Genomic DNA, 288,358 nt, shown 5'->3' with positions numbered 1-288,358 from the left:
TGTCAGGAGTGCTGTAGACCTGTTTTCCTCTCTTTCAGTCAGTTATGGGGACAGAGTGTTCTGCTTTCGGGCGTGTAGTTTTTCCTCTCTACAGGTCTTCAGCTGTTCCTGTGGGCCTGTGTCTTGAGTTCACCAGGCAGCTTTCTTGCAGCAGAAAATTTGGTCTTACCTGTGGTCCCGAGGCTCAGGTTTGCTCGTGGGGTGCTGTCCAGGGGCTCTCTGCAGCGGCAGCAACCAGGAAGACCTGTGCCGCCCCTTCCGAGAGCTTCAGTGCACCAGGGTTCCAGATGGTCTTTGGCTTTTTCCTCTGGCGTCCGAGATGTGTGTGCAGGGAGCAGTCTCTTCTGGTTTCCCAGGCCTGTCTGCCTCTCTGAAGGTTTAGCTCTCCCTCCCACGGGATTTGGGTGCAGAGAACTGTTTATCCGGTCTGTTTCCTTCAGGGTCCGGCGGTGTCTCCGGCAGGGGTCCTGCCGCTCCTGGGCCCTCCCCCACGGGAGCCCAGAGGCCTTATACAGTTTCCTCTTGGGCCAGGGATGTGGGCAGGGGTGAGCAGTGTTGGTGGTCTCTTCTGCTCTGCAGCCTCAGGAGTGCCCACCTGACCAGGCGGTTGGGTCTCTCTCTCACCGGGTCTGGGAGCAGAGAGCTGCTGCGGGCCGGGATCGGCGGGTGTGGGACTTCTGGTAAACACAGAACGTGCCCGGTTCTAGAGAAATTCTGCTTCTGTGTGTCCCAAGCTCACCAGGCAGCTTTCTTGCAGCAGAAAATTTGGTCTTACCTGTGGTCCCGAGGCTCAAGTTCGCTCGTGGGGTGCTGCCCAGGGGCTCTCTGCAGCGGCAGCAACCAGGAAGACCTGTGCCGCCCCTTCCGGGAGCTTCAGTGCACCAGGGTTCCAGATGGTCTTTGGCTTTTTCCTCTGGCGTCCGAGATGTGTGTGCAGGGAGCAGTCTCTTCTGGTTTCCCAGGCCTGTCTGCCTCTCTGAAGGTTTAGCTCTCCCTCCCACGGGATTTGGGTGCAGAGAACTGTTTATCTGGTCTGTTTCCTTCAGGGTCCGGCGGTGTCTGTGGCAGGGGTCCTGCCGCTCCTCCGTAGTGCTTTTCTTAAAAGAATGGCACATGTAGATTTTCACATGCCACATGAAACACTTTTTAGGTATGGATACAGTAAAATGAGATTTTAAAGTTGAAGTACAGTACTTATTTACACACGTTTTGTTCAATTTTGTTTCTTCAGAGCTGTAAGCTTGTGTGCAAATATTGCTTCTCCTCTGGGAAACTCTCCAAGCCCAAAAGCCCATTCTAAAAAGTCTCACAGCTCCCCTGACAAATGTGTAAAATCATTTGCACAGGAATATTTTACATTCTGACCACAAGCCTGACCAAAATCAAATCCCCATTACATATGAGTGAAAAGAAACCCCCACATACATCTGTGAGTGGTTTATATTGCCCTAACAAAGAGACACAGAGAGGGAGGGGCTTAGTCAACAGAAACAGTCTTACAGAGCTGGAAGTACAAATTCAACATATTGGCAGGGTTAGTTCTTCCTAAGGCCATGAAGGCAAAATTTGGTGGAGGTCTCTCTCCTTAGCTTTTGAGCAGCTTATTTAAGTATCATCATATCATCTTTCCATTTGCATACCTGTGTTCAAACGTCCCCTTTTTATAAGGACATTAATTCTATTGGATTAATACTAATTGTCTCACTTTGTCTTAGTTACCCCTGTAAAGACTACTTCTAAATAATCTTACATTCTTAGGTACAGAGGGCTAGAATTTCAGCATACACATTCTGGGGAAACTGGACTTACATTACTTTATGCCCTAGCATGTTCTCACCTGTTCTGTCACTCAGAGCCATTGCTTGGTTGTTAGACTTGATATGTTCAGTATAGACTAGGAGGTTAGAATGCATCACAAGAAATGCATTTTCTGTGACTCTGAAAACCAAAGGAGAGAGTCAACTTGGCCTTAAACTTTAGATTCTTGACTGAAGAGGGAGCTCAGTGGGCTCCATTAACAAAAGACCCTGGGATCCATCTCTAGCATAGAAGACAAAACCAAAGCCAAACAAGACCCTTCAGGCTCTTGAGGGACATCCTAACAGCAAACCTCAAATACTGTGATTCAGCTCTTGATCACTGACAATGGCATAAATCACATTATTCTGAAATATGCTAATGATTCAGGGCTAGAGAGATAGCTCAGCTATTGGACTTATTCACTGCTCTTGCAGAGGACCAGAGTTTGGTTCCCGGCTCCCATGTCAGGTGGCTCACACCACCTGTAACTCCAACACCAGAGGCTCAGATTTGAGACTGGGTTTATTTCTGCTAACAAGAAAACAAATATGATAAGAATTCAGACAATCTTAGAGCCCTTTGCTTGAATGAATCTTGCATATATTCTAAGAAAGGCCCTGGCTATTTTGTGTTAAGCATTTTATGCTATATCTCTTTAAAATATGTGATATATATTATAGAAACTTCAGAATCTATAAATCTTGAGTTTCTTCCAGTCTTTGAGTGAGTTGTTGCTGATTAGATGCCATTCTCTGTACACAAGAATCAAGGAATGCTGGACAGAAGTGATTGAGACACTTCCCTCCCTGACACTCAAGTGCACCCTTGTCTAAGAATGTGCTGTGTAGCTGGGTGTTGTGGTGGGGAGGAGGGGAAGTGAAAATTGCGCCAAACCCAGCAAAAAAACTCTGGAGGAAGATTTGTGTCTAGGCTAAGCACTGTTGTTTATTTGCTTTGCTAGAAACTAGAGGAGAGGGAAGGAGAGTAAACAAATTCTACTTTATAAGCACCAGGTGTCTGGGTCGCTTAGGTATTGACCAGCTACACAATGCTAATATCTTTCTTTGGTAAGTTTTTGGAATTATTATTACAGATAACTTTTTTAGAGAGTCTGAACTTTTTGTGTAGTTGAGGCTGAACTACACCTTGTGATTCTCCTGCCTCAGTCTTCTGAGTGTTAAGATTATGGATATGTGCCACATCTGACTATTATTTATATATATATATATATATACACATATATATACATACATATATATATATATATATATATATATATATATATATATATCCTTAACTAAACTTTTGTATTTCGGCATAAGTTATTTTGACCAATCATTCTCCCCAACACACACTATTTTATAATTGTTTTCAAATAACATGAATGTTGATGGGTGGCAATCATGTGAATTGGAATCTTCTATCAGACGAGAACTTATTTTAGTATACATGGGAAGAGGAAACTAGCTTCTCTTAAAGTAAAATCCTAAGGATATTTTTTGAGCTCAGGAGGACACCTCCCACCTCAACCACAGGCCACATCTGCCAGAAGATCAGGTAGCATGCAGATCTCTTATCTGTTCCCCAAGCAGACCCCCAATCCCTCACGCACTGCAAACAGAACACCAGCTGCACTCCCACTACCATCTGCTCTACTCCCTCCCACCTCTCCAGGCTTCTGTCCTAATCTCCCTCCCAGCCCCTAACACCAGCAGGCATTCCCTTTGAATATACCAGCCCAACAGGGCAGTAGTATAGGCAACACACAGCTATCACACTCTGAAAATCGAGAGAGGGAACAAAAACCAAGGAACAAAACAGCCATCCAATGAAAACAAACCCAGGAATCAGCACCTAGAACTACAATCACCTCAAACCCAGAAGCCTAGACACCAGTGTAAGAGCACAGTCAACAACAGCCAGGGCAGTATGTCTACACTGGAGTCAGATATCTTAGCACAGCAGGCCCTGAATATTCCAACATAGCTGAAGCACAAGGAATAAACTTTAAAACTAACTGTATGACAATGCTAGAGGTTCTTAAAGAGGAAATGAATAAATACCATAAAGAGAACCAAGGAAATACAAACAGTTAAAGGAAATGAATAAAACTGTTCAAGGCTTGAAATATAAGTAGAAACAATAAAACACAAACTGAGGGGAAATTCTGGGAAGGAAAAATCTAGGAATTCAAGCACTCAGGCAACAGAATACAATAATTCAGGCAACAATTCACCAACAGAATAAAAGAGATGAAATATAAAATCTAAGACTTTAAAGATATGATAGAAGAAACATACATTCATCAAAGAAACTATTAAATCTAAAAAACTTCTGATGCAATTTCCTGACATCCAGGATATCTGGGACACTATGAAAAAGACCAAACCTAAGATGGACAAGAATAGAAAAAGAGTTCCAGCACAAAGGCCCAGAAAATACTTTCAACAAAAGCATAGAAGAAAAATATCCTTCTTTAGAAGAAGATGCCTATGAAGATACAAGAAGCATACAGAAAATCAAATAGATTGGACCAGAAAAGGAAGTCCCTTCTTGGGGCTGGAGAGATGGCTCAGTGGTTAAGAGCATTGACTGCTCTTCCAAGGTCCTGAATTCAAATCCCAACAACCACTTAGTGGCTCACAACCATTTGTAATGACATTTGATGCCCTCTTCTGGTGTGTACTTATAAATAAATAAATAAATCTTTAAAAAAAAAAAAGAAAGTCCCTTCTCCACATGTCTTAGTCAGAGTATCTATTCCTGTACAAATCATCATGATCAAGAAGTAAGTTGGGGGGCTAACATTTCCACATTCCTGTTCATCACCAAAGGAAGTCAGGACTGGAACTCAAGCAGGTCAGGAAGCAGGAGCTGCTGTTACTTTCTGGCTTGTTTCCCCTGCCTTGCTCAGCTTGCTTTCTTGTAGAACCCAGGACCATCAGCCCAGGGATGGCTTCACACACAATGGGCTGGGCCCTCCACCCTTAATCACTAGCTGAGAAAATGCCTTACAGCTGGATCTCATGGAGGCATTTCCTCCTTTCTCTGTGATAATTCCAGCCCTGTCAAGTTGACACACAAAACCAGCCAGCACATCACATAATAATTAAAACACTAAACATACAGGCAAAGAAAGAATATTAAAGTTTCAAGGAATAAGACCAAGTAGCAATGAAAGCAGACATATTAGAATTACACTTGAATTCTCAGTGGAGACTATAAAATCCAGAAGGACCTGGACATTCCAGATGCTAAGAGACCACAAATGTCCTATACCCTGTAAAACTTTCAATTATCATGGATGGAGAAAATAAGATATTCCATAATAAAGTCAAATTTAAACAATTTTTAACTATACATCCAATCTTAGAAAGAAGACTTCAATCTAAGAAGATTAACTATACTCATAAAAACAGAGGAAATAAATAATCTCACACCAGCACAGCCAGGAGAAGAGAAATGCTTTTGAAAGTAAATGGAAGTAGAAGATCAAAAAGAACTGTTTGAGAGTTAAAGTATGAAAAGAAATGTTGGCTCCAAAAATCTCCTGCATGTGCAAGTTTTGTTCTGAAATGTTCTAATCTACTTCTTTAATACTTAGTATAAACAGGGCAGACTCTCACTGCAGTAGCCAGCTTCTCAGGTGACACCTAAAAGATTTATACTTTACAGTACTTGCTTCTCTTGTTTAGTCTGTGAGTCACAGTAGCCTAGGTGGCCAATAGAATGCAGTGGAAGTGACCTGTGGCTTCTGAGGTGATATCATTCATGGCATTATGACATTTGTTTTGGTCTCTTGAAAACTCACTGTTAGAGCCCAAGCACCACAAATGGAGTCCAACTATGCTGAAGACACGGTGAAGAGAATCCATGAGATTCATATAGATGAATTCCTGGCCAGCCTTTTGACTATTAGAGCTAGCCAAGCTTAGGCTATAGATGTACTGTGTATCAAAGTTGAGTTGCTGCTGTCAATTCCTGCCTAAATGCACATTCATGAGCAAAGTTAGCATTTTAAGCCATTATGTTTTAGATGGTTCACTGTGTGTCAATAGATAACTGAAATGCTGCAATTCCTCTTTGCTCTTTCACTTGATATGAAGTGAGTACAGAGTGAAAAAGGGCTTGTCTGGTAGACATGGGGAATTTTCTAGCTAACATTGTTAGTGTTATTGATTTATTTATGGTGTAAAAAAACAGATGGATCACTACCAAATACCTTCTACGAAGCCACAATTACTCTTATACCTAAACCACACAAAGACACAACAAAGAAAGAGAACTTCAGACCAATTTCCCTTATGAATATCGACGCAAAAATACTCAACAAAATTCTGGCAAACCGAATCCAAGAGCACATCAAAACAATCATCCACCATGACCAAGTAGGCTTCATCCCAGGCATGCAGGGATGGTTTAATATACGGAAAACCATCAACGTGATCCATTATATAAACAAACTGAAAGAACAAAACCACATGATCATTTCATTAGACGCTGAGAAAGCATTTGACAAAATTCAACACCCCTTCATGATAAAAGTCCTGGAAAGAATAGGAATTCAAGGCCCATACCTAAACATAGTAAAAGCCATATACAGCAAACCAGTTGCTAACATTAAACTAAATGGAGAAAAACTTGAAGCAATCCCACTAAAATCAGGGACTAGACAAGGCTGCCCACTCTCTCCCTACTTATTCAATATAGTTCTTGAAGTTCTAGCCAGAGCAATTAGACAACAAAAGGAGGTCAAGGGGATACAGATCGGAAAAGAGGAAGTCAAAATATCACTATTTGCAGATGATATGATAGTATATTTAAGTGATACCAAAAGTTCCACCAGAGAACTACTAAAGCTGATAAACAACTTCAGCAAAGTGGCTGGGTAGAAAATTAACTCAAATAAATCAGTTGCCTTCCTCTATACAAAAGAGAAACAAGCCAAGATAGAAATTAGGGAAACGACACCCTTCATAATAGACCCAAATAATATAAAGTACCTCGGTGTGACTTTAACAAAGCAAGTAAAAGATCTGTACAATAAGAACTTCAAGACACTGAAGAAGGAAATTGAAGAAGAATTCAGAAGATGGAAAGATCTCCCATGCTCATGGATTGGCAGGATTAATATAGTAAAAATGGCCATTTTACCAAAAGCGATCTACAGATTCAATGCAATCCCCATCAAAATACCAATCCAATTCTTCAAAGAGTTAGACAGAACAATTTGCAAATTCATCTGGAATAACAAAAAACCCAGGATAGCTAAAGCTATCCTCAACAATAAAAGGACTTCAGGGGGAATCACTATCCCTGAACTCAAGCAGTATTACAGAGCAATAGTGATAAAAACTGCATGGTATTGGTACAGAGACAGACAGATAGACCAATAGAATAGAATTGAAGACCCAGAAATGAACCCACACACCTATGGTCACTTGATTTTTGACAAAGGAGCCAAAACCATCCAATGGAAAAAAGATAGCATTTTCAGCAAACGGTGCTGGTTCAACTGGAGGTCAACATGTAGAAGAATGCAGATCGATCCATGCTTATCACCCTGTACAAAGCTTAAGTCCAAGTGGATCAAGGACCTCCACATCAAACCAGACACACTCAAACTAATAGAAGAAAAACTAGGGAAGCATCTAGAACACATGGGCACTGGAAAAAATTTCCTAAACAAAACACCAATGGCTTCCGCTCTAAGATCAAGAATCGACAAATGGGATCTCATAAAACTGCAAAGCTTCTGTAAGGCAAAGGACACTGTGGTTAGGACAAAACGGCAACCAACAGATTGGGAAAAGATCTTTACCAATCCTACAACAGATAGAGGCCTTATATCCAAAATATACAATGAACTCAAGAAGTTAGACCGCAGGGAAACAAATAACCCTATTAAAAAATGGGGTTCAGAGCTAAACAAAGAATTCACAGCTGAGGAATGCCGAATGGCTGAGAAACACCCAAAAAATGTTCAACATCTTTAGTCATAAGGGAAATGCAAATCAAAACAACCCTGAGATTTCACCTCACACCAGTGAGAATGGCTAAGATCAAAAACTCAGGGGACAACAGATGCTGGTGAGGATGTGGAGAAAGAGGAACACTCCTCCATTATTGGTGGAATTGCATACTGGTACAACCATTCTGGAAATCAGTCTGGAGAATCCTCAGAAAATTGGACATTGAACTGCCTGAGGATCCAGCTATACCTCTCTTGGGCATATACCCAAAAGATGCCTCAACATATAAAAAAGACACGTGCTCCACTATGTTCATTGCAGCCTTATTTATAATAGCCAGAAGCTGGAAAGAACCCAGATGCCCTTCAACAGAGGAATGGATACAGAAAATGTGGTACATCTACACAATGGAATATTACTCAGCTATCAAAAACAACGACTTTATGAAATTCGTAGGCAAATGGTTGGAACTGGAAAATATCATCCTGAGTGACCTAACCCAATCACAGAAAGACATACATGGTATGCACTCATTGATAAGTGGCTATTAGCCCAAATGCTTGAGTTACCCTAGATGCCTAGAACAAACGAAACTCAAGACGGATGATCAAAATGTGAATGCTTCACTCCTTCTCTAAAAGGGGAACAAGAATACCCTTGGCAGGGAAGAGAGAGGCAAAGATTAAAACAGACACAGAAGGAACACCCATTCAGAGTCTGCCCCACATGTGGCCCATACATATACAGCCACCCAATTAGACAAGATGGATGAAGCAAAGAAGTGCAGACCGACAGGAGCCGGATGTAGATCGCTCCTGAGAGACACAGCCAGAATACAGCAAATACAGAGGCGAATGCCAGCAGCAAACCACTGAACTGAGAATAGGACCCCCGTTGAAGGAATCAGAGAAAGAACTGGAAGAGCTTGAAGGGGCTCGAGACCCCTTATGAACAACAATGCCAAGCAACCAGAGCTTCCAGGGACTAAGCCACTACCTAAAGACTATACATGGACTGACCCTGGACTCTGACCTCATAGGTAGCAATGAATATCCTAGTAAGAGCACCAGTGGAAGGGGAAGCCCTGTGTCCTGCTAAGACTGAACCCCCAGTGAACTAGACTGGTGGGGGAAGGGCGGCAAAGGGGGGAGGGTTGGGAGGGGAACACCCATAAGGAAGGGGAGGGGGGAGGGGGATGTTTGCCCGGATACCGAGAAAGGGAATAACACTCGAAATGTATATAAGAAATACTCAAGTTAATAAAAAAAAATAAAAAAAAATATATGCCTTCGAAGCTGTCTTCTGAGAAGTAACTATGTCACATCTATGGTCAAGACATAGGAGAACCAGAACTATCTCAAACTTGTGGTCAGGCATAAAGCCACAGCTCAACATTGTAATACAGATGAATATGTGTATAAAACTAAACACAAAGGAAAGTTCTCCACAGAAACAAATAACAGGAGTGTGAATGGTGGTGTGATGGTTTGTATATGCTTGGCCCAGAGAGTGTCACTATTAGGAGCTGTGGCCCTGTTGGAATAGGTGTGTCACTGTGGGCATGGGCATCATAGCTACCTGGAAGGCAGTATTCTGCTAGCAGCCTTCAGATGAAGATATAGAACTCTCAGCTCCTGCACCATGCCTGACTGGACACTGCGAGGCTCCCACTTTGATGATAATAGACTGAACCTCTGAACCTGTAAGCCAGCCCCCAACTAAATGTTGTCCTTAAAAGAGTTGCCCTGGTCATGGTGTCTGTTCACAGCTATGAAACCCAAACTAAGAAGTTGGTACCAGGTATTGGGATATTGCTGTGATAGGCCTAACCATGCTTTTGTTTGGAAGAATGTAGATTTTGGGACTTTGGATTTGAAAAAGCAGTGGAATGCTTTAAATGGGGCTTAATGAACTATCCTAGTAGGAATATGGAAGACTTTGTTACTGAGAGTGATTTGAATTGTGCAAGCCTGGCCCAACGGGTTTCAAAGGATAATAATTTCAGTATGTGCTGTGAAGACTGCTTTTGTGGTATTTTGGTGAAGAATGTAGCTGCTTTTTGCCCTTGTCTGAAGAGTCTGCCTGAGACTGAGATGAAAAGACTCAAATTAATTGCACTGACAAAGGACAGCTCAGAAACGCCCATCATAGACTTTGTTCTCTGGTTAAATCTCATGAAGAACATTCTAAACAAGCATAGCAAGCTTAGAAAGGAAAAATATAAAATATATGATATTAAAAGGGGCACCAGGAGCTGAATCCTGTGTTCAAGGATATTAAATTGAATTAAGGGAGTAGTGACCTTTGGGCAAAATCCTACCCAGCTAAAAGTTTAGGTTCAGGTATAGTAATACAAGCGTTTAATCCCAGGACGCAAAGACAAGCAGATATCCGAGCTAAAGGCAAGCCTAGAGCATATGCTAGGTGAAGAAAAAAGAGCATATGCTAGGTGAAGAAAAACTTAAAGTCAGGTTTGGTGGACCATACCATTAATCCCAGTGCTTAGGAGACAGGCAGGCAGATCTCTGAGTGTACAGAACAAGTTCTAGGACGGCCAAGCTTAGGCAGTGAAGGAATTGGAAAACAGAAAGCTGGTGATAGTGTAATAGAACAAGAGGGCCATGTTCCAGCCTCAGCAAGCAGCATAACCCAGCAGCTTTAGCCACATGGCTCTGGCTTTAGACTCCAGAATAGAAGGTACTACTGGTACAATTGGTGCTAGTTAGCTGGGGCTAAGAAATTAGTGGTGATTAAGAAGAGACCAGCATCATTGAGATGAAATCTTCTGGGAAGTGTTTTCTGAGAGTACAAAGAAGCTGCATTCCAGAGATAGCCAAGGTTGTACCTCCTGCAGCAGCTGTCCTTGGTAAAGAGTAAGAATCACCCAGGTGGTACTGGTTTTGAAGGCATGAAGGGGGCATGAAGAACAGCTGAGACTTGGCACTGTGAGAGGCCATGGAAGGCCATTGATGAAGGTGCAGCCTCAGTTGTAGTTGATGGCCTAGGATTGAAGGGATCATGCAAAGAAGTTGAGGCTTGGCACCATGAAGAGAACCTATTAGAGGCTATTGGTGAAGCCTAGTTGCAAAGGAAGACCCCAGTGTATTGTAGATGCCGGTACCATGGGATGATCACCCAAGAACAGCAGTGTCAGTGGAGTAGATCAACCTGAGCTTAGAGTCCTACAGAGGGCAGAGTTGGAAAAGGGGTACCAGCCCTTTGGTGGAGCCCAGACATTGTGTGTGTCATGTGTGGATCCCAGACATTGAAACAAGATGCTATAACATTGAAGTTGCCTTGGAGACCCCAAGATGTTTGAAATGTCAGAGCTGTGGGCTATCTGCTGAGGAAAACTTCTAATGAGGATTGGAACCAGCTCAGGAGAAAGAAGTTTGTTGCAGTCAACAACGATGAAAATCGAGTTGGAGATCTGAAGACCACTTTGATGTCAGACATGGAGATGCAGAGTTTAGGTTTACCCAGCAGGTTTCCTGTCTTGCTTTGGGAATTAGTTAAGTGATTGGATGAATCTCAGAAGAGACTTTGAACTTTGGACTTTTAACATTGTTGAAACTGCTATAGACTATGGGAACTTTGGAAATTGGACTAAATATATTTTGCATTATGCTGTGTTTAGGTATGCCCCCATAGACTCATATGTTTGAATAAACCTATGGGGGCCAGGGAGTGGAATGTGATGGTTTGTATATGCTTGGCCCAAGGAGTGGAACTATTAGGAGGTGTGGTCCTGTTGAAGTAAGTGTGTCACTGTGGGTGTGGGCTTTAAGACCATCATCCTAGTTGCCTGGAAGTCAGTATTCTGCTAGCTTCCTTCAGATGAAGATGTAGAACTCTCACCTCTGCCTGGACCATGCCTGCCTGGATGCTGCTATGTTCCTGCCATGATGATAATGGACTAAACCTCTGAACCTGTAAGCCAGCCCCAACTAACTGTTTTCTTTATAAGAGTTGCCCTGGTCATGGTGTCTATTCACAATAGTAAAACCCTAAATAAGCTAGGTGGGAAGTGTCTGTCTAGGCAAGATAAGTAATTGAACTTATGCCCATGGCTAGCACATACTTTTGTAGGATTTGCTCAACACCTACTTTTATAATGTGGAACTCATTCCTGCCATTGCACAAATTAGAACATGTGTGCATGTCTGTCTATAGACAATTAATTGGCAAAAAATGTGATTATCTCCCTCCAGAGTCTGAGTTAATATATAAGGAGCTCATTTCACATTCTGCCCACTGGGACAGAAGAGCCAGGACTCAAGGTAGAATGGCAGTTGGCAATAATATATATGCTGATTAGTCATTAGTACAGAGCTGGGTTGCAAAAACGTCATGGAAATTCATGGTGGGAATAACTAAAGAGAGATATGGAGAAGACAGAGAGAGACAGAGATAGAGATAGACACAGAGATGCAGAGACAAAGAGGCATGGGCCTGGTGACAAAGGTCTGTAATCCTAGCTACTTGGGATGCAGAGGCAGGTGACTCAGTTTAATGCCTGCCTGGGTTAATAGACAACTTAGCCAAACCCTGTCTCAAATTTTAAAGTATTTTCTAAAGGCACAGGGAGGTGTTGGAGATTTATGTTGGTGATAGAGCACTTGTCTAGCATGTATAACATGTGCAAGGCTTTAGTTTAAACTCTAGCACCTCTGAAGAAGAAAAAAGAGCAAGAGAGCAAAACAGATCACTAATTTTACCTTTGTTTATTAGCTTTCTAATCCTGGGTATTCTTGTGTGGGTGAGAGCTATATGAAAAGGAAGAGACAGTGTCTTGAGTAAACCAGGCTAGCAAAACTCCCTCCTGCTTCTAACTTTCAAATGCTGAGAATATACTATAACACCCAGCTACATTTGTATGATTTCAATTTAATTTTAGTTTAATTTGATTTGGGATTAGACTGACAGTGAGATGAGAGTTAACCAAGAGCCTTCAGTTTTATTTGAGGATCTCTAAAACATAATTACAGGTTGATCTAGGATTTGTTTCAGGCTTGAGTTTCTTAAGAGGACATGTTTCAAAGCAATGAGTTTAAGAAATTCTTTCTCTAAAATTAGTATTATTGAGTTGTGTCTTCATGAAGAACATGATCCATGAAGAACAGAGTCCTGTAGGCATCAGAAAGCCAAGGCAGATGCATCTCTACTTCTTTATCGATGACAAATTAGAGAGGCACAAGATCAATATAGGAAAAAGCCTGAGACACCTCAGGATCTGAATTTTTTTAGTTCCTGCTCAGTTCCTCTCGTTGTGGCCACAGATTCATCCCTAGATCTCGGCTTCTTACTCTGCACTCTGCAGTGATCAAAGTTTTACTATTCTATGAATATGAACTACCCTCACATAGAACTTGGATCTGACTGAAGAAAGGGGGTGTAATGCCCAGTTTTTATTGTGTAAGACCTGGAACTTAACTTTCCAGTCGTTTATAATTCTTAAGCACTGTACCTTTCTTCCTGGTTGTGCAAAAAGAACAGGAAGTGAAAGGAGGAACAATCTTAATGCCCAAATTAAGTCAGAGGCTCTTTTAGAGTCCACATTAAATGCAATAGGTATGGTCAAGTGAAAATTTGAAATTGATGGTCTGCATTTGATGTCTTATGATGTTTCAATACTGTATCTCACAGAAACCAACCTATCTATTATGAAAGCATTACATGGACATTGTACTCAAAGTCCGCCCAAATACAGCAAATGTTAATAATTGTGTATATTTTTATATATTCATGCAAAGTTTGTACCATTTGCTTTGAACAGATCTGGTTTATATGGCAGGGTTTATATCCTCTATTAGACTTTGCACTGCTTGAGTTCCTAAAGTTCCTTTTCCACATGCCTCCCTTACCTCTGCAGTTATATTACTGTCTTTTGGAAGAGAATGGAGAAAGGATGTATGTGCTTCTGTCATTAGATGCATAGGCTGAGAGATTCAAAGGTGCATGCCTTTTTATGATATCCTTTTGCTCTCAGATGCACTGTTCTAGTAAGGAGACAACACTCAGTTATTATCCCAGATACTTGTCCAATTTTGGAGCAGTAAGTGGAAGCTTTTAGAAATCCCTCAAAGAATTGGAGAGATGGCTCAGTGTTAAAGATCACTTGCTCCTCTTGCAGACGATCTGGGTTCGGTCCCTAGCACCTGCTTGGTGGCTTACAACTATCAGTAACCAGGAGATTTGAGCCCTCTCCTGATCTCTACAGACACCAGACAAGGACAATTTGGCCAGAAGTTTGTGGGTTCCCTAGAAGGGTACTACTGAAAGGGAGGAGTGAAGGATAAAATTTTGTTTTACAAAATCAGCAAGAATTAATTTTCACTTGCAGTTTATGTCATAAAACAAGTTTACTATTCTGCATGGCATTCCCTCCAGAGCTTAAAAATTGGAAACTTTAGAAATTTGAGCACCAGGTGGGGAAAGGGTACTCAGCTCAATCAAACAGCAGCCAGCGGCTAGCTCGCCCGAGGGGGGGAGCCCACTGCGAGAGCACCTGAGTTGGCCAGCCCCGCCGCTGACGTAGGATTGGTGAATGAGTACTTTGGCCTGAGCTCATAGGAGCAGAACAGCTTGCGGGGCTTTGATTGGCTCAGTGGCTGCTGCCCGCTTATTGGTTGCCATAGGTCGTCACGGCGACAGGGGGAGGGGGGGGTGAAGGGTGTTGGGCCTGGCGGGAGTGCTGAGGGTTGCAGGCGGCTGGGTTGCTCTCCTGGGCGGTGTCCGGGGAGCTGTTGGCCAACTCACCCTGGGTTCCCACCACCCTCCGAGAGGTGTCTGAGCGAGTGGGGTCCACTAGCAAGACCCTTAAGCCGGCACCATGGGCTGCTGCTTCTCTAAGAGGCGGAAGAGTGGAAAGGAGTCGCGGACTGAGGGAGAGGAGGAGCAGCCCAAGCTGTACAGCTGGGACCAACGGGAGAAGGTGATGTTTTGGGGATCCCCTGCTTTGTGTCCTCCTTGGCTGCCCTTTGCAGCCGAGGAGAGCGGGGCAGCTTGGCGGGTGGCTCACAACTGGCTTTCAACTGGCGCGCACAGGCAGCTGAAGTTCCATGACTTTGGGGCGGGATATGAAGGGCCCAAAGGAGGCATAGAATTGGTGGTCACCCTAACTAGATTCCCCAGGGCCTCTCTGTAGGCTTTTGCACCCTGACTCTGGATCCCAGAAAGGACTCCAGGGAGAGAAAGAGCCGGGAGGGGTGATGAATCTCCAATCAGCTCATTTCACCAGCAATGGCCAAAGGGGTTTAGTTCAATGGTCGAATTACACACACAAGACTGATTCTCATCTTCTCTGTGGCTTGTATTCCCAAGCTGTTACTCTTTTGTCTGCCCTCCTCGGCAAATCGCTCTTAGTGCCTCTTGGTGTTACTCAGTTATTAAATGGACTGTTTTATGTCTACCTTTATTCTCTTCTTCCATTTAAGAGAAAAGAATAATGAAAATTAAGGCAGTCTTGGAATGTATTGTGTAAGGTGAAAGTACCAGCACAAACCAGGAAGTAATTTATCATTGCTGCTTTATATGAATAAAAACGCCCTTATTTTTTATCACACACATATATATATTGGGATACACACACACACACACACACACACACACACACACACACACAAAGTCTTCCAATCTTGCACAAAATGTACTTACTTAGGCATACATTTCACAATGGTTCCTCTTTCTACATAGTTCTTCATTTCTGCTTAGCATAATTGCTTAGTAAAACACTTAATAGACATCAATTATTTTGGCTTCTCAAACAAAATAAGAGAGCTTGTTTTTGAAATAGTTGTCATAAACAGTTAACTATTTCTTAATGCAATACCTTTGACCAGAAATACTTTATAGTAAGTCTTGTATTAATGTTTTGGTATAACAAGTCATCCTGCATCATTTCAAATCCCCAGCCAGAATTAGGCATTCATATAAACAACATTCTCAAAATGTTGGCTTTTAACAAATGGAAGATGCTGATGGAATTCTCAGGCTCAGCTTTTTGCCTTTGACTCTGAAACCCTTCTTGGGCCATGTGGCCTTTTGTTCCTCTTATTTTATAGCAGTATTTTGTGATGTAGGAAAGTGGTGTATTTTCTGTTTTATAAGAAGATTGTACCATCAAATTTATTTGGTGGGCAGATTTTGAAATATTCATTTCGACAGCCTTAGGATTTCTAATAGTTCTGTTTAAATTTTTTCTCCCCAGTGCTGGGAATTGAACCATGCTAGGCAAGCATTCTACCACTGAGTGGCATCCGTAGCTAAACAATGCTCTTTAAATTTGAACTTACTGCTGCAGAGAGTGTTTTTGTTTGTTTTGTTTTAAAGTCTCAGGCTGAAAGTAAAAGTGTGCTTTTTTTCAGTAGTCTTGGTTGGCTGTGCTTCACTGTTTTATAGGGGTTTTTTTTTTCTTTTTTTCTTCGGAGCTGGGGACCGAACCCAGGGCCTTGAGCTTGCTAGGCAAGCGCTCTACCCACTGAGCTAAATCCCCAACCCCCACTGTTTTATAATAATTGTTTTTCTGCTAACTTCTACTTACAAAGTTCTGGTTAATTTGGATCTTCTGGTCTTGTTATTATGTTATTTTTGCAATAGGATCTTTTTTGTTATGTTTTGAGACAAGGTTCTCGTGTAACTCTGCCCCGTCCTGAATATATGGCTGATCTCCCTACACCCATCTCCTGATTGCTGGAATAGTAAGCATACATCACCAACTTATGTTAGAGATAATGTTTTGATATGTACTTCTGGCTAGCCTGTTACACATTGTGGATTTCTGGCAATCCACCTGCCTGAGCCTACTACGTACAGAGATTATGGGCTTGTGCTACCACACCCTGATAGTTGGGAATCTTTCATATGAATACATTCTGTGATTTCTTTTTCTTATGCTCTTTACCTAAGTAAAAGTACTGAAAAATAGCGTAGTGAATACTAACATCTAAGTGTCCCCCACCATGTGAGCTGCATTAAACTTTCTAGTGTAAACAGGAACTTTAAATTTTTTTCATATTTTATATTTTTTTACATATTTCTATCCAATAAAGAGGTCAGCCCTGAAACCATATACATACAAACAGCAAAAACAGACAACAGACTTAGTAGGTTATATTTTTATATTTATGCATACTTACACATACATAGACATATATATGTAATAATAATAAAGGAACCCTTTTTGAGAGCATTACTAGGTACTATAGTTGTAGAGATGTAAGAGCTGTGATTGAAAATGTAAAATAAACTCATATTTCTATATATATTATATAAATAACTAGATATATAATTCTATATAATACATAGTATGCATAATATACCATAATATATTATTATATATTACACACACATATATATAATTATATATATTAATAAATTTAATAAAAGTTAAAACCTCTGTTGTAGTGCTGGGAATAGAGCACAGAATGCTACCCACTCTACCACTGATCTATATTCCTAGCCCTCCAGTGGTACTTTTACTGAGTCTGGTCTTGTTGTCTATTGAAACTGTTAGTTTCTCACTATAAGCAATTGAATGTAAATACACAGCCTACAGAAATAAGTGAGATACATTATATCTGTAGCAATAGAAATGGTTTGTCTCAGGTTTTCTTAATATCATGGAGTCTAAGTCTGTGTGGTTTAAAGTTAGAACAATTAGTCAACCTATAAGAGTTTTTTAAAAAGGAGGCCTGTAATTTCCTTACCATTGGAAAAGTGGTGTTTCAAGTTTCCTTAGGTTGTATAATCAGAGTTGACGGGTACCCCATGGGTTTTGAGTTTTGTGTTGGGTAATTGGGTCAGCCTTAAGGGACTGAAGCAAGGAGAAATTTTCTCAATTAGAAAGAATGTTTGAGAACTAAGTAGTGTCATGGCAACTTACATACTACAGTCAACAGTGGAAGGAATTCATTTTCCTTTGCTGCTGACTTTGAAAAAGAAAAAAAACTTACTACACTGACACGAGAAATATTTTTGATTCCATGGTTTCTGTTTAAATTATTTGGAAAGAAATGCCTTTTCTTATTATTTGTATGCTGTATTTTATAGTTAAGCAAATTATTCAATATATATTCAAATACCAAGGAAAAGCCAAAATTACTATTCTTGCCCTCCAAGACCTTGTTTGCTCTTTGGAGTGAAAACTGGAAATACTGAGGCAAAATGAGGTGAAGATGAGTGGCACAGAAAGGGAGTTTTCAATTCTCACTTAATCATGCTGTACTCTTCAATAATAGAAAGAAGAATAGTTCTTATGGCTGGGCAAGGTGGTACATGCTGATAATGCTAGCAACTTGGAAGGATTGCTGCTTCTGAGCTCAGGGCCAGCCTCCTGGGTTTCAGGCTGCCCTGTGTGAGTATGGCCATTGTGAGATTGAGATCTTAACTCCTTAAAAAGAAAAATAAGAGTTAGTTTTCTAAATTATGGCCTAAGTATGAAAATTGTGATTTGAGTATGAAGAACAGACTTGTATCTGCTACATTTTTCTCATGATTATTCAAAATAGTACTTATTTGAAGCCAGAGCTTCAGACCAGAAATTCAACTGACTGTTGTTCAACTTTGGGTAAACCAGCCAATTTGTGCATTTCAAGCTCCTTAGCTATAAAGTTGGCTAGTCTTAAAGAGTTCTGCACAATTTAGCAAGGCAAGGACCTTTCCTAAAGAAGAGACATTAGATAGTAATTGTCATGTGCAGAGAGACACTTTGAGCACAATTTACAGGAGGATATAATTCCAAGAATTGTTCATCAATAGAAGGGATGACTTTGTGGGGAACCAATGTTTATGTAGACCCTTCAGAAGTTGGATGGGTAACCTGCTAGAAAGACGCATCGGCCGTGGATAGAAAGCTAGATGCTATTTTCATCATCTTCTAAGTGTGTGAGGTAATTTAGTTGTGGATTAACATGAACTTAACCATCCCAGAACTTAATATCTTAAAACCCTGGCAAATATTGTTTTTGTTTAGGACTCTGCCCTTTGTGTACAGTTAAGCAAGGTTGTCTCTATGTGGAATCAACTGTGGCCACTTTAGTAGGGGTTCCAGGATCTTTTTCAGGATGGCTTAACACCAAAGGTGACTATCATGTTGATACAGGCATTCAGTTGGGAGCTCAACTGGGGCTGAAGGCCAAGAACTCTCCATGTGTATTCTGGGCTTCAAGGTCCAAGGGCCACTGACTTGATCAAGTCTAACTGATGTTACATCCTTTCCCCCAAATAACTATTTCTAATTTCAATATTTTATTACAAATATATTTAAGTTTTTTATTTTACAATTATGTATATATGTGAATATCTGAGTATGGGTTTGTACACATCAGAGCAATGCCTAAAGAGGGCAGAAATAGGCTTAAATCCTCTAGAACTGGAGTTTCATGCAGTTAGGAGCCATGTGACATGAGTGCTGAGAATTCAGGTCCTCTGCAAGAACAGTATGTGCTCTGACTGGCTGCACCCTCTCTCTAACCCTTTAGTAGATGCATTTTATTAGATATATTTTAAGAGAAAACCTTTAATGTATACCTTAAAGCTTAAAAATCATATCTGATACAAGCTGCTTTTTAAAAATACTTTCTTTTACAAACTGGATTTCCATTAAAGTGAACAGATTCCATTAGTATATCTCAGGATATCATTACTGAAGTTAACTATAGAAATTAAATTTAATAAAAATTTTGCTTGCTGCCTAGTAAAGTATTAAGATGCTCATTGTTGTTTCCTGTTAGGGAAATAATACTTAAATAGTACTGTTGGATACTAATATCACATTAACTCCTACTCCTGCTAATGTAGCAAGTTTGAGGCCAGCATGGGCCTCGATGCATATAAACTATGCACATTTCATCAAGGTTAAAGTACTTTAGACTACAACCGATCTATGCTTGTGGTTTTAGACATTTTAAGAACTAGTAACTTTTACAGAATAATTCTATACTTGAAATTAGTTATTAAATTTTTGCTTTGAAAAACTTTTAGGGATTTCCAGGAAAACATAGTAAAGTATCCTATGCTTCTCCTTTGAACAGTGAATGACAATCCAAATAATTTTAGTGTAAAGTAAGCTATAGAATCTTTAGCTACAGGATTAAAGGATTACTTTATCCTTGAAAGCCCATAAAAATGGAATGTCTAGGGAAAAAGTAAGAATAGTAGATTATGTTGAATTCCTCAGTATTGGAATGGGTATTAGTCAAAAATTGTTGAAGGCCTAAGACCCCATGGTTATATTTAGAGTTAGGGCTACTAAAGAAAGAAATAAGATTACATAAGGTTCATGAGTGTAGAGTTCTAATCCTGCAGGATTGGTGGCTTCATAAGATCTCATCAGAAAGTAAAAACGGTCATGTCCCTCAACCCCTCATAGAAGAAAGTGCTGGTGAAGATAGAAATGAAGGGCTTTTTCAATTAGAGCCAGCTAGGCCATGCTGCCATAACAAAATGCTACATTTTGGATGGCTTAAAGTTTATTTCTCAGAGTTCTAGAGTGCAAGACTCAAAAGATCAAGATTCTAGCACATTCATTTAGTGGGGCCTGTCTTCTTGGCTTTGGATAGTTGAATTTTTGCTGTCCCTTTAGGACTTTTCCTCTATGTGTTCTCCAGCTCCAGCATTGCCCCCCCCATATTACAAGGTTAGTAACCCCATTATAAAGGCTTCTATTTCTCAAAGGCTCCATCTCCAAATATCTAGATATTGAAGGCTATAACTTCAAATGAGAAATTTGGGGAGACCAGCTGGAGATAAAGCTCAGATGTAGAGCACTTGCCTAGCATACTTGAGGCCCAGGGTTTCCCCAGTAGCATTAAAAATGGGGAGACATGAATAGTAAGTCCACAGCTCACTCAAGCCTATTAAAAGAGCAGCTCAGTGACTTAGCAACTGATTTTATGTCTGTATTTGCAACAAGAAACCTTAACTCCTAGTAGTGATTGTGTGTGTGTGTGTGTGTGTGTGTGTGTGTGTGTGTGTGTGTGTGTGTGTGTGTGTGTGTGATCTGAGTGTGGGCCCACACTTCTCTTGCCTATTCAGCTTTATAGAAATCAGCCAACTCCTGGTGGTCTTTTCCCTTCACCTATTCACCTTTGCTCTAACTACCTCCACTGTGATTAATGTGTCAGTGCCAAGGAAATAGGCAAAACATGATCAGAGAATACTTTTTCTCCCTAAAATTTAATGTAGAATGGACTTAAGCCACCCTTTCATGTTTTTTTCTCACTTTAAGGCCTGGAACTAGACAGGCTCCCATTAGCCTGCACCATAACTATATTCCCATGTCCTGGTACTGGCTTTTTGCAGAGGAGAGCAGCCTCAGCCTCCCTTTACTTGGAGTATTAGAGAGAAGAGACTACATAAAGGAAAGAAAGACCTACAGCAGTTATTAGGAGTGCCTCTGCCTGCTGTAGTTCTTTTATTTTCCTAACCAGAAGTTGGCCAACTTGAAGAGTGGCCTAACTGAATGTCCCTGAGTGCTATTTTGTTCCCATTTTTTCAGTGTTGGGAATTGCACTCTGGCCTTTCATACACTAGACAAGTGCTCTTACTGGACTAGATCCTAAGCTCTACTCTTTTGTTCTTGATCAGCATCAGAATTCATTAGTGATGGAGTAGAGAATGAGATGTGGAGAAGCTTCAAGTTCTCTTTAAGATATTGTGTGATTGGGTTGGAGAGATAGTTGCATATTATTATATATATATATATTACTGGGTGTTTTTTCAAGGACCTGAGTTTGATTTCCAGTATCTACATGGTGACTCACAATCATCCATATCTCTAGTTCCAAGGAGATCTGATACACTCCTCTAGCCTCCATGGCACATATATACAGGCAAAACACCCATATACATAACAAAAAAAGGTATTTGATTATCAGATTTAGTTACTATTCATTACCTGTATAACCCACATTGTCTGGGTGATATTCTGGGGTAACCAAGACTCATTGATTAAAATGGCTATAGAGTTGTTTATATTGTTTTTTAATGGTCTATTGATTTTGTAAATTTTATGTGCATGCATGTGCACAATATGCACACAAGTACCCACAAAAGAAGACATCAGAAGCCCTGGAGCTAGAGTTACAGGCATTTGGGAGGTAGGTGTCTGATGTGGGTGCTGGGAACTAAACCCAGGTTGTTCGCAAGAGCAGTAAGTGCTCCTGACTACTAATCCATCTCTCAGCACCTGATACTCTTGCTTTAAACCTGTTTATAATCATTTCCGTGTTTTCATTCATTATTATTGTATTGTCTTGTTTCTTAATCATTCTTGACAAAATTTGTCTATTAAAACTTGTTTTGACCTTGATATTCTTTATTATATTTAATGTTTAAGTTATTAATTTCTTCTGTGATTTTAACTTTTCTTAGGGATTGTTTTAGCATTTAATTGAAATATAGTTAACATCCCATGGCACTTCCAGATCATGTTTGTAAATTATCTACTATTTTAAAATTTCTGAGCCTTTTTTTTTTCAGGGTAGTCTCAAAACTTGAGATCATTCTTCATCAGCCTTCTAAGTGCTAAGATTATAGGTGTGTGCCACTGCCACTAGCTTCCATTTTAAAGAAAAAATTTAGATATGTTTATTTTATGCATACATGTGTTTTGCTTGCATATATGTCTGTATGCCACATGCATTCCTGGTACTGAAGGAGGGTGATGAATCCCCTGGCACTGGAGTTATAGACAGCAGTGAGTCGACATGTGGATGCTAGGAATCAAACCTGGGTCCCTGGCAAACAAGTGTCCTGGGATTCTCCACATACACTAGGCAGTGGGCCAGTGAGCTACAAGGCTCTGCCTGTCACTGACTCTGCAGTGCTGTTGTAATGATAAACATATTCCACCATAGCCAACTTTTTATATAACCGGTGGAGAGTGAACTCAGGCCCCTATGTTAGAGTTATCTTTTATAAAATTTTGTTCTGAGGCTCTTTTGTTTTGGTTTCGCTTGTTTGATGTAGGGTCTTGCTATTTAACGAAGGCTGGCCTGAGCTGGAGATTTTCCTGCAACAGCCTATTTGATGTGCGAGTGCTTTGCCAACGATGCCATCTCCCCAATCCTGTATTTTTAGATTTGAATTTGGGTTTTTGTTCGTTTGTTTTTAACCTATAGGTAATTGAGAGAAGTAGTGTTAGAAAATATTCCTTAGATTTTATATAATAGTTTACTTTATTTGGAAGTGCTAGGAATATAACCACAGGCCTTGTGGATGTTAGGCAAGTGCTATACAATTGAGCAATACCTCAGCCCCTTAGATGTGTCTGCCTTTTGTTTGTTTGGTTGTTGGTTTTGATAGGGTATCATTGTATAGCCTAAGCTGGCCTCAAATTGACAATCTTCTGGCTTTATTTAGCACATATGTTGGTTCCATTTCCTCAACATTTCTCAAATTTATCCTATCCTTCTTATCCCTTTTAACTACTTCAGCCCACTCTGGCTAAGCCTCTCAGATTCGCACTCCGTATTTCCATATTCCTTTTAAACTATTTTATTTTTATTTTTGTGTATATCTGTTTTGTGAGTGCAGGTGACTGCAGGAGAGACCATGGAGATGCAGATGGTTGGTTGTGAGCCATCTAATATGGTTGCTGGAATGAAACTCAAATCTGGAAGAACAGCAAGTGTTCTTAACCAACGAGCCATCTCTCCAACCCCCCATATTTTTATTAATCTTTCTGAAATGTAAATTTAGCATATTTAAATTGTTCTGTGGCTTCTGTTGTTCTTACATGGCTTCCAAACTTTATACCAGGACCCCTGCCTAATTATCTAGTTTTACTCCAGTGTTTCTGTAAACACCAGGCCCCTTTCATTTTCTTCCTGATGACTGAAATAAATTTACCTTGTTCAATATGTTACCTTTGTTTGGTACTGTCTTTCTTTCTCAATCTTTCCAGTAAAACTCTAACTTTTTCATTCTCACTTTGTACAGTAATTCTTCGGTTGTCCTCTATGTTTCCCTTTTCTGGATTTCTAAAGTATTCTCAGCACCTCTTACCACAGTCATGTTGTTTAAATGGTTTATTTAGGTATATGTTACTTCTCTTTTAGTGCCTAAAATAGTGTCTGGTTCATTTTGGGTGTTCAAGTGTTCGTAGACTGACTAAAGAACCAGAAAGGTGGAGTGACTTTTTCAAGATCATGTTGCTTATAAGTGACAAAAATGAGGCTAGAAAAAAAGACTCTCATTGCCTTATGCTATAGACCAGTACTGATCCTAGGATATTTTGTAAAACAAGATACATATAATATTGTGTATGATGGAAGTCACTTTAAGCTCGTTTATCAATGATTAATATGCTTATACGTTACTTTGTAAATAGACAAAGTACTGTATCCGTAGAAACCTGTTTCTAGTATGTAGTTTTGCATGTAAATATTTACAACATAAGCAGTTAAGATAGTTTCAATATATTTATAATATATTTCCAGCTGTTTTTAAACTGCCAGACTTGCCTTTTTAATATCTCTCCCCCCACCTCTCCCTCTCCCCACCTCTCTCTCCCTCCCTTCCTCCCTCTCCCTCCCTCCCCCACTCTGTGTGTATGTCTGTGTGTGTGTATGTATGTTGGAGATATATGCTGATGATACTCAGAGCCTCAGGCATGCTAAACACACTCTATCACTCAGTTTTCTGACTATATTTTGATAGTGCAGTTAAAAATTTACAAGAGTGACATATTCTAGATATTATTATTTAAAAGATTATATGAGGCAAAGTTTATAATACCTAACAGGATGGCTAAATTTGATACACTGGATGAATAGCTCAGGCAATGTCTGATTAAAATTTGTAGATGTAAGTACCAACATGTCAAGGCTTTTGTGTCTTTAGATTCTGCCATTGTCTGTGGTGTATGAGAATCTCAGGATTTAGAAACTTAGACCCAAATATCATTTTGTAATAGGGTAAAGAAATATATCCAATTTAAGTTTTTTTAAGAAATATGTTTTAAAATTGAAGTACAAGGAAATCATCAGAAAGCTGAAATAGTATGCATCTATACTTTTATTGTTTAATTTTCAGTTAAAGGGATGTATCCAAGGCCATGTACATTCTAAACCTACATTGTAATACTGAACTATATCCTAGTCTGAATTAGTATGTCCTGATTAGGATCGATGCAGAGGATAAGCTTTGATTTCCTAGTAGAGTTTTTTGCAGTTGTATTTGAAATAGACTTTTGTTCTGTAGCCCTGGCTGGACTTGAATGCCTGTCTTGTAATCTTCCTGCCTCAGCTTCCCAAGTGCAGGGATTGGAGGTGCATACCTCATGCCCAACTTACATATCTACTTCCATTGAAATATTTGTTTTGAAGAAATATATTCTTGACCTTGCCCAAATATGCCAAAATACTGTTGATAGTAGCAGTGATCTTATGTCACCTGGATTAACTCACAGGAAGACCCAAATTATAGTGTCACATGGGCTTTCCTTTAGGTTCGTGTGCCCAAGAATGAAATTTGATAGCAGAAAGAGTGGATGCATTTCCTAGGGGGTAGTTATATATTAACCAAGGTTAGAAACTTTAGATTATTTAAAATTGGTAAGTCGACCCCTCAGTTCCATTATCACACTTAGAAAATGGAAAAATAAAAGCTCTTTATGTTATCTAACAGGCTTTGTGTATATGTGTGACTATTCTCAGTTGCCTCAAAAAAGGATGCTTACGGTTGAAATGATTGAAGCAGGATCCAGGCAGTACACATAGCACTTGGTGAATGTGTCCTTGAACTTTGGTTTCTTTCCCGCTTCCCTCACTCATTGTTCTCATTTACTGAAAACAAACAAATGTTTTCTATTAAATGAGACTGAGGAACTTAAGTTTTAGCATTCACAACTAACTGTCCCTGGCATCCCATAGGCACTTACTTAGTTTTGGTGAATAACGTTAACAATACTCAAGGTAATGTGTCTTGTTTCTGCAGGTTGATCCAAAAGATTACACGTTTAGTGGACTAAAGGACGAAACAGTAGGTCGCTTACCTGGAAAAGTGGCAGGACAACAGTTTGTCATTCAAGACTGTGAGAACTGTAACATCTATATTTTTGACCACTCAGCTACTATTACTATTGATGACTGTACTAACTGTGTAATTTTTTTGGGACCAGTGAAAGGCAGTGTGTTTTTCCGAAATTGTAGAGATTGCAAGTGCACATTGGCTTGCCAACAATTTCGTGTAAGGGACTGTAGAAAGTTGGAAGTCTTTTTGTGCTGTGCCACTCAACCCATTATTGAATCTTCTACAAACATCAAGTTTGGCTGTTTTCAATGGTACTACCCTGAATTGGCAGCCCAATTCAAAGATGCAGGCCTCAGTATCTTCAATAACATATGGAGTCATGTTCATGATTTTACACCTGTGTCCGGAGAGCTCAACTGGAGCCTTCTGCCAGAAAATGCTGTGGTTCAAGACTATGTTCCTCTCCCAACGACTGAAGAGTTCAAAGCTGTGCGAATTTCCACAGATCCCAATAGAAGCATTGTTCCTGTATCCCGGGGTCAGAGACAGAAGTACAGTGATGAATCATGTCTCGTGGTGTTATTTGCCGATGATTATACAACAGCAAATGCCAGGAAACTAATTGATGAGGTAAGGAGAAAGAGAAGAGAAATAGTCATACATAGGAGGGCCATGCTACATTGGAGACTTTCGAGGTTTTCTTGTTTTCAAATTTATTATTAAAAATACTGGCAGCCCTTAAGTTAGTCCCCCCAACTCCTTGCCTCCACAAGGCTTGCCTTAGAAGCAGATCACTCGGTCTTCAAAATCCTTCTCCAGAAAACTTTTCATCCTAGTTCAAATCAGTAAGCATTCTTTAGCACCAATTATATGTGGGTCATGTTGTTACCATATTTCATTCATTATATGATGCATGTTTGTTTTCCACATCTTTGCTTACATACTTTGTAATTAGTTGCAACTTAGAAATAATTGAACATAGTTGATGCTGGAAATGAAGGCATATAGATACAATTCTCTGCCTCAAGAACTGTCATTCTTCATCATAAACAATTTCTATGCATACTCACAACAGTACTGCATATGGAATCATGGCCTTTCCTAATGAGGAAACTTCTTTGGAGTTTTAATTGGTTGTAAATGACACTTGAGAATATGTTTAGACCCTGCTGTGACAGTGCACATCACAGCCCCATTCACACTGGGCTCCTTATTAGCTCATGCCCCATTGCCATTGATAGGACACTGGGATAGACTCTAATATAGACTCAATAATATGAAGAAGATGAGGATTGGAATGTCAAAAGCTCTAGCACTTATGAGGAGAGGCTTTCTGTGAGGTCATTAAGTAGAGAAGAGTTATTGCACAGCAGCTTCCCCTTGAAAAAGCATTTGAGGGGAGAGCAGTAGTTCCTTAGTTGGTAGGTGTGCCAGTAAGAAGATGCATTGATCAGGATTTATCCAATAGAATCAGTTTAAACTTAAAAATCAAGTTTTCAGAAGTGGATAAGTAAGTTTCTTTCTGAAGGGATTGTTGTAAATTTGAAGTACACCAAAAGGAATGATTTTTCTAGACAAAATGTAAAAATGAGTATCTCTATAATTACATATCTGTAATGCAGAGAATCCATGTCTGAACTCTACAAAGTATATTGGAGGCACAGGTTTTAAAACTATAGAACCTAAAGTATAATTTTAAAACTTTGATACATTACTCATTATTGATTTTTTTTATTCAGAATCTCTCTCTGTGTAGCCATACCTAGCCTGAAACTTATTTATGTAGAGCAGGCTGTATCTTGAACTTCCCACAATCTTTCTGCCTCTGTGTTCCAATGGCTTAAGCCATTATATCTGGCTTCAGATGTTGTTTTCTTTTGTTATGCCAGTATGGTAAAAGCATGCTGTAAGTTTTGTAAAATGTAGAAAATATGCCTATAGCCTTTGCCACTATCTAGTCACAACGTTAATTCAATATCTGAGAAATAAATATCTTCACTGTGTTGTAGGGCAAATTTCTTTTATATGGTGAATTTTTACTACATATAATTTTCAAAAGATTAATCATGAAGTTAAACTCCTTTGGTAGATAACCAGGAGTAGATATATAGATGTTAATATGTTAACATGTTTTAAAAAATGCCATCAACTCAGTCTTTATTTATGAGTCATGAATGTTCTGAATCTTTTAACCTTTGGTATCTAATGTAGAAAAAAAAGGTGGCCTTTGCAAGAATATGACTTAGAAGAGTGATATTCTTTAAATATCCTTCTGGAATGCAAAATAAAAATCATACACTAATAATAATAGTAGCTTACTCTTAACATAGTATTAGATATGTAATTTTACTGTGGCAGGCACTGTTAAAAATGACTTATATGAATTAACACACTTTAAAACAACCCTATGAACCATAGACAGGGTAAGTAACTTGGCAAAGGTCACTCGGGTACCTGGTAAACAGTGGAGCTGTGATTCATCCATGCAGGCTGATAGTTACTGTGCCTGTGTATTAACCCGAAAACATAAAGCTTTTGTGCTTCCCTATGCTGAAAGAAAGCCCATGGATGGGAGGTGTAGGAATGTGACCCCACATACTGAGACTCAGGAGGCTTCTAAACTAGAGGTGCTTTGGTTAGAACTGTCTAGTTCAGAAAGCACAATTTAATGAATAAATGATTAAAACATGTAGTAGTTTAGAAGTAACCAGTGTTCCTGTAAGTAATACCTCAACTACATTCGGTAAGTAAGCCCTATGAACTAATTGGTTCACACAGGGATGAAAAAGGAAGAGGGTGCAAGAGAGAGAAAATGAAAATGAAACTTACACATGGAGAGTATCAAAGCATTTAAAGTGTGGGAAGGTTCCTTCCACCTACCCACCTAAAAAGTGTGTAGTGTAGGCTCTCAAGCATCTTCTTCATTTAAAATGGTAATTAATTTTGGAATAGGTTAAAGATGACTCCTACAGGCAGTGTACTTGGCATTTCCATGGTTGGTTAACTTCCCTGTTCACAGATTCATAGATTAACGCCTGTGTTTAATTAGGAAGAATAAAATGCACACGGGCCCCACAGTTTTCCATTTGATGTTAACTTTTTTGGTTCCATGGCTGTTGTTTTCCCCACAAGCGAATATAAACTTCCTTTGTATATAGCACAGTACTGGCAAGTGAGCAATAAGACTTGAATATGTCGGCTCATACATGATTGAATTTCAGTGAGTGAACTCTATGCATCCTCAAAACCATTCAGGAGTACACAAGGCATGAGGATCCCAACTAACACAACTCAGTCCATGATGCTAGGAAAGGAAAGACCTAAGTATTTTTTTTTATTAACTTGAGTATTTCTTTTTTTTTTTTAACTTGAGTATTTCTTATATACATTTCGAGTGTTATTCCCTTTCCCGGTATCCGGGCAAACATCCCCCTCCCCCATCCCCTTCCTTATGGGTGTTCCCCTCCTAAACCTCCCCCCATTGCCGCCCTCCCCCCACCAGTCTAGTTCACTGGGGGTTCAGTCTTAGCAGGACCCAGGGCTTCCCCTTCCACTGGTGCTCTTACTAGGATATTCATTGCTACCTATGAGGTCAGAGTCCAGGGTCAGTCCATGTATAGTCTTTAGGTAGTGGCTTAGTCCCTGGAAGCTCTGGTTGCTTGGCATTGTTGTTCATAAGGGGTCTCGAGCCCCTTCAAGCTCTTCCAGTTCTTTCTCTGATTCCTTCAACGGGGGTCCTATTCTCAGTTCAGTGGTTTGCTGCTGGCATTCGCCTCTGTATTTGCTGTATTCTGGCTGTGTCTCTCAGGAGCGATCTACATCCGGCTCCTGTCGGTCTGCACTTCTTTGCTTCATCCATCTTGTCTAATTGGGTGGCTATATATGTATGGATCACATGTGGGGCAGACTCTGAATGGGTGTTCCTTCAGTATCTGTTTTAATCTTTGCCTCTCTCTTCCCTGCCAAGGGTATTCTTGTTCCCCTTTTAAAGAAGGAGTGAAGCATTCACATTTTGATCATCCGTCTTGAGTTTCCTTTGTTCTAGGCATCTAGGGAAATTCAAGCATTTGGGCTAATAGCCACTTATCAATGAGTGCATACCATGTATGTCTTTCTGTGATTGGGTTAGCTCACTCAGGATGATGTTTTCCAGTTCCAACCATTTGCCTACGAATTTCATAAAGTCGTTGTTTTTGATAGCTGAGTAATATTCCATTGTGTAGATGTACCACATTTTCTGTATCCATTCCTCTGTTGAAGGGCATCTGGGTTCTTTCCAGCTTCTGGCTATTATAAATAAGGCTGCAATGAACATAGAGGAGCACGTGTCTTTTTTATATGTTGGGGCATCTTTTGGGTATATGCCCAAGAGAGGTATAGCTGGATCCTCAGGCAGTTCAATGTCCAATTTTCTGAGGATTCTCCAGACTGATTTCCAGAATGGTTGTACCAGTTTGCAATTCCACCAGCAATGGAGGAGTGTTACTCTTCCTCCACATCCTCGCCAGCATCTGTTGTCCCCTGAGTTTTTGATCTTAGCCATTCTCACTGGTGTGAGGTGAAATCTCAGGTTGTTTTGATTTGCATTTCCCTTATGACTAAAGATGTTGAACATTTCTTTAGGTGTTTCTCAGCCATTCGGCATTCCTCAGCTGTGAATTCTTTGTTTAGCTCTGAACCCCATTTTTTAATACGGTTATTTGTTTCCCTGCGGTCTAACTTCTTGAGTTCTTTGTATATTTTGGATATAAGGCCTCTATCTGTTGTAGGATTGGTAAAGATCTTTTCCCAATCTGTTGGTTGCCGTTTTGTCCTAACCACCGTGTCCTTTGCCTTACAGAAGCTTTGCAGTTTTATGAGATCCCATTTGTCGATTCTTGATCTTAGAGCGTAAGCCATTGGTGTTTTGTTTAGGAAATTTTTTCCAGTGCCCATGTGTTCCAGATGCTTCCCTAGTTTTTCTTCTATTAGTTTGAGTGTGTCTGGTTTGATGTGGAGGTCCTTGATCCACTTGGACTTAAGCTTTGTACAGGGTGATAAGCATGGATCGATCTGCATTCTTCTACATGTTGACCTCCAGTTGAACCAGCACCATTTGCTGAAAATGCTATCCTTTTTCCATTTGATGGTTTTGGCTCCTTTGTCAAAAATCAAGTGACCATAGGTGTGTGGGTTCATTTCTGGGTCTTCAATTCTATTCCATTGGTCTATCTGTCTGTCTCTGTACCAATACCATGCAGTTTTTATCACTATTGCTCTGTAATACTGCTTGAGTTCAGGGATAGTGATTCCCCCTGAAGTCCTTTTATTGTTGAGGATAGCTTTAGCTATCCTGGTTTTTTTGTTATTCCAGATGAATTTGCAAATTTTTCTGTCTAACTCTTTGAAGAATTGGATTGGTATTTTGATGGGGATTGCATTGAATCTGTAGATTGCTTTTGGTAAAATGGCCATTTTTACTATATTAATCCTGCCAATCCATGAGCATGGGAGATCTTTCCATCTTCTGAGGTCTTCTTCAATTTCCTTCTTCAGTGTCTTGTAGTTCTTATTGTACAGATCTTTTACTTGCTTGGTTAAAGTCACACCGAGGTACTTTATATTATTTGGGTCTATTATGAAGGGTGTCATTTCCCTAATTTCTTTCTCGGCTTGTTTCTCTTTTGTGTAGAGGAAGGCTACTGATTTATTTGAGTTAATTTTATACCCAGCCACTTTGCTGAAGTTGTTTATCAGCTTTAGTAGTTCTCTGGTGGAACTTTTGGGATCACTTAAATACACTATCATATCATCTGCAAACAGTGATATTTTGACTTCTTCTTTTCCGATCTGTATCCCCTTGACCTCCTTTTGTTGTCTGATTGCTCTGGCTAGAACTTCAAGAACTATATTGAATAAGTAGGGAGAGAGTGGGCAGCCTTGTCTAGTCCCTGATTTTAGTGGGATTGCTTCGAGTTTCTCTCCATTTAGTTTAATGTTAGCAACTGGTTTGCAGTATATGGCTTTTACTATGTTCAGGTATGGGCCTTGAATTCCTATTCTCTCCAGGACTTTTATCATGAAGGGGTGTTGAATTTTGTCAAATGCTTTCTCAGCGTCTAATGAAATGATCATGTGGTTTTGTTCTTTCAGTTTGTTTATATAATGGATCACGTTGATGGTTTTCCGTATATTAAACCATCCCTGCATGCCTGGGATGAAGCCTACTTGGTCATGGTGGATGATTGTTTTCATGTGCTCTTGGATTCGGTTTGCCAGAATTTTGTTGAGTATTTTTGCATCGATATTCATAAGGGAAATTGGTCTGAAGTTCTCTTTCTTTGTTGTGTCTTTGTGTGGTTTAGGTATAAGAGTAATTGTGGCTTCGTAGAAGGTATTCTGTAGTGATCCATCTGAACCCCATTTTTGAATAGGGTTATTTGTTTCCCTGCGGTCTAACTTCTTGAGTTCTTTGTATATTTTGGATATAAGGCCTCTATCTGTTGTAGGATTGGTAAAGATCTTTTCCCAATCTGTTGGTTGCCGTTTTGTCCTAACCACAGTGTCCTTTGCCTTACAGAAGCTTTGCAGTTTTATGAGATCCCATTTGTCGATTCTTGATCTTAGAGCGGAAGCCATTGGTGTTTTGTTTAAGAAATTTTTTCCAGTGCCCATGTTTTAAGATGCTTCCCTAGTTTTTCTTCTATTAGTTTGAGTGTGTCTGGTTTGATGTGGAGGTCCTTGATCCACTTGGACTTAAGCTTTGTACAGGGTGATAAGCATGGATCGATCTGCATTCTTCTACATGTTGACCTCCAGTTGAACCAGCACCATTTGCTGAAAATGCTATCTTTTTTCCATTTGATGGTTTTGGCTCCTTTGTCAAAAATCAAGTGACCATAGGTGTGTGGGTTCATTTCTGGGTCTTCAATTCTATTCCATTGGTCTATCTGTCTGTCTCTGTACCAATACCATGCACTTTTTATCACTATTGCTCTGTAACACTGCTTGAGTTCAGGGATAGTGATTCCCCCTGAAGTCCTTTTATTGTTGAGGATAGCTTTAGCTATCCTGGTTTTTTTGTTATTCCAGATGAATTTGCATATTGTTCTGTCTAACTCTTTGAAGAATTGGATTGGTATGTTGATGGGGATTGCATTGAATCTGTAGATTGCTTTTGGTAAAATGGCCATTTTTACTATATTAATCCTGCCAATCCATGAGCATGGGAGATCTTTCCATCTTCTGAGGTCTTCTTCAATTTCCTTCTTCAGTGTCTTGAAGTTCTTATTGTACAAATCTTTTACTTGCTTGGTTAAAGTCACACCGAGGTACTTTAAATTATTTGGGTCTATTATGAAGGGTGGCATTTCCCTAATTTCTTTCTCGGCTTGTTTCTCTTTTGTGTAGAGGAAGGCTACTGATTTATTTGGGTTAATTTTATACCCAGCCACTTTGCTGAAGTTGTTTATCAGCTTTAGTAGTTCTCTGGTGGAACTTTTGGGATCACTTAAATATACTATCATATCATCTGCAAACAGTGATATTTTGACTTCTTCTTTTCCGATCTGTATCCCCTTGACCTCCTTTTGTTGTCTGATTGCTCCGGCTAGAACTTCAAGAACTATATTGAATAAGTAGGGAGATAGTGGGCAGCCTTGTCTAGTCCCTGATTTTAGTGGGATTGCTTCGAGTTTCTCTCCATTTAGTTTAATGTTAGCAACTGGTTTGCAGTATATGGCTTTTACTATGTTCAGGTATGGGCCTTGAATTCCTATTCTCTCCAGGACTTTTATCATGAAGGGGTGTTGAATTTTGTCAAATGCTTTCTCAGCGTCTATTGAAATGATCATGTGGTTTTGTTCTTTCAGTTTGTTTATATAATGGATCACGTTGATGGTTTTCCGTATATTAAACCATCCCTGCATGCCTGGGATGAAGCCTACTTGGTCATGGTGGATGATTGTTTTGATGTGCTCTTGGATTCGGTTTGCCAGAATTTTGTTGGGTATTTTTGCCTCGATATTCATAAGGGAAATTAGTCTGAAGTTCTCTTTCTTTGTTGTGTCTTTGTGTGGTTTAGGTATAAGAGTAATTGTGGCTTCGTAGAAGGTATTCGGTAGTGATCCATCTGTTTCAATTTTGTGGAATAGTTTGGATAATATTGGTATGAGGTCTTCTCTGAAGGTTTGGTAGAATTCTGCACTAAACCCGTCTGGACCTGGGCTCTTTTTGGTTGGGAGACCTTTAATGATTGCTTCTATTTCCTTAGGAGTTATGGGGTTGTTTAACTGGTTTATCTGTTCCTGATTTAACTTCGATACCTGGTATCTGTCTAGGAAATTGTCCATTTCCTGAAGATTTTCAAGTTTTGTTGAATATAGGTTTTTATAGTAAGATCTGATGATTTTTTGAATTTCCTCTGAATCTGTTGTTATGTCTCCCTTTTCATTTCTGATTTTGTTAATTTGGACGCACTCTCTGTGTCCTCTCGTTAGTCTGGCTAAGGGTTTATCTATCTTGTTGATTTTCTCAAAGAACCAACTTTTGGTTCTGTTGATTCTTTCTATGGTCCTTTTTGTTTCTACTTGGTTGATTTCAGCTCTGAGTTTGATTATTTCCTGCCTTCTACTCCTCCTTGGTGTATGTGCTTCTTTTTGTTCTAGAGCTTTTAGGTGTGCTGTCAAGCTGCTGACATATGCTCTTTCCTGTTTCTTTCTGCAGGCACTCAGCGCTATGAGTTTTCCTCTTAGCACAGCTTTCATTGTGTCCCATAAGTTTGGGTATGTTGTACCTTTATTTTCATTAAATTCTAAAAAGTTTTTAATTTCTTTCTTTATTTCTTCCTTGACCAGGTTATCATTGAGTAGAGCATTGTTCAATTTCCAAGTATATGTGGGCATTCTTCCTTGATTGTTATTGAAGACCAGTTTTAGGCCGTGGTGGTCCGATAGCACGCATGGGATTATTTCTAATTTTCTGTACCTGTTGAGGCCCGTTTTTTGACCAATTATATGGTCAATTTTGGAGAAAGTACCATGAGGAGCTGAGAAGAAGGTATATCCTTTTGCTTTAGGATAGAATGTTCTATAAATATCCGTTAAGTCCATTTGGCTCATGACTTCTCTAAGTCTGTCTACATCTCTGTTTAATTTCTGTTTCCATGATCTGTCCATTGATGAGAGTGGTGTGTTGAAATCTCCCACTATTATTGTGTGAGGTGCAATGTGTGTTTTGAGCTTTAGTAAGGTTTCTTTTACATATGTAGGTGCCCTTGTATTTGGGGCATAGATATTTAGGATTGAGAGTTCATCTTGGTGGATTTTTCCTTTGATGAATATGAAGTGTCCTTCCTTATCTTTTTTGATGACTTTTAGTTGAAAATTGATTTTATTTGATATTAGAATGGCTACTCCAGCTTGCTTCTTCTGACCATTTGCTTGGAAAATTGTTTTCCATCCTTTCACTCTGAGGTAATGTCTGTCTTTGTCTCTGAGGTGTGTTTCCTGTAGGCAGCAGAATGCAGGGTCCTCATTGCGTATCCAGTTTGTTAATCTATGTCTTTTTATTGGGGAGTTGAGGCCATTGATGTTGAGAGATATTAAGGAATAGTGATTATTGCTTCCCGTTATATTCATATTTGGATGTGAGGTTATGTTTGTGTGCTTTCATTCTCTTTGTTTTGTTACCAAGATGATTAGTTTCTTGCTTCTTCTAGGTTATAGCTTGCCTCCTTATGTTGGGCTTTACCATTTATTATCCTTTGTAGTGCTGGATTTGTAGAAAGATATTGTGTAAATTTGGTTTTGTCATGGAATATCTTGGTTTCTCCATCTATGTTAATTGAGAGTTTTGCAGGATACAGTAACCTGGGCTGGCATTCGTGTTCTCTTAGGGTCTGTATGACATCAGTCCAGGATCTTCTGCCCTTCATAGTTTCTGGCGAGAAGTCTGGTGCGATTCTGATAGGTCTGCCTTTATATGTTACTTGACCTTTTTCCCTTACTGCTTTTAATATTCTTTCTTTATTTTGCGCGTTTGGTGTTTTGACTATTATGTGACGGGAGGTGTTTCTTTTCTGGTCCAATCTATTTGGAGTTCTGTAGGCTTCTTGTATGTCTATGGGTATCTCTTTTTTTAGGTTAGGGAAGTTTTCTTCTATGATTTTGTTGAAGATATTTACTGGTCCTTTGAGCTGGGAGTCTTCACTCTCTTCTATACCTATTATCCTTAGGTTTGATCTTCTCATTGAGTCCTGGATTTCCTGTATGTTTTGGACCAGTAGCTTTTTCCGCTTTACATTATCTTTGACAGTTGAGTCAATGATTTCTATGGAATCTTCTGTTCCTGATATTCTCTCTTCCATCTCTTGTATTCTGTTGGTGAAGCTTGTATCTACAGCTCCTTGTCTCTTCTTTTGGTTTTCTATATCCAGGGTTGTTTCCATGTGTTCTTTCTTGATTGCTTCTATTTCCATTTTTAATTCCTTCAACTGTTTGATTGTGTTTTCCTGGAATTCTTTCAGGGATTTTTGCGATTCCTCTCTGTAGGCTTCTACTTGTTTATTAATGTTTTCCTGTGTTTCCCTAAGGGAGTTCTTCCCGTCTTTCTTGAAGTCCTCCAGCATCATGATCAAATATGATTTTGAAACTAGATCTTGCTTTTCTGGTGTGTTTGGATATTCCATGTTCGTTTTGGTGGGAGAATTGGGCTCCGATGATGCCAAGTAGTCTTGGTTTCTGTTGCTTGGGTTCCTGCGCTTGCCTCTCGCCATCAGATTATCTCTAGTGTTACTTTGTTCTGCTATTTCTGACAGTGGCTAGACTGTCCTATAAGCCTGTGTGTCAGGAGTGCTGTAGACCTGTTTTCCTCTCTTTCAGTCAGTTATGGGGACAGAGTGTTCTGCTTTCGGGCGTGTAGTTTTTCCTCTCTACAGGTATTCAGCTGTTCCTGTGGGCCTGTGTCTTGAGTTCACCAGGCAGCTTTCTTGCAGCAGAAAAGTTGGTCTTACCTGTGGTCCCGAGGCTCAAGTTTGCTCGTGGGGTGCTGCCCACGGGCTCTGTGCGACGGCAGCAACCAGGAATACCTGTGCCGCCCCTTCCGGGAGCTTTAGTGCACCAGGGTTCCAGATGGCCTTTGGTGTTTTCCTCTGGCGTCTGAGATGTATGTACAGAGAGCAGTCTCTTCTGGTTTCCCAGGCTTGTCTGCCTCTCTGAAGGTTTAGCTCTCCCTCCCATGGAATTTGGGTGCAGAGAACTGTTTATCCGGTCTGTTTCCTTCAGGTTCAGGAGGTGTCTCAGGCAGGGGTCCTGCCGCTCCTGGGCCCTCCCCCACGGGAGCCCAGAGGCCTTATACAGTTTCCTCTTGGGCCAGGGATGTGGGCAGGGGTGAGCAGTGTTGGTGGTCTCTTCCGCTCTGCAGCCTCAGGAGTGCCCACCTGACCAGGCGATTGGGTCTCTCTCTCACAGGGTCTGGGAGCAGAGAGCTGCTGCGGGCCGGGATCCTTGAGTATTTCTTATATACATTTCAAGTGTTATTCCCTTTCCTGGTTTCCGGGCAAACATCCCCCTCCCCCCTCCCCTTCCTTATGGGTGTTCCCCTCCCAACCCTCCCCCCATTGCCGCCCTCCCCCCATAGTCTAGTTCACTGGGGGTTCAGTCTTAGCAGGACCCAGGGCTTCCCCTTCCACTGGTGCTCTTACTAGGATATTCATTGCTACCTATGAGGTCAGAGTCCAGGGTCAGTCCATGTATAGTCTTTAGGTAGTGGCTTAGTCCCTGGAAGCTCTGGTTGCTTGACATTGTTGTACTTTTGGGGTCTCGAGCCCCTTCAAGCTCTTCCAGTTCTTTCTCTGATTCCTTCAACGGGGCACCTATTCTCAGTTCAGTGGTTTGCTGCTGGCATTCACCTCTATATTTGCTGTATTCTGGCTGTGGAAAGACCTAAGTATCATGATGAGAGATTATATATTAGTTTAAATAATATTTGAGTTTGCAAAGAAACTAGTTAGTTCTGAGATGAAAAAAATTGTCTCACAACACAGCTCTGTTAGGATAACTTAGACTTGAAGATGCAATTACCAACTCTGGTTTGCTGAGGAATATCATAAAAGTACATTTTGTATTGTTTTACAAACTCAATACATGGTTTTTCTAAGCTAGGGAGTATGAAACGTGAAAAGGCAGGACATTCTCTAAAGGTTGGTTAAAGCAGAAAGCCCACTGTGTACAGAGTTAAGGAAGTTACCAAGACTTGGTTTTCTTACCACCAAAATCACTTGATTGCTTTTATATGAATCACATTTATGTACAGGATAAATTAGGTAAACAAGGTTTGAATTATTTAAGTATATTTTATAATAGAATTTGGTTAGTTACCATGATTGTTTTTGTTTAAAAATTTTATGAGATTTTGATACATGATTTTTAAGTCTTCAGAAATAGGACTTTTATATAAAGGAGTCTCTAAATTTCTTCAGTGAAAATATTAAAATATATACAGCTTCATAGTTCATGTTTTATTTTAGATAATGGTATTTTAATTAATCATATTTTTCAAGAAAATGTCTTATATAGGCTATGTTGCCCTTAAGCAGGGTATGTAGCCAAAAATGGCCTTGAATTATTGATTCTCCCACCTTTGTCTACTGGGTGCTAGGGTTATTATAAGTGAGAACATCCCTAGCCATTTAAGGATCATTTTTTTTTCAGTTTATATATCTGACTGTAAAATGTCTTCAACATTAGAAGTGGTCATAAAATTGATTCTGATATTTTAAGTAACTTTACAGTTACCATCTAGCAACAATGTCTATATAGATTCTTGTAATTTTTAATGTATCTTTTTGTCTGAGGCAGCATTGAATGAAATAGGACTTGAGTTTGATTCAATTTGATAGTATGACATTCAGTTATAAACCATAGCATGTAATATTATGAGCTGTTACCACTGACTTTATAGAATAGGTTGGAAAATACTCACAATCAAGTACATACAAATCTGAAAAATATATCGCTAGCTGTTTTTTTTTTTCTTTTTTTCAGAGCTGGGGACCGAACCCAGGGTCTTGCGCTTGCTAGGCAAGCGCTCTACCACTGAGCTAAATCCCCAACCCCTCTAACTGGTTTTTTAAAAAGAATTCTTTTGGATTTTTTGAGACAGGGTTTCTGGAACTCACTTCTATAGACCAGCCTGGCCTTGGACTTAGAGATCTGCCTGCCTCTACCTCCTGAGTGCTGGGATTAAAGGCGTGTTCCACCATTCTTTAATCCACCATCAGATTAACTTGAATTAAAATAGCTATAATGACCTTGAATAGGCTTCTTAACCATGTCATTTCTTAGTTATCTCATTTCTACAAGGAAGATGGTGGTAGTACCCATCTCATGAGAGGTTAAATATATTATAAATAAGTATATAGATGCATAAAGTTCAGAAAACTTCATGTACAGAGTAAATGCCTCCAGTAAGTGTAGTCTAGCATTCTTGTACTATTGCTATACAAATTGATATGATGCCTTTTAAGCTTAACATTAGGTAATTTTTCCACTTTATTATAATATCTTTATTATATTAAACAAATTGTGTTAATTGTAATGAATGTATTTTCATTGAATATTTGCTGTATACCAGAGTCTGAATTAGTCAGAACCAAAGCAAAAATCAGAATGCTGTGTTGTATTATATACAGAAAAATGCTGAAATAACAAAACCTAGTTTTCATACTTGAAGTTCATTTTAAAATCTAAATGAAATATTATTCTCCACAGATGGTTGGCAAAGGCTTTTCCCTAGTGCAGACAAAGGAAATGTCAATGAAAACTGAAGATGCTCAGAGGGTTTTCCGGGAAAAGGCATCAGACTTTTTACTTCTTCTAAACAAAGGTATTTTCTGAATGACCAGGGTTCTTTTGTGGTTATATTCCTGACATACCATCTTAACCTTTTTCTCTTCCTTCCATGTTACCTTCTCTTCTTCTTTTGTTTTTTCTCAATTTTTCTCTTCCTGTTCTGTGTTTAGTACTTAAACCAGTCACATTTCTATATTATTTTAGTTTTATTTTATTATTCTTGTACCTTTGTATTGTTGCAAAGCACTTGGTAAAGATGCACTTTGGCCATACTGAAAAAGAAGTAAGAAATACAAGGTCAGTATTTTCTGTTTTTGTATAATTAACTTCTCGTGAAAAAGGAGAATGTTTTAGTAAGTGAATGTTCCCCGTAAATTTCAGCTATAGAAGAAATGCACACAAGAGAGGAGCTGGAGTGCATACCTTGCCAAAGGGCTGCTGTTTGCCTCTATTTTCTTAACAGTGTACTGACACTGGAGACCAAAGTATTATCTGTCTCTTGGGTGTAGGGACATTGTTTGCTTGCTCAAGGCTCCAAGCTGATATGAATACAATATGCAATGCTAATTAGGTATACCCTACAGAAAGGGCACATCTGCATGTGGGTTTCTTTATGTATAAATAAATTAAAATGAATTCTAAAATTGTATATGAAAAAAGCATTGGATGAGTGTTAGGATAATTTTAATCAGTAATGCTGTGTGTAATTGGGCTATTAAGCGTTAGCACAATATTTCATATCCTTTTACAGTATTATAATAGTGGAAGGACTTACTCCAATCCAGTGCTTGAGTCTACCTCAGAATATCTTTTGACATAGGACATTCAAATGAAATCTTGAAAATGAATTTGGAAAATCTTATCAACTTTCAGAAATGGAATTGAGTGATAAGTCTAACAGTGTGAGGATTAATGTTGAAGTCAGTAATCTGAATCAAGGGCCTTCTTTTAAGGTGACCAGTAATCATTCTCAGGCAGGATTTCTCGATGTCGGCACTGTAGACATCTTGTGCAATAACTTTGTAAAAAAGCATTGTAGAATTACTTCAACCTAAATAGTGTCCGCCTTTAAATAATATGATGTTTCATATGGGTATAGTAAAATGCTACCACCTGTAAAACAAAAATCAGTCAGCAGATATTTTAGGAATTTGGGAAATAAACGTCATACAAACAAGACTGTAAAAGGAAATACAAGCCTACAGGAAGTACTCAAAAGACTGATATAGTCATATCAAATCAAAAGAGCCAACTTAAAGAATTTACACTGGCAAAATTTGGGGACAGTTTGACCATGGAAAAGAATAATGGGGGTTGGGAGTATATTCTGTGGAAGACTGCTTGCCTAGTGTATTTGAAGACTTGGATTCAATTTCTAATAAAAATAAATAAATTCCACAAAAGCGTAATGAAAGTAAGGTAACAACAGAAATGCACCCGTGGAAAAGGTGAGGGCTGAGTGAAGTGGTGCCCACCTGTGCTCCCTGTGCTTGGGAGGGAGAGGCAAGAGGTATTCGGAAGTTCAAGGCTGTCCTCAGCCATGGTTCAGGACCCTGTTTGACTGCTTGAGACTTTTCCAGAAAAGGGGAAGGGAGCATTAGGCTTACATTGGTCTCTTGACTCTTTTGTCTTTGCTTTGTTCTTTTCTTTTTCGAATCTGGAGATGGGGATTTTTTTTGCATTGTTGTGATGAATGAATCAAAATAGGAAAGAAGTTAAATGACACCTTAAGGAAACAATGAACCAAGTCCAAAATCCAAGGCATCCTATAAGATAACAAGCTATGTGTCTTCAGATGAGGAAACAAAAAGATGAGGGAATTCTTTTAGATTAAAATAATCCAAAGAAATATAACAGTGACTGCAATGAGAGAGCCCTGATTGGCTATGGGAATGATGTGGAGTATGGAGTAGACTATATAGGTAGATTTTAAACAAGGAGTTTGAAGATGTTAGAAGTTGTTTCATTTCCTTAGGTATGTAAATCATATTGTGATTAGGTAAGCTATGCATGCTGAGTATCATTGTGTCAGCAAAACAAAAACAAAGCATACATGTAGGGGCCAGCAAAATGACTCAGTGAGTAAAAGCACTTGCCACCAAGTTTGATGACTTGAGTTCAGCTCCTGAGTCGTACATGGAAGGAGTGAAGTGACTTCCACAAGTTGTCCTTTGACTTTCGTAAACATGCCTTGTCATGAGTGCCCCACACACCCACAGCTACAAAAATAAGTAAGTAAACAAATAAATATAAAATAAATAAAACCTCTGTGGCCAAAATTTGACTCTGGGTAACTATAGTTAAAGTTAAGATGGATTTTTTTTTTCTTTTTCAGTTTGTCAAGACAGGGTTTCTCTGTGTAGCCCTGGCTGCACTGGAACTCACTCTGAAGATTAGGCTGGCCTCAAACAATAAGATGAATGTGTATGCTGTTCTTTCAGTATTTTTATAATGTGTGATTTTTTTTTCCCAAATTAGGAATTAGAAGGGTTGGACTAATGCCTCGGTGGTTAAGAGCCAGAGGACCGAGGTTCATGTGGTGTTTGACAATTGGCTCTAATTTCAGTGCCCACCATTCTGATGCCTTCTTCTGGGGTCCTCAGACACCTCATGGTCCACAGACATATATGTAGGCAAAACACCGATACATACAAATAATAAATAAAATAAAACCTTTTTAAAAATTATTCATTTATTCTCAAAACCTCCAAGATTTTTGAGAAAATTTGAAGCTGCCCAGTAGTGAGTTCCTATGGAATAGCAAACAGACCCAGTGCTAATGTTCCTAAAGGTAGACCAGGCCATCTTTTAAGGTGACCAGTAATCATTCTCAGGCAGGATTTCTCAACGTGGGCACTGTTGACATCCTGTGCAATAACTTCTGTCCTGGGTAGGGCCGGCCTGTGTGTGACAATGCTGCACAGCACTCTGGCTCTGTCCACTCAATACTAATTTCTTCAGTCATAGCAACAACAAAATGCTTTTAGACATTGCCTGATGTCCTTTAAGGAGCATAAGTGTTGTCAGTTGAAATTTTACTTTTATTATAATTCATGGCTGAATCTAAACTAGTCTTTAATTATGATTATCTAGTTCTAGTTAATAAATGTTACTATTTGACTATTAATAAGAGAATCTGTTGTCCATTCTGAGTCTTCCAAACCTGACTAATCCTCAAAACTCTATAGGATGGTGTTTTTTGATGTTTTTAAAAATATAAATTTCCAATACCTCGGTGTGACTTTAACCAAGCAAGTAAAAGATTTGTACAATAAGAACTTGAAGCCTCTGAAGAAAGAAATTGAAGAAGACCACAAAAGATGGAAAGATCTCCCATGCTCTTGGATTGGCAGGATTAATATAGTAAAAATGGCCATTATACCAAAAGCGATCTACAGATTCAATGCAATCCCCATCAAAATACCAATCCAATTCTTCAAAGAGTTAGACAGAACAATTTGCAAGTTCATCTGGAATAACAAAAAACCCAGGATAGCTAAAGCTATCCTCAACAATAAAAGGACTTCAGGGGGAATCACTATCCCTGAACTCAAGCAGTGTTACAGAGCAATAGTGATAAAAACTGCATGGTATTGGTACAGAGACAGACAGACCAATGGAATAGAATTGAAGACCCAGAAATGAACCCACACACCTACGGGCACTTGATTTTTGACAAAGGAGCCAAAACCATCCAATGGAAAAAAGATGGCATTTTCAGCAAATGGTGCTGGTTCAACTGGAGATCAACACGTAGAAGAATGCAGATTGATCCATGCTTATCACCCTGTACAAAGCTTAAGTCCAAGTGGATCAAGGACCTCCACATCAAACCAGACACACTCAAACTAATAGAAGAAAAACTAGGGAAGCATCTGGAACACATGGGTACTGGAGAAAATTTCCTGAACAAAAAAAACACCAATGGCTTATGCTCTAAGATCAAAAATAGACAAATGGAATCTCATAAAACTGCAAAGCTTCTGTAAGGCAAAGGACACTGTGGTTAGGACAAAATGGCAACCAACAGATTGGGAAAAGATCTTTACCAATCCTACAACTGATAGAGGATTTATATCCAAAATATACAAAGGATTCATGAAGTTAGACTATAGGGAGACAAGTAACCCTATTAAAAAATGTGGTTCAGAGTTAAACAAAGAATTCACAGCTGAGGAATGCCGAATGGCTGAGAAACACCTAAAGAAATGTTCAACATCTTTAGTCATAAGGGAAATGCAAATCAAAACAACCCTGAGATTTCACCTCACACCAGTGAGAATGGCTAAGATCAAAAACTCAGGTGGCAGCAGATACTGGCGAGGATGTGGAGAAAGAGGAACACTCCTCCATTGTTGGTGGGATTGCAGACTGGTACAACCATTCTGGAAATCAGTCTGGAAGTTCCTCAGAAAGTTGAACATTGAACTACCTGAAGACCCAGCTATACCTCTCTTGGGCATATACTCAAAAGATGGCCCAACATATAACAAAGACACGTGCTCCACTATGTTCACAGCAGCCTTATTTATAATATCCAGAAGCTGGAAAGAACCCAGATGCCCTTCAACAGAGGAATGGATACAGAAAATGTGGTACATCTACACAATGGAATATTACTCAGCTATCAAAAACAATGACTTTATGAAATTCATAGGCAAATGGATGGAACTGGAAAATATCATCCTGAGTGCGGTAACCCAATCACAGAAAGACATACATGGTATGCACTCATTGATAAGTGGCTATTAACCCAAATGCTTGAATTGCCCTAGATGCATGGAACAAAGGAAACTCAAGACGGATGATCAAAATGTGAATGCTTCACTCCTTCTTTAAAAGGGGAACAAGAATACCCTTGGCAGGAAATAAGGAGGCAAAGTTTAAAACAGAGGCAGAAGGAACACCCATTCAGAGCCTGCCCCACATGTGGCCCACACATATACAGCCACCCAATTAGACAAGATGGATGAAGCAAAGAAGTGCAGACCAACAGGAGCCGGATGTAGATCGCTCCTGAGAGAGACAGCCAGAATACAGCAAATACAGAGGCGAATGCCAGCAGCAAACCCCTGAACTGAGAATGGGACCCCCGTTGAAGGAATCAGAGAAAGGACTGGAAGAGCTTGAAGGGGCTCGAGACCCCATATGAACAACAATGCCAACCAACCAGAGCTTCCAGGGACTAAGCCACTACCTAAAGACTATACATGGACTGACCCTGGACTCTGACCTCATAGGTAGCAATGAATATCCTAGTAAGAGCACCAGTGGAAGGGGAAGCCCTTGGTCCTGACAAGACTGAACCCCCAGTGAACGTGATTGTTGGGGGAGGGCAGTAATGCGGGGAGGATGGGGAGAGGAACACCCATATAGAAGGGGAGGAGAGGGCTTAGGGGGATGTTGGCCTGGAAACCGGGAAAGGGAATATCAATCGAAATGTAAATAAATATTCAAGTTAATAAAGATAAAAAAAGGGTGGGGGACAAGAATACCCTTGGGAGGGAATAGGGAGGCAACGTTTAGAACAGAGGCTGAAGGAACGCCCATTCAGAGCCTGCCCCACATGTGGCCCATACATATACAGCCATCCAGTTAGACAAGATGGATGAAGCAAAGAAGTGCAGGCCGACAGGAACCAGATGTAGATCTCTCCTGAGAGACACAGCCAGAATACAGCAAATACAGAGGCGAATGCCACCAGCAAACCACTAAACTGAGAATGGGATCCCCATTGAAGGATTCAGAGAAAGGACTGAAAGAGCTTGAAGGGGCCTTCAAGGGGCTCGAGACCCCATATGAACAACAATGCCAACCAACCAGAGCTTCCAAGTACTAATCCACTACCTAAAGACTATATACATGGACTGACCCTGGGCTCCAACCTCATAGGTAGCAATGAATAGCCTAATAAGAGCACCAGTGGAAGGGGAAGCCCTTGGTCCTGCCAAGACTGAAGCCCCAGTGAACGTGATTGTTGGAGAAGGGCGGTAATATGGGGAGGATGGGGAGGGGAACACTCATATAGAAGGGGAGGGGAAGGGGTTAGGGGGATGTTGGCCTGGAAACCGGGAAAGGGAATAACAATCGAAATGTAAATAAGAAATACTCAAGTTAATAAGGAAAAAAAGTCAAGGTGTTACATTGATTATGCAAGTAAAATGTGCCAAGAAACAGTTATTAAGTTGAATTATTTATAAGCTGACTATCCTCTGTGATTTATATCCATCAATAAAAGTCTATTTTTAATCTTTTATTACAGAGAAAAAAAGAAATGCCCAATTTAATAAAGATGGAGGAAAAAATATAAATTTCCAACTACTGTCTCAAAAGGAGTGATTCATCAGTTTTTTTAGTGTGTCCTTGGAATCACCATTTTTGGTAGTTTCTCAGACTGTTCTGAGCATCCTGTTTACCTTGTTTTAGATGTTTCTTTTATTGAGCACACAAAGTAGATGAGCATTAGTCAGACAGCATGGTGCTTTCTAGGCTACTATGGGTTTTCTGGTTCAGTCTAAATGAGGTAAGCTAGTAGACATTTGTATGCTTTTTATTTTTAATAAGTTTAAATTGACAGAAAATTTGCAATGACAGTACCAAGAATTTCTGTATACCCTTCACCTGAGTTTCCAAATGTTAATTAACATAGCCAATGCAAATTATTCAAAACTAAGAAATTCACCTTGGTAAAATGTTAACTCATATGGTCTGTTTTCACTTCACCAGATTTTTTTTTTATCATGCAAGCTTCAGTTCCAGAATTCAACTCCAGATCTCACATTGGCTTTAGTTACTATGTTTCCTTCATCTCCCCAACTCTGTCACAGTTGTGAACCTTCTCTTGTGTTTCATAATCCAAACCTGAAATACTTCCAGTTAGTTTGAAGAATATCACTCTGTTAGGGATTGCCGGCTGTTTTCTCAGGTTAGACAGGACTGTAGGTCTGCTGTAGTATCTGCTGTGGTTATCTATCTTTCGTGAGGGAGGGCAGGGTACATTTGTGCTACACAATGAATGTAGAAGACAGAGGATAACTCATGGGAGTTGAATATCTTCTGCTATGTGTGTTCCAGGGATCAAACTCAGGTTGCTGAGAGGCTTTTACTCATGTTCCCATCAGTCTAGAGATTTATATTTTGTTTGATAACTTAACATTTTTTCAGCTGTATCAATGTATAATTACCAGAGATTACATTTTAACGTATATAATATAGTGATCTGGTATATATGTATATATGCCATGTATTATAAATGATTACCACAATCTGTTAAGTTATATAATTTCCTTCAAATTTTTGTTTAAAACCTCTTATTGTATGTATGCATATAAGTTCGTATGTATGTATATGGATGGGGACATTGCCATAGCACAACTATGGAGGTCAGGGGCAACTCCGTGAAGTCAGTTTTCCATTTCTACCTTTACTGGTTTCTGGATAGTGAACTCAGGTTTCCAGGCTTGTGCAGGAAACTTTACCCAGTGAGCCACTGTGATGGCCTTTTTGTGGGAAGAACCTTTAAAGTGTCATTATAGCAATTTTCCAGTATACAATATGGTATTACTATCTATAGTGAGCACTGCTATACATTAATTTTAAGAACTTATCTTCATGATGTGTTGGGGAGTGGTTATACTGGGGACTGCACACCATGCATTCTAGGCAGGAGATAGCTCAAACTATACACGCAGCCCCAACTTCCTAATCATATAAATTTACATGGTGTAACCAGCATCTTGCAGTTTCTCTTGCTTCTAGGCCCTAGGATTCCACCATGTTATCTTTTATGGGTTCAAATTTTCAAGACTTCACATATAACTGAAATTAATCAGTATTTTTTAATCTATTTTACTTATACTGCCCTGTGTCTCACCCATGTCATTCCAGAAGGCAAGATTTTTTTAATAGCAAAGTAGATGTGAGTGTGCATGCGTGGTGTGTGTGTGTGTGTGTGTGTGTGTGTGTGTGTGTGTGTGTGTGTATGTCTTTTTTGAGACAAGGTCTTAATGTATAACCTCAGATGACCTGAAACTCACAGATAATCTGCCTGCCTCTCTTCTCCAAGTGCTAGGATTAAAGGCCACCAAGAGTGAGCCATACTGTCCTTTTTTATCCACTCAAATACCTAGAGGTCGGATTTTCAAATTTTTGAAGTATTTTCATAATGACTATAACAACTTACATCCCTACTAGCAGTACACAAGGGTTCTCCTCGCTCCACATCCTTAGCAAGGTATTTCTCTTTGTGATAATAGCCCACCTAACATGTATGAGAAGTTGATATCTCTTGTAGTTGTGATTTGCATTTTCTTTTCTTTTTTTCAGAGCTGGGGACCGAACCCAGGGCCTTGTGCTTGCTAGGCAAGTGCTCTACCACTGAGCTAAATCCCCAACCGTGATTTGCATTTTCTTGATGAAGGCAACATTTGGTACTTTTTCATGTGTTGCTTCTCAATATTAGTTAATAAGAAGTACTTTGCATTTCAATTCTATTAGATTTCTGTTCTCATATTTATTCTTTCCTTACTTTGACTAACATTAGGTAAGATTTATTCTGTCTCTAGTTTCTTAAAGTTGGAGTATAAGTTACAGATAGTAGTATTTTTTGACATTGAAAACTTAACAGCTCACAGCATGCCTGAGTGAAGTGTATATGCATACATGTTCTCATGAAACATGGAAAAGCCTCCCTCAATTAGGTACAATGCACACAACGTTTGGGGGCCGCGTCAACACCAAAATCCATAAGAATCTCAGAAATGTGAAAAATAAGGCACAATTGAGACAGCAGAAAGGATGCCTGCTTATATATAAGGAATAAAACAAGAAGGTTGAGTGAGCCTCTCGGCTGGGAACATGCACAGCATGTGGATCTGAGAACAGCTACAAAAGCAGAGCAGATAGTGATGGGTAGAGGAGTTGAATACACTTTAAAGGACTTGGAGGTGCTTTCAGAAGAACTTTAACAATACGCAAATGAGGAGCTACTGTGTATGTATTTAATACTGAATTTTTTCCTATAAGTATGACTTTAGCTGTATCCTGAATTTCAACACATTTTGTTTTCATATTCATTCAGTTCATGATTTGGCAAAATGCAGTCCATAGCCTGCTTTAGAAAATGGAGTTTTATGGGAATATAGCCACATGCATTCTTTTCTCCATTCTGCTGCTTTTGTGCTACAACCAAAGAATTGTTTAGTGGCAGGCAATGTATAGTCCACATGGCCTAAAATATTTTTATCTGATTCTTTATAGAGAAAATAACGACATTTAATTTAGTGGAAAGTAATTTTGAAGCCAGTATAGTGGCACATGTTTGAGACAAGAGGATCATGAGTTTCAGACCAGTGTGGGTTATATGTGAGTTCAAGATCAGATTGGATTACTTATTTGAATGATGTCTCAAAAAAAGAAGAAGGAGGATGGGGAGGGAGGAGGGAGAGGAGGAGGAAGAAGAAGAGGAAGAAGAAAAGGAGGAGAAGAAAAGAGGAAGAGGAGGAGGGAAAGGAAGGAGAAGAAGAAAAGAAGAAAGAAAAAGGGAAGAGGAGGGAGGGGATGGGGAGGAGGAAGAGGAAGAGGAGGAGGAGGAGGAAAAACAACAATTGCAGGCTAAAGACATGACTCGGTCATTAGGATCACTTGCTACTCTTCCAGAGAATGCAAGTATAATTTCCAGTACCTATGTTGGGTGACTCAGAAGTGCCTACAAGGCAAGCTCCAGAGTACCCTCTGCTGATCTCCATAGGCACTTGCACTCAAGTACATATACCCCAACAAAGATAAACATACTGTTTCCTACAGTAAGTTAAATCTGCTTTTATGACACAGGTTACGGTCTATTTTGTTTAGATTCTATGCTCATTTGATAATAATGTAAATCATGTTTGCTTGCTAGGATGTTATAGAAATAACTACTACGTCAACCTAGTTGGTAATAACATACAAATAAGTCATCTCTCTCCTTTCTGCCTACTTATTTCTTACATTAATGAGAGAAATGTTGAAGTCTACATGTGTTGTGACGATTTGTGACATTTCTCTGTTCTAATCTTTGAGGCTTAACTGTATATTTTGAAAGTCTGTTACTTGCATACACATTTAGGATTGTTACATCTTCATGGAGACTATTATATAATAGTACCCTTATCTGTGATTATCTTCTTTGCTCTAGAATCTATTTTATCTGAAATTAATAAGGTTACTTATTTATTATATAATATATATTATATTATTATATAATGATATTTCTTATCAAACATATATAATTAAGATAAAGTTTTAGAGCATATAGTAGTTTTCTGCTTTTCAGTCCAGTCTGATAGTCTTTAACTGTTGTCTTTAGAACATTCATATCAAAGTAGATTATTGATAAAGTTGGATTATGGATAAAGTCTTTCATCTTGCTAGCTTTTTCTGTTACATTTTTGTTACCTCTGTAAATGTAATGGAACATTTTTATGATTCTACTTGATCTTGTATTGACTTGTTGATTGTACATGTTTTTCTAAAACTTTGTTTCACAGAAGTAAATTACAATTTAAATAATTTGCATCCAGCTTCACTTATAGTTTAAGAACCTGAGAGCATATTTTTAGATCTCCGTATCTTGTGTCCTTTATCAATTCTTTTATGTTTATTATGATGTGTTGTAATAACAATTGTTAGTGTTATTGCTTTGAATTGACATGCATTTTTAGAGCAATATAAAATAGGAAAAATGGAGATCATATTTGACTGGAGGTTTTATAACAGGAATGGCATGGTTCTTTTAAAATGCAATTATTATTCCATTGATTGTCATAGTGGGCAAGCAGAGAGACCATGTAGGCTGCTGCTCTGATCTAATTAATGCAAGATAGTGGTTTGTTCATGACAGCCAAAAAGCCTAGATTTAAAGGTATTGCAGCTATTGAATATGAAGTTTACATTGAAACATTAAAACATGACCAGTATCCTTATTGACCTCATACTTTACCCAGGACTCTGGGTTCAATCTCCAACACCAAAAAGGGAAGGAAGGAAGAAAAAGAAAAGAAAAATAGGAAAAATATTATCTTCTGTAAATTTTCAAACATACTAATTTTACTCAAAATAGAATTTGGGTTTGGACAGATGTCTCAGAGGTTAAGAGCACTCATTGTACTTTCAAAGGACTGGAGTTTGGGTCCTAGCACCCACAATGGTTCACAATTATCCATAACTCCAGTTTCAGAGGATCAGGCTCCCGCACCTCAGTTACGTACACACACAGGCAAAATGCTCATTAAAATAAATCTTTAAAAAATAAAATTTAATGAGCCCATGTGTTTCACTCCCCAGTTTCATCAACATTTTGTCAGTTTTAAAGCATCTTAGCAGGTATGGTGACTCGTGCTTATAATCCCAGCACTCGAAAGATGAGACAGGAATACTGACACAAAGTTCAAGGCAGCCTGGGTTCCATAGTAAGTTCCAGTCTAGCCTGGGTTATAGACTTAACACTGTTCCCAAAACAACAACAAATTTATAACCTTCCATTTCACTAAAATGTTCTAATGCAGTGTTATTTTGTCTTGACTTTTCATTCCCAATCATTTATGTATCTCAAGTAAAACAATTTAAATTGTGCTTTCTTGAGTAACCATTTTAACATCTAACAAACAGTTAATGGCAGTTTCTTAAAGATCCTTTCATACTCATATGCAAATTATCTTCATTGTCAAATTCCCTATGTCCTTTTACAGCTAATTTCATCCAGGTCTAAAAATAGACCCACTTGTTGTAATTTATTGTTTCATATCTTATATGTCTAATTTTAAAAACCAAGCATTTTCCCCTCTTTTTGTCACATTCCTCTGAATGAAGTTTGGTCAGTTGTCCTATAATGTTTATGGGATTAAATTATTCTACTATGTTTCTTGTAGAAGTTAAATCTAAACCTTGTTTACACTTAGGTTTATTTTTTTTGATAAGAATACTTCATAGGTGTCAGTACCTCTTATCACTTTAAATGTAAATGCCCACAGTGTTTGATTAGGAATTTTTTTAATTTTTTTTCTTTTTCTTTTTTTCGGAGCTGGGGACCGAACCCAGGGCCTTGTGCTCGCTAGGCAAGCGCTCTACCACTGAGCCAAATCCCCAACCCTAGGGAATTTTTTTTAGCATGCTAAGAGTCATCAGCAGATTCAGGTGGCAATGACCTTTTCAAAGTGAATGAGATGAATAGGATATCAAGACCATAGGAGTTTTGCCTGAACTCATTATTTTAATAGGAGTTGCAAAATGATCACTTTCTGGTTATATCACCACCTCTATATTTATTAGCAGATGTTAAAAGTACACCTTGTACACCAGCACTGTTTGGTTGACTTGAAATATGCTCATACCAGAAAAAAGGAGGAAAAGTAAGCATCAATTTTCAGAGTACTGAATTGGTACCCTAGCAACCCTCAGTAATGACCAGTGAGTTTTATTCCTTTTTTGTCTAAACACCATTACGAACTCAAGGACTTTTATATAGTCAGTGTGTTTTAATAAGCTGTAATTATTCCTTCTGATTTCACCATGTCTCATATCGTTTTAATAGACTCTATTGCACTTGGATTTCAGTGATTTCAACTCAATAAGATATTTCAGCTAGGTCTGATGGTAGAGACAGAGGTGGATGATCTCTGTTAGTTCAATGCCAGCCTTGTCTACCAAGTTCAGATCACCCAGTGCTAAATAAGAAAAAAAAACAACAAAAAGGTAGACAATAATGTAACAAAGTACTGTATCTACCACTGTGGTTTTATAGTTTCCAAATGTGTTCACATGTTTTCCATTGCTATAAAAAAATAACTGAAACAATCAACTTAATAAAAAGGAAAGGTTTTGGGTTGGGGATTTAGCTCAGTGGTAGAGCGCTTGCCTAGGAAGCACAAGGCCCTGGGTTCGGTCCCCAGCTCCGGAAAAAAAAAAAAAAAGGAAAGGTTTTATTTTGACTTGCAATTTTTGGAGCTTTCAGTCTATGACTGGCCTTGTTCTTTGGGCTTTCCATATAGTACAGTACACCATGATGGGAACACATCAGGAAAAAGGCCATTTACCCTGTGGCTGAAAGAAAAGGAAGAAAAAATGAGGCCCTAGGATGCCCTTTGTGAATAGCCCCCAAAGATGTAAACTTTCCCACTCTGCACCTTCTCTTAAACGCTTCTACTTTCCAACACTAGCTTCCAGTACTTTGGGCTGAGTACTACGCTTTTAGAACATGGACTAAAAACCAAACTATCACACCAGCTCATAGCCAATATATGACTTGGCAATTTTTTTTCTTTTTTAATACTTCTGAAAGTTTTGTTTGTTTACCATATTGTTTTAACACAGTGGTTTTATAAATAACAGCAACATTTGCTACCAGAGTAAGATTAGTGAAACTTTAAAATTCCCTTCTATCTTTTTGTACTTAGGCCATATTCCACTGAGGGTATACAGACAAAACCTTGCCTTCTAAGCTTGCTTAGACTAGGTCTCTGTATGATCATATCACTAACTTAATAGATTCGTGTATTTTAGTTTGCTTTTATGTTTTAGAACTGCTTTTTTCCACATTTACTTTTGCTTTGAGATGCTAACATGCTTTCCAATGTAAAGTTATATAAAATGGTACATTGAGAGAATTTTCACCTGCATTCTTTGACCCACTCTTTCTTTCAATAGGCAAACATTTGGGGGCAGGGTTTTTGATATTTACCTTTTTACATTTTTTTCTGAATAGCCTGTGACTTAGAATAGGTCCTTTAGCATAAGAACTTTTTCCTAAAAAGCTACCTAAAGGTAGCCCCTTGCAAGGTTTCATTTGATAACCTCATCTTATCACTCACATTTTTCACAGAGACTTTTTGCCAAGAATGAGAAAATGTTAGCAGTTACCTTTTCTTTTACTCAGTACCTATCATAATCTACAGATACTGTGGTGCTGGGAGCTCATAGTTTAGCTTGTTCTCTGGCTCTGAAGGTACAGTTGACTGCTATATTGCTTGCCTTTCCTGTATGTTTAATGGATCAAATTACAACCCTCTAGTTATTTTAGTGCCATATTTAATAGCTTTCTCATTATTGTGCTTTGTTCAGGACACACAACTACCTTAAAGTCAGCATTTCATATTTGTTCACTTTAGTATTTCATACTTAGTACTCTGTTACTCTATTTCATTTTATGTTTGTTTAGTCAGTTTATATCTGTTTTCAAGACATTTGTAAACACTTGGAGGTCAGAATTTCTCCATCATCATGGGAGATAAAAGTCTGATCTGTTAGGAATATGGTGATACCTGAATAAACATTAATTGAATTTAAGTGCACATTTTCTTGCTCTAATTGGCTTGGCCATGCTTGCCAAAAAAAAATCTAAGTTACAACCCAGGTCTACCAAAGGTTTAATCATGACTCTACCCCAAAATATAAGTCATAGTGGTTTTAAAAGTATTCAAATTAATGGATGGGAAAGGAGAGACACGTCTTTCTAGTCAGTGGATTAAAAATAAAGCTCAATCTTTGCTTAAGATGCACTTGGGAAATTTTTTTTTCAAGGAGACACTTCTTTAGTGCCTGGTCTCAATTCTCCTTTGGTTTAGTTCCATAGTTGGTGGCCTAGAGCATGGCTGGTAAGTAGGGGAACTGGAAGGAAGGCCAGCTGCTTGGTAAGACTTGTTTATGTTGACTTGGATTTTTTTTTATCTTATTTGGTATTTTGCCCACTTGTACTTTAAATTGCTAAATGAGTAGAGATTTTTTGGTATTGTTTGTTTGTTATGTTTTTAAAAAGAAGAATAAAGCCAGAGAAACCAGACCATTTCCAACAGCTAAAAATGTGACACTAAGTGGGTTAGAGAGGTGGCTCAGTGGTTAAGAGTGCTTATTCTTCATGCAAAGGACTAGAATTTGGGTACCAGTACCCAAATCTGGCAGTTCAGAACCAACTGTGTATAACTCCAGCTGCAGGGAATCCAATGACCTCTTCTGACCTCTACAAGTCACCTGCCCTCTACATGTTCATAGCCCCCCACACACATTCTTTTAAAAATGTGACACTAGTCCTACTAATAATACTGGAGCTGCTCATCATAGGATGAGATTCAGTGTTTGATGGTAGAGATAGGGACAAAAAGCTGAAGTCATGTGCCCTTCTAATTACCTCTTTTTTCCTACCCGATAAAGATGCTGGACATTTCTTAGGAGGAATCCACAAATAAATGCTGGGTGTAGTGCATACCTGTAGTTCCAGTACTCAGGAGGCAGAGGCAGGAGAATGAGGAAAAGTTCAAGGGCAGTGTGGTCTACACAGTGCATTCCAGGCTACCCAGGGCTACATTGTGAGACTGTTAAAAATCTAAAAAAAATACAAGGATTGCTTTTACAATATATTTGTAATTGTGCTATGAAAACACATCTTGGGGTTCCTTTCAGGTCCTGTGATTGCCCTGGAATTTAATGGAGATGATGCTGTACAAGAATGTCACCTTATTGTAAATGGGCTATTCAACGGGACAAAGGTAGATGATCTTACTGACTATATCTCAATCCAGCTTTCCATTTTATCTCCTTTCCCTTATAATCAAATAGTACTTGTATTTATGGTATATATCCCTTAACACATAGGCTCACAAGTATCTGTAGCTCCAGAAGATCCAACACTGTCTTTTGACCTCTGAGGAAACCAGACACATATGTGGTATACATACTACATACATGCAGGCAAAACATTCATACACATACAAAATAACTCTTAAAAACTTAAAAAGAAAACACAAGCCTGTGACTTTGTTCTGTGAAGAGGTGACCTTTGACATTTAAGGGCTACAGAACTAACTTTTTGTTCATTTTGTATTTTGAATAGATGTTTGTATCAGAAAAAAAGGAGACCGCATCTGGAGATGTTGACAGCTTCTATAACTTTGCTGAGATCCAGATGGGGATATGAAGCGGATTGTGGTATTAGCCTCTTCCAACCTTTATATAGACAGTTTGATAATATACTTATGTATGTTAGTCATTTAGCAATTAGTATTTTTTTTTCTTTTTCTGTTTTTCGGAGCTGGGGACCGAACCCAGGGCCTTGCGCTTTCTAGGCAAGCGCTCTACCACTGAGCTAAATCCGCAACCCCAGCAATTAGTAATTTTTACTAATGCTAAAGTTGTTAAGGCTCTTTTAAATAACTCTTTGAATACCATATCATTTATTTGAGGATCTAAAACAGTTCATTTAAATTGAGTAGTTTTAATCACCTTATAAACTAACCTGCTTCAATAAGCTTGAAGTTTTATTTCTTTTTATACAATAGTCTTATTAGGAAATATTCAAGATTTTACTCCTAATTAAAAGTTCTTTCATATCTCTGGTAATTTAAACTTTCCAACTTTCCTTAGTGTTCTATGGTACTTCATTTAATATATATTTTGTTTCTTATTTTCTCTTTTAATTTAGAGAAATTTGTTACTAGGTGAAATTAAATAAACCTATGCACTTTTTTTTAAAAAAACACATACCCAGTTAAATAATCATGTCCTTCTTGCATTATATAACTAATGAGATTAGTTGGCATACTATTTTATAAATTTGGAAGTTTTTTTTTTTTTAAATATGGGTATTTGAAAGCTGACTATAGTCATGGCATCTGTAGTTCCAGACTACTTGGGATGCTGAAGTGGAAGAATCACTTCAGCTCAAGAGTTCAAGACCAGCCCTGGCAAGTAAGATGCTATTTTAGCAGAAAGAAAAACCTAGGATAATCAGCTTTGCTAAACTTCTAACTGATCCTGGCATTGCTGTTTTAAGGACTACTTCTAAAATAGTATGGCTGCCAGATGATTCTTCTGTTTTCTAATAAGAAAAAGTATACACAACATAAAACTATAGAACACCAATCACCAGCGGATTTGACAGAGGATCACTGTCTGATAGCTGTTGTGACTAGCAAGAAACCTAGAGCAAAACTTAGGACTTTTAAGTAAGGGACACTTAGGTATGATGATAATCTAGACAGGTTATTAACAATCTCCATTTTTTACTCTAGTCAACTAATATTAAAATATGATAAAGTTTGGGTTACTTGAAATCATTATTTCTCAAATGCATCTGATAATAGTAATTTCCCAGGAGGAGGCATGGGAATTGTTCAGAAACACATATTGATGGATCCAGTCTACAGGCGCACAGATTTGGTTCTCAAGGGAAACCGAATGAGGGTGTGTTATCATCTAAACTAATCAATTCTGAAGATGTTGGTTCATCGATTTTATCACATTTGTCAGGGAACAGCAATAGCTTTCATAGGCTCATTTAAAGGAATCTGAGTGAAGCTCTATTTTTATAAAACTGAGATTGAGTATGGCCACTTGTAAAATTCCTTTCATGGTTGTTATTAAAAGTGTATTTTCATGTTTAAAGTGGTTTTGGATACTTTCAGGCCAGCTTATAACTACCATGTTAAATTGTGAATGTGTAGAAGTAATGCTTTTTTATTTTGAATTAATAATATTGAGTACCTACACTGTGCCTAGCCTTGTGCTGACCATCAACATTTCAACATTTCTTTTGTTATAAGAGCATCATGTTATACAAAGTCAATATAATCTCATAAGGTGCAAATAAAAACTGCTGGCAGGTATAACAATTTCTATCATAATTTACAAATGGTCTTTGCAAATAATGGTCAGAGCCATTAATGTTTCCCTTAGCTAAGCTAACTTAAATGCATTCTTTTCTGCCTTGATTATATCACTAATTGTCTTTATCCACATTTGAAATAATCTCAGTACGTGTTTTTTCAGAACTAAAATGCAATGTCACACAAAATGTCACACATTGAGTTTTTATCATATCAGTAACGGTCTACAAATACTCAGGAATATTATGTAAAGGAGACATTAATTTAAGATTTTCCCACCAAATTTAGTATGTTAACCAAAGCCTGAAACTTTATATCCATTTAGGTAAGAACTTTTTACAAGTACTTCATGTTGTTTCTGCAAGTGTAACTTTGATAGTAATCATGATATATTAACTACATTTGGTTTCTGAATAACTTTAAACTCATGAAAAATTAATAGCCATGAAAAGTGATTTTTATTGTCATATTTGTTTAAACATCTTATCAGTTTACTTCTCTTGCATTAGTAGTACTGCTATATTTTGGGTCTGTATGTTTATGTGTAGCTTTTATATGTAAATTTATCTAGTATTTATAAAATGTGCTTTGAAATAAATGTTAAAATGGTTTAATGCTAATTTTTTGAAGAGTACTCTATATTTACTCATACATGTACCAAAATTTGATAAAATTTTTATTTTATTTTGGGTGTTTTGTTATACAATTTTTAATTTTAAAACAAAATAAATGTCTAATCTCTGTCTCATACTAATGAGAAATGAACTGTACACTGAGTGTGTATTTGATGTAATACGTGCATATGTGTATACATGTGTATATATACAAGGTACTCAAAAGAAATGAAAAGGAAGAAACATATTTTGATATAAGGAATTTCTATCATGTTTTCTTTTTTTAAATAAGTCACATTTTGTTATGACTGAATATTTGCTAAGATTAGGCATCTTTCCTTCCATATTTTAAAAATGCTGGGTGTAGCATATACCATTGTAATTCCAGTACTCAGGAATTCAAGGCCAGCCTAGGTTATATATTGAATTCCAGGCCAGTCTGGGCTATATAGCAAGAGCCTGTCTCAAAAAATAAAGAAGTATGATAAATTTTCATTCAAGTTTATAAGAGTAGATGGTATTTTTATTGTCAAATTTACTAGTCTTTGTCTTCCTTTCCTAGCTCATAAAACAAATACTAAAAGTCCAAATTGGTTAGTTTGTAAAAATATAACATTGTGTTTATTTCTACTTATAAAGGTTCAACAAGCACATTAAGATCACTTGGAGCATTGAGAACAAGCAGAAATGATAACACAATAATAAAATTACTTCCTGTTGGATAATTCTTGATGTCTATATTTTGTTTTTCTCATAAAAGATATATTTAAGTTTTCTATATAAATGGAAGTGATTTTGATGCACATTAAAATTTAAGATGCTCATTTTATACTGTTAGTTCTCCAAGCTCTAGAATCGTGGTGCCTTCAAACCCACTCTAGAAAACATTTTATCTTGTAAAGGCATTTCCTTACAGTAGATGTTAGTTAACATGGAGCCCCTCAGCTAGCTATGCATAATAATGGACTCTGGAGTGCTCAGCCCTAAATGGGACATCAATATCACACTCATCCCTCCCAAGCTCAGGGATCTTCTTGGAAGGGGAGGCTGGAAAGATCCAGGGGGTGTGGATAACATCAAGGGAACTATTTTCCGGATCCAAACAGGCAGTTGCACATAAGAACTTACAGTGACTATGACAGCATGCACAAGTCTTGTGCATGCTCCAGGCAGACAATCCCAGCATGGAGCAGGGAAGGTGGGCACAAAAATCCCACCACGAGCTAAGCAGCTATTGGTATTTGATAGTTTCTGGGAGAGAGAAAAATAGATTTCTTGAATGATATGACCCTGGCAGGTTGACCATAGGCAGGCCACACTCCCAAAACTAGCTAGAAAGACAAACTGAACTTGATGAAAGGGGAAAAACCTACAAAATTATATGAGAAGGAATGGGAGGATACAGAGGGTAGTTATGGGAGGAGTTGGGGAAAAGGGTAAATATGTTCAAAATATGTCACATGAAATTCCCAAACAATAGATTTATTTGCAAAATAAATGCAGGTAGTGTGATCCTTTGGGATTGGGTTTTGTGGTTTGATTTCTGCAATGTGTCATAAATACTGTACTACTTTACGGGATCCTTAAAACACACTTTAAAAAAAAAAAGTTTAACACTAATAAAGCCAGCCTTCACATGACTGGTAGTCATGTAGTAGTGTAGCTTCAATCTGAAGAGTCTCTCAAAGTTCCATGTATTAGGTTTAGCAGGTAAAGGAAGTTGCTGTATAAGACTGGTAATCTGAGTTTGAACCCACATAAAGGTTAAGAGTCCATTACATAGGCTGGGGAGATGGCTCAGTGGTTACGAACACTGGCTGCGCATCCAGAGGTCCTGAGGCCAATACCTGAGGCAATCACATGGTATATAATGGGAGCCAATGCCCTCTACTGGTGTGTCTGAAGACAGGAACAGTGTACCCATACATAAAACAAATACATCTTTTTTTTAAAAGAGAATTGATTACACTTAGTTGACCTCTAACTTTGACACATGTGCCCTGTCACAATAATGAAAATTTTAGAAGGTCCATGTTTGTGACTTTATTATATTTTTCCCCCAAGGCTCAGGAAGCATTGTGAAAGAGGGGCAGAAAGATTGTAGTAAGAGCCAGGGAAGAGTGCAATGAAATCATGTCTGCTGAATATAATAGGGCCCTTGCACTCCTAAAGTCAGCAGCTATGGTTGCCTGCCTAGCATTTGGACAAGATCAAGCCAATTAACCCTCCAATACTGTGATTGCCTGATGCCTGTACAAGATCTAGCTGGTCAACATTCCAACATAGATATGGCTCTGCCCCTAGGTGTTGAAAGGGGAATGTGGTGGGATCCTGGGAAGAGTTGAGGGGTAGATATGATCTAAATATATTGTATTCATATATGAAAGTACAAAAGAATATGGTTGGGCAGTGGTGGCATGCACCCTTAATCCCAGCACTCTGGAGTCAGAAGCAGGCAGATTTCTGAGTTCAAGGCCACCCTGCTCTACAAAGCAAAGTGAACTCCAGGACAGCCAGGGCTGCTACAGAGAGAAATCCTAAAGAATATATATATATATATATATATATATATATATATATATATATATATATGTTTTAAACTCCGTGTGTTAGAGGAATGGTCATCAGCCCATGGTACTGCCAGAAGATGGTAATATTAGGAAATAGAGTCTAGTGAAGGTGACTGCTGGCAGGCCCTTCAAAGGGATATTTGAACCAGGACCATCCCCACTCTCTTTATGCTTCCCAGATACCATGAGGTGAACCCCATGCCATGATACCTTGCCAGAGGCCTGAAATGGACCAGCTGACCACAGACTGAAAGCTTTGAAAACATGTAGTGAAATAAACCTTTCCTCCTTAAAATTTGGGTTTCCTCCGGTATTTAGAACAGCTTATGCTATCTTATAGACTATGCAGATTTATGCTATCTTAATAGTAGCATACTATTTTGTTTGTTAAGTGAAGTAATTCCTTTACTGTTGTTTTCTTTCTTGGTATATACAGAATATTAGAGAATAGCAATGTCATTATATTTCATCCCTTTCTATATATGACACCTTGGCTCTTAGTGGTAAGATGTTGAGAAACTGATTTCTACCTTCTTTAGTGGTTTCATACTTTCTTGGTGAAAGCTTGTTCTCATCTATAAATAGTGAACATAATTGGTAGAGCCCTCAGCATTCTCACCCTGGCTCTGATCCTCCTGTCACCTGCCTTCACTTCTTTGGTTTTCCCTGATCCACTTCTAATTAGACAGTGAAAAAATAACTTAAACTGTGTGACAACTAATTAACTGATTCTTGTTGTGTCCATTGAAAACGACAAGTAATTTATAAAAGTTAAGCATCATTGTGCTGAACAAAGTGGATGCAATACTTCTTAAAGTAGTTTAGTGGTAAGGGCCATATCCCTCACCACAGCTAGGCTGCTATGTAAGAAAAAAACAAGTATAAGTAGCAGTTAGGATTTGAGTGCTGTTTTCTTGCAGTGTGCTTCACTTCCAATTGTAAAATTCAGGATGGTTTTATAGGCTCATTAATAGACTTTTTATACTATTGTTCTTATAAACAGATAATAAGTGATTTAAGAATAATTTTACGTGTTGGGGATGGAACCCAGGCCCTATGCTAGAGAACTGCTCAATGCCATCCTTACATTTTCTCATTCGAGTCTCAGTTTTAGGACTGTGAAAAGTCTAACATTCCTAGTTTTTGTTTTTGTATAGAAAAAAAAAAACAAAAAAACAACTAAGGTTCAGAAAGTTTGGATGGCCTGCCCAGCTCAAACCATAGTCACAGCACTGCAATGTAGGCCTCTTTGCTGTCCCCTTGTGGTTACCAGGGGAACAAGACTCACTTACTTGAACCTCCTATGTGAAGCCTTTTCCAGTCACAGAAAGACCTAGTCCCTTGATGATCCATACAAATTTCTATGAACCTGTACTCTGTGCCTGTCTGGCCACTCATATTCTACTCTGGTAGAACTGGTTAGAATCAGCCCCACTCTAGACCTGTTGATTAAACATCTATAGCTATATCTATAGATAGATAGATAGATAGATAGATAGATAGATAGATAGATAGATAGATGGATGGATGGATGGATGGATGGATGGATGGATGGATGGATGGATAGATAGATAGATAGATAGATAGATAGATAGATAGATAGATAGATAGATAGGGGTGTGAGGGTTGTGTGTGTACGTGCATATATTTCAGGCATTTGTATGCATTCGTACTAATGTTACTCTGAATTATTTGACCTCAAGCTTTAGAATCAAAACTCAGAAATCATTATGTTCAGAGAGAATAGATTAGGGTCCAATAATGTGATCTGTGTTTAATAAATGTTCTTATTAGATTATCCATCACTTATTATACAAATTTAGCTTCTGTAATTAATTCCTCTCTTCATGTACTCACCTTGGTTTGGGAACTAAAAACAAACACTTTTCAATATTAAACTTGTTTTTGTTTGGTTTGTGTTGAAGTAGTCACTGCCATCTCTGCCCACAAGGCTCCTAGGGAGGAAGCTTTAAGAACATCAGTGAGCATAGACATTTCTGACTTAAATTTTTATCTGATGTGTTTTGATTTTGAAGCTTAGGTTATTTGTTGATACTATGCTGAATTTATAAGATAAAGAACAGTCAGCTACTTGCTTTGTACTTAAGGGGGAAGTTAATTACTTGGTCCCTCAGATCTGTCACCCTCTGTATCTTTTGACATCTTTCCACTTCAGATAATTAGGTATCTGTAAAACATGTTTGGTTGTCCAGGAAAACTCAGTGTTTCCAGATTTGGAACCTTATTTATTTCCTGAGTGAGGGCTTAGCTTAAGTCTAAACATTAAAGGAAAACGAAAATCCAAAATTCATAATTTACTTTTATTTATTTTTCTTCCCATTACTCTGTATAAATACATTCATGTCTTTATCTGAGACTGGACTTTCATACTTAGAAAGTGTTTATGTTAAGTCCGTGGTAGCAGACCAGGACCCACAAGGTATATGATTACCCTCTTCCCATTACAGTTTTAAAGACAGCATTATATAGAAGAAAAAGAAAAGAAAAGAGAACCATGTGTATAAATGCAGCGGTTAAATCTGGAGTCAGATGCTTCTGACTTGAGCCAGGGCTCAGCTGTTCAAAAGGGGAAAAATGCTTATTACCATTTACACATCCCTGGTCAGGGGCATAGTAAATCTTCTGGTGTTAACACGTATTTGTAGAGCAAACACATGATCAAAGGTTAGAGCAGTGCTGTCTAGATAGGACAGCATTTGAGTCCAATATGGCATTGCTCATACTGCACCTGGCATACAGCACTACATATAGGTACTGTTCTGATATATATATATATATATATACATATATACATATATATATATATAAACATTAAATACAAGGAAAAAGAAAAGCCTCAGGACATGTAATATACACTCAGAATGTTACCCTCTAAAACTTTTTCCATGAGTACAAGTCTTTGAAATTGTGAGGAAAAGAAAATGCATGAGATTTACTCTCATCACATTTGAAGTGTACCATACTGTGCATGCACTTTTATAGATAAACTGTTTATAAGGAAATACATAAAGAGGTACCTCCTATGTTAACTGACAGGACAGAAATCATTTAAGTATAGTTAGCTACTTTGATATTGGGCTCAATGTTAAGCACTTTAACAGATGAAATGTCCACAAATAAGAGAGGTTCTCTTTCTACATGTTTTTATGATTGTGGAAATTGACATCAGTTAACTTAAACTGTGGCAAAAAACATGCTCAATAGAGTCTGGACCAAGATCACAGAGAGAACAGATTACTTCCAAAGCCTCTCATTTCAAACACTGTACTATCCTCAGCAATAACAGTAACAACACGTTTAAAATTGAGTACCTGCATGATAGCTAGGCACCATGTTAGTGTTTTGCCTATATTGTCGATTAACCTTTACATCAACTGTGTAAAGTCTGTGTGATTGGTTCCATTTTGCCAGATGAAGAAATGAAAACTTAAATATTGTCTTTGTCCAGGGTTTGATATTTGAAATTGGGTAATGAGGATCTACTAAGATGTAAGGACAAGGTCCTTATTCTACATTTGGTGCTCACACTGATAACAAGGTCTTCCCTACTGAGTGTTAGAGGGAAAAATGGAAAGAATGCTATCTTGCAACTGAGAGCATCTAATTCTAGGCACAACTACTTCACCTTTGACTGAATGAGGCCTGAGCGAAAGGGTACATCTAGACACGTGAGAATGAGCACTTTGGAAGCTCTTTCTGTGACTGTTTAGCCTACTGCCCAAGACGCCTCCCAATCCGGTGGAACTTGCCCTTTAGGCAAGAGCTTAGGGAGAAGAGAAAGGCAAATCCTGAGCCACTTTTCCCCTAAAGACCAGCATTACCAGAGTAAATATGTGTGCTGGGATATAAAGCAATGTGCGTTTCTTTGCCACTACAGAAGGAGGCATGTGCCAAAATAATTCAAGTATTTTTCAAAGTATGTATGTTGGTCCTCCATTTAAAAAGTCTATATATATTGAGTTTGCAAAAACACTAAAGGGGAGAGGATGGATCAAAATTGGGGTGACCCCATCTCAAACACAACCAAAAATCTCTTTGTACCAAGAAGAAATCTTGCTGTTAGGTTACAAAACTAAGACCTGAAATAGTGTGCACTCCTTTATGTTCAAATATGGCTTGATGGTTGTTTGTGTATGTGGATTTTTACAAAGAACCACTGCTAAGTTACTCCTGCTCCTGTAAATAATCCTTATTAAACTCACTACACACACAGACACAGACACAGACACAGACACACACACACACACACACACACACACACACACACAGTAGATGGGGATTAGTTAGGAAAAGATTAACAAATAAGCTGTGCACAAGAGAAGGTAATAGTGACTCTAACAAAATCCCTTATACACGAGGATGGAAATGTCATGATGACCTACTAAAAGAGGAAGCAAAGTTATGTGCAGGAAGAAAGAGTGGATAAAGTGATGAGGGCAGAAGTATGACAATGGAACCCTCGAAAATCAAAAAAATGAGAATGGGGTTTGATACCTCTTATAATCCTCATCTTTAAACTTTGTAAATGGATTATCAAATTCAAAGTAAAATTTGAATTGTTAAAAACATTGGAAAACAAAAGATAAAAAACAGCAAGTGGAAATGTTTCTTTAAAAACAAGGTTTTTATTTTTTTACTTTTGAAATGAAACTCAGGGAAGACAAGGATTCGTGCTCAGAGACAGCTGCAAGAGATGACCTTTGGCTCCAAACCAAAGACTTGCCCTGGGGCCCAGAGATGCTTGCTTAGTGACCAATGGAACAATGGAGCTCAGGAAGAACTAACTTGATTAATGGATAAGAAGTGAGCAGTGAAAAGCAAGATAGCCAGTCAGCTAACACAACTTTTATTGTTGCTTCTTTATACCTTACGAGTGATTCCTGCTTCTACCCATGCGACTTATACTCCACATTTAATCTTGTCAAAAAGTCCCTACATGTTTCTTTATTCATACCCTCTCTGCATCATGTTTCACTGTGTATCAGAACCTTTTTTTAAATTTAGAAATCATTTTAATTTTTTTCTGTGTATGGGTGTATTTTCATGCCTGGTGCCTGCACAGGTCAGAAGAGGGCATTAATCCCCTGAACTGCAGTTACAAATGGTTGTGAACTACCATATGGACATTACAACTGAATCCAGGTCTTCTGGAAGAGCAATGAGTCCTCTTAACCACTAAGCCATCTCTCCAGGTCCCTTCCCATTATTCTTTAAAATGTCTCCCTAGAGTATTAAGTCCTTACATGGATAACTGTCTTTTTCAACAAGTACTTTGATACACTCGAAATTTCCAACTTTAGGACTTTGTTTCTTTGTCTAGATCCTATAGATTTCCTTTACCCTTCTCCACCTCATCTGTCATCGTGGTAGAAGATTCAGTCATGCCCACGAGTGGCAGTGCTTGTGTACTTTCAACACTTTTGAGCACAGGCTGGAGGACCATGAGTTCAAGGTTACTGTGGGCTATATAATGAGACCCTACCTCAAAACAAACACTTGAACAATAAAGGAGTCTATCTTAACTCCTCTACTGTCATCTCTATGGGTTTTTTTCTTTTTTTTCTTTTTCTTTTTTTTTTTTTTTTGTGACAAGGTCTCACTTTGTAGCCTTAGCAGGCCTGGAATTCACTATGTGGATCAGGCTGGCTACATACTCACAGAGATCAACCTACTGAGGTTAAAAGTGAGCACCAAGGGATTTGGGGATTTAGCTCAGTGGTAGAGCGCTTGCCTAGCAAATGCAAGGCCCTGGGTTCAGTCCCCAGCTCCGAAAAAAAAAGAAAAAAAAATGAAAAGTGAACAGAGATTATATCCCATTTACCTGTCCCCCGACCAAAATGAACAGTGACTTTTCCATAGTCATTATCTCAGTGTTAACAGATAATTGCTTCAAGAAATCAATCCTTTGCTTCAGACATTAGGCTTCCTGACTATTAAATCAGAGGCAATCAATTTGAAAAAAAGATTTTTGCTTATGTCCTTTTCTGTATCAAGAATCCCTTTTCCCACTCCTTTTGCAGATACTCAAATTCTGCCCAGCATTCAGTTCAAGCCCAAGCTGTCTTTGCATCAGAAAACCACTAATCCCTGATTTTTTCCCACATTACTTATGTCAGAGAGTTGCCCCTTCACACACACACACAGTGGAAAAGCCTCAGATCTGAGAATGACACACTTCCTGCCACATACCACTGTGAAAAATCTCTGTCACCTAAAAAATATCTTTAATTTCCTTATCTGCAAAACGAGGATTCTGGCAGTCATTTTGAGACAATCCACAAAATAAGGTAAAAATGTTAGCCTTTGTTCTGAAAAGAGAGAAAAACATGTTTTTCTCTTTTCCTTATTTTTCCAAAGTGACACAAAGCTCTCTGTGGACCTATACTAAGACCTCTGTACACATCCCCACCAGGTCCAGGCTGCCTGAATCTGCCTGAAGCTGGATGAACACAAATACAGACTTGTTTGAGAAGACTGCTTAGACACAACTACCACTAAATCAGTAACTTATTGAATATCTCCCATGAGCCATCAGTGTGGAAGTTAACTAGGAAGGTAGGGAAAATTATTAAGCTGGGTTCCGGGCACAGCTCAAAACTTTAAGACAGGCCACCTGGAATCTCCACAGTATCTTGAAAGTCCTAAGCCTTTCTATCTTCCTGTTCTGTTATCTTGAATATGGCTTTGTTTTCTGCTACTGGAATAGCTCCCATGCATCTAAATCCTGTAACTGCATTCTAAGCACAAAGACTTGAGCAGATGAACAGTAAAAGTGAGTGAATGCTGTCTCTTTTCATCAAGGAAACAATACGTTTGCCAAAAGACTGAGTAGTTCATTTGCCAGAGCTGGGTTATACAGCTATCACAGCTTCAAGGGAACCAAGGAGACAATTGCACTAAGTACAATGTTGTCTTGGAAAATAGAGATTCAAACAGAAAAGACGAAAAGAATGAATAGTGGGTAAGCAAAGATCACTATTTGTCACATTAATCTGACGAACTGCTTAGAAAACATCGAACAGCTGGCTATCAAGCCAATGTCCAGGTTGGAAAGTACCCCACCCTCACATGTGCATTCTCTCCCCTTTGTTTGCTCTCTGATAGCCACACTGGGTCAACAAACACTTCAGGAGGATCCTTGGTCTCTGACCCTACACCTGGCTACCTCCACCAGACAAAGCAGGTCTTTGCGTCAAACATTAAGTAAGAAATACAAAGAATTCATTACTTTGCTTTTTGTGTAGTTATAGACAAATTCTTTCCAAATTAAGATAATTAAGTAAAATGCAAAATTAGGAATATTTGCTACCTGGATATATCTTTTTAAAACCTTGTCGATGATGCTTGAGGGTAAAGGTATTGCTTGTGTATGTGTGTGTGTGTGTGTGTGTGTGTGTGTGTGTGTGTGTGTGTGTGTGTGTTTTAAAGAAAGCAAAATGTTAAAGCTACAATAACAAATCCCTGAAGGCAATGCCTCCCTTTACATCAAAAATATTTGTAGTTCTTTCAAAAAGTTGCTTTGGTCTCCTCTCTTGAAACTTTTGAAATGTGTAGTTTACCCTTTTTTCTATTACACTGGAGAATTTTTGAAATAAATGAACAAAATAACAAGTCTCCCTATGGCACTGTTATATATGCACATATCTACCCCTTTTGTTCCCTGCCCCCACCTCATTGTGGCCCCTCCCTCCCACACAGCCCCCTCTTGCCAGAAAACTTAAATCACAAAATTTTACAGATAATTATTCTATTTTTTCTGATCTCTGGTTCCCTTTGATTCCCTACTTCTCTTTTCACTCTTCTCTTTCCTCTACCAATTTTGGTTTATATGTTTTACTCCATTTAATGCATATTTTTTATTCATATTAGGTGATTTTTTGAAAAGGATCAACTTTGTGTAATATATAAATTTTAAAAACTGTTAAAATGAGAAGAACAGGATTTAGGACCATTTCCGAAATTAACCCACAAGTTCCTTCAGGGAAAGAGAGAAATGAAGATACTTGGATCATGTGTCCCAATAAAGTCAAACTTCTCCAAAAAATTTCTGGAGAACATATGGAGCAAAAATATTGCTGTTGTAATTTTTTAAAAGCCCCAGTTTTTTTAATCCTGTCCAGCATGAACGATTTATGGACGGACTTGGAGAATCCATACATAGAATGTGGCCTAGAGCAAATTTCATGGCTTCTGTCCCATAAGGCTTTGGTGCTTCTATCTTCAGAAAGCTGACTACAGAGCCTTGTGAGAACTCACTTAGATGATGGTTCCCAAGAGGAAGAACTCTTTCCTAAGCTGGACACAGCACAATTTACTTCAAATATGGACAAGGATGGTTTGCCTCTAAAGTTGACCATTCTCTGGTTGAGAATTCTTTTTGAAAGAATCTCTTTGATTTATAAAAAATACAGTCTAAAGAAAGAACAAAGCTTGGGGAAAATAATTTTTTAAATGCATGTATATCTGGATTTGCAAAACAAAAGTAAACTGAGTGATTACATTAGTCAAGATTCCACTAGAGAAAGAAACTCCTTGGTATACACACATACAGAGAGAGACAGTGTAGGTTGGGGTAGATACTGTGGAAGCTGGCTAGGCAACTCTGAAGTTTGCTACCTGTAGGGCAGGCCATCAGAAAAGCCAAGCTGTAGGGCAGAGCTCTTGGGTACATGCTGATGCTGTCATTAATAGGCATAATTCTTTACTGCAAGCTCTTAGTTCTGCTAAAGGGCCTCCAGCTAACTGAATTATTATCTAGAATAAACTTCCTTTAAAATCCCTTACTGATTACAGATTTGAATCATGTCTATAAAACTCACAGGATCAACTAGATTAGTATCTAATTGAATAACTTGGGACTGTGACCTAACTGTGCTAAGATCCACAATTAACCACTGCAGTGAAATTTAGTGCTTCTTTTAAATCCCATTAGTGAACACTTCATTCTTGGGAAAATAAATCACAAGCCCAAACAGGCCTCCAAGGAGGGAGAGCTGATATCACCAGTATGGCATCAGTTTCAATATATCCTTGGTCAACAAGGTTCCCTAAGCACATGGAAGAGGAAACCATAGACTAAAACTGTCTACAGGGGTATGGTGGTGCTTCATTCCACTAAACTGCTCACCATTAACTGCTATGGAAATGTGTTCTTCAATTGAAGTTAATACCTAAGAGGGAAGGATTTCAAGGGATAAGTGCATTTCTTTAGAAGTTATTTTCTCATGCCACACATATTAAAAGAGCATTGGGCTGGCTTAGTTGGTTCTTTCCACTTTTCCCTGAGATTTCTCCTAGATTGTGAGGATTGTAAAATATGAAAACCTACATGTAAGTTGAAAGCTCTTTCATTTTGAAGTGTTGGGCAAATTGGTTGTTTTCCCTAGGCTCCTTTGTTTACCTGTAAAATGTACATAATTATTACTATCACGAAGGCTTGGGAAAAATTAGGTGAGGAAATATAAGTCAAATACACAATATACATTCTACAAATAATATTTTGGTCCCTTTTCATGAATATAGCCTTCATATGAAGTCTTGTGAGTTAAAAGTTCTCTCCAGCTGAGTATGGCAATACATACCCATAATCCCAACATCCTGGACAAAGAGGCAGGATGGTTATGAGTTGGAAGTCATCTGGGCTACATAGGGAGACCCTGCATTAAAATCCAATGACTGGGAATGTAGTCAGTCATACAGCACATTTCTAGTACGAGTTTTATTACCAGCACACACACACACACACACACACACACATTCATCACACACAACACATACATCATCATCATCATCATCATCATCATCATCATCATCACACATCACACATACACACACAGCATCACCACGACCACCACCAGCAGCAACAGCAGCAGCAGAAGCAGCAAAGAACCAAGTGAGGTCTCTAATTTTCATTAATTTATCACATTGACTATAAAATTATCATTCCAGCCAGACTCAGAAAGACAAATATTATGGTTTTTTTCCTTATATGCAGAATTTAGGTGAGAGAGAGAGAGAGAGAGAGAGAGAGAGAGAGAGAGAGAGAGAGAGAGAATAAGTGTGTAAGAAAGAGATATGGGGAGATAAAAGTAGAAGGAGGTATTGGGGAAAGAGAAAGTCTAAAGGGTGTGAAAGGGGATTTGGGAACAAAATCTGGAAATAGGAAAGATAAAGCAAAAGTGTTGCATATTTCCTCTCATGTATAATCAAGAAAGCAAGTAAGAAAGAGGAGAAAAGGAGAAAGAGGAAGTTGGGAAGGAGGGAGGTAAAATGAGTCTGTGTGTATCTATGTGGAACGTGAATGCAGAGGCAAAAGGGGACCAGTTTGGGAGAGGAACAGGGGTGGGTCACACGGGCATGAAAATGAGTAAGATATGGTGATATGAAAGCATCAAAATGAAACTCATTATTTTGAATGGTACAATTCTAAACCAATTTTCTTAGGCTTATTTACTGTATGTGTGCACACAAAGCACTGTGCACATGCAGAGGTGAAGGCTAAAGGAGAGCTGGTCCTCTCCTTCTACCATGTTGGCTCTGGGCTTTGAATTCGGGTCATCGAGCTTGGTGGTAGGTGCTTATAAGTACTGAGCCACCTCCCTAGCCTCCATTTTTTTTAAATTTATTTTTTATTTATTCACTTCACGTCCCACTCACTGCCCACCTCCCAGTCACCCCCTCCCACAGTCCTTCCCTTATCTCCCCCCTCCTCTGAGCAGGTAGGGCTCCCCATGGATATCCCCCAATCCTGGCAAATAAAGTCTCTGTGGGGCTAGGTGCATCCTCTCCCACTGAGGCTAGACAAGGCAGTTCACTAGAAAAAACATGTCTTAAAGACAGGCAACAACTTTTGGAATATTGCCCACTCCCGTTGTTCTGGACCCACAGGAACAACCTACATATGTGCAGGCAGCCTAGGTCCACCCCATGTATGTTCTTTGGTTGGTGACTCAGTCTCTGAGAGCCCCAAGGGTCCAGGTTAGCTGAGTCTGTTGGTCTTCCGGTGAAGTCCCTATCCCCTGAGGGCCTGCAATCCTTCCTCCTGTTTTTCCATGGGTCTCCAAGCTCCACCCACTGTTTGGCTGTAGGTGTCTGGATCTGTCTGAGTCAGCTGCCGGGTGGGGCCTCTCACGGGACAGTCATGCTAGGCTCCTGTCTGCAAGCATAACAGAGTATCATTATAGTGTCAGGCATTGTACTTGCCCATGAGAGAGGTCTTAAATTGGGCCTATTATTGGTTGACTGTTCCCTCAGTCTCTGCTCCATCCCCACCAATTTTTTCTTAATAAAAATGAAATAAAACAGAATGATACTACCACCACTAACAAAAGTTCTTACTGGCTGGATCAATCAGTGACAAAATAGGTCACTTAAGGGATGAAAGATTTACTTTGTCTCCTGATTTCAGAGGTTCCAGTCTATAGACCCCTGGTTCTGTTGCCTCAACACATAGAGTAACACATCATGCATGGTAAGGGGAGCTTATAGTCTGGACAAATCATCTCATAGTACAAAGTAGGCGAAGAGACACAAGATACATGCCCCTAGTGAATGACTTCCTTGAAGTTCCTAGCACCCCCCAAAATAGTGTTTACAGACAAAGTTTTCATAGCATGAGCCTGAGGGGACATTTCATTTTAAAACTTTAACGCACAAAGGCCATTTTTACCAATTATCTTCTCAACCTTGAGTGTAGATAAAATTGTGTGCTTACAATTGCTTTTTTTTTTTTACTTGAAGAGTCAGAGATTTTCCTATTATTTTATCTAAAAATGTTCTTGTGAGTCATGGTAGTAATGTTCTGGACAAATGTACAGTGTCATCAGGTTTCACAAGTGTGGAATAATATTTTACTGAGCAGAAATGAAGCAGAACTTAAAGACTTGTCAGAATCAGACTCGCATGGCTTAACACACACACACACACACACACACACACACACACTTTATTGTTTTTGCTTTATTAATTGTTAACTATAAATAGAGGTATATTTTCTCTAGAGAAAAATAAGAGCTAAATGTACAAAGCTCTTCATTCCATACTCCCCATTAGTAAGTACCATTCCCACTTCGCCCAGTGCCCTTTGTGTGCAGATCTATGTACACAGTGCAGTTCACAGGCAGAAGAATCCATGTGGAAGGCAGGTATTTACTTGTCCAAGGAAAATGCGGCCTGCTACAGATTCTTATCATGTCAGGTTTGTAGTGTGATGGTCAAGAAAAATAAGAGCAGGAAAAGGACAGGAGAGTTTTGCATTTAATCCTTTCTACTTGCTTGGTCCTTTTACTTAGGGTCCCCTGAGCTTATTTATGGCAAGTTACACCACTTAAAACACCCTAAGCAATTTCATGATCTTGCATTCTGTTTCATCAACTAGCCACTAGTTACTAGTGGTTCAAGAAGCAGAGATAAACAATCCCTCTTGCCTCTGAAAGCATCTCTCCACCAGGAAAAACAATTCTGTCTTTGAAGTGCAAAGTGAAGTTATTACCCTCAGTGTCAAATTCTGACACTGTCAATCTCTGGAACAGAAAAAAAACCCTCTTCATGTACTTATCTTAAAATATGAGATTGAGCTAGGTGGCACCCATTTATAATCTCAGCACTCAGGAAGCCAAAACAGGAGGATTGCTGTGAGTTTGAGGTTAGCATAGGTTAAACTGAATTTCAGGATATCCTAGGCTACAATGTGAGAGTCTTTTAATAAAATAACAAAAAAGGAGAGAGCTGGAGATTGCTCAGTGGCAGAATATTTGCCTAGTATGTGTAGGCCCTAGATTCAACCCTTAACACTACAAAGCTTGCTTTATGTTTCAGACAAGATAGTAGCTAGTCAATTCTACTTGCTTTTCCCCTCTGCATAACTAAAATTCCTGAGGAACTATGCAAAGGTTCATTAGAAGGGACTCTGCAGGGCAGAAAGCAGAAAGTCACCTTGACGTCAGGGTCAGGCCGTTAGAGTCTGGAGGACCACAGCATTTGGGTGAGCTCTTTGGCTTTTCCTTTTATCTTCCACATAGTTGAGAATAGGTACTAAAGACGCCTATAATCCAGAACCTCTAAAACAAACAAAAGAAAAACCTGTTCTCTGTGGCCAAAGCACTGAGAAAGGAGAAAAACATCTAGCCCAGTGAAAAAAAACCTTAATTGACAACTTTAACAGTGAAACCCAAGCCTAGAGCCCTGAGGTCAACAGAGCCCAGGTAGGGTCTAGAGATTGTCATCTTTAATGGCTCAAGACAACTGAAGGAAAAGCACTTCTCCCTTCAGAGAACACCAGCTGAGATTGAGCAGGAGTCCCAAAGGCACTAGGGAGTTTGGGGAAGTACTTTCTTCCTGGTGCTGGTTGGCAGGATCAGCCAAGAGCCAGCAGGACCTCCAATCCTCCAACCACACCAGGCAGCTGGCAGAGGCGTGCTCTGCCCAGCTGGCAGCTTTGGAGGATACTCAGTTAGTAGCAAAGACCTCCACACCCACTCCACCACAGCAGCAGGGAAAACAGAGTTAGCACTTCATGTCTGTGGGCCACACAGTAGTAGAGGACAGCACTAGCAGACACCTTCCAACTCCCAAGCCCACTGGAACCTTCAGGATACCAAGTGAGTTTCAGCTCCCTCGACCCCCAACCACAAGGTGGGTTGCTGGGAGGCACTTTCCTCTCTTTTGCTAGTGGCATCAGCAGAGAGCTCACAGGAGGAGTCAAGACATCTGCCACTCCCCTCCCACCACCAGGCACCAGCAGAGGATGCAGACAGGTGCTCCCCCTCCCAGCTGCTGTTTCCAAGCCAATGGAGACTGAATGAGAAGGCTGGACTTTCACCCTGTCTGCCAGCAGCAGCTGGTGCCCCATTCCCTCCCAATTAGAGTAAAGAAAGATCTCAGCGAGCAGGGAACTGGAGGCAGGGATTCTTTAAATCTGCAGGGAAAATGCCTGCAAGGCACCTGCCTGACCCAAATGTGATACCTACCCAGATCATCACACCTGCAGGTCTGGAACTGAACTGGCAGTGTGGCATGCTGTGATTCGGGTTTTCAAGGTGGTTTCTGAATAACACACAGAGCACACCAGAATGGCACCGGCGGGGCTCTAAAATTGAAATTTTCATTGGAACCTCAGCCCACAAGTTTAGGCCAGGAAACGACAAAAATACCCACACTAAGACACAACATAACATAACTCTTAAAACTAAAGACCAAGTGCCAAGTGCCAGGGGTGGGAGGATCTTTTGAAAGCAGCTAGAGAGAAAATCAAGCATTACCTATAAAGAATGCTGATTTGCCAATTTAAATGATAGCAGATTTCTCACCTAAATCCAGAAAGGCCAGAAGGAAGAGATATACTTCCCAATGATGAAAGAAAAGAACTGTCAACTCTGAGTTTCATGTTCAGGGAAAATATCCTTCAGGAGTGAAAGAAAAATAAAGACATTCTCGGATGATGGGAAATTTATCAAATTTCCACTAGCAGCATACCATTAATAAATGGCTAAAGGAAGCTCTGCAAACAAAAAGGAAACAATATGGGAACAAGTCTTGGAACTTTAGAACGGAAGGGAAACAATGACACAGGTTAAATGACTCAGAATAAATCTAATATACGACCCCTTTCCTTGTATGTTTTTCTATCCAAAATCAAGCAACAAATATACCATCTGATAGTAGGGTCAATCTATATAGAAGACATAAATAAAAAATTCTATTTCAAAAGCAGGAGAAAAAATTACTAAACAAAAACAAGGGAAGGGGGACTGCTACAAGTTTGAGGATAGGCAGAACTACACAGTGAGACTAGTGTCAAGGAATTCGAAAAAAATTTCTACACTTTACTAGAAGCTGTAAAATGTTGAAAATGGTAACCTGAAATATGTTATACATATAATTTAATACCTAATGGAATTTAATACCTAAAATTCCATGCAAAATGGAATTTTAAAATTTTATTTTGAGCAACCCACAATAAGGCAAGAAAGGAAAAAGAAAGGAACAAGAATCAAAGAAATAAAAAAGCAGATAATAAAATGCCAAGTATAAACAATAGTATAAAAAAGTTGGATTTTCTACATAAATGAATTAAAAGAGACACACAAAATGAGTTTTAAAAATTACTATTATGCTATCTACAAGAAATCTATTTCAAATATAATAGTGTAAGTAGGAAAATAAAAGGGAAAATCAAAGGTTTAATTCTTAAAAGCAAGAGCAGCTATATATTAATATAAAATAGAGTTCAGAGAAAATAAGATTGCCATGGGTAAAGAATATCATACATACAAGAATAAATTAATCAATTCTTCAAATGGCACAGAAATCCTAAATGTAACAATAAATAGCTTTAAAATACATGAAGCAAAATCTGAACTAGGAAAGAAACATATAAATCTATAATATATCTGGAGATTTCAAAGCCTTCTTCTCAGGAATAGAACTATTTATTATACAGGAAATTAGCAATATTATGAATGAATAACCCAGGAAGCCATAGGTACTAATTTATAGGACACTATCCCCAACAATAACTGTTGCAACATAGCCCATCTTCTGGGTCATAAAACAAGCATCACTGAATATAAAAGAATAATAGAACATATTCTATGACATAATGAAATCAAATTAGAAATCAATAGAAAAGTCAAAAGGGAAAAAAAACTTCAAACACTTGGAAACTAGACAGTACATATAAAGGAAAATGTTAAAATACAACAAACTGAATGAAAACATGAATACAGTATGTTTGTGGACTGTAGCTATGCCAACATGAGAATTTACAGCAGTAAATGTTTATATTGGGAAAAAAAAAGAGGTCTTTTTTTTTTTCCGTAGCTGGGGACCGAACCCAGGGCCTTGCACTTGCTAGGCAAGTGCTCTACCACTGAGCTAAATCCCCAACCCGAGAGGTCTCAAATAAACCAAGTAAACTCCTTTATTAAGAGACTATGATGGTATATCCAATAAAAAAAGAGAGATCCATGGCTCCAGCTGCATATGAAGCAGAGGATGGCCTTGTCAGGTATCAATGGGAGGAGAGGTCCTATGAAGGCTCGATGTCCCAGTGCAAGGGAATGTCAGGGCAGTGAGGTGGGAATGGGTGGGTGGGAGTAGGAGGATCTACATAGAAGCAGGGGGAGGGAGGAGGGGGATAGGAGAGGAGGAAAGGGAATAACATTTGAAATGTAAATACATAAAATATCCAAGAAAAAAAAGAGAGACTATAAGGGCTAACAAGTTGGCTCAATGTGTAAAAGTGCTTGCTGGGGTTGGGGATTTAGCTCAGTGGTAGAGCGCTTGCCTAGGAAGCGCAAGGCCCTGGGTTCGGTCCCCAGCTCCGAAAAAAAGAACAAAAAAAAAAAAAATGTGCTTGCTGATATCCCTGAAGATCTGCATTCAATCTCTTAGATCTACATGGTAATGGAGAGCACTAACTGGCAAATTGTCCTATGACCTCCATATACAAGCTGTGGCACATGCATGTGTGTTTTCAGATGTACACACACACACACACACACACACACACACACACTCTGAATAAATGAATGAATGAATGAATAAATAAATAATCCATTAATTTTTAAAATTACAACCACTGAGTAAAAATAGGCTATGAATTTAAAAGTGAGCAAGGGTGTGGGTAACATAGGAGGGTTTTGAAGGAGAAATGATGTAATTATAACCTCAAAAATTTAAAAATATTGACCAAGAGAGAGAGAGAGAGAGAGAGAGAGAGAGAGAGAAAGAGAGAAGACATAGTCACTAACATCACAAACTTGACAAGGGATCTTACTATAGCCCTTATAGGTACAAGAAATAGAGGAATGTTATGCACATAGATGTGACAATTCTGAAGAAATAGATCTTTGAAAACCACAAACTACCAAATCTCAACTGATTTGAGTATCCACTACCTATCCAGCCCAATAGCTATTTAAATAAAATGTATTTGAAATGTTAAAGGTTTCCAAAAAACAAAGGCTGTGGGCCTGCTAGGTTTCAGTGGATAATGCTACCAAACATTTAAAGAACACAATCTATTCTAGAATAACAAGGAAAAGGGAACACATTTGTGTCAAGGGTTCTCTAAGTCATTCCCATGCTTGATGATTCAGCACAAGGAAGACTCACATAATGCTGCAGAGAGCCATGCTTCTGGCTATGATTCATTACAGCTGAAGAATACAGAACAAACCTAGCAAAGGATGAAGTTCAGAGGAAACTAGGTGCAAGTTTCCAGGAATCCCTCCCAGTAGAGACCAAAGGGACGAACTAATTCCTGCAAGGACAAGTTGTGACGTGTGTGAAATGTTGTCTACAAGGGAAGCTGTTAGAAACTCAGTTCCTGAGGCAACCCTGAGGGTTGGTCATGTAGGTCCTTCCTGCCTAGCACTTAAAATTCTAGTTCCCAATAGGAAAGCAGATAGGCAGTCACCATTAAGCATCTTGTTTAGATAGTTTAGGTACAGTAAGCATATTGTTTAATCCTGGAAATGGTAGGAACCTTTCCCTAACCCAAGTCCCAAAGGTTATACAAGGATTCACCTTTCAATTGAGCCTTATAATACAGTCAGGCTTGCTATGTCCAGTCTTGGACACCGGAGGCTTGAGTGTTTATCCTGGGACACACATTTGTGCAGACAGATTATGCACTGTAAACCACAAATATCAGTCCTGGAAATGGTAAGGACATTCCTAAGACCAAAGTTCCTAGATTCCCACTAAAGCCCTGATACTTACTTATTTTTGCAATACTTCCTGTGTCATTTTATGAGACCAGCATTTTTCTAATACCAAAATTAGACAAAGACAGTACCCAGTCCCTTCCAAACTACTGCCTAATCTAACAAGAATTTGGACAAAAAAAATCTAGCAAATTATTAGTAACATAGAATCTAGAATCCAGAAAGGTACAAATTTTCTTTTACTATAGCCAGAAGTGTTTTTGTTGTTGTCATGTTTTGTTTTGTTGTTTGTTTGCTTGCTTTGTAACTATTACTTAAAGCCTGGAGTGGTATTTTGGTAACTGTATAAGGTTGGTCCAAACAAAAGCTTAACCAAGTCAGACCCTACTGGGTGTGAGGGACTGGAGAGATGACTCAGCAGATAAAGTTGTTTGCTACCAAACCTGAGTTTGATCCCATGATTCCCCAAATGAGGGAAGTACTCCTGTAAGCTGTCTTCTGAGCCTCCACATATGTGCTATGGCATGCTTGTTCCTCCCCAAAAAATAAATAAATAAGTCATTTAAAAATACTTATGCACTGTGTAACCTTAAAATATTTGCGAACACGTGTGTGTGTGTGTGTGTGTGTGTGTGTGTGTGAGAGAGAGAGAGAGAGAGAGAGAGAGAGAGAGAGAGAGAGAGCAGGGAAGGGGATCTTTCTATGAAGCTCTGGTTGTCCTGAAACCCTCTACATAGACCTGACTCACAGAAATCTACCTGCTTCTGCCTCCTAACCACTATACCAAGGTTTGAATTAAAAAAAAAAACAGAGCTGAGAAGTTAGCTCTGTGGAGAAAGTACTTACTTTGTAAGATGAGGACAACAATTTAGATCCTCAGGACCCAGGTAAAGAGCTGGGCAGGCGTGGTCCATTTGTGATCCTATCACTGGGAAGACTGCAACAGGAATTCCTCAAGGCAAGGTGACTAGTTCTACTAGCCAAGATTGACAAGCTCATTCAGAGACACTGCCTCAGTAAATAAACTAGAGAACAAATAAGATACTTGATATCAATCTTTGACCTCCACATATGGACATATTCTCTCCCTATATGTACACACCAAAAAGGCATACATGCACGAACACCACATACACATACGTAAAATATTGAAAAAAAAACTTGCAGACAGAATGTCAGGCATGTTATATACCTTACTCATGGGCAGGATGATCACAGGTTTGAGGTCACCTTGGGCTACTTAGTGATTGTCTCAAAAACAAAAACCAAACAAAACCACAAACCGATAAAAAGCCTAAACCACAATATCCCAATATCAATGTATTCTACCATATCCATCATGCTAATGAAGAAAAATCATATGCTCATATTATACTTAACACAATTCAGCATCCATCTATAGTTAGAAAAATCTAAGCAAACTATGAATACTTGGGTGCTTTCTCAACTTGATAAAGAACATCTTCTAAAAACCTACTAGTACCACAGTTACTGGTGAAAGATTAAGTGTTTCCTCCTAAGATCTACCCGAACAAAGGTTGTCTCCTATTACTTTCATTCAACATAATTCAAATGTTGCAGAAAGTTCAATCAGGCACGAAAAATGAATAAAAAGCACATGACTAGAAAGAAGATAAGACCATCTCCACTCCCACACAACACAAGCTTCTCTCTTTCTTTTACATTATATTTATTTATTTCAGGCTTGGTGGCAAATGCCTTTATTCTGAGCCATCTTACCAGGCCAATGACATAATTGTCTACATAGAATTTCTAAAGTACTTGCCAAAAGATTTATCAAACCAATAATTATTGAGTTCAGTATGTGACAAGATATTCAGATCAACACACAAACATCAGTTTTATTTCTGTTATACTGACAGCCAACAGTTAATGTATGGCTGGAATTTAATGTGCATTACCAGTTCTAAGCACTCCAAAGGAAATGAGGTGCTTAGGTACATGCTTAACAAAACGTGCACAGGATCTATACATTGACAATTCCACAGTGCCGATGAAGAAGCCAAAAATGATAATGGAAGGATGGGAATTATCAAGTTGAAGGATTAGAACAGAATGTTGGGAAGATGTCAGTCCTTCCCAAATGGATATGGATATATATATATATGTGTGTGTGTGTGTGTGTGTGTGTGTGTGTGTGTGTGTGTAATATTATATAGATATAATGTTTGATTCAATTTCTCTTCAAATTCCATCAAGGTTTGTGTAAATAGGAGAGAGGTCCACTACAAAAGGTATGTGAAAAGACTAATTAGCAGCCAGTTGTTGTGGTGCATGCCTTTAATTCCAACACTTGTTTAACTGAGCCAGGTGAGTCTTTGTGCATTCCAGGACAGTTCCAGGACAGTCAGAACAAGTAAGACCCTACCTCAAAAACAAAACAAAACAAAACAAAAACAAAATAAAACCACCACCACTACCACCAAAACCTCCACAAAACCAACAACCCACAAACAAACAAAAAACAAAGATGAGTTACCTTGGATAGCCAAAACAATTTGTAAAAAGAATAAACAGTAAGGGACTGCACTCCACACTTATTCTATAGCTACAATAATTAAGACTAGGATTTACAGAAGGAGAGATGAGTAGATTAATAGTATACAAAAAAAGCCAAGAAATGGCCCCATACGATGGCTCAATTGATTTCGAGATACAAAAGCAATTTAATGAAGCAAAGAGTCATTTTATTTGAGTCATCAACTCTTCATAGGCAAATAATAAGGATCTCTATCTTAGGTCCAAGTTTATAACAAAAATTAACTCAAAGTGAACCACTGACTTAAAACTATAACACTTTTTAGAGACAACATGAGAGAGTGCAGGTGAAATCAGGTGAAGATGTTTTAGACATGACACCAAAAGCACTATATTTAATGCAAAATTTGATAAACTGGATCTCTCCAAAAATAGTTTGTAATAACGTCTTGTTAAATGAAAAGATAGCTGCAAATGGGAAAACTATTTTTGATCATCTACATATCTGAGGAATATATATATAAATTTAATATAAATAAATAAATAAATTTAATATATATAAATTTAATTGCAAGAAATAATCCAATTAGAAAATGTCCAAAAGACATGAGCAGATATATCACCAAAAAGAACATAAAAACTGATCTCAAACCCCTACAAGACTGTTTACAGCATTTAAAATTTTTTTATTATACCTGTGTGTGTGTGTGTGTGTGTGTGTGTGTTGTGTGTACGTGTGTCCTATGTGGACAGTTTTCAAGACTCATTTCTTTCTTTCCAATTTATAGGTCAAGGATCAAAACCAAGTCATTAGGCTTGGTGGCTCGTGCTTTTACCTACTGAACTATCTCCATGACCCAGCAGTTGTACTCTTAACAGGCAAGTTGTAAACAGTCTTACAATGTCCTTCAATGGATAAACAGTTAAACCGTGGTTTATCCATGCTGCAGAATATCACTCAGCAATAAAATCAACGATGGATGCTAAAGAAAGGTTAATCAAAAGTTGTTTGCAAACATCTGTATTTGTCAGAATTCAAAGGTCCAGAACCAGTAGTAAATTATACACACTTCTTTTATATATTACTACTATACATCATGTCTCCTTACTTATTTGATGCGATTGTCTTCCATTATTGTGACAACCGCTAAGCAAAACAAAATGTTTCAGGGCAGATGTTCAGGGAGGTGAGATCAAAGCTGACCAAAGCAGGCATCCATGGTGAACTTTTTCTTTCTTGTTTGTTTGTTTGTTTGTTTGTTTGTTTTGGAGACAGGGTTTCTCTGTGTAGCCCTGGCTGTACTGGAACTCTCCCTCTGTAGACCAGTTCTACACTTTCTGTCCAATCCTCTCTGTCTCAGAAAATCTCAGCCCTAGTTTAAAGGTTTTTACAAATAATTCTGACAGACCCACCTAACTATCCAAGATAGTGACCCCTAATTTTAAGACAACCGACCTTTAATTACACTCCCCAAATATCTCCTCAGGAACACCTGGACGAAGGTTCGACTAACTGGGAGCTGTAGGCTAAGTCGACATCAGAAAAAAGGAAAAGAAAGAAGTCCCACACCATCATAAACCATTTTTGCTTACAATTGGATTAGTGTGTTGTCAACTGCTTCCTTGCTTTTATTATTAATCCATGCTTCAAGCATAAACGTCAGAAATAATGGTCGCCTTCGAGTTTAGAGACAAATTGCACTCGTAGAACTTTACAATTGAGGCGGGAGGGAGGGTTGGGAAGCTCAGTCTGAACCTTGCTAGAGCAAGAGCCAGTGCACTTCGCTGGCTCAAGCGCCTAGCGAGGCTGGGAGTCTTCAGGGCAGCAGCGCGCGCAGCAGGAGGGGAGGAGAACCCACCTGAAGCGCAGCGCCGCGCGTGCGGGAGCCCGAGGTGGGTGGAGCCTTCAAGCCGGTGGCGCTGGCGACAGCGCCCAGCCCGCCAGAAGAACGCGCGGCGAGCAGACGGCGGGGAGTCACTCGGGTAGGGCGAGCGCAGCCGGCAGGGGGGGCGGGCGGGGGCGGGGAGTAGCGGTGGTGAGGAAGGAAAGGGAAGAGGCGGAGCGTGGGAGCGCACAGTGTCAGGAATACAATAGTGCTCCGCGCCGCCTCGGCTGCCGCCGCCGCCCAGCAGCCTGTCCAGGGCTGAGGCCTGAAGGGCCAGGCGGCCGGGCCGAGGGCGGGAGCAGAGCGCTAGGGGGCGGCCCCCTTGGCTCCTCGGAAGGCCGGGGCAGGAGGGCGGGGTGAGATTAGGGGGCAGGTGCGAGGGAGGGAAGAGAAGAAAGCGGGCGGCTAGGGGGCGGTTACCACCCTAGCCAGACTCGCCCGGCACGTTGAGGGGGCCCTCAGTGTGCGGCGAGGACGGAGAGGAGCGAGAAGCTGCGCCGGAGGTAGGCGCTCTGGAGGGCGGCCGCGGCACCCGCGAGGTTGTGGGCGTAGTGCGGGTTTAGTGGCGGGAGTGGCGGCCTGGAGGAGTGGGACGCGAGCGGTGTGGAGCTTGGGGTCCCGGCCTCGCCACGCTCGGGGTCGCTCCAGCTCCACGTAGCGGTTGCCCCCGGGGTCCCCCGAGAGCCTTGGAATGGAGAGCGTGTGTGGGCTGAGGTAAAGTGCCCAGTCGCCCCTCTGCTGGTGGCGCGCTGTGCCCGGTGGCCCGGGCGGGGGGTTGGGGGGATGCGGACACGGACACGCGAGCTGGACTACAGCCTCCCGGCCACCTCCGGAGGCGTTAAGCGCCATAACTGTGGCGGCCGTTCCCATCGGAGTCCCCTCCGGGCGCCTCTTCCCGTGCTTGTCCTGTGCTATCAGGGACTCATGGGGCCAGACCTCGGGGCCAGAGGGCATGCTCTTTCAGCTGCCTGTGGCTGGTCGGTCCGAGCAGCGAGAGGGCGCACCCTGGCTGTTTGAGCCTTTCGGAGCGGGAAGATACTGAGTGTCCAGAAAGGGCAAGACGGGCAGTGCGGGGAGCAACCAGACACCAAGAGAGCTGAAATGCCAACCTAGCGGGAGCGCGGGCGCCCTGCTGTCTGCGAACTTTCCTTTCTCCAGTCATTGTAAGAACGCTGCGAGTGTTCGAAGCCCGCAAGTGCCCAGAGGTCTAGGGGTGGGAAAATCACCAGGGCTTTGCCAATTACGGGGAGATTTTTCTGCCATCGGGCACGGCACAGTTGTTAACTTTTCTCCAGCCCTTCTGAGGGAGCCACATCGATTTTATATTATTTTGTTTTGTTTTGTTTTGTTTTGTTTTATATTTTAGCCCTCCAGTCTTTTCTCCTGCTTTTTGGAGCAGTTTTGGTTTTGGTGGAATCTGGCTTTAAATTACACCGGGTAACCAGCGTTCATTGGGTGGGATCTCCAGTGAGTGTCCTTAATGGTGGTATGTGAAGATATGCTTAAGAGTTTATCTCTCTGTGCAGCCCTAGGACGTACGTACCTAGTAGGGATTTCACAAGAAACTTGTTTGGCCACCCCACTGGCGTTCTGAGTCAAAGGAAATCCATCTTTGGAGATGTGCACAAGGGTCGACCCTTGCTTGTGAGAGGCACTTAACTGTGAAGCTAAGGATGAGATCCACACCCTTCACCGCCACAGTTTGATTGTATAAGAAATCAAAACCATAGTGACAGATTTCAGTGTCCTAAAGGGAAAGGTGACCTCATTCCCTGCATTCAGTCAGATAAAGATAACTGCTACTCTCAAAACTCCGAAAAGTAATGAAAAAAAAAATAGGTAGAAACTGGTTGCACAACATCGTTGCCTAGTTAACCCTAGCCACAATCCTCTTTCCCAGAGTGCTTCTCTTAAATACCTTGCCTGCAGCCACTTCTAGTCAGCCCTGGGGGGTGGAAAATAGGGCGGGGAGAAGAGCAGAGTGCACTTTGTTTTTTATTTAGTTTAATATTTCTATAATATCTGTAATAGTAGGAATGTAGAGCCTAGCCTTTGTACATTTAAATAGTGACGTTCTTACACATTATGTGATGATTCTGGATAAGTAAAAATAGATTTTTTCTTTTTTGTTTAACTTTAAGAGTATTCTACTTCTATAACTAACATTTTCTTTTTTATTTTAGACGAGCTCTGACTTCAAATACTTAAATTATCAGAGGATAAACTCTCACATCAAGGATTACAGAAATTGGAGAGGGAGGATGCTGTTCATATTAAATTGAAGAGTACCCCAGTTCACATTAAGCTCTCAACATTAGTTATTGTCATCTTTCCTGTCACATGTGTTTTTTACACCTCTGTTCACTAGAGAAGAGCTCTTATTCCAATACTGTTGCTTTAAAATATTTTAAAATACAATACTGTTCCTCAAAGGTTTTTTTTTTGTCAGCAACTTCTGGAATAATACAGGTTATGGTGTTCTAACTTCAGGATCCACACTCTTCTTTTCTGAGTCAAGCCATGGCACTGAGATATGAATCTTGGTCATCGGCAGTTAAAAATAAAGTACCTAGGAATGACTTGGAGACTGTTTTCAGGACACACAAGATTTTGGAACACTTGTGAACCACTTTCTTGCCTGTAGAGGAGATTCTCAGTATCATCACAGCTAATGATTCAGGGGCAGTTATCATACCTAAGACATAGTAAAAGCTAAAGTACAAGGTTGTTGAAGACATAGGTTTTGTTTGGCCATTTCCTTTGATACTGCTTGTTTTACCCCTTTCTCGTGTTCTACAAACCATAACAAATGTTTGTCCTCTAAGCTATACAAAGCCATCCCTGTTTTTTTTTTTTAAACTTTGAGGTCTAACTGAAACTAGTCACTTATTTTGAGAGTGGTAAGGGAATCAGGAGATACCAGGTTTTATGGAGATGTGACATTAGAGAGATCTTAGAAGCTTTGATCAAGGATACAGAGAGAGGCTAAAAATGAGATTGAATATTATCATGGGATATAATGTACATACCTCTTCATGGAGCTTACAAAAAAACAAGAGCTGAAGAAAATAGAACTGATATGCTGATTTATATTAAGATAATCTCTCATTAGGGTATAATTTACTGTGATCTTTACTTGCCTCATTTTTCTAGATGAGAGGTGGCTGTTGGGTGATACCCATCTGGCTCTATCTTAGCCATAATTTTTGGTGTTGAAAATTGAACCCACAGCTTTGCACATGCTAAGCAAGCATTCTACCACTGAGCTACCCCTTACCCAGATACCTTTATGAAGTGGGGACATTTGACTCATTAACAAGTTTGGATTCTAGTTACTGTGGCTAAGAAAATTAAAGCATTTTCATCTTTATACAGGTTTGTGGGGTGGGGAGAATCTAGAATGAATGGTTAGAAGTAATGAATGAATAAGAGGGTGCTAGCAGGTGATCATTGCAGACCCAGTTTACTGCTTTAAGTTTTTGTCTTTGTGACTCTCCCATGATCTGTTTTGTGTCCTCTCTGTAGGTCTTCCCATAGACAGCAAAAGCAAGGCTCCTATAATCAAAAGTGCCTCTGTGCTGAGTCTTTGGGAAAAACTTGCCTAATCCAATCTGCCAGACTTGGGAAGGGAAGGTAAGAACTCAAAGTGCTGTTTTTCTGAACATGAGGATGTGCGTGTTCTTGTGGGTACCTAGGAGTCTTGATTTGCCCTGAAGAAAATGAATCTGGCAAGAAGAAGTTATAGGGGCCGGAGAGATGGCTCAGTGGTTAAAAGCATTGGCTGCTCTTCTGGAGGTCCTGAGTTTAATTCCCAGCACTCACATGGTGGCACTCAACTATCTGTAATGAGATCTGATTCCTTCTTCTTGTGCGCATGAAGACAGAGCACTCATATATGTAAAATAAATAACTCTTTAAAAACACAGTATGATAAAAAATATTTCTAAGGTAAAAAAGAAGTTATATTGGGACTTTGGCCAATAGGAAACATCTGTGATATCATGGGTACCCTTCAAGCTATAAATAATTTTTCTCTTCTAACTCAGAAGCTGTGGCTATGCCCCACTATCCAAAGAGAACATTTTCCTCTGATACCTGTTGATAGGCAAAGATACCTAAGCCAGTGTGGGGTTTTTTGTTGTGTTGTTTTAAGACAGGTTTTTTTTTTAAGATTTATTTATTTTATGTATGAGTACACTATAGCTGTCTTCAGACACACCAGAAGAGGGCATCAGATCCCATTACAGATGGTTGTGAGCCACCATGTGGTTGCTGGGAATTGAACTCAGGACCTCTGGAAGATCAGTCAGTGTCCTTAACCACTGAGCCATCTCCCCAGCCCTTGGAACAAGGTTTTATTTTGTAGGCCAGACTAGCTTTCCAACTCACTATCCTCCTGCCTCAGCCTCTTGAGCTCTAGAATTATAAGGCATGAGCTATGCTTGGCTGGAATGTTGTTTTTGAACTAGCTAACAAAAGAATGTGATATCAGCTTGGTCTGTACACTGGACCCTCTGTTGAAATCTTCTGGGAAACTTGCTGGTATTATTCTTTTCTAGATTTTGAAAATTTAATTTTGATAAAATATTATAATTTTCAAAAATATTGCAAGATTGGTATAAAACCTCACTGTATTCCCTTTATCCAAGGTCATGAGTTATCAGCAGTTTGTTTTCATTCACTCTTTCTGTTTCTTTTTACAAATCATTTGAGCATAAACAGTGAGAGTGCTGTTTGTCAAGGCCGTCCTGTTGTGAAGAGTGTCTCAGATGAAACCACTGGTAGTGTAAGGCAGGGCCCCAGACGTAAAGTCCCTGTGTAGCTACCAAGCATATGTTTGTAAATCTAGTAGAATCTCTGATGTTAGGTAGAGAACTCATGACCAATTGTAAAAGTATTTAAGATAACCTTTCCCTTTCACCGTTCTTGTCATGTTTTCTTTCCTGTGTCAAGTTTTAATTCCACGAAACACTTAAGTTTTGTGGCCATTAATAAAGCCACCATTTAATTCATTCAGCAAACATACTGAGTGCTTTCTATTTACTGGGGTGTAAAAGGTAAAAGATACTCATCCCCTTAAGAGTTTAATGTCCAGTGGAAAGAATGTAAGGAATCTTCTCCCAGGAGGAGGAATGCTCTGCTGATGGGAACAGAGGACTTGTTGAGGAGCTAAAGAGAGACATCTAGGAGCCACTTAACTGGATGCAACTGAACATACCCATCTCTAAGGCCTTTGACTCTTAGATGACAAGGTTCATGAGTTAGGAATCCTTTGAGGTCATATATCCACCACAGGCAATGGAATCAGGCAAACTTGGACTCAAATTCTGGCTCTTCCACTTGATGTTGGCTACTTTACTTCTCTATGCCTGAGTTTCTTCATGTGCCAAGTCATATTTCTAAGGATGGTAGTGAGGATTTAGTTGAAGTAATAGTTGTTCTATAAACATTCATTTCATCTCCTCTTACAAAAAATACACTATGTTGGGAGTAACATAAAAATATTAAGTATTAAGGTAGAATCCAAGCAGAAATTTCAAATTTTTTTTAACAGATAAATATCTTATTGTTAGTTGTGCTAGGAAAGATGATGGGAGTTACCTTACAGGATAGTAAATATAACAGCAACCGTGATAGCTCTCTGAGCAGAGGATATCTCTTAGAGTTGTGAATCTTGAAATGGTGAAGCAGAGTCAACTTGCCCAAGGACACACACACACACACACAGAGAGAGAGACAGAGACACAGACACACACACACACACACACAGAGAGAGAGAGAGAGAGAGAGAGAGAGAGAGAGAAAATTAATTCCTCTGTGACTGACCAATGGAGTGCCCTTGGAACCTCAAGAATAAATCATAATAAGCAAGGTAAAATGAAGAGCGAAAGATTGTCAGGTGGAGGAAATAACAGGTAGTGACAGTACTGAGGTGGAGCAGGAATAAAGGATTCACAGAGGTTTGGATACATTGGGAAAAGAGAGATGAGGTAGGCAGAAGATTGATAGACTTTATGGAACCTCATTAAGGAGCTTGTGCTTTATTTTAAAGAGAAGCATAGTCTACTCGAAGGTATTAAGCCTTTCCTAAACTGTATGTGTGAGTACTTAGAAAAGTATTCAGTGGTTCCTAAAAAGGCCTTGTCATTTCTTCAGTGTTCCATATTGCATTCCAATATAAGCTATGTTTCTGTATAAAACCTATGCCAAAATGTAGGTAGGTAACTTGGACTGTCTCTGTGAATGTTGTAAGAAGAGTTGCCATGCTAAAAAGAAGGTTGCACTTCAGAATGCTGGTAGAAAGAAGTTTAATTAGTTTCATATCTTTTTTTTTTCTTTTCTTTTTTTCGGAGCTGGGGACCGAACCCAGGGCCTTGCGCTTGCTAGGCAAGCGCTCTACCACTGAGCTAAATCCCCAACCCCGTTTCATATCTTTTTTATTTATTTATTTTTTACACTCCAGATTTTATTCCCCTCCTGGTCTACTCTCTGACTGTTCCACATCCCATACCTCCTCCTCGCCCCCGCCCAGTCTCCACAAGGATGTCCCTATACCCTACCCACCCCACCAGGCCTCTAGTCTCTTGAGGATTAAGTGCATCTTCTCTGACTGAACTCAGATCTGGGAGTCTTCTGCTGTATATGTGTTACTGTCATATCTTTTACATTTTAGGATGCATTAAGGAAAGTCATCTAACTTTCATTAAACCCCATGAAACAGACAAACAATTGGAATTAAGAGGAAAAATAATTTCTGGAAACCTGGATTTAGCCTTACAAATGGAACAGTAGAATATAAGGCTTTAGTTTAAATATATCATAATTAAGATACTTCTGTGACTAAGTGGAAATTTGTCATTTTTAAATTTTGTGTCTGTGCCATCTGTAATGGTAGACAGCACATTTGTGAGACTGGAAAGACTGAAACATTTTTTCTACTATAGTTTTTTTTCATACTTTCATTCAGGTAGTGGAAGTTTTTGTATTTGGAACTGTTTTTATGTACAGCATAAACCTCACAAGAGAAAACTGGTGTTCTTTTCCCCTTGCCATATACATTGGGTCACAAATATACTTTAAAGTAGCCTACACTAGTTAACTTTTAAAGGTAAGAGAAATTGCTTAGTTGATGGCTTGATGATTATTTAGGATGGACTTCCCTAGCCAGCTGATGGTTGGTAGACTAATTGTTTAGGAAAGAGGCCCTGAGCTTGGATGTCTCACCACTCTGTGTAGTCTCTTTTAGGTGTCTAGTCTAGACTTATTTACATCCTGGTCTCAGAGTTTCAAAAGAGCGAAGCAAGGAAGAATAAGTACCAACCAGCACTTTTTCTCAAGCATCCGCTTCTGTCACATTTATTATTTATTGTTCCATTGCTAAATCACAAGAGTACTTTCACAACCAAGTCCAGAGTAATTGTGGGAGACCATTTAAAGAGTGGATATAAGAAGCTGTGAATAAGTTGGGAACCTTTATAGCAATAATGAATAATAATTGGTAATGAATAGGGAGCAGTATGGGTTTGGAAGTAGATAGTCTCACAAATGGGGCAACTGCTGTCTGATCTTATACAGCTTTTATCAAAGGACTTCCTGTGTTTCCTCAACACCCATTCACGTTTAATCACATTTGTAGTTAAGCAAAAAGACTTGGGAATCTACCATCAGGAGATGAAAGAAACAGTGGCAATTTTGCCCTGGACACTCTTCCCCCCCACCCCTATATCCTTTAATATAATTTTTACTTAAAAGAAGATATTGGGCATGGATAAAGGATTCCTTGTAAATATATTTTATTTATTCCAATTTTAAAAATATTCCTGTGGTTTTAGTGACGAATCCAGCATCATACTGTGGAGTGAGTAGCCAAGATCCGCCAGTTTGGGGCATCAGACTTTGACCTTAGTTTGGAAGATCTCAAAGGTAACATTCTTCATATAACAGAATTTTTTCAACATCTTGAGAACTGAAATTTATTATATAAAATGTAATGGTCCTTGGAAATGTGGGAAACTGAGTAAAATAGGGGTGTGTATTCCTTCTGAAAATTGTGTGATAGCAGAATCTCAGGTTTCATTATTTTCTGCTAGGATAAAAATTTAGAATTCCTGTTATTTAAGTCAGGAGCTTGAAAGGAGCTGTCCATATTTATGAATGTAGTATTTGACTTTGCCCTTTATCCAACAAATACTTATATGTTAATTGGAATATTGCTTATAGTAACACGAGATTAGTGATATATTGAGTATCAGTCAGGACTTAGTTATACAGAAGAGTATTATTACACTTTATATTAGAAGCAGAGTAGAGCATGTGTTACCATTTATGTAAAACAGTGATGACAAGAAAATATATATTTTTGATTACATAGATGGGCTGTTTAAGCACTGACAGTTTTGGGGCATGAATGACCTGGACTAGAAATTGAGAGTGAGGCTTTTCACTGCATAAGCTCTTCTTTTTGGTATCTTTTTTTAAAAAATTATTTTATTTATTCATATTTCAAATGTTATTCCCCGTTATCAGTTTCCCTTCCACAAGCCCCCTCTACTCTCCTCTCTCCCCCTGCCTCTATGAAGGTACTCCCCTACCCACTCCTGTCTCAGCAGCCTAGCTTTCCCCTTTCCTGGGTCATTGAGCCTCTACAGGACCAAGGGGCTCACCTCTCAGGACTGCCACATAAGGCAGTCCTCTACTTTTTTGTGTTTTAAGATGTGTTACTTCCTATTTCAAAAGTTAAATGTGTTTTTAAGAAGAGCTGATATATAGTTATGGGAATTCCCATGACTCCTTCCCAACTTGACTTGATCAGATTAAAAGAAAAAAAAATCATGGTATGTTTTTTTTCCCTTGGAATGCTTCTTGGTATAGTTCTGTGTATGTGTGTGTATGTATGTGTGTGTATATATATATATATATATATATATATATGATCAGAGCATACATTTTCAGTTCTTTTGGATAAATACATGGGAATGGGATTACTGACCTTTATCTGACAAAAATGGACAAACCTTCTTCCAAAGGGATTCTAATATTTTGGGTTCCAATAAACCATGAAAGTGAAGTATGTGTCAAAGTTCATTTTCCTGCATGTGAGATGTTTTATGGCATCATTTGTTAAAAAGTTTGTCTTTTATTCATTCAATTGTCTTTGCACTGTGCATCTATTTCTGAGCAGCTCTGCTCCATAAATCTGTGTATTTTAAGCATTTTTCCATTAATTATACTACCCATTCTTTGCAGTGCTGAGTGTGGATCCCATGGCACTGAGGTTCTAGCACTGAACCTCATCCCCAGCTATAATATATATGTTAACACACTTTCTCGAGGAGTACAATTTTATAGTGAATCTTGAAATATATAATACTAGTACTTTAATAATATTAGTACTGTAAAGAATATTTTTCCTTGTTAGAATTGTAGTGAAAAAGGATCACTTGTTCCCATCTCTCATAGGGAATAATACTGACTGTAGAATTTTGGTTTTGGGGTTTTTTTCCGTTTGTTTTAGTATATATTCTTTTCTGTAGTAAGCAGTTTACCTTAGCAGGTTTGGGGCTATCTTATAAGACTTGTTTGTAAAGTTGGCCTTTGGCTGATAGATGGAAAATTGACTTGTTAAACATTTTTTAAATGTCATACTTACCTTCATTTATTTCCTTTCCTGTACACTTTATTTCTTTTTCTGATCCTAGTTTCCCAACTTGATTAAAGAATTTTCTCTAGCCAGCCAACATTCTAGTATGGAGGGGAAAGAAGGGGTCATGAGCCCCAACTTCTAGTTGAGCTATTGAGAGTAATGGCTGCTAGGAGGAGAGTCAGCTTTCTTTAGGAATGTAGTCCCTAATAGATAATCCGTGCTTTAGTGGATGGTCCTATACTCATGCTTATATGAACAACGCAAACTGGACTTTAAGTAAGTTAGTTTTTTAAAAAGCATATGAAGGGGTTGGGGATTTAGCTCAGTGGTAGAGCGCTTGCCTAGCAAGCGCAAGGCCCTGGGTTCTGTCCCCAGCTCCGAAAAAAAAAAAAAGCATATGAAGTTGGAAGAGAGGAGAGGGTGGATCCTGGAGGAGTTAGAGGGATGTGTAGGTGGTGAATATGATCAAAATACATTGTATGCATGTCTGAAATTCTCAAAAGAATTAATAAAATATTATAGTAAAGTAAAAATTTTAATGAAAAAGAATTTAAAGCATTTTTAGGGTAGGTCTGATAACACTTTATTGTTTTTCTTTGTCTGAGAAAGTTTTCATACTCAACTCGCTTTTGAAGGTCATATCTGCAATGTAGAATAATGGCTGGAAGAGGTTTTCCTCCTCCTTCAATGTGTTATGCCAATGTTGCATATCATCTAGTTAAGTCTGGTATAATTATTATCCTTGTGTCTCTCTTTGCTTCCGACAGCCTTAAAGGTTTTCTTTTTATCTTTGATTTTAAGCAATTTGAATATGATATACTTAGACGTGGCTTTATTTTTTTCTTATTGTCTCCAAACTACCTTTATCTGTGGTTTCTGTGTATGATTTTTCAGCTATTTTCAAATAATTCAGCCTATTTTGCTTTTGCTTTGTTTGTCTAGGATTCCAATTCCAAATTAGTTATACTGTTAATGGATTACAGTTCTTGAATGTTCTGCGCTGTTTTTAAGTATTTTTGCCTGCATGTATATCAGTGCACCACACATGTGCAGTGCCTGTGAAAGCCAGCAGAGGGTGTTGAGCCCCCTGGAATTGGAGTTACAGACTGTTGTGAGCCAGCATATGGGTTCTCAGAGTCCAACCCAGGTCCTTAGCAAGAATAACAAGTGCTCTTACACACTGAGCCATTACTCCAGTGTATGCTGGGTAGTGGTGGTTGTTCCTCCTCCTCTTCCTCCTCTTCTTCTTCCTCCTCCTCCTCCTCTTCCTCTTCCTCTTCTTCCTCCTCTTCTTCTCTTCCTCTTCTCTTCTCTCCTTTCCTTCCTTCTTTCCTTCCTTTCTTCCTCCCTTTCTCCCTTCCTCCATCCCTTCCTCTTTTCCTCTTTCTCCCTTCTTCTTTTTCTTCATTCTCCTCTTTCTTCCTTCTTTCTTCTTCTCCTCCTTCTTCATCCTCCTTTGTTTTAAGTTTTAGTGGCCCGATTAACAAACATGACCTTCAAGCTATTGCTTTCTTGGCTGTATCAAGTCTACTGTTGTGCCCACTGGGTTGCCGATTTTTTAAAACTTTTATTTTTAGTATTTCTATTTGCTGTTTTCTCCCAGATTCCATTTCTTTGCTGAAATTATCTTTCTGAACTTACATATTATCTGCTTTATCCATTAGGATTTTCTTTTCTTTTTTTTTTCTTTTTTTTTTCTGGAGCTGGAGACCGAACCCAGGGCCTTGCACTTGCTAGGCAAGCGCTCTACCACTGAGCTAAATCCCCAACCCCTCCATTAGGATTTTAAACATGAATCATAATTCTTTAAATTTCGTTTTTGATAGTCCCAACATCTACTATGGAATTTGAACCCAATAATTTCCTTGCAACTTGGGATATTTTCGTACCTTTTGATACAGCTTGTGAACATCCTTAAAACTGCACATGGGCAAAAGATTCTGATAACTTTTTAACACTTAGCTCTGGTTTCTTTTCCTATTCTAGTTTGGATAATCTAGTGAGGAGTTGGCTTCTTCAGTGTTTTGTTGGCCTGGTGTATATGGGGGGGGCAGTGTATGCACATGGGAGGTTTCCTATTCTTCTAGTGATAGCTTTATTTTTTGTGTTTATTTTATGTGGATGAGTGTTTTGCCTATGAGTATGTCTGTGCTACCTTGTGTACCTGGTGCTCATAGAGGTCTAACTGGAGTTATAAATGTTTATGAGCCATCATGTGGGTCCTGGGAACTGAACCTGGATCCTGTGTTAACGCAGCAAGTGCTCTTAACTTCTGAGACATCTTTTCAGCCCCCATGACATCTCTAATTTTTACTCTTCTTGGCTTTGGGTTGTCCATTGTACTGCTTTCTAAAATTAGGTTTTTACAGCTTTGCTAATTGTATTCCACTGTTACCAGTAGGTATTTTGTCAGGTGTGGTTGGTTTGGGAAGAGGTGTTCTCTCTTTGATGATCTGATTGGTGAGATACTAGAACCTGGGTCTTGAGCATGTTCCTGACAAGGTTTACTGTTCATTCTTCACATGTAGGAATTTTTTTAATCTCCACTCCCCAATCCCCTACACCCCATTGGGTGTATACTAATGTCTTTAAGCCATGGGTTCTGAGTCCTCCTCCCTGAAGATTTATCCCTTCCTTCTGTACTAAAGATTAGAAAAGATGGTCTTGGTGAGTTTCAGAGTAGATTGTTTTAGTCACCTAGCCACCTAGTTATACTACAGGAGCTTTTTCTTAGATTTTTTCCCCCTCTGATCTTCACCTCAGGAACCTGGTGAGATTCCTTGTAGGACAAGCTATTTAATGGGTAGATACTATTCTAAGGAAAAGAGGAGTTTCACACTGTAGCTAATCATAGAATTTATGGTTTAAAATTCCTACAGAGTTAGGTGTTCAAACCTATGTTTCTCTTCAGGGTCCTGGTTTCTTTGGATATAGGGTGGTAGTTTGTCCTGCAACTTCATTTCCTTGCCAGATAACCTTTCATTCAGTTTGACAAGTTTTTTTGTTTTATGAGTAGAATGATGGCCGCTAAGAGCTTTACATGTCTGAACTGAAATGTGATTCCTGTAGTAAGTTGCCTAATATAGGATATCACACTTAGAAAGTCAGTACAAATATCTTTCTTTATATCTCTTTATCTTAACACATCAAATTTTATGGTTTTATGATTAGGGAATACAGAATAATTGATTGTGGTTTGGATTCTGCCAATTTTAAGCATTAAAATCTCTATTACTAGTAGTATCCTGTCTTTCTTTCAAAATTCTGTATATGCTATATAATTATTGAGTATATCATTAACAACTTAGTAATTGTTTCATTAGAAATTAGAGCAAGATTTAGTCTATCTAGGTATAGATTTTGTAAATGATAATGTATTTGTCACTTTTCTACCACACTGCCAAAGCAAGTTAGTTTAGCAAACACTGGTTTGTGAGCACCCTGTGAGTGTAATACAAATCTGGCCTGGTAAATATAGTAAGGGTTCTCCAAGGACAACAAAAATTCTGTGAAGGAAAGGATAGTGCAATTTCCAGTGTATTCTAATCTATTTTACTATTAAATCATATTGTTAGTGGTAGATACATATGTTCTAGTAAATATATAGAAAGTAAGAAATACAGCAATTAGTACTAGCCAAAAAGCTGACATGATGACTCTTAAAACATTATAAAGCTAAATGGAAATTCTTGGGGATTATATGAATTTTTATGGATTTTAACATGTCTAGTTTTATATAACCACTAACTCAGTTGAAGTACAGAACAGTTCCTTTACCCCAGGAAAATTATTTTTTGCTACCTTGTTAATCACATGACCTTCCTACTTTAGTATCTGGAAACCATTCATTTTTATTTCATAATTTTTTATCATTTTGCTAACATTTAAACTGAATGTCATCTTGTGAATCTTGTTTATTCATTCAACATAATGCTGAGATCCCACATCATTTAAGTTGTTATGTTTCTTTTGTATTATTACATAGTATTCTTTGTCCATGATACAGATATTACAATTTGTTTAGTTAGTCAATGTGAAAACATGGGTGCATTATTTTTGAATTTTGGTGATTATGAGTAGAGCAGCTATAACAATTCACATGCAAGTATTTGTGTGCATGTAAGTTTACATTTTTCTAGAGTCAATTCCTGTAAATGAGATTGTTAGAATTATACTATCATTTACAATGACTAGTTAACTATAATTTGAAGGATGAAATAGTGTCAGAAACCCATATGCAGATCCTGACTTTTTCACTAAATTGGCTATACAACTTTATATGAATTTAATTTTTTGTGTCTCCTATTTGTAGATCAAATAATATTCTGGATTATATTAAATAAATAGCATATTAAGGATAAAAAACTAAGCAATTTTTAGTACAGGGTACATTATTATGCTTGATGGAATTGTTTCTTGTCAAAAACACTTGTCTCATTAATTGAAGCAAGAGTAGCTAAGGAATATGTAGTGTTTTGGTAGTTACATCTTCAAAATGTGTAAAAAAATTTAAATCTTTGATAATGAATATGGATGTAGGAAAGAACTGTGTAACAGCTAGAGGTTGAATCAGTTGGCAAATTTGGGTGGTTTGAATTGTATTCTCAACATGGAAGAGTCATCATAGTCACCAAAAATTGAGTGTATTGCCATATTTTATACAAGAAGCTATGAAAATAGCCCAGAATCAACTAATTGTAATATATCTGTACCACTACTAAATCATGTTATCTTTATATGAAATCCTAGATAAAACATTCATCAAGTATATAAACTTTAGTAACTCCTCAGAACATAAGCCACTTGGAAACTATTAAACTTTATTTAACCTCTTTTTAATTTTTGATGCTGGAGATTAAACCCAAGGTCTTAAGCATGCTAAACATGTATTCTACCACTGAGGTATAGCTGCAACTCCTATAACTTTTCAAAATACTGTTGACACTGACAAAGCCTGTTTTTCTTGGAGTCCTCAAAGTATGAGTGAAGCATTTATGATTTCTCAAGTGTTACATTAAAAAAACATTTTAAAAGAATTATTTACCTTTTTTATGTATATGTATATACTGTGGCTGCCTTCAAATCATACCCAGAAGAGGGCATCAGATCTCTTTACAGATGGTTGTGAGCCACCATGTGGTTGCTGGGAATTGAACTCAGGACCTCTGGAAGAGCAGTCGGAGCTCTTAACCACTGAGCCCTAAAAGACATTTTTTTTAAAACAAGAAATCTCTTCTATTTTGAAAAACATATTGAGGAAGAAATTTAAAATTTTTTCATGCCCACTTAAATATTTCCCTGCTTATCATTAGAATATGCAACAGAAATCACTTTTCCTTCATGGCTTCTGTGTAGTATGGTCTGGTTCAGTCACCACCAGCGGCAGAGAGGATGAGTGTCTCCTAGAGAATTTTCTCTACCTCTTAACTCACCAAGTGATGACTATAATTGAGTATATGGAATAAGGAACATAAATAATGTGGTTTTTTTCTTGTTCAGTCTCTAATGTCTCAACTTTAGACATCTTTTGCCTACTTCAGGTTTCAGGAGAACAAGGTGAAATAAATCAAGTAGTTCAGATGTAACCTCCGAACTGTTTTCTTGCTGTCTTCCCTCCTCTGCATTACCAGTAATCTCTCATTTTTATATTTACATATCCTGAACCTTTTTCTTACAGTTGTACTATTCTTCTCTTGATGCCCTGTCAGTCTTACCTGTGACAATATCTTCCAAATGTTTGTAAATACTATGTTAGCAAAAATCTCCCACTGCATACTACTTCACATTCATTCTACTCACTTGGGTACCATGTTCAAAGTTTCATGAAATTCTGTTTTTTCTATTCACGGTGACAATTAAATGTCATATCCTGTATCCAAATAGATGTATTATTTGCAGGCACACAACTGACCTGTTTGCAGACTATAGGACACTCTAAAGTATTTTACATTGTATTGCTTACAAATGTTTGAAGGAAAATTGTTGCTTCTTATTCAATTAGTAACCAAACTGAATGTATGCATGTGCACCATGTGCATACAGTGTCCGAAGAGGGCATTCAGTCTCCTAGAACAGGAATTAAAGGTGATGTGTGCTGCTTCTGTGAATGCTAAGAACTGAATCCAGGTGCTCTGCAAAAACCATTTCTCCAGCACACGTGTGTGTGTGTGTGTGTGTGTGTGTGTGTGTGTGTGTGTGTGTGTGTGTGTGGTGGGGGATATGTGTTTGAGACAGGCTCTCACTATATAACATGTAACTGTAACTCTGGCTGTTCTAAACCTCACTATATAGACCAAGTGTTGAGATTAGTGGCAGAATTCTTTTTTTTTTCTTTTTTAGCCAGACAGTTCTTTTTTTTTTTTCATGTTAGACACTGATATTTTTAATAAGTTGAAACGTTTTCTCAATCATGTATTGTTCAAAACAAGGGTAAAATTAGTCTCCCAAAATATTACAATGTGAATATTATAAATATTGCAAATAGGTATTGTGTATTTTGCTTTTGGACTGATATTTTGTTTTTTTTAATTTATTTAATACTTAATAATAATTCTTTGGTTTCCGGGCAAACATCCCCCCTCCCCCCTCCCCTTCCTTATGGGTGTTCCCCTCCCAACCCTCCCCCCATTGCTGCCCTCCCCCCAACAGTCTAGTTCACTGGGGGTTCAGTCTTAGCAGGACCCAGGGCTTCCCCTTCCACTTTTGCTCTTACTAGGATATTCATTGCTACCTATGAGGTCAGAGTCCAGGGTCAGTCCATGTATAGTCTTTAGGTAGTGGCTTAGTCCCTGGAAGCTCTGGTTGCTTGGTATTGTTGTACATATGGGGTCTCGAGCCCCTTCAAGCTCTTCCAGTTCTTTCTCTGATTCCTTCAACGGGGGACCTATTCTCAGTTCAGTGGTTTGCTGCTGGCATTCGCCTCTGTGTTTGCTGTATTCTGGCTGTGTCTCTCAGGAGCGATCTACATCCGGCTCCTGTCGGTCTGCACTTCTTTGCTTCATCCATCTTGTCTAATTGGGTGGCTGTATATGTATGGGCCACATGTGGGGCAGGCTCTGAATGGGTGTTCCTTCAGTCTCTGTTTTAATCTTTGCCTCTCTCTTCCCTGCCAAGGGTATTCTTGTTCCCCTTTAAAGAAGGAGTGAAGCATTCACATTTTGATCATCCTTCTTGAGTTTCATTTGTTCTATGCATCTAGGGTAATTCAAGCATTTGGGCTAATAGCCACTTATCAATGAGTGCATACCATGTGTGTTTTTCTGTGATTGGGTTACCTCACTCAGGATGATATTTTCCAGTTCCAACCATTTGCCTATGAATTTCATAAAGTCATTGTTTTTGATAGCTGAGTAATATTCCATTGTGTAGACGTACCACATTTTCTGTATCCATTCCTCTGTTGAAGGGCATCTGGGTTCTTTACACCATCTGGCTATTATAAATAAGGCTGCTATGAACATAGTGGAGCATGTGTCTTTGTTATATGTTGGGGCATCTTTTGGGTATTATGCCCAAGAGAGGTATAGCTGGGTCCTCAAGTAGTTCAATGTCCAATTTTCTGAGGAACCACCAGACTGATTTCCAGAATGGTTGTACCAGTCTGCAATCCCACCAACAATGGAGGAGTGTTCCTCTTTCTCCACATCCTCGCCAGCATCTGCTGCCACCTGAGTTTTTGATCTTAGCCATTCTCACTGGTGTGAGGTGAAATCTCAGGGTTGTTTTGATTTGCATTTCCCTTATGACTAAAGATGTTGAACATTTCTTTAGGTGTTTCTCAGCCATTCAGCATTCCTCAGCTGTGAATTCTTTGTTAACTCTGAACCCCATTTTTTAATAGGGTTATTTGTTTCCCTGAGTTCTTTGTATATTTTGGATATAAGCCCTCTATCAGTTGTAGGATTGGTAAAGATCTTTTCCCAATCTGTTGGTTGCCATTTTGTCCTAACAACAGTGTCCTTTGCTTTACAGAAGCTTTGCAGTTTTATGAGATCCCATTTGTTGATTCTTGATCTTAGAAATAGACTAGGTAAAGAAAAGGCAGAAGAAAATCAAATATTTCTGAATTTTATTTGTCTTCTATTTAAGAAGTTGACAGTACAATGGACACAAGCACTATATAACATAGATGTCCTCAGGCCTTGCTATCTTTGGATGTATTTGTTCCCAGATCTCATGGTTCTTAATTCTGCTGACTTCTGCTAAGCATTCAGCCTCCAGCAAAGTTTTCTTGGTTAGGATATCTGACAATACTTCTTATTTCAGTATCAACCACAGTCATGTTTCTGTGCAAATCATTTATGTACTGTTTGTTTAGGTAGATTTGGGGAGGGGGCAAGATCATAGGCTTTACACTTGATTTTTGTCATATTTCTTTTTCTTCTCTAGGTTTTTAAAGATATTTATTTATTTGTATGTGTGTGTATGTGAGTGTGTGTATGTGTGTGTGTGAGTATGTGTGTATGTGTGTGTATGTGAGTGTGTATGTATGTGTGAGTGAGTGAGTGTGTGTGTGTGTGTGTGTGTGTGTGTGTGTGTTTGCTTATGCTTATTTGTTCATGGTATGTGTAAAAGCCAGAAAACAACTTTTCAGGGCGCAGTTTTTTTCTTCTTCCTTGATTTTGAGGCAGTCTCTTGTTATTTTTTCCATTGCACTTCACATATGAGCTTCTGGCCAGTTTTCTTGCCTTAGTCTCCCAATCTCTCCGTTGGCAAGCTGGGGCTTGGATTACAGATGAGAACCATCATAAGGACTTTTTTAATGGTGTTCCAGCTATCAAACTTGGTATGCAGCAAGTGCTTTTGTCCACTGAGCTATCTTGCCAGCCCATTCTTTGTTTTTTGTTTTGTTTTGTTTTTTTTATATTGTGCTATAGCGATAATTGTTCTGCTCCACCACACCTTCTTCACTATGATTAACTGAATTCTCAGAAACAATAACCTAAAATGAATCTTTATTTCCCTAAGTTATTTTGCTGAGGTATCGTATCAGAATGAGAAAAAAACCTAACATGCTACCATTCTGTTTAGAGTTTTGCTTTCTGTTATAAACCTGTTATTACAGTATTGGTAATTTGTTTCTTTTCTGTTGATCCCTTATTTTGAACAATGAACTTGAGATTACAGTTATATGTCCCTTTTATTGCTGGTGTCCATCATCAAAACAAAATTTTAGTGTGAATGAGATAATGAATAAAATATTGTGAAATTCGAGGTAAGTTAAGCTAATATGTAAGAGATTTTTTTAAAGACTAAACTCTTGTCTCTGCTGTTGAGCTTTTGTCAACTTGATAGAAACTAGAGTCACCTGGGAAGAGAGAACCTGAGTTGAGTTATTTTCTCTGTCACGTTGGTTTTTTTGTCATGTCTGTGGAGCATTTTCTTGATTAAAGTTTTATGTGGGAATGCTCAGCCCACTGTGTGTTCACTCCTAGACAGTTTGTCCTAGGTTTTCTAAGAAAGGTTGAGCAAAGTAGAAAACAAGGTTCGTCCATGGTATGTGCTTTAGTTCCTCCCTTGAGTTCTCGCTTGGCTTCCCTCAATGATAGACAGCAATGGAGAAGTATAAGCACAATAAACTCTTTCCTCCTTGTCTTAGTTAGGGTTCGTATTCCTGCACAGACATCATGACCAAGAAGCAGGTTGGGGAGGAAAGGGTTTATTCAGCTTACACTTCCACACTGAAGTTCATCATCAAAGGAAGTCAGGACTGGAACTCAAGCGGGTCAGGAAGCAGGAACTGATGCAGAGGACATGGAGGGATGTTACTTACTGGCTTGCTTCCCCTGGCTTGCTCAGCTTGCTCTCTTATAGAACCCAGGACCACCAGGCCACGGATGGCACCTCCCGCAATGGACTGGGTCCTCCCACCTTGACCACTATTGAGAAAATGCCCTACAGCTGGGTCTCATGAAGACATTTCTTCAATTGAGGCTCCTTTTCTGTGATAATTCCAGCTTGTGTCAAGTTGACATACAAAACTAGCCAGTACACCCCTTAAAGTAGTTTGGTCAGTGCTTGTTTTGTTTTGTTTTCTCCCACAGCAACAGAGAACAAACTAATACACTGTCTAAATCCAGATTTTACATTGAGAGTTAAGTAAGTTCCTGGGTAGCCTTTTTGTTCCCTTTGTGATGTTTCATTGTTCTTACAAGTGTATATGAAAAGTGCTTTTGGATAGATCCTCTATATAAGAAAGAACTTACAAAGGAATGCTACTCCTGTCTTACAATTTCATTCTAAAGTTATGGGGGTAAATGACAATTTCTCCTCTGTACCTAGACAAAGGTCAGTTTCTTTGATGCTAACTCATGTTCTACCTTTGTAAAGGCTGCTTATGTTCTCTCTGAAGTCATTTAGTGTGTTTACCTTCTTCAGTTTTGACTGTTAAGTGCTCCTAGTCATTGGCAGAGAGTGTGCAAGATAATACAGAGGGATAAGGAAATGAGGTTAATAGGGACCAAACAGGGAAAGCTTGACATATATACATATGTATATGTATGAGTATATAGCATAAAAGCAATCCAAAATACAAGTGGAAATCTAATTTACTTGTAGAATAAGAGCACAGCTTTATTCATAAATAATATTCAAAGTGAAAATTAACCAGTGTCCAGGACAAGAAAAAGAATACTACAAGCACTCCATAGGTTCACTTCCTTTTACCCCAAAGGTTTGCTGGGTATCACTATCTTCAGTTTTACTGCAACAGATTAATTTTTTCTTCAGTTTTCATAAATAAAGAAAACAGCTATATCAATATTATTTTTTAAAATAGGGTATCACTCTGTATCCCTAGCTGGCCTGAAACTCACTTTGTAGACCAGACTGGCCTCAAACTCATACAGCTTCATCTGACTCTGCCCCCAAAGTGCTTCAGTTAAAGGTGCAGCACTTCACCTGGCAGAGCATATCATTTAAAAGTTCATTCTGTTGTTTATAAATAGTTTTGGAGGTGTTTTCATTTGATGCTGTTACATGTAGTGCATATGTGAACATATATGAGCATATATTACAGCATCAGTACTTGTCCAACAAATATATAAACAAGAGTAGAATAGCTGGGTTATAGGGTATGCATGCAGTTGTTAAGCTTTAGTAGACAGTATCACATAGTTTCCAAACCCTTTATACTAAGTTATATCTCACTGACCAGAGGTGACACTTTACTACACTGTCTTGTCAACATTTATTGATTATTTGAATTTTAGCCATTCTGATAAGTAACAGTATATCTTCTTGTAGCTTTCTTTCTCTTCTTTAAATGATGTCTCACTGTATTACCCAGGCTTACCTCAAACTTGTGGTAAATATTAAATAATTCGGTAACCTTTTATTCTGCACTAGTGCTGGCACCCATAGGGCCACATGGCACTGCAGGATACTTTTATCTCAGCGGCTCCATACTGTCTCCAAGTACTCTCAGACCCAGGCAGTCTGTGAGGCATTTCAATGTGGCACTTTGCCATGCTGGTCCTTAGAAGCAGTTCCAGCAGCATTGGGCCACATGGAACTAACCATAATTTATCTCTGGTTAGTATCTCTCCCAGCAGCTCTCTACTAGCCATCGACTCTGGTTTTAGCTACCTGGTAAAATCAGGGCTCTAGAAGTCTAGCATGGGGCTGGCATTTTGAGGCTTTCTGCCATGGATTCTGCCCACACTCCCAGCAACTGCCTCCTGGTAGTTAAAATATAAACTCCCAACTACCTGGTAAAATGAAGACTTAATAAACTGTAAGTCAACAATCAGATTTGTATGTTAAATTCTCAATCCACTATACACCTACACAATAAACTCACAACCAATTGATAAACATATAAACTGCTCACCTAGATAAGATAAATTGACCTATAGAAATCTATCCCTTAAGAAATATCCAAGAGCACATCAAAACAATCATCCACCATGATCAAGTAGGCTTCATCCCAGGCATGCAGGGATGGTTTAATATACGGAAAACCATCAACGTGATCCATTATATAAACAAACTGAAAGAACAAAACCACATGATCATTTCATTAGATGCTGAGAAAGTATTTGACAAAATTCAACACCACTTCATGATAAAAGTCCTGGAAAGATTAGGAATTCAAGGCCCATACCTAAACATAGTAAAAGCCATATACAGCAAACCAGTTGCTAACATTAAACTAAATGGAGAGAAACTTGAAGCAATCCCACTAAAATCAGGGACTAGACAAGGCTGCCCACTCTCTCCCTACTTATTCAATATAGTTCTTGAAGTTCTAGCCAGAGCAATCAGACAACAAAAGGAGATCAAGGGGATACAGATCGGAAAAGAAGAGGTCAAAATATCACTATTTGCAGATGACATGATAGTATATTTAAGTGATCCCAAAAGTTCCACCAGAGAACTACTAAAGCTGATAAACAACTTCAGCAAAGTGGCTGGGTATAAAATTAACTCAAATAAATCAGTAGCCTTCCTCTACACAAAAGAGAAACAAGCCGAGAAAGAAATTAGGGAAACGACCCCCTTCATAATAGACCCAAATAATATAAAGTACCTCGGTGTGACTTTAACCAAGCAAGTAAAAGATCTGTACAATAAGAACTTCAAGACACTGAAGAAAGAAATTGAAGAAGACCTCAGAAGATGGAAGGATCTCCCATGCTCATGGATTGGCAGGATTAATATAGTAAAAATGGCCATATTACCAAAAGCGATCTACAGATTCAATGCAATCCCCATCAAAATACCAATCCAATTCTTCAAAGAGTTAGACAGAACAATTTGCAAATTCATCTGGAATAACAAAAAACCCAGGATAGCTAAAACTATCCTCAACAATAAAAGGACTTCAGGGGGGAATCACTATCCCTGAATTCAAGCAGTATTACGGAGCAGTAGTGATAAAAACTGCATGGTATTGGTACAGAGACAGACAGATAGACCAATGGAATAGAATTGAAGACCCAGAAATGAACCCACACACCTATGGTCACTTGATTTTTGACAAAGGAGCCAAAACCATCCAATGGAAAAAAGGTAGCATTTTCAGCAAATGGTGCTGGTTCAACTGGAGGTCAACATGTAGAAGAATGCAGATCGATCCATGCTTATCACCCTGTACAAAGCTTAAGTCGAAGTGGATCAAGGACCTCCACATCAAACCAGACACACTCAAACTAATAGAAGAAAAACTAGGGAAGCATCTGGAACACATGGGCACTGGAAAAAATTTCCTGAACAAAACACCAATGGCTTATGCTCTAAGATCAAGAATCAACAAATGGGATCTCATAAAACTGCAAAGCTTCTGTAAGGCAAAGGACACTGTGGTTAGGACAAAACGGCAACCAACAGATTGGGAAAAGATCTTTACCAATCCTACAACAGATAGAGGCCTTATATCCAAAATATACAAAGAACTCAAGAAGTTAGACCGCAGGGAGACAAATAACCCTATTAAAAAATGGGGTTCAGAGCTAAACAAACAATTCACAGCTGAGGAATGCCGAATGGCTGAGAAACACCTAAAGAAATGTTCAACATCTTTAGTCATAAGGGAAATGCAAATCAAAACAACCCTGAGATTTCACCTCACACCAGTGAGAATGGCTAAGATCAAAAACTCAGGTGACAGCAGATGCTGGCGAGGATGTGGAGAAAGAGGACACTCCTCCATTGTTGGTGGGGTTGCAGACTGGTACAACCATTCTGGAAATCAGTCTGGAGGTTCCTCAGAAAATTGGACATTGAACTGCCTGAGGATCCAGCTATACCTCTCTTGGGCATATACCCAAAAGATGCCTCAACATATAAAAGAGACACGTGCTCCACTATGTTCATCGCAGCCTTATTTATAATAGCCAGAAGCTGGAAAGAACGCAGATGCCCTTCAACAGAGGAATGGATACAGAAAATGTGGTACATCTACACAATGGAATATTACTCAGCTATCAAAAACAATGACTTTATGAAATTCGTATGCAAATGGTTGGAACTGGAAAATATCATCCTGAGTGAGGTAACCCAATCACAGAAAGACACACATGGTATGCACTCATTGATAAGTGGCTATTAGCCCAAATGCTTGAATTACCCTAGATGCCTAGAACAAATGAAACTCAAGACGGATGATCAAAATGTGAATGCTTCACTCCTTCTTTAAAAGGGGAACAAGAATACCCTTGGCAGGGAGTAGAGAGGCAAAGATTAAAACAGAGACTGAAGGAACACCTTCAGAGCCTGCCCCACATGTGGCCCATACATATACAGCCACCCAATTAGACAAGATGGATGAAGCAAAGAAGTGCAGGCTGACAGGAGCCGGATGTAGATCGCTCCTGAGAGACACAGCCAGAATACAGCAAATACAGAGGCGAATGCCAGCAGCAAACCACTGAACTGAGAATAGGACCCCCGTTGAAGGAATCAGAGAAAGAACTGGAAGAACTTGAAGGGGCTCGAGACCCCATATGTACAACAATACCAAGCAACCAGAGCTTCCAGGGACTAAGCCACTACCTAAAGACTATACATGGACTGACCCAGGACTCTGACCTCATAGGTAGCAATGAATATCCTAGTAAGAGCACCAGTGGAAGGGGAAGCCATGGGTCCTGCTAAGACTGAACCCCCAGTGAACTAGACTGTTGGGGGGAGGGCGGCAATGGGGGGAGGGTGGGGAGGGGAACACCCATAAGGAAGGGAGGGGGGAGGGGGATGTTTGCCCGGAAACCGGGAAAGGGAATAACACTCGAAATGTATATAAGAAATACTCAAGTTAATAAAAAAAAAGGCACGCTTTCTATATATATGAAATAATTCCTTCATTTATTTATAGCTGATGTAAACTTAGAATGAACTGCCTTTTAGTGGACTGTTAGAATAATCGAGTAAAAGGAATCTGTTGGTCAGCTGTCTAGAAATATACTTGTGCATGCTTTCGTGAGTCTTAGCTTGTATTAATTTCTTCATTTCTTAATATTTCTCTATATTGCTTTTTGTTTTGGCATTTTTGTGTATTTTGACTTGTTTTTTGTTCTTTTTAAGGACACAGAGAGAGAGAGAGAGAGAGAGAGAGAGAGAGAGAGAGAGAGAGAGAGAGAGAGGAGAAACACATAAAGCTGTGTTAACAGGGAGATGAGGAGAATCTGAGAAGAAAGGGGTAAAACATGATCAAAATGTGTTGTATGAAAAATTTAAATAAAAAGAGCTACATACAGTTTTTTCCTCAGTAAAATAAAAATTCCTGACAATATGCAGCTTAAGGAATGGTTTTTTTGGGATCACAGTTTAAGGTCCTAGGACTTCATGGCCTGGATGTCATGATAGCAGCTATTTGAGGCTGTGGTTATATTATATTTGAAGCCAGGAAACAGAAAGAGGGGAATGCTGCTGCTCAACTTTGTTTCTCCTTTTTATTCAGTTCAGGACTCTAGTTCATGAAAGGTGCTATCCACATTCATGGTGGATCTTCCCACCTCAGCCAAGCCAATCTAGACACTCCGTCATAACCATTCCCTGATGTTTGTCTACTAGCTGTTTTTAGATCCTGTCAAATTAACAGTATTAACCATCACACATTGCAAACTAATGGGTTTCCTTTTTCCTGATTGCTCTGCAGAATTCTCTATATCACTGGGCCAAATTAATTTATTGGCCTTTGAATTTGAGGGATAAAACTAAACAAAAATCTTAAATAAGAAAACATTGAATCTTGGAGTCCAGAAAATTTCAAAATGACAAACCATCTGTTATGCTCTCAGCTTACAAGCACTTTTGACAGGTTTTTACTTTCTACAAATTGCACAGCAACAATTCTTTTTCAGAATTTTGAATTTTATATTTGCCCATATTTTTTTGTAAGATACGAGCCTGAATAATTAGAATGGCACTGAAAGGACATATACTGGATAGGGATATACTGTTTCCTTTTCATTGCACATTCCTGTCTGAATGTCTTTTTTAGTTTACATATAATTTCTTTTTCTTGGGCAATAAAGAGATAGAGTCCATTCATGCTATCTAGTCTGCATTTTGAATCTTTTAGTGACTGCTTATATAAGTGTTTAAAGCCATTTTTGGTGCCAGAGACAGCTCACATCCGTAATATCAGCACTAGCAACTAATGCAGAATTGCTCTGAGTTTAAGGCCCACCTGAACTATATATTGAATTCTAGACCGTCCTCAGCTACAAAGTAAAATTTTCTCAAAAAACGAAATAAACTCTCAAAATAACCTTTTTATTCAGCCTCAAATGACTCAGGTATTTATATGTATACCAATCTATCTTCTTAGGTGTATTGGAGTGTGAACAGCGAAAATGACTAAACTAATTCTTAGAAAGCCACACTTTAGTCAGTCTTTTTTAACTTTCTTGTTGATCATTTCTTTTTATAGAACGAACAAGTGATATAACCGACTAGCGTTTCAATCAGGATCCAAAGTTATACATCTTGATTTTATCTGTTAGTCTTTTGAAATGATACGTAGTAGTAAAGTAGCTAAAATATAGGCAGGAAAACTGAAAAATTCCAAGTACTGGGAAAAAAACAACTCCTTGTACCTAAATTAACACCAGGAATACCAGGTATGATGAATATTTATCAATTGTAGACAAGGAGATACTTCCTTATTGCCATCCAATTGCCTTCTTAACAGGGCCCAAGGATAGGTAATTGAGCTACCTCCAAACTGACAGGTTTTATTTTATTGCCTATTTCTTTACCCTAGGAGCATAAAAATCTTTTAAGATTGTAATTGATTACTTTCCTTTTTTCAGATTAATACCTTACAGATGTGGTAGGAAAATGAACAATCTGTATTTTGTCATATAATTATTCTTATAATGGTTTGTTTTTTATTTTGAGAAAAAATGGAAATGCAAGACTTTGAGAAAGTAAATTTAAACGGAAGCTGAAAACGGAGAATCAAACTTTCAGTTACAGACTGGATGGAGTAGACACACTTCACTTTTCACTCTGTTACTATTCAATATAGTGTTAAAGAGAATTTTTAAGGCTATTGATAGAAAAAGATAAAAAAAAAAAAAGAGGAGGCAGGCATGGTAATGCATGTCTATAATCCCTGCTTTCTTTTCTTTTTCTCCATATTTATTAAATTGGATATTTCTTATTTACATTACAATTGTTATTCCCTTTCCCAGTTTCCAGGCCAACAGCCCCATAACCCCTCCCCTGCCCTTCTCTATGGGTGTTCCCCTCCCCATCCTGCTCCCATTACCGCCCTCCCCCCAACAATCCCATTCAAGGGGGTTCAGTCTTGGCAGGACCAAGGGCTTCCCCTTCCATTGGTGCTCTTACTAGGCTATTCATTGCTACCTATGAGATCGCAGCCCAGGGTCAGTCCATGTATAGTCTTTGGGTAGTGGCTTAGTCCCTGGAAGCTCTGGTTGCTTGGCATTGTTGTTCATATGGAGTCTCAAGCCCCTTCAAGCTCTTCCAGTCCTTTCTCTAATTCCTTCAACGGGGGTCCCGTTCTCAGTTCAGTGGTTTAATGATGGCATTCACCTATGTATTTGCTGTATTCTGGCTGTGTCTCTCAGGAGAGATCTACATCCGGTTCCTGTCAGCCTGCACTTCTTTGCTTCATCCATCTTATCTAGTTTGGTGGCTGTATATGTATGGGCCACATGTGGGGCAGGCTCTGAATTGGTGTTCCTTCTGCCTCTGTTCTAAACATTGTCTCCCTATTCCCTCCCAAAGGTATGCTTGTGCCCCTTTTAAAGAAGGAGGGAAGCATCCACATTTGAGTCATCTTTCTTGAGTTTCATTTGTTCTGTGCATCTAAGGTAATTCGAGCATTTGGGCTAATATCCACTTATCAGTGACTGCATAACATGCGAGTTTTTCTGTGATTGGGTTACCTTGCTCAGGGTGATATTTTCCAGTTCCATCCATTTGCCTAGGAATTTCATGAAGTCATTGTTTTTGATAGCTGAGTAATAATCCATTATGTAGATGTACCACATTTTCTGTTCCATTCCTCTGTTGAAGGGCATCTGGGTTCTTTCCAGCTTCTGGCTATTATAAATAAGACTGCTATAAACATAGTGGAGCATGTGTCTTTGTTGTATGTTGGAGTATTTTTGGGAATATGCCCAAGAGAGGTATAGCTGGGTTCTCAGGTAAGTTCAATGTCCAATTTTCTGAGGAACTTCCAGACTGATTTCCAGAATGGTTGTACCAGTCTGCAATCCCACCAACAATGAAGGAGTGTTCCTCTTTCTCCACATCCTCGCCAGCATCTGCTGTCACTTGAGTTTTTGATCTTAACCATTCTCACTGGTGTGAGGGAAAATCTCAGGGTTGTTTTGATTTGCATTTCCCTTATGACTAAAGATGTTGAACATTTCTTTAGGTGTTTCTCAGCCATTTGCCATTCCTCAGCTGTGAATTCTTTGTTTAGCCCGGAACCCCATTTTTAATAGGGTTATTTTTCTTCCTGCAGTCTAACTTCTTGAGTTCTTTGTATATTTTGGATATAAGGCCTCTATCTGTTGTAGGATTGGTAAAGATCTTTTCCCAATCTGTTGGTTGCCGTTTTGTCCTAACCACAGTGTCCTTTGCCTTACAGAAGCTTTGCAGTTTTATGAGATCCCATTTGTCTATTCTTGATCTTAGAGCACAAGCCATTGGTGTTTTGTTCAGGAAATTTTCTCCAGTGTCCATGTGTTCGAGATTCTTCCCCACTTTTTCTTCTATTAGTTTGACTGTATCTGGTTTGATGTGGAGATCCTTGATCCACTTGGACTTAAGCTTTGTACAGAGTGATAAGCATGGATCGATCTGCATTCTTCTACATGTTGACCTCCAGTTGAACCAGCACCATTTGCTAAAAATGCTATCTTTTTTCCATTGGATGGTTTTGGCTCCTTTGTCAAAAATCAAGTGACCATATGTCTGTGGGTTCATTTCTGAGTCTTCACTTCTATTCTACTGGTCTATCTGCCTATCTCTATAACAATACCATAATTTTTTTATCACTATTGCTCTGTAATACTGCTTAAGTTCAGGGATAATGTTTCCCCCAGAAGTCCTTTTATTGTTGAGGACAGTTTTAGCTATCCTGGGTTTTTTGTTATTCCAGATGAATTTGTAAAATGTTCTGTCTAACTCTATGAAGAATTGGATTAGAACTTTGATGAGGATTGCATTTAATTTGTAGATCTCTTTTGGTAAAATGGCCATTTTTACTATATTAATCCTGCCAGTCCATGAGCATAGGACATCTTTCCATCCTCTGAGATCTTCGATTTCTTTCTTCAGAGGCTTGAAGTTCTTGTCATAAAGGTCTTTCACTTGGCTTGGTTAAGGTCACACTGGTATATTTTATATTATTTGGGACTATTATGAAAGGTGAAGGGTTTCCCTAATTTCTTTCTTGGCTTGTTTCTCTTTTGTGTAGAGGAAGGCTACTGATGTATTTGAGTTAATTATATACCCAGCCACTTTGCTGAAGGTGTTTATCAGGTTTATTAGTTCTCTGGTAAGACTTTTGGGATCACTTAAATAATACTATCATATCATCTGCAAATAGTGATATTTTGACTTGTTCCTTTCCAATCTGTATCCCCTTGATCTCCTTTTGTTGTCTGATTGTTCTGGCTAGGACTTCGAGAACTATATTGAATAAGTAGGGAGAGAGTGGGCAGCCTTGTCTAGTCCCTGGTTTTAGTGGTAATACTTCAAGTTTCTCTCCATTTAGTTTGATATTCGCTACTGGTTTGATGTATATGGCTTTTACTATCTTTAGGTATGGGCCTTGAATTCCTGTTCTTTCCAGAACTTTTATCATGAAGGGGTGTTGAATTTTGTCAAATGCTTTCTCAGCATCTAATGAAATGAACATGTGGTTTTTATCTATCAGTTTGTTTATATAGTGGATTATGTTGATGGTGTTCAGTATGTTAGAACATCCCTCCATCCCTGGGATGAAGCCTCCTTGATCATGATAGATGATTGTTTTGATGTGCTCTTGAATTCGGTTTGCCAGAATTTTATTGAGTATTTTTACGTCGATATTCATAAGGGAAATTGGTCTGAAGTTCTATTTCTTTGTTGGGTCTTTGTGTGGTTTAGGTATAAGAGTAATTGTGGCTTCATAGATAGAATTTGGTAGCACTCTATCTGTTTCAATTTTGTGGAATAGCTTGGATAGTATTGGTATGAGGTCTTCCATGAAGGTCTGATAGAATTCTGCACTGAACCCATCTGGCCCTGGGCTCTTTTTGGTTGCGAGACTTTTAATGACTCTTCTCTTTCTTTAGGAGTTATGGGGTTGTTTAAATGGTTTATCTGTTCCTGATTTAACTTTGGTACCTGTTATCTGTCTAGGAAATTATCCGTTTCCTCCAGATTTTCAAGTTTTGTTGAATATAGGCTTTTGTTGTAGTATCTGATGATTTTTTTTGAATTTCCTCTGATTCTGTAGTTATGTCTCCCTTTTCATTTCTGATTTTGTTAATTTGGACACACTCTCTGCGTCCTCTGGTTAGTGTGGCTAAGGGTTTATCTATCTTCTTGATTTTCTCAAAGAACCAACTTTTGGTTCTGTTGATTCTTTGTATGGTCCTTTTTAAAAATTTTTTTCTTATATATGTATATATTTTTATTAACTTGAGTATTTCTTATTTACATTTCGAATGTTATTCCCTTTCCCGGTTTCCGGACAAACATCCCCCTAACCCCTCCTCCTCCCCCTCTATATGGGTGTTCCCCTCCCCATCCTCCCCCCCTACCACCCTCCCCCCAACAATTATGTTCACTTGCGGTTCAGTCTTGGCAGGACCAAGGGTTTCCCCTTCCACTGGTGCTCTTAACTAGGCCATTCATTGCTACCTATGAGGTTGGAGCCCAGGGTCAGTCCATGTATAGTCTTTGGGTAGTGGCTTAGTCCCTGGAAGCTCTGGTTTGTATGGTCCTTTTTGTGTCTACTTGGCTGATTTCAGCTCTGAGTTTGATTATTTCCTGCCTTGTACTCCTCCTGGGTGTATTTGCTTCTTTTTGTTCTAGAGCTTTCAGGTGTCCTGTCAAGCTGCTGATATATGCTCTCTCCTGTTTCTTTCTGCAGGCACTCAGAGCTATGAGTTTTCCTCTTAGCACAGCTTTCATTGTGTCCCATAAGTTTGGGTATGTTATACCTTCATTTTCATTAAATTCTAAGAAGTCTTTAATTTCTTTCTTTATTTCTTCCTTGACCAGGGTATCATTGAGCATTGTTCAACTTCCATGTATATGTGGGCGTTCTTCCCTTATTGTTATTGAAGACCAACTTTAGCCCGTGGTGTTCTGATAGGATGCATGGGATTATTTCTATCTTTCTGTTTCTGTTGACGCCTGTTTTATGACCTGTTTTATATTATATGGTAAATTTTGGAGAAAGTTCCATGAGGTGGTGAGAAGAAGGTATATTCTTTTGTTTTAGGATAGAATGTTCTATAAATATCTGTTAAGTCCATTTGTTTCATAACTTCTGTTAGTCTGTCTATGTGTCTGTTTAATTTCTGTTTCTGTGATCTGTCCATTAATGAGAGTGGGGTGTTGAAATCTAGTACTACTATTGTGTGAGGTGCAATGTGTGCTTTGAGCTTTAGTAAGGTTTCTTTTATGTATGTAGGTGCCCTTGTATTTGGAGCATAGATATTTAGGATTGAGAGTTCATCTTGGTGGATTTTTCCTTTGATGAATAGGAAGTTTCCTTCCTTAGCTTTTTGATTTCTTTTGGTTGAAAATCGATTTTATTAGGTATTAGAATGGCTACACCAGCTTGTTTCTTCAGACCATTTGCCTGGAAAGTTGTTTTCCATCCTTTCACTCTGAGGTAGTGTCTGTCTTTGTCTTAAGGTGTGTTTCCTGTAGGCAACAAAATGTTCGGTCCTCATTGCGTATCCAGTTTGTTAATGTGTCTTTTTATTGCCGAATTGAGTCCATTGATGTTGAGAGATATTAAGGAATAGTGATTGTTGCCTCTTGTTACATTCGTATTTGGAGGTGAGATTATATTTGTGTGCTTGTCTTCTCTTTGTTTTGTTGTAAAACAATTAGTTTCTTGCTTTTTCTAGAGTGTAGCTTGCCTCCTTGTGTTGGGCTTTACCATTTATTATCCTTTGTAGTGCTGGATTTGTAGAAAGAGATTGTGTAAGTTTGGTTTTGTCATGGAATATCTTGGTTTCTCCATCTATGTTAATTGAGAGTTTTGCTGGATACAGTAACCTGGCTGGCATTTGTGTTCTCTTAGGGTCTGTATGACATCTGTCCAGGATCTTCAGGCTTTCATAGTCTCTGGTGAGACGTCTGGTGTAATTCTGATAGGTCTGCCTTTTTATATTACTTGACCTTTTTCCCTTACTGCTTTTAATATTCTTTCTTTGTTTTGTGCATTTGGTGTTTTGACTGTTATGTGACGGGTGGAGTTTCTTTTCTGGTCCAATCTATTTGGAGTTCCGTAGGCTTCTTGTTTGTTTATGAGAATCTCTTTCTTTAGGTTAGGGAAGTTTTCTTCTTTGATATTGTTGAAGATATTTGCTGGTCCTTTGAGTTGGGAGTCTTCACTCTCTTCTATACCTATTATCCTTAGGTTTGATCCTCTAATTGGGTCCTCAATTTCCTGTTGACTGGTTCCCTTTGGATCTGTTCGGTGTCTGGACTGCAGGGGACCTGCAGCTTGAGTGCCCCTATCTTCCTGTTCCCAGAGGCCCTATACAGTTTCCTCTTGGGCCAGGAACATGGGCAAGAATGGGCAGTGCTAGCGGTCTCTCCTGCCCTGAAGTTTCAGGATTGCTCATCTTTCTGGGTGATGAGTTCTCTCTCCCACATTGTTAATCCCTGCTTTCAAGAAGCAGTCAGGAAGGTGTAAGCTCCAAGCCAGCCATGTTTTTTTTAAAACTGTGGGTTAATGAGTGAACGTAATTGTTGGGGGGAGGGAGGTAATGGGGGAGGATGGGGAGGGGAACACCCATATAGAGGGGGAGGGGAGGGATTAGGGGGATGTTTGCCCGGAAACCGGGAAAGGGAATAACATTCGAAATGTAAATAAGAAATACTCAAGTTAATTAAAAAAAAACTGTGGGTTAAGAGCAAAAATAAAATATAATGAACTGAGTATAAATGAAAATACAATGTACACAAATTGTAGGATGTAACTTAGATGAATGAGAGGGAAGCCAATAACACTGAATGTGTTATGAAAGGGTAAAGTACATAATCTTAAATTCCCAGTTTAAGAAAAGAGACAAAGAAAGTAAACAGTCAAACAAATATAAGGAAGTCATTTTTATTTAAAGTAGAAGATTCTCTGTTTTAAGAATAAATTCAAGAAATAAACTTGATAAAAATAAATTTAAGAATAAGCTATTCTTATTTTCTAAATTGACATTATATGATTATGAGATACGTTCATTTGTTGTCCTTTTCAACCTTTCTTTTTTTGTGGTGCTCTTAAAGTTATTCCTGACTTGTATGTAAACTTCCATGTTTGACTGCCCTTTTGCCACTCTCACTGGACATAAGCTTACAACAGTCCCCCTTCACTTCACACCCACATCTGCCTTGATAGATTTTAGGATTAATTCTGCAACCCCAGTCTCATTACCTGTCACACATCATTGATGTGTGGTAGGTTTTAGGCTATGATCATAGTCATGGTACTTGTTTCTTACACCTGAATTTGTTACTCTGGCTTACTTAGATGTGGCTTTCTGAATTTCTTAGATTTTTCTTTTTAAGCTCATAATAAATTTTCAAAGTCTATGGTTTTCAAATTTTGAAGTAGTTTTCAAGAAAAAAAATGACAAAAACATGTCGAAATTGTTCACTGAATTCTTAGAAGAAAGAACTTCTAAAGTACTCTAATCCCCCCCCCTTCTAAAATCATGGCTTTATTTGCAGAATGGCTCTCAAATATTTAACTACCATCCTCAAATCTTAACTAATACAAACAATTTGAAATCCTATAAAAGAAAACAATAAAATAGAGGATTAGAAGAAAAATGACACAGGAGCTAGAGAGGTAGCCCAGCAAGTTATGAGCACTGTTTTCTCTCACAGAGGACCTAAGTTCACTTTTCAGCAGCCACATAGTAATTCATAAACGTCTATAACTTTTGTTCCAGGGGATCCGTTGCTACCCTCTTCTGACCTTTATGAATACCAGACATGTACATAGTGTGACACACACGTACACACACACTCACATACACACACACACACACACACACACACACACAGAGGAAATCAATTATATGTATGTATATATATTAAAAGGTTACATTCTTAAAACAGCTTTGCAATATGCATAGCACAATACTAGCTTAAAAGATATATGGAAAGAAAAGTTCCATGTACTTGCACTATTTATATATGAAAAGATATAATCATTTTCCTCCATAAAAATTAGCAATCTACATCAGGTGTGATGGTACATGCCTATTATCCTAGCATTCATGGGGCTGAGGTAAGAGAATCTCAAGTTTGAGATTAATCTGGTGTACATATAATGAGAGTCGTTTCTCCAGAAAAAGATACTGTAGAGGTCGAGACAAGTATAAGGAGTTCAAGACAAATCTTGTAAGTTAGACAGTAGCATGAGTTATATGAAAGTCTCAAAACAACAAAAATTAGCAAACTATATTCATTTATTCAAGTTCACTATTTCCATTGTACTTAATGTAGCTTTATATGTGAGACTGAACAGGAAAAAATTTTAAAAAATCAATGAGCACAGAGCCATTAATAATTTTAAAAATATTAATGGTTGTGAGGTATAATCAAATTGACTAATCAAATTTCTGCTCACATAAGTAAGTTTTATTTTTAACCAAAAGTTTACACTAGACAGAAATCTTTATTAAAATAAAAACATAAAACTAAAACAGGATATATGTGTGATTGATTGGCTTATCTACCAACCATAGAAATGTTGAGATTCTTGACGTTCGACCAGTTTTTCTAAAAAGGGAGATTCCATTCATTGTCATGGCTATCTGGCCATCCCTCCTGCCCACCACCCTGATCCTGAACCCCTTTATTCCCGTCCCCATCCCCTCTCCCATCCAGGTCCCTACCTCCATCTGTCTTATGATTATTTTATTCCCCCTTGTAAGTGAGATCCAAGCATCCTCGCTTGTTCCTTCCTTTTTGTTTAGCTTCTTTGAGTCTGTGGAGAGTAGCATGGGTATTCTGAATTATATGGCTAATATCCACTTATAAGTGAGTATCATGCATGTCCTTTTGGATTACCTCACTCAGGATGATATTCTCAAGATCCATCTATTTGCCTACAAAATTCATGATGTCTCTGTTGATAGCTAAATAGTATTCCACTGTGTAGATATACCATGTTTTCTTTATCTATTCTTCAGTTGAGGTGCATTTAGGTTATTTCCATTTTCTGGCTATAAAGCTGGAGTAAAGCTACTATGAACATAGTTGGGCAAGTGTCTTTGTTGTATACTGGAGCATCTCTTGGATATATGACCAGGAGTGGTATAGCTGGGTCTTCAGTTAGAACTATTTCTTCCAATTTTCTGAGGATCCTCCAGACTGATTTCCAAAGTAGTTATAGAAGTTTGCCTTCCCACTAGCAATGAAGAAGTGTTCCCCTTGCTCTACATCCTCACCAGCATTAGCTGTCACTTGAAGTTTGAAGGGCAACTGTGCATGAAAGTAAAGTTGATTTTCATTTCTCTCGTTTTTACTGCAACAACAAAAATATTCATCTCAGTATTTCATCTCAGCCAGTTCCCTACATGTAGATCCCAACCATTTTTTTCTGTTTACACAAACCAGTTTCATCACTCATTTTGATTCCTCGTGGTCATTGAATGGTATATTGAAGTAAAAATGATTAACAGATCTTTTCCATATTTATAAATATCTCCATCTTCCATGGCTTCCATTGTCCCAGTGGGGGAGAGAGGCTGAAGACCACGGTGGGGATATTATCATAGTCTAAAAATCTGTGGGCAAGTTTTCAGCCAAAGGTTGCTGAAGTAAGAAGAGCTTTCTTATAAATGTTTCCAACTGCATGGGTGCCTTTGATGTAGCTATTCTGGAATTTATCTACTATAATATGACCTTTTTCATTGGATAAATCCCTAATTTGATTAAATTCATGCCTCTGGAGTTTGGATTCTTCATGATAGCCAGAGCAGGTAGTCAACATCTAGAATCACAGTTAAAGTGAGTTTTCCCCCAACTTTTTATTGGTTCCTTGTGAATTTCACATCACCTACTTTAATCCCACTCACCTCCTTCTCCCCTCATATCTACCCTCCACCCTTGCAACCTTGTGTTACGGTGTGTCACACGGCATACCCATTTGTCTACACTTCCTTGCTTTCAATGGTCTGGTATGAGGCATCTGGCTTCTATTCTCTATTGATACAGAAACCTCATTGAGATTTCTCTTGAATATCCTGTTGTTGCTCTGTTTTATGAAGATTCTGCAGTTTTGAATCTATAGAACTGGCCCTTTTTCATGGACTCCAGCAGCTCATCAATGGGGGAGATGATGGGGTGAGCCAATTCAAAGCCCTGAGAGGTTATCTGAGCTGGTCAGCCCACTGGCTCTCCTGCTGTCTTGCCCTCAGGGCTGACTCACCAGCAACCCCCACATCCAGGGACAGCTCTCCTCAGTGTTGCAACAGGTTTTATGCTATTAGGACCTATTGATGTAATCTCATATTCTCTCTCTCTCTCTCTCTCTCTCTCTCTCTCTCTCTCTCCTCTCTCTCTCTCTCTCTCTCTCTCTCTCTCTCACACACACACACACACACACACACACACACACACACACATGTAAATGTATATTCTACATATGAGCAAAACATGGTATTTGTCTTTCTGACCTGGCTTATTTCACTTAATAGGATCTCTACTTCCACTCATCATCCTGTAGACTAATTTCATAAAACTATTTTGTATACACATATCACATTTTTTCTTTATTCATTTATCTATTGGTATTTAGACTGATTTTACATCCTGACTATTATGAGTAGTGCCACAATAAACATAGATGTGTAGGTGTCTGTGTGGTATGATGACTTAGATTCATTTGTATATATTCCCAGGGATAGTATAACTGGGACATATTGTAGTTCTGTTTTTAGTTTTCGAGGAACCTCAATACTGATTTCCAAAGTGGCTGTATTAATTTACAACATTGTATAGAAAAAGTTCTTCTGTTCACCCTCAGTCCCCATATTTTTACCTGTATTTGTTGCTTTTTGATTCTGATGACAGTGAGATAAAATCTTGGTAGTTTTGGTTTTTTGGTTGGTTGGTTGGTTGGTTGGTTGGTTGGTTGGTTGGTTGGTTGACTGGTTGGCTGGTTGGTTGATTTGTTGGTTGGTTGGTGGATGGGTAGGCTGGTTGGTTGTTTGGTTGATTGGTTGATTTCCTGAGATAAAGTCTCTAGCCTCCAAACTTTCTTTAGATAGATAGTACTTGTGAATTCCTCATTTTTTTGCCTCGATTTCCCAAGTACTGAGATAAGAGGCATGCATTTCCACTTCCCAGTTTCAGTGTAGTTTTGATTTGCGTTTTTCTAATGGTTATGAATGTTATGTATTTTTCACATATTTATTGATCATTTGTACTACATTTTGTTTTGTTTTTCTAAGATGGGGTTTCTCTAACAGCACTGGCTGTCCTGGAACTCTCTTATGTAAACTAGGCTGGCCTTGAACTCAAAGAAATCTGCTTGCCTCTGCCTCTGCTGGGATTAAAGGCACATGCCACCACTGTTGCCCAGTTCATCTGTGCTACTCTTGAGAAGTATATGTTTATTTTATTTGCTCATTGTTTAGAAGGGGGTTGATGGGATTTTGTTTTAGTTCTGTACATATATGTGTTATATCATAGTTTCTTATACTAATGGTCATGACCCCAAATAGGGAGGAATCCCATGAATGAATATGGGAATCATGAAAAGTTTGGGAATAATAAAAGGTTTCTGATCATGATGACTAAATTTGATTCAAAACCAAGAGCATAGTGAATCAGATTTTTCTCAAAGTACACTTCTGTTTTACATCATATGATTTCATAGCTGCCTTGGTTCTGAATACACAGCCTGTGTATTTTACATTGCTTCTGCTGTGGTACCATGCAAATGCCAGTTAATTCTGCCCGAAGCTTGGTTATTTCATATATATATATATATATATATATAGTAGGGCTGTTATTAAACAAAGTTTTCTGCTCTTACAGAAACAATATAGCAAGCAAAGACTTTTTACTGTATTTCTACTATCATTCTTTGGGATGTAGGCATCAAATTAGTATGTATTTGGATAGTATTGTGTTAGGATATGTGAAACTATGTTTGATAGGACTAGAAAAATGGCTCGGCAGTTAAAAGCAGTCTTGCAGAGGACCTGGTCTCAGTTCCCTGCACCCGCATGGCAGTTCATAACTGCTTGTAACTCCTGTTCAAGAGATCCAACTACCTTTTCTGGTCTCCACAGTCTCTTGCATACATGTGATACATATGCACTCATTCAGATACAGACACATAAAATAATAGCTACATCCTTTTTTAAAGGGTACTTATAGCCTGGTATAGAACACACCAGTAGTCCAGGTGGGTTTTTGGGGTTCTAGATCAGCTTGGTCTACATACAAAATTCTAGGCCGGCTAGGATTACATAGTAAGGCCTTGTCTTTAAAAATATTGGCTTTAATTTTCCATAAAAATTGGCTTGGTATTAGGACACGTTTTTCAGCAATTTCTGAATTGGTTCTAAATATACTTCTGCCATCTTGTCTTTGTGTGAAGTGACACACATAGCACTGACAGAAAAATCAAAATATCCAGCCAGGTATGGTAGTATACACCTTTAATCCCAGCACCAAAGAATCAGAGGCAAGCTGATCTCTTAATTCCAGGCCAGCCTGGTCTACAAAATGGATTCCATTGACAACGAGGGCTGTTACACAGAGAAACCCTGTCTCAAACACCAATAATAATAACAACAACAAGAAAAAATCAAAAAAGGAAGGAAGGAAAGAGAGAGAGAAATTCAAAATATTAATAAATGGGGACAGAGAGAGGTGGCTTAACAGTGTTGGGAGGACCAAAGTTCTACTCACAGCAACCATTTGGCTTAAAACTGCCTGTAATTCCAGCTCTGGAGAATCCAACACCTTTTCTGGCTTTGGGCATGTGTGCGTGAGCATGCACGCACACACACACACACACACACACACACACACACACACACACACACACACACACACAGATATGCATGCATATTTTCTCCCTCACCACACACACAAAAGTATTCTTAAAAAAATAACCAGGCTTGGAAAATACTGACATGATTCTCTTTGTCTGATGTATCAGTCCCCTAATATTCTATTCTTCATGTAAAAAATTAAGCATGTCCATTGTATTAGTATGCAGATTTAAAGATTTCATGCATTTTACCCTTAGTATATGATCCATCTTGAATTAAATTTTTATAACAAGTTAGACTTTGATTGAGGTTCTCACTCTAATACTGTTCCAACACTATATGTATACTTTTTGTCAAAATAGATTGAGCATATTTATATGAAAGTGTTTTAAAAATAAGGTAAAATGTATCAGTCCTCAATATATTAGGTTACATAGCAAAAGAAAATTAAGGTTGCTAAACAGGGATTATAATAAGGACACTAAAATTGGATTATTTGGTTGGGCTGAATATAATTACAGGGGTCTTCACAAGTGGAAAAAATGGAATATAGATCTAGATCTGATAATAAAAGTTATTATTATCAGAGAAATGTAACATTGTTTACATGGCCAGGATCCATGGATTGAATATGAATACTCTAGAAACTGGGCTTGGCTAGGAAATAAATTCTCTAAAGGACCTCTAGAAAGAGATGCAGCTCTGCTGGCATTTTAGTTTTATCCTGTGAAGCCACACTATATTTCTGACCCACTGGAACATAAAAATAAATGTTGTAGTTTTAGGCCACTATCTTAATGGTAATTTGTTACTGTGACACTAGAACACTAACAGCTAAATATTTTAGGAAAGCTCCCATAGGCTAGGAATTTATTTCTGTTTTTAATTTTGCTTATTCTTTTAAGGAAGTGTCTTACTATGTAGCCTAGGCTAGCATGGGACTTGGAACACTTCCTGCCTAATCTTCCCAAGAAGCTGGGATAAAAGGTATACCCTATCACTCCTGACAAATAGAACTATAAATGTTTGGCAGGAACATATATACATACATACATACATACATACATATATATTTATATATACATATATGTGTTTCTATATTATATATAGATATAGAGAGAGAAATATCCCTATGCAATTACACAAAGTGCTTCCACAATTAAATTTGTGCATTTAATAGGGAATAGTTAGAAAATATACCACTTTTATTTCTACTTCAATTTCTATATTTATTGTCTTAAATTGTTTTTGTTTTAATGAAATTTGGTTAAGACATGGGCTGACACTACCCAAAGACTATACATGGACTGACCCTGGGCTGTGACCTCATAGGTAGCAATGAACAGCCTAGTAAGAGCACCAGTGGAAGGGGAAGCCCTTGGTCCTGCTAAGACTGAACCCCCAGTGAACATGATTGTTGGGGGGAGGGCCGTAATGTGGGGAGGATGGGGAGGGGAACACCCATGTAGAAGGGGAGGGGGACGGATTAGGGGGATGTTACCCGGAAACCGAGAAAGGGAAAACAATCAAAATGTAAGTAAGAAATACTCAAGTTAATAAAGATGAGAAAAAAAAGGTCCAAAACTCAAAACAGTAAAATGAATGATCTCTACAGGATCCCCCACCCCAAAAAAAGACATGGGCTGATTGTGTAACCTTGACTGGCTTGGAACTCACTATACAGACTACGCTGGCCTCAAAATTATAGAGATCCTCTTTTTTTTTTTTTAATTAACTTCAGTATTTCTTATATACATTTCGAGTGTTATTCCCTTTCCCGGTTTCCGGGCAAACATCCCCCTCCCCCCTCCCCTTCCCTTCTTTATGGGTGTTCCCCTCCCCATCCTCCCCACATTGCCGCCCTCCCCCCAACAATCATGTTCACTGGGGGTTCAGTCTTAGCAGGACCCAGGGCTTCCCCTTCCACTGGTGCTCTTACTAGGATATTCATTGCTACCTATGAGGTCAGAGTCCAGGGTCAGTCCATGTATAGTCTTTAGGTAGTGACTTAGTCCCTGGAAGCTCTGGTTGCTTGGCATTGTTGTTCATATGGAGTCTCAAGCCCCTTCAAGCTCTTCCAGTTCTTTCTCTGATTCCTTCAACGGGGGTCTTGTTCTCAGTTCAGTGGTTTGCTGCTGGCATTCGCCTCTGTGTTTGCTGTATTCTGGCTGTGTCTCTCAGGAGCGATCTAATCCGGCTCCTGTCAGCCTGCCCTTCTTTGCTTCATCCATCTTGTCTCATTGGGTGGCTGTATATGTATGGGCCACATGTGGGGCAGGCTCTGAATGGGTGTTCATTCTGTCTCTGTTTTAATCTTTGCCTATCTATTGCCTCCCAAGGGTATTCTTGTTCCCCTTTAAAGAAGGAGTGAAGCATTCCATTTTGATATCCTTCTTGAGTTTCATTTGTTCTAGGCATCTAGGGTAATTCAAGCATTTGGGCTAATAGCCACTTATCAATGAGTGCATACCATGTGTGTTTTTCTGTGATTGGGTTACCTCACTCAGGATGATATTTTCCAGTTCCAACCACTTGCCTATGAATTTCATAAAGTCGTTGTTTTTTTTTTTTTTTTTTTTTTTTTTTTTTTTTTTTAGTATTTTTTTTTTTTATTAACTTGAGTATTTCTTATATACATTTCGAGTGTTATTCCCTTTCCCGGTTTCCGGGCAAACATCCCCCTCCCCCCTCCCCTTCCTTATGGGTGTTCCCCTCCCAACCCTCCCACCATTGCCGCCCTCCCCCCATAGACTAGTTCACTGGGGGTTCAGTCTTAGCAGGACCCAGGGCTTCCCCTTCCACTGGTGCTCTTACTAGGATATTCATTGCTACCTGTGGGGTCAGAGTCCAGGGTCAGTCCATGTATAGTCTTTAGGTAGTGGCTTATTCCCTGGAAGCTCTGGTTGCTTGGCATTGTTGTACTTTTGGGGTCTCGAGCCCCTTCAAGCTCTTCCAGTTCTTTCTCTGATTCCTTCAATAGGGGACCTATTCTCAGTTCAGTGGTTTGCTGCTGGCATTCGCCTCTGTATTTGCTGTATTCTGGCTGTGTCTCTCAGGAGCGATCTACATCCGGCTCCTGTCGGTCTGCACTTCTTTGCTTCATCCATCTAGTCCAATTGGGTGGCTGTATATGTATGGGCCAAATGTGGGGCAGGCTCTGAATGGGTGTTCCTTCAGTCTCTGTTTTAATCTTTGCCTCTCCCTTCCCTGCCAAGGGTATTCTTTTTCCTCATTTAAAGAAGGAGTGAAGCATTCACATTTTGATCATCCGTCTTGAGTTTCGTTTGTTCTAGGCATCTAGGGTAATTCAAGCATTTGGGCTAATAGCCACTTATCAATGAGTACATACCATGTATGTCTTTCTGTGATTGGGTTAGCTCACTCAGGATGGTATTTCCAGTTCCAACCATTTGCCTACGAATTTCATAAACTTGTTGTTTTTGATAGCTGAGTAGTATTCCATTGTGTAGATGTACCACATTTTCTGTATCCATTCCTCTGTTGAAGGGCATCTGGGTTCTTTCCATTTTCTGGCTATTATAAATAAGGCTGCGATGAACATAGTGGAGCACGTGTCTCTTTTATATGTTGAGGCATCTTTTGGGTATATGCCCAAGAGAGGTATAGCTGGATCCTCAGGCAGTTCAATGTCCAATTTTCTGAGGAACCTCCAGACTGATTTCCAGAATGGTTTTACCAGTCTGCAATCCCACCAACAATGGAGGAGTGTTCCTCTTTCTCCACAACCTCGCCAGCATCTGCTGTCACCTGAGTTTTTGATCTTAGCCAATCGCACTGGTGTGAGGTGAAATCTCAGGGTTGTTTTGATTTGCATTTCCCTTATGACTAAAGATGTTGAACATTTCTTTAGGTGTTTCTCAGCCATTCGGTATTCCTCAGCTGTGAATTCTTTGTTTAGCTCTGAACCCCATTTTTTAATAGGGTTATTTGTTTCCCTGCGATCTAACTTCTTGAGTTCTTTGTATATTTTGGATATAAGGCCTCTATCTGTTGTAGGGTTGGTAAAGATCTTTTCCCAATCAGTTGGTTGCCGTTTTGTCCTAACCACAGTGTCCTTTGCCTTACAGAAGCTTTGCAGTTTTATGAGATCCCATTTGTCAATTCTTGATCTTAGAGCATAAGCCATTGGTGTTTTGTTCAGGAAATTTTTTCCAGTGCCCATGTGTTCCAGATGCTTCCCTAGTTTTTCTTCTATTAGTTTGAGTGTGTCTGGTTTGATGTGGAGGTCCTTGATCCACTTCGACTTAAGCTTTGTACAGGGTGATAAGCATGGATCGATCTGCATTCTTCTACATGTTGCCCTCCAGTTGAACCAGCACCATTTGCTGAAAATGCTATCTTTTTTCCATTGGATGGTTTTGGCTCCTTTGTCAAAAATCAAGTGACCATAGGTGTGTGGGTTCATTTCTGGGTCTTCAATTCTATTCCATTGGTCTATCTGTCTGTCTCTGTACCAATACCATGCAGTTTTTATCACTATTGCTCTGTAATACTGCTTGAGTTCAGGGATAGTGATTCCCCCTGAAGTCCTTTTATTGTTGAGAATAGCTTTAGCTATCCTGGGTTTTTTGTTATTCCAGATGAATTTGCAAATTGTTCTGTCTAACTCTTTGAAGAATTGGATTGGTATTTTGATGGGGATTGCATTGAATCTGTAGATTGCTTTTGGTAAAATGGCCATTTTTACTATATTAATCCTGCCAATCCATGAGCATGGGAGATCTTTCCATCTTCTGAGGTCTTCTTCAATTTCTTTCTTCAGTGTCTTGAAGTTCTTATTGTACAGATCTTTTACTTGCTTGGTTAAAGTCACACCGAGGTACTTTATATTATTTGGGTCTATTATGAAGGGTGTCGTTTCCCTAATTTCTTTCTCGGCTTGTTTCTCTTTTGTATAGAGGAAGGCAACTGATTTATTTGAGTTAATTTTATACCCAGCCACTTTGCTGAAGTTGTTTATCAGCTTTAGTAGTTCTCTGGTGGAACTTTTGGGATCACTTAAATATACTATCATGTCATCTGCAAATAGTGATATTTTGACCTCTTCTTTTCCGATCTGTATCCCTTTGATCTCCTTTTGTTGTCTGATTGCTCTGGCTAGAACTTCAAGAACTATATTGAATAAGTAGGGAGAGAGTGGGCAGCCTTGTCTAGTCCCTGATTTTAGTGGGATTGCTTCAAGTTTCTCTCCATTTAGTTTAATGTTAGCAACTGGTTTGCTGTATATGGCTTTTACTATGTTTAGGTATGGGCCTTGAATTCCTATTCTTTCCAGGACTTTTATCATGAAGGGGTGTTGAATTTTGTCAAATGCTTTCTCAGCATCTAATGAAATGATCATGTGGTTCTGTTCTTTCAGTTTGTTTATATAATGGATCACGTTGATGGTTTTCCGTATATTAAACCATCCCTGCATGCCTGGGATGAAGCCTACTTGATCATGGTGGATGATTGTTTTGATGTGCTCTTGAATTCGGTTTGCCAGAATTTTATTGAGTATTTTTGCGTCGATATTCATAAGGGAAATTGGTCTGAAGTTCTCTTTCTTTGTTGTGTCTTTGTGTGGTTTAGGTATAAGAGTAATTGTAGATTCGTAGAAGGAATTCGGTAGGGCTCCATCTGTTTCAATTTTGTGGAATAGTTTGGATAATATTGGTATGAGGTCTTCTATGAAGGTTTGATAGAATTCTCCACTAAACCCATCTGGACCTGGGCTCTTTTTGGTTGGGAGACCTTTAATGACTGCTTCTATTTCCGTAGGAGTTATGGGGTTGTTTAACTGGTTTATCTGTTCCTGACTTAACTTCGATACCTGGTATCTGTCTAGGAAATTGTCCATTTCCTGAAGATTTTCAAATTTTGTTGAATATAGGTTTTTATAGTAAGATCTGATGATTTTTTGAATTTCCTCTGAATCTGTAGTTATGTCTCCCTTTTCATTTCTGATTTTGTTAATTTGGACGCACTCTCTGTGTCCTCTCGTTAGTCTGGCTAAGGGTTTATCTATCTTGTTGATTTTCTCAAAGAACCAACTTTTGGTCCTGTTGATTTTTTCTATGGTCCTTTTTGTTTCTACTTGGTTGATTTCAGCTCTGAGTTTGATTATTTCCTGCCTTCTACTCCTCCTGGGTGTATTTGCTTCTTTTTGTTCTAGAGCTTTTAGGTGTGCTGTCAAGCTGCTGACATATGCTCTTTCCTGTTTCTTTCTGCAGGCACTCAGCGCTATGAGTTTTCCTCTTAGCACAGCTTTCATTGTGTCCCATAAGTTTGAGTATGTTGTATCTTCATTTTCATTAAATTCTAAAAAGTTTTTAATTTCTTTCTTTATTTCTTCCTTGACCAGGTTATCATTGAGTAGAGCATTGTTCAATTTCCACGTATATGTGGGCATTCTTCCCTTATTGTTATTGAAGACCAGTTTTAGGCCGTGGTGGTCCGATAGCACGCATGGGATTATTTCTATCTTTCTGTACCTGTTGAGGCCCGTTTTTTGACCGATTATATGGTCAATTTTGGAGAAAGTACCATGAGGAGCTGAGAAGAAGGTATATCCTTTTGCTTTAGGATAGAATGTTCTATAAATATCCGTTAAGTCCATTTGGCTCATGACTTCTCTTAGTCTGTCGACATCACTGTTTAATTTCTGTTTCCATGATCTGTCCATTGATGAGAGTGGGGTGTTGAAATCTCCCACTATTATTGTGTGAGGTGCAATGTGTGTTTTGAGCTTTAGTAAGGTTTCTTTTACGTATGTAGGTGCCCTTGTATTTGGGGCATAGATATTTAGGATTGAGAGTTCATCTTGGTGGATTTTTCCTTTGATGAATATGAAGTGTCCTTCCTTCTCTTTTTTGATGACTTTTAGTTGGAAATTGATTTTATTTGATATTAGAATGGCTACTCCAGCTTGCTTCTTCTGACCATTTGCTTGGAAAGTTGTTTTCCAGCCTTTCACTCTGAGGTAGTGTCTGTCTTTGTCTCTGAGGTGTGTTTCCTGTAGGCAGCAGAATGCAGGGTCCTCGTTGCGTATCCAGTTTGTTAATCTATGTCTTTTTATTGGGGAGTTGAGGCCATTGATATTGAGAGATATTAAGGAATAGTGATTATTGTTTCCCTTTATATTCATACTTGGATGTGAGGTTATGTTTGTGTGCTTTCATTCTCTTTGTTTTGTTGCCAAGACGATTAGTTTCTTGCTTCTTCTAGGGTATAGCTTGCCTCCTTATGTTGGGCTTTACCATTTATTATCCTTTGTAGTGCTGGATTTGTAGAAAGATATTGTGTAAATTTGGTTTTGTCATGGAATATCTTGGTTTCTCCATCAATGTTAATTGAGAGTTTTGCTGGATACAGTAACCTGGGCTGGCATTTGTGTTCTCTTAGGGTCTGTATGACATCAGTCCAGGATCTTCTGGCCTTCATAGTTTCTGGCGAGAAGTCTGGTGTGATTCTGATAGGTCTCCCTTTATATGTTACTTGACCTTTTTCCCTTACTGCTTTTAATATTCTTTCTTTATTTTGTGCGTTTGGTGTTTTGACAATTATGTGACGGGAGGTGTTTCTTTTCTGGTCCAATCTATTTGGAGTTCTGTAGGCTTCTTGTATGCCTATGGGTATCTCTTTTTTTAGGTTAGGGAAGTTTTCTTCTATGATTTTGTTGAAGATATTTACTGGTCCTTTGAGCTGGGAGTCTTCACTCTCTTCTATACCTATTATCCTTAGGTTTGATCTTCTCATTGAGTCCTGGATTTCCTGTATGTTTTGGACCAGTAGCTTTTTCCGCTTTACATTATCTTTGACAGTTGAGTCAATGATTTCTATGGAATCTTCTGCTCCTGAGATTCTCTCTTCCATCTCTTGTATTCTGTTGGTGAAGCTTGTATCTACAGCTCCTTGTCTTTTCTTTTGGTTTTCTATATCCAGGGTTGTTTCCATGTGTTCTTTCTTGATTGCTTCTATTTCCATTTTTAATTCCTTCATCTGTTTGATTGTGTTTTCCTGGAATTCTTTCAGGGATTTTTGCCATTCCTCTCTGTAGGCTTCTACTTGTTTATTAATGATTTCCTGTGTTTCCCTAAGTGTGTTCATGTCTTTCTTGAAGTCCTCCAGCATCATGATCAAATATGATTTTGAAACTAGATCTTGCTTTTCTGGTGTGTTTGGATATTCCATGTTTGTTTTGGTGGGAGTATTGGGCTCCGAGGATGGCATGCAGTCTTGGTTTCTGTTGCTTGGGTTCCTGCGCTTGCCTCTCGCCATCAGATTATCTCTAGTGTTACTTTGTTCTGCTATTTCTGACAGTGGCTAGACTGACCTATAAGCCTGTGTGTCAGGAGTGCTGTAGACCTGTTTTCCTCTCTTTCAGTCAGTTATGGGGACAGTGTGTTCTGCTTTCGGGCGTGTAGTTTTTCCTCTCTACAGGTCTTCAGCTGTTCCTGTGGGCCTGTGTCTTGAGTTCACCAGGCAGCTTTCTTGCAGCAGAAAATTTGGTCTTACCTGTGGTCCCGAGGCTCAGGTTCGCTCGTGGGGTGCTGCCCAGGGGCTCTCTGCAGCGGCAGCAACCAGGAAGACCTGTGCCGCCCCTTCCGGGAGCTTCAGTGCACCAGGGTTCCAGATGGTCTTTGGCTTTTTCCTCTGGCGTCCGAGATGTGTGTGCAGGGAGCAGTCTCTTCTGGTTTCCCAGGCTTGTCTGCCTCTCTGAAGGTTTAGCTCTCCCTCCCACGGGATTTGGGTGCAGAGAACTGTTTATCCGGTCTGTTTCTTTCAGGTTCCGGCGGTGTCTCAGGCGCAGAAGTCCTGCCGCTCCTGGGCCCTCCCCCACGGGAGCCCAGAGGCCTTATACAGTTTCCTCTTGGGCCAGGGATGTGGGCAGGGGTGAGCAGTGTTGGTGGTCTCTTCCGCTCTGCAGCCTCAGGAGTGCCCACCTGACCAGGCGGTTGGGTCTCTCTCTCACCGGGTCTGGGAGCAGAGAGCTGCTGCGGGCCGGGATCCGCGGGTGTGGGACTTCCGGTAAACACAGACCGTGCCTCCTAGAGAAATTCTGCTTCCGTGTCCCAAGCTCACCAGGCAGCTTTCTTGCAGCAGAAAATTTGGTCTTACCTGTGGTCCCGAGGCTCAGGTTCGCTCGTGGGGTGCTGCCCAGGGGCTCTCTGCAGCGGCAGCAACCAGGAAGACCTGTGCCGCCCCTTCCGGGAGCTTCAGTGCACCAGGGTTCCAGATGGTCTTTGGCTTTTTCCTCTGGCGTCCGAGATGTGTGTGCAGGGAGCAGTCTCTTCTGGTTTCCCAGGCTTGTCTGCCTCTCTGAAGGTTTAGCTCTCCCTCCCACGGGATTTGGGTGCAGAGAACTGTTTATCCGGTCTGTTTCTTTCAGGTTCCGGCGGTGTCTCAAGTCGTTGTTTTTGATAGCTGAGTAATATTCCATTGTGTAGATGTACCACATTTTCTGTATCCATTCCTCTGTTGAAGGACATCTGGGTTCTTTACACCTTCTGGCTATTATAAATAAGGCTGCTATGAACATAGTGGAGCACGTGTCTTTGTTATATGTTGGGCCATCTTTTGGGTATATTCCCAAGAGAGGTATAGCTGGATCCTCAGGTAGTTCAATGTCCAATTTTCTGAGGAACCACCAGACTGATTTCCAGAATGTTTGTACCAGTCTGCAATCCCACCAACAATGGAGGAGTGTTCCTCTTTCTCCACATCCTCGCCAGCATCTGCTGTCACCTGAGTTTTTGATCTTAGCCATTCTCACTGGTGTGAGGTGAAATCTCAGGGTTGTTTAGATTTGCATTTCCCTTATGACTAAAGATGTTGAACATTTCTTTAGGTGTTACTCAGCCATTCGGCATTCCTCAGCTGTGAATCCTTTTTTTTTTTATTATTATTATTAAGTTGAGTATTTCTTTTTTTTTTTTATTAACTTGAGTATTTCTTATATACATTTCGAGTGCTATTCCCTTTCCCGGTTTCAGGACAAACATCCCCCTCCCCCCTCCCCTTCCTAATGGGTGTTCCCCTCCCAACCCTCCCCCCATTGCCGCCCTCCCCCCATAGTATAGTTCACTGGGGGTTCAGTCTTAGCAGGACCCAGGGCTTCCCCTTCCACTGGTGCTCTTACTAGGATATTCATTGCTACCTATGGGGTCAAAGTCCAGGGTCAGTCCATGTATAGTCTTTAGGTAGTGGCTTAGTCCCTGGAAGCTCTGGTTGCTTGGCATTGTTGTACTTTTGGGGACTCGAGCCCCTTCAAGCTCTTCCACTTCTTTCTCTGATTCCTTCAACAGGGGACCTATTCTCAGTTCAGTGGTTTGCTGCTGGCATTCGCCTCTGTATTTGCTGTATTCTGGCTGTGTCTCTCAGGAGCGATCTACATCCGGCTCCTGTCGGTCTGCACTTCTTTGCTTCATCCATCTTGTCTAATTGGGTGGCTGTATATATATGGGCCACATGTGGGGCAGGCTCTGAATGGGTGTTCCTTCAGTCTCTGTTTTAATCTTTGCCTCTCCCTTCCCTGCCAAGGGTATTCTTTTTCCTCATTTAAAGAAGGAGTGAAGCATTCACATTTTGATCATCCGTCTTGAGGTTCGTTTGTTCTAGGGATCTAGGGTAATTCAAGCATTTGGGCTAATGGCCACTTATCAATGAGTGCATACCATGTATGTCTTTCTGTGATTGGGTTAGCTCACTCAGGATGATATTTTCCAGTTCCAACCATTTGCCTACGAATTTCATAAACTCGTTGTTTTTGATAGCTGAGTAATATTCCATTGTGTAGATGTACCACATTTTCTGTATCCATTCCTCTGTTGAAGGGCATCTGGGTTCTTTCCATTTTCTGGCTATTATAAATAAGGCTGCGATGAACATAGTGGAGCACGTGTCTCTTTTATATGTTGAGGCATCTTTTGGGTATATGCCCAAGAGAGGTATAGCTGGATCCTCAGGCAGTTCAATGTCCAATTTTCTGAGGATTCTCCAGACTGATTTCCAGAATGGTGGTACCAGTCTGCAACCCCACCAACAATGGAGGAGTGTCCTCTTTCTCCACATCCTCGCCAGCATTTAGTGTCACCTGAGTTTTTGATCTTAGCCATTCTCACTGGTGTGAGTTGAAATCTCAGGGTTGTTTTGATTTGCATTTCCCTTATGACTAAAGATGTTGAACATTTCTTTAGGTGTTTCTCAGCCATTCGGCATTCCTCAGCTGTGAATTGTTTGTTTAGCTCTGAACCCCATTTTTTAATAGGGTTATTTGTCTCCCTGCGGTCTAACTTCTTGAGTTCTTTGTATATTTTGGATATAAGGCCTCTATCTGTTGTAGGATTGGTAAAGATCTTTTCCCAATCTGTTGGTTGCCGTTTTGTCCTAACCACAGTGTCCTTTGCCTTACAGAAGCTTTGCAGTTTTATGAGATCCCATTTGTCGATTCTTGATCTTAGAGCGTAAGCCATTGGTGTTTTGTTCAGGAAATTTTTTCCAGTGCCTATGTGTTCCAGATGCTTCCCTAGTTTTTCTTCTATTAGTTTGAGTGTGTCTGGTTTGATATGGAGGACGTTGATCCACTTGGACTTAAGCTTTGTACAGGGTGATAAGCATGGATCGATCTGCATTCTTCTACATGTTGCCCTCCAGTTGAACCAGCTCCATTTGCTGAAAATGCTATCTTTTTTCCATTGGATGGTTTTGGCTCCTTTGTCAAAAATCAAGTGACCATAGGTGTGTGGGTTCATTTCTGGGTCTTCAATTCTATTCTATTGGTCTATCTGTCTGTCTCTGTACCAATACCATGCAGTTTTTATCACTATTGCTCTGTAATACTGCTTGAGTTCAGGGATAGTGATTCCCCCTGAAGTCCTTTTATTGTTGAGGATAGCTTTAGCTATCCTGGGTTTTTTGTTATTCCAGATGAATTTGCAAATTGTTCTGTCTAACTCTTTGAAGAATTGGATTGGTATTTTGATGGGGATTGCATTGAATCTGTAGATTGCTTTTGGTAAAATGGCCATTATTACTATATTAATCCTGCCAATCCATGAGCATGGGAGATCTTTCCATCTTCTGAGGTCTTCTTCAATTTCTTTCCTCAGTGTCTTGAAGTTCTTATTGTACAGATCTTTTACTTGCTTGGTTAAAGTCACACCGAGGTACTTTATATTATTTGGGTCTATTATGAAGGGGGTCGTTTCCCTAATTTCTTTCTCGGCTTGTTTCTCTTTTGTGTAGAGGAAGGCTACTGATTTATTTGAGTTAATTTTATACCCAGCCACTTTGCTGAAGTTGTTTATCAGCTTTAGTAGTTCTCTGGTGGAACTTCTGGGATCACTTAAATATACTATCATGTCATCTGCAAATAGTGATATTTTGACCTCTTCTTTTCCGATCTGTATCCCCTTTATCTCCTTTTGTTGTCTGATTGCTCTGGCTAGAACTTCAGGGACTATATTGAATAAGTAGGGAGAGAGTGGGCAGCCTTGTCTAGTCCCTGATTTTAGTGGGATTGCTTCAAGTTTCTCTCCATTTAGTTTAATGTTAGCAACTGGTTTGCTGTATATGGCTTTTACTATGTTTAGGTATGGGCCTTGAATTCCTATTCTTTCCAGGACTTTTATCATGAAGGGGTGTTGAATTTTGTCAAATGCTTTCTCAGCATCTAATGAAATGATCATGTGGTTTTGTTATTTCAGTTTGTTTGTATAATGGATCACGTTGATGGTTTTCCATATATTAAACCATCCCTGCATGCCTGGGATGAAGCCTACTTGATCATGGTGGATGATTGTTTTGATGTGCTCTTGGATTCGGTTTGCCAGAATTTTATTGAGTATTTTTGCGTCGATATTCATAAGGGAAATTGGTCTGAAGTTCTCTTTCTTTGTTGGGTCTTTGTGTGGTTTAGGTATAAGAGTAATTGTGGCTTCGTAGAAGGAATTCGGTAGTGCTCCATCTGTTTCAATTTTGTGGAATAGTTTGGATAATATTGGTATGAGGTCTTCTATGAAGGTTTGATAGAATTCTGCACTAAACCCGTCTGAACCTGGGCTCTTTTTGGTTGGGAGACCTTTAATGACTGCTTCTATTTCCGTAGGAGTTATGGGGTTGTTTAACTGGTTTATCTGTTCCTGATTTAACTTCGATACCTGGTATCTGTCTAGGAAATTGTCCATTTCCTGCAGATTTTCAAGTTTTGTTGAATATAGGCTTTTATAGTAAGATCTGATGATTTTCTGAATTTCCTCTGAATCTGTAGTTATGTCTCCCTTTTCATTTCTGATTTTGTTAATTTGGACGCACTCTCTGTGTCCTCTCGTTAGTCTGGCTAAGGGTTTATCTATCTTGTTGATTTTCTCAAAGAACCAACTTTTGGTTCTGTTGATTCTTTCTATGGTCCTTTTTGTTTCTACTTGGTTGATTTCAGCTCTGAGTTTGATTATTTCCTGCCTTCTACTCCTCCTGGGTGTATTTGCTTCTTTTTGTTCTAGAGCTTTTAGGTGTGCTGTCAAGCTGCTGACATATGCTCTTTCCTGTTTCTTTCTGCAGGCACTCAGCGCTATGAGTTTTCCTCTTAGCACAGCTTTCATTGTGTCCCATAAGTTTGAGTATGTTGTATCTTCATTTTCATTAAATTCTAAAAAGTTTTTAATTTCTTTCTTTATTTCTTCCTTGACCAGGTTATCATTGAGTAGAGCATTGTTCAATTTCCACGTATATGTGGGCATTCTTCCCTTATTGTTATTGAAGACCAGTTTTAGGCCGTGGTGGTCCGATAGCACGCATGGGATTATTTCTATCTTTCTGTACCTGTTGAGGCCCGTTTTTTGACCGATTATATGGTCAATTTTGGAGAAAGTACCATGAGGAGCTGAGAAGAAGGTATATCCTTTTGCTTTAGGATAGAATGTTCTATAAATATCCGTTAAGTCCATTTGGCTCATGACTTCTCTTAGTCTGTCGACATCACTGTTTAATTTCTGTTTCCATGATCTGTCCATTGATGAGAGTGGGGTGTTGAAATCTCCCACTATTATTGTGTGAGGTGCAATGTGTGTTTTGAGCTTTAGTAAGGTTTCTTTTACGTATGTAGGTGCCCTTGTATTTGGGGCATAGATATTTAGGATTGAGAGTTCATCTTGGTGGATTTTTCCTTTGATGAATATGAAGTGTCCTTCCTTCTCTTTTTTGATGACTTTTAGTTGGAAATTGATTTTATTTGATATTAGAATGGCTACTCCAGCTTGCTTCTTCTGACCATTTGCTTGGAAAGTTGTTTTCCAGCCTTTCACTCTGAGGTAGTGTCTGTCTTTGTCTCTGAGGTGTGTTTCCTGTAGGCAGCAGAATGCAGGGTCCTCGTTGCGTATCCAGTTTGTTAATCTATGTCTTTTTATTGGGGAGTTGAGGCCATTGATATTGAGACATATTAAGGAATAGTGATTATTGCTTCCCTTTATATTCATATTTGGATGTGAGGTTATGTTTGTGTGCTTTCATTCTCTTTGTTTTGTTGCCAAGACGATTAGTTTCTTGCTTCTTCTAGGGTATAGCTTGCCTCCTTATGTTGGGCTTTACCATTTATTATCCTTTGTAGTGCTGGATTTGTAGAAAGATATTGTGTAAATTTGGTTTTGTCATGGAATATCTTGGTTTCTCCATCTATGTTAATTGAGAGTTTTGCTGGATACAGTAACCTGGGCTGGCATTTGTGTTCTCTTAGGGTCTGTATGACATCAGTCCAGGATCTTCTGGCCTTCATAGTTTCTGGCGAGAAGTCTGGTGTGATTCTGATAGGTCTCCCTTTATATGTTACTTGACCTTTTTCCCTTACTGCTTTTAATATTCTTTCTTTATTTTGTGCGTTTGGTGTTTTGACAATTATGTGACGGGAGGTGTTTCTTTTCTGGTCCAATCTATTTGGAGTTCTGTAGGCTTCTTGTATGTCTATGGGTATCTCTCTTTTTAGGTTAGGGAAGTTTTCTTCTATGATTTTGTTGAAGATATTTACTGGTCCCTTGAGCTGGGAGTCTTCACTCTCTTCTATACCTATTATCCTTAGGTTTGATCTTCTCATTGAGTCCTGGATTTCCTGTATGTTTTGGACCAGTAGCTTTTTCCGCTTTACATTATCTTTGACAGTTGAGTCAATGATTTCTATGGAATCTTCTGCTCCTGAGATTCTCTCTTCCATCTCTTGTATTCTGTTGGTGAAGCTTGTATCTACAGCTCCTTGTCTCTTCTTTTGGTTTTCTATATCCAGGGTTGTTTCCATGTGTTCTTTCTTGATTGCTTCTATTTCCATTTTTAATTCCTTCAACTGTTTGATTGTGTTTTCCTGGAATTCTTTCAGTGATTTTTGTGTCTCCTCTCTATGGGCTTCTACTTGTTTATTTATGTTTTCCTGGAATTCTTTCAGGGATTTTTGTGTCTCCTCTCTATGGGCTTCTACTTGTTTATTTATGTTTTCCTGGAATTCTTTCAGGGATTTTTGCGATTCTTTCAGGCATTTTTGCGATTCCTCTCTGTAGGCTTCTACTTGTTCTCTAAGGGAGTTCTTCATGTCTTTCTTGAAGTCCTCCAGCATCATGATCAAATATGATTTTGAAAATAGATCTTGCTTTTCTGGTGTGTTTGGATATTCCATGTTTGTTTTGGTGGGAGTATTGGGCTCCGAGGATGGCATGCAGTCTTGGTTTCTGTTGCTTGGGTTCCTGCGCTTGCCTCTCGCCATCAGATTATCTCTAGTGTTACTTTGTTCTGCTATTTCTGACAGTGGCTAGACTGACCTATAAGCCTGTGTGTCAGGAGTGCTGTAGACCTGTTTTCCTCTCTTTCAGTCAGTTATGGGGACAGTGTGTTCTGCTTTCGGGCGTGTAGTTTTTCCTCTCTACAGGTCTTCAGCTGTTCCTGTGGGCCTGTGTCTTGAGTTCACCAGGCAGCTTTCTTGCAGCAGAAAATTTGGTCTTACCTGTGGTCCCGAGGCTCAGGTTCGCTCGTGGGGTGCTGCCCAGGGGCTCTCTGCAGCGGCAGCAACCAGGAAGACCTGTGCCGCCCCTTCCGGGAGCTTCAGTGCACCAGGGTTCCAGATGGTCTTTGGCTTTTTCCTCTGGCGTCCGAGATGTGTGTGCAGGGAGCAGTCTCTTCTGGTTTCCCAGGCTTGTCTGCCTCTCTGAAGGTTTAGCTCTCCCTCCCACGGGATTTGGGTGCAGAGAACTGTTTATCCGGTCTGTTTCTTTCAGGTTCCGGCGGTGTCTCAGGCGCAGAAGTCCTGCCGCTCCTGGGCCCTCCCCCACGGGAGCCCAGAGGCCTTATACAGTTTCCTCTTGGGCCAGGGATGTGGGCAGGGGTGAGCAGTGTTGGTGGTCTCTTCCGCTCTGCAGCCTCAGGAGTGCCCACCTGACCAGGCGGTTGGGTCTCTCTCTCACCGGGTCTGGGAGCAGAGAGCTGCTGCGGGCCGGGATCCGCGGGTGTGGGACTTCCGGTAAACACAGACCGTGCCTCCTAGAGAAATTCTGCTTCCGTGTCCCAAGCTCACCAGGCAGCTTTCTTGCAGCAGAAAATTTGGTCTTACCTGTGGTCCCGAGGCTCAGGTTCGCTCGTGGGGTGCTGCCCAGGGGCTCTCTGCAGCGGCAGCAACCAGGAAGACCTGTGCCGCCCCTTCCGGGAGCTTCAGTGCACCAGGGTTCCAGATGGTCTTTGGCTTTTTCCTCTGGCGTCCGAGATGTGTGTGCAGGGAGCAGTCTCTTCTGGTTTCCCAGGCTTGTCTGCCTCTCTGAAGGTTTAGCTCTCCCTCCCACGGGATTTGGGTGCAGAGAACTGTTTATCCGGTCTGTTTCTTTCAGGTTCCGGCGGTGTCTCAAGTCGTTGTTTTTGATAGCTGAGTAATATTCCATTGTGTAGATGTACCACATTTTCTGTATCCATTCCTCTGTTGAAGGACATCTGGGTTCTTTACACCTTCTGGCTATTATAAATAAGGCTGCTATGAACATAGTGGAGCACGTGTCTTTGTTATATGTTGGGCCATCTTTTGGGTATATTCCCAAGAGAGGTATAGCTGGATCCTCAGGTAGTTCAATGTCCAATTTTCTGAGGAACCACCAGACTGATTTCCAGAATGTTTGTACCAGTCTGCAATCCCACCAACAATGGAGGAGTGTTCCTCTTTCTCCACATCCTCGCCAGCATCTGCTGTCACCTGAGTTTTTGATCTTAGCCATTCTCACTGGTGTGAGGTGAAATCTCAGGGTTGTTTAGATTTGCATTTCCCTTATGACTAAAGATGTTGAACATTTCTTTAGGTGTTACTCAGCCATTCGGCATTCCTCAGCTGTGAATCCTTTTTTTTTTTATTATTATTATTAAGTTGAGTATTTCTTTTTTTTTTTTATTAACTTGAGTATTTCTTATATACATTTCGAGTGCTATTCCCTTTCCCGGTTTCAGGACAAACATCCCCCTCCCCCCTCCCCTTCCTAATGGGTGTTCCCCTCCCAACCCTCCCCCCATTGCCGCCCTCCCCCCATAGTATAGTTCACTGGGGGTTCAGTCTTAGCAGGACCCAGGGCTTCCCCTTCCACTGGTGCTCTTACTAGGATATTCATTGCTACCTATGGGGTCAAAGTCCAGGGTCAGTCCATGTATAGTCTTTAGGTAGTGGCTTAGTCCCTGGAAGCTCTGGTTGCTTGGCATTGTTGTACTTTTGGGGACTCGAGCCCCTTCAAGCTCTTCCACTTCTTTCTCTGATTCCTTCAACAGGGGACCTATTCTCAGTTCAGTGGTTTGCTGCTGGCATTCGCCTCTGTATTTGCTGTATTCTGGCTGTGTCTCTCAGGAGCGATCTACATCCGGCTCCTGTCGGTCTGCACTTCTTTGCTTCATCCATCTTGTCTAATTGGGTGGCTGTATATATATGGGCCACATGTGGGGCAGGCTCTGAATGGGTGTTCCTTCAGTCTCTGTTTTAATCTTTGCCTCTCCCTTCCCTGCCAAGGGTATTCTTTTTCCTCATTTAAAGAAGGAGTGAAGCATTCACATTTTGATCATCCGTCTTGAGGTTCGTTTGTTCTAGGGATCTAGGGTAATTCAAGCATTTGGGCTAATGGCCACTTATCAATGAGTGCATACCATGTATGTCTTTCTGTGATTGGGTTAGCTCACTCAGGATGATATTTTCCAGTTCCAACCATTTGCCTACGAATTTCATAAACTCGTTGTTTTTGATAGCTGAGTAATATTCCATTGTGTAGATGTACCACATTTTCTGTATCCATTCCTCTGTTGAAGGGCATCTGGGTTCTTTCCATTTTCTGGCTATTATAAATAAGGCTGCGATGAACATAGTGGAGCACGTGTCTCTTTTATATGTTGAGGCATCTTTTGGGTATATGCCCAAGAGAGGTATAGCTGGATCCTCAGGCAGTTCAATGTCCAATTTTCTGAGGATTCTCCAGACTGATTTCCAGAATGGTGGTACCAGTCTGCAACCCCACCAACAATGGAGGAGTGTCCTCTTTCTCCACATCCTCGCCAGCATTTAGTGTCACCTGAGTTTTTGATCTTAGCCATTCTCACTGGTGTGAGTTGAAATCTCAGGGTTGTTTTGATTTGCATTTCCCTTATGACTAAAGATGTTGAACATTTCTTTAGGTGTTTCTCAGCCATTCGGCATTCCTCAGCTGTGAATTGTTTGTTTAGCTCTGAACCCCATTTTTTAATAGGGTTATTTGTCTCCCTGCGGTCTAACTTCTTGAGTTCTTTGTATATTTTGGATATAAGGCCTCTATCTGTTGTAGGATTGGTAAAGATCTTTTCCCAATCTGTTGGTTGCCGTTTTGTCCTAACCACAGTGTCCTTTGCCTTACAGAAGCTTTGCAGTTTTATGAGATCCCATTTGTCGATTCTTGATCTTAGAGCGTAAGCCATTGGTGTTTTGTTCAGGAAATTTTTTCCAGTGCCTATGTGTTCCAGATGCTTCCCTAGTTTTTCTTCTATTAGTTTGAGTGTGTCTGGTTTGATATGGAGGACGTTGATCCACTTGGACTTAAGCTTTGTACAGGGTGATAAGCATGGATCGATCTGCATTCTTCTACATGTTGCCCTCCAGTTGAACCAGCTCCATTTGCTGAAAATGCTATCTTTTTTCCATTGGATGGTTTTGGCTCCTTTGTCAAAAATCAAGTGACCATAGGTGTGTGGGTTCATTTCTGGGTCTTCAATTCTATTCTATTGGTCTATCTGTCTGTCTCTGTACCAATACCATGCAGTTTTTATCACTATTGCTCTGTAATACTGCTTGAGTTCAGGGATAGTGATTCCCCCTGAAGTCCTTTTATTGTTGAGGATAGCTTTAGCTATCCTGGGTTTTTTGTTATTCCAGATGAATTTGCAAATTGTTCTGTCTAACTCTTTGAAGAATTGGATTGGTATTTTGATGGGGATTGCATTGAATCTGTAGATTGCTTTTGGTAAAATGGCCATTATTACTATATTAATCCTGCCAATCCATGAGCATGGGAGATCTTTCCATCTTCTGAGGTCTTCTTCAATTTCTTTCCTCAGTGTCTTGAAGTTCTTATTGTACAGATCTTTTACTTGCTTGGTTAAAGTCACACCGAGGTACTTTATATTATTTGGGTCTATTATGAAGGGGGTTGTTTCCCTAATTTCTTTCTCGGCTTGTTTCTCTTTTGTGTAGAGGAAGGCTACTGATTTATTTGAGTTAATTTTATACCCAGCCACTTTGCTGAAGTTGTTTATCAGCTTTAGTAGTTCTCTGGTGGAACTTCTGGGATCACTTAAATATACTATCATGTCATCTGCAAATAGTGATATTTTGACCTCTTCTTTTCCGATCTGTATCCCCTTGATCTCCTTTTGTTGTCTGATTGCTCTGGCTAGAACTTCAGGGACTATATTGAATAAGTAGGGAGAGAGTGGGCAGCCTTGTCTAGTCCCTGATTTTAGTGGGATTGCTTCAAGTTTCTCTCCATTTAGTTTAATGTTAGCAACTGGTTTGCTGTATATGGCTTTTACTATGTTTAGGTATGGGCCTTGAATTCCTATTCTTTCCAGGACTTTTATCATGAAGGGGTGTTGAATTTTGTCAAATGCTTTCTCAGCATCTAATGAAATGATCATGTGGTTTTGTTATTTCAGTTTGTTTGTATAATGGATCACGTTGATGGTTTTCCATATATTAAACCATCCCTGCATGCCTGGGATGAAGCCTACTTGATCATGGTGGATGATTGTTTTGATGTGCTCTTGGATTCGGTTTGCCAGAATTTTATTGAGTATTTTTGCGTCGATATTCATAAGGGAAATTGGTCTGAAGTTCTCTTTCTTTGTTGGGTCTTTGTGTGGTTTAGGTATAAGAGTAATTGTGGCTTCGTAGAAGGAATTCGGTAGTGCTCCATCTGTTTCAATTTTGTGGAATAGTTTGGATAATATTGGTATGAGGTCTTCTATGAAGGTTTGATAGAATTCTGCACTAAACCCGTCTGAACCTGGGCTCTTTTTGGTTGGGAGACCTTTAATGACTGCTTCTATTTCCGTAGGAGTTATGGGGTTGTTTAACTGGTTTATCTGTTCCTGATTTAACTTCGATACCTGGTATCTGTCTAGGAAATTGTCCATTTCCTGCAGATTTTCAAGTTTTGTTGAATATAGGCTTTTATAGTAAGATCTGATGATTTTTTGAATTTCCTCTGAATCTGTAGTTATGTCTCCCTTTTCATTTCTGATTTTGTTAATTTGGACGCACTCTCTGTGTCCTCTCGTTAGTCTGGCTAAGGGTTTATCTATCTTGTTGATTTTCTCAAAGAACCAACTTTTGGTTCTGTTGATTCTTTCTATGGTCCTTTTTGTTTCTACTTGGTTGATTTCAGCTCTGAGTTTGATTATTTCCTGCCTTCTACTCCTCCTGGGTGTATTTGCTTCTTTTTGTTCTAGAGCTTTTAGGTGTGCTGTCAAGCTGCTGACATATGCTCTTTCCTGTTTCTTTCTGCAGGCACTCAGCGCTATGAGTTTTCCTCTTAGCACAGCTTTCATTGTGTCCCATAAGTTTGAGTATGTTGTATCTTCATTTTCATTAAATTCTAAAAAGTTTTTAATTTCTTTCTTTATTTCTTCCTTGACCAGGTTATCATTGAGTAGAGCATTGTTCAATTTCCACGTATATGTGGGCATTCTTCCCTTATTGTTATTGAAGACCAGTTTTAGGCCGTGGTGGTCCGATAGCACGCATGGGATTATTTCTATCTTTCTGTACCTGTTGAGGCCCGTTTTTTGACCGATTATATGGTCAATTTTGGAGAAAGTACCATGAGGAGCTGAGAAGAAGGTATATCCTTTTGCTTTAGGATAGAATGTTCTATAAATATCCGTTAAGTCCATTTGGCTCATGACTTCTCTTAGTCTGTCGACATCACTGTTTAATTTCTGTTTCCATGATCTGTCCATTGATGAGAGTGGGGTGTTGAAATCTCCCACTATTATTGTGTGAGGTGCAATGTGTGTTTTGAGCTTTAGTAAGGTTTCTTTTACGTATGTAGGTGCCCTTGTATTTGGGGCATAGATATTTAGGATTGAGAGTTCATCTTGGTGGATTTTTCCTTTGATGAATATGAAGTGTCCTTCCTTCTCTTTTTTGATGACTTTTAGTTGGAAATTGATTTTATTTGATATTAGAATGGCTACTCCAGCTTGCTTCTTCTGACCATTTGCTTGGAAAGTTGTTTTCCAGCCTTTCACTCTGAGGTAGTGTCTGTCTTTGTCTCTGAGGTGTGTTTCCTGTAGGCAGCAGAATGCAGGGTCCTCGTTGCGTATCCAGTTTGTTAATCTATGTCTTTTTATTGGGGAGTTGAGGCCATTGATATTGAGACATATTAAGGAATAGTGATTATTGCTTCCCTTTATATTCATATTTGGATGTGAGGTTATGTTTGTGTGCTTTCATTCTCTTTGTTTTGTTGCCAAGACGATTAGTTTCTTGCTTCTTCTAGGGTATAGCTTGCCTCCTTATGTTGGGCTTTACCATTTATTATCCTTTGTAGTGCTGGATTTGTAGAAAGATATTGTGTAAATTTGGTTTTGTCATGGAATATCTTGGTTTCTCCATCTATGTTAATTGAGAGTTTTGCTGGATACAGTAACCTGGGCTGGCATTTGTGTTCTCCTAGGGTCTGTATGACATCAGTCCAGGATCTTCTGGCCTTCATAGTTTCTGGCGAGAAGTCTGGTGTGATTCTGATAGGTCTCCCTTTATATGTTACTTGACCTTTTTCCCTTACTGCTTTTAATATTCTTTCTTTATTTTGTGCGTTTGGTGTTTTGACAATTATGTGACGGGAGGTGTTTCTTTTCTGGTCCAATCTATTTGGAGTTCTGTAGGCTTCTTGTATGTCTATGGGTATCTCTCTTTTTAGGTTAGGGAAGTTTTCTTCTATGATTTTGTTGAAGATATTTACTGGTCCCTTGAGCTGGGAGTCTTCACTCTCTTCTATACCTATTATCCTTAGGTTTGATCTTCTCATTGAGTCCTGGATTTCCTGTATGTTTTGGACCAGTAGCTTTTTCCGCTTTACATTATCTTTGACAGTTGAGTCAATGATTTCTATGGAATCTTCTGCTCCTGAGATTCTCTCTTCCATCTCTTGTATTCTGTTGGTGAAGCTTGTATCTACAGCTCCTTGTCTCTTCTTTTGGTTTTCTATATCCAGGGTTGTTTCCATGTGTTCTTTCTTGATTGCTTCTATTTCCATTTTTAATTCCTTCAACTGTTTGATTGTGTTTTCCTGGAATTCTTTCAGTGATTTTTGTGTCTCCTCTCTATGGGCTTCTACTTGTTTATTTATGTTTTCCTGGAATTCTTTCAGGGATTTTTGTGTCTCCTCTCTATGGGCTTCTACTTGTTTATTTATGTTTTCCTGGAATTCTTTCAGGGATTTTTGCGATTCTTTCAGGCATTTTTGCGATTCCTCTCTGTAGGCTTCTACTTGTTCTCTAAGGGAGTTCTTCATGTCTTTCTTGAAGTCCTCCAGCATCATGATCAAATATGATTTTGAAAATAGATCTTGCTTTTCTGGTGTGTTTGGATATTCCATGTTTGTTTTGATGGGAGAATTGGGCTCCGATGGTGCCATGTAGTCTTGGTTTCTGTTGCTTGGGTTCCTGCGCTTGCCTCTCGCCATCAGATTATCTCTAGTGTTACTTTGTTCTGCTATTTCTGACAGTGGCTAGACTGTCCTCTAAGCCTGTGTGTCAGGAGTGCTGTAGACCTGTTTTCCTCTCTTTCAGTCAGTTATGGGGACAGAGTGTTCTGCTTTCGGGCGTGTAGTTTTTCCTCTCTACAGGTCTTCAGCTGTTCCTGTGGGCCTGTGTCTTGAGCTCACCAGGCAGCTTTCTTGCAGCAGAAAATTTGGTCTTACCTGTGGTCCTGAGGCTCAAGTTCGCTCGTGGGGTGCTGCCCACGGGCTCTCTGCTGCGGCAACAACCAGGAAGACCTGTGCCGCCCCTTCCGGGAGCTTCAGTGCACCAGGGTTCCAGATGGTCTTTGGCTTTTTCCTCTGGCGTCCGAGATGTGTGTGCAGGGAGCAGTCTCTTCTGGTTTCCCAGGCTTGTCTGCCTCTCTGAAGGTTTAGCTCTCCCTCCCACGGGATTTGGGTGCAGAGAACTGTTTATCCGGTCTGTTTCTTTCAGGTTCCTGCGGTGTCTCAGGCAGGGGTCCTGCCGCTCCTGGGCCCTCCCCCACGGGAGCCCAGAGGCCTTATACAGTTTCCTCTTGGGCCAGGGATGTGGGCAGGGGTGAGCAGAGTTGGTGGTCTCTTCCGCTCTGCAGCCTCAGGAGTGCCCACCTGACCAGGCGGTTGTGTCTCTCTCTCACCGGGTCTGGGAGCAGAGAGCTGCTGCGGGCCGGGATCCGCGGGTCTTGAGTATTTCTTATATATATTTCAAGTGTTATTCCCTTTCCCGGTTTCCGGACAAACATCCCCCTCCGCCCTCCCCTTCCTTATGGATGTTCCCCTCCCAACCCTCCCCCCATTGCCGCCCTCCCCTCATAGTATAGTTCACTGGGGGTTCAGTCTTAGCAGGACCCAGGGCTTCCCCTTCCACTGGTGCTCTTACTAGGATATTCATTGCTACCTATGGGGTCGGAGTCCAGGGTCAGTCCATGTATAGTCTTTAGGTAGTGGCTTAGTCCCTGGAAGCTCTGGTTGCTTGACATTGTTGTACTTTTGGGGTCTCGAGCACCTTAAAGCTCTTCCAGTTCTTTCTCTGATTTCTTCAACGGGGGACCTATTCTCAGTTCAGTGGTTTGCTGCTGGCATTTGCCTCTGTATTTGCTGTATTCTGGCTGTGTCTCTCAGGAGCGATCTACATCCGGCTCCTGTCGGTCTGCACTTCTTTGCTTCATCCATGTTGTCTAATTGGGTGGCTGTATATGTATGGGCCACATGTGGGGCAGGCTCTGAATGGGTGTTCCTTCAGTCTCTGTTTTAATCTTTGCCTCTCCCTTCCCTGCCAAGGGTATTCTTTTTCCTCATTTAAAGAAGGAGTGAAGCATTCACATTTTGATCATCCGTCTTGAGTTTCGTTTGTTCTAGGGATCTAGGGTAATTCAAGCATTTGGGCTAATAGCCACTTATCAATGAGTGCATACCATGTATGTCTTTCTGTGATTGGGTTAGCTCACTCAGGATGATATTTTCCAGTTCCAACCATTTGCCTACGAATTTCATAAACTCGTTCTTTTTGATAGCTGAGTAATATTCCATTGTGTATATGTACCACATTTTCTGTATCCATTCCTCTGTTGAAGGGGATCTGGGTTCTTTCCAGTGTCTGGCTATTATAAATAAGGCTGCGATGAACATAGTGGAGCACGTGTCTCTTTTATATGTTGAGGCATCTTTTGGGTATATGCCCAAGAGAGGTATAGCTGGATCCTCAGGCAGTTCAATGTCCAATTTTCTGAGGAACCTCCAGACTGATTTCCAGAATGGTTTTACCAGTCTGCAATCCCACCAACAATGGAGGAGTGTTCCTCTTTCTCCACATCCTCGCCAGCATCTGCTGTCACCTGAGTTTTTGATCTTAGTCATTCTCACTGGTGTGAGGTGAAATCTCAGGGTTGTTTTGATTTGCATTTCCCTTATGACTAAAGATGTTGAACATTTCTTTAGGTGTTTCTCAGCCATTCGGCATTCCTCAGCTGTGAATTCTTTGTTTAGCTCTGAACCCCATTTTTGAATAGGGTTATTTGTTTCCCTGCGGTCTAACTTCTTGAGTTCTTTGTATATTTTGGATATAAGGCCTCTGTCTGTTGTAGGATTGGTAAAGATCTTTTCCCAATCTGTTGGTTGCCGTTTTGTCCTAACCACAGTGTCCTTTGCCTTACAGAAGCTTTGCAGTTTTATGAGATCCCATTTGTCGATTCTTGATCTTAGAGCATAAGCCATTGGTGTTTTGTTCAGGAAACTTTCTCCAGTGCCCATGTGTTCCAGATGCTTCCCTAGTTTTTCTTCTATTAGTTTGAGTGTGTCTGGTTTGATGTGGAGGTCCTTGATCCACTTGGACTTAAGCTTTGTACAGGGTGATAAGCATGGATCGATCTGCATTCTTCTACATGTTGATCTCCAGTTGAACCAGCTCCATTTGCTGAAAATGCTATCTTTTTTCCATTGGATGGTTTTGGCTCCTTTGTCAAAAATCAAGTGACCATAGGTGTGTGGGTTCATTTCTGAGTCTTCAATTCTATTCCATTGGTCTATCTGTCTGTCTCTGTACCAATATCATGCAGTTTTTATCACTATTGCTCTGTAATACTGCTTGAGTTCAGGGATAGTGATTCCCCCTGAAGTCCTTTTATTGTTGAGGATAGCTTTAGCTATCCTGGGTTTTTTGTTATTCCAGATGAATTTGCAAATTGTTCTGTCTAACTCTTTGAAGAATTGGATTGGTATTTTGATGGGGATTGCATTGAATCTGTAGATTGCTTTTGGTAAAATGGCCATTTTTACTATATTAATCCTGCCAATCCATGAGCATGGGAGATCTTTCCATCTTCTGAGGTCTTCTTCAATTTCCTTCTTCAGTGTCTTGAAGTTCTTATTGTACAGATCTTTTACTTGCTTGGTTAAAGTCACACCGAGGTACTTTATATTATTTGGGTCTATTATGAAGGGGGTCGTTTCCCTAATTTCTTTCTCGGCTTGTTTCTCTTTTGTGTAGAGGAAGGCTACTTATTTATTTGAGTTAATTTTATACCCAGCCACTTGGCTGAAGTTGTTTATCACCTTTAGTAGTTTTCTGGTAGAACTTTTGGGATCACTTAAATATCTATCATATCATCTGCAAATAGTGATATTTTGGCTTCTTCTTTCCAATTTGTATCCCTTGATCTCCTTTTGTTGTCTGATTGCTCTGGCTAGAACTTCAAGAACTATATTGAGTAAGTAGGGAGAGAATGGGCAGCCCTGTTTAGTCCCTGATTTTAGTGGGATTGCTTCAAGTTTCTCACCATTTAGTTTAATAGTAGCTACTGGTTTGCTGTATATGGCTTTTACTATGTTTAGGTATGGGCCTTGAGTTCCTATTCTTTCCAGGACTTTTATCATGAAGGGGTGTTGAATTTTGTCAAATGCTTTCTCAGCATCTAATGAAATGATCATGTGGTTTTGTTCTTTCAGTTTGTTTGTATAATGGATCACGTTGATGGTTTTCTGTATATTAAACCATCCCTGCATGCCTGGGATGAAGCCTACTTGATCATGGTGGATGATTGTTTTTTTTTTTCTTTTTTTCTTTTTTTTCAGAACTGGGAACTGAACCCAGGGCTTTGCGGTTGCTAGGCAAGCGCTCTACCCCTGAGCTAAATCCCCAACCCCGGATGATTGTTTTGATGTGCTCTTGGATTCGGTTTGCCAGAATTTTATTGAGTATTTTTGCGTCGATATTCATAAGGGAAATTGGTCTGAAGTTCTCTTTCTTTGTTGGGTCTTTGTGTGGTTTAGGTATAAGAGTAATTGTGGCTTCATAGAAGGAATTCGGTAGTGCTCCATCTGTTTCAATTTTGTGGAATAGTTTGGATAATATTGGTATGAGGTCTTCTATGAAGGTCTGATAGAATTCTGCACTAAACCCTTCTGGTCCTGGGGACTTTTTGGTTGGGAGACCTTTAATGACTGCTTCTATTTCTTTAGGAGTCATGGGGTTGTTTAACTGGTTTATCTGTTCCTGATTTAACTTCCGTACCTGGTATCAGTCTAGGAAATTGTCCATTTCCATCAGATTTTCAAATTTTGTTGAATATAGGCTTTTGTAGTAGGATCTGATGATTTTTTTGAATTTCCTCTGATTCTGTTGTTATGTCTCCCTTTTCATTTCTGATTTAGTTAATTTGGACACACTCTCTGTTTCCTTTCGTTAGTCTGGCTAAGGGTTTATCTATCTTGTTGATTTTCTCAGAGAACCAACTTTGGTTCTGTTGATTCTTTCTATGGTCCTCTTTGTTTCAACTTGGTTGATTTTAGCTCTGAGTTTGATTATTTCCTGCCTTGTACTCCTCCTGGGTATACGTATTTGCTTCTTTTTGTTCTAGAGCTTTTAGGTGTGCTGTCAAGCTGGTGACATATGCTCTCTCCTGTTTCTTTCTGCAGGCACTCAGAGCTATGAGTTTTCCTCTTAGCACAGCTTTCATTGTGTCCCATACATTTGGGTATGTTGTACCTTCATTTTCATTAAATTCTAAGAAGTCTTTAATTTCTTTCTTTATTTCTTCCTTGACTAGGTTATCGTTGAGTAGAGCATTGTTCAACTTCCATGTATATGTGGGCGTTCTTCCCTTATTGTTATTGAAGACCAGCTTTAGCCCGTGGTGGTCTGATAGGACGCTGGGATTATTTCTATCTTTCTGTATCTGTTGAGGCCTATTGTTTGACCAATTATATGGAGAAAGAACCATGAGGTGCTGAGAAGAAGGTATATCCTTTTGCTTTAGGATAGAATGTTCTATAAATATTCGTTAAGTCCATTTGGTTCATGACTTCTGTTAGTCTGTCTATGTCTCTGTTTAATTTCTGTTTCCATGACCTGTCCATTGATGAGAGTGGGATGTTGAAATCTCCTACTATTATTGTGTGAGGTGCAATGTGTGTTTTGAGCTTTAGTAAGGATTCTTTTACGTATGTAGGTGCCCTTGTATTTAGAGCATAGATATTCAGGATTGAGAGTTCATCTTGGTAGATTTTTCCGTTCATGAATATGAAATGTCCTTCCTTATCTTTTTTGATAACTTCTAGTTGAAAATTGATTTTATTCGATATTAGAATGGCTACTCCAGCTTGCTTCTTCAGACCATTTGCTTGGAATGTTGTTTTCCAGCCTTTCACTCTGAGGTCGTGTCTGTCTTTGTCTCTGAGGTATGTTTCCTGTAGGCAGCAGAATGCTCTGTCCTCATTGCGTATCCAGTTTGGTAATCTATGTCTTTTTATTGGGAAGTTGAGACCAGTGATCTTGAGATATATTAAGGAATAGTGATTATTGCTTCCTGTTATATTCATATTTGGATATGAGGTTATGTTTGTCTGCTTTTCTTCTCCTTGTTTTGTTGCCAAGACGATTAGTTTCTTGCTTTTTCTAGGGTGTAGCTTTCCTCCTTATGTTGGGCCTTATCATTTATTATCCTTTGTAGCGCTGGAGTTGTAGAAAGAGATTGTGTAAATTTGGTTTGTCATGGAATGTCTTGGTTTCTCCATAAATGTTATTTGAGAATTTTGCAGGATACAGTAACCTGGCTGGCATTTGTGTTCTCTTAGGGTCTGTATGACATCTATCCAGGATCTTCAGGCTTTCATAGTCTCTGTCGAGAAGTCTGGTGTGATCTGATTGATCTGCCTTTATATGTTACTTGACCTTTTTCCCTTACTGCTTTCAATATTCTTTCTTTATTTTGTGCATTTGGTGTTTTGACTGTTATGTGATGGGTGGAGTTTCTTTTCTGGTCCAATCTATTTGAAGTTCTTGTATGCTTATAGGCATCTCTTTCTTTAGGTTAGGGAAGTTTTCTTCTTTGATATTCTTGAAGATATTTGCTGGTCCTTTGAGCTGGGAGTCTTCACTCTATTATCCTTAGGCTTGATCTTCTCATTGGGTCCTGGATTTCCCGTATTTTTTCGACCTGTAACTTTTCCCATTTTACATTATCTTTGACAGTTGTGTCAATGATTTCTGTGGAATCTTCTGCCCCTGAGATTCTCTCTTCTATCTCTCATATTCTGTTGGTGAAGCTTGTATCTATGGCTCCTTGTCTCTTCCTTTGGTTTTCTATATCCAGAGTTGTTTCCCTGTGTTCTTTTTTGATTACTTCTATTTCCATTTTTAATTCCTTTACATGTTTGATTGTGTTTTCCTGGAATTCTTTCAGGGATTTTTGTGATTCGTCTCTATAGGCTTCTACTTGTTTATTTATGTTTTCCTTCGTTTCTCTAAGGGAGTTCTTCATGTCTTTTTTGAAGTCCTCCAGCATCATGATCAAATGTGATTTTAAATCTAGATCTTTCTTTTCTGGCGTTTTTGGATATTCAGTGTTTGCTTTGGTGGGAGAATTGGGCTCTGATGATGCCATGTAGTCTTGGTTTCTGTTGCTTGGGTTCCTGCGCTTGCCTCTCACCATCAGATTATGTCTAGTGTTACTTTGTTCTGCTATTTCTGACAGTGGCTAGACTGTCCTATAAGCCTGTGTGTCAGGAGTGCTGTAGACCTGTTTTCCTGTTTTCTTTCAGCCAGTTATGGGAACAGAGTGTTCTGCTTTCAGGCGTGTAGTTTTTCCTGTCTACAGGTCTTCGGCTTTTCCTGTGGGTCTGTTTCCTGAGTTCACCAGGCAGGTCAGTTGGAGTAGAAAAGTTGGTTTTACCTGTTTTCCCGAGGCTCAAGTTTGCTCTTGAGATGTTGCTTATGAGCTCTCCCCGAGGGCAGCAACCAGGAGGACCTGCACTGCCCTTTCCGGGAGCCCCCATGCACCACGGTCCCCGATGGTGTTTGGTGTTTTCCTTTGGAGTCAGAAATTTGGGCAGAGTGTAGTCTCTTCTGGCTTCCCAGGCGTGTCTGCCTCTCTGAAGGTTTAGCTCTCCCTCCCATGGGATTTGGGTGAAGAGAACTGTTGATCTGGTCCTTTCAGGTTCCGGTGGTGTCTCGGGCGCAGGGGACCTGCAGCTCCAGTGCCCCTATCTACCGATTCTCAGAGGCCGTATACAGTTTCCTCTTGAGCCAGGGATGTGGGCAGGCGTGGGCAGTATTGGTGGTCTCTTCTGCTGTGCAGTCTCAGGAGTGCCTACCTGTCCGGGCAGTGAGCTCTCTCTCCCACGGGGTTTGGGAGCAGTGAGCTGCGGGCGGGGATCAGCGAGATTGGGAATCCAGCTAAAAACCAGAAGTATCCGGTCCTAAAGGAATTTTGCCTCTGTGTGTCCTGAGACCACCAGTCAGGTCGCTTCGAGCAGAAAAGTGGGTCTTATCTGAGGTCCTGCGGCTCAAGTTTGCTTGTGGGTGTTGCTTTTTTCTCATTTACATTTCAAATGTTATTCTTTTTCCTGGTTTCCCATCCAATAGCCCCCTATCCCATTCCCTCTCCCTTCTTCTATAAGTGTGTTTCCCCTCCCCAACCATCCTCCCTTTCTGACTCCCCCACCTGACATTCCCCTACACTGCGGGTTCCAACCTTGGCAGGACCAAGGGCTTCCCCAGGTGGGACAGGCTCTGAATAGCCATTCCTTCAGTCTCTGCTTCAAACTTTGTCTCCATATCTCCTCCTATGAATATGTTTGTTCCCCCTTTTAAGAAGGACTGAAATATCTGTACTTTGATCATTCTACTTCTTGAGCTTCATGTGGTCTGTGGATTTTATCTTGGGTAATTTCGCGCTTTTGGGCTAATATGCACCGATCAGTGAGTGCATACCATGTGTGTTTTTCTGTGATTGGGTTACCTCACTCAGGATGATATTTTCTAGTTCCATCCATTTGCCTATGAATTTCATAAAGTTATTGTTTTTGATAGCTGAGTAGTACTCCATTAAAAAATGGGGTTCAGAACTAAACAAAGAATTCACAGCTTAGGAATACCGAATGACTGAGAAACACCTAAAGAAATGTTCAACATCTTTAGTCATCAGGGAAATGCAAATCAAAACAACCCTGAGATTTCACCTCACACCAGTGAGAATGGCTAAGATCAAAAACTCAGTTGTCCGCAGATGTTGGCAAGAATGTGGAGAAAGAGGAACACTCCTCAATTGTTGGTGGGATTGCAGACTGGTACAACCACTCTGAAAATCAGACCGGAGGTTCTGTTCATAGCAGCCTTATATATAATAGCCAAAAGCTGCAAAGAACCCAGATGCCCTTCAACCGAGGAATGGATACAGAAAATGTGGTAACACCCCATCTTAGTGAAAAGTTGAACATTGCTAATTAAGTCCAGCCCTATTTTGAGAAAGTGAGAGTAGTGACAATCTTTATGCCAACTGAAATTGTTATATTTAAAAAGATCATACCCACTTTACTATAAATCCATTTTACTTAAGACTGTCTAACAATCAACATTGCTAAGCGTTCATGATCTGAATTCTAGTATATGAATTAAATTATGGTATATATTAAAAGCCACAAGACATTTATTTTTTTATAAATTAGGCAGTGGAATTACTCATTAGTAGCCTTTTAAAGATAAGCTGTTAGGTCTGATATTTCTACATTTTCTTTTTTTTTTTTCTTTTCTTTTCTTTTTTTTGGAGCTGGGGACCAAACCCAGGGCCTTGCGCTTGCTAGGCAAGCGCTCTACCACTGAGCTAAATCCCCAACCCCTCTACATTTTCTTAATCCCAGTGATGATGGCTTTTTTTTCCAGGAATGTTCTTTTTGGGATTCTCCAAACACTACACTGGTATATCTTCTCCTTGACTGATGCCTTTGATTTTGTTGGCATCTATGTAAAAGTATCCAGTCGACCTTTCTTCTGCCTATACACAACGTGGTCCAGTTTTATGCTTGCCTGCCACACTTTGGGAAAATGCATTCTTGCCTTCCTCACTATCACCTATTTTTAATTTGTTGCCCCCTGTTCAACAGCTAATGCTACTATCTAAAGCCAGATGTTCCATACTCTTTAAATATTTGTGTCTTCCTTAACTCTAGTTTTGAATGTGTTCCCAGAAAGGTGATGGATTCTCGTAGTCTATTGTTGGCAACTCAGGAAGCAGTAGAAGATACAGTCCAAAGCTTTACAATATTGGAACTGTGAAAATAAAGCTTATGGGCTAAAGAGATAGCTCAAAGGTTGAGAGCAGTGACTGCTCTTCCAGAGGTCCTGAGTTCAATTTTCAGCAACCACATGGTGGCTCACAACCATCTATAATAAGATCTAGTGCCCTCTTCTGACATGCAGATATACATGCAAGACACTGTGTACATAATAAATAAATAAACAGAGAAGAAGAAAAGTTATGTGTATGTTGAGATATTTTAGATTAGGCTTCCTATTTGGGAAATGGGAATAAAAAGGGGGGCAGGAAGATGGGCTGTGTGGTCATTCTCTTTCTTCAGCCACCTTCTTTTTAGCCATCTGGGTTTTATAATTGTTTCATTCTAGGCCCTTGACAGCTATTTCTTCATGACTGCTGTTTCTTTTCATGTACTTTATGGTGTTTCTGACTGTAGATAACCCAGCTAGATCCTGTCATTTGATTCTGGCCAGTAGTGTACCACTCAGGATCTGTGATTTGGACTAATATTATGGTCTTACCAAACCTTGGATATACTTTGTATTGTAGGATTTAATAGTATTCTCTTCCTGTTACTCTAGGTCATATGAGAGTATATTTGATAGAAACCATTCAGTTTCTAATTTTTGCCTACTGCTGCTACTCCTGGGTCTAGGGAACACTGTTTTTTGTTTTTATTTTGTTTGCTTTTGTTATTTTGTTGTAGTTTGTTGACGATCTCACTATTATGATCTTGGTTGGGGTGTTTTTTAATTCATAGCAGTTCTTTTGTCAGCTTCTCAATGTGGCACAATGTTAACTGACTCCTAGGACAAGTATATATTGATCATTTTTCTTTTTCCCAGGATGCACCATGATGAAACGTCATAGACCTGTCAGCAGCAGTGAGAGTTCAGATGAATGTGAGTAGAACTAGCTAGTAACCTACGTGTCTGTGGCCCTTGAGGATCTTTTCTTTGACTTGAGAATAACTTGTTTCATGTTTGATCCAACATTTAAAATATTTCTGAGAAGGAAAGGTCAGAATCCATTTTTAACTCCTTTAATTTCATTAGAAATTTATAAGTTAAGTAGAGAATAGATTATATGTGTTATGTAGCACTTGGAGTTTTCACTTTAAATTTACATTTAACAAAACGTAAATCTACCAATGCTTTAACAGAAAGATTGAAAATATAAACTGTAGATCCTGATTTTGATTATAACTAAGGTACTAAATGTTTGGTTGATGGTCAATCATTATTTTGTTTAAAGCGTTATAATAACCTTTAGGGAAATGCTGACAGATTATTTATTCCACATTCCTAGTATTTCTAGGGTGGCTAGCTGTCTACCTGTCTGCCTGCCGGTCTGTCTGTCTGTCTATCTATCTTCCTTCCTTCCTTTCTTTCTTTCTTTATTTATTTCTTAGTAGTTTTTTTTCCTCCAGGCAGAACACAAATTCAACTATTCCAAAATACTGTGAGACGTGATTATGCAAAGTTGAATCTTCACAGCCATTTTTAAAGCTTTCATAATCTGGGTTGTCACTATTAAATGTCATTAATAATTAAACTCCATTGAGACTCTCGGGTACAGTTGAATTATTTCTTCAGTGCTATGAGATCTTATGGTCTTGTATCATATCTTTAATATATATAGTTAGTTAGCTACTTAGTTACTTAGTTGACATTTAAAGTAGTGGGGAATATGTTTCAGTATTTTTTCTAATTATTTTTTGCAGGTCCTTCCACTTCCTTTACTTCTGGCTCAATGTATAGGAAAAAGTCAAAAAATCCTAAGGAACACAAGAAGTCTGCTGAGGTGAGATCAGATGTTCAATTTTACACTTAAAAACTACTATCTGCCTCCTGCCAATATGTTAACAATACCTAGAATTTATAAATGTGCCAAGTAAAATATATAACAGTGAGCCAATATAGATAGGCTCATTTAATTATGATAATACTTATTTTCCAAAAGAGAATTTTCTTTTCTCATCTAGAAAAATAGTAATTTTTACACCAATTTCATTTGAAGAATAAGTTCTCAGCTTTACAGTAGTCCTCTCCTAGCTAAGAAATCAAAGAGACCAAGACTAGGGGGATCTTTGAAAGATCCCAAGATCTTTTTTTAAATTGGATTTTTTAATTTATATTTCAAATATTATTCCCTTTCACAGCTTCCTGTCTATAAGCCCTGTATCCACTCCCCCGCCCCTTCTATATAAGGTGTTCCCTTCTACAACCACTCCCCCCTTCCTGGCCCCTGATATTCCACTGGAGGATCCAGCCTTGGCAGGACCTCCAGGTGCCCATCTGGAACCATGGGTCAGTCCATGTACAGTCTTTGGGTAGTGGTTTACTCCCTGGGAGCTCTGGTTAGTTGGTACTGTTGTTCTTATGGGGTTGCAAGTCCCTTCAGCTCCTTCAATCCTTTCTCTAATTAATCCAACAGAGATCCTGTTCTCAGTTCAATGGTTTGCTGCTAGCATTCACCTCTATTTGACATGTTTAGGCTGTGCCTCTCAGGAGAGATCTATATCCGGCTCCTGTCAACATGCACTTCTTAGCTTCATCAATCTTACCTAGTTTTGGTGGCTGTATATATATGGGCTGTATACCCATGTGGTATACACTAAATGGCTGTTCCTTCAGTCTCTGCTCCAAACTGTGCCTCCATATCCCCTCCTATGAATATTTTTGTTCCCTCATTTAAGAAAGACTGAAGCATCTGCATTTTGGTCATCCTTCTTCTTGAGCTTTATGTGGTCTGTGGATGGTATTTTGGGTAATTCGAGCTTTTGGGCTAATATCCACTTATCAGTGAGTGCATAGTAGTGGCTTTTTCTATCACTGGGTTACCTCACTCAGGATGACATTTTCTACTTCCATCCATTTGCCTATGAATTTCATGCAGTCATTGTTTTTGATAGCTGAGTAGTACTCCATTGTGTAGATGTACTATATTTTCTGTATCCATTCCTCTGTTGAAGGGCATCTGTGTTCTTTCCAGCTTCTGGCTATTATAAATAAGGCTGCGATGAACATAGTGGAGCACGTGTCTTTTTTATATGTTGGGGCATCTTTTGGGTATATGCCCAAGAGAGGTATAGTTGGATCCTCAGGTAGTTCAATGTCCAATTTTCTGAGGAACCTCCAGACTGATTTCCAGAATGGTTTTACCAGTCTGCAATCCCACCAAAAATGGAGGAGTGTTCCTCTTTCTCCACATCCTCGCCAGCGTCTGCTGTCACCTGAGTTTGGGTTTTTTTTGTTTTTGTTTTTGTTTTTGTTTTTTGCTTTCAAACTTTTATTTTTTTATTTTTATTTTTTTTATTAACTTGAGTATTTCTTATTTACATTTCGAATGTTATTCCCTTTGCCAGTTTCTGGGCCAACATCCCCCTAACCCCTCCCCCTCCCCTTCTATATGGCTGTTCCCCTCCTCATCCTCCCCCCATTACTGCCCTCCCCCCAACAATCACGTTCACTGGGGTTCAGTCTTAGCAGGACCAAGGGCTTCCCCTTCCACTGGTGCTCTTACTAGGCTATTCATTGCTACCTATGAGGTTGGAGCCCAGGGTCAGTCCATGTATAGTCTTTAGGTAGTGGCTTAGTCCCTGGAAGCTCTGGTTGCTTGGCATTGTTGTTCATATGGAGTCTCGAGCCCCTTCAAGCTCTTCCAGTCCTTTCTCTGATTCCTTCAACGGGGGTCCCGTTCTCAGTTTAGTGGTTTGCTGGTGGCATTCGCCTCTGTGTTTGCTGTATTCTGGCTGTGTCTCTCAGGAGAGACCTACATCCGGTTCCTGTCGGCCTGCACTTCTTTGCTTCATCCATCTTATCCAGTTTGGTGACTGTATATGTATGGGCCACATGTGGGGCAGACTCTGAATGGGTGTGCCTTCTGTCTCTGTTTTAATCTTTGCCTCTCTATTCCCTGCCAAGGGTATTCTTGTTCCCCTTTTAAAGAAGGAGTGAAGCATTCACATTTTGATCATCCGTCTTGAGTTTCATGTGTTCTATGCATCTAGGGTAATTCAAGCATTTGGGCTAATAGCCACTTATCAATGAGTGCGTACCATGTGTTTTTCTATGATTGGGTTACCTCACTCAGGCTGATATTTTCCAGTTCCCTCCATTTGCCTATGAATTTCATAAAGTCATTGTTTTTGATAGCTGAGTAATATTCCATTGTGTAGATGTACCACATTTTCTGTATCCATTCCTCTGTTGAAGGACATCTGGGTTCTTTCCAGCTTCTGGCTATTATAAATAAGTCACCTGAGTTTTTTATCTTAGCTATTCTGACTCGTGTGAGGTAGAATCTCAGGGTTGTTTTGATTTGCATTTCCTCGATAACTAAGGATGCTGAACATTTCTTTATTTACTTTTCAGCCATTCAGTATTCCTCAGCTGAGAATTTTTGTTTAGCTCTGGACCCCATTTTTAATAGCGTTTTTTGGCTCTCTGGAGTCTAACTTCTTGAGTTCTTTGTATATATTGAATATTAGCCTTTATTTTCTTTAATTTCTTTCTTCATTACTTCTTTGACCAAATTATGATTGAGAAAAACGTTGTTCAACTTCCATGTATATGTGGGCCTTTTGTCATTTTTGTTGTTGTTGTTGTTGTTGTTGTTGTTGTTGTTGTTGTTATTGAAGACTAGCCTTAGTCTTCAATAGGTGGTCTGATAGGACGCATGGGAGTATTTCAATATCCCTGCATCTGTTGAGGCCTGTTTTGTGACCAATTATATGGTCAGTTTGGGAAAAGGTACCATGAGGTACTGAGAAGAAGGTATATTCATTTGTTTTAGGATGAAATGTTCTATTGATGTCTGTTATATCCATTTGGTTCTTCTGTTAGTTTCTCTATGTCTCTGTTTAATTTCTGTTTCCATGATCTGTCCATTGATGAGAGTGGGGTGTTGAAATCTCCTACTATTATTGTGTGAGGTGCAATGTGTGTTTTGAGCTTTAGTAAGGTTTCTTTTACGTATGTAGGTGCCCTTGTATTTGGGGCATAGATATTTAGGATTGAGAGTTCATCTTGGTTGATTTTTCCTTTGATGAATATGAAGTGTCCTTCCTTATCTTTTTTGATAGCTTTTGCTTGAAATTCGATTTTATTCGATATTAGAATGGCTACTCCATCTTGCTTCTTCAGACCATTTGCTTGGAAAGTTGTTTTCCAGCCTTTCACTCTGAAGTAGTGTCTGTCTTTGTCTCTGAGGTGTTTCTTGTATCCAGCAAAATGCTGGGTCCTCTTTACATATCCAGTCTGTTAGTCTCTCTTTTTATTGGGGAACTGAGTCCATTGATGTTAAGAGATATTAAGGAATAGTGGTTATTGTGTCCTGTTATTTTTGTTGTTAGAGCTGGAATTATGTTTGTATGGCTCTCTTCTGTTTGTTTAGTTGCAAGATTACTTTCTTGCTTTTCTACGAGTTTCCCTCTTTGTGTTGGCGTTTTCCATTTATTCTCCTTTGTAGGACTGGATTTGTAGAAAGATATTATGTAAATTTGGTTTTGTCATGGAATATCTTGGTTTCTCCATCTATGTTAATTGAGAGTTTGCAGGATACAGTAACCTGGGCTGGCATTTGTGTTCTCTTAGGGTTTGTATGACATCTGCCCAGGATCTTCTGGCTTTCATAGTCTCTGGCGAAAAGTCTGGTGTAATTCTGATAGGTCTGCCTTTATATGTCACTTGACCTTTTTCCCTTACTGCTTTTAATAATCTTTCTTTGTTTTTTTGCATTTGGTGTTTTGACTATTAGGTGAAGCTAGGAATTACTTTTCTGGCCCTGTCTATGTAGAGTTCTGTAGCATCTTGTATGTTTATGAACCTCTCTTTCTTTAGGTTAGGGAAGTTTTCTTCTATGATTTTGTTGAAGATATTTACTGGTCCTTTGAGCTGGGAGTCTTCACTCTCTTCTATACCTATTATCCTTAGGTTTGATCTTCTCATTGTCCTGAATTTTCTGGATATTTAGTGCTAGGAGCTTTTTGTGTTTTACATTGTCTTTGACAGTTGTTTCTATGTTTTCTATGGTATCTTCTGCCTCTTCTATCTTTTGTATTCTGTTTGTGATGTTTGCATCCATGACTCCTGGTCTGTTCCTCAGAGTTTCTATCTCCAGGGTTATCTCCCTTTGTGCTTTCTTTATTCTTTCTATTTCCCTTTTAAAATCCTGAATCATTTTGTTTAATTCCTTCACCTGTTTGGTTGTTTTTTCCTGTAATTCTTTAAGGATTTTTGTGTTTTCTCCTTAAGAGCTTCTACTTGTTTATGTGTGTTGTCCTGTATTTCTTTAAGGGAGTTATTTATGTCCTTCTTAATGTCCTCCATCATCATCATAAAATGTGATTTTAAATCCAAATCTTGCTTTTCCGGTGTGTTTGGATATCCTGTATTTGCTGTGGTGGGAGAACTGGGCTCTGGTGATGCCAAGTAGTCTTGTTTTCTGTTGCTTAGGTTCCTGTGCTTGCCTCTCGCCATCATGTTGTCTCTGGTGTTAGCCTGTCCTGCTGTCTCTGACAGTGGCTTGACGCTTCTTTAGGCCTGTTTGTCTGCACTCCTGTAGACCTGTTTTCTTTCAGCTGCATCTGGGAACAGAGAGCCGCTCCTGGGTTTGTGTGACCTGAAGCCTCCAGGTAGGTTTCTGGGCGCAGAAGAGTTGCTCTTACTTTTGCTCTCAGATGTGTAGGCGCTCCTGGCGACTGGCTTTCTGCTCTCAGCGCAGGTAGAAACCTGAAGGGTCGTGCCCCTGCCGGCTCCTAGGTCCTTTTGCCCAGAGAGCACAGATGGCACTAGGCAGTTTCCTCCTGAGTCAGGAATGTGGTCAGAATGTAGTTGTCTCCTCTTGAGTTGTCAGGATTGTCTGCACTCTTGAGGGTCCAGTTGTCTCCCCCACAGGATTTGGGTGCAGGAAACTGTAGAACTGGTTCAGTTCAGTTCCAGATGCAGACAGAAATCTGTAGGTTCTTCTTGGCCCAGGAATGTGAGCAGAAGTGGGCAGGAGTGGTGGTCTGTCCTGAGGACTTAGGATTGTCCAGACTTCTGGGAGTTGAGCTCTCTCTCCCTTGGGATTTGGGTGCAGGGAGCTGTAGGAACGGTTCACTTCAGTTCTGGGCACCAGATCCCATGATCTTATACCTGATGTTGGAAAGAGTTGCATTAGAGGGTGGGAGGTAGTGCAAGAAAGAGATAAAGAGGTTGTGGGTGGAGTAGGAAAAGGCTGAGTCCTAACAGCTTTTGGAAAAAAAAAATTAATCACTTCTCTGATGCTCTGCTTCTGTACTAAGAGCACCAAACTACTAGTATTGTACTTACATCTAGTAGGTCATAAAGATTTTCCTCAGTGTAAATTAAATTACTAGTAATTGACCCTATGTATCTTCATTTTCACCCTAAGTAAAATTCTTTAGGTAGTTATCTGTTTCTGCAAATAATAAGATTAGTGGCTTAAAGCAGTATGCATTTATTATCTGTTTCTGTTATCAGGAATCTATCTGTGACTAGATTTTGTGTTCATAGTCTTTCGGGGCTGCAACCACTGTGCTCATTGGGATGTTCTTACTGGAAATTAGAAAACGATTCACTTTTAAGTTATGAGCAGAATTCCTTTCCTTGATGCTGAAAGACTCAAGATCCTTGTTTTCCTGTAGTCTTTTAAAAGCACTTGGTTCTTAGGATTTTATAGTTTCCTGCCATCTGGCCTTCTCTTACAACAGGGCTACTTTCTCTGGGTCAGGAAAGAGAATCTTTGTCTCCCATATGTTGAAATGAAATTTTATATGACATCAGTGTTTCAAAAAACAAACAAAAAGGAAAACCCACATAGCTTTATCATCTAAAACATTTGCCATAGTTTGTGGTTAGAATCAAGTCTTAAGTTCCATTCATTCTAACAGAAATGGAATAATTGATGGGGATTACTTTTCATTCAAGCGTATCCACTAGAGAGCATTTCTCCCTTCCTCAGAAGTCATTTGGTCTGACATCTTTGTGGGTCTGGTAGAATATCAGAGTATTTTTATAAGTGTCTGCTATACAGAAAAAACTTAGGAGATATAATGTACAAAAACAGGAATCTTGAGGACTGCAAAGATACCTCAACAGTTAAGAACACTGACATTTCTTCCAGAAGATCTAGGTTTGATTCTCAGCATTCACGTGGCAACTCAGAACCATCTAAAATTCTATTTCCAGGGCATCTAACACCTTCTGACCTCCTCAGGCAGTGAGCACACATGTATCATACACACCTCTACCACACACACACACACACACACACACAGATAAAGCACTCATACACACAGAATAAAAATAAATTAAAAACTTTTTAAAAGAATACTGTTGAGTGTTCAGTAGACTTTTCTCCAGTCTGGGTTTGTCTAGTAAATGTCTTATAATTAGACTATAATTAAGGTTTTGGAGAATATTATAACAGAATGTTGAGCCTTGTCACATTATATCAAGGGGGTTATTATTTGATTAACATGAGGTTACTCCAGGATAACATTACTTTTTTCTTCCTATTTCTTGTTCTGTTCAGTAAGACTGGCATACTAAAACACAGGGATGATGTTAGGCAAGGATTTATCTTCTTAAGGAAAGATTTCATTAACAAATATATTTGATAATATTCTGTGCAGATTTATTTCTTCTCTATCTTAAATATATATTACTTCATTGCAAATAAAAACAAGATTAATGTCTTAAATCAGTATATATGTTTTATCTCAGTTTCTGTGGATCAGGAGTCTATACTGAGTGTGATGTATGTCTGTCTGTCTGTCTTGTCTGTCTGGTGAGATGGCTCAGGATAAAGGCACTTGCTGCCAAGTCGAACAACCTGAGTTCCATCTCCAGAACCCACATGGTAGAAGGAGAGAAACAGCTCCAGAAAGTTGTCCTCATGGATACAGAAAATGTGGTACATCTACACAATGGAATATTACTCAGCTATCAAAAACAATGACTTTATGAAATTCGTAGGCAAATGGTTGGAACTGGAAAATACCATCCTGAGTGAGCTAACCCAATCACAGAAAGACATACATGGTATGTACTCATTGATAAGTGGCTATTAGCCCAAATGCTTGAATTACCCTAGATGCCTAGAACAAATGAAACTCAAGACGGATGATCAAAATGTGAATGCTTCACTCCTTCTTTAAAAGGGGAACAAGAATACCCTTGGCAGGGAAGAGAGAGGCAAAGATTAAAACAGAGACTGAAGGAACACCCATTCAGAGCCGGCCCCACATGTGGCCCATACATATACAGCCATCCAGTTAGACAAGATGGATGAAGCAAAGAAGTGCAGACCGACAGGAGCAGGATGTAGATCGCTCCTGAGAGACACAGCCAGAATACAGCAAATACAGAGGCGAATGCCAGCAGCAAACCACTGAACTGAGAATAGGACCCCCGTTGAAGGAATCAGAGAAAGAACTGGAAGAGCTTGAAGGGGCTCGAGACCCCATATGTACAACAATGTCAAGCAACCAGAGCTTCCAGGGACTAAGCTACTACCCAAAGACTATACATGGACTGACCCTGGACTCTGACCTCATAGGTAGCAATGAATATTCTAGTAAGATCACCAGTGTAGGGGGAAGCCCTGGGTCCTGCTAAGACTGAACCCCCAGTGAACTAGATTGTTGGGAGGAGGGCGGCAATGGGGGGAGGATGGGGAGGGGAACACCCATAAAGGAGGGGAGAGGGAGGGATTAGGGGGATGTTTGCCCGGAAACTGGGAAAGGGAATAACACTCGAAATGTATATAAGAAATACTCAAGTTAATAAAAAAAAAAAGAAAGTTGTCCTCTACCTTAACAATTGAGATATAGAATGTACATATCTACACACATACACACGTATTGAATAAGTAAATGAAAGCAAAATTTTAATTATATATATTATTTCAATATGAGCTTATATATTTACTTTATATTTAAAGCTTTGTTTAGAAGTGTTAGGTATTGACATATGCTTGCATATGCTATGCAAGCACTATATTTTTAAACTACATTCCCACCCTACTTTATACTTAAACTTGTTATCCTACATAACTTTTGTGTTTTTGAAATTACTCTATTATATCAATGAAGTCATCTCTACTTTTCTTTTCAATTCCATCAATTTTGATTCTTATTTATAGTACTTTCTTCAGGTTTATTTCATTGTTCTATATTTTTTTTCTTATTTTTTTATTAACTTGAGTATTTCTTATATACATTTCTTTTTTTTTCTACTTTAAATTTTTTTTATTTATTTATTTTTTTTTATTAACTTGAGTATTTCTTATATACATTTCAAGTGTTATTCCCTTTCCCGGTTTCCAGGCAAACATCCCCCTCCCTCCTCCCCTTCCTTATGGGTGTTCCCCTCCCAACCCTCCCCCCATTGCCGCCCTCCCCCCATAGTCTAGTTCACTGGGGGTTCAGTCTTAGCAGGACCCAGGGCTTCCCCTTCCACTGGTGCTCTTACTAGGATATTCATTGCTACCTATGGGGTCAGAGTCCAGGGTCAGTCCATGTATAGTATTTAGGTAGTGGCTTAGTCCCTGGAAGCTCTGGTTGCTTGGCATTGTTGTACTTTTGGGGTCTCGAGCCCCTTCAAGCTCTTCCAGTTCTTTCTCTGATTCCTTCAACGGGGGACCTATTCTCAGTTTAGTGGTTTGCTGCTGGCATTCGCCTCTGTATTTGCTGTATTCTGGGTGTGTCTCTCAGGAGCGATCTACATCCGGCTCCTGTCGGTCTGCACTTCTTTGATTCATCCATCTTGTCTAATTGGGTGGCTGTATATGTATGGGCCACATGTGGGGCAGGCTCTGAATGGGTGTTCCTTCAGTCTCTGTTTTAATCTTTGCCTCTCCCTTCCCTGCCAAGGGTATTCTTTTTCCTCATTTAAAGAAGGAGTGAAGCATTCACATTTTGATCATCCTTCTTGATTTTGGTTTGTTCTAGGGATCTAGGGTAATTCAAGCATTTGGGCTAATAGCCACTTATCAATGAGTGCATACCATGTATATCTTTCTGTGATTGGGTTAGGTCACTCAGGATGATATTTTCCAGTTCCAACCATTTGCCTACGAATTTCATAAACTCGTTGTTTTTGATAGCTGAGTAATATTCCATTGTGTAGATGTACCACATTTTCTGTATCCATTCCTCTGTTGAAGGGCATCTGGGTTCTTTCCATTTTCTGGCTATTATAAATAAGGCTGCGATGAACATAGTGGAGCACGTGTCTCTTTTATATGTTGAGGCATCATTTGGGTATATGCCCAAGAGAGGTATAGCTGGATCCTCAGGCAGTTCAATGTCCAATTTTCTGAGGAACCTCCAGACTGATTTCCAGAATGGTTTTACCAGTCTGCAATCCCACCAACAATGGAGGAGTGTTCCTCTTTCTCCACATCCTCGCCAGCATCTGCTGTCACCTGAGTTTTTGATCTCAGCCATTCTCACTGGTGTGAGGTGAAATCTCAGGGTTGTTTTGATTTGCATTTCCCTTATGACTAAAGATGTTGAACATTTCTTTAGGTGTTTCTCAGCCATTCGGCATTCCTCAGCTGTGAATTCTTTGTTTAGCTCTGAACCCCATTTTTTAATAGGGTTATTTGTTTCCCTGCGGTCTAACTTCTTGAGTTCTTTGTATATTTTGGTTATAAGGCCTCTATCTGTTGTAGGATTGGTAAAGATCTTTTCCCAATCTGTTGGTTGCCGTTTTGTCCTAACCACAGTGTCCTTTGCCTTACAGAAGCTTTGCAGTTTTATGAGATCCCATTTGTCGATTCTTGATCTTAGAGCATAAGCCATTGGTGTTTTGTTCAGGAAATTTTTTCCAGTGCCCATGTGTTCCAGATGCTTCCCTAGTTTTTCTTCTATTAGTTTGAGTGTGTCTGGTTTGATGTGGAGGTCCTTGATCCACTTGGACTTAAGCTTTGTACAGGGTGATAAGCATGGATCGATCTGCATTCTTCTACATGTTGCCCTCCAGTTGAACCAGCACCATTTGCTGAAAATGCTATCTTGTTTCCATTGGATGGTTTTGGCTCCTTTGTCAAAAATCAAGTGACCATAGGTGTGTGGGTTCATTTCTGGGTCTTCAATTCTATTCCATTGGTCTATCTGTCTGTCTCTGTACCAATACCATGCAGTTTTTATCACTATTGCTCTGTAATACTGCTTGAGTTCAGGGATAGTGATTCCCCCTGAAGTCCTTTTATTGTTGAGGATAGCTTTAGCTATCCTGGGTTTTTTGTTATTCCAGATGAATTTGCAAATTTTTCTGTCTAACTCTTGAAGAATTGGATTGGTATTTTGATGGGGATTGCATTGAATCTGTAGATTGCTTTTGGTAAAATGGCCATTATTACTATATTAATCCTGCCAATCCATGAGCATGGGAGACCTTTCCATCTTCTGAGGTCTTCTTCAATTTCTTTCCTCAGTGTCTTGAAGTTCTTACTGTACAGATCTTTTACTTGCTTGGTTAAAGTCACACCGAGGTACTTTATATTATTTGGGTCTATTATGAAGGGGGTCGTTTCCCTAATTTCTTTCTTGGCTTGTTTCTCTTTTGTATAGAGGAAGGCAACTGATTTATTTGAGTTAATTTTATACCCAGCCACTTTGCTGAAGTTGTTTATCAGCTTTAGTAGTTCTCTGGTGGAACTTCTGGGATCACTTAAATATACTATCATGTCATCTGCAAATAGTGATATTTTGACCTCTTCTTTTCCGATCTGTATCCCCTTACTCTCCTTTTGTTGTCTGATTGCTCTGGCTAGAACTTCAGGGACTATATTGAATAAGTAGGGAGAGAGTGGGCAGCCTTGTCTAGTCCCTGATTTTAGTGGGATTGCTTCAAGTTTCTCTCCATTTAGTTTAATGTTAGCAACTGGTTTGCTGTATATGGCTTTTACTATGTTTAGGTATGGGCCTTGAATTCCTATTCTTTCCAGGACTTTTATCATGAAGGGGTGTTGAATTTTGTCAAATGCTTTCTCAGCATCTAATGAAATGATCATGTGGTTTTGTTATTTCAGTTTGTTTGTATAATGGATCACGTTGATGGTTTTCCATATATTAAACCATCCCTGCATGCCTGGGATGAAGCCTACTTGATCATGGTGGATGAATGTTTTGATGTGCTCTTGGATTCGGTTTGCCAGAATTTTATTGAGTATTTTTGCGTCGATATTCATAAGGGAAATTGGTCTGAAGTTCTCTTTCTTTGTTGGGTCTTTGTGTGGTTTAGGTATAAGAGTAATTGTGGCTTCGTAGAAGGAATTCGGTAGTGCTCCATCTGTTTCAATTTTGTGGAATAGTTTGGATAATATTGGTATGAGGTCTTCTATGAAGGTTTGATAGAATTCTGCACTAAACCCGTCTGAACCTGGGCTCTTTTTGGTTGGGAGACCTTTAATGACTGCTTCTATTTCCGTAGGAGTTATGGGGTTGTTTAACTGGTTTATCTGTTCCTGATTTAACTTCGATACCTGGTATCTGTCTAGGAAATTGTCCATTTCCTGCAGATTTTCAAGTTTTGTTGAATATAGGCTTTTATAGTAAGATCTGATGATTTTTTGAATTTCCTCTGAATCTGTAGTTATGTCTCCCTTTTCATTTCTGATTTTGTTAATTTGGACGCACTCTCTGTGTCCTCTCGTTCGTCTGGCTAAGGGTTTATCTATCTTGTTGATTTTCTCAAAGAACCAACTTTTGGTTCTGTTGATTCTTTCTATGGTCCTTTTTGTTTCTACTTGGTTGATTTCAGCTCTGAGTTTGATTATTTCCTGCCTTCTACTCCTCCTGGGTGTATTTGCTTCTTTTTGTTCTAGAGCTTTTAGGTGTGCTGTCAAGCTGCTGACATATGCTCTTTCCTGTTTCTTTCTGCAGGCACTCAGCGCTATGAGTTTTCCTCTTAGCACAGCTTTCATTGTGTCCCATAAGTTTGGGTATGTTGTATCTTCATTTTCATTAAATTCTAAAAAGTTTTTAATTTCTTTCTTTATTTCTTCCTTGACCAGGTTATCATTGAGTAGAGCATTATTCAATTTCCACGTATATGTGGGCATTCTTCCCTTATTGTTATTGAAGACCAGTTTTAGCCCGTGGTGGTCCGATAGCATGCATGGGATTATTTCTATCTTTCTGTACCTGTTGAGGCCCGTTTTTTGACCAATTATATGGTCAATTTTGGAGAAAGTACCATGAGGAGCTGAGAAGAAGGTATATCCTTTTGCTTTAGGATAGAATGTTCTATAAATATCCGTTAAGTCCATTTGGCTCATGACTTCTCTTAGTCTGTCGACATCACTGTTTAATTTCTGTTTCCACGATCTGTCCATTGATGAGAGTGGGGTGTTGACAGCTCCCACTATTATTGTGTGAGGTGCAATGTGTGTTTTGAGCTTTAGTAAGGTTTCTTTTACGTATGTAGGTGCCCTTGTATTTGGGGCATAGATATTTAGGATTGAGAGTTCATCTTGGTTGATTTTTCCTTTGATGAATATGAAGTGTCCTTCCTTCTCTTTTTTGATGACTTTTAGTTGGAAATTGATTTTATTTGATATTAGAATGGCTACTCCAGCTTGCTTCTTCTGACCATTTGCTTGGAAAGTTGATTTCCAGCCTTTCACTCTGAGGTAGTGTCTGTCTTTGTCTCTGAGGTGTGTTTCCTGTAGGCAGCAGAATGCAGGGTCCTCGTTGCGTATCCAGTTTGTTAATCTATGTCTTTTTATTGGGGAGTTGAGGCCATTGATATTGAGAGATATTAAGGAATAGTGATTATTGCTTCCCGTTATATTCATATTTGGATGTGAGGTTATGTTTGTGTGCTTTCATTCTCTTTGTTTTGTTGCCAAGACGATTAGTTTCTTGCTTCTTCTAGGGTATAGCTTGCCTCCTTATGTTGGGCTTTACCATTTATTATCCTTTGTAGTGCTGGATTTGTAGAAAGATATTGTGTAAATTTGGTTTTGTCATGGAATATCTTGGTTTCTCCATCTATGTTAATTGAGAGTTTTGCTGGATACAGTAACCTGGGCTGGCATTTGTGTTCTCTTAGGGTCTGTATGACATCAGTCCAGGATCTTCTGGCCTTCATAGTTTCTGGCGAGAAGTCTGGTGTGATTCTGATAGGTCTCCCTTTATATGTTACTTGACCTTTTTCCCTTACTGCTTTTAATATTCTTTCTTTATTTTGTGCGTTTAGTGTTTTGACAATTATGTGACGGGAGGTGTTTCTTTTCTGGTCCAATCTATTTGGAGTTCTGTAGGCTTCTTGTATGTCTATGGGTATCTCTTTTTTTAGGTTAGGGAAGTTTTCTTCTATGATTTTGTTGAAGATATTTACTGGTCCTTTGAGCTGGGAGTCTTCACTCTCTTCTATACCTATTATCCTTAGGTTTGATCTTCTCATTTAGTCCTGGATTTCCTGTATGTTTTGGACCAGTAGCTTTTTCCGCTTTACGTTATCTTTGACAGTTGAGTCAATGATTTCTATGGAATCTTCTGCTCCTGAGATTCTCTCTTCCATCTCTTGTATTCTGTTGGTGAAGCTTGTATCTACAGCTCCTTGTCTCTTCTTTTGGTTTTCTATATCCAGGGTTGTTTCCATGTGTTCTTTCTTGATTGCTTCTATTTCCATTTTTAATTCCTTCAACTGTTTGATTGTGTTTTCCTGGAATTCTTTCAGGGATTTTTGTGTCTCATCTCTATGGGCTTCTACTTGTTTATTTATGTTTTCCTGGAATTCTTTCCGAGATTTTTGCGATGTTTTCAGGCTTTTTTGCGATTCCTCTCTGTAGGCTTCTACTTGTTCTCTAAGGGAGTTCTTCACGTCTTTCTTGAAGTCCTCCAGCATCATGATCAAAAATGATTTTGAAACTAGATCTTGCTTTTCTGGTGTGTTTGGATATTCCATGTTTGTTTTGGTGGGAGAATTGGGCTCTGATTATGCCATGTATTCTTGGTTTCTGTTGCTTGGGTTCCTGCGCTTGCCTCTCACCATCAGATTATCTCTAGTGTTACTTTGTTCTGCTATTTCTGACAGTGGCTAGCCTGTCCTATAAGCCTGTGTGTCAGGAGTGCTGTAGACCTGTTTTCCTCTCTTTCAGTCAGTTATGGGGACAGAGTGTTCTGCTTTCCGGCGTGTAGTTTTTCCTCTCTACAGGTCTTCAGCTGTTCCTGTGGGCCTGTGTCTTGAGTTCACCAGGCAGCTTTCTTGCAGCAGAAAAGTTGGTCTTACCTGTGGTCCCGAGGCTCAAGTTCGCTCGTGGGGTGCTGCCCACGGGCTCTCTGCAGCGGCAGCAACCAGGACGACCTGTGCCGCCGTTTCCGGGAGCTTCAGTGCAACCAGGGTTCCAGATGGTCTTTGGCTTTTTCCTCTGGCGTCCGAGATGTGTGTGCAGAGAGCAGTCTCTTCTGGTTTCCCAGGCGTGTCTGCCTCTCTGAAGGTTCAGCTCTCCCTCCCATGGGATTTGGGTGCAGAGAACTGTTTATCCGGTCTGTTTCCTTCAGGTTTAGGCGGTGTCTCAGGCAGGTGTCCTGCCGCTCCTGGGCCCTCCCCCACGGGAGCCCAGAGGCCTTATCCAGTTTCCTCTTGGGCCAGGGATGTTGGCAGGGGTGAGCAGTGTTGGTGGTCTCTTCCGCTCTGCAGCCTCAGGAGTGCCCACCTGACCAGGCGGTTGGGTCTCTCTCTCACGGAGTCTGGGGGCAGAGAGCTGATGCGGGCCGGGATCTGTTCTATATTTTTGACATGAATATTTAGCTATTAGGCAAGTGCTCTACAACTGAGTCTTGTTTCAGTTATTAATGCGACAGTTATTTTTCTTCGTTTTTGGTTGTGTTTATGAAGATCAAACCCAATTCCTTGAGTATACCACTGAGTTACATTTCCAAGCCTCTTTTTTGCAATATATAAATTTTAGTACTATAAATTCCCCTTTAAATACCATTTTAGCTACATCATATTAATTTTTATATTTAATTTTAAGTTTGTATTTTATTTGGTGAGTCTGGGTTAACACATCCATTAGAGTACTTTTTGTCAGAGAATATAGCTCCAGTTATTTAATATTTGATGAGGTTTATTTTATAGCCCAAGGTAGAGTTTATTTTGGTGATTGATTGTGCCATTGAAATGTAAAAATAATGTATCAGATCCCATGGAACTGTAGTTACAGTTATGTACCACCAGTGCTGGGAAACCAATCTGGGTCTTCTGCATGAACAACAAGTACTCTTAACCATGCAGCCATGTATGCAACTCTATGGATTTCTTTACATTTTTTCTGTTTGAGGTCTTGAATCTCAGTTTTATATCTTCTGCCAAGTTTGGGAAAAACCGTTGCCATTATTTTTTCGTTAAGTTCCATCTTACTGAATTTTTGTGATCTATTATTCCATGAATGTTACTTTTGTTACTTTTCCACAGATTCTTTAAGATCTCATTTTCTTCACAAAAATCTGAGTTTCTGTGATTTCTGTTATTCGTTAGCTGGGTTTTTTCTTTATGTGTATTTTTTTTTAAGCAGTGGTAATAATTGAAACTAAGGCCTCAGCAGTTCTGTATAAGCATTGAACCACCAAGCCGTATCTCTAGCCTTGTTTTTTCTTTTATTAATTCCATTCTCTAGATGAGCTTCACTCAAGAGTTTGTTATTTTAATTATTGTATTTTCCCACTCTGAAAATTTTATTTGCTTATTCTTTATTTCTTTGCTGGGATTTTTTGTTTTGTTTGCAGTTTTGCATTGAGGCAAATGAATGTCGGAAAATTCTTGTTCATTAATTGTAACATTCTTGGTCATCTTGCTGTTGGTGCCTATTGATTGTCTTTCTAATTCCCAATTCTTAGTATGACAGGTAATTTTCAATGGTACCCTGGAATTTTTTTTTTGGTAATATGTTATGAGACACTCAGTCGATTTAAATCTTGTATTTTGGCAAACCTCTGCTATAACCAAGCTAGTAGGAGTAAAAGTACTGTCTCTTCCAGTGGCTGGATGCTTGGGCTCCCTTTAGCAGTTTTATTTATCTAGGAGACACCAAGTTTTTTTACTGCTTGGTAGGGATGGTAATACTTAGCTTATTACCTCCACTAATAGGAGGAGAGTTAGTAGTAAAAGATGGCATGTTACTGATGTACAGTGATAACAGCTCAGGCTTTACTGACACTGACTTGACAAAGGGAGCTCCTAACTAATATTAGGTGAAAGTAGATATCAAGGTCTATTGGTGGGTATCCTTTAATACCACATTAGTTGCCCTTTAAAAACACAAACCATGGAATAGGGGTATAGCTCAGTTGATAGAGCACTTGTCTAGCATGAATAAAGTCTTGCCTTTAATCCCAGCCCTCAGAAGGCAGAGGCAAGAAAATCAGAAGTTCACGGTCATCTTCTTGCTGCACAATGAGTTAGAGACCAACCTGGAATATATTGAGACATATCTTCTCTGTCTCAAAAAATTTTAAATATATTTTTGAAATATTGTCCTCATGAAGTTTATCAATTTGAAGCATATTATTAAGTGGGTTCTAGTATATCCACAGTTAATATGTCTTTCATAATTTAGAATCTTTTCACCACTCCTGTAAGAAACCCCTTAATTTGTAGCAGTTATTCTTCCTATTCTCCCTATTCTCAGCCCTTGAAAACTAGTGATCTACTTTCTATCTCTGGCTTTGCCTATTTTGGACATTTCTTATAAAGTGGAATCATATAATATGTGGGGCTTTATGCCTAGTTTCTTTCACTTAATATATTGTTTTCAGGGTTAGTTTACTTAATATATTATGAACTAGTCCCTCATTAATTTTATGACTAAATGATATTACACTACATAAACATAACCACATTTTGTTTATCAGTTTATGCATATTTTAATTGTTTCTACTTTTTAGCTGTTATAACCACACATATTTTTCAGTTGTCTTAAATTCATGGGTTGAAGAGCTCCCCAGCTATTTCCTAAAGTGATATCAGCATGTTTCAGTTTTACCAGAACTATATATGGCTGTTTGACTTTGTTATCACTCTAAGCACCACAGATTTCAGATTCTTAGTGGCCTTCTTATCTACCCACTTGGCTTAAGGCTGTGGAGTCTTTTGTGCTTGTCTTCAGAGATCCTGTCTCTGGCAGAATTCCCAGTTATCAGCCACTCTTACTATCAGTGGAGGCTTTTCACTTGTGCTATGTAGGGTCTGGGAAAGGGACATCAAATCTTATGTTTCTTTTTTTCCTGGAAGTTAGACATTGAGGTACAGTATGAATTACATTTTTCTTTAGGGTTCAACTAGCTACATTAATAGCCATTTTTAATATTGTATCAGTGAGATCCTATGCATACTACCCCTGGTTTATCTGTTAAATAGATTTTTAGTAAAGTTATATGACTCTGACATGTGATTCAGAGGTTTTGTATAGCTTCTGAAAATTAGGTACAGAGTTTTAAGGGTATGTTCTTGAATGGGTTGCTAATAAACCTTTCCAAAATGCTCGTGCTCTTCTTTTTGTTTGGTTTTTCGTTTGTATTTTATTTTATTTTGAGGGGACATGGTTGAGAAAGGCTCTCACTATGTAGCTCAGGCTAGGTTTGAACTGGTTATATGTATCACAGGCTGTCATCAAATCCTCACAGTATTGAGATTGCAAGCGTGTTCCATCATAAAGGCCTAAAGACCCATGCTGATTGATTTTTTTAAATGAATGTACAAAATAATGATTTTATTATGACACTTTCAACATGTATCTCTTACACTTTTCTCATGGCTAACAAGCCCATTATGCATTTTTAGTTCTACCTACACCCTCCTATTAGTTTCTCTCTTGTTAGTGTTCTTTCTCTTTTTTTTTCATGTTACTATATTTTTGTAATTTTGTCATTTTTCAGAGCTGAGGATCAAACCCAGGGTCTTGTACTTACTAGGCAAGTTTAGCTCTGCCACTGAGCTAAATCCCCAAACCCGTGTTACTGTATTATTTTTAAGTCCAGATTCTGCTTATATGAAAGAAAACATAGGATGTTTGTCTCTTTTAGTCTAGCTTATTTTACTTAATATGATGATTGTCTATAATTTCATCCATTTTCTACAAATTATATAGTTTTGTTTTTTAGCTTAATTTATTTGCTTGTTTGTTAGTTTTTACACTCCAGATTTTATTCCCCTCCCAGTCCACCAATTGACGGTACCACATCCCATTACCCTACCCCCTGGTTTCCATAAGGATATCCCTACCCCACAAGACTTCTAAACTCCCTGGGGCCTCAAGTCTCTTGAGGGTTAGGTGCATCTTCTCTCACTGAGGCCAGACCCAAGAGTCCTCTGCTGTATATGTGTTGGGTGCCTCATCTCAGCTGCTGTATGCTGCCTGGTTGGTGATCCAGTGTCTAAGAGATCTCAGGGAGTCCAGGCTAATTGAGACTGCTGGTCTTCCTAGAGGGTTGCCCTCCTCAGCTTCCTCCAGCTTTTTCCTAATTCAATAGAGGGGTCAGCAGCTTCTGTTCAGTGGTTGGGTGCACATACCTGCCTCTGACTCTTTTAGCTGCTTGTTGGGTCTTCAGAGGGCAGTCATGGTAGGTCCCTTTTTGTGAGTGCTCCATAGCCTCAGTAATGGTGTCAGGTCTTGGGACCTCCCCTTGAGCTGGATCTCCCTTTGGGCCTATAGCTTGACCTTCTTTTCCTCAGGCTCCTCTCCATTTCCATCCCTGCAGTTCTTTCAGACAGCAAGAATTAAGGGTCAGAGCTTTGTCTGTGGGATAGCAATCCTATCCCTCCCTTGATGCCCTGTATTTCTGCTGGAGATGGATTCAATAAGTTCCCTCTCCCCAGGTAAAGGTAGGGCCTTTCATCTAGGGTTGCCCCTTTGAATCCTGAGAGTCTCTCACCTCCCAGGTCTCTGGTACATTCTAGAGGGTCCTCCAAACCTCCTTCCTCCCAAGGTCACCTGTTCCCATTCTTTCTGCTGGCCCTCGGGGCTTCAGTTCTTTTTTGCCCACCCAGTACCAGATGATGTTCCCCTCTCCCCCACCTCCATCCCTTTTCCATCCCAGGTTCTTCCCTCCCTCCCCTCTTGTGGTTGCTTTCTTCTTCCTCCCAAGTGGGACTGAGGTGTTCTCACTTGGGATCTTCAAATAGTTGACCTTTTTGAGTTCTTCTGTGGACTAACTATATCTTGGGTATTCTGTATTTAATTTAGTTAATATTCACCTATTAGTGAGAGTTATCTCACTCAGGATATTTTCTAGTTCCATCCATTTACCTAAGAATTTCATGAAGTCATTGCTTTAATAACTGAGTAGTACTCCATTGTGTAGATGTACCACATTTTCTGTATTCATTCCTCTGTTGAAGAACATCTGAGTTCTTTCCATTTTCTGGCTATTATAAATAAGGCTGCTATGAACATAGTGGAGCATGTGTCTTTGTTATATGTTGGAGCATCATTTGGGTATATGCGCAAGAGTGGTATAGCTGGGTCCTCAGGAAATACTATGTCCAACTTTCTGAGGAACCTCCAGACTGATTTCTAGAGTGTGGTTGTACCAGTCTGCAATCCCAACAACAATGGAGCAGTGTTCCTCTTTCTCCACACCCTTACCAGGATCTGTTGTCACCTGAGGTTTTGATCTTATTCATAGGAAGAACAAAAATATCAACCAACCAGTAGTAAATATATTTTATTTTAGGATAAAATGTTCTATAAATATCTATTAAATCCATTTGGTTTATAACTTCTGTTAGTTTCTCTATGTCTCTGTTTAGTTTCTGTTTCTGTGATCTGTCCATTGATGAGAGTGGGGTGTTGAAGTCTCCTATTATTGTGTGAGGTACAATGTGTGCTTTGAGCCTTAGTAAGGTTTCTTTTATAATGTAGGTGCCCTTGTATTTGGAGCATAGATATTTATTATTTACTAGCTTTCTAGGCCAGGGACAACAAATTATCACAAAGTAGTTGGCTTTTAAAATAATAGGGATTTAGTCTCTGTTCTGGTCGCTAGAAGTTCAAAATCAGCTCCTCTGAACCCTCTAGAGATTTTAAGGGAGATTCTATTCTTCTTTTAGTTTTTGGTGGCATTCGTTGATTTGTTTGTTTAGTTAGTGCATTACCTAATAACTGCTTCCTACTCCTCTTCTCAAAAATTTCCTTCAACTTTATCTACTAAGGACACTTAATACCAGACTTAAAAGTCTATCCAGACCTTCCATAATCATCATCATCATCTCCAGCTCCTCCTCCTCCAACTCCTCCTCCTCCCCCCTCCTCTTCTTCTTCCTCCTCCTCCAGGTCCTCCTGATTCTTAATAGAGCTGCAAAACCTCTTTCTCTAATCATTTACACATCTATACATTCTTGAAATTAGGATGTGGCCATCCAACCTACCAACCTGTGTTTGAGCTTCTTATAAAACCATATAGAACATATTTTCATAAGCAGACTTGTAAAGTATGAATACTTTATTCATACAGTGTCTTTGATCGTATGGCCTTTTTATGTTCATAGTGTAATTTTTTAATCACTTGCTATATTTTATAAAGCGGCTAGAGAGCACTTACTGTAGAAGGACTGGGTTCAGTTACCAGCATGCATATAGCAGCACACAACAACCCTTAATTCAGAATTTCAAGGAATCAGATACCCTTTTCTTCTTTATGGGTACCAGGCATGTGATGCATATCCATTTATGGAGGCAAACACGCATGTACATAAAAATAAAACTGTTTTAAAAAGGACATCACTTGGAGATATTGTCATATATTTAGCTCTAGCTGTCTTCTCCAGATCCAAGATATGATTTACAGTGCTACCTTACCCCAAAAGACAGTAGTTATTATAAACTGTCATTGCTACTTAACCACTGGCTCATTAAAGTTACTCTAGTAATTTAGAAAAATGGATTGAAGTGTTTAGCAAAATGATTTATTCTTTCCTCCTAGTCACTCCAAACACTGAGCTCTATACAAAACATGGTGAATAGAAAGGTCTGTGACCTTTTATCCACTTACATGAAGTAAATCACTTATATATAGTAAATCATCCATTTTTGCTTCTTGTAGCCTTAGCTTTCTCCCTGTGCATCACCCAATTAATTTTAATTGGCCAGAATTCTTAGTAAGATCATTTTGTTGCCACCTGACTGCCTTTGTGTTTAAGGTGGACTTCTTCCGTGCTATGCCCTAAAAACTTTTTCCTAAGTGAAAATAACAGGTATTTTCAGTTGTCTCTACAAAGTAGGAAATGGGGTACCCTCTTCCTCATCTAAATGGCACCATTTGATTGTGTAATAGTTGGCCTTATATTCTGTAAAAATGACAGTTTAAACTTTACTATAGTCCCTGAGAATTCCATTGCTTTATTGGAGCATACTATGAACTTCTACTTTCTTTTTTGAATTATTTAAACTCTTTTTATAGTCCAGTCATCCTCCGCCCTCCAACCTTTCTATATCCTATACCTTGCCTCCCCCCCTCATCTTCAAGAGGATGTTACCATCTTCCACCCCAACCCCACTAGACCTCTGCACTCCCTGGGGTCTCAAGTCTCTCAAGGCTTAGGTGCATCTTCTCTCACTGAGGCCAGACCCAGCAGTCCTCTGCTATATATGTCTGGGGCTTCATATTAGGTGGTGTATGCTGCCTGGTTGGTGTCCCAGTGACTGAGAGATCTCAGGGGTCCAGGTTAGTTGAGACTGCTGGTCTTCCGATGACATTGCCCTCCTCCTTAGCTTCTTCCAGCCTTTTCCTAATTCAACCACAGGGTCCCTGGCTTCTGTCCATTGGTTGAGTGGTTCTTTTAGCTGCTTGTTGGGCCTCTCAGAGGCCAGCCTTGCTAGGCTCCTGTCTGTAAGCACACCATAGCATCAGTAATAATGTCAGGCCTTGGAGCCTCCCCTTGAGATGGATCATAATTTGGGCCTGTCACTGGACCTCCTTTCCCTCATCCTCTTCTCCATTTTTGTTCCTGCAGGTCTTTTAGACAGGGACAATTTTGGATCAGAGTTTTGACTGTGGATAACAACTCCTTACCTCCACTTGATGTCCTGTCTTTCTATTGGAGGTGGACTGTACAGGTTCCCTCTCCCCATCATTGGACATTTTATCTAAGGTCCCCCCCATTGATCCCTGAGAGTCTCTCACCTCCCAAGTCTCTGGTACATTCTAGAGGGTCTCCTCACCTCCTACCACCGAGGTTGCCTGTTTCCATTCTTTCTGCTGGGCCTCAGGTTTTCACTCCTGCCCCCACCCCCAAAACCTGATCATGTTCCTTTTTTCCCCTCCCTGTTCCCTCTTCACCCAGTTTCTTCCCTCCCTGTGTCCCCCATAATTGCTTTCTTCTCTCCCAAGTGGGATTGAGACAACTTTGCTTGGGCCCTTCAGCTTATTAAACTTCTTGAGTTCTGTGGAGTGTATCCTGGGTTTTCTGTACTTTTATTGGATCATAATATATACTTCAACTTTCATGTTACACAATACTTGGACATTGCCCTTTAAGAGACTTGATAAGCATTAAAGACTAAAATTCGTTTGATAGCATCTCTTCCCTTTATCTTCTATAAATCTAGGTACATTTATCCTAGTCCTGTAAGTAGTATGATTTTTTTCATAGAAGACATTGTGAAGCATACACTGACATATGTATGCTTTCATGTAAAAATGTGATTCCTTATTGCTTAGATGTTAACTGGACTTTCATTGTCAAAATCATTGCCATGTTAGCTTAAGGATTTGTGTTATTCCTTTTTGTTCTTTTGGTGACAAGGCAGAACTACAAAGTTGGTTTCCATAAATATTTAAAACATGTTTCCTGACTAATTTACATGAGTCCAAACTGTAATTGTGTACATTAATCATTGCCCTACCTCTAACATTTGAACTTCTCAGCTAGATTTCACTGAAAGAGACAGAGTTTAGATCTTCACTAGCAGTCTCTTGCCTGTCACAGTATACTGATCTTCTCGCTCTTGAGTAACTCATTGATAGTGAAAAATACTAAGATAAAGTTCTGCATATAAAGATAAGCAGAGAAAAACTATCAACTCTCCAAAGTGTAATATAGCTCTGTATGTACATGCATGCATTCATGTATGCATGTGAGTAAAAAATGCATATCTGGTAGAGAAAGAAACACAGCAAATATAGCATATAGCATAATGTGTGTAATTAAAAATATGACACAGATGAAACAGGAGAATTATCACAAGTTTAGACCAGACTGGGCTACAGTCTTAAACCCTGCTTTTTAAAGAGAAAAGAAAAGAAACAAACAATAGAATGGGAGCATGGATATTTACCTCAGTGGCAGAATATTCACCTGGCAGGTATGAAGCCCAGGACTCAATATCCATCACCACAGGGGTAAAAGTATCTTAAAGTATCAGAAATATTAAGTAAACAAATTAGAAAATAGGACTTCTAAAGAATATACCTAGTAAAGTAGATCTCGCTAATATCTCTGAGATTGTATTTTGGTACTATACATAATAAAGAATACACCTTTACTGCTTTAAAAATACTTATCTAGAATAAGATCAAATATTTTCATAAAATGTCAATGATTTCCATTAAATAAGAAACAAGCATATGGCCTCTGGGAAACGGTAGATAGGGGCACAGGAGCTGCAGGTCCCCTGCGCCCGTGACACCACCGGAACCTGAAGGGACCGGATTAAAAGATCTCTGCACCCAAATCCCATGGGAGGGAGAGCTAAACCTTCAGAGAGGCAGACATGCCTGGGAAGCAAGAAGAGACTACACCCTGCCCACATTTCTGACTCCAGAGGAAAACACCAAACGCTATCTGGGACCCTGGTGCACAGGGACTCCCGGAAAGGGCGGCAGAACTCCTCCTGGTTGCTGCCTTCGCGGAGAGCTCATAAGAAAAACCCCACGAGCAAACTTGAGCCTTGGGACCACAGGTAAGACCAACCTTTCTGCTCCAAGCTACCTGCCTAGTGAACTCAGGACACAGGCCCACAGGAACAGCTGAAGACCTGTAGACAGGAAAAAATACACGCCCGAAAGCAGAACACTCTGTTCCCATAACTGGCTGAAAGAAAACAGGAAAACAGGGCTACAGCACTCCTGAAGCACAGGCTTATAGGACAGTCTAGCCACTGTCAGAAATAGCAGAACAAAGTAACACCAGAGATAATCTGATGGCGAGAGACAAGCTCAAGAACTCAAGCAAGAAACCAAGACTACATGGCATCATCAGAGCCCAATTCTCCCATCCAAAGAAAACACTGAATATCCAAACACACCAGAAAAGCAAGATCTAGATTTAAAATCATATTTGATCATGATGCTGGAGGACTTCAAGAAAGACATGAAGAACTCCCTTAGAGAAATGCAGGAAAACATAAATGAACAAGTAGAAGCCTATAGAGAGGAATCACAAAAATCCCTGAAAGAATTCCAGGAAAACACAACCAAACAGTTGAAGGAATTAAAAATGGAAATAGAAGCAATCAAGAAAGAACACAGGGAAACAACCCTGGATATAGAAAACCAAAGGAAGAGACAAGGAGCCATAGATACAAGCATCACCAACAGAATACAAGAGAGAGAAGAGAGAATCTCAGGAGCAGAAGATTCCATAGAAATCATCGACACAACTTTCAAAGATAATGTAAAACGAAAAAAGCTACTGGTCCAAACATACAGGAAATCCAGGACTCAATGAGAAGATCAAACCTAAGGTATAATAGGTATAGAAGAGAGTAAAGAATCCCAGCTCAAAGGACTGCAAATATCTTCAACAAAATCATAGAAGAAAACTTCCCTAACCTAAAGAAAGAGATGCCCATAAGCATACAAGGAGCCTACAGAACTCCAAATAGATTGGACCAGAAAAGAAACTCCTCCTTTCACATAATAGTCAAAACACCAAATGCACAAAATAAAAAAATAATATTAACAGCACTAAGGGGAAAAGGTCAAGTAACATATAAAGACAGACCTATCAGAATCACACCAGACTTCTCGCCAGAGACTATGAAAGCCAGAAGATCCTGAACAGATGTCATACAGACCCTAAGAGAACACAAATGCCAGCCCAGGTTATTGTATCCTGCAAAACTCTCAATTAACATAGATGGAGAAACCAAGATATATTCCATGACAAAACCAAATTTGCACAATATCTTTCTACAAATCCAGCACTACAAAGGATAATAAATGGTAAAGCCCAACATAAGGAGGCAAGCTACAAACCTAGAAAAAGCAAGAAACTAATCATCTTGGCAACAAAACAAAGAGAAGAAACGCAGACAAACATAACCTCACATCCAAATATGAATATAACAGGAAGCAATAATCACTATTCCTTAATATCTCTCAACATCAATGGTCTCAACTCCCCAATAAAAAGACATAGATTAGCACACTGAATATGCAATGAGGACCCTGCACTCTTCTGCCTACAGGAAACACACCTCAGAGACAAAGACAGACACTACCTCAGAGTTAAAGGCTGGAAAACAACTTTCCAAGCAAATGGTCTGAAGAAGCAAGCTGGAGTAGCCATTCTAATATCGAATAAAATTAATTTTCAACTAAAAGTCATCAAAAAAGGTAAGGAAGGACACTTCATATTCATCAAAGGAAAAATCCACCAAGATGAACTCTCAATCCTAAATATCTATGCTCCAAATACAAGGGCACCTACATACATGAAAGAATCCTTACTAAAGCTCAAAACACACATTACACCTCACACAATAATAGTAGGAGATTTCAACACCTCACTCTCATCAATGGACAGGTCATGGAAACAGAAATTAAACAAAGACATAGACAGACTAAGAGAAGTCATGAAGCAAATAGACTTAACACATATTGATAGAACATTCTATCCTAAAGCAAAAGGATATACATTCTTCTCAGCAACTCATGGTACTTTCTCCAAAATTGACCATATAATTGGTTGAAAAACAGGCCTCAACACATACAGAAAGATAGAAGTAATCCCATACGTCCTATCAGACCACCACGGGTTAAAGCTGGTCTTCAATAACAATAAGGGAAGAACGCCCACATATACAAGGAAGTTGAACAGTGCTCTACTCAACAATAACCTGGTCAAGGAAGAAATAAAGAAATTAAAGACTTCTTAGAATTTAATGAAAATGAAGGTACAATATACCCAAACTTATGGGACACATGAAAGCTGTACTAAGAGGAAAACTCATAGCTCTGAGTGCCTGCAGGAAGAAACAGGAGAGAGCATATGTCTCCAGCTTGACAGCACACCTAAAAGATCTAGAACAAAAAGAAGCAAATACACCCAGGAGGAGTAGAAGGCAGGAAATAATCAAACTCAGAGCTGAAATCAATGAAGTAGAAACAAAAGGACCATAGAAAGAATCAACAGAAAATCAACAAGATAGATAAACCCTTAACCAGACTAACGAGAGGACACAGAGAGTGTGTCCAAATTAACAAAATCAGAAATGAAAAGGGAGACATAACTACAGAATCAGAGGAAATTAAAAAAGTCATCAGATCCTACTACAGAAGCCTATATTCAACAAAACTTGAAAATCTGCTGGAAATGGACAATTTCCTAAACTGATACCAGGTACCGAAGTTAAATCAGGAACAGATAAACCAGTTAAACAACCCCATAACTCCTAACAAAATAGAAGCAGTCATTAAAGGTCTCCCAACCAAAAAGACCCCAGTTCCAGAAGGATTAAGTGCAGAATTCTGTCAGACCTTCATAGAAGACCTCATACCAATACTATCCAAACTATTCCACAAATTTGAAACAGATGGAGCACTACTGAATTCCTTCTATAAAGCCACAATTACTCTTATACCTAAACCACACACAGACCCAACAAAGAAAGAGAACTTCAGACCAATTTCCCTTATGAATATCGACACAAAAATACTCAATAAAATTCTGGCAAACCGAATCCAAGAGCACATCAAAACAATCATCCACCATGATCAAGGAGGCTTCATCCCAGGCATGCAGGCCTGCTTTAATATACAGAAAACCATCAACGTGATCCATTATATAAACAAACTGAAAGAAAAAAACCGCATGATCATTTCATTAGATGCTGAGAAAGCATTTGACAAAATTCAACACCCCTTCATGATAAAAGTGCTGGAAAGAATAGGAATTCAAGGCCCATACCTAAACATAGTAAAAGCCATATACAGCAAACCAGTCGCTAACATTAAACTAAATGGAGAAAAACTTGAAGCAATCCCACTAAAATCAGGGACTAGACAAGGCTGCCCACTCTCTCCCTACTTATTCAATATAGTTCTTGAAGTTCTACCCAGAGCAATCAGACAACAAAAGGAGAGTAAGGGGATACAGATTGGAAAAGAAGTCAAAATATCACTATTTGCAGATGATATGATAGTATATTTAAGTGATTCCAAAAGTTCCACCAGAGAACTACTAAAGCTGATAAACAACTTCAGCCAAGTGGCTGGGTATAAAATTAACTCAAATAAATCAGTAGCCTTCCTCTACACAAAAGAGAAACAAGCCGAGAAAGAAATTAGGGAAATGACACCCTTCATAATAGTCCCAAATAATTTAAAGTACCTCGGTGTGACTTTTAACCAAGCAAGTAAAAGATCTGAAAAATAAGAACTTCAAGCCTCTGAAGAAAGAAATTGAAGAAGACCTCAGAAGATGGAAAGATCTCCCATGCTCATGGATTGGCAGGATTAATATAGTAAAAATGGCCAATTTATGAAAATCGATCTACAGATTCAGTGCAATCCCATCAAAATACCAATCCAATTCTTCAAAGAGTTAGACAGAACAATTTGAAAATTCATCTGGAATAACAAAGAACCCAGGATAGCTAAAACTATCCTCAACAATAAAAGGATTTCCGGGGGAATCACTATCCCTGAACTCAAGCAGTATTACAGAGCAATAGTGATAAAAAAAAAAACTGCATGGTATTGGCACAGAGACAGACTGACAGAGCAATGGAATAGAATTGAAGACCCAGAAATGAACCCACACACCTGTGGTCCCTTGATTTTTGACAAAAGGAGCCGAAACCATCCAATGGAAAACAGATAGCATTTTCAGCAAATAGTGCTGGTTCAACTGGAGGTCAACATGTAGAAGAATGCAGATCGATCCATGCTTATCACCCTGTACAAAGCTTAAGTCCAAGTGGATCAAGGACCTCCACATCAAACCAGACACACTCAAACTAATAGAAGAAAAACTAGGGAAGCATGTGGAACACATGGGCACTGGAAAAAATTTCCTGAACAAAACACCAATGGCTTATGCTCTAAGATCAAGAATCGACAAATGGGATCTCATAAAACTGCAAAGCTTCTGTAAGGCAAAGGACAGTGTGTTTAGGACAAAACGGCAACCAACAGATTGGGAAAACATCTTTACCAATCCAACAGATAGAGGGCTTCTATCCAAAATATACAAAGAACTCAAGAAGTTAGACCGCAGGGAGACAAATAACCCTATTAAAAAATGGGGTTCAGAGCTAAACAAAGAATTCACAGCTGAGGAATGCCGAATGGCTGAGAAACACCTAAAGAAATGTTCAACATCTTTAGAAATAAGGGAAATGCAAATCAAAACAACCCTGAGATTTCACCTCACACCAGTGAGAATGGCTAAGATCAAAAACTCAGGTGACAGCAAATGCTGGCGAGGATGTGGAGAAAGAGGAACACTCCTCCATTGTTGGTGGGGTTTCAGACTGGGACAACCATTCTGGCAATCAGTCTGGAGGTTCCTCAGTAAATTGGACATTGAACTGCCTGAGGATCCAGCTATACCTCTCTTGGGCATATACCCAAAAGATGCCCCCAACATATAAAAAAGACACGTGCTCCACTATGTTCATAGCAGCCTTATTTATAATAGCCAGAAGCTGGAAAGAACCCAGATGCCCTTCAACAGAGGAATGGATACAGAAAATGTGGTACATCTACACAATGGAATATTACTCAGCTATCAAAAACAATGACTTTATGAAATTCGTAGGCAAATGTTTGGAACTGGGAAATATCATCCTGAGTGAGCTAACCCAATCACAGAAAGACATACATGGTATGCACTCATTGATAAGTGGCCTATTAGCCCAAATGCTTGCACCCTAGACGCCTAGAACAAATGAAACTCAAGAAGGATGATCAAAATGTGAATGCTTCACTCCTTCTTTAAAAGGGGAACAAGAATACCCTTAGCAGGGAAGAGAGAGGCAAAGATTAAAACAGAGACTGAAGGAACACCCATTCAGAGCCTGCCCCACATGTGGCCCATACATATACAGCCATCCAGTTAGACAAGATGGATGAAGCAAAGAAGTGCAGGCTGACAGGAGCCGGATGTAGATCGCTCCTGAGAGACACAGCCAGAATACAGCAAATACAGAGGCGAATGCCAGCAGCAAACCACTGAACTGAGAATAGGACCCCCGTTGAAGGAATCAGAGAAAGAACTGGAAGAGCTTGAAGGGGCTCGAGACACCATATGTATAACAATGCCAAGCAACCAGAGCTTCCAGGGACTAAGCCACTACCTAAAGACTATACATGGACTGACCCTGGACTCTGACCTCATAGGTAGCAATGAATATCCTAGTAAGAGCACCAGTGGAAGGGGAAGCCCTGGGTCCTGCTAAGACTGAACCCCCAGTGAACTAGACTGTTGGGGGGAGGGCAGCAATGAGGGGAGGGTGGGGAGGGGAACACCTATAAGGAAGGGGGGAGGGGGATGTTTGCCCGGAAACCGGGAAAGGGAATAACACTCGAAATGTATATAAGAAATATTCAAGTTAATAATAAAAAAAAAAAGAAAGGGGAGGAAGGAGGGGTATATTTGCCCGGAAACCAGGAAAGGAAATAACACTGCAAATGTATATAAGAAATACTCAAGTTAATTTAAAAAAAAAAGTCAAAAAAAAAAGAAAATATCCAATTAAAGAAAGAAAAAATAAATAAAAAAAATACATTCTACTTTTAAAAAAAATGGTGTTCAGAGCTAAACAAAGAATTCACAGCTGAGGAATGCCAAATGGCTGAGAAACACCTAAAGAAATGTTCAACATCTTTAGTCATAAGGGAAATGCAAATCAAGACAACCCTGAGATTTCACCTCACACCAGTGAGAATGGCTAAGATCAAAAACTCAGTTGACAGAAAATGCTGGTGAGGATGTGGAGAAAGAGGAACACTCCTCCATTGTTGCTGGGGTTGCAGACTGGTACAACCATTCTGGAAATCACTCCGCAGGTTCCTCAGAAAATTGGACATTGAACTACCTGAGGACCCAGCTATACCTCTCTTGGGCATATACCCAAAAGATGCCCCAACATATAACAAAGACACGTGCTCCACTATGTTCACAGCAGCCTTATTTATAATAGCCAGAAGCTGGAAAGAATCCAGATGCCCTTCAACAGAGGAATGGATACAGAAAATGTGGTACATCTACACAATGGAATATTACTCAGGTATCAAAAACAATGACTTTATGGAATTCATAAGCAAATGGAAGGAACTGGAAAATATCATCCTGAGTGAGGTAACCCAATCACAGAAAAACACACATGGTATGCCGTCATTGATAAGTGACTATTAGCTCAAATACTTGAATTACCCTAGATGCACAGAACAAATGAAACTCAAGACAGATGATCAAAATGCGAATGCTTCACTCCTCCTTCAAAAGGGGAACAAGAATACCCTTGGCAGGGAATTGAGGGGTAAAGTTTAAAACAGAGTCAGAAGGAACACCCATTTAGAGCCTGCCCCACATGTGGCCCATACATATACAGCCTCCCAATTAGACAAGATGGATGAAGCAAAGAAGTGCAGGCCAACAGGAACCGGATGTAGATCTCTCCTTAGAGACACAGCCAGAATACAGCAAATACATAGGCGAATGCCAACAGCAAACCACTGAACTGAGAACAGGACCCCCGTTGAAGGAATCAGAGAAAGAACTGGAAGAGCTTGAATGGACTCGAGACCCCATATGTACAACAATGCCAAGCAACCAGAGCTTCCAGGGACTAAGCCACTACCTAAAGACTATACATGGACTGACCCTGGACTCTAACCTCATAGGTACCAATGAATAGCCTAGTAAGAGCACCAGTGGAAGGAGAAGCCCTTCTTCGTGCTAAGGCTGAACCCCCAGTGAACATGATTGTTGGGGGGAGGGCGGTAATGGGGCGAGGATTGGGAGGGGAACAGCCATATAGAAGGGGAGGGGGAGGGGTTAGGGGGATGTTGGCCTGGAAACCGGGAAAGAAATAACCTTCGAAATTTAAGTAAGAAATACTCAAGTTAATAAAAAAATTATAGAGATAAGTGAAAAAAAGTTTATCATTAGCTTTTTCAAGGCAGACATGCTAATCATCTATCATTCACCTATCTATTTTTCTATCTTCTATCTATCTATCTATCTATCTATCTGTCTGTCTATCTATCTATCTATCTATCTATCCTTCTATCTACCTATCTACCTAAACGCCCAAACATGTATGCACAACTATTTAGCTTCCCATTGAACACTCAGACACACACGCACACACACATTCATCATCATCACAGCCGTCACGTTGATTTAAGATTATATTTTGAGTGACAGATACTATACTATATAATGTTTTCTTGTGAACAATTGTGATGTTACTTTTAGTCTCTGAGCTAATTGAGACAAGCCTTTTAACTTACCAGTCTTCAATAAGATCATCTATAAAAGGCAATAGTTTCAATGTGCTACACATATTTGTGGATATTTTGGAAATCATTATAAATTAACTATGTATTTCATTATCTACCTCTTGCATAGCAAATTGTATGCACACAGCGGATGTATGTATTTCAAAATTCTCAGCATGGATTAGATTAGAGCAGACACCCCCCCTGCCTTCTCCTCCTCCAAGTCTCCTATTCTGTGTCCTTTGAATCAATTCTTATTTCTATTTTCCATATTGAAAAGCATCTGCAGACATTACCAGCTAATCTGTGAAGATACTGATTACACAACTTTTGAATTCCATGAACATCAAATAAGAAAGATAACTACCTTTTGATAGTGTTTTCAACTAAATTTTGCATATATATATAATTGTATATATTAAAAGTCCTACTTTGTCTCTGGCAATAAGACGAGAGCCAATTTATGCAACAGCCAGGCATACATGCATTTCTCACATTTATTCATCTCTGGACTAAAACTCTACTTATATGAATATGATGAAATATTTGGTGCAAAAAAATGAAAGGTGATCTCTCTGTAGAAAAGAATGCTCAAAATAATTAAGAAAAAGAAAGATATTGATGGAAGGTAATCTTACAGATGGTAGCCAGCTGTGGTCAAGATTAATTCACGTTCATCCAGAAAGGTAGTGTTGTAAAAAGAGCACACTAAGCATGCTTGTCTTCTTTATTCTTCTCAATATTTCTTTGAATTTAAACATAATGATTCATATTAAATACTTAGTAAATAACAGTAAAATTATGAGTATGCCTCATATTTATATGCAGAAAGAAAAGAAAATGGCCCATGAAATCTTCCCCAGTGAGATACACAGCTTTCTTCAGTGTGACTATACTGGGCATTGAGAAAGAAATCAATAGTTTTCTCAGTAAAACAACCGAAAATTATCTATAAACACTCTGACGATCAATCAGGAGCTTTTACCATCTTTTTAAATAGACCACGATGCTCACAGGATAGCATGAAATCAAGGACTTACATGCAGAGTGCGTGTGAAGTTCTAGGCCAGATGGGGTCCCACCAAGAAGAAAGGGAAGTGGACGTATCACCAATAGATAAATGCTTTCAAAATTAAAAAAAAAAATTCTAGCAGCATCTCACTGGGCATACAAGTTATATCTCCAGTAATAAATGTCTAATAAAAAATGAACTTAATGCCATTTATGAAAGCTCTTTGTGTCAATGCTTTATCAATGTTTCTGTGGAATGTGTTTATTGTTTTGTTTTTATCTTTTATGTCTTTTGAACATATATTATGGTTTCCAGTTTTTTGTTTTTATGAAGTTTCGGGGTATGTACACAGACATGTCACTGTGTATATATGTATATTAAGCTTTTGCTTTATAAAGTTTTTGGGTATGCACACACATATCACTGTCACAATGTATATTAAGTTTTGCTTTGACTCTATCATTTGTTACGTTATACTCTGGTTTGATGGCTTTGTTTTTATCTTCTTATCATCATTATTATTGTTATTAAATTTCTGTTTGTAATCTAATGAGAGAGAGGGAGTGGGAAAGGGAGGCAAAGAGAGAAAGAACTAGAAGGAGAAAGAAAAAATGAGATACAGAGAGAAACAGGGAGACAGAAAATGCATGAATTTGGGTAGGTTGGAAAGAAGGAAAGATCTGGGAAGTTTGGGGATTAGGCAAATCAGAATATAGTGTATGAACAAAATCTATGTTAATGAAAGAAAAATCTTGGAAGGGATGTCACAGCAAATAAAAGTGCTTTGCTGAACAATGTGAGTGTGAGTTCAGACTCCGAGAAATCATGTAAAATGACCAACATACTCTGTGGACTCTGTCAGAAGGGAACAGAGGCAGAGAATGTTGGAACAGGATACGTAATGGCCCTTCTGGTGTCTGCCCACAAGCAGGATCTCACCTTCTAAAACACTCATGTGCACAGATATATCAGAAGTACCTCACACACGTGCGTGCACACGCAAACACACACACACACACACAGAGAGAGAGAGAGAGAGAGAGAGAGAGAGAGAGAGAGAGAGAAGAGAAAGCTTTAAAACTCAAAATCAATACTCTGGACTCCTAGCACAGAGTTGAGTGTTGCTTACTGGCGATGGCAGTGAAAATTATGAAACAAATTATCAACCACATGAGGCGTCCAAAAATGGATTGTCATAAGGTAACATAAGAGGAAGCAGAAGTAACTTGAAATTATAGGTGGGGTGAGCAGAGCGTGGGATCAGAGGGGACAGTACTTTCCATCCACCTTCCAAGCTGATGGGCGTTTTATCTCTCCGTTTATACGGTTTCAGTCATGCCCTCATGCACAGAGCTGCAAGAGAACCTTTGTCCTTATTTTATGTCTTTTAGTGAGAACATCCAGTTTATCCCTAGTTTGGTGTCCTGAGAATAAAGTTTCTATTTAAAAAATGAAAAAAAAAGGAAACAAGCAAATGTAACAATTTGAGAATATTACACAAATAAACTATATTAACAGTAGCAGTGGAAACTAGTGAGACAACATCTGAAGAAATCTAACAAGATTCTGTCTCAACTGAGTAGCCAGATTATCACCAGTAAACAAGACATTTAACATCATACATGCCTAATATAATAGAATATGAACATAGCATCATTTCTATGGTATTCTTACCAAAAGAAACTCTAAAATCCAAACATGTATATCTTCAAACCAGTGAGAACACACTAGATAAATCCCAGTTAGCAGGACACACTCCAAAATGTTTGCAAATATTCTTTAAGTGTCAGTCATGAAAGACAAGGAAAGATTAAACAGTTGTTACAGATTAGAAGATACCAAAGAGGTATACAAGATCCCAGGTTGAACCCCCAAACAGAAAGCCACCAGGGAAAATTGTCTGGGCTACAGTCTTAAACCCTAAAAAATTAAATTAGTCTATAGATTAAGCAGTGGTATTTTGTAAAGTTAATTTCTTGGTTTAGGCGTTGATATAGCAACTCAGGCCTGTAATTCTAGCATTTCTGAGACTCAGGCAGGAGGGTTCCTATAAGTTCTAGATCAACCTGAGCTACAGTGAGATCTTGTTTCAAAACTAAATCAAATTGTTTTCTGGTTTAGATAAATTTGTTCTGAGGCCAGGTGTCTCCTGAAAAGGCACATGCCTTTTGTCCCATTACTGAGAACCAGAGGAAGGAGGGCCTCTTATTTTCAGACTAATTTGGTCTGCACAGCAAGTGCCACGTTAGCCAGGAATATGAAATAAGACCTTGTTTCCAAGCAAAATTTAGAACAATTTACATAGGTCATTTAAGATGTTACTAGTACAAGAGACTACCTGAAAGATATATAAGAATGCTGTACCATTTTTATAATGTTTCTGTAAGTGTATAAGTATTTCTAAGTAAAATTTTAAATGAGGTAATACCTAAGTAATTGTAAGTTATCAGGATATATTTATTACTTCAATTGAGTCAAGGGTTGTTTCTTTTACTTAAAAAGAAAAGGCTCCTTTGGAATAACCTATATTATTTAAATTCAAGGAGCTTATTATTATTATAATCATCATGATGATGATGGTGATGATGAAAGGACTCCTACCTTGTATTAAGTCCAGAAGAGCTGACTGTCCTCTTCCTGTGTCAAATCTTTGCAAACATAAATTGACCTACTCATTTAGAAATCAGGAAATGTTTGTCTTACTGGAAATACATGGTGAGGAGGAATGATCTTTTTTTAAAGGAGAATATTAAATGGTATCAGTTTCATAGCGATTTTAAAGTATATGCATTGTATCTTCCCAGGTATTCCGAAAGGACCTCATCAGTGCCATGAAAATTCCTGACTCTCACCACATTAATCCTGACAGCTATTACCTCTTTACTGACACATGGAAAGAAGAATGGGAGAAAGGAGTCCAAGTACCAGCCAATCCAGACTCTGTTCCAACACCTTCTCTCAGGTATTGGCATGTTTACAACTTTGACTTAGGAAAAGAGCTCTCTTGGTTTTCTTTGTATTTCTTGGGGAGAAATTTAAGAGTGAGTATACATTTCTAACATGTGAAGTTAATGTAACTCACAAATATACTACATCATGATTGATGAATAAATTCCAACTCATTTATCTAAGAGAGTCATAAGATGAAATGTTTTGAAGTACAATCTAAAATTAGGAAAAGTTCTTAGACCACAAGATTTCCATATCTAAGTCATCAGTAGCATTTATTGGTCTTTGAAGAGATAACTTTCCCATAAGAAATTGCTTCAATATAGCTGAAGCCTCATTAGTGATGATACTAATAAGTGGCCAAAAACATACAGCTTCTAAAACAGAAACTACATCACCTTGTTAAGATAGAAAGACATTGATTTTTGTGGAAAAAGAGTTTTCATTTCAGAGGAAATATTAAACTCTTGAAGAGTAGTGCTGGTTTTAGAAACCATTTTGTCATACTGGTTTTGGTATTTCTAGTGCTTTGCCTAAGTCTGACATAAAGTAAGATGTTCAGTACGAGTTTGAATGAATATAAAAATGAGTAAATAGAAGACACAGTTCTAGATAAAGAGCTGGTAGAACTTCTTGGTTACTATGAGAAAGTATAGATTTTTTTATTTTATTTTTATTGGATATTTTATCTATTTATATTTCAAATGTTACCCCCTTTCCCAGTTCCCCCACTTCCCCTGTCCCCCTGCTTCTATGAAGATGCTCCCACTCCTGTCTACCCACTCCCACCTCAACGCCCTGCCACTCCTCTACACTGGGGAAACCAGCCTTCCGAGGACCAAGGGCTTCTTCTCCTATTGATGCTAGGCAATGCCATCCTCTGCTACATATGTGGCTGGAGCCATGGGTCCTGCCATGTGTACTCTTTGGTTGGCGGATCCCTGGGAGCTCTGGGGGATCTGGTTGGTTGATATTGTAGTTCTTCTTATGGGACTGCAAACCCCTTCAGCTCCGTCCATCTTTTCTCTTAACTCCTCCATTGGGGTCCCCTTGTTCAGTCCAATGGTTAGCTACAGCCATCCTCATCTGTATCAATAGGGTTCTGCCAGACCCTTTCAGGAGACACCCATATCTGGGTCCTGTCAGCAAGCACTTGTTGGTTTCAGCAATATTGACTGGGTTTGGTGGCTACATATGGGATGGATCCCCAGGTGGGGAGGACTCTGGATGACCTTTTCTCAGTCCCTGCTCCACTCTTTGTCCCTGTATTTCCTCCCATGAGTATTTTGTTTTCCCTTCTAAGAAGGAATGAAGCATCCACATTTTGGTCTTCTTCTTGAGCTTCATATGATCTCTGATTTTTTTTCTTAAATATTCCAAGCTTTTGGGCTAATATTCACTTATCAGTGAGTAGATGCCATGTGTGTTCTTTTATTGACTGGGTTACCTCACTCAGGATGATATTTTCTAGTTCCATTCATTTGCCTATGAATTTCATGAAGTCATTGTTTTTTGATAGCTGAGCAATACTCCATAGTGTAAATGTCCCACATGTTTTGTATCAATTCCTCTGTTGAAGGGCATCTGGGTTCTTTCCAGCTTCTGGCTATTATAAATAAGGCTGCGATGAACATAGTGGAACAGGTGTCTTTTTTATATGTTGGGGGATCTTTTGGGTATATGCCCAAGAGAGGTAAAGCTGGATCCTCAGGCAGTTCAATGTCCAATTTTCTGAGGAACCTCCAGACTGATTTCCAGAATGGTTGTACCAGTCTGCAACCCCAGCAACAATGGAGGAGTGTTCCTCTTTCTCCGCATCCTCGCCAGCATCTGCTGTCACCTGAGTTTTTGATCTTAGCCATTCTGACTAGTGTGAACCTCAGGGTTGTTTTGATTTGCATTTCCCTGATGACTAAGGATGTTGAACATTTCTTTAGGTGCTTTAGGTGTTCTGAGGATATTCGATAGTCCTCAGTTGAGAATTCTTTGTTTAGCTCTGTACCCCATTTTTTATTAGATATTTTTATTTACATTTCAAATGTTATCCCCTTTCCCAGTTTCCCATCCATAAATCCCCTGTTCCATCCCCCTCCCCCTTCTTATATAGGGGTATTACCCCACCCAATCACGCACCCCTTCCTGCCTCACCGGCCTGACATTCTCCTACTTTGTAGCCTATCTTTAATAGTGTTATTTGATTCTCTGAACTCTGACTTCTTGAGTTCATTCTATATATTGGATATTACCCCTTTATAGGATGTAAGATTGGTAAAGACCTTTTTATAATCTGTTGATTGCCATTTTGTCCTAATGATAGTGTCCTTTGCCTTACAGAGGCTTTGCAGTTTTATGTGGTCCCATTTGGCCTTTCTTGATCTTAGAGCCTAAGTCATTGGTGTTTTGTTCAGGAAATTTTCCCCAGTGCCCATGTGATCGAGACTTTTACGCTCTTTTTCTTCTATTAGTTTGAGTATATCTGGTTTGATGTGGAGGTCCTTGATCCACTTGGACTTAAGCTTTGTACAGGGTGATAAGAATAGGTTGATTTACATTCTTCTACATGCTAACCTCCAGTTGAACCAGCACCATTTGTTGAAAATGCTTGTCTTTTTTCTACTGGATGGTTTTAGCTCCTTTGTCAAAAATCAAGTGACCAGAGGTATGTGGGTTCATTTCTGAGTCTTCAATTCTGTTCCACTGATCTGTCTGCCTATCTCTGTACCAATACCATACAGTTTTATCACTATTGTTCTGTAATACTGCTTGAGGTCAGGGATGGTGATTCCCCCAGAAGTTCTTTTATTGTTGAATATAGTTTCACTATCCTGGGTTTTTTGTTATTCCAAATAAATTTTCAAATTGCTCTTTTTAACTCTATGAAAAATTAAGTTGGAATTTTGATGGGGATTGCATTTAATCTGTAGATTGCTTTTGGCAACATGGCCATTTTAACTATATTAATCCTGCCAATCCATGAGCTTGGGTGGTCTTTCCATCTTCTGAGGTTTTCTTTAATTTCTTTCTTCAATGCAATCCCCATCAAAATCCCAACTCAATTCTTCATGAAATTAGAAAAAGCAATGTGCAAATTAATTTGGAATAAAAAAAAACCTATGATATCGAAACTATTCTCAACAATAAATTAACTTCTGGATGAAACACCATCCCTGATCTCAAGCAGTATTACAGAGCAATCATGATTTAAAAAAACTGTATGGTATTTATACAGAGATAGGCAGGTAGATCAATGGAATAGAATTGAAGACCCAGAAATAAACCCATACACCTATGGTCACTTGATCTTTTACAAAGGAGCTAAAACCATCCAGTGGAAATAAGACAGCATTTTCAACAAATGGTGCTGGTTCTTCTGGAGGTCAGCAGGTAGAAGAATGCAAATTGACCCATTCTCATCTCCTTGTACAAAGCTCAAGTCCAAGTGGGTCAAAGATCTCCAAATAAAACCAGATACACTGAAATTAATAGAAGAAAAAGTGGGGTAGAGACATGAAGACATAGGTAAAGGGGAAAATTTCCTGAAGAAAACATCAATGGATTATGCTCTAGGATCAAGAATCGACAAATGGGATCTCATAAAACTGCAAAGCTTCTGTAAGTCAAAGGACACTGTTGTTAGGATAAAACGGCAACCAACAAATTGGGAAAAGATCTTTACCAATCCTACAACTGATAGAGGGCTTATATCCAAAATATACAAAGAACTCAGGAAGTTAGACTGCAGGGAGACAAATAACCCTATTTTAAAAAATGGGGTTCAGAGCTAAACAAAGCTGAGGAATGCTGAATGGCTGAGAATCACCTAAAGAAATGTTCAACATCTTTAGTCATAAGGGAAATGCAAATCAAAACAACCCTGAGATTTCACCTCACACCAGTGAGAATGGCTAAGATCAAAAACTCAGGTGACAGCAGATGCTGGCGAGGATGTGGAGAAAGAGGAACACTCCTCCATTTTTGATGGGATTGCAGACTGGTAAAACCATTCTGGAAATCAGTCTGGAAGTTCCTCAGAAAATTGGACATTCCACTACCTGTGGATCTAGATATACCTCTCCTGGGCATATACCCAAAAGATGCTTTAATACAGCACAAAGACACGTGCTCCACTATGTTCATAGCAGCCTTATTTATAATATCCAGAAGCTGGAAAGAACCCAGATGCCCTTCAACAGAGGAATAGATACAAAAAATGTGATACATGTACACAATGGAATACTACTCAGCTATCAAAAACAATGACTTTATGAAATTCATAGGCAAATGGTTGGAACTGGAAAATATCATCCTTAGTGAGGTAACCCAATCACAGAAAAACACACATGGAATGCACTCACAGATAAGTGAATATTAGCCCAAAGCTCGAATTACCCAAGATACAATCCACAGACCACATGAACCTCAAGAAGAAGGATGACCAAAATGCGGATGCTTCACTCTTTCTTAAAAGGGGGAACAAAAATATTTATAGGAGGGGATATGGAGGCAAAGTTTGGAGCACAGACTGAAGGAAGGGCCATTCAGAGCCTGCTTCACATGTGAGATATATATCCACCAAGACTAGATAAGATTGATGAAACTAAGAAGTACATGCTGATAGGAACCAGAAATGAGATGTTCCTGAGAGACACATCAGAGTTTGTCAAATACAGAGGTGAATGCCAGCAGCAAACCACTGAACTGAGAATGGGACCCCCTTTGGAGGAATTAGAGAAAGGATTGAAAGAGCTCAAGGGTCTTGCAACCTCATAAGAACAACAACGCCAACCAACCAGAGCTTCCAGGGACTAAACCACTACCCAAAGACTGACCCATGACTTCAGCTGCATATATAGCAGAGGATGGCCTTCTTGGGCACCATTGGAAAGAGAGGCCCTTGGTCCTGCCAAGATTGGACCCCCAGTGTAGGGGAATTGGGGGATGGGGAGGGGAACACCCTTATATAAGAAGGGGAGCAAGATGAGATAGGGGGGCTTATTTCTGGGGAAACCAGGAAAGGGAATAACACTTGAAATGTAAATGTAAAAAATCCAATTAAAAAAAGAAAAATAAATAAATAAATATGAAAAAATACATTTTTGTTTTAAGCCCAAGTTTTGGGATATAGGGCTGCCTGCTTTGGACTGTCTGCAGAAGCTGACTATAATTTACCTTGTGCTATAGCAGAGGTGTGGTTTTGCCAGCTGTAAATGTTTTCTTTGATTGTTTGACACTTGGAATTCTGGGAACTTTTCAGAGGATATATAAATTCTAGGTCCCTGATAGGCATTTTGTGCGGTTGGTGGTCATTGGGTGGGGTGGCTATACAGTTAGTTACTACTTACTTAGTTACTCAAAGAAGAAACAAAAAATTAGATTCAAGGATCTCTGTCTCTTTCCTCTCTATCCTTTCAATTCAGTATGTGTCTCTAACTGTGAGAGGAAGCTGTCAGTCTCTAAATTTATACTTCTTAAACAATATAAATTTTTTGCAGTACTGTCAGATAGATACAATATTTAAAGTAGTACATGAAACATTTTCCACTTAACCCACAAATTAAACTCACCTCCATAAAGTATATTTAATATACTAATTTAATATCAATACCATCAACTGCAGTGTTTCCATAATTCTTGGAGTGTTAATGGGCTATGTAGCACCAAGGCCTTTATGTGTATATATTTATGTGTATTTGTATGTATATGTATATGTATATATGAATGACATTAAAATACTTTCAAGCAACTTCAAGTCCTTGAAGGAGACTGAAATAGCTCATGGGACAGAGCCCACTCCTGATACTGCCATGAAGGCCAGGTCCCAGAGGCTGGAGAGCTCAAAGACCCACAGTAGAACCAAAAAAGTAAGAGGCAATGAAATGACTCCTAATGATATTCTGCTGTACTCATAGATTGGTGCATATCCTAATTGTCATCAGAGAGGCTTCACCTAGCAACTGATATAAACAGATGCAGAGAGATCCACAGACAAACATTAGGTGGAGCCTAGGGGATCCTGTGAAAGAGAAAGAAAGAGGAAGGATTTGAAGAAGCCAGAGAGGACAAAGATACCATGAGAACATCATCCACAGAATCATCTAACCTGAACTCACAGGGGGCCACATAGACTGAACTAGGGAGCCTGCATGGGTCTGACCTAGGCCCTCTGCACATATGTTACAGTTGTGTAGCTTGGTTTTCATATGGGACTCAGAACTCTGGGAATGGGGCTGTCTCTGACCCTTTTGTCTGCTTTTGGAACTTTTTCATCCTACTGGGTTGCCTTGTCCAGCACTCATACAAGGGGAAATGCCTAGTCTTATTAGCAACCTTGAAGATATGTCTTGTTTGGTTTATATTCCTGGGAGCCTGCCCTTTCTGAAGGAAAACAGGGAGGAGTGAATTGGGGAAGGTGGAGGGAAGAGACTGGGAGGAGTAGAGGGAGGGGGAAACTGTGGTTGGGATATAATATATGAGAGAAGAATAAAAATGATATCAAAAAGAAAAATTATATTTTGAAAATTAGGAAATATTTGCTCCTTTTTCAGAAGAGATTATATAAAATTGGTGTTCATTCTTTTAAATTTGTTTTTATTATTTTTAATTATGTGAGGGAGAGAGAAAGAGTGTGAGCATGTGTTCATGCAGGCAGGTACTTGTTTAGGCCAGAGTTACCAGATCTCTTTTGACTGAAAATAACATGCGGTAGTGAGCTGCCCTGCCTGATGGATTCTAGTAAGCAAACTTGGGTGTTTTGCAAGAGCAGTTACACACTGTTTTAACTGCTGAGCCATCTCTGTAACCCCAGTTCTTATTTAAATGTTTGATAAACTTCTCCACTGAAATATGCCAAATCTAGAAGCTATTCTTTTATTGTTTGGTTTCTTATCTTTAAATTTATTCTTTCATAGTTATCTTGTTCATATTGGGTGATTTTTAGTTCTTTGGTGCTTTAAAGGCTTTGTTTCATCTAAGTTGGCAAATTTATGCTTATGTATATATTCATACTTTTCTCTCTGTTGTAATATTTAAAGTTAACATTTGGCCAGGCTTTCATATGTATAAAGGTTAAGTAGATAAACTTCTATGACTTCCCTCCCATTAAATACAATTAAGTCATAAGCAGCTTGAAAACACAAACCTATTTAAAAGATCAAAAGAAGGTGGATATAGTGTTCTTGATACACACCTTTGAAACAAGACAGCCATGTGTTTCCTGAATTTTCTTTTTGCTTCCAGATTCTGGAAAAGGTGACAACCAAGAAGCATCAGGCAGCAATGATTTTAAAAAAAAAGGCTTACTCTTCCTAGTGACTGGGAAAGGGCCAGCCTATCAAGTCAGAAATCTTTCATAGTTTGTTCATCTCCAGCCAAACTTTATGAAGCACACTTTGGGCTGTCATTCTATCCTCTTCTCTAGCACAAATGCAGTAAGGAGCCTGACTTTATCTTAACCCTGCAATGGTAATTCAACCTGTCTAGGGTTGTAGCAGAAATCTTAATGGAGAAACAATATTCTCATTTTTACCTGATAATAATGATCCCTCCTTCCCTGGTCATGCCAATGAAGGCCATTTGGTCATTCTTACTAATCTCAATAAGGGAGGTATCAGTAAAGGTCTAGTAGGAGCCAGAACTTCCAGTCACACCCCAAAAGTAACAGAAAATCCCTGCCATATAGAGTAAGTAAGTAGTCAACTACAACTTTTTGGCAATAATAAGACAGTGTCTTCTACCCCAATTCTGATGACCAACCATAGTTGTTTTCTAGGAAGCCAGCCAAAACTAAAGGTTTAAATAAGGTCTCTTGTTTTATAATACCCAAGATATATAGGTTTCAATAAGAAATGACTCATCAAGAATACTCCAAGGGGGCTGGGGCAGTAGTATCATAGTGGCAGAGTCCTTGCCTAGGCTCTGAATTCAATTCTCAGTACCAACATAGACATATACATACATACATACATATAGGATGGCTCAATAGTAAATATTCTGAGATAAAAAGATTTTTTGAGACATTCTTGGAATCATCTTTTACTGTTTATTGTCCTATAACCCATATTTAATTTCTATATGCAGAAGATCCTGAATCTACTTTCAAAATACATGTAGATTTTGTGTATTAAGTTCAAAGGAAAATGCCTGCCCCTTAACGATGCATGGCTACACAAGTCTGTCTCTTAACTTCACTGCAGTTTTTGGGCATCTGGACCTCCTGGACCTCCAACTACTTCCCCTACCCCATAACTTTCCACATCTTTCCCTTTCCATTTTAGGCTACAGAATTCTACTAGTCTTGATTTTGATTATGAAAATTGAGTATGCATGAACAATATATAGAGCATTTTCATACATGTTTATGGTATTTGAAGTTTAAAGGTGTTCCCTAGTGTTTCCATTATAAGTTTCAGTGTTTATAGTAAATTGCCCCCACACTTAGTAGCTCAGAGCAATTAGACTTGAAGTTTGAACGCCACACAGTGACTGGAGATCTGAATTAGAAACCTTTTAAAGGCCTTTTCACAAATGTACCAGATTTCTTAGACTGGCATAACATGAGAATTACATTTGGCTTGACTCCTTCACTGTCTGGCAATCTCAGCACAGTCAGATTCCTTATAGACTCCAGGCACAAGACACAAGACTCTGAAGTGTACCTGTTCCTTCCTGACAGCTAGGTGAAGGCTGCACTCCTTTTTATGACCCAGCTTGCAGTGCTCATAATATTATCTCTCCTGGTTCAAACCATCATAAGTTACTTTCTATTGAAAGGGAGGAGAAATAATCTTCAAAACTTGAAGACGTTGTAAAAGAATATGTGAAATTTGGAAAATGTCATGTCATAGAAATGGAACTGTCTCATATACTAAGTCACAGGGACTTTGGAAGAAAAGGTTATCACGAAGTAACAATATTAACAAGGGGCATTTGGGAAGACTCTATATACCTAAACATATATTTATGAAGTCAGGGATTGTGGTTCACTCCTATAAATCCAGCACTTGGAAAGCAAAGAGAGAAGGATCAACTTGAGTTCAAGGATAGCCCAGGCTTCATGGTGAGTTTACAGAGTTGAGACTGTATCTCAAAGAAAAAAAAGACATTTTTAAAGAGACTTAGTTAATAGCTAATTTTAAGATACTCATTTCAAAGCTTTTAAAAGATGTATAATACTGTGATGTTTATATAGTTTCTACTGTTCACAAAAAATTCTAGGCAGACACTAGGAAACAACCTAATCTCTAACTTCCAAATATCTAGATCAATTAAAAAGTCCCTGAATGGTCACTGTCAATAAGACACTTTGGGATACCTTAGGTCAGAAAAGAATAATAATAGTAGTTTCATTTTAAATGACTCTTTAGTGACACAGCAGTGTCTACTTGTACCTGACTTAGTAGTGTTTCAAACACTCTGACATACATGTCTGAAGAACACATAAATAAACCTTTCCATAGACCGATGGTTGTGGGTCCTTTAACAATAGCCCATCATCCTAGAAAGCTACTGAAACATTCAGTTATATTAAAGGGTCTGAATTGGAATCTAGGCTTACCTTGTCCTGACAGAATGACTTAGATCTCTAGGTTTGTGAACATTAGCTGATTTGGTCAGTAATAGGATGCCATTGATAGTGTCTCTATACCTGGTTCATAAGTGTCTGCAGAAGAAAATCATAGGATTATCCCAGGCTTTCCTCTAAAGCAGTGGTTTTTAACCTGTGACCCCTTAGAGGTCACATATCAGATACTTTTGATTCATAACAATAGCAAAATTACAGTTAATAAGTAGCAACTAAATAATTTTATGGTTGGTAGTCACCACATATGGAACTGTACTAAATGGTCTCAGCATTAGAAAGGTTGAAAACTACTTCTGTAGAGCTGTAGCAGTCAAATACACACAAAACAAAAAGACACTCTTAAGTGTGTCTTTTGATAATCAGATGTTTTAGAGTGTGTGCGTGCGTGTGTAAATGAATCGGTTTCTAAACACCCTTAGCTAACGATGCTAACACATCTGTCATCCCAGCCCTTGGGAGGCTGAAGCAGGGAACATAACAAGAACCTGTCTCAAAAAAATAGAGTCCTCTAGGCATGGTAGCACATACCTTTAATTCCAGTATTCAGGAAGCAGAGGCAGGAGGATCTCTGTGAATTGGAGATGCACATGATCTACATAGCAAATTACAGGATAGCCAGGGCTATATATATAGTAAGACCCTGTCTCAAAATCCAAAATAAAATAAAATCCCAAAGTAACATTTTTACAGATCTTCTATGTTACAAGTTCAGCAACTTCTCCTTGTAAATTTGCATTAATTTGACCTTTTACCCATGTGTTTTCTTGGATTTTGTGTTACTGTTTCAATCCTCAGATTTAGACTTTTGCTCATTATAGTTAGTGAAAGTGACTGAGATGATATCACCATTCTAATAATCATTATGGTAAACTTTGCATTGAAATATGATGTATACTCAGAAAATATAGAATGTATAATTGTATACCTGAATGAATTTTCATGAATTAAACATATTCATTTAACTGCCACTCAGATCAAGAAATAGAACATTACCAACACCCCAGAAGCCTTTCTTCTGCTCCCTGCCAGTAACTGACCTCCCTCACCGTAGGTAACAGTTTTGCCAGTTTTTGAACTTCATATAAATAGAATCCTATAGTATGTATTCATTTGAGACTGGATTGTTTTGTTCATCATTATGCTTTGTGAGACCATCCGTGCTGTTGCATGTAGTAGTTCATTTTCACATCATATTTCATTGTATAAATATGCCACAGTTTTTTTTTATCCATTCACCCTTACTTACCTTTTGTGTCTGTGAATTTTTACTAAGTATATACCTAGGAGTAGATATGTTAGGTCAAAGGACATCTACCTGTTCATTTCAAATACATACCTTATAACATCTACTGCCAAAGTGGCTTTTATCAGCTTATGCCAACAGCAGCATAATAGCAGGTCTATTGGCTTCAGCTTCTTACCATCACTCAGGCCTTCATAGATTAGCTTGGTGTCAGTCTTTTAAATATTAGCCATTTTAATAGAAAACTGTGATTATGATTGCAATATCTGTGATAACTAATGAGATTGGGACCTTTAAATTCTTCCTTTGCCATAAAATAGCCTTATCTGTAGAGTGTCGGCTTAAATCTTTACCCTAGTTTTTAATTGGAGTGTTTTTCTTTTCCAAATTGATTTGTTAGATTTTAATATACATTATAGGTTTAAGCCCTTTGTTACTTATCTTTAGTAGCAAATATCATCTACCCCATGAATTGCCTTTTTTCTCTCTTTTAATAACCAGTTTGGTATGTGTGTTTTTCAGTCTTTTCCTATTGTGTTTGATGACATTTGTGTTTCATTTAAAATACCTTTGCCTACTCTGATGGTATAAATATATTCTCCTTTGTATTCTTCCAGAAGCTTTTTTAAACATAAGCTTCATTTAAGAAAATTTCTAATGTACATTTTCCTTATATAATTTAAAGTACTTGAGATGAATCATTAGCTATAAAGTCCTTTTTTTTTTTTTAAGAAAAAGGCATACCTAGGGAAAAATAAAATGTTCTGTAATTGCCTTGTAAGGTCATACACCAAAGAAGTGCATTATATTTGATCTTGAAGTCTCTGGAGAGCACATTTTATCCTTTTCAGTTGGAAACAGGCCTCTGGATACACTTCCCAAAATTTTAGCTTCAATTAATGCTTAATGTTTCTGCATTTTCCTTAAATATCTACTGCTTTGGCTTCAAGTCTCCATATTTTATAAAAATTTAGATGTATAAATATATAGTTATTGAATTAATTATTTGGAATCATAGGCTTTGGGAAGAATGCTTAGAAGAAAAGATCTACTCTCTACACTTACATGATCAACTATATATTACATGTATTGATGTATTGATATGCTTGATATTCCTTCTACATGTATAATGACTCTATAATTAAATTAACTCTCAAATCCTTCCAGAGGGATAGTTTTCATTATTTTATGATAACATGAGTCAGTCAGAGAGTCTCTCTCTCTCTCTCTCTCTCTCTCTCTCTCTCTCTCTCTCTCTCTCTCTCTCTTTCCCCCCTTGTTCTTTAAAATTGCCAGGAAATAATAATCCAGATTTTTCTCCTGGCTGTATTTTTCTGGTGCCTCATCTGTAATTTAATCCATCAATTATAGAATAAGTTGTTGCCATGAAAATTTTTTATTTTTTCCTTTGGTTAGTTTTCTTGCTTTGGGTTTTTGAATATCAAGAGTGCTATGGATTTGTTCAAGCTCACTGCAAAGGTGATGGAACAGTAGGAATCCTTCATTCCATCATGTTGCCCTGGCTCAGATCTCTAGCTGCTCTCATATATGTTGGAAAGTGCCTTGAGTTTTGTGCAAGTATATGATCTCTTTGTTTTAACTCAGTTGCATAATGAAAATAATAAGAATACAGCAATCACTAATGTTACCAAAACCTGATTTTATCATATACTATACTGAATATTTTATTTCATATAAGCATAATAATCTTATCAGTTTGGTATTATTTTAATAATTTTTTAGTGTTTTCTCTACTTATTTTGCAACGAAGCTGAACCTTATCTGAATTAAGTAATTTTTGAAGACCACTTTACAAATGAATGGCAAAAAAAAAAATCATGCTTGCGTATATCTAAAACCTGTGCTCTGCACTATCTGGTATTCTATCTATGGAAGAAAACCATGGGTTTTGCCGAGGCAAACAATGCTACCTTTGTGAATACTTATTATCAGATTTTTTCCTTCTAAATATACTTGGTGACTATTGGAGCACGAACACACAATACATTAACATTTCTTAGACTAAATGGTAGTAGAATCTCAGATACGTGGAGGTAAATGAAGCATATCATTACCATTCAGTAAGTTCACATATCATTACCATTCAGTTAAGTTCACAGCACATAATGAAGCATATCATTACCATTCAGTAAGTTCACATATCATTACCATTCAGTAAGTTCACAGCAGATGATGAAACTGAATTTGCAGAATCATTTGTTTCTAAAAAGGGATCTGCCATATCTCCCAAAGAGCAAAGCAGAGTGCGCTCCACAGGATGACCAAAGGTTTGGCTTATCCTGTCAGCACCTGAAATCTGTCATTTTGTTGATTGTTGCCAATGTTTTCTATTGCTTCTCTAGGATTATATCTGAAAAAGTAAAGGAGATTCTTTTTGTCCGGCCCCGGAAATATATCCGTTGCTCCAGCCCAGAGTCTGCAGAACCTGGCTATATCAATACCCTGGAGCTAGCAGCATCTACATGCCGCTATGACCTAGATGACATGGACATCTTCTGGCTTCAGGAACTCAATGAAGACCTTGGAGAAATGGGTAAGCTATTTTCTTATAAGTAAGTTGTGCTTTGACTTCACTGGTGTTTTTTTTTAAGTTGTTTTGGTTTTTTTATTAGATACTTTATATATTTACATTTCAAATGTTATCCCTTTTCCAGGTTCCCCCCTCCCCTACCCCCCTCCCCCTGCTTCTATGAGGATGCTCTCCCTCTTGCCCACCAACTCCCACATCACCACCCTGACATTCTCCTACACTAGGGGAAATAAGCCTTCACAGGACCAAGGGCTTCTCCTATTGATGCCAGACAATGTAATCCTCTCCTACTTATGAGGCTAGAGTCATGGGTCCCTCCATGTGTACTCTTTGGTTGGTGATTTAGTCCCTGGGAGCTCTTGATGGGGGGCAGGTGGTTCTGTTTGGTTGACATTGTTGTTCTTCCTATGGGGTTGCAAACCACTTCAGCTCCTTCAGTCCTTTTCTAACACCTCCATTGGGGTCCCTGTTCTCAGTCCAGTGGTTAATCCACCTCTGTATTGACATGCTCTGGCAGAGCCTCTCAGGGGACAACTATACCAGGCTCCTGTCAGCAAGCAGTTCTTGGCAACAGCAATAGTGACTGGGTTTGTTGTCTGCATATGGGATGGATCCCCAGGTGGGGCAGTGTCTGGATGGCCTTTCCTTCAGTCTCTGCTCCACTCTTTGTCCCTGTAATTCCTCCTGTGAGTATTTTGTTCCCCCTTCTAAGAAGGACTAAAGCATCTTCCTTCTTCTTGAGCTTCATGTGGTCTGTGAATTGTATCTTGTGTATTCTGAGCTTTTGGGCTAATATCCACTTATCAGTGAGTACGTTCTATGTGTGTTCTTTTGTAACTGGGTTACCTCACTTTAAGTTGTTAAAACACTACAAAACTTGCTTTTGTCTTGTTTTCCTTTCTTATCCACCCTTTCATTTATTATTTTTTATTAAATGAGGCATTTATTCTAGTGCATAAAATATAGTAGTAGTATTTTATCTATTAATAAAATTTAAATGACTTCCTCTTAATTCAGTACACATATGGATAGCACATAAATTTCATGAAGTTGTTTCATAATGTTATATGTTAGTGTGGTAATGGTTGATTAGACTTCTGGTGAAAAGGATACTGAAACTTGTTCTTGGATTAGTCCTAAAAAGCGTTCTTATTAATGAGCAGGGTCAAAGGTTGAGGTATGTCTTCCAGATATTGGAGAAAAAGTCTATCTACAGCATTTAACAGCACCCACTAAAAATGACAAAGTTACTCTGACCATCCTGTAATGGATGGCTTCTAATTTTGTTGCCCAGAATTAACTGGAAAATATCTCCAAAGCAGTTCTTAGTTTTAAACTCAGTTATAAGTTTTCTGTGTTAAAGCTTATATATGAATACATGTAAAAAGTTAAAATTATACTAAATCTTCTTTGACATGGTGATGACGGTTATTCTGCCAACAACTAAGTCTTAGTTTTGGCTCTTAAAAACTTAGTATATTCTGTTTTCTCTTTATTTGCCCTCTAAGAGGAGGGGCAAAGGCAGAATATGACAACCTAATGAAAGTACCTCAGCTTGTGGTTTTACATGCTATAGAATTCATAACTATACATATTATAAATCACAGTGCCTCTTTTGATTAAGAACTACCCTATAAGTTTTATGTTTTACAATTAATATTCTTTGGATAAGGATTTTATTTTTTTATTATGGAACAGTTTGATTTACAGAAAAAATGGATATTCAGTATAGTACAGAAAATACAAATGTTTGCCTCAGATATATTCTATTTCTCTAATGGTTTTTTTGCCATGATATATTTACCAGAATGAAGAAACCAGCACAGGTACCATCACCATTAACTGATGTTCTAGACTTTATCGGGCTTTCCACTTTTTCCTACTGATCTTTTTCTGGTGTAGGATTCCATCCAGGATACCACATTTCATTCCATCTTAGAAGAGGTATTTTGTGTGTGTAGGAGAGAGGCCTCATGGGCTTTTTTCTACTTTAGCATATCTGTTTGTATCATCTTTGTTCAGCTCATCTTTAGGCAGTCATATTGGTGAGATTTTATGGGTATAGCTTCTGACATCACTAGAAGACACAGCCTCACAGCAAACTTTCTGGACTTCTGGTTCCTATAATCATTATGCTCCCTCTGGAACATGTTTTGTAGATATACATCCATTGAGGCTGGGCTCCATAACTCTGCCTTTTGATTACTTATGGTTTTCTGTAGTGGTCTCTGTTTCAAAGACAAGTTTCCTTGATGAAGTGTGGAGATGACACTTATTTGTGGGTGTAAGGACAAATGTTGAGAATGTAGTTAGAGATTGTGCTGGTTTAGTAAAATAGTGATTGTAGGCTCTCCCTTAATATCCATGACTTTGTTTGCACTGAGTAACTAGCTAAATTTCCAGTACTATTTATAGTTCCCTCTTGTTAAATCTTAAGTTCAAATAGAGAGCTATTGCTTACCTCCATGTCATGTATACCACTACTATACACTTATGGTTATTGTGCCATACTCAATCCTATACAAAGAAGTACGAGTACTGTGACTAGTTAGCCAATAACAAATGATTAGCCCTGAAAACATGCATACAAGTTTCATTATACAAAGTTGCGCTGAGTAAATGCGCATGTGCACACAAACACACATGCATGAAACAATAATTAATGAAACAAAATAGATCATGAATTTAAAGGAGAATGTGAAGGGGTATATGAGAAGATTTGGAGGAAAAAAAGGGAAGCAAGTAATGTTGTGAATATATTATAATCTCAAAATTTCAAAAATAAGTTGTTTTCTTTAAACTTTAGTTTTAAAGTTTTTTAGATATATTCATTTTATCTTATGTATATGAGAGTTTTGTCTCGGTCTTAGTTATGTTTTCTATTGCTGTGATGAAACACAGCAAAGCAATAATAATAAAAGCAAGTTGGTAAGGAAAGAATTTATTCACTGTTCATCACTGAAGAAAGTCAGGACAGGAACTCAAACAAGTCAGGAATCTAGACACAGGAGCTGAGGAAGAGGCCATGGAGAAATGCTGCTTACTGGCTTGCTTCCTCTCTTTAATGACTCTAGCTTGTATCAAGATACCAGATAAAACCAGCCATTATGTATGTACTACATACATGCCTGGTGTCTGTGAAGGCCAGAAGAAGACATCAAATTCCTTAGAACTAGAGTTGTGAATCATTGTGAGCTACCATGTAGGTGTTGGGACTTGATCCTGTGTCCTCTGGAAAAACAACTTCTCTACACCACTGAACCATCTCTCTAGCCCCCTTAGAAGAGGTTTTTAGGAGGTTTACCATATGTCGAGTTTTTCCTAAGAATGAATGATATTGTAGTTACACAGAGCTTAAAATAAACTTTTAAAAATAATATTAAATTAAGCATTTTTGCTCAAATTAAAGAATTTTAAATGTGTATGCTGACTATATACTGGGTACCATACTAAACAATGAGCAAATATCCCATCCTTACAAGGTAATAATTTGGTATTCTTATTTTATAGATAAGAACAGTAAGAGGGGTTGGGGATTTAGCTCAGTGGTAGAGCGCTTGCCTAGGAAGCGCAAGGCCCTGGGTTCGGTCCCGAGCTCCGAAAAAAAAAAAAAAGAAGCAAAAAAAAAAAAAAGAACAGTAAGATAACAAAGTTTACATAGCTAATATGAGATAAAGTTGGAATTTGGATTCAAATTCTCATAACTAGACACTATAACTCTGCTTTTTAAAATTAGCTTACAAGGTAGCTAGTTTATTTATTACATTTTCATCCATACTTAATTTTGGTTGACCCTGTACCCAGTCCTTCATCTCCCCATTTCAATCCCTGCTTAAACCCTTTCCCCCTTCTGTTTGCAAATCACATACATTCTTTTACCTTTCCCACCCCTCTCTTAATTAAGGCCTCGCCTCTCTTTTTCTCCTTTTACAGGTCTGTTTCTATTTTCCTGGCCTCTATACATACAAATATAAATATATTAAAACTAAACTCTAGGTTCCACATATTAGTGAGAATATGTTACTTACCTTTCTGAGACCAGGTTATCCCACTTAATGTAATATATACTTATATGTGTGTATAGCTAAGTATATGTATATATGAATGTTTGTATGCATATATGTATCATGTCTTGACTGAAAAATAAGCCTGAGTAGATAAAAAAATTAAAAGTATTTATACAGATTTGAAAGTTATTTATGATGACTAATTTTGAAAATTATACACACTGTCCCAGAAATTTCTGGTCTCTTAGGAGAATTGAGTTTTAACCAGCATCAACAGTTTGGAACTTTTAGTTGGGTTAAGTATAGAACATGAGGAAAAAAATAAAAGTAAACAAAGGAAAAATGAGTGACTTAAATTTTATGAATGCTAATAGGTTTCTGGTACTACTTGCCATTGAAAATGGTATTGGATTTTTTTTAAATTAGGTTTTAAAAACAATATTTCATATATATATAGTCTTATATGCATATTTACCTAGAATTTTCTTCTATTAGTACATTATCATATGAAAAATTCCTAGTATAATTATTAGGTGTGCTTAGTAAAGTTAATTTGCTAATAATATGTTATCTGTCTTCGAAGAAGTAAGAGATTTTAATAAGCTACAAATTAGAGAGTTCAAAGTTACAGCTGTTCATAAAAGTCTTATAAAGAATAAGATATAGATTAAAAGAATAAAAGAAAATAGATTAGGGTTTTAGTAGAAGACAAACAAGGACTTATTTTGTCAATTTTATATTTTTCTGTACAGGTTATGGCCCAATTGATGAGACTCTTATGGAGAAGACAATAGAAGTTCTGGAACGCCACTGCCATGAAAATATGAACCATGCTATTGAGACAGTGGAAGGGCTAGGAATAGAATATGATGAAGATGTGATCTGTGATGTGTGCCGGTCTCCAGACAGTGAAGAAGGGAATGATATGGTATTCTGTGATAAATGTAACGTCTGTGTGCATCAGGTTAGTGCAAATGGAGAACACCCTCTCATACAAGATCAATATTAGTGTCAAAGTCAGAAGACAATGTTTAGGCATTGGCTCTTTTAGTATTGGGACTCAGGGATTCAACTCAGATTATGAGACTTGGCTCAAGTGCCCTTACCTAATCAACAATCAGATTTTTTTGTTATTTATTATTTCTAACACCCATATGTAAATGTCTTACATTTAAAGATGAAAAATAAAAATTAGGCTCTGCTTATAATTCCTAAGCTGCTTCACCTATCCCCAAGAAGCTAAACCTAGTAGGTCTTTATTGTCACAGGGCCCTCCCTATATACTATTTCCAGAAACCTAGGTCAACCCTACCTTTAGAGACCACAGGAGTCTGGAACTCTAAAGGACTGTCTTATGCTGTAGTTTTACAAACAATGTAAGTAAAAGTTAAAGTGACTTTACCCAAGTTATTTGACATTCTTTTTACTACATATTAATAATGACTAATAATGTCATATTAATAATAGTATTAGTGATGTCAGCATGCATTTCAACTCTCTTCCGTATCTGTGTTCTATCTCTGGTAAAACAAAGGTCACTTGATGTATAGTGATGAATATTGCTAAAACTATCCTGTCTCCATTTTATATCCATGTCTGAATTTAAAAATCTCTTCTGAGAGCTAGAGATGGTTCAGTTGATGAAATACTTGCTGCCAAAGCATGAGAACCTAAGTTCCCAAAATACAGTAGAGATCTGAAAGCAAGACCACACATCTGTAACCCCAGCTCTGCAGAGGCAGAGATAGGAGGCTCCCTGGTACTTGCTAGGCAGCCAGCCTAGCTAAATCAAGCTTCATGTCCATTGAGAGACCCTGACTCAGGAGAACCATTGAGGAAGATATTTAGTATTGACTTCTGACTTCCACACACATATACAAGCACCCATGTACATGTGAGTGTACCCATACACAATCTTTTCTTCTACCGCACATTATCACAATGCATATATCTTCCAAGTTGTAGTTCATGTTCATTCTTGATTTCTCCAACCTGTCTGAATATGTTGTATATTTTATTCATATTATGAATTTATTTAAAAAATACTGTATACACACTAAACACCATCCATGAGTCAGGGCTGTGCTGCATTATGGTGACACAGTAATGAAGAACCAGATATGCTTTCTGCCCCTCCTCCAGGTAGACCATGGCATAATGACTAAAAAGAAACAGTCAGTTTACCATAGTGTCCCAGAACTTATAAATCTATGCTGCTGTGGTAATACATGGAAGAGATAAAGGTCAAAAACAACTTTCAGCAAGTAAAATTCACTCTGAATCTTAATGTTTCATGTCAGTATATCCAGAAAGGTCTGTTCAGACTATGTTAATGGCAAGTAGTCAAGAGTGGGCAAAATCTGTTAGAAGCATGCATCTCTGTATTTTAAGAATGAAGGAATAGATGGGGAAATGAAAGGAAGCCAGGGGTAGGAAAAAAGGCACACATAACAAACTGATTTGTTTTTTTCTGATTTATTCCATGAACTCTAAAAAGATACTTGTATTCTAGAAAGATCATTTTGATCAAAGTTAATAGAATAATGAGCCTACATAACATAGGAGATAGAAAACAACCAAGACTTAAGACTTCTCTGGGCCACCTAACCTTAACCTTTTCTATTGTAGGAAGAACTCAAAAGTTTTTTGTCACCAATTACCTTAATCATTGTTCTGTTGTTTTGAAGACACCATGACCAAGGCAACTCTTATGAAAGAAAGCATTAATTGCTTGCAGTTTCAAAGCTTTATTCTTATTATCATCATGGCAGGGAGCACGGTGACAATGTAGGCAGTCATTTGAGCAGTAGATATGAGTGGTATCCTGAGAGAGAGACAGACAGACAGACAGACACACACACACACACACACACACACACACACACTGAGTTTAGCATGGGCTTTTGAAACCTCAAAGCCCACTCCAGTGGCATGTTTCCTCCAACAAGGCCACACTTCTAGTTTTTTATCCTTTTTTTATTCATTCATTTATTTATTCACTAATTTATTTATTCAATTTAGTTATTTAATCACAGTCCCCTCCCTTCTGTCCTCCCAGTCCCACCCTCCCACTCTCATGTCCCCCTGTCATGTCCCTCCCCCTACAACCCCCACTATACCAATATACCCTGGCATATCAAGTCTCACTCAGCAGGACTAAGTGCATCTTCTTCCGCTGAGGCTAGACAAGGCAACCCAGCTAGGGGAAAGGGACCCAAAGGCAGGCAAGAGTTTGAGTCAGAGATGGCCCCCACTACAATTGTTTGGGTACCCACATAAAGACCAAGCTGCACATCTGCTACATTTAAACTACCATACCAATTTATCCTTTTTCTTCATTTAGTTGTATCTTTAAAATAGTGAATTTGGGGGGTTGGGGATTTAGCTCAGTGGTAGAGTGCTTGCCTAGCAAGCACAAGGCCCTGGTTCAGTCCCCAGCTCCAAAAAAAAAAAAAAAGAAAAGAAAAGAAAAGAAAAAAAGAAAAATAGTGAATTTGGAAATTTTATCTTCATTGTATCAATTATTGGCATTGTAATATGTTTTCAGTAGAAGTAAAAGTCTTTTATGACTTAACTATGAATGTAAAGTATTGGATAATACACACCCATAAGTCCTCTCATACAATTAATTCCAAAATTAAAACTTTCTGATGATTTCCCTTTTATCAGAAATTCTGAACTAGAACTAATTTGGAAACAATACCAAAACTTAACTAATATGAGCTTGTTTATAGTCTTTACCCATTTTATTCAAATACTAATATTTTTATAGAAATACTAACATATATGGTATTATCCCAGGTTCCATTGAGATTATATAATAACTTTCCTAAGATCTAAACAGTTTTGGATTTCATAATGTCTCTTACTAAAGAGGTTATAAATAATGATTCAATCTATGGTAGACTTGAAGGAAATAAGACAAAGGTCATCTTTATATATTTTCTATGTTTGTTTTTTACAATTAGAGGAAAATATTAAAGAATTATTTTCAGGTTCTTTGACCTAACTTCAACATACTAATCCCTACCCCCAAATTGGGGTATTTGTTTTAGAAATTCGTTTTAGTGACCAGGTCACTATAAATGATACCCCTCTCACACATTGGCAGTAGCATTTGACTGGGCCTTGCAGACTATAAACTGATATATGTGGATTTTAGAAATTTGTTACAATATGAAATTTCATTAAAAGAGCTTCTTCTAAGCTGGGCATGGCAGTACACTTGAGGCAGGAGATTGGTGAGTTTGAAGGACCAATCTGGAATGGACATATCTGTCTCAGAAAAAAAAAATCCTTGAAAAATACTTGAAATTCTTATATAGTGGATGTAATTTGGATCATAAATAACTATACTTAGGTTAGAGCTCCCTCTATTGACTGTAAAGTCACTTAAATTATAATTTAAAATACTTGTTTACTCTCTGAAAGAATAGTGGCATATTGGCATCCGGATTGGTTAAATATAATTAAATATAATACTTTTTTTTACTCCACTACATCATGTTCATTGTTCTTTAGTGACAATTATACATTCATACTTTAGAAGTGTGTATCACTAGACTTTAGATATTAACATCATTCAACTTTTTTTCTTTAAAACTACGTGAAAGTTAAAACCATGTCAAATCCTTTTTGTATGCATATCCATAGTCTACTTCTTTGTACATATGTTGAATACTTAGATTGATATTAGATTGAATTTGGATAAGTGTACATACTCTTACAGTTTTTATATTTGTCATGAATATTGTTGACATGACACTGAGTCTGGCATCCTGAAATTATGCTTAAAATGTATTAGCATACACGTGCTCTTTTCTCAACTGAAGTCACAACCTTTATCATTTATGATCCATATAGAGTTGAGACTCACTATGACATAAAAGCTTTTATGATCTTATGATGGTTATTTCTATAAAGATACTCCCTCTGTAAATTATTCTGTGCTCTGTAGAAGGACCAGCAGCACTCTTCAAACCAACCACTAGCTCTAAACTGGCTCTAATTTGGGAAGGAATTTTTTTGTCATTACCTTGCAACATTTTAGATCTTAGAGAAAAAGAGGGTTTCAAAAATAGGAACTTTATAAAATGATGCCCTGCTCATATGCGAGCAGCCTAGTTGAAGTCTAGCCTACCTGGAAGTCTAGCTTAGGCTCTTGAGCCATATTATTAATAATTTGTTCTCATAACACACCTACACAAACCAAGCAAGGGGGGGAGCATTTGTTGAAATCTGTGCCTAATGACCTTCCATTCTCACTGAGGTTATGAAGCATAAGAACAAATTAGGGGAGTTGATAAGGGAAATCATATGAAGTAGAAGATGGGAGTCAAGCAGTAGTAGGGCAGATAAAAAAGGCCACCATAACCTGAGTGGAATTTTGGAGTAGGGGCTAGAGTTTAATTCAGGTGTGGAAGGCAAGGTCTTAACTGTACAAAAGGAAGTTGATCTTATAGACTAGGGAAACCTCCTAGCAAGACACATGGATATGAGAACTAAAGTGGACAGTAATGTAGAAAACTGAGAGACCTGCCTATATAAATTAGATCCCGTGTGTTTAACTCTGGTGGGAGGTGAGAAGAAATAATAAGGTATAAGGAAAACTTCAGATCAGAGACCAGCAAACCTTTGCTTTAAAGTATCAGAAATACTTTAGACTTTGCCTATAGTCTCTATTGTGTATTTTCCCTTCCCCCCTTTCATCTTAGAACTCTTAAAAATGTGGGGAAAAAAACATTCTCAATTTGTTAGTCTTATAAAACAAGTCTTAAGCAGTAGCTTGTTAACACCAGTTTAGATGATGGTGGGCAAATGAGATAAGACCAGGAAAAATCCCTGGGGGATCTGCTTCTGTGCTTGATTTGACTGAGAAGAATCTGATAACTAAATAAAGGAAGGATGAAAGCTGTGAAGAATGAATAAACAAATTTAGAAATAAATTTATCCTAGAATAGTGTGACAAGGAGTTGGATAGAGCAGTAGTGGTGAGGATGGGGATAGAAAGGGAGTTCTATCTATCCTCTGGGACTCAGTGTAAGACTCACCTAGAGCCAGTGGATGAAGGTAAGTAAGTAAAAGTCCAGGGACTTGGTCTGGAAGATAAAAAAGGAAAGAAAGATTAGAAATGGATGCTTATGACTCTTAGTGAGTCTCATCTAAGTGTGAATCTCTTCTAACCCACAAAAATTTTGAAGCTGCTAGGTTGAATAAGTTGGTGCTGTAGGGTATATTTAGCCATGTGAGGAACCTAAAGGCAACTAGGTTTCCACTAAAATAGAGTGGAGCCATAAAGAGGGTCAAATGGACAAAATTGAAGATGGGGCAGTCTAGAATAATTCCTAAGTAATCTTCCATCTCTGTGAGTTATCATTTATTTTCCAGTATCATTCAATAAAGAATTGAAAAGGCTCCTAGAATTCATTGTGGATTATTGTAATTCAGTTCACAAGCCCAAGCAAATAATTTCTGTAATTTGCTGAATATTTTTATGCACCAGGTACTACTAGACTATTTATAAACATTAGCTTATTTCACTTTTTTAATCACAATAGTACATGACATGTTGAAAATATTCCATATTGCTTGGATGAGCTGTTATATAAACACTGAAAACAGTTTGGAATACAGGAAAAGGATTATTTCAACAATTTTTTTAAATGTCTGTAATCCAACTCTCAGCAGTTGAACTAATCTTGATGTGAATTACCACATAGACTTTTTCTATCTTCATTAAAGTTATTTCTCATAGGTACACATGCTATTCTTAGTTCAGATGATGCTACAAGCTTGGTTTTAGCATTTAAAAATTACTAAATCCTGGATATGAATTTATTCAGCTCTGTGTGCATATCTCCTCCTCATGCCCACCTATAGGCTTGCTATGGCATCCTCAAGATTCCAGAAGGCAGTTGGCTGTGCCGCTCCTGTGTCCTCGGAATTTATCCACAGTGCGTCTTATGTCCTAAGAAAGGTGGAGCCATGAAGACCACCAGGACAGGGACTAAATGGGCTCATGTCAGCTGTGCCCTGTGGATTCCAGAAGTAAGTAATCATTCAAATCTGGACCCATTTACTCCAGAGTGGCCTCCTTCCCATGATGCTTAGACAGACTCAGACTGGTCATGGAAATGCTTTCTGCTCAACTATATTTCTGAGATTTCTGGGCTACCTCCAGTCTTCTTGGATACAACTGTGCCCAGACTTCTGTGGGCTTCTGTTTGTGGGTGATTATTTTCAGTGGTATTTGATAAATTTGTGTGAGAGAAGAGGCATAAAAGATCAGGGTGTAGGGCTGGAAGTAGCTTAGCTATTAAGAGCTCTTACAAAAGATTCAAGTTTAGTTCCCTGCACCATTTCAAGCAGTTCACAGCTAACTAACTGTAACTCTGCCTCCCAGGAAACTGATGGCCTTTGGCCTCCAGATGCACCAATACACACACATGCATATACTCATACACATATATGTGTAATTTAAAAGAATATTTTAAAAATATTTCAAAATAAACTACTTTTTAAAAAAGATAAAGGTAAGAGAAAAACATTTTTAAAAGTAAAGCTTAACTTTAAATACCTGTAGCCATAAGCCAGAATAAGACATGAAAACACCACAGAAATATATAAATAGCATCCTGGAAGGCTCTCTAGTTCCTGAGAGTAAACTATTTAATTTGTATCACTATGGTTAACTTCTGTCTGTTTTTAAGCTTCATATAAATGGAACTTTTAGAGTAAGTATTTTTTGTTGCCTAGCTAGAACTCCACGTTGTAGTATGTATCAATAGTTCATTAATTTACATTACTTACTAGTTCATCATTATATGGATATTCTATTTATTTATTCTGCTTTGGGTCTCTTAATTTTTGGCTGTTACAGATAAAGTAAGCAATCACTCTTGCCCACTGTGGTGGTTTTCTTCTACTTTTTTTTTCTTTTTTAAAGACAGGGTTTTGGGCTGGAGAGATGGCTCAGTGGTTAAGAGCACCCGACTGCTCTTCCAGAGGTCCTGAGTTCAATTCCCAGCAACCACATGGTGGCTCACAACCATCTGTAAAGAGATCTGATGCCCTCTTCTGGTATATCTGAGGACAGCTACAGTGTACTTATATATAATAAAATAAAAAATAAATCTTTAAAAAAAAAAAAAGACAGGGTTTTATTCTATTACTGACTAGTGCCCTGGAGCTCACAAAAATCCACCTGCCTCTGCCTCCCAAATTCTGGTATTAAGGACCTAGCTGTCCTTTACTTAAAAAGCTCTTTTGAGTGCTTAAACTCAACACTTACCTAAGGCTTTTATTCAAAATCTATTCCTTGTTAACAACCTATCCTTTAATTGTAGATATTTTCTGAATGGCTAGTGTTCATTAACTTAATTAAAACATGGCTTCTAATCTGAGCACATTAGGACATTCCTGTAATCTCTGTAATTTGGGGGGCTAAGGTTGGAGGACTGAGATCTGGAAGCCATCTTAGAGATGTGTAATGAGCTCAAAGCCAGCCTAGGTAGGTAGACTAAACAAACAAACAAAACCAATAGTTTGGGGTAGAGTGTAATAAGTAGTAGAGTATTTGCCTATTATGAACAAAGCCACTCTCTATTACCAAAAATTTAAATTTAAAAAAGGTTGAAACCAGGCCTGGTAGCATATGCCTATAATGCTTCATATTTGGTTGAAAAAGCAGGATAATCAAAAGCTCAAGCCAGCATACAATGCATAGCAATCTCAATGCTTTCTTAAGTCATAGTGGGACCTTTTCTCTGAAAAAACAAGAACCTGGGAATATAACATTATTTGCTTAGCATATGCAAAGCAGGGGCTTGATCCCAACCACCACATACACAAAAATAAAACAAATCACCTATAATCCCAGCACTCAGAAGGCTGGACTAAAAAGATCATGAGTTAAGGGCCACCCTGGGCAACATAGACCCTATCTCAAAAAGCAAAGAAAAATAAATAAAATCTCCATGGTTAATTAATGTTCTCTTAATGGCTTCTCAGTTCTTGATTTCCAGTATATAGATCTCTCTTTCCTGATCTAGACAGAACTTTTAGTAGATGAATCATCCTTCTTCGATAGTTATTGCTTTTTTTTTTTTTTTTTTTTTTTTTTTTTTTTTTTTGGAGCTGGGGACCGAACCCAGGGCTTTGGGCTTGCTAGGCAAGCGCTCTACCACTGAGCCAAAGCCCCAACCCGTTATTGCTTTTTTTTTTTTTTTTTATTAACTTGAGTATTTCTTATATACATTTCGAGTGTTATTCCCTTTCCCGGTTTCCGGGCAAACATCCCCCTCCCCCCTCCCCTTCCTTATGGGTGTTCCCCTCCCAACCCTCCCCCCATTGCCGCCCTCCCCCCATAGACTAGTTCACTGGGGGTTCAGTCTTAGCAGGACCCAGGGCTTCCCCTTCCACTGGTGCTCTTACTAGGATATTCATTGCTACCTATGGGGTCAGAGTCCAGGGTCAGTCCATATATAGTCTTTAGGTAGTGGCTTAGTCCCTGGAAGCTCTGGTTGCTTGGCATTGTTGTACTTTTGGGGTCTCGAGCCCCTTCAAGCTCTTCCAGTTCTTTCTCTGATTCCTTCAACGGGGGACCTATTCTCAGTTCAGTGGTTTGCTGCTGGCATTTGCCTCTATATTTGCTGTATTCTGGCTGTGTCTCTCAGGAGCGATCTACATCCGGCTCCTGTCGGTCTGCACTTCTTTGCTTCATCCATCTTGTCTAATTGGGTGGCTGTATATGTATGGGCCACATGTGGGGCAGGCTCTGAATGGGTGTTCCTTCAGTCTCTGTTTTAATCTTTGCCTCTCCCTTCCCTGCCAAGGGTATTCTTTTTCCTCATTTAAAGAAGGAGTGAAGCATTCACATTTTGATCATCCGTCTTGAGTTTCGTTTCTTCTAGGGATCTAGGGTAATTCAAGCATTTGGGCTAATAGCCACTTATCAATGAGTGCATACCATGTATGTCTTTCTGTGATTGGGTTAGCTCACTCAGGATGATATTTTCCAGTTCCAACCATTTGCCTACGAATTTCATAAACTCGTTGTTTTTGATAGCTGAGTAATATTCCATTGTGTAGATGTACCACATTTTCTGTATCCATTCCTCTGTTGAAGGGCATCTGGGTTCTTTCCATTTTCTGGCTATTATAAATAAGGCTGCGATGAACGTAGTGGAGCACGTGTCTCTTTTATATGTTGAGGCATCTTTTGGGTATATGCCCAAGAGAGGTATAGCTGGATCCTCAGGCAGTTCAATGTCCAATTTTCTGAGGAACCTCCAGACTGATTTCCAGAATGGTTGTACCAGTCTGCAATCCCACCAACAATGGAGGAGTGTTCCTCTTTCTCCACATCCTCGCCAGCATCTGCTGTCACCTGAGTTTTTGATCTTAGCCAATCGCACTGGTGTGAGGTGAAATCTCAGGGTTGTTTTGATTTGCATTTCCCTTATGACTAAAGATGTTGAACATTTCTTTAGGTGTTTCTCAGCCATTCGGCATTCCTCAGCTGTGAATTCTTTGTTTAGCTCTGAACCCCATTTTTTAATAGGGTTATTTGTTTCCCTGCGGTCTAACTTCTTGAGTTCTTTGTATATTTTGGATATAAGGCCTCTATCTGTTGTAGGATTGGTAAAGATCTTTTCCCAATCTGTTGGTTGCCGTTTTGTCCTAACCACAGTGTCCTTTGCCTTACAGAAGCTTTGCAGTTTTATGAGATCCCATTTGTCGATTCTTGATCTTAGAGCATAAGCCATTGGTGTTTTGTTCAGGAAATTTTTTCCAGTGCCCATGTGTTCCAGATGCTTCCCTAGTTTTTCTTCTATTAGTTTGAGTGTGTCTGGTTTGATGTGGAGGTCCTTGATCCACTTGGACTTAAGCTTTGTACAGGGTGATAAGCATGGATCGATCTGCATTCTTCTACATGTTGCCCTCCAGTTGAACCAGCACCATTTGCTGAAAATGCTATCTTTTTTCCATTGGATGGTTTTGGCTCCTTTGTCAAAAATCAAGTGACCATAGGTGTGTGGGTTCATTTCTGGGTCTTCAATTCTATTCCATTGGTCTATCTGTCTGTCTCTGTACCAATACCATGCAGTTTTTATCACTATTGCTCTGTAATACTGCTTGAGTTCAGGGATAGTGATTCCCCCTGAAGTCCTTTTATTGTTGAGGATAGCTTTAGCTATCCTGGGTTTTTTGTTATTCCAGATGAATTTGCAAATTGTTCTGTCTAACTCTTTGAAGAATTGGATTGGTATTTTGATGGGGATTGCATTGAATCTGTAGATTGCTTTTGGTAAAATGGCCATTTTTACTATATTAATCCTGCCAATCCATGAGCATGGGAGATCTTTCCATCTTCTGAGGGCTTCTTCAATTTCTTTCCTCAGTGTCTTGAAGTTCTTATTGTACAGATCTTTTACTTGCTTGGTTAAAGTCACACCGAGGTACTTTATATTATTTGGGTCTATTATGAAGGGTGTCGTTTCCCTAATTTCTTTCTCGGCTTGTTTCTCTTCTGTATAGAGGAAGGCAACTGATTTATTTGAGTTAATTTTATACCCAGCCACTTTGCTGAAGTTGTTTATCAGCTTTAGTAGTTCTCTGGTGGAACTTTTGGGATCACTTAAATATACTATCATGTCATCTGCAAATAGTGATATTTTGACCTCTTCTTTTCCGATCTGTATCCCTTTGATCTCCTTTTGTTGTCTGATTGCTCTGGCTAGAACTTCAAGAACTATATTGAATAAGTAGGGAGAGAGTGGGCAGCCTTGTCTAGTCCCTGATTTTAGTGGGATTGCTTCAAGTTTCTCTCCATTTATTTTAATGTTAGCAACTGGTTTGCTGTATATGGCTTTTACTATGTTTAGGTATGGGCCTTGAATTCCTATTCTTTCCAGGACTTTTATCATGAAGGGGTGTTGAATTTTGTCAAATGTTTTCTCAGCATCTAATGAAATGATCATGTGGTTCTGTTCTTTCAGTTTGTTTATATAATGGATCACGTTGATGGTTTTCCGTATATTAAACCATCCCTGCATGCCTGGGATGAAGCCTACTTGATCATGGTGGATGATTGTTTTGATGTGCTCTTGAATTCGGTTTGCCAGAATTTTATTGAGTATTTTTGCGTCGATATTCATAAGGGAAATTGGTCTGAAGTTCTCTTTCTTTGTTGTGTCTTTGTGTGGTTTAGGTATAAGAGTAATTGTGGCTTCGTAGAAGGAATTCGGTAGTGCTCCATCTGTTTCAATTTTGTGGAATAGTTTGGATAATATTGGTATGAGGTCTTCTATGAAGGTTTGATAGAATTCTGCACTAAACCCGTCTGGACCTGGGCTCTTTTTGGTTGGGAGACCTTTAATGACTGCTTCTATTTCCGTAGGAGTTATGGGGTTGTTTAACTGGTTTATCTGTTCCTGATTTAACTTCGATACCTGGTATCTGTCTAGGAAATTGTCCATTTCCTGAAGATTTTCAAATTTTGTTGAATATAGGTTTTTATAGTAAGATCTGATGATTTTTTGAATTTCCTCCGAATCTGTAGTTATGTCTCCCTTTTCATTTCTGATTTTCTTAATTTGGACACACTCTCTGTGTCCTCTCGTTAGTCTGGCTAAGGGTTTATCTATCTTGTTGATTTTCTCAAAGAACCAACTTTTGGTTCTGTTGATTCTTTCTATGGTCCTTTTTGTTTCTACTTGGTTGATTTCAGCTCTGAGTTTGATTATTTCCTACCTTCTACTCCTCCTGGGTGTATTTGCTCCTTTTTGTTCTAGAGCTTTTAGGTGTGTTGTCAAGCTGCTGACATATGCTCTTTCCTGTTTCTTTCTGCAGGCACTCAGCGCTATGAGTTTTCCTCTTAGCACAGCTTTCATTGTGTCCCATAAGTTTGAGTATGTTGTATCTTCATTTTCATTAAATTCTAAAAAGTTTTTAATTTCTTTCTTTATTTCTTCCTTGACCAGGTTATCATTGAGTAGAGCATTGTTCAATTTCCACGTATATGTGGGCATTCTTCCCTTATTGTTATTGAAGACCAGTTTTAGGCCGTGGTGGTCCGATAGCACGCATGGGATTATTTCTATCTTTCTGTACCTGTTGAGGCCCGTTTTTTGACCAATTATATGGTCAATTTTGGAGAAAGTACCATGAGGAGCTGAGAAGAAGGTATATCCTTTTGCTTTAGGATAGAATGTTCTATAAATATCCGTTAAGTCCATTTGGCTCATGACTTCTCTTAGTCTGTCGACATCACTGTTTAATTTCTGTTTCCATGATCTGTCCATTGATGAGAGTGGGGTGTTGAAATCTCCCACTATTATTGTGTGAGGTGCAATGTGTGTTTTGAGCTTTAGTAAGGTTTCTTTTACGTATGTAGGTGCCCTTGTATTTGGGGCATAGATATTTAGGATTGAGAGTTCATCTTGGTTGATTTTTCCTTTGATGAATATGAAGTGTCCTTCCTTCTCTTTTTTGATGACTTTTAGTTGGAAATTGATTTTATTTGATATTAGAATGGCTACTCCAGCTTGCTTCTTCTGACCATTTGCTTGCAAAGTTGTTTTCCAGCCTTTCACTCTGAGGTAGTGTCTGTCTTTGTCTCTGAGGTGTGTTTCCTGTAGGCAGCAGAATGCAGGGTCCTCGTTGCGTATCCAGTTTGTTAATCTATGTCTTTTTATTGGGGAGTTGAGGCCATTGATATTGAGAGATATTAAGGAATAGTGATTATTGCTTCCCGTTATATTCATATTTGGATGTGAGGTTATGTTTGTGTGCTTTCATTCTCTTTGTTTTGTTGCCAAGACGATTAGTTTCTTGCTTCTTCTAGGGTATAGCTTGCCTCCTTATGTTGGGCTTTACCATTTATTATCCTTTGTAGTGCTGGATTTGTAGAAAGATATTGTGTAAATTTGGTTTTGTCATGGAATATCTTGGTTTCTCCATCAATGTTAATTGAGAGTTTTGCTGGATACAGTAACCTGGGCTGGCATTTGTGTTCTCTTAGGGTCTGTATGACATCAGTCCAGGATCTTCTGGCCTTCATAGTTTCTGGCGAGAAGTCTGGTGTGATTCTGATAGGTCTCCCTTTATATGTTACTTGACCTTTTTCCCTTACTGCTTTTAATATTCTTTCTTTATTTTGTGCGTTTGGTGTTTTGACAATTATGTGACGGGAGGTGTTTCTTTTCTGGTCCAATCTATTTGGAGTTCTGTAGGCTTCTTGTATGTCTATGGGTATCTCTTTTTTTAGGTTAGGGAAGTTTTCTTCTATGATTTTGTTGAAGATATTTACTGGTCCTTTGAGCTGGGAGTCTTCACTCTCTTCTATACCTATTATCCTTAGGTTTGATCTTCTCATTGAGTCCTGGATTTTCTGTATGTTTTGGACCAGTAGCTTTTTCCGCTTTACGTTATCTTTGACAGTTGAGTCAATGATTTCTATGGAATCTTCTGCTCCTGAGATTCTCTCTTCCATCTCTTGTATTCTGTTGGTGAAGCTTGTATCTACAGCTCCTTGTCTCTTCTTTTGGTTTTCTATATCCAGGGTTGTTTCCATGTGTTCTTTCTTGATTGCTTCTAATTCCATTTTTAATTCCTTCAACTGTTTGATTGTGTTTTCCTGGAATTCTTTCAGGGATGTTTGCGATTCCTCTCTGTAGGCTTTTACTTGTTTATTAATGTTTTCCTGTGCTTCCCTAAGTGTGTTCATGTCTTTCTTGAAGTCCTCCAGCATCATGATCAAATATGATTTTGAAACTAGATCTTGCTTTTCTGGTGTGTTTGGATATTCCATATTTGTTTTGGTAGGAGAATTGGGCTCCGATGATGGCATGTAGTCTTGGTTTCTGTTGCTTGGGTTCCTGCGCTTGCCTCTCGCCATCAGATTATCTCTAGTGTTACTTTGTTCTGCTATTTCTGACAGTGGCTAGACTGTCCTATAAACCTGTGTGTCAGGAGTGCTGTAGACCTGTTTTCCTGTTTTCTTTCAGCCAGTTATGGGGACAGAGTGTTCTGCTTTCGGGTGTGTAGTTTTTCCTCTCTACAGGCCTTCAGCTGTTCCTGTGGGCCTGTGTCTTGAGTTCACCAGGCAGCTTTCTTGCAGCAGAAAATTTGGTCTTACCTGTGGTCCCGAGGCTCAGGTTTGCTCGTGGGGTGCTGCCCAGGGGCTCTCTGCAGCGGCAGCAACCAGGAAGACCTGTGCCGCCCCTTCCGGGAGCTTCAGTGCACCAGGGTTTCAGATGGTCTTTGGCTTTTTCCTCTGGCGTCTGAGATGTGTGTACAGAGAGCATTCTCTTCTGGTTTCCCAGGCTTGTCTGCCTCTCTGAAGGTTTAGCTCTCCCTCCCACGGGATTTGGGTGCAGAGAACTGTTTATCCGGTCTGTTTCCTTCAGGGTCCGGCGGTGTCTCTGGCAGGGGTCCTGCCGCTCCCCCACGGGAGCCCAGAGGCCTTATACAGTTTCCTCTTGGGCCAGGGATGTGGGCAGGGGTGAGCAGTGTTGGTGGTCTCTTCCGCTCTGCAGCCTCAGGAGTGCCCACCTGACCAGGCGGTTGGGTCTCCCCGTTATTGCTTTTTAAAACCTATTTATTTCTGGTGCTGGAGAGATTGTCCAGGGGTTAAGAGCACTGGCTACTAGACCTAGGTTCCAGTCCTAGCACCCACTTACAGCCATCTGTTAATCCAGTTTCAGAGAATCTAATACCTTCTTCTGGCCTTTGTAGACACTGCATACATCTGGTGCACAGACATACACACAGGCACAACATTTGTACATGTATAAAGTTGTAAAAAGAAAAAGAAAGAAAGAAACAAGACACATTTTTAGCAGTAGTTGTATGACCCTTTATTTCCATATGGAAATTTTTCCGTCTTCTTTAAAGTGTCCTTTGCTTATCAGCATTCCCAAAGACTTAATTTCACTTTGAAGCTACTTTGGCTGAGAGAGTAGGGTAAGATGATAATAGTTACATAGTCTTAAAGATTGTGGGTTTAGAAGTATCATCCTCACCCTAATTATATGCTGTAGTCCCTTCATTACAGAAATTTGCAGTTACAACAGTATTATGCTGCTTTGTAAACCAAATAGAAAGATCTGTCACTGCCTTTCTTTATCTTTAGTTGATTAAATGAAATAGCAAGGCATGTGATACCATCTCTAACATAAGACAGATTCTAGAATTTCTGAACTTCATTTCCTTTCCTAAGTAGCTTTCTTAGTAAAGATGAATGTATCTTGATTCTTTTAGATAACCATACCTACCTAGTCCCACTCCCTCACTCTTCATCATAGATATAAATTGTTTACATTAGTAGAAATGATTGAAGAACTGAGAAATGGAAAGAAACATCTTTTGTTTATTCTTAGTTTTGTACTAACCTTGGAAGATATGGCTTACCTCATTGTTTCAATGTTTTCAGTTTCAAAAACATCATATATAGTTTGTGAAAACTGATTTTGACATGCCTTTGTGCTTCCACCTCATGATGATGTTTTATTTGTAGGTCAGTATCGCTTGTCCTGAGAGAATGGAGCCTGTCACAAAAATCTCTCACATCCCACCTAGCCGGTGGGCCTTAGTTTGCAACCTGTGCAAGTTGAAGACAGGAGCTTGTATTCAGGTAAGTACCCTGAGAATTGGTGGAGTGAACTAAAACCAAGCCTGCGTGGCTCATGGTCCCAGTAAGAATGTCCTGTTAACCCAGAAATCACTTAAGAAGCTACCCACTCAAGTGCAGGATGCTGCTCTTCCATAGACCATTTGTAAAAATCTTTCAGATGTTGCTTCTGGACCTGATTCAGCCTGTTTTTCCCCAAAGGAAATGTATTAGGTGGGTGCCCCCAAACATCATAAGAGAGTGTTGGGTTCCCTGGAGCTGGAATTACAAGTGAGCCACCCAGCATGAGTCCTGAGAATTGAACTTGGATACTCTGAAAGTACAGTAAATGTTTTAACCAGTAAGCTATCTCTCCAACCCTTAGCTTATTCTTTTCAACTTCATATTGGTTACCAGTAATAGTGATAAACATGTTTGGTCCAAATTCTCAAGAAATTGAGGCAGAAGAAATCATTTCACCTCAGGAGTTCAAGGCTAGCCTAAACAACAAAGGGAGACCCCTTCTCAAAATAATATTCATAATGGTATTTAACCTTCATCTTTTAGTGTCAGAGCTCATGTGTTAACGAGACTCTGAAGCTGAGTGATTCATTCTGAGAGGGAATAAGCTATAACTCTTAAATATATTTCATCCATTAACTGTCAATGAATTTAAGATCCACTATGATTAGATAGATGGTTCTGTAAAACATTTGGGTGTGGAAAGGTACATTTGAATAAGTAAAGTCTGGTGAATAGTTTTAAAAATCATTCTTAAAGAGGCTGGAGAGATGCCTAGATGCCTTGGAGGTTAAGAGCACAGACCGCTCTTCCAGAGGACCTGGGTCCAATTGCCAGAACACACAGGACAGCTCACAACTGTCTGTAACTCCAAGATCTGACATCCTCACACCTTTACATAGATATACATGCAGGTAAAACACCAGTGCACATAAAATAAAAATAAATTTTAAAAAATTATTCTTATAGTCATATATATTGCATGTGGTAATACAGGTAATGTTTTTTGGGATATCTAAGGTACAATGTTACTTCACTTTCTGATCCAAGCATAATAAGGTGACTCTGCTTGTAAGTGGGAAGGAAGGACTGACTGACTTAAGACTTACTGCTTGTGAGCTGCAGAGTGGTTGAGATTAGATTTGCCGGCAGACCCTCAGAGAAAGGGGTCTCCGTAACATCATAACTTAAAGCAGTGGTTCTAGATGTTTTATTTAGTTCACTTCTATTTAGTATAACAGGTTGCAGATTTGAAAAATATGAATACTTACCTTGACTTTAAATTTTTATTTTGGCTCATTTTATTTAACTACATAACATTTTAATTTTTATAAGGGGAAAATCTCTCCTTGATATTTACTGTCAACTTGACACACGCTAGAGTCATTTTTGGAAATGACTCAATTGAGAAAATGCCCCCAAATAGATTGGCTTGTAGACAAGCCTGTGGTACACATTTTCTTGGTTGATGACTGATGTAGAAGATTTCAGGCCACAATGAGTGGTGCTACACCTGGCTAGTGGTCCTGGGTGCTATAAGAAAGCAGGTTAAACATGCCATGAGGAATGAGCCAGTAATCAACAGTCCTCCAAGGCTTTTTGTATCAGTTCCTGTCTTGGGTACCTGTTCTGACTTCCTTGATGATGGACAGCAAATTAAAAGATGAAATAAATCCTTTCCTCCCCACGTTACTCTTGATTGTATTTTTTTTTAAATCACAGAAATAAAAACCTTAAGCTACTAACCTAACACAGTGTTTTGTTTATCCTGTTTGTTCTCCCTATGTGAGCCTCTTAAAAGCCAAGATGATACACCATTCATCTGTGTTTCTCCCATCCTTAATATTTATTTAAGGTGCACTGAACTACTGCATCAGGTTAATTTATAATACATATTTTTCATTAAAACAATGTTTCCATGTTCATTGTTTAATATTTTTATTGAATTTGTATTCAATAACATTTATTCTCCTCACATTACCTACATTCCCCACTGTTAAACTGTTAACGATTATTTTTATACCTGTTAGTAATCAGTATCATAACTGGAAGAGAAATCACTGACTTTAATATTTACAAAGAAGAGTTTGCATTGCAGCCTTAGGTACCACATTCTGTCTACTATTATGTTGTTCATCTATGAGTTTAGTCTCTGGTGAGAAGTCTGGTGTGATTCTGATAGGTCTGCCTTTATATGTTACTTGAACTTTTTCCCTTACTGCTTTTAATATTCTTTTTTTATTTTGTGCATTTGGTGTTTTGACTATTATGTGATGGGAGGAATTTCTTTTCTGGTCCAATCTATTTGGAGTTCTGTAGGCTTCTTGTATGTTTATGGGCATCTCTTTCTTTAGGTTAGGGAATTTTTCTTCTATGATTTTGTTGAAGATATTTACTGGTCCTTTGAGCTGGGAGTCTTCACTCTCTTCTATACCTATTATCCTTAGGTTTGATCTTCTCATTGAGTCCTGGATTTCCTGTATGTTTTGGACCAGTAGCTTTTTCCATTTTACATTATTTTTGACAGTTGTGTCAATGATTTCTATGGAATCTTCTGCTCCTGAGATTCTCTCTTCTATCTCTTGTAATCTGTTGGTGATGCTTATATCTACGGCTCCTTGTCTCTTCCTTTGGTTTTCTATATCCAGTTTTGTTTTTCTGTGTTCTTTCTTTATTGCTTCTATTTCCATTTTTAATTCTTTCAGCTGTTTGATTGTGTTTCCCTGGAATTCTTTCAGGGATTTTTGTGATTCCTCTCTATAGGCTTCTACTTGTTTATTTATCTTTTCCTGCTTTTCTCTAAGGGAATTCTTCATGTCTTTCTTGAAGTCCTCCATCATCATGATCAAATGTGATTTTAAACCTAGATCTTGTTTTTCTGGTGTGTTTGGATATTCAGTGTTTGCTTTGGTGGGAGAATTGGGCTCTGATGATCCCATGTAGTCTTGGTTTCTGTAACTTGGGTTCCTGCGCTTGCCTCTTGCCATCAGATTGTCTTTGGTGTTACTTTGTTCTGCTATTCTTGACAATGGCAAGACTGTCCTATAAGCCTGTGTGTCAGGAGTGCTGTAGACCTGTTTTCCTGTTTTCTTTCAGCCAGTTATGGGAACAGAGTGTTCTGCTTTCAGGTGTGTAGTCTTTCCTGTCTTCTGGTCTTCAGCTGTTCCTGTGGGCCTGTGTCCTGAGTCCACCAGGCAGGTCACTTGGAGCAGAAAAGTTTGTCTTACCTCTGGTTCCATGGCTCAAGTTGCTTGTGGGGGGCTGCTTTTGAGCTCTCTGTGAGGGCGGCAACCAGGAGGTCCTGTGACGCCTTTTCTCGCGGCCCCTGTGCACCGGGGTCCCAGATGGTGTTAGGTGTTTTCCCCTGGAGTCAGAAATGTGGGCAGAGTGTAGTCTCTTCTGGCTTCCCAGGCATGTCTGTCCCTCTGAAGGTTTAGCTCTCCCTCCCACAAGATTTGGGGTGCAGAGAACTGTTGACTGGTTCCCTTCAGGTCCGGGTGGTGTCTGGACTGCCGCAAATGTTTTACTATTGAACTACATCTCTATCCCAAGCTTGAGTATAAGGGATTTAATTTATTCAACAAGTGTATATGTTTAACTGCATATTAGGGTTTATGTCTACCAATGAAATAACAAAGAACTTTGCACTGTAGATCTTATATTTTAGTTTGTGAAAGTAAACAATACTCAGTAGATGTTAACTAAAATATTAGAAGATAATAAGTGCTATGGCAAAGAAAAATGTAAAGGACAGTAAATTGCGAAGTGTGAGGCAGGGAGTATTAATTGAAGTTTAAGTGAGGTGGCTATGATGGGACTAATTACGAAAGAGACATTTGAACAAAGACTCCAGTGCAATAGAAAATGATATATAGATATTTAGGATAAAAGTGTTTCAAACAGAGGGAACAGCCGTTGAAAAGGCCATGAGTTAGGAGTGTGCCTGGCCTATTTGATCAACAAGAAAGAATCCAGCAAGATGAAAACAGAATATTTAAGAAAAGAAGATCAAAGAGATTATGGGGTCCTTACTGGTTAGGGCAAAGGCTGGTAAATTTGTTCTATAAATAGCAAGATAATAAGTATGTTTGTTAGGCTTTGTGGACCATGTATTCTTGTCACAGGTGCTCAATGCTAGCTTTGCATTGCAAAGGCAAGCATAGACAGTATTTAAACAAATAAATGTGTCCATGTTCTAATTACCTGTACACCAATGCTTATACACTTTAAATTTAAATTTCATGTAATTTTTACTAGCATATTAAAGGCCCCAGTTTTGGTTGTCTAGCAACCAAAATATGTAGAAACAGATGAATGTCTGCAATTGGTTAATGCCATGTAAGTTTGTCATTGCCTCATAAAGTTTTCCAGAGCCATTATAAGATCTTTTATTTTTTTCACTGAGTTTGGGAAAGAACCATTGTGTCTATCCATACACCATATACTCACACAAAAGGAGCCATTGGTAGTTTTTTTAAAGCAGAGGAGTGGGCTAATATATTACTTTATAAATCATCCTATGAAATAAAAATAATATAAAAGGCAGGAAGTTGTAAGGGTTAAAGGTAAACACGATCCACCATATACCATCACTCAGTGAAGTTGGAAGCTTATTATAATCTATTATACAAGTTTTTAAATTTCTGTAGCAATTTGTTAACTAATAAACCCAAATGGCAAAGGTCTGTAACCCCAGTACACATGAGGTAAAGGCAGGAAAATCATATGTTCTGAGCCAGCCTAGACTATACATAGTAAAATCCTATCACCAAAGAACCCACTGTGACACCTTAATTCAGAATATACTGAGGATGAAATGTTAGAAATAAGAAAAAGCAATTAAAAGTCTATGATGGTAATCCATCAGATACTTGAATGTGGCCTTGAGAAAGTGGTAAGAAGTAGTGGGATTCTAGATGATGCCAATGGAAAACCTATACATAGAATAGATTTGGATAAGGAAACAACAAATTCCATTTTGAACACTTATGTTTTATATATACATTGTGTGTGTGTTTGTGTGTATGTGTGTGTGTGTATTCTAGTAGGAATGTGTAGCTAGCACATGTGCACATAATTCTGGAATTTAGGAGGAAGTTTTGGACAAAGGATACAGTTGACAAGCCTTGTCTTAGTTAATTTTCATATTGCTATAACAAGATATTTAGCATAAGCGTGGGAGTGGAGGGGTTGTCCCTGACCGTTTGCCTTCTTGTTGAACCATTTTCCTCCTACTAGGTTGCCTTGTCCAACCTTGTTGTGATGGTGTGGGCCTGGTCTTACCCTAGCTTGTTATGCCATATTTGGTTGATGCCCCTGGGATGCCTGCTTTCCTCTGAGGGAAGGGTAGGGATAGTTCTAGAGGAGATGGGTGGTAATAGGGAGAGAGGGGTGGTAAACTGTGGTCAGGATGTAATAATATGAGAGAAAAAAATTTAACAAGATACTCAGCAAAAGCAACTTCAATAGGAAGAATTTATTTTAGCACACAATTCAAGGATACACCCATCATTGTGGAGAAGTAATGGTGACAGGAACTTCAGTCAGCTGGTCAAATTGTAATCACAGTCAGGAATCAGAGAGAAATCGATGTTTGTATTCAGATATTTCTTGGGTTTTGTATTTTGCTTTTTTTTTTAATGCAACCTGGGACCCTAACCGATGGAATGGTGCCACCTATATTTAGGTGGAGTCTTCCCAATTTAACCTAATCTAGATAATCACTCAAGCATGCCCCAAGATATATCTTCAGGGTAATTCCAGATCCTGTCAAGTTGATATCTTGGCTTAAAATGCTAAAACCTGCCCTGAATAAAATCACTGAATAAGTAAGGTTAGAGGGAAATGCAGTACTGGGCGATAGTCCTGAGCACACCAGAATAAAGAAGTAAAGATGAATAGAAAGAATTAACAGAAGAGACTGAAACAAATCACCAGGTAAACAATTAGAAAACCAAATCAGGTTTAGAAAACAATGAAAGAAAATATTTCAAGAATAAAAAGCCCTTTGTATTAAAAAAAATAAAAACTGTTAGATAAGCTAAGTGCTTCTCATGGAGCCCTGAATTTACCAGTGTGGGTGATGGCAAAGAACTGGAAACATGGAGTAAAGAAGCTTATGTTAAGGTGGGACAAACAAGTTTGTGCTTATACTTGTTGACAGATAAAACAAAGGGGGAGTAATCCAATGTGGAGGAAGGCTTTTTCAGAAGGTGAGAAAGGAAAAGACAAAATATAGGAGTAGGAGGTCCTTGAGGTGGCACAGATAGTTCTGATTAATATATTTAAAGGTAAACTGAGTATCATTGAAGGTAGGTTTGCTGATGAGAATCTGCAGTTCTCTTGATAATTGTGATTTCTTTAGTGGGGTAGCAAGCTGAAATGGATCAACTCAAGGCTTAAGGAAAAATGAATCAGTTTTTTTATAAAGTCATTTTCTAGTCCTAGGAAGTGTGCAATAGATAGTAGGTAGCAGTAAAAACATTACCTACCTACAAAGCTCTAAATTTCAAATGCTTTTATAAGTTGTTTTGTTAATATTATTTTTGTTAATTTGCAGAATTGGGAGTCAAACCCAATTCCTCAGACATGCTAGGCAAGTGTTCTAGCACTAAGCTGTGCCTCTTTTCCCAGATAACCTTTGTAGATCTCTTGGACTGCTTTGTGGATTCTTCTTTCTCTCACTCTTCTCCACCCTTTCAATCCCCTAACACTAGATAAGAGAGAGGAAAGGAAAGAAAACCCTGAATAAAGTCAAGGTGTTGGAAAGAGGTCAATGTTAGTATTAAACTACTTCCTGCTCATTCGGGGTGTCGACTTCCTTAGAACAGGTTTGATCTTTGCTGTCAGAATATCTAATAATTTCTTCTTATTTCTTCTTTGCGCACTTATTAACAAACCACAGCCAACATTAACCAACAACCCACTGGCTCCTGAAAAGCCCCCAGAATTCCAAATGTGACAGAATTGCAGAAAATATCTGCAGCTGGCAAAATCATGCCCCTCGGAGAACATGAGGCAAATAAATCATAGTCAGCTGCTGTGTACAATCTGAAGCAACCCATATCCCAACACCTGGGATTAAAATGAAAACATATTCTTATAATATTTCTGTTTTTCTTTTAAAGAAACCAAAATTAAAAATTTGGTAATATATACTGTACTGAGAGAGTATTACATTGGCAGGCTTGAGATCTAGAGCAACCAATATCTTTAGGTTTCATATCATGGAATAAGAGTCTTTTTCTGACCATGAAGGCTCCTGATAATCCTTTAGTTTTTGTTCAAGCTAGATGTCTAAGAAACCCTGGATTTTGCCCAGATTCTAGACAGACTTGCTCTAATCACCAGATTTCCTGAATTTCTGTTTCTGTATCTTACATTGAAGTTCTCATTCAACCTAAATCTTAAAGCATGGCCAAGTCTACATAATGAGACCCTGTCTAGAAAAAAGTGGTTTCAAAGCTGGGCATGATAGCATGCATCTGTAAGCTCTAACAAGTTGAAAGGGTGAGGCAGTAGTACCACCAGTTCAGGGCCAGCCTAAGCCATATAGTTAGACCCTGTCTTAAAATACAGTATGGAAAGGAGGTAAAGATTAAGGGAGGGGAAAAAAGAGAGGGAGGGATTGAGGAATAGAGGAAGAAGGGCCAGGGGGAGAGAGAGGAGAGGAGTGAAGAGGAGGAATATACTCTGGGGTGCCAGCCTCCTAGGATATGAAACCTGGTCCTACTTCTTGCTAGTTATATAAGCTTAGAAAACTTACCTAACATCTCTGATCTTCAGCTTCCACATCTATAAATGGAGACAATAATAGTACTTAAGATGGCAGAGAGCTTAAACCTAATACCTAACAGAAAACTGCATGTTAGTAAAAATGGTAATAATAATTTCCCATATCATTATTTCCTAGAGTAAATCTGGTAGAAATATCTAACATTTTTTTGACCGGCCAAACTAAATAAAATCATCCAACACTTGTGGCTTGGATTGATGGTAGAGAGAGATGGTAGAGAGAGTCACAAACAAGTATCCAGAATTTAGTATAAATTGGAAAGCTAGAATGAGTTTACTGTTTAGGCCAATGTGAATTCAGTTGTGACAAAATTAACTTCTAAAGGTAAACTCTTCAACAAGTGGGAAACTGGTTAAATAAGAAATTAAATTTTAAGTGCTTATTAAAGGTGATTTAATGAGGAAAATGAAATACTGAGATTAAAAAGAAGGCTGAGGTGATAGCTCAATGGTTAAAGTATGTGCTGCACAAGCATGAAGACCTGAATTCCCAGCACCTATTTAAAATGGAATAGCATACGTCTGTAACCACAACACTGGGAGTAACAGGTAGAGAAGAATTAAAACATCATACATCCACATCTAGTCTCCACACAAGATCAAAGGGCAGTCTCCTCTACCTACTGAGGAAAGCACTTCCATGGTCTTTTCATATTTGTCAATACAAATTGTTCTTGTTCTAATACTGTTAAAGTCTCTGACTTTGGGAACTCAAAGCATTTTAAGGGAAGTTAAACTTAAACATGGGCCAGACATATGTGATGCGTGCCTATAATCCTAGCACTTGAGAGACAGCGAAATTTAAAGCCAGCTTTGGCTCTATAATCAGGCCAGCCTGTTTTAAAACAAACAAAAAAGGTTAGCTAAAACTTGAAGGACATATCTTCTCAAATTATGGGGTTGAGAGATAAGACCTGGTAGTAACTGTAGATGTTAGACTATGAGTGGCAAAAGTGAGTTTTGTAGAGCATTTTAGACCATTTATAGCATTGTTTCTGTAAACAATAATATATAGTTTCTTGAGACAGTCTTACTGTATGGCTCTGGCTGTCCTAGAACTCCCTGGGTAGACCAGGCTGGCCTTGAATTCACAGAGATCCACTGGCTTCTGCCTCCTGAGTGCCAGGATTAACAGTGTGTGCCACCATACCTCTGTGACGAAATTTTGTTGTTTTGACACCATCAGTTTGTTAAAAATGTGTTAAGGATTAAAGACAACCAAATGAATACATTTGCTCAGCTGCTAAGGACTCATTTATAAAGCCCTAGTTTTCCCAGGTATATGTTCTTTGTTCATGTTGCCTTGCTTCTTTCAGATTTTTTTTATATTTTTTATTAGATATATTTCTTTACTTACATTTTAAACGTTATTCCCCTTCCCAATTTCCTTCCATAAGCCCCTATCCCCTCCCCTCCCTCTTTCAGATTTTTATATTTCCTGTTTGTGTATTACAATTGGTACATCTGTTAGGGTAGATTCTAGGTTTGTATGGATCATTTTAGTGAGTAGTCTTCTAAGACCCTAACCACAATACCAGTCAGAAGAAGAGAATGCTATGACAGCAACACATATGTTAGTTACTTTTTATGCATTCCAGTGACAAGATACATGAAAAAAGCAAAAGGAAGTAAAGGTTTAATTGGGTTCAAAATTTAAAGGTGCAGTCCACCATACCAGGGAAAGTATGATGTCAGGAGAATAAGGCAGCAGGCTATTATTGTATCTGCAGTCAGAAAACAGAAAGTAAGATGAGTGCTCAGCTCTATTTCTTCTTTATTAATTCATTCTGAGACCCTAACCAGTAAGGATGGAGCCATCCACATTCAGTCACCCTTCCTTTCTAGAGGGGCTACAGAGATGGCTCAGTAGTTCAGAGCACTGGCTGCTGTACCAGAAGTCCTGAGTTCAATTCTCAACAACCACCGATGGCTTACAATCATCTCTAATGAGATCTGATTTCCTCTTCTGGGTGTATGTGAAAGCAGATTGTGTGTATATATAATTTATAATAATATAATAAATATTTTTAAAGATCATTCTAGAAATAGTCTCATAGACAGCATAGAAATGTTTTCACAGTGATTCTAAATCCTGTTAGTTGACATTGGTGATTAATCATCACAACACCAAAACAAAATATAAACATACAATAAAAATCAAACTACTCTTACCACCATCAGCTGTAGAAAAGAAAATGGTAGGTCTAAAGGGATGGATCAGTAATTAATAGTATTTAATGCTCTTCCAGAAGACTAGAGGTTCCCTGTATGAATGTTGGGTTGCTCACACCTGCAATTCCAGGAGATCCAGAGCCACCTTCTGACCTCCAAAGACACTATACTCTTATGTATGTAGCCTCATATAAACATGTAGATATACATAATTAAAAATTAAAATGTAATCTGTTCTAGCAAGTTTTAGACCAACCAGGTCTTGCATAGTGAGACCATATCTCAAAAGAAAAATTAATAAAAGTAGTATATACCTGTAATCTAGCATGTGGGAAGGGGAGGCAGGACAATTAGAAGTTCAAGGCCAGCTTAAACTAAAAAATGAATAAAAGTAATAAAGGAGGAACAGGGAAAAGGAAAAAAAAGGAAGCAGCTGCAAGGTTAAATAAATGAAAAAATTAAGCTGGGGAAAAGAAAAGAGCAAGAAGTTTTAAAATAGAGATATAAAATATATAAATAAAATCAGATAAAGGTGAGAATATGAATAAAAAATAAAAATATTGTGAAATCCTATAACAGATAGAGGGCTTATATCCAAAATAAACAAAGAACTCAAGAAGTTAGACCGCAGGGAGACAAATACCCCTATTGAAAATGGGGTTCAGAGCTAAACAAAGAATTCACAGCTGAGGAATGCCGAATGGCTGAGAAACACCTAAAGAAATGTTCAACATCTTTAGTCATAAGGGAAATGCAAATCAAAACAACCCTGAGATTTCACCTCACACCAGTGAGAATGGCTAAGATCAAAAACTCAAGGTGACAGCAGATGCTGGCGAGGATGTGGAGAAAGAGGAACACTCCTCCATTGTTGGTGGGATTACAGACTGGTACAACCACTCTGTAAATATGTCTGGAGGTTCCTCAGAAAATTGGACAATGAACTACCTGAGAACCCAGCTATACCTCTCTTGGGCATATACCCAAAAGATGCCCCAACATATAATAAAGACACGTGCTCCACTATGTTCATAGCAGCCTTATTTATAATAGCCAGAAGCTGGAAAGAACCCAGATGTCCTTCAACAGAGGAATGGATACAGAAAATGTGGCACATCTACACAATGGAATATTACTCAGCTATCCAAAACAATGACTTTATGATATTCATAGGCAAATGGTTGGAACTGGAAAATATCATCCTGAGTGAGGTAACCCAATCACAGAAAAACACACATGGTATGCACTCATTGATAAGTGAATATTAGCCCAAATGCTTGAATTGCCCTAGATGCACAGAACACATGAAACTCAAGAGGGATGACCCAATTGGGAATGCTTCACTCCTTCTTTAAAAGGGGAACATGAATACCCTTAGCAGGGAATAGGGAGGCAAAGTTTAAAACAGAGGCAGAAGGAACACCCATTCAGAGCCTGCCCCACATGTGGCCCATACTTATACAGCCTCCCAACTAGATAAGATGGATGAAGCAAAGAAGTGCAGGCTGACAGGAACCGGGTGTAGACCTCTCCTGAGAGACACAGCCAGAATACAGCAAATACATAGGCAAATGCCAGCAGCAAACCACTGAACTGAGAACGGGACCCCCACTGAAGGAATCAGAGAAAGGACTGGAAGAGCTTGAAGGGGCTCGAGACCCCATATGTACAACAATGCCAACCAACCAGAGCTTCCAGGGACTAAGTCACTACCTAAAGACTATGGACTGACCCTGGGCTCCAACCTCATAGGTAGCAATGAATATCCTAGTAAGAGCACCAGTGGAAGGGGAAGCCCTGGGTCCTGCTAAGACTGAACCCCCTATGAACGTGATTGTTGGGGGAGGGCGGTAATGGGGGGAGGATGGGGAGGGTAACACCAATATAGAAGGGGAGGGGGAGGGGTTAGGGGGATGTTGGCCCGGAAACCTGGAAAGGGAATAACATTCGAAATGTAAATAAGAAATACTCAAGTTAATAAAGATTAAAAAAATATTGTGAAAAGCTGAAAATTATACTAAAAAGACAAATTGGTTTTTGTAAAAAAAAAAAAAAAAACAGATATATAATTGATGCAGCTTCCTTTCCCAGTCGTAATATCAGAACGCACCAGCTCTTGAAAAGGGAGGTAACTGCATCTACCCTAATCCCTCTCTTTTTTTTACAGTACAAGTTGGTGCTATATGCTGCTGCTCCTATAGGGCTGGACCTATCCAAGATATGTTTCCACGTCAGGAATGCATTTGCTCTAAAAAGCTTCCCTTCTTTAGCTGCTAGAAGTCAGTGCTGGCTACATCGAGCAACTAAGGATGGTCTGTGAGTGCACCAAAAATGGGGAGATAAACAGCCCCAAGTTATGCACTTGACAGAAAGAATTAAGGAAGCCCATCATTCTGCCTGCCAAACCCCACCTAGGAGTTAATAACCTCAAAGGAGCTGCATAAATAAGTTGATACCCCTAGATTAGGCCTACCTAATGACCAAGAACCAGTCACAAAGTCTCATCCCTAAAAGCCAAGCACTCCCCTGGCAATTGACTCTGCTCTCAGTCTCCACAGTAATCTGCAGAAAACTGGGTTTGTGTCTCATTATGACAGTGGGCAGGGTCAGTGAAGACCATGTGCTCCACTCCCTGCCTAAACACCACAGTTTATCCAAGGTAATATACAGCTTATGCTCCCTACCACACCACCCCAAGAACCATGTTAGTGTTTATTTCTCCACTCACCAGAGCCTTGGAGACAAGAGGTAATATTGGGGACTCACCACATAGAAATGGCTAACTTCAGTCTCTGCTCCAAACTTTGCCTCCATATCCCCTCCTATGAATATTTTTGTTCCCCCTTTTAAGAAGGACTGAGGCATCCGCACTTTGGTCATCCTTCTTGAGCTTTATGTGGTCTGTGGATTGTATCTTGGGAAGGAGGGGTGGAAGGGGAGGGGAATGGGAAATAGGGCTTATGTCTGGGAAACCAGGAAAGGGAATAACATTTGAAATATAAATTAAAAATATCCAATAAAAAAATAAAAGAAAAAAATGACTAAATATCCATTTACCTGACCTTAATCTTGGGTCCCTCTGGAAGTCAGTTGATACTATGTAACCCAAAGCCTCTACCATACTCACATAGTTAACATAGACTATCTAAACAAAGCCAACTTTTATCAGGCTCAACAATCCAAAGGCTGGCTTGTTATTTCTAAGGTACTAAAGACAAAGAGCCAAACCTTTCTTTGAACCAGGTTAATCCTTTGTTACACAGTACTCAAAAGAAATGAAAACATAAATCTAAATAAAAACTTCTATATGAATTTTTATAGCAGGTTTATTTTATAATAGAAATAAATAAATGATTGGCTCCAAAATCTGGCTGGCCCTTTCCTCTTTTAGCCCCAAAGTGTACAGATCTCAAATTATAAATACTACCTTTTCTAAAACTTAGATGGTTTTAGGGCAGATTTGCTAAGAGACATTCCTAATTACCATCCATATATTTGTTATTTGGATAATTTATTTCTCCACATTCTACAGTTTCTGCTGAGGAACATCTGTTTTTGACATTTTATTGGTGGTTGCTAAAATACCTTTTACTATTTGGTTTTTAAGTATATGTTTAATTTTTTAGACAAGTGATAATAAAAATACTCAGAAATACATCATCCTAATTTTCATAAGGTTTGTGAAATATGAAGAAATTTTAAGGATACATTTTCCATGTAATATAATCAAGGTTTCCAGAAGAACTACCCAAAGCTAAAGAGGGCTAGTTTTGGTTTGGTTTTGTTCTGTGAGATTGTGAGATTTTATCTGGTATGTGATTACCAGTTCATTGGATTCATTGAAATGGAGTGTGTCTAAATCAGGTATTTTAGAAATTTAATTAATAATAAATGTGAGGTTGTGTTAGATGATCTTGGAATTGTGCCCCCTTCCTAAAATTATTTTATCCTGTTGAATTTGTTGAAGTGTAATTCTCCTACCAGGCATGGTAGCATACACCTTGATCCCAGTGCTTCAGTAATCCCAGCACTGAAGCAGGCGGGTCTCTCTGAGTTCAGGGCCAGCCTTGTCTACATGTTGAGTTCCAGGACAGCCAGGCTATGTAGAGAGACCTGTCTGAAAAGAAGTAATGGTTCCTATTGCTTTAATAGTTGATAATATTCTCTTGGGAGAAGAATTTAAAATTCAAGAGAAATGAAATAATTATATAACAGATAATAAAAGACATTCTTCAGCAACAATCAATAGGGTATTAAAAATAGATTGTCTCTCAGATCAAAATTAGAGTATAGAAATATAAACTGCACAAAAAAATCAATGCATAGATGATGATTAGTAATGTCTCTTAGCAAACTGCCATAATAGTTTTAGAAAAGATCATTCTAGGAGCTGGAGAAATGGCTTAGCTATTAAAAGCATTTGTGTTTCTCGCAGAGGACCCAGATTCAGTTCGCAGCAGCCACATAGGGCTGCTAACAATTCTAGAACTCCAGCTCTAGGTAATCTGACCCCTCTTTTGACTTCCATTGGTAGTGCATACACATAGTAAACGTGCAGACACATTCACATAAGATACTTTTAAAGTCATGTGGTATTATAATTGGAGGTTTATATGTTTTGGTGGTAAGAAGAAAAGCCAACCATACAAAATAATGCTGGTGTGAAAACTCATACAGAAGTTTTGTTTTCATTTCTATTGAGTATCTTGAATTTCTAAGACCTGTCATACATTGTGTTCTTTCTATCTATTCATTTCCAAACTTATTGTCTGTTTAATTACCAACACTCCATTGTGTATATACTAAGTGCAGTTACCTCCAAATGGTAGGCTTCCAAAAGAATTAGCACTTACTTGCTCTAACTATGAAAAATCAAACAATTTTCCTTTTCACTTTTAAAAAACATTTACTATTAATTTTGAATTCAGATAATTCAAGATATTTAACTAAATCTAAAAGGTTTTTACAGTACATAAGATCTCATCCTAGTTTCTTAAAAATAAAATCTCTTGTGTTTTAAAAAGGAAAGCTGTAACATTTTAACTATAAGTAATGGAAATTTAGCTTAACCCCAAAAATGCATCTATCATGGGTCAAATTCTTCCTACTCTTGTTTCTCTTGTGACTCTATGAATAGTCAGTGTGTGATCCATAGTAATACTTAACAATGTGTAACTTCTATCAGTGGAAGGCAGAAGAGTGCCAATTTAATTCCTTTTTTTTTCATTTTTATTAACTTGGGTATTTCTTGTTTACAATTCCATTGTTATTCCGGGCCAACATCCCCCTAGCTCCTCCCCTCCCCTTCTCAATGGCTGTTCCCCTCCCCATCCTGCCCCCCCATAACCACCCTCCCGCCAACAATCATGTTCACTGGAGGTTCAGGCTTGGCAGGACCAAGGGCTTCCCCTTCCACTGGTACTCTTACTAGGCTATTCATTGCTACCTATGAGGTCGGAGCCCAGGGTCAGTCCATGTATAGTCTTCGGGTAGTGGCTTAGACCCTGGAAGCTCTGGTTGGTTGGCATTGTTGTTCATATGGGGTCTCGAGCCCCTTCAAGTTCTTTCAGTCCTTTCTCTGATTCCTTCAACGGGGGTCCCTTTCTCAGTTCAGTGGTTTAATGATGGCATTCGCCTATGTATTTGCTGTATTCTGGCTGTGTCTCTCAAGACAGATCTATATCCGGTTCCTGTCGGCCTGCACTTCTTTGCTTCATCCATCTTATGTAGTTTGGTGGCTGTATATATATGGGCCACATGTGGGGCAGGCTCTGAATGAGTGTTCCGACTCTGTTCTAAACTTTGCCTCCCTGTTCCCTGCCAAGGGTATTCATGTTCCCCTTTTAAAGGAGTGAAGCATTCACATTTTGGTCATCCTTCTTGAGTTTCATGTGTTCTGTGCATCTAGAGTAATTCAAGCATTTGGGCTAATATCCACTTATCAAAGAGTGTATACCATGTATGTTTTTCTGTGATTGGGTTACCTCACTCAGGATGATATTTTTCAGTTCCATCCATTTGCCTATGAATTTCATAAAGTCATTGTTTTTGATAACTGAGTAATATTCCATTGTGTAGATGTACCACATTTTCTGTATCCATTCCTCTGTTGAAGGGCATGTGGTTTCTTTCCAGCTTCTGGCTATTATAAATAAGGCTGCTATGAACATAGTGGAGCACGTGTCTTTGTTATACGTTGGGGCATCTTTTGGGTATATGCCCAGAAGAGGTATAGCTGGGTCCTCAGGTAGTTCAATGTCCAATTTTCTGAGGAACCTCCAGACTGATTTCCAGGAGGTTGTACCAGTCTGCAATCCCACCAACAATGGAGGAGTGTTCCTCTTTCTCCACATCCTCGCCAGCATCTGCTGTCACCTTGAGTTTTTGATCTTAGCCATTCTCACTGGTGTGAGGTGAAATCTCAGGGTTGTTTTGATTTGCATTTCCCTTATGACTAAAGATGTTGAACATTTCTTTAGGTGTTTCTCAGCCATTCCTCAGCTGTGAATTCTTTGTTTAACTCTGAACCCCATTTTTTAATAGGGTTATTTGACTCCCTGCAATCCAACTTCTTGAGTTCTTTCTATATTTTGGATATAAGCCCTCTATCAGTTGTAGGATTGGGAAAGATCTTTTCCCAATCTGTTGGTTGTTGTTTTATCCTAACAACAGTGTCCTTTGCCTTACAGAAGCTTTGCAGTTTTGAGATCTCATTTGTTGATTCTTGATCTTAGAGCATAAGCCATTGGTGTTTTGTTCAGGAAATTTTCTCCAGTGCCCATGTGTTTGAGATGCTTCCCCACTTTTTCTTCTCTTGGTTTGAGTGTATCTGGTTTGATGTGCAGGTCCTTGATCCACTTGGACTTAAGCTTTGTACAGAGTGAAAAGTATGGATAGATCTGCATTCTTGTACATGCTGACCTCTAGTTGAACCGGCAGCATTTGCTGAAAATGCTATCTTTTTTCCATTGGATGGTTTTGGCTCCTTTGTCAAAAATCAAGTGCCCGTAGGTGTGTGGGTTCATTTCTGGGTCTTCAATTCTATTCCACTGGTCTATCTGACTGTCTCTGTACCAATACCATGCAGTTTTTATCACTATTGCTCTGTAATACTGCTTGAGTTCAGGGATAGTAATTCCCCCAGAAGTCCTTTTATTGTTGAGGATAGTTTTAGCTATCCTGGGTTTTTTGTTATTCCAGATGAATTTTCAAATTGTTCTTTCTAACTCTGTGAAGAATTGCATTGGTATTTTGATGGGGATTGCACTGAATCTCTAGGTTGCTTTTGTTAAAATGGCCATTTTTACTATATTAATCCTGCCAATCCATGAGCATGGGAGATCTTTCTATCTTCTGGGGTCTTCTTCAATTTCTTTCTTCAGAGGCTTGAAGTTCTTATCATACAGATCTTTCACTTCCTTGATTAAAGTCACACTGAGGTATTTTATATTATTTGGGACTATTATGAATGGTGTCATTTCCCTAATTTCTTTCTCGGCTTGTTTCTCTTTTGTGTAGAGGAAGGCTACTGATTTATTTGAGTTAATTTTATACCCAGCCACTTTGCTGAAGGTGTTTATCAGCTTTAGTAGTTCTCTGGTGGAACTTTTGGGATCACTTAAATATACTATCATATCATCTGCAAATAGTGATATTTTGACCTCTTCTTTTCCGATCTGTATCCCCTTGACCTCCTTTTGTTGTCTGATTGCTCTGGCTAGAACTTCAAGAACTATATTGAATAAGTAGGGAGAGAGTGGGCAGCCTTGTCTAGTCCCTGATTTTAGTGGGATTGCTTCAAGTTTCTCTCCATTTAGTTTAATGTTAGCAACTGGTTTGCTGTATATGGCTTTTACTATGTTTAGGTATGGGCCTTGAATTCCTATTCTTTCCAGGACTTTTAACATGAAGGGGTGATGAATTTTGTCAAATGCTTTCTCGGCATCTAATGAAATATCATGTGGTTTTTATCTTCCAGTTTGTTTATATAGTGGAGTAGGTTGATGAATTTCTGTATACTGAACTATTCCTGCATTCTAGGGATGAAGCCTACTTGATCATAATAAATGATCATTTTGATGTGCTCTTTGATTTGGTTTTGCAAGAATTTCATTGAGTATTTTTGTGTTGATATTCATAAGGGAAATTGGTCTGAAGTTCTCTTTCTTTGTTGGGTCTTGAGTGGTTTAGGTATAAGAGTAATTGTGGCTTCATAGAAGGAATCAGTAGCACTCCATCTGTTTCAATTTTGTGGAATAGTTTGGATAGTATTGGTATGAGGTCTTCTATGAAGGTCTGATAGAATTCTGCACTAAACCCATCTGGACCTGGGTTCTTTTTGATTGGGAGACCTTTAATGACGGCTTCTATTTCTTTAGGAGTTATGGGGTTGTTTAAATGGTTTATCTGTTCCTGATTTAACTTCCGTACCTGGTATCTGTCTAGGAAATTGTCCATTTCCTGCAGATTTTCAAGTTTTGTTGAATATAGGCTTTTGTAGTAGGATCTGAGAGTTTTTTGAATTTCCTCTGATTCTGTAGTTATCTCTCCCTTTTCATTTCTGATTTTATTAATTTGCACACACTCTCTGTGTCCTCTCGTTAGTCTGGCTAAGGGTTTATCTATCTTGTTGATTTTCTCAAAGAACTAGCTCCTGGTTTTGTTGATTCTTTGTATATTTTTTTTTGTTTCTACTTGGTTGATTTCAGCTGAGTTTCATTATTTCCTGCCTTCTACTCCTCCTGGGTGTATTTGCTTCTTTTTGTTCTAGAGCTTTTAGGTGTGCTGTCAAGCTGCTGATATATGCTCTCTCCTGTTTCTTTCTGCAGGCACTCAGTGCTATGAGTTTTCCTCTTAGCACAGCTTTCATTGTGTCCCATAAGTTTGGGTATATTGTACCTTCATTTTCATTAAATTCTAAGAAGTCTTTAATTTTTCTTTATTTCTTCCTTGACCAGGTTATCATTGAGTAGAGCATTGTTCAACTTCCATGTATATGTGGGCGTTCTTCCCTTATTGTTATTGAAGACCAGCTTTAGGCCGTGGTGGTCTGATAGCACACATGGGATTATTTCTATCTTCCTGTATCTATTGAGGCCTGTTTTATGACCAATTATATAGTCAATTTTGGGGAAAGTACCATGAGGTGCTGAGAAGAATGTATATCCTTTTGCTTTAGGATAGAATGTTCTATAAATATCTGTTAAGTCCATTTGGCTCATGACTTCTCTTACTCTGTCTGCATCTCTGTTTGATTTCTGTTTCCATGATCTGTCCATTGATGAGAGTGGGGTGTTGAAATCTCCTACTATTATTGTGTGAGGTGCAATGTGTGCTTTGAGCTTTAGTAAGGTTTCTTTTATGTATGTAGGTGCCCTTGTCTTTGGAGCATAGATATTTAGGATTGAGAGTTCATCTTGGTGGATTTTTCCTTTGATGAATATGAAGTGTCCTTCCTTTTCTTTTTTGATAACTTTTGGTTGAAAATCGATTTTATTCGATATTAGAACGGCTACTCCAGCTTGCTTCTTCAGACCATTTGCTTGGAAAGTTGTTTTCCATCCTTTCACTCTGAGGTAGTGTCTGTTTTTGTCGCAAATTTAATTCTTAAATGCCTATAACCATATTCTCCAGTAAAACTGACTACTGTGATAGAAATATTTTATGTGCATATATGTGTTGTCTAGTTTGGCTTAAATGTGGATAATAAGACTAATGAGTTAAATTTCTCAACATGTCATTTTTTTAATAATGTATTTATTGAGGGGAACACATGTGTGGAGATTCAGGGACACCTTGTAAGAGTCAGTTCTCTCCTACCATGTTAGATCCTATGATTAAATTTGTCATCAATTTTGACAAGAGGCCCACTTACATGCTGAGCCATTTTTCCTTATTATATATAATTTTAATTAACTTTTTTTGCATTTTAAGGAATGAAACTCAGAGCCTCACACATACAGCACAAGTGATCAAATGGGGAACAACATTTTGGCTGCATTTAAATTAATTTACATTTAAATAGACTTTCATGACTAGTTGTCTAGTCTGAAGGATGGCTCAGCTATATAAGAATAATTTCAGAAGTTAAGTTGTTTTGGTATTAGAGTTCCTATAGACTTTTAGAGTCATCAATGTCCTGGCAACAATATAAACTATGCCTTTCGTTTCATTTATTCTAAGCAACTGCTTTTTGAGTAGTGCTTTTTGAATTGATGACATACTAGTAGTTGACAAAGCTTCTGTCTTAAGCTTTATGGCCAGGGATTTTTCAGTTATTAGTAGGTAGTATGTAAGAAGTACTACAATAAAAGCATATATTGGTGATATGGAGGACACGGAGAAGAAATCATATAAATTTACATAAATCAGAGATTTCTTCAAAAAAGGCAACTAAATGTTTGCTGCTTGAATTGAAACCTTAAAATGGGAATTTCTTATTTTTGCTTCTGTTTTTGCAGTTTTCTATATGAGCAATTTTCCTGGGTAACTTATAAAAGTTTTCTTACATGCAAAATATTTTTCTCCTTTTTTGTTCCATTTTTTCTTTAGTTATAAAATATTTTTCATGGCCAAGCTGTCCTTTTGTCTTTCATTTGCTTTCTGTAAGCTCACAATTGGATCCTAGGGATATAGAGCTCTCTATCCTCTTCCCCTCAGCTTCATTGACCCATTCTTTCTCCTTCAGTGCTCTGTGAAAAGCTGTATTACTGCCTTTCATGTCACCTGTGCCTTTGAGCACGGCCTGGAAATGAAGACCATCCTAGATGAGGGCGATGAAGTAAAGTTCAAGTCATTTTGCCTCAAGCATAGCCAAAACAAGCCAAAACTTGGAGATGCCGAGTACCACCACCACAGAGCTGCTGAGCAGAGCCAGGCAAAAAGTGAGAAAACCAGCCTACGGGCACAGAAGCTTCGTGAACTAGAAGAAGAATTCTATACCTTAGTCCAGGTAGAAGATGTTGCCAAAGAGATGGGGCTATCTGCATTCACTGTCGACTTTATCTATAACTACTGGAAACTAAAGCGCAAAAGCAACTTCAACAAGCCTTTAATCCCCCCAAAAGAGGATGAACAAAATGGCTTGGTTCAGCCAAAAGAAGAAAGCATTCACACTCGAATGAGAATGTTTATGCATCTGCGGCAGGACCTAGAGAGGGTAAGGTGACCAGCTCTGCATAGACCTTCAGTTTTAAATGACCACTCATTTATAGTGTGAGCTTCTGTGTCTTTCCTTATTGTCTGAGTTCACTCCAGTGGCCCCAGATGTTGAATTCTGTTTAAATTTTGACACATTTGTACTGTGAACTTTAACTTTGAGTTTCTTATTCTCAGTTGATTAGCTTTTTAATTCACCGTCAAGTCTAAAATGGCTCAGTTATATTTTACTAACACATTCCTGAGACTGAAGCTTAAAAGAATGAACTTTGTCCAGAAAAGTACTACTCTCAGGGTTTTCTCAAACTCAGCACTATTAATATCTTGAGCTGCATAGTTATTTATTGTGCTGTACTTCCCTTTATTATAAGTGGCAGAATAGAATATTTAACAGCATTAGTGATCTCTACCCACTAGATGCTAGCCAGTATCATCCCTTAAACACTTGGTTCTCACAACCAGAATTGTTTTCCAAGTTTACCAGAATCCTCCTATGGGTTAAAATCATCTCTGGTTGATAGCCATTTCATTATGTAAATTAAGTGCTACAATAATTCAAATAAAAGGTTGGTGCTGTGTTTACCCTAGGGAATTTTATAATTCTATAATTATAAAAATTATCCAGGCCTGATGGTACAGATGCCAAATGCTATCATTCATACTCAGGATAGAAAGGAAGGCTAAAATATAATACCATCTTCTCACCTGGATTGCGTACATTAATATTGATCCTATACAATGTAGACTAGAGATTAGGTTTCAGAGTTTGAGCAACTGTAAATTTGCTTAATATCTTTATTTGCTGGGAATTTTCTTGCAGGTCCGAAATCTGTGCTACATGATAAGCAGACGAGAGAAGCTGAAACTATCACACACCAAAGTGCAGGAACAAATCTTCGGTTTGCAAGTCCAGCTTATCAATGAAGAAATTACAGACGGTAAACTGTTACTTAAAGTTGCCTAAGAAAATATAGAGAATCTGGTTATATCCTACTTTTACAATTTAGTATCTTATCTCTCACACCATTTAAAAATTGTTTCATTTCTTTCCATCTAATCCTGATTATTAATGTGGCCTATTTTACTCAACTTGCAAGGTAAGAAATTCTAGGAACAAACATGCCCTCCCCTCCAATAAAATAAGGAAGGAAAAGAAATTCCAGGATATGATTAGAGGAGTTGTAAGTTTGAGGCAGATAATCTAGATCCCAGACAAACATTTAATGCCATTAATTATACCCATGAAGTATTTTGTAATTATCAAATTAACTTAAAATCAAGAAGCTAGCACCAAATCCCAGTTCCCAGAAACAGGGTTACTCATAACAGATACTCTTAAAAGCCATATACCTCTCTTGGGCATATACCCAAAAGATGCCTCAACATATAAAAGAGACACGTGCTCCACTATGTTCATCGCAGCCTTATTTATAATAGCCAGAAAATGGAAAGAACCCAGATGCCCTTCAACAGAGGAATGGATACAGAAAATGTGGTACATCTACACAATGGAATATTACTCAGCTATCAAAAACAACGAGTTTATGAAATTCGTAGGCAAATGGTTGGAACTGGAAAATATCATCCTGAGTGAGCTAACCCAATCACAGAAAGACATACATGGTATGCACTCATTGATAAGTGGCTTTTAGCCCAAATGCTTGAATTACCCTAGATCCCTAGAACAAACCAAACTCAAGACGGATGATCAAAATGTGAATGCTTCACTCCTTCTTTAAATGAGGAAAAAGAATACCCTTGGCAGGGAAGGGAGAGGCAAAGATTAAAACAGAGACTGAAGGAACACCCATTCGGAGCCTGCCCCACATGTGGCCCATACATATACAGCCACCCAATTAGACAAGATGGATGAAGCAAAGAAGTGCAGACCGACAGGAACCGGATGTAGATCGCTCCTGAGAGACACAGCCAGAATACAGCAAATATAGAGGCGAATGCCAGCAGCAAATCACTGAACTGAGAATAGGTCCCCTGTTGAAGGAATCAGAGAAAGAACTGGAAGAGCTTGAAGGGGCTCGAGTCCCCAAAAGTACAACAATGCCAAGCAACCAGAGCTTCCAGGGACTAAGCCACTACCTAAAGACTATACATGGACTGACCCTGGACTCTGACCCCAAAGGTAGCAATGAATATCCTAGTAAGAGCACCAGTGGAAGGGGAAGCCCTGGGTCCTGCTAAGACTGAACCCCCAGTGAACTAGACTATGGGGGGAGGGCGGCAATGGGGGGAGGGTTGGGAGGGGAACACCCATAAGGAAGGGGAGGGGGGAGGGGGATGTTTGCCCGGAAACCGGGAAAGGGAATAACACTTGAAATGTATATAAGAAATACTCAAGTTAATAAAAAAAAAAAAACACTCCTCAGCCAGAAGTTAAAAGAGATATATTTATAATATTTTCATTTATTCACTTTTATTGAGAGGCTACTAGGGCAGTGGTTCTCAACCTGTGGTTTGAAACCCCATGGGAAAGGTCAAATAACCCTTTCACAGGGGTTGCCCAAGACCATCAGAAAATACAAATATTTACATTACGATTCATAACAGTAGCAAAATTATACTCATAAAGTAGCAATGGAAATAATTTTATGGTTGTGGATTACTACAACATGAGAAACTATATTAAAAGATTGCAGCATTAGGAAGATTGAGAGCCACTGTACTAAGGACTAAGAAATAAACTAGAAGGGGTTGGGGATTTAGCTCAGCGGTAGAGCGCTTGCCTAGCGAGCGCAAGGCCCTGGGTTCGGTCCCCAGCTCCAGAAAAAAGAAAAAAAAAAGAAATAAACTAGAAGATGGAGCAGTCAATAAGAGAGACTCTACACTAACCACTTGTTCAGTGTCTTAGTTTAGGTTGTTTTGCTATGAAGAGACACCATGACCAAGGCAGCTCTTACAGGGGAAAACATTTCATTAGAGCTGGCATACAGTTTCAGAAGTTCAGTCCATTATCATCATGATGGAAAATATGACATTGTCCAGGCAGACATGGTGCTGGAGAAGCCAAGAGTTCTACATCTTGATCCAAAGACAGCAGCAGGAGACTGTCTTTTGCAGGCAGCCAGGAGGAAGCTCTCCTTCCACACTGGATGAAACTTGAGCATAGAGACCTCAAAGCCCAACCTTCCTCCAACAAGGCCACATCTCCTAATATTGCCACTCCCATTGGCCAAGCATATTCAAACTACCACATTCTACTCCTTGGCCCCCATAGGTCTGTGAGGACATACCTAGCCATAGCATAATTAAAAACACAAAAGTCCTCACAGTCTACCACAGTCTCAACAATGTTTAAAAGTCCAAAGTTCTGAGTCTCTTCTGATGTTCATGCAATCTCTTAACTGGAATCCCCTATAAGATCAATATCAAAAAGCAGATCACATAGTGAGGAAATACTATGAGGACCCAAAGCAAGACCAAAATCCAGCTGGGCAAACTCCAAACTCTGCATCTCCATGTCTGATGTCCAACTTATTTTACCATTGTTGACTGCAACACAATTCTTTGTCTCGGGCTGTTTCCACTCCCTCTTAGCAGCTTTCCTCGGCAGGACTCCCATGGCTGTGGTATCTCTAATGTTTTGGGGTCTCTAAGGCAACTTCAACTTCACACCTTCTTGTTCCAGTGTCTAGGATCCATAGATGATCTTCTGGGCTCCTCCAAAGGGCTTGGGTAATTTCTCCAGCTCTGCCCTCTGTAGCACTGTAGGCTCTGATTGACTCTACTCTACTGCTGCTGCTCTCCCATCTCAAATATGCTGGAGACTTCTGCTGCAACTAGACTTCAACAATAGCCTGTCATAGGCTCTCTTCATGGTGCCAAACCTCAACTTCTCAGCACAACATCTTCACTGATGGCCATCAACTGCAACTGAGGTTGCACCTTCATCAGTGACCTTCCGTAGCCTCTCACAGCCAAGCCTCAGCTGCTCTCCATGACCCTTTCATGCCTTAAAAACCAGTACCACCTGGATGATTCTTGCACATTTACCAAGTACAGCTGCAGCACGAGGTACAACCTTGGTTACCTCTGGAACGCAGCTTCTTTGTGCTCTCAGAAAATACTTCCCAGAAGATTTCACCTCAGTGATGCTGGTCTCTTCTTGATCACTGCTAATTTCTTAGCTCCAGCTAAACAGCATCAATTGTACTTGTAACCTCTTCTATTCTAGACTCTAAAGCTAGAGCCACATGGCCGAAGCTGATGAATTCTGCTGCTTGCTTGGACTAGAACATTGCCCACTTGTTCCATTACATCCTTTACTGCCTATGAGTGGCTGTCCTAGAACTTGCTCTGTAAACTGACCTTAAATTTAGAGATCTTCACACTGATCATCTGTTTCCTGAATGATGGGATTAAAGGTGCATACCCCTCTCCACCCCTACAGCTCCCTGTGCCCAAATCCCTTGTGGGGAGAGAACTGAACTCCTAGAAGTTCAGACAATCCTGAGACCTCAGGATAGACCACCACTTCTGCCCACCTCTGCTCACTTGTTTCTACATTCCCGGCCCAAGAGGAAACTGGATAGTGCCTCTAGATACAGGAAGATAGGAACAGTCAGCAGCAGGAACTGGCTGGTTTCTGGCTATGCCCAGAATTGAACTGAATGGGTCACAGCTCCCTGCACCCAAATCCCCTAGGAGAGAGAGCTGGACCCTCAGAAATGCGGACACTCCTGAGAACCCAGAGTTGACAAAAACTTTCTGCCCACATTCCTGACCCAAGAGGAAATTGCATATTGCTATCCGTGCCCGGTGGGCACAGGGACCTAGGAGCAGTCAGGGTCAGGACCCTTCGGGTTTCTGGCTGTGCCAAGAGCTAAAAGCCAGTTGCCAGGAGCAATCTACACCAGATCCAACTGAAAGAAAACAGGTCTACAGGAGTGCTAACACAAAGTCCTACAGGAGCAGCAAACCACTGTCAGAGACAGCAAGACAGGCTAACACCAGAGACAACCTGATGGCAAGAGGCAAGCACAAGGACCTAAGCAACAGAAAGCAAGACTACATGGCATCATCAGAGCCCAGTTTTCTCACCAAAGCAAATACTGGATATCGAAACACACCAAAAAAGCAAGATTTGGATTTAAAATCACATTTTATGATGATGATGGAGGACTTTAAGAAGGACATAAAGACATCCCTTAAAGAAATACAGGACAACACAAGTAAACAAATAGAAGACTTTAATAGGAAACACAAAAATCCCTTAAAGAATTGCAGGAAAACACAACCAAACAGGTGAAGGAATTGAACAAAAGCATCAAGGATTTAAAAATGGAAATAGAAAGAACAAAGAAAGCACAAAGGGAGACAACCCTGCAGATAGAAAACCTAGGGAAGAGATCAGGAGTCATAGATGCAAGCATCACCAACAGAATACAAGACAGAAGAGAGAATCTCAGGAGCAGAAGATACCATAGAAAACATCGACACAACCATCAAAGATAACGTAAAATGCAAAAAGGTCCTAGCACAAAACATCCAGGAAATCCAGGACACAATGAGAAGATCAAACCTAAGGATATAGGTATAGAAGAGAGTGAAGACTCCTATCTTAAAGGACCAGTAAATATCTTCAACAAAATTATAGAAGAAAACTTCCCTAACTTAAAGAAAGAGATCCCCATAAACATACAAGAAGCCTACAGTACTCCAAATAGATTGGACCAGAAAAGAAATTCCTCCTATCACATAATAGTCAAAACACTAAATGCACAAAACAAAGAAAGAATTTTAAAAGCAGTAAGGGGAAAAGGTCAAGTAACATATGAAGGCAGACCTATCAGAATTACACCAGACTTCTAATCAGACTGTAAAAGCCAGAAGATCCTGGGCAGATGTCATACGACCCTAAGAGAACACAAATGCCAGTCCAGGCTACTATATCCAGCAAAACTCCCAATAAACATAGATGGAGAAACCAAGATATTCTGTGAAAAAACCAAATTTATACAATATCTTTCTACAAATCCAGCTCTACAAAGGATAATAGACAGAAAAACTCCAACACAAGGAGAGAAACTACACCCTGGAAAAAGCAAGAAAGTGGGTTGGGGATTTAGCTCAGTGGTAGAGTTCTTGCCTAGCAAGCACAAGGCCCTGGGTTCGGTCCTCAGCTCCGGGGTAAAAAAAGAAAAAGGAAAAAAAAAAAGAAAAAGCAAGAAAGTAATCTTGCAATAACACCAAAAGAAAAGAAACACTGAAACATAATTCCACCTCCAACAACAAAAGTAACAGAAAAAAACAACAATAACTATGTTCCTTAATGTCTCTTAATATCAATGGACTCAATTCCCCAATAAAATGACATATACTGACAAACTCCATACTTAAAGAGGATTTTGTTACATACAGGAAAAACACCTCAGGAAAGAGACAGACACTACCTGAGAGTAGAAGGCTGGAAAACAACTTTCAAAGCAAATGGTCCGAAGAAACAAGCTGGAGTAGCCATTCTAATATCAAATAAAATCGACTTTCAACCAAAAGTTATAAAAAAAAGATAAGGAAGGACACTTCATATTCATCAAAGGAAAAGTCCACCAAGATAAACTCTCAATCCTAAATATCTAAGCTCCAAATACAAGGGCACCTACATTCATAAAAGAAACCTTACTAAAGCTCAAAGCACACATTGCACCTCACACAATAATAGTAGGAGATTTCAACACAAAACTCTCATCAGTGGAGAGAACATGGAAACAGAAACTAAACAGAGACACAGAGAAAGTAACAGAAGTCATGAACCAGATGTACTTAACAGATACTTATAGAACATTTCATCCTAAAACAAAAGAATGTACTTCTTCTCAGCACTCACGGTACCTTCTCCAAAATTGACCATATAATCAGTCACAAAGCAGTCCTCAATAGATATAACAGGATTAAAATAATCCTGTGCATCCTATCAGATCATCATGGACTAAGGTTGGTCTTCAATAGCAAGAAAATCGACAGAGAGCCCACATAAACATGGAAGTTGAACAATGCTCAATGATACCCTGGTCAAGGAAGAAATAAAGAAAGAAATTAAAGACTTCTTAGAATTTAATGAAAATGAAGGTACAACATACCCAAACTTATGGGACACAATGAAAGCTGTGCTAAGAGGAAAACTCATAGCTCTGAGTGCCTGCAGAAAGAAACAGGAAAGAGCATATGTCAGCAGCTTGACAGCACACCTAAAAGCTCTAGAATAAAAAGAATCTAATACACCCAAGAGGAGTAGAAGGCAGGAAATAATCAAACTCAGAGCTGAATTAAACCAAGTAGAAACAAAAAGGACTATACAAAGAATCAACAAAACCAGGAGCTGGTTCTTTGAGAAAATCAACATGATAGGTTCACCCTTAGCCAGACTAACCAAAGCATACAGAGAGTGTATCCAGATTAACAAAATCAGAAAAAAACAGGAAGGCATAACAACAGAATCTCAGGAAATTCAAAAAAATCATCAGATAATACTACAAAAGCCTACATTCAACAAAACTGGAACATAATACCAATACTGTCCAAACTATTCCACAAAATAGAAACAGACGAAAGCCACAATTATGCTTATACCTAAACCACACAAAGACCCAACAAAGAAAGAGAACTTCAGACTAATTTCCCTTAAGAATATTGACACAAGGGGTTGGGGATTTGGCTCAGTGGTAGAGCGCTTGCCTAGCAAGCACAAGGTCCTGGGTTCGGTCCCCAGCTCTGGAAAAAAAAAAGGAATATTGACACAAAAATACACAAGAAAATTCGTGCAAACCGAATCCAAGAACACATCAAAATGATCATCCATCATGATCAAGTAGGCTTCATCCCTAGAATGCAGGGATAGTTCAGTATACAGAAATTCATCAACATAATCCACTATATAAACAAACTCAAAGAAAAAAATCATGTGATCATTTCATTAGATGTTGAGAAAGCATTTGACAAAATTCAACACCCCTTCAAGATAAAAGTCCTGGAAAGATCAGGAATTCAAGGCCCATATCTAAGCATAGTAAAAGTCATATACAGAAAACCAGTAGCAAACATTAAACTAAATGGAGAGAAACTTGAAGCAATTCCACTAAAATCAGGGACTACATAAGGCTGCCCACTCTCTCCCTACTTATTCAGTACAGTACTCAAAGTCCTAGCCTGGGCAATCAGACAACAAAAGGAGGTCGAAGAGATACAAATTGGAAAGGAAGAACTCAAAATATCACTATTTGCAGATGATATCATAGTTTACTTAAGTGACCCCGAAGGTTCCACCAGAGAACTAAGCCTGATAAACAACTTCGGGAAAGTGGCTGGGTATAAAATTAACTCAAACAAATCAGTAGCCTTCCTCTGCTCAAAGGATAAACAGACTGAGAATGAAATTCGGGAAATGACACCCTTCATAATAGTCTCAAATAATATAAAATACCTCGGTGTGACTTTAACCAAGCAAGTAAAAGATCTGTACAATAAGAACTTCAAGCCTCTAAAGAAAGAAATTGAAGAAGACCTCAGAAGATGGAAAGACCTCCCATGCTCATGGATTGGCAGGATTAATATAGTAAAAATGGCCATTTTGCCAAAAGCAATCTACAGATTCAATGCAATCTCCATCAAAATCCCATCTCAATTCTTCATAGAGTTAGAAATAGCAATTTGTGAATTCATTTGGAATAATAAAAAACCCAGGATAGCGAAAACTATACTCAGCAACAAAAGAACTTCAGGGGGAATCACCATCCCTGACCTCAAGCAGTATTACACAGCAATAATGATTTAAAAAAACTGTACAGTATTGGTACAGAGACAGGCAAGTAGATTAATGGAATAGACCCAGAAATGAACACACACACCTATGTTCGTTTGATGCTTGACAAAAGAGCTAAAACCGTCCAGTGGGAATGGTTTTTGACAAATGGTGCTGGTTCAACTGGAGGTCAGCATGTAGAAGAATGCAAATTGACCCATTCTTATTGCCCGGTACTAAGCTTAAGTCCAAGTGGATCATGGACCTCCACATTAAACCAGATACACTCAAACTTATAGAAGAAAAAGTGGAGAAGAGTCACATGGGCACTGGGGAAAATTTCCTGAACAAAACACCAATGGCTTAATGCTCTAAGATCAAGAATCAACAAATGGGATCTCACAAAACTGCAAAGCTTCTGTAAGGCAAAAGACACTGTCATTAGGACAAATCAGCAACCAATAGATTGGTAAGAGATCTTTACCAATCCTACATCTGATAGAGGGCTAATATCCAAAATATACAAAGAACTCAAGAAGTTAGACTCCAGAGAGACAAATAACCCTGTTAAAAAATGGGGTACAAAGCTAAACAAAACATTCTCAGCAGAGTAATATCAATTGTCTAAGAAGTACCTAAAGAAATGCTAAACATCCTTAGTCATCAGGGAAATGCAAATCAAAACAACCCTGAGATTCCACCTCACACCAATCAGAATGGCTAAGATTAAAAAAAACTTAGGTAACAACAGAGACTGGTGAGGATGTGGAAAAACAAGAACACGCCTCCATTGTTGGTGGGATTGCAAACTGGTACAACCACTCTGGAAATCAGTCTCGAGGTTCCTCAGAAAATTGACATTCCACTACCTGAAGACCTAGCTATACCTCTCCTGGGCATATACCAAAAAGATACTTCAACACACCACAAAGACACATGCTCCACTATGTTCATAGCAGCCTTATTTATAATAGCCAGAAGCTGGAAAGAACCCAGATCCCCTTCAGCAGAGGAATGGATACAGAAAATGGAGTACTACTCAGCAATCAAAACAATGACTTCATGAAATTCATAGGCAAGTGGATTGAACTAGAAAATATCATTCTGAATGAGGTAAAGCAATCACAGAAAAACACGCATGGTATGCACTTACTCATGAGTGGTTATTAGCCCAAAAGCTCGAATTATCCAAGATACAATCCACAGACCACGTGAGGCTCAAGAAGAAGGATGACCATAGTATGGATGCTTCACTCCTTCTTAAAAGGGGGAACAAAAATATTCATAGGAGGGGATATGGAGGCAAAGTTTGGAGCAGAGACTGAAGGAACAGCCATTCAGAGCCTGCCCCACATGTGCCCCATATATATACAGCCAACAAGACTAGATAAGATTGATGAAGCTAAGAAGTGCATGCTGACAGGAACCAGATATAGATCTCTCCTGACAGACACAGCCACAGCATGTCAAATACAGAGGAGAATGCTAGCAGCAAACCACTGATCTGAGAACAGGATCCCCGTTGGAGAAATTAGAGAAATGATTGGAGGAGCTGAAGGGGCTTGCAACCCATAAGAACAACACCACCAACCAAACAGAACTTCCAGGGACTAAACCACTACCCAAAGAAATGGACTGACCCATGGCTCCAGCTGCATATATAGCAATGAATAGCCTTGTTGGGCAGCAATGGAAGGAGAAGCCCTTGGTCCTGCCAACGTTGGACCCCCAGTATAAGGGATTGTCGGGGGGAGTGGATGGGGAGGGAAACACCCTTATAGAAGAAGGGGAGGGGGAAGGGATAGGGGGCTTATGGACAGGAAACCAGGAAAGGGCATAACATTTGAAATGAAAATAAAAAAATAGCCAATTTTTAAAAAAGTAAAGGCGCGTACCCCATGCCTGGGCCTAAGCCTTTTTTTTAAACCTTTTCACAAGATCTTTATAAATTGTGGATTAGAGTTCATTCTATATATATTCAAGTTGACAACTGAGATTTGCCATCATAATCCATCCACATCACATTATTTAACACATAATGTGTCCAAATGGAAACAAGAGTCAAGTATAATAATGCCTAGAAATAACTGTCCCTTGTTCAACTGCAAACCCATAAACAATAAATTTAGGTAGGCTCTTGCCCCAAGGTCACCACTGCCTTAATCTGATTATTTCCTTGAACACAGAATTCAGCTCTATTCCACTTCCTGGTGTACCTTTAATACTTTAACCATACATTTTGTACTTTTCCTTTCTCAACTTGCTCTTTTTCATCAAACACTGTGTTTTGTGCTTTCCTTTGCTGATGCATTATTCTAAATCTCTTCACTTTAGCCTCAGGCATAGTCTTTAGACAAGAGCAAAAAATGTAGCCATATTCTTTACCAAAATATCATTAGTCTCTAGATCACATACTAACATTCTTCTTTTTTGAAACCTCTTGAGCCATGCCTCACCAGTTCAAATCACCCTCAGCACCAATGTCTTCCATATTCCTACTAGGATGGCCCATTAAATCCCAGTTAGAGCCTTCCATTGCTTCCCAAATCTAAAGTCCCCAAATCCACATTCCTCCAAGCAAAAGCATAGTCAAGGCTGTCACAGCAATACCCAGTCCCTGATACCAACTTTTCTCATATTTAGAGTTCTATTGCTGTGAACAATCACCATGATGAAAGAAACTCTTATAAAGGAAAACATTTAATTAAAGACTGGCTTACACTTTCAGAGGCTTAGTCCATTATCATGGCTGGAGGTATGGCAGTAAGCAGGCAGACATGGTGCTGAAGAAGGTGCTGAGAGTTCTGCATCTTAATCTAAAAGCAGACAGGAGGAAACTGACTTTTGCAGGCAGCTAGAAAGAGATTGATTCCAAACTGGGCAGACTTGACCACTTAGGAGCCATCAAAGCCTACTCCCACAGTGACCCTTCCTCCAACAAAGCCACACCTACTCCAACAAGGCCACACCTCCTAGTATAGTACCACTCCCCATGGGCCAAGCATATTCATACCACCACAGTGAGAGAGATGGATGATGATAATTATAGTACCCAAAGTGGAAGTTTGACTAGAATTATGACAGCCACATACAGTAACACTTCCCTGTGTTTCTTTTAATATAAAGATATGTAAGAGAACCTGAGTACTAAGAGAAACTTGTGGTTTGCTTTTAATGTTAAAATCATCACCTGCTAAAAGCCAACCATAAAATAATAAGATAGATGTCAAAAACCTTGTGACTGTATGTCACAACAGACTGGTATAGCAAGAAATAGCAGAGCTACTCAACCACAAGGTTACCTTATAACATGACTACCAAGGCAATAAGAAGCAAAGGACAACAGGGAGGAGCTCCTGTGTGCCAATGAGATTGGACTTAGCCAAGTAGCTTCTGATTATAAGAATACAATTTACAACATCAACAAATGGCAAGCCCTAGCAGACATGGGAACTGTAGTTGTTCAAAATGGACCCTTGGGGAATACATGCTGCCTTTTAGGATACCTGCAAGCCATCCTCTCTATCTCATTTTTAAAAAGCTGTATGTTGTAAGATGATAATGGGCAAAGGCCAATTGTAGGGTGACATCCAGATAATTAATAGTTTCCTGGATAATCCTGTTGTTGTGATTTTTTTTCCTCCTGGCCCTTACCACTATCAAGCTTTGCCCAGGGCCAGCAAGATGGTTCAGCAGGTAACAGCACTTGCTTTGAAAGCCAAGTGGCCTGACTTTGATTCTTAGAGCATGCATATATATATATATATATATATATATATATATATATATATATATATATATACATGCATACATGCATACATACATACATACATACATACATACATACATACATACAGTTGCACCCACACATACCCAAAAAAAATGAAATACATGGAGATAGGGGTGCATGACAGAGCACACTGGTTGTTGTTCTTGTTTTGTAGGTTAGGAAAAAAAAGGGGGAAAAGGGTGGGAGTGCTTTCTGTGGGTCTCTGGGTTCATTTTCTAGTACAGCTCATTTCAGCTACTTACCATGCAATACATGCTCATCAAAGGCAGGTGCTTGTTAGACATTTGGATCAGTAGGTTCGTGAATTCACTTTGTGATACTCATATATGCTAATAATTAAATTGGTTGTTAAACAAATCTTTCTTTTTTATCTCAGGACTTTCTTTGACAAATGCACTAGAGAACTCACTGTTTTACCCACCACCACGAATTACCTTAAAGTTAAAAATGCCTAAATCAACCTCAGAAGATTGCAGAGACAGCTCCACAGAAACTGAACACCAACCCTCGTCTCCTGGAAGCAGCTCCCCTAGTCACAGTAAAAGGAGCCCTGAGATGCCTGAGGAGCCACTGGATATGAATGTGAAAATATATCCAAGATATCCACTAGAAAGCAAAAGTAACTGTGTGCTGGCTAGCCGAAGCCATTCTCAAAGTGAAACCAGGAGCTCTAGTCCTACTCAGAGAGCTCCATCTGCAGAATTCTATCATGGGCAAACATTAGGGAAGCCTCTGGCCCTTCAGGCTGCCCTTCATGGACAGGCTTCTATTGGTAATGGGAAAAATCAGCCTAACTCCAGGCTTGCTAGTTCCAATGGCCTGGAGGGCAACTGGTCTGGGAATATCACCCAGAAAGTTAATTCAGGTGAGATGTGCTATGACCAGGAGTCCATGCTCAGCTCCCACTTGCCCAGTTCAGGCAACATTAGAAAATCTGGCATGGAACACTTCAGCAGGTCCTTTAAGGAGGCTACCAATACATGGGTAAAGCCTAATGAGGACCTCCAGTACTGTGTTAAGCCAACTAAGAATGTGAGCTCTAAGGAGCAATTGTGGGGTAGACCGCTTCTCAGGCGGTCCACAGGAAGAGCTTCATATCAGGAAACTGATGGCTATTGCCCTGACTTGGAGCCCAGTGATTCAGAGGCAGAAGGGGAGGGGAATAAAGAAACAGTGAGGGTAAAGAGAGAGAGTTCTGACAGAGAAAATCCTTCCCATGATTCTGCTCGAGAGTGCCATGGGAAAACCAAGACACACCCTCATTCCCACAGCTCAATGCAAAGGTGATGAGAAATGCCTAAAGGTAACCCAGCCTTTGCCTTTGCCCCATATACTGGGGGAAATCTAAACACCAAAAGGATTCTAGTGTATATTAGGGGGAATTGCAGGGAAACTGATGGTTTGAAGTTTTTGAAAGTGTTTCAGGTCTAGTTTTTATAAGCACATTATGAGAGTTGCAGATTGTCTGGGGTTGCTTTGTCGGAGGCTGCTGGGAACAGTTGGGCCCAGAGTATTTGCTCAGCTTTCCCGTTACATTAACACACTGATTAATCTATGTATTAAGATTCCTTGCATTGTCAATGGATTTGCAAGAGGATATGAAAGACACTAAAACTACTTATCTTTTGAAACTATAATATGTGACTCCTTGAAACTCAAATCTGTAGAAAGTTTCTAATTCCACTGGTATCTGTAAAACCTCTTGAAGAGAGAGACCAGGAGAGTACATTCTCAGATACTGATACTTACTGTTGTCTTCCTTGCTTCACGCAAGGTTGAGTTTCTTTCACAGTATCATATCTTACAAAGTCAGTTCTTCTAAATGTCCAGTGCCTGTTCCTAGATCTGCTTCTTGGGGACACACTCATAACTCTCTTATCCAGCTAACAAGCTAACTTGTGGATAGTGTTTACAAAAGTACAGAAGTACTACTTCCAAGGAAAATGCTCTGCTTCTCAAGGCATTTGTGAAGACGTCCAGAACATTTCCCAAAGTGTGACCTTTTCTGGTATATTTGTACCAGGTCAGGGTTTTTTGTGTTGTTTTCAAATAAGTTTGACTAAAGTTTGGCTGACAGTTTTTGTATACTTGCTTTAATGTTTATAAAATTTTTATTGAGGAATAATTAAGATATAGTGTAATGCACAGAGGCTTAAGTATTCTTACCTGCTTTAATTTTGAAACAGATTTTTATTGTCAGAAATTTGAAAGCATGTGTTTAACACATGGATATAATTTAGCTTTGTATGAATTTTAAATCCAAGGCAATTTCCCAAGCATAAAAGTTGGAGCCATTTTTCAGAACTTGCTTATACCACATTACCAAATAATCAGCCTTGATTCATTTCTAGACGAAGAGAATTTTGAAGTAGAAGATAAAACAAGTCTGCTTCCCATTTAAGAAAAGGAGAAAGTAACAGTTTGTAAGAATATGAGGCAGACTGTAATTCTCAGCTCCCTTTTCTTCTTAGCCTTAAAATAATATTCTCTTTCTTCTAGTTTGGGAACATATAGAGAGAATTTTCAAACAAGAGGCCATTTTCAATTTTTGAAGTTTCATGCTGATGAAAGAAGCAAGCTGCAGTAGGTGCCAGTGAGAGGGCTGTAGCCCTCTAGCCAATGCTATGGACCTAGAAAACTCTGCAGTTTGCCTCTCCCTCACTTTCATTCTTAGAGCCTCATTAAAGGCTTCTTTGGGAGGTTGTTTTCTCCTGTTTTGAAAACTTGTGTATTTTGCCTCTCCTTTGGCTGCATCTTCAAAAGATTCCTTTTGTGCCTATGAACATGTGTGAACATACCATACCATGAATAGTAGGTGTACTGTATTTTGTTTTAGTTGAAAAATGAGGAAGAGAATTTCCTTTCTTCATACCCTCAGCTTCTGTACTTATTTGAATACTTATAGGGTACATACAAATTTGACACTTTTGTGGTAATGAAAATATATTGGAGCTGAGTTGTAGATTCCTTAAAGGCCAGCAGGTTGCCAGTGTCCTTTCATGCTTTTGAATTCTGAGGGAGGTGAGCAAACATGGAAACAGTGCTTTAGCCAAATTCCATATGTAATACCATTGGGAGAGTATTGCCTGAAATATTCAAGTCAGGGAGATAAAATGGTAATTTTTTTTACAGAATTTTCCTGGGTAAACAAATGAGCCAGCCTTCCGCTATATACATTCCAATTGCCCCAAGCATCTGCTACATTTTGTTCTTTGAAGTATTACCTCTTAACCTTTGTTAATGGTTTTTGTCTTGTCTTATACAAGTTTTGAAGATGAACTCAATCTTTTCTCAAATGTCACCTTTTTATCAATACTTTTACATTAAATTATAAAAACTGTTAACCTCTGTCAGTGTGATAATTTTCTATTCTGGCTAGTGATTTTTTTTTACATTGATTAATTTACTGTATGTTGAATATACTGTATGAATCATACAAATGAAGCAAAGTAAAGTGGTGTTTGGGGAGGAAGAATTGAATGTTTAGAAGCACAGATCATCTGAGTATAGTAGCACATGTCTAGCAACCCAGTAGGAAGCTGAAAGAAAAATTATTTCCTGGATAGCCTAAGCTACATAATAAGACCCTGTCTCAAAGAAAGAAAAAGCACATATTCACAATTCAGGTCAATACCAGAAATCAGAGAATCCTTTGTACTTTGCCCAGAAACTATGATTTCATCAGGCCAGTAGGAAATAACTTTAGAATCATCATTTAAAATAGCCAGGGACATGGATCCTATCTAAAGCGACAGGATGCACAAGGCTATTGTTTACATATACATTCTACACAGAGCTCTAGGAGTCTATTTGTAATCAGGTTTATATGTTCTCATGCCAGAACTTTGTGTGTGGTAAACATTTTCAAATTGTCAAAGGTCATTAAGTAAATCAGTAGTGAAAGAAAGATAAAAATGGTTGTTTCTACCTCTGCCCACCTCTCTTGCTTGTTAATAAGTAACTGTTCTGATAATTCATTCTGAAGACTTTAAACTACAAATATATCTTGTTACAGTCAGCAATATTGGGTTTATAAGAAGGTGTACATTTCAAGTAGGAGGTGAACATTTCTCTCTATTAAAGAAATGTTTAAATGTACAGAACAAGCTAGCTGATGCACACTCTCAGCTTTTTCCCTGAAAGATCAAAGTCCTCAATATGCTTGCTTGTTTTTTTCCCATTTTGCCATGCTGAGGATAGAAACCAGAACTTTGAGCATGCAAGATAATCACTTTCCCACTAAGCTATAAAGCCCCTTACTGACTTTAGAACTGAAGAAAAGTACCCAAAAGCAAAAGTATATTCAGCACCCATTAATTTTGATGTGTTGTTATTTCAAAGACAATGTATTGTATAACATTTTATTATTCCCAGTGTGACTATTCTGTGGAAATCAGCAATTGTGTAATAATGGTTTTAAAAGAACAGTTAGTAAATCCCACCCTGAAGCTATCCATCTCTGCAGCCAACTTTGTAACCCTTGGTTTAGCACTGTTAAAGGAGGCTTCTGGGAGTTGAGTTTATGTCATAGAGTGAAAGAGAGTCGATGACCTAAGACTTTGTCTTTGCAATGACACGGGCAGGGAATTACACAACCCCTTGTGTCTATTCACTAGAGAGTTCCTCTGCCATATGCTTCTGAACACATTTATCATCATGTTGAGGTTGATTAGGGTGCGAGCATTTTGCACGGCCTGACCACCAGGCTCCAAACATCATTCCCATCCCTTCAATACTACTTCAATTCCCTTCCATTTTGATTAGGATACGTAAGTGGCAAATAGCTTAGAAATAGTCTGGGAAGGTGAACCTTGACCAGTTCAAGCTGTGCTCATCAGAGCCAGAAGTTGAAACTAAGAGAAGATCTACAAACTGCCTTTAGCTGAGTTGTTTTGGGAAGAGTTGAGCTATAATGGAGCTACTTTCCTGAAGCACATGTGGATTGTGGGATAGTTTCATTATTTCTCACCTTAAACTTTTTTATTAATCATTCCATTCCTTTACATCTCAAATGATATCCCACTTCCCAGTTACCCCCTCTACAAACCCCCCGTTCCACATCTGCCCTCCCCCCTACCCTTCCCCTGTATGAGAGTGCTCCTCCACCCACACTCCCCTGCCTCACCTCTCCAGCATCCTCCTACATTGAGGCATCAAGCCTCCCCATGACCAAGGGACTCCCCTCCTATTAATGTCAGGCAAGGCCATCCTCTGCTATATATGTATCTGGAGCCATGGATCCCTCCAGGTACACTCCTTGGTTGGTGCTCTAGACTCTGGGAAAACTGGGTGGTCAGGCCAGCCTATGTTGGTCTTCCTATGGGGTTGAAATCCCACTCTGCTCCTCCAGTCCTTCTGCCAGCTCCCCCACCAGGTTCTCTGAGCTCCATCTGATGGTTGGCTCCAAGGATCTGCATCTGCCATTGGTTAGTTGCTGGGCAGACTTTCTCAGGAACTGCCACACTAGGTTCCTGTTAGTAATCACTTCTTGACCATGGTGGTGGGTTTGGTGTCTGCAGGCATGATGGATCCCCGGGTGGGGCAGTCCCTGATTGGCCCTTCCTTCAGTCTCTATTTGATTTTTTTTTTGTCCCTCTTCTTCCTTTGTACAGGAACATTTCTGGTTTAAAATTTTTGAGAAGGGTGGGTGTCTCCATTCCTCCACCGGGGCCATGCCTATCTGCTGGAGGAGGTCTCTACAGGATCTGTCTCCAGCTTCGCTGTGCATTTTGGCCAAAGTCATTCCCGTTGGGTCTTGCGAGCCTCACATTTCCCTGGGTGTCGGTAGCTATCCCCAGTTCCTCATCCCCCTTGCTACCCTTTTGTGTTCAATTTCCTGACCCTCTGTACCTCTCTCACATCTCCAGATCCTAATGCTGCCACCCTTATTTCCTCCCCCTCTTCTCCCTCCCAAGTCCCCCTCTTTCAATCTTCCACAATCATTCTCTTTCCCCCTCAATGAAGGATGGAAGCATCCACACCCTTCTTTCTACATTCAGTATCTTCTTTGGGTTTTATTATGGACATTGGGGGATTTGGGGCTAATATTCAATTATTAGTGAGTACATACCATGTGTGTTCTTTTCTGACTGGGTTACCTCACTCAGGATGATACCTTCTAGTTCTATTCATTTGCCTGTGAATTTCATGAAGTCACTGTTTTTAATAGCTGAGAGGTACTCCATTATATAAATGTACCACTTTTTCTGTATTCATTCTTCTGTTGAGGAACATCTGGGTTGTTTCCAAGTTCAGACTATTATAAATAAGGCTGCTGTGAACATAGTGGAGCATCTTTTGGGTATATGCCCAGGAGTGGTATAGCTGGGTCCTCAGGTCCTATTTCCAATTTTCTCAGGAACCTCCAGACTGGTTTCCAAAGTAGTTTTACCAGCTTGCAATCCCACCAGCAGTGGAGGAGTGTTCCTCTTTCTCCACATCCTTGCCAGCATCTGCTGTCACCTGAGTTTTTGATCTTAGCCATTCTCACTGGTGTGAGGTGAAATCTCAGGGTTGTTTTGATTTGCATTTCCCTTATGACTAAAGATGTTGAACATTTCTTTAGGTGCTTCTCAGCCATTCGCTATTCCTCAGTTGAAAATTCTTTGTTTAGTTCTGTACTCTATTTTTAATAGTATTATTTGGTTCTCTGGAGTTATTTGTATATTTTGGATATTAGCCCTCTATGTAGGGTTGATAAATATCTTTCCCAATCTGTTGGTTGCTATTTTGTCCTTACTGACAGTGTCCTTTGCTTTACAGAAACTTTTCAATTTTATGAGTTCTCATTTCAAATGTTGCTCTTAAAGCATAATCCATTGGTATTCTGTTCAGGAACTTTTCCCCTATGCCCAAGTATTCAAGGCTCTTCCTCTACTTTCTCTTCTGTTAGATTCAGCAGACCTGGTTTTATGTGGAGGTCCTTGATCCACTTGGACTTGAGCTTTGTACAAGGAGATAAGAATGGATCGATTTGCATTCTTCTACATGCTGACCTCCAGTTGAACCAGCACCATTTGTTGAAAATGCTATCTTTTTTCCATTGGATGGTTTTATCTCCTTTGTCAAAAATCAAGTGACCATAGGTGTGTGGGTTCATTTCTGGGTCTTCAATTCTGTTCCATTGGTCTATCTGTCTGTCTCTGTACCAATACCATGCAGTTTTTATCACTATTGCTCTGTAATACTGCTTGAGGTCAGTGACGGTGATTCCCCCAGAAGTTCTTTTATTGTTGAGAATAATTTTCTCTATTCTGGGCTTTTTGTTACTCCAAATGAACTTGAGAATTGCTCTTTCTAACTCTATGAAGAATTGAGTTGAAATTTTGATGGAGATTGCATTGAATCTATAGATTACTTTTGGTAAATGGCCATTTTTACTATATTAATCCTGCTAATCCATGAGCATGGGAGATCTTTCCATCTTCTGAGGTCTTCTTTGATTTCATTCTTCTGGGATTAGAAATTTTTCTCATACAGATCTTTTACTTGCTTGGTTAGAGTCACACCAAGTTATTTTATATTATTTGTGGCTATTGTGAAGGGTATCGTTTCCCTAATTTCTTTCCTATGTATCCTTTGAGTAGAGGAAAGCTACTGATTTGAGTTAATTTTATATCCAGCCACTTTGCTGAAGTTGTTTATCAGCTGTAGGAGTTCTCTGGTAGAATTTTGGGGGTCACATGTATACTATCATATTATCTTCAAATAGTGATATCTTGACTTCCTCCCTCCCAATTTGTATCCCTTTGATGTCTTTTTGTTGTCTAATTGCTCTGACTAGAACTTCAAGTACTATATTGAATAGGTAGGGAGAGAGTTCCTCTCCATTTAGTTTAATGTTGGCTATTGGTTTGCTGTAATTGCTTTTGTTATATTTAGGTATGCACCTTGAATTCCTGATCTCTCCAATACTTTTAGCATGTATGGGTGTTGTATTTTGTCAAAGGCTTTTTCAGCATCTAATGAGATGATCATGTGGTTTTTTTTCTTTGAGTTTGTTTATATAATGGATTATATTGATGGATTTCTGTATATAAAAACTTAAAATTTAGAAAATTAAAATTATACTTAAATAATGCCTTAAGTCCCTATCTAAATTAATCTGTTTCATGGGGATGTGGGTGTTAGACACTTCTTCTCTGTTCATCAGAGTTTTCCCCCATCTACTTTGGAAAACAGAAACGCTAGTTCAATTTGTCTCCCATTTTCCCTGTCTCTGCAAGGGTCTAAAGGGGTAAAGCCAATGAGAATGTTCTCAAGGCTGCTGCTGACTGTATCAATGCAGTGGCCACTCAACCTTTCAGTTATACTTGCTAACTGAATAGTTATGATGAAGCCATGGGGAACAGGCTTGCCTCCATCTCAGACAATTTGTCCCAGTGTTGCCCTCAAGACCCCCCAAAAGGACTGAGAATAAAGGTTACTTTCAAGACATTTACTTTGGTCCCTTACAGAACAACCAAGGACAAACCAGGAAATATACTTGGGACCAGTTAAGCCTTCAAATAATGAAACATTGATATGTCAGGCTTATCCATAACTACAGGAAGATAAGACTATTTGGCTCCTTTTGGCACATGTAAACTTGTTCAAGGCCCCACAACAGCATCAAGATGGAAGCCAATACAGTCATGGTTGATTTCTATGTCTAGGGTACGTTCTCGAAGCATCCTTACAGATTTTCTCCCTGAAGGAAGAAAATCCTTTGTTGAGAAATCACTAATTTGATGTCATTGTAACCCTTGTCTTCTTTGATAGTGTTTAAGAAAGAGCAAGTGGTCTTGCATAGAACCTAGGTCAGTTCCCAGTACACACATGGTGGCTCACAACCATCTGCAACTCCAGTTCCAGGGGCTCCAACACATTCTGGCTTCTGTGGGTACCAGGCATGCACATGGTACAGATACATGCATGCAGATAAAACACTCATACACATAAATCTTTAAAAATATAGACAATTTACATAAAGCAAAGACGCTTGTATCCAAAGAACAGACTAGTTCACACAAATCTGAGCAGGGTGAACCCCACAGTATAAAACCTGGAGGACTTATTTTCTGCCTAATTAGTCAGTCTTATAACTGGCCATAGAAGACTAAGCCATGACTCTCCAAATACACTCACACCCTAATTTCCCGAACCTAATGTGTTACTTATATTGGTTAAAAGGGTCTTCCAAATGTAATTAAAGTTAAGATCCTTGAACTAGGGAAATTAATCTTGTATTGTTAGGCAACTCCATCCAATACCACCACAGGGTACTTTGTACAAAGTAGGACAGTAAAAGGATAAAAGTTCATGGCACATTATGTGACAATGAAAGAGCCATGATCCAATGGTCTCCAGAAAGTACAAAAGGTAATACATTCTGCTTAGAAGTTTCCAGAAGGAACTCAGCCTTCCCCTACACTGTGATTTTAGACTTCTGAAGAATAAAAGTACCCACTGAATTCGTGACAATTTGTTGCATCAGAAGTAGGAAACCAATACATAGGACAGAGTGCAATTGCTTCCCAGCCCTTCAGAGAGACGCTCCTCATCCCCAGTAGACCTATCTGGACTGAAATACTCTGAGTTGGTTCTGTATTTTCACTTTGGTTTTGAAGTGCTAGGGACTGAATCTAGGGCCTTGTGCTTGCTAGATAAGTGCTCTCTACCATTGAGCCACACATCAGCCCTTACTTTTCCTCTTACCTGAAGCACTTTCTTAAAATGGAAAACATGATTTTTTTTATATCAGTAAAATCTTCCCCTATAAAAATATAGTTTTCTACATCACTATCCCAAGAGCACACAGGGATGGACCTATGGCTCCAGCCTCATAAATAGCAGAGGATGACCTTGTAAGGCATCAATGGGAAGAGAGGCCCTTGGTCCTGTCAATGCTAGATGTTCCAGTGTAGGGGAATGTCAGGACAGGGAAGTGGGAGGGAGTGGTGGGTGTGGGAGCATCCTCATAGAAGCAAGGAGAGATAGTGGGTTTCTGGAGGGGAAAATGGGAAAAGGAATAACATTTGAAATGTAAATAAACAATCCAATAAGAAAGAAAAAATCAAAAAGAGAAATATAGTTTTCTCTTTTCTATCTTCCAACCTTTTTCCAGTGTAGTACTCAGCATTTCTCCAGTACCCTACACTGCTAGTCAGGTTGGCATAAGTTTGTGTATTCCTTCTGTCTGAAACAGTGTCCTTGGAAAGTAAAAATAAATCCTTGAGTTTTCATCAGATGTGAGAGGAGAGAAGGGAGAGGACTAGCTCATAGAAAGGAATGATGCTCTAGTCACCAAAACCTACAAGAAAGTGAGTGGTCTGAGAGGGCATTCTTGGAGAGGCCAGATACCTCAGCAGAGCTAGTGAATTAAGTAACATGACTATGACGCCTATTAGAAATCTTTTTTTTTATCTTTATTAACTTGAGTATTTCTTATTTACATTTCGATTGTTATTCCCCTTCCCAGTTTCTGGGCCAACATCCCCTTCCCCTCCCCTTCTATATGGGTGTTCCCCTCCCCATCCTCCCCCCATTATCACCCTCCCCCCAACAATCACATTCACTGGGGGTTCAGTCTTGGCAGGACCAAGGGCTTCCCCTTCCACTGGTGCTCTTACTAGTCTATTCATTGCTACCCATGAGGTTGGAGCCCAGGGGCCTATTAGAAATCTTAAAATGGGGGTTGGGGATTTAGCTCAGTGGTAGAGCGCTTGCCTAGCAAGCGCAAGGCCCTGGGTTCGGTCCCCAGCTCCAAAAAATAGAAAAAGGAAAAAAAAAAGAAATCTTAAAATGTAAAGACACAAATTAAAAACCAAGAGAATAACCCAGATGGTGGTGGCAGCTGCCTTTGATTCTAGCACTTGGGAGGCAAATCTTTTGAGTTTGAGGCCAGCCTGGTCTACAAAGCAAGTTCCAAGACAGCCAGGGCTACACAGAGAAGTCCTGTCTCAAAAAAAAAAAAACCAACCTGCCAATCAACCAGATCTTCCAGGGACTGAGCCACTACCCAAAGACTATACATGGGCTGACCCTGGGCTCCAACCTCATAGGTAGCAATGAATAGCCTAGTACCAGTGGAAGGGGAAGCCCTGGGTCCTGCCAAGACTGAACCCCCAGTGGACTTGGTTGTTGGGGGAGGGTGGTAATGGGGGGAGGATGGGGAGGGGAACACCCATATAGGAGGGGAGGGAGAGGGGTTAGGGGGATGTTGGCCCGGAAACTGGGAAGGGGAATAACAATTGAAATGTAAATAAGAAATATCCAATTTAATAAAGATGGAGAAAAAAAACCCAACCAACGCAACAAACAATGAAATCCAAGAAAATGGAGGGTTAGAGGTTGGGTCTAGTAGCACTCCAGTGTAGCAGCACTCAGAGCTAACACAGTATACCAGATTGGAAGCTGGCCTGAGATGTATAGTGAAACCCCAGCTTTTCAAAAAGGATTAAAGGCTAGAGAGGGATATACCAAAAGAAGACTGGAATCACTCTATTAATAGCCTACAAAGACAGATTCATCAAGACAACATAAACAATCACAAATGTTTATATACCTAGTCACAGGAAGGGAAGGGATGGAGAAATTTGGGTGGGAAAAGGGACAGGGAGGGGAAGAGGGAACATGATCAGGTATTGGATGGGGTGAACAGGACTGAAGCCCCGAGGGCCAGCAGAATGTACCAGAGACCTGAGAGGTGAGAGACTCTCAGGACTCAAAGGGACCTTAGATGTGAGGAGAGGGAACTTGTAAAAGCCCACCTCCAGTAGAAAGACAGGGCATCAAGTGAGGAATGGGGTTACCATCCCACAGCCAAAACTCTGACCCAGAATTGTTCCAGACTGAAAGAAATTCAGGGTCAAAAATGGAGAATAGCCTGAGGAAAAGGAGGTCCAGCGACAGGCCGAAAGTGGAATCGAGCTCAAGGGAAGGCCCCCAAGGTCTGACACTATTACTAGGCTATGTTGTGCTCACAAAAAGGTACCTATCATGGCTGCCCTCCAAAAGACCCAACAAGCAGCTGAGTCAGATGCAGATATTTACACCCAACCAATGAATAGAAGCTGCTGACCCCTGTGGTTGAATTATGAAAAAGCTGGAAGAAACTGAGAAGGAGGGCCACCCTGTAGGAGGACCAACAGTCTCAATTAACCTGGACCCCAGAGTTCTCTCAGACACTGGGCCACCAACCAGGCAGTATACACCAGCTGAGATGAGGCCCCCAACACATATTTGGCAGAGGACTCCTGAGTCTGGGTTCAGCCAGAGAAGATGCACCCAACCCTCAAGAGACTGGAGGCCCCAGGGAATTTAGAGGTCTGATGAGGTGGGGGATGGACAGGTGGGGACATCCTTGTAGAGACGGGGGTGTCAGAGGGGAGGAGGTATGGGGTATGGAACAGTCAGAGGGTGAACTTGGAGGGGATAAAATCTGGACTGTAAAAAACAAATACATTAAAAAATATATTAAACAGGGCCAGTGAAATGGCTCAGCAGGTAAAAATGCCACAGAAGACTGATGACCCAATTTTGACTCCTAGAACTCGAGTAAAGGTGAAAAGAGAATGGACTCCACAAAGTTGTCCTTTGACCTTCACATATGCAGAGTGACATGTCCTCTTCTCTCTCTCTCTCTCTCTCTCTCTCTCTCTCTCTCTCTCTCTCTCTCTCTCTGTCTCTGTCTCTGTCTCTCTCTCTCTCTCTCTCTCTCTCTCTCTCTCTCTCGGCTCTAGCTCTCTCATCCTTACATACATCCTACATAACAATAAAGTTTAACATTTTAAGTATATCAAATGATAGATGATGGAATTACAAAGATAAACTGACAATTGCACAAATATAGTCTTATAAATAATAGAATGAGTACACAGAAAAACAGTGAAAATGTAGAAGATTTTAATAAAAACTCATGTAGGTGGATTTAATATACACTGATCCACACGAAAATACACACTTTCAAGTGAATAAGAAACATTTAGCGCAAGGCCCTGGGTTCGGTCCCCAGCTCCGAAAAAAAAGAACCAAAAAAAAAAAAAAGAAACATTTATTAAGGTAGACCAAGTCTCAATAGTAGAGCATTTGTTCAGCATACATAAGGCTTTGGGTTCTAGTCCCAGCACATGCACATGCCCCAGGGTCAATCCCAAAAACATTAAAAAAACTAATATAATTTTTTAAAGACCCAGAAAATTACTAAGGCAAGAATAGATCATTTTCTAGGCCAGTAAACAATTTAAAAAATCTTTTGGTTGGTTTCGTTTTAAGACAGAGTCTCACTATGTAGCATTGGCTAGCCTAGAGAATTCACTATGTAAACTATACTGGCCTCAACCTCTTGGAGATCTGCCTGCCTTTGCCTCCCAAGTGCTGAGACTAAAGGTGAGGCCACCACATCTGGCTCAAATTAATATTTTTTAAATTTTTTATTTATTTTTACACTCCAGATTTTATTTCCCTCCCAGTCTACCCCCTGACTGTTCCACATCCCATACCTCGTCCTCACCCCTCCCTAGTCTCCACAAGGATATCCCCACCCCATCCACTTCACCAGACCTCTAAACTTCCTGGGGCCTTCAATATAACTTCTTTGACTGAACCCAGACCTAGGAGTCCTCTGCTGTATATGTGTTGGGTGCCTCATCTCAGCTGGTGTATGCTGCCTGGTTGGTGATCCAGTGTCTGAGAGATCTCAGGGCTCAATAAGAGACTGCTGGTCCTCCTACAGGGTGGCCTTCCTCAGCTTCATCCAGCTTTTCCCTAATTCAACCAGAGGGGTCAGCAACTTCTGTTCATTGGTTGGGTGCAAATATCTACATCTGACTCTTTCAGCTGCTTGTTGAGTCTTTTGGAGGGCAGTCAAGATAATGTCCCTTTTTGTGAGTGCTCCATAGCCTCAGTAATGGTGCCAGGTCTTGGGGCCTCCCCTTGAGCTGGATCCCACTTTGGGCCTGTCCCTGGACCTTTTTTTCCTCAGGCTCCTCTCCATTTCCATCCCTGAAGTTCTATCAGAAGGAAAGAATTATGGGTCAGACCTTTGGTGTTGGGTTAGCAACCCAATCCTTCACTTGATGCCCTGTCTTTCTGCTGGAGGTGGGTTCAATACATTCCCTCTCCCCACTGTAAGGCCTTTTATCTAAGGTTCCCCCTTTGAGTCCTGAGAGTCTCTCACTTCCCAGGTCTCTGGTACATTCTAGAGTGTCCTCCCAACCTCCTTCGCCTGTTTCCTTTCTTTCTGCTGGCCCTCAGGGCTTCAGTCCTTTTCTCCCTACCCAATACCAGATCATATTCCCTCCCCTCTATCCCCTTTTCTCCCCCTGTCCCTCCTTCCCTCCCCATTTTTGGTTGCTTTCTTCTCCCTCTGAAGTGAAACTGAGGCATCCTCACTTGGGCCCTTCAGCTTGTTGACCTTTTTGAGTTCTGTGGACTGAATCTTGAACAATCTGTTCTTTTTTTCCCTTTGGCTAATATCCACTTATTAGTGAGAACCTACTGTGCATGTCCTTTTGTGTCTGAGTTACCTCACTCAGGATGATATTTTCTAGTTCCATCCATTTGCCTGCAAAACTCAAGATATCCTCATTCTCAATAGCTGAGTAAATGAACCACATTTTCTGTATCCATTCTTCTGTCATCTGGTTTGTTTCTAGCTTCTGGCTATCACAAACAAGGCTACTATGAATGTAGTGGAACATGTGCCCCTGTGGCATGGTGAGCCATCTTTTGGGTATATTCCCAAGAGAGGTATAGCTGGGTCCTCAGGTAGTTCAATGTCCAATTTTCTGAGGAACCTCCAGACTGATTTCCAGAGTGGTTGTACCAGTTTGCAATCCCACCAACAATGGAGGAGTGTTCCTCTTTCTCCACATCCTCGCCAACAGGTGTTGTCACCTGAGGTTTTGATTTTAGCCATTCTCACTGGTGTGAGGTGAGATCTCAGGGTTGTTTTGATTTGCATTTCTCTGATCACTAAGGACTTTGAACATTTCTTTAGGTGCCTCTCATCTATTCTGGATTCCTCTATTGTGAATTCTTGGTTTAGTTCCATACCTCATTTTTTTGACTGGGTTGGTTTTTTGTTTTTGTGATTAGCTTCTTGAGTTCTTTATATATTTTGGATATTACCCCTCTATCAGATATGGAGTTAGTGAAGATTTTTTCCCAATCTATAGGATGCCAATTTGTCTTATTGACAGTGCCCTTTGCCTTACAGAAGCTTTTCAGTTTTGCAAGGTCCCATTTATCAATTCTTGATCTTAGAGCACGAGCCACTGGAGTTCTGTTTAGGAAATTTCCTCCTGTGCCAGTGAGTTCAAAGCTCTTTCCCAACTTCTCTTCCATTAGATTCAATATATCGGTTTTATGTTGAGATCACTGATCCACTTGGACTTGAGCTTTGTGCATGGTGACAAATATGGATCTATTTTCATTTTTCTACATACAGATTGCCAGTTAGACCAGCACCATTTATTGAAGATGCTTTCTTTTATCCATTGTATTTTTTAGTTTCTTTGTCAAAGATCAAGTGTGCATAAGTATGTGGTTTTATTTCTGGGTCTTCAATACTATTCCATTGATCAACCTGCCTGTCTCTGTACTAAAACCATACAGTTTTTATCACTATTGTTGTGTAGTAGAGCTTGAGGTCAGGGGTGGTGATTCCCCCAGCTGTTCTTTTATTGTTAAGTATTGTTTTCGCTATTCTGAGTTTTTTACCTTTCCAGATGATTTTGAGAATTGCTCTTTCCATGTCTTTGAAGAATTGTATTGAGATTTTGATGGGGATTGCATTGAATCTGTAGATTGACTTTGGTAGGATGGCCATTTTTACTATATTAATTCTGCCAATCCATTGGCGTGGGAGATCGCTCCACTTTCTGAGATCTTCAATTTCTTTCTTGAGAGACTTGAAGTTCTTATCATAAAGATTTTCACTTGTTTGGTTAGAATCACACCAAGGTATTTTATATTATTTGTGGCTATTGTAAAGGAAGTTGTTTCCCTAATTTCTTTCTCAGCCTGTTTATCATTTGTATAAAGGAAGGCTACTGATTTGAGTTAATTTTTTATCCAACCACTTTGCTGAAGTTGTTTATCAGCTGGAGAAGTTCTCTGGTAGAATTTTTGAGGTCGCTTATGTATACTATCATATCATGTGCAAATTATACATCAATTATAAACATTCCTGGAAAATCCAAGTAGAAGAAACTAAAACACACTTCTAAATAATATATCAGTCAGAGTACTCACAAAAAGAAATAATGAGCTCTGAGGGTGTAGCTCAGTGTCATAACTCAGGGTTAGTATTTAGTATGCTAATGATGCCAGATTCAATCCCCAGCACCATGATATATATGGTATGATATATAGATAGATGGTAAATAAATAGATGGTAGATAAATAGGTGGAAAATAACTTTTCAGTATGAAATTGTAGAACATGTTTTCAATGGCTATGTAGTTCTATGGTAGAATATGTTATCTAGCATGAACAAGCCCCTAGTTCAATCTTAACAATAACAGCAAAAAACTTAAATGGAATGAAAAGAAAACCCAAGTGGGATGCTACTAAAACAATACATTGGTAAGATTCTAGAGAACTTAATCTTATATTAGAAAGCAAGGGTCTATTCCTACTAGCTGGAGATAGACTGAAGTGGCCACCTCCTGTAGCCAGGCAGAACTTTCAGTGGAAAGAGGGGGACAACAACCCACCCACAAAACCTTCCACCCAAAATTTGTCCTGCCTACAAGATGCACAGGGATAAAGATAAAGCAGAGATTGAGGGAATGACCAACCAATGACTGGTCCAACTTGAGATCCATCCCTTGTGAGAAAGCCAACCCCTGATACTGTTAATGATACTCTGCTATGCTTGCAGACAGGAACCTAGCATAACTGTCTCCTGAGAGTCTTCATCTGACAGCAGATGGAAACAGATGCAGAGACCCACTGGACAGAGTCTGGGGGGGGGGTCTTGTGGAAGAGTGGGAGATAGATTGAGCAAGCCAGAGGGGTCAAGGACATCACAAGAAGACCTACAGAGTCAACTAACCTGGGCCCATGGGGATTCACAGAGACTAAACTACCAACCAAAGATCATTCAAGATCATTCAAGGGCTGGACCTAGTCCCTACTCCCACATTTGTAGCAAATGTGCAGTTTGGTCTTCAAGTGGGTCCCTAACAATTGGTGTGGGGAACTGCCTCTTACTCTGTTGCCTGCCATTGGATCCCTTTTTCTTACCTGAACTGCCTGGTTGGGCCAATGGGAGAGGATGTTCCAGGGTGAAGTGGCACCCAAGGTTTTCCCTTCTCTGAGGAGAAAGGGAGAGGGTGTGGAGGAAGGATTTGTAAGGGTGGGAGTAGGACAATAGGGAGGGAGGCTGTGATTGGGATGTAATGTGAATAAAAAGTAAATTATGGAAAAAAAGAAAGCAAGGGTCCAGTGGGCGTCCTGACAGACTATAATGGTATGATGGTAGACAGTGGAGGATTTACACAAGTTTCAAGGCCAGCTGATCTCCATAGATCCAGCTCAGTCAGGGCTACATAGTGAGAGCCTGTCTCAAAAACAAGCAAAACAATTGGCTATGGAGATGCCTCAGTCAGTAAAGTGCCTACCACAACTTGAGTTCAGATCCCCAGAACCATGTAAAAGGCCTGGCCTAAGGGTACACACATGTAATCACAGCAGCTAGGTGGCAGGAAGAGCTCATTGAGCAGCAAACCCAGCTAAACTAATGAGCTTCAGGTTGAGACCCTGTCTCAAGAAATAAAAGTCAAGCACAACCCAGCAAAAAAACTTAATGTTGACTTCTGGCTTCTATACACACATGTGCACACACTAACAAGTGTATATGCCACACACATCTACACACAGGCACAGGCACACATAAATAAACAGTAACCAAAGTACATGTAAGGAGAAGAAAGATAATTATAAACATCAGTGCTGAAAGAAAAAAGAAAATTCTCAAAATCAAAAGTTGCTTGGTCTACTTGCTTATTTTATTTTTGTTAATGTTTCTTGAAAGCCCAAAATAGCCTCAAACTACCTATGCAGCAGAAGATGACAAACTGATCTCCTGTTTCAGCCTCCTGAATGCTGGGGTTATAGGCTCCAAAGTTTGTTCTTTGAAAAACTAAAATAAGATAAATAAAAGTCTTGGGAGACTTACCAAGGGGAAAAAAGGCAAATTAAAATATGAAGATGAGAGGAAAGAGAGCTCACCGCCCAGACAGGTAGGCACTCCTCAGACTGCAGAGCGGGAGAGACCACCAATACTGCCCGCCCTTGCCCACATCTCTGGGAGAAGAAACTGTATAGGGCCTCTGGGAACTGGAAGATAGGGGCACCCAAGCGGCAGGTCCCCTGTAGCCCCAGACACCACCCAGATATGAAGGGACCCGATCAAAAACTTCCTGCACCCAAATCCCGCGGGAGGGAGAGCTAAACCTTCAGAGGGGCAGACATGCCTGGGAAGCCAGAAGAGACTACACTCTGCCCACATTTCTGACTCCAGAGGAAAACACCTAATGCCATCTGGGACTCAGGTGCATGTGGGCCCTGGGAAAAGGTGGTACAGGCCCTCCTGATTGCCACCCTCACGGAGAGCTCAAAAGCAGCTGCCAGGAGTCACTTCAGGTGCTGGACCACAGGTAAGACCAACTTTTCTGCTCCAAGTGACCTGCCCGGTGGACTCAGGACACAGGCCTACAGGAACAGCTGAAGACCAGTAGACAGGAAAGACTACACGCACGAAAGCAGAACACTCTGTTCCCATAACTGGCTGAAAGAAAACAGGAAAACAAATCTACAGCACTCATGACACACAGGCCTATAGGACGATCTAGCCACTGTCAGAAATAGCAGAACAAAGTAACACCAGAGATAATCTGATGGCATGAGGCAAGCACAGGAACCCAAGCAACAGAAACCAGGACTACATGGCATCATCGGAGCCCAATTCTCCCACCAAAGCAAACACTGAATATACAAACACACCAGAAAAGCAAGATCTAGATTTAAAATCACATTTGACCATGATGAGGGAGGACTTCAAGAAAGACATAAAGAACTCCCTTAGAGAAACACAGGAAAACAGGAATAAACAAGGAGAAGCCTATAGAAAGGAAGCACAAAAATCCCTGAAAGAATTCCAGGGAAACACAATCAAACAGTTGAAGGAATTAAAAATGGAAATAGAAGCAATAAAGAAAGCACAAAGGGAGACAACCCTGGATATAGAAAACCAAAGGAAGAGACAAGGAGCCATAGATACAAGCATCACCAACAGAATACAAGAGATAGAAGAGAGAATCTCAGGAGCAGAAGATTCCATAGAAATCATCGACACAACTGTCAAAGATAATGGAAAATGGAAAAGGCTACTGGCCCAAAACATACAGGAAATCCAGGACACAATGAGAAGATCAAACCTAAGGACAATGAGTATAGAAGAGAGTGAAGACTCCCAGATGAAAGGGCCAGTAAATATCTTCAATAAAATCATAGAAGAAAACTTCCCTAACCTAAAGAAAGAGATGCCCAAAAACATACAAGAAGCCTACAGAACTCCAATAGATTGGACCACAAAAAAACTCCTCCCGTCACATAATAGTCAAAACACCAAATGCACAAACCAAAGAAAGAATATTAAAAGCAGTAAGGGGGAAATGTCAAGTAACATATAAACGTAGACCTATCAGAATCACATGGGACTTCTCACCAGAGACTGTGAAAGCCAGATCCTGGACAGATGTCATACAGACCCTAAGAGAACACAAATGCCAGCCCAGGTTACTGTATCCAGCAAAACTCTCAATTAACATAGATGGAGAAACCAAGATTTTCCATGACAAAACCAAATTTGTACAATATCTTTCTACAAATCCAGCCCTACAAAGGATAATAAATGGCAGAGCCCAACATAAGGAGGCAAGCTACACCCTAGAAAAAGCAAGAAACTAATCATCTTAGCAACAAAACAAAGAGAAGAAAAGGACACAAACATAATCTCATATCCAAGTACGAATATAACAGGAAGCAAAAATCACTATTCCTTAATATCTCTCAACATCAATGGACTCAACTCCCCGATAAAAAGACATAGATTCTTCCTAGTTGCGGCCGCCGTGGAGAGCTCATAAGCAACACCCCATGAGCAAACTTGAGCCTCGGGACCACAGGTAAGACCAACTTTTCTGCTGCAAGCGACCTGCCTGGTGAACTCAGGACACACAGAGGCAAAATTCCTCTAGGACCGGACACTTCCGGTATTTAGCTGGAGTCCCAAACCTGCGGATCCCTGCGCGCAGCAGCTCTCTGCTCCCAGACCCCGTGGGAGAGAGACCTCACCACCTGGTCAGGTGGGCACTCCTGAAGCTGCAGAGCGGAAGAGACCACCAACACTGCCCACCCCTGCCCACATCCCTGGCCCAAGAGGAAACTGTATAAGGCCTCTGGGTTCCCTTGGATAAGGGCACAGCAGCAGTGGGTCCCCTGTGTCTGAGACACCGCCGGAACCTGAAGGGACCGACCAGATAAACAGTTCTCTGCACCCAAATCACGTGGGAGGGAGAGCTAAACCTTCAGAGAGGCAGACACGCCTGGGAAACCAGAAGAGACTGCACTCTGCACACATTACTGATTCCAGAGGAAAACACCAAACGCCATCTGGAACCCTGGTGCACGAAAGCTCCTGGAAAGGGTGGCGCAGATCTTGCTGTTTGCGGCCGCTGCGGAGAGCTCATAAGCAACACCCCACGAGCAAACTTGAGCCTCGGGACCACAGGTAAGACCAACTTTTCTGCTGCAAGTGACCTGCCTGGTGAACTCCAGACACAGGCCCACAGGAACAGCTGAAGACCTCTAGAGAGGAAAAACTACACGCCCAAAAGCAGAACACTCTGTTCCCATAACTGGCTGAAAGAAAACAGGAAAACAGGTCTACAGCACTCCTGACACACAGGCTTATAGGACAGTCTAGCCACTGTCAGAAATAGCAGAACAAAGTAACACCAGAGATAATCTGATGGCGAGAGGCAAGCGCAGGAACAAAGACCCAACAAAGAAAGAGAACTTCAGACCAATTTCCCTTATGAATATCAACGCAAAAATACTCAATAAAATTCTGGCAAACCGAATCCAAGAGTACATCAAAACAATCATCCACCATGATCAAGTAGGCTTCATCCCAGGCATGCAGGGATGGTTTAATATATGGAAAAACATAAACGTGATCCATTATATAAACAAACTGAAAGAACAAAACCACATGATCATTTCATTAGATGCTGAGAAAGCATTTGACAGAATTCAACACCCCTTCATGTTAAAAGTCCTGGAAAGAATTGGAATTCAAGGCCCATATCTAAACATAGTAAAAGCCATATACAGCAAACCAGTTGCTAACATTAAACTAAATGGAGAGAAACTTGAAGCAATCCCACTAAAATCAGGGACTAGACAAGGCTGCCCACTCTCTCCCTACTTATTCAACATAGTTCTTGAAGTTCTAGCCAGAGCAATCAGACAACAAAAGGAGGTCAAGGGGATACAGATCGGAAAAGAAGAAGTCAAAATATCACTATTTGCAGATGATATGATAGTATATTTAAGTGATCCCAAAAGTTCCACCAGAGAACTACTAAAGCTGATAAACAACTTCAGCAAAGTGGCTGGGTATAAAATTAACTCAAATAAATCAGTAGCCTTCCTCTATACAAAAGAGAAACAAGCCGAGAAAGAAATTAGGGAAACAACCCCCTTCATAATAGACCCAAATAATATAAAGTACGTCGGTGTGACTTTAACCAAGCAAGTAAAAGATCTATACAATAAGAACTTCAAGACTCTGAAGAAAGAAATTGAAGAAGACCTCAGAAGATGGAAAGATCTCCCATGCTCATGGATTGGCAGGATTAATATAGTAAAAATGGCCATTTTACCAAAAGCGATCTACAGATTTAATGCAATCCCCATCAAAATACCAATCCAATTCTTCAAAGAGTTAGACAGAATAATTTCTAAATTCACCTGGAATAACAAAAATCCCAGGATAGCTAAAACTATCCTCAAAAATAAAAGGACTTCAGGGGGAATCACTATCCCTGAACTCAAGCAGTATTACAGAGTAATAGTGATAAAAACTACAGGGTATTGGTACAGAGACAGACAGATAGACCAATGGAACAGAATTGAAGACCCAGAAATGAACCCACACACCTACAGGCACTTGATTTTTGACAAAGGAGTCAATGGAAAAAAGATAGCATTTTTAGCAAATGGTGCTGGTTCAACTGGAGGTCAACATGTAGAAGAATGCAGATCGATCCATGCTTATCACCCTGTACAAAGCTTATGTCCAAGTGGATCAAGGACCTCCACATCAAACCAGATACATTCAAACTAATAGAAGAAAAACTAGGGCAGCATCTCAAACGCATGGGCACTGGAAAAAAATTTCTGAACAAAACACCAATGGCTTATGCTCTAAGATCAAGAATCGACAAATGGGATCTCATAAAACTGCAAAGCTTCTGTAAGGCAAAGGACAGTGTGTTTAGGACAAAACGGCAACCAACAGATTGGGAAAAGATCTTTACCAATCCTACAACAGATAGAGGGCTTCTATCCAAAATATACAAAGAACTCAAGAAGTTAGACCGCAGGGAGACAAATAACCCTATTTAAAAATGGGGTTCAGAGCTAAACAAAGAATTCACAGCTGAGGAATGCCGAATGGCTGAGAAACACCTAAAGAAATGTTCAACATCTTTAGTCATAACGGAAATGCAAATCAAAACAACCCTGAGTTTTCACCTCACACCAGTGAGAATGGCTAAGATCAAAAACTCAGGTGACAGCAGATGCTGGCGAGGATGTGGAGAAAGAGGAACACTCCTCCATTTGTTGGTGGGGTTGCAGACTGGTACAACCATTCTGGAAATCAGTCTGGAGGTTTCTCAGAAAATTGGACATTGAACTACCTGAGGACCCAGCTATACCTCTCTTGGGCATATACCCAAAAGATGCCCCAACATATAACAAAGACACATGCTCCACTATGTTCATAGCAGCCTTATTTATAATAGCCAGAAGCTGGAAAGAACCCAGATGCCCTTCAACAAGGGAATGGATACAGAAAATGTGGTACATCTACACAATGGAATATTACTCAGCTATCAAAAACAATGACTTTATGAAATTCATAGACAAATGGTTGGAACTGGAAAATATCAGCCTGAGTGAGGTAACCCAATCACAGAAAAACACACATGGTATGCACTCATTGATAAGTAGATATTAGCCCAAATGCTTGAATTACCTTAGATGCCTAGAACACATGAAACTCAAGAAGGATGGTCCAAATGCGAATGCTTCACTCCTTCTTTAAAAGGGGAACAAGAATACCCTTGGCAGGGAATAGGGAGGCAAAGATTAAAACAGAGGCAGAAGGAACACCCATTCAGAGCCTGCCCCACATGTGGCCCATACATATACAGCCACCCAATTAGACAAGATGGATGAAGCAAAGAAGTGCAGACCGACAGGAGCCGGATGTAGATCGCTCCTGAGAGACACAGCCAGAATACAGCAAACACAGAGGTGAATGCCAGCAGCAAACCACTGAACTGAGAATAGGACCCCCGTTGAAGGAATCAGAGAAAGAACTGGAAGAGCTTGAAGGGGCTCGAGACCCCAAAAGTACAACAATGTCAAGCAACCAGAGCTTCCAGGGACTAAGCCACTACCTAAAGACTATACATGGACTGACCCTGGACTCTGACCTCATAGGTAGCAATGAATAGCCTAGTAAGAGCACCAGTGGAAGGGGAAGCCGTTGGTCCTGCTAAGACTGAACCCCCAGTGAATGTGATTGTTGGGGGGAGGGCGGCAATGGGGGGAGGATGGGGAGGGGAAGCCCATATAGAAGGGGAGATTGAGGGGTTAGGGGGATGTTGGCCCAGAAACCGGGAAAGGGAATAACATTCGAAATGTAAATAAGAAATACTCAAGTTAATAAAGAAAAAAAGAAAAAAAAAGTTCACCAAAGAGAAATTGGATACCTGCATAGATGATTATTATTGAATAACACAGCTGAAAACTTAATCAAGGAAACTCCACGTCTAGATGGCATCACTAGTAAGTCTAACCAGCTTTCAAAGAACAAATATGACTGGTTCCATGAGAAATTCCCCAAACATGAGCAAGAGAAAAAAGTTTGCAGCCCATTCTAGAAATCCAGCATTACTCACTCAAACAAACACAAAAGAATAACACAGACTGATATTCTCCATAAATATCTATGGAAAGCTTTTAAGAAAAACCTTAAGAAAAGCAAAAGCTTTATAACTGAATCCCATAGTAGGTCAGCAAAAATTGTATGTGGGATTTATTTCTGAAATAAGGTCTGTTTTACATCAATTGATGTAACATAGAAGACTCCACTTTTTCTGCTTTTATATTTCAAAACTTAAGGAGTAGTTAACTTTGCATTTCCTCAGATTGGTAAAATTGTTAAGTGCTGAGGCCAGATATGATGGTTTGCACCCCTCATCCCAGAATCTAGTAGGCTGAAGCAGGTGGATTGTGAATTTAAGACTATCCTAATCTACACAGCTCACTGTGGTTGTATAGAAATACCAATAAAACTTCAAAACAACCGAGGTGTAGCTCCTTGGTAGTACGCTTGACTTAATATGAGCAAGGCCTTGGATTCCATCCCCAGTGCTGAGAAAAAAAAAGTCAAATTGTCTTCTGAACCTGCTGTAATCTAGCTCTCTTCTCTCATAGCACATTTATCAAAAGGAACTTTGTGTATCTGTATTCTTCTATGCCCTTCAAGAAGAAACAATGCCCTTTACAGTGATAACCGTGTCTAAAAGTGACTCCCTCTGAAGTTTTTGTTGGTGTTGTTTGCCTCCCTTGTCTTTTGTTCTCCTTGGGAAAATGTTAAAGACTAATCCCAAAGAAGAGACCATTTAGTTGCTCTAGGTACTTCAGGAGTATGATGTCCAGATAAAAGCATCAAATGGGTCAGATCTAAAAGTAGGAAAGAAAAGCTTGTTAAATTGTGGGGGGTTTTGTGCACCCTGTGAATCTTTTTACATGACAAGACACCTCTGTTATGGCTGTGAGAAAAAGAAAGAAACTTAATTCCAATACAAAGAAGAGCTTCTGATACAGCTGAGTCTTCTGTCATTTTGCTTTTTGTTGTTTTGAGCAGGCTCTCAGTTCATAGCCCTGGCTGGCCTGGAGATCACTACCAGGCTAGTCTTCAAAGATCTGCCTGCCTCTGCTTCATAGAGTGCTGAGAATAAAGGAAAATTCAATTGTCAGCACATATATGGGATATCAGTTTGCACAGAATAAGGATTACATTATTTAAACTTTTAAACATTCCCCAACAATTCTCTATGGCTTTGCTGTTGTCTTGTGCAATGCTACAGAAGGAGCCTGGAGCCTCACTCCTTGGTAAGGTACAAGTGTTCTGCCTCTTAACGACACACCCTAACCCCACCCCCTCAGGAATTAAGTGAGTCCTCATTGTTTCTACAGCCGCACACACAGGAAAACAGCAAAACAAAATGATAACAGACATCCTGGAAAAAAGTCCAACCTTATCAAACTTTCACATTGCTGCTTCAAATGATAAAGATTTCACATGTTAGCTCTAACAGAAACTTTCAGATTCTAACTCCAAAACTTTGCATGCAACATTAAGTTGGGGGACCAGCAAGATGGAGCCATCAGGTTTCTTGCCACCATACCCAATGATCTGTTAGATTCCTCAGGGCCCACCTGGTAGAAGGAAAAACCAATTTCCACAAGTTGTCTTTTTGACCTCCAGATGTGTGCCACAGCAAATTTTGCCTACAGACATGTGTACACATAATAAATAAACGGATGCAATACCCATTTTTTAAAATGTTGGTTAGTAAATTCACTGGACAGATTATAAACTGATAGATCAAAGTAGGAAACAGATATACTAGCCAAGGAATACAATATTTTATTCCTCTCCTACCCTTAGAAAGAAAGAAGAGAAAAGAAAGAAGCCTAAGTGTAAGGATAGATTTTATTTTTACAGTAAAATCCTTTTGAGGACTACAAATTACAAAGTAAAAACAGATCATTACACAGAAATCTAATGAATACCTTTTGTCTGTGAATGAATTTTTTTGTCAAAGTCATAATACTTAACAAATTCACCCACCGTGTCATCATCAGTTGGAATCCTCTTAAGATTATACCTTTATTTCAACTATACTACATGTAAAGATGAACTTTCAAATACCAATTCTTAGCTTATGAGAATGGTGCCTATAGGGCAGGCAAGATGGCTCAGAGGTAAATAAAGGTGCTTGCTACCAAGCCTGATGACCTGAGTTTAATTCCAAGGATCCACAAGGTGGAAGGAGAGAACCAATTCCTAAAAGTTTTCCTCTGACCTACACACACACACACACACACACAAGCCATATGCTCTGACGTATACACAGACACACTATTTATTTATTAACTAATCAAATCAAAATAAAGAAGAATGGTACCTCAAAGGGAAAAATCTCCACTCCATCTCTGGTAGCATAATTCTAGGCTAATTTCTTTTATCAGTTTAAAAAAAAACTTCAAAATGTTTACTTTTAACATGTGCTTCTACTAAAAATTGTGCTTGCATTTTTCCTTTACTGACTACATTCACATACAACAGAGATGAAAATCAAAACACAGCAGTCTCACATTTACCTCCTTCTGAGTTATAATCAGTTTGCAGGGTTGGAGAGATAGCTCACCAACTGGCTGCTCTTCCAGAGGACCAGGGTTCAATTCTCAGCACTCACATGGTAGCTCACAACTGTCTGTAAGTCCAGTTCTAGGAGCTCTGACAGCCTAACACAGATTCATATGCAGGTAAACCACCAATGCACATAAAATAATAATTTAAAATGTAAAGGAAAAATAATGAATTTGACCAGACACTTGGAAAGTATTCCCAATTCTGAACTCTGCCTTATCCCGATAGGATATGACCAACTATCACAGGGTCTCAAATATGACCTCGACTGAATCCACAATAGGCACAAGTGGCATTTTCCAAATATACACCTTCAGGTGGGAATGGAGTCCAATAGGAGAAAGCTTCAAGTTTCACCACCAAAGCCACAAAGAGGAAAAATACTCCAAGCCTGTACAAAAATCTCAAACCTGAAGACTGGGCTTTCCAAAAGATGCCAGAGAAAAATGACCCTCGAATCTTAAAGGAAAAGACCTTCTCAGGCCCTGTCAGCTTCTGACACCACATAAAACTCCGCAGCATTTGTGCTGAAAGTCGAGCTTCCTGACTTGACAAATAAACATCCTTTGCTGTGACCATCGAACAGTCATTCCCTAGGGACACTTTAAACTAAGAATGTAGCCAAGTACTAAGTGCTTGACCAGCATGCACCAAGTCCTGCTTGATTCCTAGCCCCCAACCTTCTCCTCCCAAAAAATAACCCTCAGAAACCACTGAGAAATAAATCACTTCAGTCCAAGGCTAATTTCCTGATTCTTCAGCAATCTTTCTTCCCCCTTTTCACTTTATTCTGCCTACTGTACTTCACACAGCAGCCTGCTGGAAGGCCACACAGTTCCTTTCTTGATGTGTTGACTTTAAGAAGTGGTTTACTTTGGGGGAAACATATATCTGTTGTGCAGTGATGGATTACCAGTCATGGTAGCATGTGCCATTAATCCAGGACCAGGGAAGTTAAGCCATGAAAGAGGATTGCCTAGAGTTTGAAATAAACCTGGGTTATATAGTGAGTTCTAGGCAAGCTTGGGCCACAGAATTAAGATCTGTTTTTAAAAAGTAAACAACCAGGTGTGGCCGTGCATGCCTCTAACCACAGCACTGAGGACGAAGAAGCAGAAGAGTCCAGGGTTGAAAGCCATTCTCAGCTATACAGGAAGCCAGTTACAGAATCAGTTTAGGTGTCCATCAGCAGTTCTAACATAAAGAACATAGGCTGTATATAGATATGCACAGGAGAGTTTGATTCAGCCATTCTTTCATTTTTTTTTTTAACCTTTGAGAATCTTCTCCTGTTTTAGGGGAAAAAACACAAATCATTTTTGTTTCTTTGTTTGTAAGTGGCAAGGCTGTCCTTGAACTCCAGATCCTCCTGCCCCTGAAGGAGGAAGACAGAGGAAATTATGGAGACATGGGGAAGGAAAGCAGTCCCTTACCCCTAAATCTCATTAAAGCCTCTCAGCAAGCGAGAATCAGTATTTCCAATGTCTGTTGCAGGAGATGGCTCTCTCAATGGTTAACAGTGCTTGTAGAAGACCTGGGTTTGGTTCCTAGCAATAATGTCAAGCAGTTGGCAATTGCCTTAACTGAAGTTTCATAGGATCCCATACCCTCACCTCCTCAGTCACCTACACTCATGTACACAAACCCATACAAAACACGCATATACACATAATGAAAAATAAAATAAAACCTGAAAATTTTGCAACACAACTCACAACTGTTGAACGTCTTGTCTCCCGCCCCCCACCCCAGATGAAAAGCTGCAATGTTCTAGGATTCTCACCAGATACCCCTTTAGAATCTTCAGAAAGACACATCCTAATCCCTGGAGGAGCCCTGGTGGCTCCTGATTTTATCTTATCACTTGTAGCCCCATCCAAGCCTCCTCCAGAGCCACCTTATAATCTCATTTATCAAGAAATTCCAGGATTGTTTAGCAGCCCTTTGAAATGTAACTTGAGAGCCATCAATATCATCTATGTAGCCAATGCCAAGAGACTTCGAAGTGACTCCTCTCTGAAAATCTCATGCCCATACTCTTGGGTTTGCTGGCTTCTTCCCTGCCTGCCTTCCCATTTTTAATGAAGTCCACCTCTGCTCCCTACTGGCTTGTCCTCAGAATCTTTTCTGTGGTGGGGTCAAGGATCTGGCTTTAACTAGTCAAGGTCCTAACTGCTTAAGAGAACCCCTAAGGCTGCTACAGGCTACAGTATGGAACAGTGCCTCTGTCCCTATGGCTGCTGACACTGCCACCCCCAAATGCTGGGATGGCATGTGTATGCCACCACACCTGGCTGAAAAAAAGAAATCATTCTGATGGCTTTCTTTTCAGACCAGAGTCACACAACTTTGAATTTAACTGTTACTTGAGAAAGATCTCGATATTTCTCCCTAAAACATTTTTAAAAGTCCATTTCTTTTTGGAGGCTAATTCTACTTGTTAAGTTCTTCTCATCATTAACCCCAATTTGATTTCATAAAAATTGTTCCATGCTAGGGATATGGATAGGTGATGGAGTACTTGCCAAGCATGCACAAGGCCCTGGGTTCTCTTCTCACAACACATGTGTGCGCATGTGCACGCGCACACACACACACACACACACACACACACACACACACACACACACACACACACAAAGTGTGCATGCAGAGAGAGACAT

General features: G+C 39.3%; 2 protein-coding genes across 10 annotated transcripts; both read left to right on the top strand.

Annotated features, from left to right (window-relative positions):
• Positions 1 to 14,416: 14,416 nt before the first annotated feature.
• Positions 14,417 to 58,546, top strand: Rp2 (RP2 activator of ARL3 GTPase). Of its 2 annotated transcripts, XM_039099932.2 has the most exons (6): positions 14,417 to 14,706; positions 25,713 to 26,378; positions 39,497 to 39,611; positions 55,007 to 55,092; positions 55,437 to 55,531; positions 58,461 to 58,546. In XM_039099932.2, the coding sequence occupies exons 1-5, from the start codon at positions 14,605 to 14,607 to the stop codon at positions 55,518 to 55,520; spliced, it is 1,053 nt and encodes a 350-aa protein (XP_038955860.1). In that variant the 5' UTR covers positions 14,417 to 14,604; the 3' UTR covers positions 55,521 to 55,531; positions 58,461 to 58,546. The 2 variants fall into 2 exon arrangements, with proteins under 2 accessions (XP_038955860.1, NP_001102482.1); NM_001109012.2 differs by having other exon boundaries at positions 14,428 to 14,706; positions 55,437 to 58,544.
• Positions 58,547 to 60,452: 1,906 nt separating this feature from the next.
• On the top strand, positions 60,453 to 262,248 carry Jade3 (jade family PHD finger 3). Of its 8 annotated transcripts, none has more exons than XM_039099577.2 (14): positions 60,454 to 82,563; positions 85,992 to 86,099; positions 90,299 to 90,389; positions 154,416 to 154,472; positions 155,294 to 155,373; positions 191,081 to 191,238; positions 201,779 to 201,856; positions 204,412 to 204,602; positions 209,359 to 209,570; positions 215,486 to 215,653; positions 225,126 to 225,242; positions 245,893 to 246,363; positions 247,183 to 247,300; positions 259,281 to 262,248. In XM_039099577.2, the coding sequence occupies exons 4-14, from the start codon at positions 154,424 to 154,426 to the stop codon at positions 260,189 to 260,191; spliced, it is 2,553 nt and encodes an 850-aa protein (XP_038955505.1). In that variant the 5' UTR covers positions 60,454 to 82,563; positions 85,992 to 86,099; positions 90,299 to 90,389; positions 154,416 to 154,423; the 3' UTR covers positions 260,192 to 262,248. The 8 variants fall into 8 exon arrangements, with proteins under 8 accessions (XP_038955507.1, XP_038955505.1, XP_063135948.1 ...); XM_039099576.2 differs by lacking the exon at positions 60,454 to 82,563 and adding an exon at positions 82,647 to 82,969; XM_039099579.2 differs by lacking the exon at positions 90,299 to 90,389 and having other exon boundaries at positions 60,453 to 82,563.
• The last annotated feature ends 26,110 nt before the right edge of the window (positions 262,249 to 288,358 follow it).

The sequence above is a fragment of the Rattus norvegicus genome, chromosome X, assembly GCF_036323735.1.
Source record: "Rattus norvegicus strain BN/NHsdMcwi chromosome X, GRCr8, whole genome shotgun sequence".
In the NCBI taxonomy this organism is placed as follows: Eukaryota; Metazoa; Chordata; class Mammalia; order Rodentia; family Muridae; genus Rattus; species Rattus norvegicus.
Note: the sequence above shows the minus strand (reverse complement) of the source record. Positions and strands in the feature narration are given on the sequence as shown.

Excerpts from the sequence above, each read along its gene's own strand:
- Rp2 (XM_039099932.2), top strand. The coding sequence starts at position 14,605 with ATGGGCTGCTGCTTCTCTAAGAGGCGGAAGAGTGGAAAGGAGTCGCGG. Across the intron at positions 14,707-25,712 it reads GCTGGGACCAACGGGAGAAG|GTTGATCCAAAAGATTACAC; the intron begins GTGATGTTTTGG and ends TTGTTTCTGCAG. Across the intron at positions 39,612-55,006 it reads TTTACTTCTTCTAAACAAAG|GTCCTGTGATTGCCCTGGAA; the intron begins GTATTTTCTGAA and ends GGTTCCTTTCAG.
- Jade3 (XM_039099579.2), top strand. The coding sequence starts at position 154,424 with ATGATGAAACGTCATAGACCTGTCAGCAGCAGTGAGAGTTCAGATGAA. Across the intron at positions 155,374-191,080 it reads AACACAAGAAGTCTGCTGAG|GTATTCCGAAAGGACCTCAT; the intron begins GTGAGATCAGAT and ends GTATCTTCCCAG. Across the intron at positions 204,603-209,358 it reads TGAAGACCTTGGAGAAATGG|GTTATGGCCCAATTGATGAG; the intron begins GTAAGCTATTTT and ends TTTTCTGTACAG.